The sequence below is a fragment of the Haemaphysalis longicornis genome, unplaced genomic scaffold (assembly GCF_048455015.1).
Source record: "Haemaphysalis longicornis isolate Haplotype H1 unplaced genomic scaffold, Haemaphysalis longicornis Haplotype H1 scaffold_5, whole genome shotgun sequence".
NCBI lineage: Eukaryota > Metazoa > Arthropoda > Arachnida > Ixodida > Ixodidae > Haemaphysalis > Haemaphysalis longicornis.
In genome coordinates this window covers 3,637,113-3,849,671 of record NW_027526385.1, presented here as the reverse complement: position 1 = coordinate 3,849,671, position 212,559 = coordinate 3,637,113, and the positions used below count along the sequence as shown (strand labels likewise).

The 212,559-nt window shown below is 48.6% G+C and overlaps 5 protein-coding genes across 5 annotated transcripts; 2 read left to right on the top strand and 3 right to left on the bottom strand.

Moving 5' to 3' along the window:
• Positions 1–11,837: 11,837 nt before the first annotated feature.
• Positions 11,838–27,497, bottom strand: LOC144137818 (cytosolic Fe-S cluster assembly factor narfl). The gene is made up of 11 exons (XM_077669823.1): positions 27,385–27,497; positions 27,104–27,196; positions 26,859–27,008; positions 26,024–26,150; positions 25,726–25,860; positions 23,615–23,751; positions 22,772–22,883; positions 20,754–20,826; positions 19,179–19,316; positions 18,149–18,306; positions 11,838–14,060 (listed from the first exon to the last, which is right to left on the bottom strand). Exons 1-11 carry the CDS (start codon positions 27,448–27,450, stop codon positions 13,810–13,812), a joined length of 1,440 nt encoding a protein of 479 aa, XP_077525949.1. The 5' UTR covers positions 27,451–27,497; the 3' UTR covers positions 11,838–13,809.
• Positions 27,498–27,679: 182 nt separating this feature from the next.
• Positions 27,680–37,308, top strand: Lst8 (MTOR associated protein, LST8). The gene is made up of 8 exons (XM_077669824.1): positions 27,680–27,838; positions 28,070–28,121; positions 28,678–28,840; positions 30,226–30,376; positions 31,199–31,276; positions 32,638–32,762; positions 34,267–34,508; positions 37,140–37,308. The coding sequence occupies exons 1-8, from the start codon at positions 27,719–27,721 to the stop codon at positions 37,250–37,252; spliced, it is 1,044 nt and encodes a 347-aa protein (XP_077525950.1). The 5' UTR covers positions 27,680–27,718; the 3' UTR covers positions 37,253–37,308.
• Positions 37,309–39,203: 1,895 nt separating this feature from the next.
• Positions 39,204–56,880, top strand: Lic (dual specificity mitogen-activated protein kinase kinase lic). The gene is made up of 8 exons (XM_077669828.1): positions 39,204–40,174; positions 45,663–45,723; positions 47,728–47,893; positions 49,721–49,957; positions 50,174–50,353; positions 50,887–50,964; positions 53,235–53,374; positions 54,845–56,880. The coding sequence occupies exons 1-8, from the start codon at positions 40,162–40,164 to the stop codon at positions 55,002–55,004; spliced, it is 1,035 nt and encodes a 344-aa protein (XP_077525954.1). The 5' UTR covers positions 39,204–40,161; the 3' UTR covers positions 55,005–56,880.
• Positions 56,881–70,772: 13,892 nt separating this feature from the next.
• Positions 70,773–77,560, bottom strand: LOC144139019 (uncharacterized). The gene is made up of 3 exons (XM_077671515.1): positions 77,431–77,560; positions 76,931–77,149; positions 70,773–73,140 (listed from the first exon to the last, which is right to left on the bottom strand). Exon 3 carries the CDS (start codon positions 73,094–73,096, stop codon positions 71,003–71,005), a length of 2,094 nt encoding a protein of 697 aa, XP_077527641.1. The 5' UTR covers positions 73,097–73,140; positions 76,931–77,149; positions 77,431–77,560; the 3' UTR covers positions 70,773–71,002.
• Positions 77,561–95,979: 18,419 nt separating this feature from the next.
• On the bottom strand, positions 95,980–196,009 carry LOC144137823 (globin-like). The gene is made up of 3 exons (XM_077669829.1): positions 195,582–196,009; positions 104,511–104,736; positions 95,980–101,870 (listed from the first exon to the last, which is right to left on the bottom strand). Exons 1-3 carry the CDS (start codon positions 195,719–195,721, stop codon positions 101,727–101,729), a joined length of 510 nt encoding a protein of 169 aa, XP_077525955.1. The 5' UTR covers positions 195,722–196,009; the 3' UTR covers positions 95,980–101,726.
• Positions 196,010–212,559: the final 16,550 nt, after the last annotated feature.

The window sequence follows — 212,559 nt, the reverse complement described above, 5'->3', positions numbered from 1 at the left end:
CTTCCACCCTTAAAATTGCAACTGATACGTATTCGTATCAGTTCAAACTTTGCAAGGTTATGCAGTCGTTTGAGCAGCCAAACAACATATTATTAGATGTGACGCTCAGAGCATCTCTTGTCGGCGGCCCTGTCCTTCCTGCGTGCGTCCGTTGTCCGCGTGCGTCCGTTGTTGTTCGCGTGCGTACGTTGTTGTCCGCAGCCACTCTCCCCCTCTCCTCTCCGATAGCGAACACTCTCTCGCGAGGGGCATTGGATTGAATTCGATTGGCTTGGCTTGGCTTGGTTTGACTTGGATTGGATTGGACTGGATTTGGATTGGATTGGATTAAAGTGGATTGTGTTGGATTGTGTTGCGTCATAGCCGCGGCACTCTCTCTCTCCGCGGTCTCCTCTCCTTCGGGCGCGCTGCGCATATAACCGGTGTGCCGCTCTCCGGCGGCCTTTCGGTCGATGGTTGCTCTCCGCTTGCGCTTGAACCCCCCTCAGCGTCGCATCACACCAGGGTTCCCGCGAGGGGAGGTGGGCGTAATTTTTTGTTTCGGGATAGTTTCGATAAAAAAAAAAGAGTTACGGCCGTTTTCTGTAACCATACTCCTCCCGTAAAAGACCACGTACTCACAACAGCAGAGAATAATTTCGAACTGTTTTCCACTCCGCGGAACTAAGTAAACATGGCAAGTAAATGAAACTGAATAATAATAAAGCCATCGGAGCAGGCAATGGCAATACGTTTTTTTTTTTTTTTTTCGAGATATCTACCTTAGATTCAGGGCTACGGAGTATTCGCAAGAACTTTTGGTTCGCCGCGTATTCTTCTGATGGACCAAGACCGGAAAAAAATCAATGAGCTGATTACAGTTTTGCAGTAAACGAACGATCTTTTTTTTAAAAAAAATCCTGCAGACACTCGTACCGCTAGCGAGAATTGTCCAACCCCGCGAGTGCTCCAATAGCGTGCAGATAAGCGAGGTTGCGTATTTGGTTAAGCAAATTCCTTGTATGGCTATGATTCTATGCATTTACCATGCCTGCCAACAAAAACTACCGTAGCTCTACGCATCTTTGAAGCGCGAATCATTCATAGCGCGATGAGTTAGAAACCGAACACTAAAGCCGTTCCACTCAATGTGGAAGCTGTCGGAAGTGCACAGCAGTGATTCGCCATAATGGGCTGTACTGCCGTTATCCGCTTACTGCTACCACCCCATGCAATTCAAATTTCCCGCCTTTGCAGTGCTCGCGCGCCCCCTGCCTGAAACTGCGCCAGCAGGAGTTCTGTTCTCTTTCTGCTTTTCTCCCTGCACGTGCCGGCATTGCACTGCCACATTTTGCGTTTACGTAAAAACCAACCCAACGGGCGTCCTTAATTAACGTCCTTAACTAAAGGAACGCGGGCTATGCCGGTTAATTACGTATATTTTGCCTCAAATGTACCTATAGTTTTCTTTGCGCTAAACAACAGGAAGATGTATGGCAAGTGCCAGCGTTTCACGAGTTCCGAACGCTTATGACTATATAAACCGCTTTGCTTTCTAAGCGTTACCCCGGGACGCCACCTTGGTGCTCTGTGTACTTGTGTCGAGCGAGCGCGCTAGGACGACAAGGCGAGCGCCTAAAGTGCTCTGCACTTAAAATGCCGATGTGTGTGCTATTTTCGCGGGGTCACCATCATGGTAGCACATATCTAGTTCCGAATTTCGATGTGGGCCTCAAGCTTACATGTCACATCACTTGGATATCCCTCGTGAGTAGATTAGTTAAAAATAGGCGTACTTTTCAAGATCAAACCATGACCTAGACATCTTGGGTATTCATTTTGACTACCGTTCTCACGCTCAGCGAAGTCAAAATGAAGGTGTGCGCGTATATGTTTGTGTCTCTCTAAGGATGACAGTCTTCAACGCCCAAGAGATAATACTTGCTCATACCTTTCACCTCAATTCTGCGTAACCTTTATGTCGTGTGGTAAAAAAGCTTCGCGGGTCATATACCTTCAGTGGAGTGTAATAGCTCGTGATGGCTTTTTGCCAAGTACCCCACAGCGCCAGCGACTTGACGCTCTGCATCTGGACAAAAATGCATAGTTGGAGAAGTTAACACATTTTAACGTTATACCACCAACAAAAAAGGAGAGGGTGAACCTTAAAGGAGGAAAAGTAGTAAACAGCAAAAAAGGCAAGTTCAAATAAAAGCCATAGCAAGAATAAATTCAGATTAAAAATAACATAAAATAAAAATGTGACGATGACGTGCATTCTGCATAACTTCCTGTTTGTTCTGTTCCTTCTTGTCCCTGTGAAATCTCCAGATAGCTGATTGTCACGACGACGTCCAAGCCGCATATTGGTTGTCATTATTAAAAAAAGGCCCATCTCCCCGCGAGGGGGACTCGAGTAAATGCGTCGCATAGGGGGTGGGTGTATTGCGTTAACGTTTAGTGTTTGGGGAGTTGGTGGTAGTGAATGCGTTGTATCAGCAGCTTCTTGACGTAGTTTGAATGAGTCAAAGATATAAGGCGCGTTCGTAGCCTTTCATTCTGTGTCGGTTTTGTGGCGCAGTGGGAAGAGCACCATGTACCTCGCGTTCCGCCCACAGGTAGTGAATGCGTTGTATCAGCAGCTTCTTGACGTAGTTTGAATGAGTCAAGGATATCAGGCGCGTTCGTAGCCTTCCCTTCTGTTTCGGCTTTGTGGCGCAGTGGGTAGAGCACCATGTACCTTGCGTTCCGCCCGCAGGGTCGTGGGGTCGAAACCAGGCGCCGGTAAGTATTATTTTTTTATATAGTGTAGGGGGAGGGGTGCGGACGTGTTGTTGAGAGCGAGGAGGGTAGCGTGATGCGGGAGAGGAGGTGTGGGGGAGAGGGCGCACCTGGAACGGCTGTTGCGGACGCCGAGGCACGCCAACGCCGACAACGCCGGGTGACATCGTGAGTTAAAGAAATGCTCTGCATTTAAAAAAAGATAGTCTTTCTGGGCTACTTATAACGCGAATACTTTGGTCTGTCACTCTATATCAAGCGGTCCCTCGATTCAGCCGCCCGGCCAAGAGTGAAACTACCATTCGAAACAATTTCGAAACTACCAAATGTGGTGTCATATATTTGGAAACGTTGACCAGCAAAATAAAAAAATAAAGTAACGGGTATTTGGGGCAAAACATGATAACTGATACTAGCAGTATTCGTTTGACTAAAAATATACGTGGGCGCGATTTTTGCGACAGCAAACAGAAACAAAACGCGTTGAGAACAATATTTTAACCACAATATACAGACAGGGCTCGCATCGAGCCTTGGACTCATTGCTCGAGCGCCAAGCGCAACATTAACAAAAGGTCCCAACAGCGTCTTAGCAGTGCGAACGCGGGCAAATTGAACTGACTCGTGCCAACCACTCCGGTGTTTATCGTAGGTGGAGCGAAACCGTAGGGGAAGGGCTCGTGGTACGTCTCCTGAAAGAACGATTTTAACAGAGCTGTTTAGGAAATCGCAATTTTTCGTGTCCGCAGTTAAGAATGCCAAGAAATTGCCCAGCGCGTGCGCGTGAGCGCGGAACTCGCGGCAACCACCCGGCAGTTAACAAAACCAAGAAAATGCCTGGCGCTCGTGTGTGCGTGCCTCGCGGCGACCGCCCAGCGTCCCCGGCGCACGTTTGTCAAGCCAAGCATTCCCACTTAGGGAGATCGGCCAACATTGGCCAAAAAAAAAGAAAATAACTCCAGCGTTCGCCTTAGTTGTGGCATCACTTGCTCGAAACGAGAAAGACTCCAGCGTTCGCCGTAACCGTGGCCACACTTGCTCGGAACAAGAAAGACACGCCATAGCGTACGCCCCTCCAAGGTGATCTCTAGTGATTTGCACTGCGGAAAAAATTAAGAAAGCTCTCACTTATAGCAGCAAAAATGGAATAAAGTTGCGAAGAAGAGGCAAATCGGCTGCAATCGTGGATTTAAACCGTCGTGAGGTCGTATATAAAGGTTGCGTACAGCTTCGCTACCTTCAAGTCTTACGCGATAGTGTGAGCTTCCTTCACTTTTTCCAGGAGGACGATCTCCATCTGGAGGATATATTGAGTAGGTACAGGCCTCACGTGTAATAACCCCGCACTTATTGCACATATAACCCGCACATGCACATTGCGCGCATACAAAAACAAGAATACCTCCCACAACTGGATGAGTTGCATAGTGCAACCTTCATAGAAAATTAATTGGCGCGTACTGCGCAATTACTTCGTTTATTCAGATAGTTAATGTGCCATCGGTTCTCTCCCTCTTCTTTTCTTACCCCACGGGTAAGTAGCGCATTGCCGAGGGAAAGTGCAGCCAAGGCCATATTGCTGCGAAAAATAAAGTGAGTGCAGAGGACGTGGACACAGAAACACGAGTAGAGTGGACGAGCGCTCGTCCAGTCTTCTTGTGTTTCTTTGCCCACGCCCTTCGCGCTCTTTCTTTATTTCTTGCAGCCATGAACCAACCCATCCAACAAAGCATTCCATATTGCTGTACGGCATTTCAGGTAGCTGCTAGGTTATGGAAAGCTCACCAGTCACCAGGCTCCTCTCTCGTATACCCATCAGTGGCGGCTCCTCTCCGTCTAACTCTATGCTCTCCGTATTCACAAACCTAACTTTTAGCCTTCCGGCATCTTAAAGGGACACTGAAGGCAAAATACAAATTGCTTTCGACCGATAGATTAGCTCACCGAGGTCACGAATATAACATTCTTACGCGTAGAAACAAGGTAGACAATTTCGAAAACGTGAACACGTGTGTCGCCGCCACATGGCCATACCGCGCAACTTACAACGGGAGTGGTTAAAAATGGGTGAGAAATATTTTAACAATACTTCTTCATAAGTTTATAAAACCTTAACTTGAAGTTTTTGTAGTGTCCTGTTTGAACGTCTAAGAACAAAAAGAGAGCTAGCAACATGATGGGAGCACAGCCGATCAATCACGCGGCTACAGTGAACTATAGTCCATACCACAAGCTAGCTGCAGCACTGTGGAGGCTACATTGTTATCAATAGTACGCCCACTGAGGGCGCCTAACTCGCCGTGAAGGGGGTCCTGAAGGGACATTCCCTTCTCCCCTATCGGCAAGTGGCACCGCAAGGCCCCGGCGCCCTTTGTCGCTTCCTTCCCGTTGAGTTAGTCGCCCTGAGGGGTACAACAATGTAGCCTCCACATAGTGCTGCAGCTAGCTTATGGTATGAACTATAGAATACTCCTAAAGTTCCTCTATATAGCTCTAAACGCCAACAGGCTCGTTTTGGTTTCGGTGCAACAACTGGTGCAATGCTCTGCCAGATAATTGTGTGACCGTCTACAGTACGTGTGCATAGCCGTTTTAATTAATAATAATAATAATAATAATAATAATAATAATAATAATAATAATAATAATAATTTATTTGTACTCATGGTGGGTGGAACCAGGCGTACAGGACCGCAAGAGGCAGAATTGCCCATACCAGTCAGGCTTGCGTACCCAACCTGGGACCCAAATTACAGTTCAAAGTGGACGAGAGGAAGGGCGGGGATTTGGAAGAAAAAAAAAGTGGGGGGGTGGGGAGAAGTGAGGGTGAAAAAGTGGGGAGAGAAAGTAGGAGGAAGAAAGGAGGGCGGAATGGCGTGGCAGAGAATAAATACAGAATGCAGATCAGAGTATGGGAAAACGTGGGGTGATGACCAGGTAGTCCAGGGGCTACTTCAGGCGCTTGTGACCCTCTGAGTGGCCCTCTGAGTGGTTTCGCTGCGTTAAAAAAATGGCGAAGCTTGCAGTAGTGGTGCAAGGCAGGAGAAACAGCAGAGCTGGGGGTCGATTTAGCGTCTTTCGGTTTTGCTAAGTTTTACTAGGCTTTCCTAAGTTTTGTTAGGTCTTGCGATGTTCTTGCTAAGCTAGGCTAGGCTGTTGAGGGGTGAGACCAATTTTAGCCGAATTTTACAAGGCCGTTCCAGTCGGTCTCGCACACTAACAGCGGATCCCAGGGGCGAAGAAGCTTGCCCCGCAGCTCCGCTGCTGCTCCTTGCACTAGTGCAAACTGCGCCATTTTTTGTGTGTGTTTTAGTAGACCAAGAAAGACATAGGCCCCTTCTGCTCACACTCGAGCACGCGTGAAAGCCGGATTCACTGTTATAACACCCTATCTGCGGTGGTGCACCCTTTACAGGCGGCGCACATTTTCTTGGTATTTTTTTTTTCTAACACGCCACCGAACCAAGCTCAAGCTTAAACAGCTCCAGTTTTAAAAACACGGAAACGCCTATTTCGGCTAAAGTCAGTATTTTCAAGTGTGCGCAACGAATGGCGCGTCTGGCGTATGGAACGTCTTCCCTGGCTGCCGCGGTGGCGCCGCATGCGAGGCGTCGTGCGCGGGGCGCGCACAAGCGCTTGGTTCAACGCCAACATTCACGCGGCCTAAAAAGGACAATCCTTTTAGCATCGATGCTTTAAAAGCTGGTGGCTGAGCCGGCGAACGCGCGCATGAAAACCTCGCCGAGCGATGACGTCATCGCACGCGCCGGCACCTCGTAACCGAAGCTTGCGATGCAAATGGTACAAGCACAGCTTTGGAAACGCTTCGCGGTGTGGCTCACTCTACCGCTTTTTGCAACGAGTGGTGCAGTTTTGGCGGTGCAAAGAGAATTGAAGCCAAAATGAAATAAGCCAAAAGGTCGAGAACGACAACGTTAATCAATTTCTTAATTAGCGTCCCACATGCCGGACCACACAAGCCAAACGGTGCGAATGAGTTCAAAAAGTTTAAACAAACGATCATCCCACTGCGCCCTCCGCTACTATTGGAACTTCACCGCAAAGCCGGCGGGCCCGTGTACATTGTACACCTCAATTCCCCAGTGTTCATTGCTCGTTGGGGAGGCTAATGACAGCACCACGCACAAAACTTGACCAAGGCTCGAAGCTTAACCACGTAGAAAACTTGGCTGAGTCTTCAAGCATAACCAGGCATAAATTTAGCCGAACCAAGAACAAGCTAGCTGGGGCCGCCAGCTTCGCTGTTTGCCAAGTCTTCGCGCCAGTAGTGTGAAGATGCCCCAGTTTTTTTGTTCGATAAGAAACCGGCTAGAACAAGGCACGGGGGAAATTGCAATGACAGCTGGCGATGAAGCCGATGCAGCTGCATGAAGTGCAGTGAAGCTCCATTTCTTTGCACAATTTTGCATATTAACTTGCACCCAGTCTTTACTACTATATATTAGAATCTATGAATTATTTGTGCAGCTTTTATTTTTATTTCGCATTTTTGCCATGCGGCATATGAAGAAAAGATAAGACATTAGGTAGAAGAGAGAGAAGGGGTACAAAAGCACAGGTAGTCAGGAAATTGACGACACTGTACAAGTCTAAAGGTAGGCATGGAGTCTGGTCTCGTGTAAAAGCGACCTGCAGTAGCGGTCTTTGTGCACCCACCGGTTGAAGTCCCCCAGTTTATCCCACCGAAGACCAACCACTCTTAGTGCACTGTCCCGAGCTGTTCTGGTTCCTGCACATGTCCACAAGAGATTATTGACATCCGCTTCAGCCGCCGGAGCTGGACACTTGGGACATGTTCCTGGGTCTTCTGGTGCGGGTCTCCATGTCCAGGTTACTGAAGTTGTGAGGGCCACCCCAGCCCGAAGCCTCCTGAGAGAAAGTTCCTCCACCCAGGAAAGATTAGGGGGGAGGGAGCAGACACACGGGGGAATTAGGGCACGTGTGTCCCTTCTCATGAGAGATTTCTGGGCTTAAAAGCAGAAGTGTGGATCACAAGAGGGCTAGGGGCGCATTCAGATTCAGGTGGGGCAGGAGAGTGCGAAAGATTGTCCGCTAATTTGTTGAAAAAATTGTGACCGCGCCCCTGTACCCAATGTACGTGTACCAATAGCTGTGCTGTAATGTGGAGGCTGTGAATGTGCGGGCAGATCAGAGGAGTCTTTTTCGCTTGCTTCAGCTGCTTCACAGCACTGAGCGAGCCTGTGTATATATATGCGCCTCTTCGATGTCAGGGAGTGCACTTGCAGCTTTGACTGCGTCATATACAGCCTGGAGCTCCAGCAGCAGCGGGTCTGGCGTGTCGGTGGAATAACAGCGCGAGCCTTTCAGTTCCGAGTGTGTGGAACTGACGAAAGCGGTTCGTCCACTGTGCGGGAGAAGGGCTGCGCCTGCGTACAACACACAGTAACCTTCAGGAACTGTGGTATCTGAGGTTGACGCCGGCTGTTATTGCTGTATAGCGCCATGGTGAAGGGTCGTCTATGGTTGAAGTCGCGGGAGGCTCGTTACAGAAATGGGAAATTTGTGCAGCTTATACGTGTGAAAACATGGTATGCTCCCTTTTTGACAAACCTAAACATAGCTCCAGCTTGTTTTCTGTCGCGTTTCTTTCCTTTTGTTTTTTCGTTTGTGCTTCCTGCTATTGAGCCAAACGCAGCCTATTTTAAATGCACACTACGAGCACAAATGCACACTGCACCACAGCTGCTGAGCATCTCTGAAAAATGACAAAGCCAAAGCGTCTTCGTTCCGGCGTAGCAGAACAGGAAGTCCATGCCCCAAAAGCATGGGAAAAAGTGAATTGCACGCAGTTTCACCACAGCTGTGAAACTCCACACACGCAGGTGGCTGTGCGCGGAAGTTGTTCTGGGCTCGCACCGCATATGTCCTTGATGTTTAAACGTCGCAAGCTCAGCCGGAGCCCATCCACCGAATGACAAAGGGGGCTGGCCGTTTGGTGGCTAGAGAATGTGTGCAAAGGTTGACCAACAACTACACTTATGCAGCAGAAAAAGATGGTGCATAGTCAAAACCCTCCATTCATGAAAATGCATACAGAGGCTCAACTTTGAGAAAGATTACAAAATAAAAAAAGCCCTTACATCAAGTTCCTGCAACAATCAGCACACTTTGTCCATTGTGCACTGTGCATTACAATTCCAGGATGTTTATGCAAAGGTCATACTGAAGATCAATGTCGCTCGCTGGTTAGTTGGCTGGACAAGTGGTGTTGATCCCAGACGGCGTGCAGGAGAGTTATTTGACAGGGTCAAAGCAGCATCTCATACTAACAGCTAATCTAGTATACGAACACTCGGATGTGTCAAGTCCTGAATGCCTAAGTTACCTTTTTTTTTGTCGCTGTTCAGCAACTCTATACATACTAAGGTATAGGTGGTATTCATTGAAAAGTTTAGCAGTCAATTTTCCCGCTTGGCAACACTGAAATGGCCACGGACATGGCCGAAGCGCCATGGACATGGCGCAGCTTATGCAACTGCACCCCCACACCAAAGAAAAAAAATGACACCAGCGTGCGTCGTCTGCTCCGTTTCAACCGGATTCTCAATGGTGGTGTCAACAGAGTTGTTATTAATCGCACTCACACTGGAGTCGAGGCATTACTTTGCGATCAGTGGGCTAGAGCTTGCAATGTCCAACCCATATCATGTGCTTAGCACAGACAAGTACCGCCATCCCGCGGAGCACGACGTAACCAGTGGCGGCACATTCACATGGTTGCCTTCATGCGTGCCTCACTATTGAATACAGGCTTTTCACACTCAAATATATTAGATTCAATTTGCAGTCATTTTTACTATTTGAATGTGAACATCTTCGACAGAACTCTGTCTGGTTGGGTTAAACTTAAGAGGCAAATACACCAACCAAGGGCGTTTATTCAAAGCGGTCCCAACGTTTCGGAGCCAACTCGGCTCCTTCTTCAGGGGTGACTATGTACGACAAGAAGCAGCGGTTATAAAGGTGTAGTCTTCTTTTTTTTCTTTTTTCCTTACTGGATTGTTTTCCTTGCGCGTCGGAGGCCGTGGGCGTAGATGGTGGGAAGGGCTCCGAGGAATCTGTTCAGGCCTTGCCGGTTCCCTTGTATGTGCCACGACTCAAGCAGTAATCTTTGTGAGTAATTCGTTTCGGTGCCAATCACCTGCGCGCCGTCAAAGTTAATCCGGTGGTCAGCTTTTTCGCAGTGCTCGGCCAATGCGCTGCGCTGAGTGTCGGATTTGCGAACGTCGTTTTTGTGTTGGCGGAGGCGTTCCGGGAAGTTCATGGTCTCCCCAACATAACTAGCGGGGCATTGTGCGCAAGCAATTTTGTAGACGACCCCTTGTGACTTTTCTTTTGGCGGCCGCTCTTTAGGTCGAGGTATGAGCCGTCCAAGAGTTGACACTGGCTTGTGAGAGATGACAATGCCTTCCTTGCGAAGAATGCGGGATAATGTTTCACTCGTTCCTTTAACATAGGGGACGGAAATACGGGTGGGTCGGCGTGCGGAGGGGGTGGGGGGGCAGACGGCGGAGACAGGAGAGGGGTTGTTGACCGGCGGCGTCAGTGCAGAGGAATTTCCTTGGTTGCAGCCCGGCTGGGGGAGACGGCGTTTGACGCGTCGTATGAAGTTGCTCGTGTATCCATTTTTCTTCAGGTCGGCGATTACGGCTTTTTCTTCTTTCTTCCGTTCCTCTTCTGTTGAGCATATAGTTCTGGCTCTAAGTAAGAGAGCTGAGACCACAGAAGATTTGTGGGAATTTGGGTGGCAGGAATCGAATTGCAGGTAGCGGCCGGTGTGGGTGGCTTTCCTGTATACTGCGAAATTTAGTCCGTCTGGCTGTCTTTTTATCAAAACGTCGAGGAATGGTAAGGTGCTGTTCGTTTCTTTTTCCATGGTGAATTGGATGGCTGGTTCAATCGAATTTAGCTGCGACAGGAAGTTGCCTACTGTTGTTTCTTTGATGACACAAAAGCAGTCATCCACGTACCGGAGAAACACCTTGGGCTTTTCGGGGAAATTTTCCAGAGCGGTCCTTTCAATTTTTTCCATTACAAGGTTGGCTGTGGTCACGGAAATAGCTGCCCCCATCGCAGTTCCACTTACTTGCCTGAAATATTCCTGGTTGTATTATTTTTGTACTATTTGTATTATTTTCCTTGTACTATTTGTCTTCAATTCACAGTCCCAAATTTGATATTCCCACACATCTACTGCAAGCAAGTTACGAAGACAATTTGTGGCATTTCAAAGCAAATTCAAATAGGCAAGTTTGGTGCAGACACAACACAATGCTCTAAATATAATGCCAGTGCATTAAATATAATATAATGCATTTTTACACGATGCATTTCAGTTCTACAATGGCCGATAGGTTTGAAAGATGCATACAGCATTATCAGAATACACTTTTGTTCAAATATTTGTTCTCAGCTTCGCCCTCTACTGCTCGTTTTCATGGTCTATTGGAACACCATCTGGATACGTAATTTGAGGGCAAATGTTTGAAGTTTCCATTCAGAGGTCTTTCTTTTTGTCTGGTAGGTGCAACAATTTTATGCTCACGAGAATAGATACAAACACAACACTGTAAAATCGTCATTTCTTAATATGGTGCAAGAATAAGGACACACAATTTTGGCATACTTAAAAAGCCATAGTTGTGCCAGTTTTGTATTCTTGTCGCAAGCCACCTTTGTTGAGAATCTGTAGCTTTAGGATGCAAACAGCAGCTATGCCGCATAGGCCTTTCTCAGAATTTGGTAAACCACCAAACATTGCCAAGCCCATGCAGGTCCGAAGAATTGGCTCCACCAGGGTGACCCGTAGTCAACAAGCTCGTATCGGCTTGAAGATTGCTGTGCACACTCGCTGCTTGTCAAATTTGGTCAGAGCTGAAGTAACGTGTGTTTACATTAAACAAACTATGATTGAATGCCAGTTTATCTTGCAATATTACTGGTATTATGAACTTGAACAAAGCTATTAGATGACAAAACCACAGGAACTAAAGCAACCAACTTCCAACCAACAGAAGTTCTGCAACTCAAAGCCGTAAACAGAACAAAGTTCTTTATTTCGGACAACACAGAAGCAGACTTCACGTGCTCTGTTGTTTTACAAACGAACACACTATTTGCAGTACAATGTAAAACACGCACTTGCATTCCACTGCTTTCATTTGAGCTAGCACTTACGAATAAATATGTTATTTCCTCTCAGTCAGAAATTTAGCAAGTGAACAGTGATGACACTTCCCACCAATGTCCCTCTCGCAGAGCCTGTTACCAAGATAGCCCTTCTCCCATAAAGTTTTCTCTACCTGGTTCATTCGTGGCAAATAACTCACTGATTGTAGGGTTTAATGCACTTAAACTAGACCTGGGCTAAGAGGTGCGCTGTAGTGGAAGACTCCGGATTAATTTTGACCCCCTAGGAATCCTTAAGGGGGGATGGAGGGCAAAACTGACCAAGAATTAGATTTTTTATTAAAGTGGCAAAATATGCTAACATACTTTGCAAACGTCCTCACAAGTGGCATCCCCAGGTGTGCACCCGAAGCCATTTAAAAATGGCGCCAAAGGCACCCCCCTGTGGCTCTGCCGAGTCACTGCAAGTTTCGTGTGACGCAAAGTGGTATTTAGATTGTTAATTTTCCTTTAAAAATGCGTAACAAGATTCATTTCTATAATAACTTACAAATATAGCCCATAGCTACTCGCATTTTTCTGGGGTTCAGTACATACCACAAAGGCGCTGCGTTAGTTGAAACTGCATTGCGTATGCATTGCAAAACGCTTGTTTATGTTCAATTAGATAGTCTAATTTTCCGTTTGCCCACAAATAATTGGTTTCTTTTTCGACAGATTAGAGGGAGTTTTCATGACTGAAGTGCCCTGTGCTAACAACGTTGCCTCACTTTTCTCAGAATCTACGCAAGTAGTGACAGTTTGAAAAAATGAAACAAAAACTTCAAAGCGGGATTTCTCAAAACACCATTTCCACTTAGAAAAGGAACATTTTCTCTTGAACTATTTATGTTTCAAAAGCATTTGTTTGTGCATTGTTTATCAATGTTATACGCACATTCTGAACCAGAATGAATATGTTCTCACGAAAATTTGTTCTTTCACTCACTTTTTTCTGTCAGAAATGACTGAAATTTGAGTGTGTTGTGTAAATATATTTTAAAAATCAACGGTTAATGGCACCATTATTCTTTTGGTTCAGAAGGAAGCCTTAGGCGTTTAGCACGTATGGAAAGTGTTTCAGACCTTTGTCTGTAAGAACACTTCTGAGAATGTTCCTTAACTTGAGAAAAAAAAAGCTCAAAAACTCTAGATATTTATTTTAAAAACTAAGAAAGATTTCTGTATGATATTATTCACACGGTCAGGAATTTATTAATTTAGATACCCTCCAAAATTTCAGGTTCACTACTCGATAAGAAGCGAAGATAACCGCAGACGAAGTTGGACCCCTACGTCCACCATCCATCCCCCCTTAATGTGAGCTGAAATCTCTCCACATGTCCGTTTTCACTTTTCGCCTCAATGTGAAAAGAAACCATTGCGGCTTTGATTAAACCTGCGTCCTGGGGCTCAGCAGCACACCTTGGCTACCGTGCCACCGCGACGGGCACTACACCACCGCGGTTGACAATGTGGTGACACTGACATTTTCGCGTGCTGGTAACAAGTTACACAACCACTATATAACAAACGTCAAAAATTCAGCACCTGTAGCGCTTAGTGCCTGCTCAAGGCAGGGATGCTAAATATAACACGAGGACATCATTGCTCAAAAATAATTCCTGTCGCTTACTTCCAATACACGTTTTTTTTTTCTTTTTTTGCTTTTTTGAATGGAATGAGGGAAACCTTTCAACAACAGTAACACACTCTTTTTCAGAACATTTCCTTGCAATTAGATGTAACCAAGCGTCTTTGTTGCACCCGTGGTCCAGTTGCACGCACAGCATCCATGCACAATACCTTCCTCCAATGCCCAAGCCTGCGCAATCGAGGTCACCACCTTATGTTCAATGCATTAGATGGTTTCTCGAGTGCGTGGTACTCTGTCCTCAACGGTGCCGGGTCCCCACCGATGCCGTCGAAAGGGTTCTCCACTCCCAGCCAGTCTCGGTACACCTCCAGCACTCGTGGGTTGACGGCGGGTGGCTGACTCTGCACAGCGCTGTAGGCTTCTTCGACACGCTTCAGCAGTGCCTTGGCGTCACCATCTTCTGCCCGAAGCTGCGCACCACCGTTGAGGCAGCCTGTACATGGGATGTTCACGTAAAAAAAGGTTACCGTATTTACTCGAATCTAACGCGCCCTCGATTGTAACGCGCACCCGTTTTTCGTGACCTCCCCCCCCGAAAAAAAAAAAATCTTGATTGTAACGCGCACCCGTCAGCCAGCACCTGCTCGCTTTGAAATCGCTAACTGCATCGCCCGGACTTTGAGCAGCTCGGTCGTCACGGGCCGCTGCGCCGCTCGCTGCTCTTGAACGTATTCTGCGAGCCGCTCTTCTATTTCGGCGAACCGGCCCTGCTTCGGTCCACTGAAGCCCTTTCGTGTAGCCTTGCTGGCGAAAATAGTCTACTGCTGCTTGCGCCAGTCCCGCACGCATGTTTCCGGAACTCCGAATGCGCGTGATGCGGCCCGATTTCCGTCCGTCTCCGCACACATTATGACTTTCCTTTTAAAAGCGGCATCATGATGAACTCGGCGTATCTTCGCTGTCGGCACGTCCATGCTGGTAGATCAAACGCAGAAAACGGGTAGACTAACCTAAGCACATGTACTACCACAGCACACGGAGGACGCTACCACGCTACTGCAGCTAGGCATAGACAGCTAGGCCTGTGGCTAGGCTCGGAGTGCGTACGAGGCGGCCATTTTGAAATGCCGATGGCGATATGATATCGGAGATTTAGGGTCGTACTCGATTCTAACGCGCACCCAATTTTTGGACCCGATATATCGGAAAAAAGGTGCGCGTTAGATTCGAGTAAATACGGTACGTTGTATTAGTGTTGTGGCGAGTCGCAAACAATTTTCGAAGGGGTGCTGCAACCTCCCTTTAAGGTTCGCAGCAAAGGAAGGACTTTCATTGCCCACCGAGGCCGTCACACAATGCCCGTGACAGTGCCTTTAATTTGTCTCACACTACCAAACTGGTTCTACCAGTGTGCCCCACCATTTGCTATACAAAGGGAGTTTGTAAAGTTTGTTGTCAGTTTGTTCTCAGCAGTAAAGTTTGTTGTAAACTTTGTTGTCAGTTTGTTGTCAGTAGCATAAATTTGGAACAGGCATACACTGTACGCACCAAAAGAAACACACGGCCCTCTAGTTTTACCAGCAAAGTATAAACACGGCGATCTGTAATGCGCTACACTACACTGCTGAGCATCAACTACAATGGCAGCTTTCCTCGGGACAGTTAAAGCATGAACTGCCTTCGAAGGGACACAATGTCGAGGGGATTCGTGCCCAACAGGTGATGGAGACAATGCCCCAGGTTATGAAACTTGCGAAACAACCCAGACAATTCCAATGCGGTCACACAGACATGAATGGCCAGGAACCGAGGGGCCAATTTTGGCTTACTGCTGATCCACAAATGGCTGCACACGTTCTAAAGCTTGCTGGCTGGCAGATAAGTGTAGAAAAACTGGTGCAGCAGGTTAATCAATTAGGCTGGCCAAATTAAAGCCGTTTGAATTTACCTAGGTCTTTCAATTACAATGGAGTACTTGCTGAACTCTGACATTGGGGAATTCTAGAGCAATGGTGTGTGTGGATGTTTGGTGGCAAAACTGTGCACACGACACTGGGAGCAAGGGGATATGTAAAAAAAAAAAAAAAATAAAACTCCCTAATGACTTTATTTGTTCAGTCCCCAGTCCTTCACAGAAATGATACAAGCTTGACAAGTTTAATGGGGTAGTGAAGAGAAAATACATTTCTCTTTGCTTAATACTATCTGCTTGAATGGCCTTTCCAGAGCATAAATCCCAAATATTTTCACAATTTATTGTTTTTGGAATTAAGGAGACTGCTTTGAAATGCTCTTTTACAGGGGCATCGCAAGCGACCATGTGCACATCATCGGTCGGCAGCACAACTAGCAGTGACGTCACAGTAAGAACACTCGATAGTTAAACGCTCTTTCTGTATATATTATTTTGTAAAGCTGCAAACCAGATATTTTAAAAATAATGCATACTCTATTCTTTCCCAGAAACAGTTTTCAATCGGTTGTGAGCGGTGTCGTGACTGCTTCAGTTGTCTGGCAACCATTGTAGCAGAACTCAGACCTACTGTCTGTTTGTACTGTTTGTAGCCAGTTTCCCTGCTGAAGCTCAAGTTCTTGTGCCGAATCTCTCCGATATCTTACCTTTTTTGTATCAAACAGCGCAGAGCCGCTCAAGCAGAAAAAAAAAAAAAAAGTGCCCCGCATGTGATCTGAACTGGCAGCCGCCGGGCTGGCCTGCACTGCAGTAAGACACCGTACCCACTCGACCACAGACGTAAAAGTGCAGGCAGCAGCAAACTGCCGGATAAACGCCACTCTGTATTTGTAACCCAGCACTCTGGTGTGTTTTCATAACTTCTAATCAACCCAGAGCTACAACCACCAAATGACTGTTGAATGCTTCTGCAGTGACCCAAACGGGAGCATATCCAATCAACGAAACAGCGTTAACAGCACTGTTTATTGGAGGAAAGCAATCGAACTGAATGATGGTGGGACCTGGTGACTCGGAGTTGTATCACTGCTTTTTACTAGTTATTTTTGCTCTTGAAGAGTAAATAACGGGTTGGTTATAATTTTCAACAACTCGAAGTCCTTTGAATAAAGTGTTTATGTAGTAAATTTCCATTTTAAGCTTTTGGTCATTTATCTCGTCAGGTCAGAAAGTTCACGTTCGCGTAACCCACATTACAGGCTATGCAAGACAGCCAATGGCAGGCCTGAGCAAGAACACCAGCTGACCTGCCGCGGTGGCTCAGTGGCTAAGGTGTTGTGCTGCTGAGCACAAGGTCGCGGGTTCGATTCCTGGCTGTGGCGGCCGCTTTTCTGATGGAGGCGAAAAGCCAAAATGCCCGTGTGTACGAGATTTCGCCGCATGTTAAAGATCCCCAGGGGGTCAAAATTAATCCGGAGCCCTCCACTACGGCGCGCCTCATTGCCTGCGTTGCGTCAGTGCGTTAAATCCTACAATCGACCAATCAATCAAGAATACCAGCTTGCAGAACGACAGTTTAGACTTGTGGGAAACAGCGCAAACAGTTTACAAATACCCAGTTTGCTTTAAACGTGGTTAACTGTGCCCGCCTTGTTAACTGCAAGTTTGACCATGCTGGTCAGTCGTATCCGAGATCAGACATCTCCCGTTCAGTAGCAAGGTGAGCTTCATCATGGCGCCGATGTTGTAGCTTTATCTGACCCTTTGCGAGCCCGTTCCATTCCGACATGTTGTGCAGACAAGGGGGAACTGTGATTGGCTTCTTACCAAGACGTCACTTTATGAGCTGAGGAGGAAAGCCTCGGTGAAACCGTAACTACATTTTTTTTCCTATTTGCTGATATTATGCAATGAAATGGCCATGCAAATCAAGCTTACACAGTTATAAGTACCCACACAACACCGTTTTTCTGAAAATCTCTTCACGATTCCTTTCACTACTCACTCTCCACTCATTCACAGCAGTAGTGATTTTATACTATTTTTTGTGAAATTCATGCACCACGAGAAAAAGCAGAGTAAGCAGCGACCAGCAAGTGGGGAGAGTGGACGCAGCGGCACCAGCCAATCAGCAGTGCAGATGCTGCGACAGGCGTATCCGTCTGCAGCGTCGATGCTCGCTCTGTCTGCTCTAGCTCAAAGGAAGCACACAATGCACTGTGCCCCAGTACACGCCCTCCTGTGCTCACTCTCAAGGCCCTCAGTGGCCACATGATTCCCACATCAGCTTTTGGGCCACTGCCCACTCATTCGGGAGGAGGAACAGCAAAAGACTGCACCTATACCCGGGCACAAGTTAAGAACGGCAATACCTCATGTGGTGCATCACTCCACTGAAGTGACGGTTCTGTGACGTCAACACACGTACGTGTTTTCAAAGCAGATGGTCCTTAATGGGTAAGATTGTTTGCTTTTTCCCAAATGTTTTTCTGTCATCACTGCAGCAGTTTATAAGCAGGCTGTCAAACTCTCCATAAGGTGTTTTTGGCAGCAAGGCAAGCAAAAGTGGAAGGAAGCTTTTTCGTTAAATGGAAAACTAGAGAGAGACAAAGTTGGGGATTGGGCAAGGACCGGCTGCCCACTGTGTCCCAGAGGCAGGCCCCCCTCACCTGCGGGGCAGGCCATGATCTCGATGAAGTGGTAGGGGCACTTGGCCCGCTTCATCTTCTGCACCACGTTCTGGATGTTGCGGAAGCCGTTGGCCACGGCAAAGCGGAGCACGGCCTCACCACCACACTCCAGCGTCACCTCCCGGAAGTCCTGGTTCCTGACGGAAAAAAGTGATGGGACACTTACGCCATCAGTGACGCGAAACCAACCCTCAATCCTCTGTGGCTCTCAAATTTCATGACCATACATAAACAAAATAAATAACTTTGTGCTCCCAACAATTTGCATCATTCTGTGCAAAGCAATTCTCATTTTGTTTGCGGCCTTAGCTTGCACATTACAAAATTAGGCCAGCTTCATTCGCATGCGTCTCCTTTGGAATGCTGATAATGTGGTCGCGCTCACACTGTCCTGGTCAACGCTCTCTCGATAAGAAAGCCCAGCTCTGCACTGACAGAGTCCCTGGTTTTCTGATCAGATGCACAAAGATGACTTATTTTTAACTGGTAATGTTGGGTTCTTTTTCTTTGCAGGACATCGAAAAAACCGTAAATTTGCCCACCAAAAGAGAACTGACACTGTATGGTCCAACAAGAAGCCCACTGGCATCTTCATGTTAATCTGCACTTACACTCTCAACTTTACTTTGAAACAACCGAATAACGACTTTCCCCATAGCCCACCCATCAAGGCATAACTATTAAGGGCATTATCACAGACCCAAAATCTCAGCAGTTTGGATGGCATTGCCTAATGCAACAGCAATGGCAAAGGTGCCAATATGTTGAGATTTGCCAGACTACATTTTTTTAGAACTGCCAGGCTCACCTGAATGTTTGTTGAGTAGCCCATTTCTTGCCTTGGCACGGAACAGCTCCCAAATTATCAAATGGTGCACTTCGGCAAGAAACTTAGGAAGCCTCACAATAATGTGCATCCAGCATTACACTACCTTGCTTCAGTTCTTGTGTTTCTGTTCTAGGCATCACAAGGACACAGTTCATAGTCTAGAAACACGCCGGTCCTCACCGGAGTGTCTTGAAGGTGACTTCCTCGGGCCTCCGGTCAAAGAGCAGCCTTGCAGCCTCCACAAAGACGTATTCGCAGTAGCCACCGGAACCAGATCCAGGGTGTCTGTAGGGTGCACCGTTCATTTCACAGCAAAACCTGCATGATTATGAAGCCAAGAATAATCAGGGGCCAAACACTAGACTGCACTGTGAATTGCAACGCCACATGGTGAATCCTTGCCCACTGCATCAGCTTCACAAATTCGCTGGCTTACGCACAAGCAGTACAGTCGTGGGCAGCCTAAGCTGAAACAAAATAACAGCAGAAGACAGATCCTGGTGGTGTGGCCCAGCTGGGAGAACGAAAAGCTGCGGCAAGACAAAATAAAAGTGCTCGAGAGTGTCCTTTGCTGCTGCCGTGAAAGTTGGCCTACCTCATCTACTGAACAATGGACCTTTCTACTAGCGTATGCATATTTTATCCAATTCCGCTTATCGGGAAATTACTTTCAGGTACACGCAATGTTGTGGTTGCTTCTTGGGAAAAAAAAGGTTAGCAACTGCTGTCTATGGCTTAGCTAGCCAATGTGTTTCAGCTGTCATGATGTCCCATTTATATTCCCTTCTGCTGATTACATCACACAAAAAGATAGGCTTGATGCAACAAAAGGTTTCCAGATAAGGAAGATCGCAGAAAATGCATGCATGAAAGCTGCACAGTAGTGTAGGAGACGGCATGGGCTGAATTGCATGGCAGCAGCAAAGGGCCCTCTCGAACAAGTTTTATTTCGTCACAGCTTTTTGTTTCCCCCGGCTGGGCCATGCCACTAGTATCTGTCATCTGCTGTTATTTTGTTTCAGCTTGGGCTGTCCATGACTGTGCATTTAGCAGCTCACGTGCATGTTCAAAGGACGCTGACACACACCTAAAACTGTGAAGCAGCCACAACAGCACTTCAAAGCAGGACACACAGGTAAACAACCTCTGTCATATGATGCTTCTACATGTCACTCAGTACAAACCCGTGTAAATGCCCGACACCCTTGCATAAAGAATGCTCCAACTGAGCTGCACTTTTTGCCCCTCATGGAGTGATGAATGGATGGCTCTGGTCATTACAACTCCACAGCACACATTTGTATAGCTCAGAGATAAACGGCCACAGATTGTATGAATCTCAGCACAACACAAATTTGTCAAATTCCCTGGCCAAAGTGCATCATGTAAAATGAACCAAATGCCTACTGAACTGATACATCCCTCGCAATCACATGATCATTGGCATTACACTGCACTTACTTCATGAGAATGATTCCTTGCTTACAAGAATGGCCACCAACGGTTAACTTTGGAAAGTTTTGGTAAGTGTCACACAGTGATGCAAGATGTTCTCAGCAACACATCTCCATAATGCTGGCCTGAAGAGGCAAGTGCCTGTACACACCGTACTTCCAGTGCCATTTAATTTCTGCAACTAAATGAGATCATGAGGCCTCCTATGGAATCTTCTTGCTCTGCCTTGCTTGCTACACCCACACACAGGGCAGGTTACTTATGGCAGCACAGAACTACAGAGGTCACGAGGCCACTCACAGGGAGTCTGATGCTGTGCAGGGCAGTTCGCTAAAGCTTTTCCTTTCCTTTTCCAGCATGGATTCCACTTCCACTGCAAGAAGCAGAGAGAGAAAAGAACAAAGAAAACTTTTCTTCACTCATTTTTCCTCTGGGTACTAAAGTAACACTTGCACTCCTCTGGGAAAAAATGTGCACCATCCATATTGCACTACGTATTAACACCCGTGCCAGCCTGAACCACTCCCCATGCAAAGACCCAAACGCTGTGACCACGCTGCATAGAGTCCTGGGTACAGCACTTGCCAGTCAAGCCGCTCGGCAGTGTCAGATAACTAGCCCTTGGCGTGCTCAATAGACCCTTTCCAAACCCTTTTCAGGGTTTGCCAGCTGCCACTCAGAGATGCTCCCCATAAAGCGCTCACCGAGAACATCTGTCCAATGCCAGAACTTGACAAATATTATTATACATATGCCAACAACCCAAGTACACAGCCGTCCTTGCCTCACACCCTAGAGCTGCACTTGCCTCAAGACGCTGGCAGCTGAAGCTTGTCATGAGTAAGCAACAACTGTGACTTTGCATGCGCACTGGTTAACTCCAGTGGTGTCACTGTGGCTGAGCTCCTCTCGGTGAGGCATTCCTTGCAGCAGACAGGCTGAGATTGGCTACAGTTTGAGATTGGCTGAGGTCAGCCAGGTTCCCCAATCACCCCCACACTCGGTGCACACAGCAACCTGGCTGACATGGTGGAGTGACCGTTCAGCGAATGCACAGCCATTCTACGCTGATTCAGCACTCCCACACTGGGAAAACTGCGGCTCGGCTTTTAGTGGCGCCGAAATAAAAAGAGACGCAAAACCCGGCATCCATTTCAGCAAGCATCGTGTTCTTTCCAATAGACAAAGCAAAAAGGCGCAGCATGCACTCTGTGCTGCATGTACATCTCTTCTTCATCGTCCTCTTCGTTCCTTGGCTAACGTTGAACCACGGGCAGTTCAAATACAATTTACAACAACCACAGCTGCCACGCCTACTCACAATGCAATGTTGCGGAGCCAAAAGAGGCCAGATGACAAACCTGCACACGAACAGCTGCAAAACATACAATATACAGCACAGAGTCCCGTTCGCTGTTTCAAGTGTGGTCAGGTTGGTCTCATTGCACAATACTGCCCAAAGAGGCTGGCATGCCAGGCAGGTGCCAGTGAACGTGCTGGCACAATCTAAGTGCCCAAAAGGCAAGCATCACCATGGCTCCTAACGCCAATTATAGTTGGCACAAATGTGTCTGCACGACCTATTAACCTTGCAAGGGACACCAAAGTGAATTCTAAACACTGTCGCATTACTACCGCACCAGATTATCGTCCAGACTGCATTGGCCATATCCTGAGCTTCGTCAGTAGATCTACATGCCTTTTCCAGCAAGAAAAGTGTATTCGACCGCGTGTTATTTCCCTTGCACTGTCCTCCACTCCAACTTGCAGAACTTGGCAGTGACAACATACTTGTACCTTTGCACAGCGAGATTCCCTTAATTACCAGGGTGCTTAACCTTTCAGCAAACAAACAAAAATGCCAACATTGTTATGAAATGGGTGAAAAATATATAGTGGCCTGAGACAGCACAACGAATCAGTGTGACGTTATTACAGTAGTTCATTCAGCGGCTGCAATTGGCGCATGACTTTTTCTGTTCTGTAGCCCATTACATAAACAGTGCAATAATGAATTACATCTGCTGAACTTCCCAAGACAATTGCAAACAGCACTTCAGTGTATCATTAAGGCATAGCTGGACACCAATTCGAGCATCTAGCTGATGGGCAACAAAGCCGCTTAGTATACCAAAAGCTAACCCAGCAGCCTATAGCCAGGACCAGGCTACGCTGCCGCAAGAATCCTTTCCACATTCTAGACATTACTTTGCAGGGCACTGTTTGCACAGCTCCAGGTCAAGCCACACCAAATCAAACTCCCCTCAGCCACGCCAATACAATGCCCACTAACAGTCCTTACAGGCACGTGCCCTTACCGGATGTGATGACGCAGTCTACATCCCGGGTGCTGTATATTTCGTCGTAGAAGTCACTTCGCGATGCCTCGAGCTTCTTGTCGTAGCAGGGCATCACACTGACGTGGTATATCTGGGAATCAGAGAAGACATCTCGCTCCGTTTCCTGCCGCTTTTTGTTTTCTTTGCATCAAGGCAAAGGCTTCCTACTATGATGACAGTGCCACATGCAAACATTGTCAGTTTCTTGAGAAACACAAGCACACAGGACCTTATGGTGAACAGTTACCGTATTTTTGCATGCAAAAATTTCAGTGGCAAAGTAGGGGGGTAGATAATACCGTACGTGGGGTTTTTTCTTTAGTGTATCTTCACAACAACGTGTGTTGTGCCGTGAGAGTAGTGACACTGAGTGAATTGTGACTTTGGCTTTGAAGTCAGTGTAGTCTACTTAAAAAATATACGCTTTTTCTGTCTGATGTGTTGCTTGAGCAGCAGCTTTGGTGCAGCCTTTCCTGTATCAAATGTGTGGGCAATACATGAGGATATTTTTTTCTTTTCCAGTGGGCTGAAAGTGGGGGTGTGGATTATTTGCAAGGTGGGTTATATGCGTAGTAGATATATGCCTAGAAATAAGGCGTTGTCCAAGGAAGCAGCACATGACATGTTAGGCCAAGGCTCTTACCGTGATGCTAATAAGAATCCCTATCTGAAGGTGGTTTTAGCAAGTGAGAGACACTGACGCACGAGCACGTCAGCACTTGCAACACACCAGCCAAAGCAGCAAGCTCTTTGTTGCCTACACTTTACGGGGAAGTGGACAAGAGGAAACAAAAGCTCGAAGAGATGTGCAAGTTCAGCGACCTGGTCGGGCTTCTTGGCCAGCTTGCCGGCCAGGAAGTTCTTCACCAGGGTCCCCATGACTTGCTGCGGCGAACGCGCCCGGCTGATGTGTGGCAGCAGCAGGTCGCCGTGCGTCTTCTCGGCGTAGCACACAAACCCTGAAAGGCAACGGAAATGTTTTAACAGCGGGGCTGTTGTACAAGCCTTAAGTTCGCCGTTGCAGCAAGAAATACCAAGGAAAAAGCGTTCCCAGCATGCGCAATGGCTTTAGGGGGAAAAAAAAAAAGGCAAAAACTGTAAGGAGCGAGAAAATGCCAAGCGCTCATGAGTGCATGCCTTGTGGTGACCACCGAGTCCCAAGCTCACACAATGGCTTTAGCAAAAAAAAAGAAAAGAAATCCAGCCCTGCCGTCAAGCACTACCGCACATGCAATGCTTGGTACAAGGAACACGACAATATCGACGCCTATGACATTGACACAGTGCAAAGACGCGACAAACATGTAAACAAACAATTTCAAACTTGTACAAATGCGTGGGGATGTGTCCTTCACTGCTCACGTGGAAAGAAATCCTGCAGCTTCCCTATGGTTCAAGCCTAGTGCAACTTAGTGCAAGCTTTGCCAGCTTAGCTGGTGGAAGTCTGCGATGCTGAGGATGACTTTGCATTTACCACTCGCCGCGAAGAAGACGACAACCTCTTCGATGCATACGACGACGATTACTAGCACCACAATCGTGCAAATAAATAGTGATTCTGAAATTTAACTATGTGTCAGGCAATGCTCACTTACAACAGCGTTGCCATGCAAGTCTTGCACGTGTGTGCAAGCTCCCCTGAATTTTTTGCACTGCTTACAGCAGGTGGGGGCAGTTGTTACAGAGAAGCTGCTTGGTATACAGGACTAGTATGTTCCAGCAACGGCTCTATATGGGAAGCTACCATGATTTTGCCATGATCCTCCGCTCTAAAAACTCACTGAAAAGGATGCTTCACTGCAGACACATACGCAATGATGAAAAGCTGACTCCATGAATCAGGGCTTGGAAGGGCTGGATGAACTCAGGAGAAAGTTCTAGAATTGCATTTTAACATAAACCATTAGTCATATTATGCCTTGTGGGACTTGGTCCCCAAGCCTTGTTTGCACACAAGGCTTGCCCTCGCCGGTCATGGGGGCGGCCATCTTTACCAGTTGTACAGTCATAGGCAAGCTCAGTTACTGCATAAACACCAGTTCCGAAACACCCCATAGGCCCTATGTATCGAATGCTGGTCCACAATTGGCCCCCCTGCACTGGGGGCACACAGGGGTGAACATTGGGCATGTTGACGAGCCTGCCGTCTGTCGAGAGAAACTTATTTATTTATTTATTTGCACATACTGCTAGCCTAACAAAGGGTTTGGCAGGAAAGGGTGCAGTAGTGAAAGGTCAAAAAACGTACATGATCATTCACACATATTTCAGCAAGAGTAGCAAGGGGCATTTGCCTCCGCTGAAGCAACCATAACGATAAGACCCATGCTGCGACATACACAATGCGACATTTTCTCGCGAAGCAAATTCAAAAGCAAAAAACAAGCGTACATTATTACGTAGTAAAAAAGTAATGATTAGACAATCTGGATAGCAGTACTCAAGTGCTTGTAGCTTGTAGCCAACGTGAGTCACAAAAGAAAAACCGTGGAAACATAAGTGAACATTACCCAATTGTAGTGTTACCTGACTTGAAAATCAAGCTTTATTTTATGTAGCTTTGTTATTAAAAGTGATGTTAAGCAAGGTACAGTTTTTGTACCCACAAATGCCACGCGAGTACACCTGGCCCTACTTTCAGCGAAGCGAAGATACTCTTGATTCCGAAGCAAAGTTTCACAACAGGTGTATCTCTGGTCTAGATAGCATCACAAAAGGTCGAGTTACCAAGTTAACAAGATAACTAGGTTGTAAATGAAACTCTACGCAAACGACTCCTACCCCATTTCTCTTTTTATTTTCATACTTCTTCCTTGCTTCAAGTCTTTTAGGAAATGAATACTACATCTAAAGCTTCAATAACTTGCTCTTTGTAACATCATTGTCGTAGAAATATTTTAACAGGAACTAGAAAGAAGCTTGTTGTTAGATACCTGGACAGGACGATGCCAGCAGTGGGAGGGCACTTGGGTCGGTGGTCCTGCGCGCGTACCGGTCAAGGAAGTCCCGCAGCGTCTCGACCAGAGCAAACTCCCGGCCAAATGTCGAGTCCAGAACATAGTGGGCACCTGCAATGCCGCAGCATAAACTTCACCTTTAAGCAACCAACAGCAACACATTTGTATCCCCATATCTCATGTTCACAATTACATCTTTCAGTTTGTTATTGACGAGGTTTAACTGTACGAGCAAGGGAAGAAAAAAGAAAGGCAAGAGAATACTGACACTTACCCAGAGTCTTCAGGAAGCCCGTGAGCCTTGCAGATGCGTGCTCGTAGTCGACCCCATATTTCCCAGCGAAGGAGGCCGCCACCTGGGGAGCCACCGTGACAACCACCACCTTGCGCTGCTCCTCTGGCTGCGTGAAGAAAAGAGGAAAAAGAAGAAAGAGAGCGCATTGCACCATTCTGGGCACAGCTTTCTTACCAGGCTCTAGATCAAGACTGCGGATTCATTCCTCGTTCACAGGGATCAGTAAATGCACAGAATAAGATGGCACATGCCGGGTGTATCCCTACCAAATGCACAGCCTATAACGAATTTGAGGGGCACCAAATACGCCATCCTCCCTCTTCAAGGTGAGGGATCAATATTCCACTGCCAATACAAGCAGCTGGCCATCCTCCACTGAGTGGCAAGTAGTCATGATTGCGACAATGCACCGTCAGTGCATGTTAAGTCACGTCATTATTCAGCTCCTAGATTACCTCAAAAAGAGCCACATTAGCCACATCGCACGTTTTTATATCAGTTTATATCCCCAATAATCTTACTGTAATAAATCCAAGACAACTGAGCCTAGACCATCAAAAGGAGCGCACCAATTTGGGGGACTTAAAATAGGCTGTACATGCAGGCCACAGAGAGTCCTAAAATGCAGCTTTTAAGCAGCTGCGTAATCCTTTTCTCAAAACTTCAAGAAACAGCTAGCGATCACGCCTTAAGCGTCTTTATAAGTTGCGATACAGGAAGGCTTGCCCCCGCGATCCTGCTGGACGTCAATGCCACACTGTGGCCATCTGACCACTGGAATGACACTGCGCAAGAAGAAACTGCAGCGTCATACCATTCCTGCGTTGTCCTTGAGCACGGCGTAGAGCTGCTCCGAGCTCTGCTGCGTGATCAGCACAGTTTCCGCCGAAGTAACGCAGCCGCTGCACGCCAAACAGTCGGTGAGCGTTATCTGGGCCTTCTCCAGCTTGGAAGCCTGTCCCAACTGCGTGGAAACGTGCACCCGAATGCGTTCAGCGCAACAGTTCCACGGTCGCAGCGTTTGCAATGCAGGCTGCAGGAAAGGCAGGTTGTTCTCACCTCGTCCACTTGAAGATAGGAGCCATCGTCGCCTATTTTGATGGAGCCCAGTTTTCCGGGACCTTTCGGAACAATCACCGGCTTAATGCATTCCTGAAAAGTCGGCGAAAAATGACAGTCACCGCCGAAAACAGGATAAAATCGGCAAAACCAACGAGTGAAGTCACGGTCTACACCACGAGAGAAACGGTCCCGTTTGATGTCACCGCTAGAAATGAATTATTCCTTGCCCCCCTGGCAGCAAAAACAGTACATGATGTATTCCGATCGATCGCACTCACCTGAGAAGGTCCTATAAAGTCATTTAAGTCTGTAATTCTCAACACGCCGCTGAAACCGTCTGCCATCACTGCGAACGAGGTAAACACACGCGGCCAACCAATCGTAAAAAGGCAGTTAGTTTACTGCGGCGCTTGACAATATTCCAGGTCCAGTTGTCCAATCGGACGGGAGTATTTCATTAACTGCGGGGCTGCTATTGTGCTCGGAAGGCAGACGAAATTTAGTTGAACACATTCAAGAAGATTGTGTATTTCGTTCGTGCGGCTCAGGAAACGTGTGCTTATGTTTTGATTACCGTGGATATGCACCGGTAAAGCCGCGCATGTCAAGAAAATGCTTGCGGAAGGCGCCGGCGATCAAGTAATTTTGGCTACGGGTGGCTATGACCACAGCATTCGCCTGTGGCAGGCGCACAGTGGGCTGTGCCAGCGGACTCTCCAGCACGCCGATTCTGTATCCCTGTTGTGTCGAACGCCCGTGTACGTGATTTGTGACGCTAATGGTCTAAACTGTCGTGTCTGGGAAATTTTATTGGGATGTTTCGTTTCAGACATCGTCAAGGGTGAATGAGTTTGTGGGTTGAAATACTGAATCACGTTAGCAAACCTGTAGCTATGCTGATGACAAAGATGCGGTTTGAATTGTTCTCGTTTATTCCTTAATTTTCTTAACTTCTTGCCTCAGCAAGTGAACGTGTTAGAAATCACGCCTGATCGACAACACATAGCAGCAGGAGGTAAGCCCTTTACCATCAATTGGTAATATCAGCGCGACATGAACACGCGAGTAGCGTACCTAGTCCGCGTCGTCGTGTTTTTAATTGAAATCGGGGTAAGGTTGTAGTTTGACAATCAATCACTCATGCAAATCTGGTGTCGGCGCAGTCCTGGCCAACTAGCCAGCGAGCTGCCTTGTATCAAAAATTAAATTTCTTTACACGCCCAATTTTTTTACTGCTACCACGCTTATTTTACACGCCCAAGCTACACTTGCGGTGTGAGGCGCTCTGTACTGGAAGTTCCATAGAGGATGGAGGGTCAAGCACACCTAGTGCTTTCGGTTGTTCTCTCTGCAACTTTTTCGGGCAGTTGTAATTTGTTTACTCTTCAAGCTATGCAGTATAGAAAGAAAAGTCTTGTTAATATTTAACTCACCCATTGCGGAGCAGCCATTAACAGTAACTTTGACACTCACTGACTGACACGAATGCACCAGTGTTGGTCCGACATCTTTCAGGCCCAACTAGTTTGAAAAGCGGCACAGCCTGTGCGTTGTTTTGCAACATGTTCCAGGCTACCAGCACATCCGCACGTACGATGTCAACTCCAACAACACCAACCCGGTGATCAACTATGAGGGGCTGAGCAAAAACGTCACCGCTCTGGGCTTCCACGAGGATGGACTGTGGATGTACTCGGGGGGTGAAGACTTCTCAGCCCGCATTTGGGACTCCAGGTCAGGCCTTCGATGAAATCTCTTAAACTGACGACTCTTCCTGCTGGGGATAAAGGTCTTCCTTTGTTCCGACTCTTTATCACCGAGTTTCGTCCCCTCTGTCCCTTCAACATGGCACACAAGCACTTATTGATTATAACACATCTCTACTCACTTTCCATGGACATAGGCAGTTTTTCTTTAACACCTTCAGTCATCTAACAAGGAAGACCTGCACCAGATGATTCAGGGTCCAAATTGTCTGGAGGCTTCAGTGGCTAAGGCCAGTGCTTGTCATTTCCTGTGTGTGGGAGCAAAGACCATTCGCAACGGGGTGCTCAAAGTAGCTGGTCTACATTGTGACAAAATGGGTGGCTATACGCTGCTGCGGGGAGCACGAGAACGTTACTTCTACTAAACTTCTTACACAAAACTGGGCTATCTTATAGTCCTTCACTATCCTCACTCCCAACTCCCCCTGCCTCCCCTGCCCCCTTTCTTTACCTCCGCATACTCACCTTTTATCATAGGATGTGAAAATTACTTTACTTCCTGGCACCGAGCAAGAATTTGCCAATACGGTCACAATAATAGTCATGCCCATCAGTTATCATTGTTCACCCAGTGCGGTTGTGATAACAGTTGTCATCGGGACCTTAGCTTCACAAGTGCAAAAGTTTGATGTATTGTTGACACGTGATGTCACCCTGGCCTTCCAGCATTCACCAGTTGAAATGGAAAGGAGCGAGCACAGGCGCTTAGGTGACAAGATAATCTGTCTTGTTAGAGCATGTCATGTGGGGATTAATGTACTTGTGCGCATTTCTGTGTCCACAATTTGGGTTTATTTGATTTCATAAGAGGTGGAGTTTTGGCAGTCACCTTGTCTGAAGAAATTACCATCCCTTCCTAAAAATAGTTGAGAGAAGCGGGGAAGCTATAATTGAGTCCAATGTTCACTGAAAGCGCATTCAATCAATTGTTGAGCCTTAGACCGACATTGCAAATGAATAACAAACACGTGCAATGATGTTTTGCACATAAGTAAACACATCTATAAATGATCTAGATGCATACTGGTACATGGTTTATGAGATAAAGGTACACTGCTGTGTCCTTCTTCATGATCCATGCGTGTATTGTCTTAATCTAGAACCGTTCCTTTGTCGCGATTTTCAAGTAACCGTTCTCACACAATGGAAGCCTGGCTTCTTGCACACGCCGGGTGTCCAAAGATCTTATCAGAGCTTTTCGGTTGATAAACTGGTCTACGGGGAAGTGCGTTAGCTTAGCTTTTTGGCGGAATGCCATCAGTCCCGCTAAGAAAGCTTTCCCTTTAATAACTTTTGAGAAGCATGATGTTTTTTTTTTAATGTTTTTCTTTGTTGTTCCAATGCGCACCGCAGGGCACGGGCGCAGACCTGCCAGCGTGTGTTCGAGACCAACGCTCCCGTCAACTGTGCCTGCCTGCACCCCAACCAGTGCGAGCTTTTCATCGGCGACCAGAGCGGCAGCATCTACGTCTGGGACCTCAGGAACAACCACAATGAGCAGCTGGTACTGCTGCTGCTCGGCCACACGCTTTCTCTCTCTCTCTCTCTCTACTGGGCCTCTTGTTATCTTGCTGTCTGAGTGTGTGCCACGGTTGCCTTGTACCGTTGCCCTTGCACTAGACACCTTCACGCTTTTATTTTTTATCAATTTCTGGGCTGTGTGAAAGAGGTCTGGTATTTCCTGTCGCCTGTATAAGATATGGGTTTGGCTGTGTCAATGAACAGTTTGTGGAGAATTTTTTAAACAGGTGACTGGATGCCACTAAGACTAATTGCCGGGCCCATCCATCCATAATGTGATGGGCTCTATGGTGGGGAGGTATAGAGGGGCTCCGGAGTGGGGAGTAGCTCCATTGTGTCGAAGCCCTTTCCCGAGCTGCCTCCTCCTCAGTGGATATTGTGTGCACACCACTGCGGCAGTGAATACCACTGCACTGAGAAACGCGTGCAGTTTGCCAGAGTATACAGCCAGATCCATTTGATGATCTGTTCATCTAACCCGCCGCGGTGGCTCAGTGGCTAAGGCGTTGCGCTGCTGAGCACGAGGTCGCGGGTTCGATTCCCGGCCGCGGCGGTCGCTTTTCTGATGGAGGCGAAAAGCAAAAACGCCCGTGTGTATGAGATTTCGGCGCACGTTAAAGATCCCCAGGTGGTCAAAATTAATCCGGAGCCCTCCACTACGGCGCGCCTCATCACCTTAGTTGCGTCGGCGCGTTAAACCCTACAATCAATGAATCAACAATCTGTTCATCTATGTGCGTGCTTGTTTGTGCTCTTGTACGAATGAATGCTTACCACAGGACGTCCCCCTCTTGCCCCCAAACAGACACTGGACTTGGACGTGTCGGTTCAACACCTAGACCTGGATGCCTCGGGACAGTACCTGGCTGCCATTGACAACAAAGTGGGTGGCTCGCTTTCCTTTCTCCCTTGTTGCTCCGACCAGAGCCTTTGCGTCATTGAGCTATATTTCCAGACTTAATTTTGTCAGCGTCGTTCTGGCATGATTTTTGGGCCTGGCCAAATATTCAGAAATTTTTTAATATGCATTTTACGATTCTTCGAATAAGGAGAATATTCAATTTGTATTATAAATTTCAAATATTCACACCCCTAATTAGCATTGTGAAAGCTGTGTGAACACAAACCAACACCCAGTGAAACAGGAGGAGTTGTTTGCGCATTAATTTTAGTTTGGTCAGTACAGCCCTTGACCAGAAAAAAATGTTATTTACGTATGCCGTCACGTTACAATGTATGCGGGGCCTTAAACTATAAACCGATTTATGTGTGGCAAACACCATGCTTTGAGTCAGACAAGTCAGTTTTGTGGTGAATGTTTCACCAGCAGCTTGCTTTGAAGAGCTCTAAAGAACATGTCCCTTCTGTAACTATGATTTTTTCTAAACATAGAAGCTGCAAGTTTATTGTGCAGCTGTAGTGTAGTGTTAAGCTATACCCGGCAGGGTTGCTAAGATACTATGTATGCAGCAATCTTGTTGCAACAAAGGTGGGAATGCTTTCTCGGGGATATGGACTTTTAACATGAACTACAGCTTTGAGTTGGCACGTAGTAATGGAGTGTTTATGCAATGTATGTAAATTACTCTCACATTGACCATCCCTTGGCTGTGCTGGTTTCTATATAGTAAAAAGAAATTGGCAAAGCTTGCACTAAGTCACGCAAGGCTTGAACCATAGCGGAGCAGGAGGATTTGTTTCTATGGGTGCTCTGAAGGACACACCACCTTGCATTGCATTAGGTTCGAAATTGTTTGTTTACATGTTCTGTTGTCGCTTTTCACAGTGGCAACAGTAGTATCGTCGTCTTCCTCATGCATGACTGGCGGGCCCGGATTGCCTTGTCCGGAGGCTTTCACATTTCTCCCAAAGTGGAATGCGTCAGCACGTGCTGGAACAGACGGCAACCAGCTTCGCACACTGCATAGGTGTCGGTAGCGTGAGCTGTCTTGTGCTCTCTCTTTGAGGGGCAGACGCACGAGAACTGTTTTCTTGGTATTTTTTGCAAGCACCACGTGCAAGCCCGGACAACGCCGGGCGCTCCTCGTAAGGCATGTGCTCGGCATGTGCTCAGGGGTGCGGTAAACGGTGGACGTAACTATGACCCAATTTTTTGAGGACGTTGCACAATAAATTGTAAGGACAGACCAGCTTTGCGGAGAGGCATAGCACGGCTTCAGGGAGAACAAGTTCGGCAAATTTCATTACTGTTTGTTCTTCTGCCCTCTTTGCGCACCACCGCAGGGCATGTGCTACCTGTTCCTGCTGGGGAGCGGCAACGACAACCAGATTTCCAGCCCCGAGCGCTTGCTCAAGTTTGTGGCCCACAAGCGCTACGGCCTCAAGTGCCGCTTCAGCCCCGACTCCGAGTGAGTCCCCACCCCTCCCCTCGAGTGTTCACCTTGGCCCAGGGGGGGGGAAACAACATCTTTATTTGCCTGCTAAAAGGTCACGGTGGCTCTCACTCCCTCGCTAGGAGGGGGGTGCCGGCCGCGACTGCTGGCGTGTGATCGCCGCCAGCGCAAACTGCGCGGCGGCTTTCTGTGCGTCCTTGTCCGTCTCGCGCACCGCACGCGCGAGATGGGGCGGTACATAGTATGTTCGTTTCCGCGTCGTTGCACTCCCACATCATGTGGGTCATGGTCAGAAACGAGGCCTTTCCCACGATGCATAAATGGATTCACCCACCTGTCAGAATGCCACACTGGCGCAAGGGGAACAGACAATGGGAAAAAGAAGAAGTGCACTCAACTTTTCAGGACACATTCCACACTTTTGTTGCAAGACTTGCCCTTGCAGGCTGCAGTTACTCTCAGAATTTATGCAGTGTGTTTAAGCCAGGCTTGTGAGATTAGGCAAAAGTGTTGTGGGCTTGTTTTGCAGCGTCATGATTCGGGAAAGGTTTGGCGTGTGTGTTTACTGACTCCAATGCAGAACAAGCGACACGAAATTGTCACTCCTGCACCATTGTTTTGGGGACAGTAATGTTGCATCTCTTTCATGTACAGTTTAAATTCCACAGCACATTCATTTAACAAGCAGGTTGATTGCCTGCATATGCTTTCTTTTCAAGCAAGTAGACTCCTCCAGAATTTTCATTGCACTCTCTTGAGCTTCCCTTGCTGAACTGGCAGGCCTTGGGGGCTATGTTTCAGTCTCAAATACACTGATGACGAGAGCATCTGGTGTTGCGTGGAACCTTTGCCTGCTTTGCAAAAACCTTTCAGCGGAGAGCACTTACAAAAGCCTCAGAATAAAACCTAGCAGACGCAGAAATGCTTGCTCAGTTTTAATGAATAAATTCACGAAATGTCTGTGCTCCAGACAGAAAGGAAAGTGCAGACAGAACAGCAAGAATATTGGCACAGGTGTAGTTTTCTGTGCCATTACCATGTGCCCTCGAGAGACCTTTTGTGTCCAGTGCTGGAAGATGGATGCTTAGTTGTTTTTCATTTGTGGGGTGTCTGTTCATCATTTTACTAACTGAGAGCATTTAGTTTTGAGAAAGCCCTTGGGTGCCCTCTTTGCAGTGGCACTTTTCAACACACTTTCTTGGCGTTCCTTGCCCTAGTTGGCCTAGCAGCATTAGCACTCAAATATCATCATCATCGGTGGCCCTTTTCTTTATAATTTTGCCTTTCTTCCAAGTTACCCGATTGTCTTTTCCCAGCTTGGTGGGGTCAGGACAAGCAACTCAACGCTCGCAGCGCCTCGAGTATGATGAGTGGAACAGTGAAGCAGTCAGCTTTGTGTCGCGTTTGGTCCCATGCATACGACAATTATGCGTGTGGATTAAACCATAGGCCATGCACTCCTTCTACCTTCTTGGTGGGTGTGTGTAAGTGTCAGAGATTGCCCCCTGCGCTGTTTCAGGCTGCTGGCGACGTCCTCGGCGGACACGACGGCCCAGGTGTGGAAGGTGTGCGACCTGGTGGCCTCGAGCGAGGAACCGGGGCCCGAGCGGCTGGTACGGCGCAGCTCCTCCCAGTCCTCCACCAGCGCTGCCCGCGCCTGGAAGCTGGCCGACGCCCTGCCCGTGGCCCGCATGGCCAACGCCAACCAGCGATGGGTCTGGGACGTGGCCTTCAGCAACGACGCACAGTTCCTCATCACCGGTAATGGCCACCACTGCTGCACACGTGCACATGCAGACGGCTCTGTCTTATGCACGTGCTACAATTGACAGTCGAACACTCACTTGGAAGTGCATCTCATGTATTTGCGATGGGACACTCAATGTGCAATTGGTTTGAAGGCCTTCGGAAGGCCTTTGAAATGGCTGTGTAGCACAAGTATTATTTCTGTGTTCCTTCTCTCGAAGAAGAAGGAGGGTTTTGAGAATTCATGCTAGGCATGTTGTCTTCAGAATTGTTTGCAATCCCAAGATGTTAATTATGGTTATGCATTGTCACCTCCAGTTCATAACTAACAGTCATATGGGCATATGTTGGATGAGAAGGGGTTTAAATGCAACGGCAGAGCCAAGTTTTCTCAAGACTCGTAGCAGATGATATAGAGGTTTAAACGTATTTTTAAGCCTCCATCATTGCACCTAAGATTTGGTTGAAAGTTTTTGCGCCAGATTTTGATGACACAGAACTTACGTTGATGGTGAAGAAAGAAAAGTTGCAGCATTGAATTGAGGACCCCCTTGTCGCACGCATGCATGCTGGGGGGTGCAAGGAAAGCTGTTAGTGGAGAGCACCAAGGAAGGCGTAGGGAAAGCAACTGGTTCCTCTGTTAAGCCCCAACCACATGGAGCGATTTTGCAAGCGACTTGGGGAGCGACGCAACTAGCGACGAACTACTTTTCGCCGCGGACCAAGTCACTCATCGAATCGCTCGGTTCTGGGTCGCCAGAAACAGTCGCTCGCCTCCCGGAAGTGGCCTCAGCGACTAGCCAATAGGAGAGCCCCTACGTAAGCACGCAACCTCCGGTTTTGGAAGAGAACGGGGGGAAGATTTTGCAAATCCACGCAGACGGCATTTGCGGTGCAGCGGAAAAGAAAGCTTTGCGTGGCAAAGCTTGTGTACACGCTGAAGCAGGAGCAAGAAGGCTCCCGCACACACTGGGTGAGACCCGTGTGGGAAAAACGACGTCAAGAAAGCGAATTCTTCACGGCGTTCGTGTTGGAGCCGAGAGATGAGGCGCAGAAGGAAAAGCATGCGCTATCGCTAACCCAAACCAGTTTTAGAGATGCAATGAAGTGCAAAAAGCAAGGTAGAAAGGCGTAATACTTTTTAGTCATGCTTTTTATGACAAATGAACAAAAAAAAATGTTTGCAAACAACCAGCGTACCAAGCGCGTTACTATGCACAGTGCGGCAACATTGAAATCGCCATCCTCAGTCGCTCGAGCCGTCGCTGTCATGTGGTTGCCTCGGCGAGCGAGTTCGGTTCGGCGACTGCGGATCCTAGTCGCGTCGCTTGTCGCGTCGCTGGAAAAATCGCTCCATGTGGTTAGCGCTTTACTTTTTTTTTCTTTACAATTTTGAAATGTTAGGGAAGATAGGAAATCGAGAAACATGTGTGCCCTTCACGGTATCCAAGCCCACGACTTCCGAGTGTAATTTGCAGAATGTAATTCATCTCGTTTTGCTGGACCTGAAGTGTTATAAAGTGATATGACGGCATGCGTAAACCCTTAAGGGGCCATGCAGACAACATGCAAGTTTGGTTCACTCAAGAGATTTGGTGTTTTATATTTCCCCCCCGCATTTGTCTGGCATCAAACAATGCTTTCTTTATTCACTGAGAAATTAAACACTTTAAGCCATAATTTTGATTCTCCCGCTGAATTGTGCGTTTTGTATAGTCTCCGATGGCGCATCCAGGGCAAGTACTGAAACGAAGGTAATTATGCGGACTAGGGCTGCAGCAAACGGCGGTATACCTTGTTTGCTGTCAGTCCTCATACATGGCGCAGCCATACTGCTTGGGACCGCTGTCCACCCTCGCTTTGTTTTTGACTGGCTTTGTGCCTGGATAATGTTTATTATGGTTAATAGTGCTCATTTCGTGAAACATTGGTTCTGCCCAAAAGCAGAGTCACAGAAGACAGTGTCGCTTATGCCAGTTGGCCAGCGTAAGCTGAACACGCCGGACGGCTGTGCAGTTATTACCGGCATAGTGCATGCAGTACGCACTGCTGCTTCTATGTTTACGTGTGTGTCCATAACTTTCATTTTTTATCCCACCATTCTTACTGCTATAAAAAAAATATGCATTAAATTTAAGTGCAAATAGCTCGTTTTGCAAGCTTATAGGCCCTGCCTAACTTGTGTTTGCTTTTGCTGGCCTCAGCCAATCGCACAGCTGTGCATATTACGTCATAGGTTCTAGTGCGAGGTTCTAGTGCAGGAAATGAACTAGTGAGTCGCATGTCCATTCCCTTCTTTCCTAATTATATAGCTTATTTGAGTGAAGTTAGCATTAAAAGTGGTCTCAGTGTTGTTCTAACGAGGCAGTCTTTGGAATGAACCAGACTTGCATGTTGTCTGCACGCCCCCTTTGTGTGTGCACAACTGCTCGAGCAAGCATGTATTACGCAGTGGCACGCACATTAGGCAGCGAGAGTAGTCGCCAAGGGGACGATGCAAGTTGGCAGCCACACGCAGTGTAGTAACCTAGTAACCATGTGGTCCTTTCCATTAAAGTGTGAGGGATGCAATTCACTCGTTGAAACATTCTTGGGTGTGATTCATTTTTGGGCGCTCGTGTACATGAGCCCTAATTTTTTGCGCAGCATCATCCGACAGCGTGGCCCGGTTGTGGAGTGTCTCACCAGCGGAAGTGAAGAGGGAATACAGCGGACACCAGAAGGCCCTTACAGCCCTGGCCTTCAGAGACAGTGCTTGATCCGCAGCTGTTTCGAGCACTGCAGACTGAAATAAAGTAATCACAAATACACGTACCGTGGGCATCCTTTTCCTCATTGAATGATATTGTTTCATTTCATTCTATTTTTTAAGAAGTGATTGTGTTCTCAATAGACACATGTGCTTGTGTATTGTAGCGACAACTTAAGCTTCCTTACACTGTTTAGAACCCTCCGTTGTGTTGGGAAGACGGAACTGGGCAGGAGGAAGGGGGTTTGTGGAAAAATGGGTTGAAAAATGTTTCACCTGAGGAGAAAACCGTAAGAACGAACAGAATGAGAGGAGGAGAAAAATTGGAGGTCATTTCACTGAGGCAAATGTGAGTGGTAGCACTTGAGTAGAGGTAGCGTTGTCACCGTGTTTTTGTGTTTGTTTCTTGAAGTTGATAAGCCATCACTTCAGGGTCAATGGATGCACGTTGAACGTCACAGAAGCACAGATGTGAGGAGATGAGGCTGTACGTGCGAGGCAGAACCCAGTCGTGCTGACCTACTCCCCATAAGGTCGTCCTCTGTGCGACCAGGGTAGCTACTGCGCTATCTATCTGCACATACAAGAGACACTGTGCCCAGCATGGTCACTTGTCTAGCCACTCTAGATAGTACAGTCAAACCTGGATGCAACGAAGTTGACAAAAATTAGCATTTTTCCTTTACATCCAGGTTTTCGTTGCATGCATGGTTTCAAGTTAAAGCTTGCGTGAATGAAGCCGAAACCAAACCAATATGCTAGACATCAGTGATGCTGAACTCGCCCTTGTTCAAGGATATATTTCACACTGAAAAACTGTGCAATTTGCTCCTGCTGCTGCTACACGGCCCCGTATTCACAAACGCATCTTAAGCATCAGTTCTGCTTTTTGATACTTTTCGGTGCCTTAACGCGTTTCAGGAACCAAATTTATGCTGAAAGGGCACATTTTCGTGAAATTTATGTTTTTTTCCGCACTCAAAAACTGTTGAGCACGCGCGCTGGGTGGTGGCATTCTTTTTTGCCGGCGAAGATGGCCTCTAGAATATCGAGCTTGGCTTGCAAAGGCAAAACTTTTCCTTTTCTGGCAGCAGAACTCATCACTGAAGAACCGACACCACAGATAGCAGTAAAGACGTGCAACTACAATCACACTGCACTCACAGGTGGAAACGCGAGGGAGATTGCGGTGCGGGCAAAATTTGCTAAAGTGGTGCATTTCGGAAGGCGATGTTTTAGAAAAAGTGCAAAATACAATTGCTCATCAGCGTAGAGAATTTGTTACATCAACGTTAGCTGTCGCAAATCCTTCGTTGCATACAGGTTGCAAACACATGGGCTTCAATGGAGGTGGAAATGGGGAAATGAAAACCTTTATTACATCCGGGAATTCGTTACATAGAGGTTCCGTTTAACTGTACCAATTTAGTCGCGGTGCCTTGCAGAGGGGCACTGGTGCTATGAAGCATGGTAGCAGACGATGCACTTCAATGCCTCCCGTTTGCATAGCCACACGCAGGCGATCCTGCGTAGCAGCGTGTTTTCTTGCTCTCACGGCATTCTTTCGCTCGGTGGCCTTGATTTACAGGCTTCACACAGGACACACAATTTTACCAGGTGGGTAACGTACGTAGCGCTGTTGCGTAAAAACTGGACTGTCTAAACAGCGAAATATCTGGCGCAAGCAAAAATGGAGCAATATTTTATTGGCTGTGGTAAAATTTATCGGCTGATACCACTGCATTTAAACAGTGTCACTGCTGCCACAGATAAGCTGTGGCGGCTGCACGACTGAACGTCGCTTCTCGCATGCTCTTCAGTAGTGTACCTACTAATCGCACATTTATAAACTACAATATGATGATGGTGATGATGATAGCGTTTGCGCGTATCTTGCGGCGCTAGGCGACAAGAATTGTTATGATTGGTTGCGCAAGAGTAGTGCGCGCCACTAGGGTTTATTGCCCCTACGGAGCTATGCGTGGGCGCGTCGCGTCACTTCCCGGCGCTGTGCGGTTTTTGTTGCTTTTGTTTGTGCCGCCGGTTTCACTTGTCCGTGCGTGATTCATAGGACCTGACTAACCGCCGAGCTACCGGCGCGCAGCTTCGGATAAGAACGAGGAAGGGAAAATCGGCTACTACACCGACGAGAGATTCCGCACGCGTAAGGACGACCCAAAGAGCAGGAGCGCTCCCCCAGTTGGCGGCCTCGGCCCAGCGACGCGTGTGGCGAGTAGCTGCCGAGTGTTGTTTCGGTCGTGCGCCGATTCTGTAAAGAAATGGCCAAATCGGCAGCCGTGAGAGCGTCTCCGATTTCCTTATCGTGGAATTCTCGACAATCCAGCTGACCGGGCACCACGGTACCGAGGCGCCGCGCTCGACGGAACTGGGGGACCTCGTCGTCGGTTGCGGAGATACAGACGACGCCGCGGCAGCAGCAGCTCTGCGGGAAGAGGGGGGCACCGGACCTAGGCCTAATCAGCGATCAACTCCGTTTCGCCGCGCGAGTTTATCGTCCGGCGTGCCTGTTGCCGACGGACACTCCGCTCGGCGCGAAGGAAAAGTGGGAAACGCGGCTGTGGTGTTGTCAACGCCGTCAGCGAGAAAACGCTGCTACGCAGAGAAAAGACAAAATAAACAAGTTCTTCGATTGCCCAGTCCAACGTTCGCTCGCAGTGGTGCTTGTGTACGTGCGTGTGCCTTCTCGTGTGTGTGTTGTAGTGGAGTGGTGCCAGTTACTACGAGCCCTACCACCGCCCCGCGACTACGGCAACGTTCCCCTGCGTCTCTAACGTGTGTTGGAGACTACGAACGATTTCCCCAAGCAAGCTTGGATCCCATCATCAAACTCCCCCCGTTCACTTCAGCAGTCTGCGTGGAACGCATTCGTTCTGCGTTCCGTTCCGGACGGTCGGCAACATGAAGAGATTAGGTGAGGATTGGAGCCTTGTGTACTTCGATCAGGTGTGTCCAACAAATCGCGTGGCAGCTGCGCTGCTGCCAGACTTATGGCCATGCTTACGGGAAGTTTTCTTGCGCTGGAGTCGCCACTCATAATTTCATGCTTGTAATTCGATGACCGATGACCGAGAACCACCAACCATAGTCGCAGCCAAGCAGGGAGCCCGCACACGCATGCACTGTTGCTGACACGTTTCTGCAATGAACTACCAAATCTCGTCTTCAATTCCAGTGCCGATCGGCAGTCTGCCCTGACCAGTTAGTTCTCCAAGCAGCAGATTGTCGAAGGGCTGTTAACGGATTGGCATTCGCAATTGCGCTATCGTTGGGTTATCATCAACGAAAGCAAAATGCTTTCACAAAATGAATTAACACGGAAAAAAAAAGCACGAACTGCCAGCTTGTGGCCAGAGAATCAGAATCCAGCCTCTAATGTTATTGAACTATGCAAGGGCATTGCACGATGCCTGACAGGCCATGGTTTGCTGTACACTGTACCATCCTCGGAACCAGTTAAAGGAGCCATGAAGAGAAAATGCAAGTTGGTTTTATTCGAAAGATTTCGTGTTTTATAGTGCCCCCAGCGCTTGTCCGGATACAAACGGTGCTTTATTCACTGAGAAATTAAACAATTTAGGTTAAAATTTTGATTTTCCCGCTCAATTGTGCGTTTTCGTGGTCCCAAGTGACATCACGGGAACCGACCGCTCTGCAGCCTAGAGTACCTTCATTCACGCATCCGCCGTACAGGGTAGAGACACGTATACGCTGGCGCCGCCATTTTCGGTTGCTCGCTCGCCGCCGAAGCAAGTCATTGTGTCAAAACCGCGCTAAAATTGTCGCCGCAACGCGGTTTACTGAAGAAGTTTGAATCATATTGTCTGTTTCGCGTTGCTAGGTCTCGTGGGAAACGAAAAGAATAACGCGTTGAGCCCGTTGGCCCAATTGCGGCGGCACGGGACCGTTCAAAGGTTGTCTCCACCTTGTACAGCGGTTGTGGTTTGTTCCCGCGTTTCTTTACGTTCCGTAACCTAGATGGCGCCACTATACCGTGGCAAGCGTTTGGTTTGTTTTTGCCCGCATTTAAACCTGGCTTGTTTTTGTTCTGGGAGAAAATATTCGTTCCCTGAAACAGTGCTCGCTCGACAAATGGGGTCACGTAAGACACCGTTGCTTGCGTCAATCGGCCAGTGTCGTCTGAGACAACCCCAAGCCCCGTAGTGCTGTGCAGCTGGCTAAACCAAGCATGCTGTGCGCAGTATGAACAGCAGCTGAACGCATCAGTACTTCTATGTTTACATGTGCTTTCGTAACTTCCACTGTTTGTCCCATCATTCTTATTGATTTCTAAAGAATGTGCCCTAAATTTAAGCGCAAATCGCTCGTTCGTCTAGTTTGTAAGCTCTACCTAATTTTCGTCTGCTTCTGCCAGCCTCCGCCAATCGCAGAGCTTAGCTCATGTGACATCATAGGTTCAGTTGCGGGAAATGAGCTGGTGGGTCGCATGACCATTCCCGTTTTTCCTAATTATGTAGCTTATTTGAGCGAAGTTTACGTTAAAAGTGGTGTCAGTATGATTCTAACGAGACAATCTTTTGAATGAACCAAACTTGTGTTTTCTCTTCATGGCTCCTTTAATGAAGTTGTTCCAGTTGTTTCAGCCAGTCTGTCGGTAGCGCAAATACCGAAATAAAATATTCACTTGACTGTGTTGGCAGGTATTCAAACGCTGATATGTCATCAAGGCACGGAAAGACGTGTCAAAAGGCAGCCGTGCCATTTCTTGGGGGCGAATTTAACTGTGGGTTTAAGCACCACATCGATGCAGCAAATACTTTCATGCATGTGTGTGTCTTGCCTTGTAGCTTAAAAATGTTGTGCTATTTCATATCATATTTCTTTCATATCATATCATATCACATTTCATATCTTTTACGTAGAAGATGTTGGATCACCCATTAAATCATCCAACAGTGTCTCTTGCCTAAACTGGTCATCTGCTAGGGCCCAAACTTCAATGCTATATAACATTTCACAGCTCGTCACTTTGTAATCTTTTTTCTAATCATCTGCTTAAAGAAATTGAGCTCCTTTGTTGCCTAAAAAAAGGAGGAAATGTGTGAGTGGAACCCAGTGACCCATAAGCCTATGATTGATAACTGGGAATATGATTGCCTAGCAAGCCCCGTAGAGTTTGCACTAGAAGATCAGGCTGTGTTGGCGGGCAGTGGATACAAGGTTTTTGTAACCACACACATGGACAGTGTCAGTGAAAGGAATGAGAACCAGGAATCTGCTGGAATTTTTTCACACACACTTGACACTAGTGAAATCTAAGTGGTAGTTGACCCCCTTGCTAGGAAGACTATACAGTACAATGCTGTTAAACGAGCACAGCTTTCTGAATAAATGCTGAAAGATGTCTCATTAGGTAACGTCTTGGAGAAAGCGTTTTGCTGAATACCAGCCGGCAGACGAGCTAGAAGAGCCAGTTTGACGAGGAAAGAGTGGTTGGTTGCCTTGTATAACAATAGCTCGTGCGTCGTGCGAGTACTGCTTTTTTTGCTTGGTGTTTCTAATCTTTCCTCCTGCCAGATGAATAGGGGAATAACCTGCAGCGCTACGTCTGCAGCGTCTGCGAAATTGTTCGTTTTATGTTCTCGATAGAAGCAAAAGGGTTGCTTGGCTCCTGCAAGTTTATCGTAAAAATCCTTGGGGGTTAGACTCCTCCATTGTGCACGTGGCACGCATGCCTTCTGAGCACTGTTGCATTATGGGCTAAATGGGCCAGTCTGCCGAATTCAGCCTGTACAATTGATGATGGCCTTGACGTACGGGTCCGAAGCTTTGGGGAGGAGAAGAGAATAGATGCGAGAAAAAAACCATAGTGCCACATATTGATAAAGAAATTGTGGTGGTACTACATGACACGTCCACCATATTATTTACATGGTACTCTGCTTCAGACCATCTGCTGTTTTGGTTGCATGTTTTTTATATTCCCTGAAAGCTGAGTATTTTCTCCTCATTATTTTTCTTTTTGAGCATCTAATCCTGTCAGACACTGCCAGAAGAAACAAGCAGTATTTCCTTTTCTGCGAAAAGAAACGGCGTTAGGTTTCGGTAACAGCCATGCATCGTCTGTCACATTCGCACACATTGTCACCTGCTTCGTTGTTTATCAGCATCTGGAAAACGGTGATAAGTTGCCGCAGGTTGCTGATACTGGTGACAAGAGGTTGGCCAGCAACAATGCAATCATACATACAAAATACAGCCTATGTTCACTGTCTGATAGCCCCAGTGTGGGGCGATAGCTTCGAGTGGAACGTGTTGTACTGTTTTTGCTTCGTTGGTTTACCATCAGCTGTCGAGTAGACATTCCAGCATGTCTGGCATGAATTCTATCAGGTGCGTCTGTTTCTGCACGAAGTAGAAAATCGCTTATGCTGTGAAAGCACTCTTTAAAAGCCGTGTGCAGGCGTAGGTGTCGGGAATAAAAGCATGTGGCCGCCACAGCACTAGCAGGGAGACGCTACAGGTGCTTTTCAAAATCCGAGTGCATAAGAATGCCTCTTCAGCAAGTTCCCACTGAGGCAGTGTGATTTTTAGGGGTGCTTTGTTTCTGACAAAGACGTAACTGTCAAGACAGCAATAGACTTCTTTGGTGATTTATGCCCCTTTTGAACCAGGCGAGAGTGCGTTGCCATTTCGCCTGCCTCATTACTCACCCTGTGTCGTGAGCCGATGATACTGAGAAAGAGAAGAAGCATTTTTTTTTTCTTTTTGTTTGGTATTATATTCGCAGCATTTGTGAGCAATTACACCAGTTCGTTGCTTGTAACTGCATAATACATTATGAGCAAACTCACTGTGAGATTGCACTAAAGAACTGAGGTGTCAAATTAAAGGTGTTAGGGGAATCGCACGCCCACTTGATTATGGTTGTGCATGAAGCAGTGGCAAAAGATGCCTGGTGCTTATGCTTCTTCCAAAACTCGAGGAGTAAACTAAGGCACTGTCGACTTCAACCCAGTGGTGAAGTATCAGCTGATATGTAATTCACACAGCAGTCGCCATCTTAAAGAGACTCTGCAACACTCCCGATAAAATGCTTTCACTCTATCCTTCGCATGTGGAAGCACTGCGAAAGCTATAGTCATCGCCAGCACGGAGTAGCCCTGTGAGATTTGCTTGTCGCAGCAGATATGCCTTCCGTTTCTGCTTTGCTTTTGCGGCTTCTGTTTTAAAGCAGCTATCGGATGCATTCATTGCTGCAACTAAAGGAAAGCTGGCTAATAGCCACTACACCACTGTAATGACATAATTCCAGCGGTCAAAGAACTCCTCCAAGACCAGGCAAGAGAGAAAAGTCTTTCGACCGAGTTTCCAAGTTATCTAATGGGCATAGAGCAGTAATTTTTTGCTAAGGTTCTTTGCGACCCCCTAATCGAAATACTGGATATCTTGGTTGACTACATTCTGCAAGCATTTAAGATTTCGAAAAAAGTTGAAGCGAGTGTTGCAGAGTCCCTTTAAGCTCACCATTCCTTGTCACCACAGTATGTGCTGAAGATTAGTTTATGAGCCCGCGTCTTTTTCTAATGCCCCTGAAAAGACATCTGTTGCGATATCAGGTAGCAGAGCCCCTTTCTTGCATGTGTGTGTGTCTGTTGTTGCAGGAGAGACGGTCGTAAAGTTGTGAGAATGTCTCGCCATTGTCAGCCCTACTGCTGATAGCTGGCCAGGAGGTTCAAGCAGGCGCGATAGCGTGAAGCGTTATTATGTGCGAGTGCCCGGATCATGGCAGATGTGCATTTGCCGCTCTATCGTTACAGTTTGTTTTGGCTTCCGAAACAACGTCCTCTAATTGCCTCAGGCAGAGGGAGGCATCCTGTCGGTCTTAACAGACAAGCTGTCAGTTGCATTTAAATACCGCAGACACTTGCTGTAGGGAGCTGATTGCGGCCACGGGGCACAGATAACATTGTGCTTCTTCTGTGGTGTGTTTTGGAAAGAAGCACGTGCATTTTCAAAGATGCACACACCCGAAATATTGATTCGCTGGAAATTTCCAACCATAATTCCTCTTTTCTTTTGCTAGGAAACACAACTCCATCTCCCAATAGAGTTCCAACTTGTGTGGAGTAATTGTAATCACTAACGTTGGTTCAGTATCCGAATGCTTCACTGGACGAGTTGATCGCAGTTTAAATCAAACAGGAGTGCAGTAGAATGGGTTGGAAGATAAAAAGGCGGAACAAGCGTGCTTCCATCTGTTTCTTTCTCATCTCTGTTTCACTGCACTCTCGTCTCAGTGCAACATTTGGTAGAGGATTGCACTGCGCAAGGGTTCTGTGCAGTCTCAGCTTGCTGTACAGAGCAGTGCCTACTTTCTGACACTTGTTTTGTAAAAGAAACTGTTTTGTGTTTATGTTTGCTCGTTTTCTACTTTTCAGGAAAAAAGACGTTGGGGAAGATCATCATGCCGGAATCCAACCAGAATGTTCAACAGAGGGTGTAAGAGAAACCTCTGTCTCTCTCTGCGTGTGTGTACATGTGTTAATGCTTGTAACTAGACTTTAAACCAAAGAACTGAAACTCAAGTGCATGTAGTTTAGTGTGTTTGTGTAACACTGCAAGAAAAACTGCTATCAATCTTCAAACGAGACAGCTACTTGAACACAAATGAAGAACCAGCCTAAATATTGTCGCTGTACGTTTACTCTTAATGATAACGAACTTCTAGATTTTTAGACTAAAGAACTTAGCACGGTTGACAGGCCCCCCTCCCCTTGAGGGGAAGGTTAGTTTTTTGGGGGGGCTAAGTTTATCGAGAGGAAGACAGTATGCAGCATGGTTCCTTCTATGCATCAATTTGCTTCTTAGACCTTGTACCTCTAGGGCCAAAACAGTTGCAAGTTTGCGCCTCGTCCCAGTCCTGTTAGCGTCCCATTTGTCTTTTTATACGTAGCGCAATTCAATATGAAACATCACCCACTAGCCCCATTCTACGTCCTTTTGAACTTTATTGAGAGATTAGGATTGACGGCATTATGCAGACGCTGCGACACATGTGCTGTTGTAACTGGATTATAGGGGGTGTGACGTGTCGGCCGTAACTGGATTAGGGTGGCTTGGTTTCTGGTTTTGTGCTGACACCGAAGGCACTGGGAGTGTTCTTGTTGGAAGAATCAACAGCGCCCTATTTTTGAAAAGAGCCATGCAGCAGGAATTCGTTGCTTTCACTTTTGTTATGCTGAACATGATTAAGAAGATATTTTAGAGCGAATGAACTGGCCTGCATTACTCCAGCTATACATTTTTGCCAGTAACTTTTAGCTGTTCAATTGTAGTTAATAATGTCATCTCTGGATTGGCATCATCTAATGTACAACTTCATTGTTCATGGAAGCAATGGGGCAAATGACTCATGTTGTTGTAACTATGGGCTCTGTTTCTTTGGTCGTTTGGCAGAAAGGAAATTATTTATGATTGACCCTTAGGCACTGTGGAATGTTCTAAACCGTAGGGAGAACTGCAAGAGGGAAGCAAGAGCGGTTGAAAAACATGCTACGCACAGACAGAACTTTAAACTAGACAGGAACAGCAGAGGGAAGCAAATGTGACACACACAAGCGACTGCGCAAGATAAACAGGCACGGTAGAAAAGTAAATGCGACACACAGATGTCCCTGCCCTAACCAGACAAGGGCAGTAGATCAAACGAGTTGGCTGGCAGAGAAGGCTGTGTCATGTGTGTCTAACTTGCTTTTCTACTGCCCTTGGGCCAAGCTTGATGCGCCGTTTTCCATGTTCAGTCATAAAAACCGAAGAGCCTGTCAGAAAATTATTTTTATTTCCACGTGGTGTTTTTTTTTTTTTTTTTTTCAAGGCTGCACAAAAAAAATAACTTTCCCAAAGAAAAGCCCTGCAGAAGGAAGGACAGTTGGGCAAGTTGGTGGTTTAACATTGTGGTGAAACAGTGCGGCTTAACAAATGCCCAAGAAGAAGGAACCGAACGGGGCGAACGCTGACAAACAACTGGGATTTTTTTGAAGAAAGACACTCATTCATACATAAGCTTCATTCATACTGCACAGGTGCACACATTGTCTTCATAGTGTCACAAATTCAAATTTAAAAAAGAAAAGAAAAAACAATGGCCATGCATACATCCAACTAAAAATCAAAAAAGGCGAACTCCTTTTCATGTAAGCACACAGAGTGGTGAAAGCACAGTACTGTCAAGAATGAAGTTCCACGTTTGTTTGGCTTATTCTTGAAAGGATGTTCTTCATTGCTTTTTGCTTTCTTTTTGTCTACTAATTTGTTTCTTTGAATTGGCGTATCACCCATACAATCCGTCAGCAAACGTGCGTGCATGCAGCTGTTTATAAATAACACATTGGGAAAAAAAGATGGCCCTCTAAATGTGTGCCTGGTGGCCGAAAAGAGTCGCTTTATTCAGCCTTGTGTCCCGCTTTCTTAATGTTCCCTTTGCACCCGCATCTTGCGCTGTAGCACCCCCCCTCGCAACCTGGACTCGCACGCCATGCTGGTCGTGGAAGGGCAGGAGATCGACGTGTCCACGGACGACCTCCAGGTGATCCAGGAGCTCGGGCGAGGCGCCTACGGCGTGGTCGAGAAGATGCTCCACGTGCCCAGCGGCACCATCATGGCCGTCAAGGTCGGCACCTTGAGCTTCGATTGCACCACCTGATTGAACCAGAGTTTTTGTGTCAGCTTTAAAATCAGCTGTTTGGATTGAGCTCTGCCTATTGAAGTGTGGCACATGATTCCTGTGAACATTTTCCTACTTTGGGTGTCACATACCCTAAAATGGACTCTTTTGAAATGGACCAGAACTCGGAATTTCACCCGTGGTGGCGTAGGGATGAAAGTGCTTTACTACAAAAAGGAACACTTAAGGAAGCTATGAACATTACCTAACTATGGAACAAAGGATAGGTAGCTTACGTTTGCACTTTTCTAGGGTAACTCACGCGCATATTGTCACGAGAGAAGTGCATTTGTTTTCCTCACACTATCCTCCTTCCTGCTCTGGGGACGTTGTCTATGACGACACGCTAACAATTTCACTGGGAAACTATATATGTGATCACGTCTAACTTGTGCATAATCAGTGCTTGAACAAACAAAACAGGTGGCACATAGCACATAACAAATGACTCATGACATTTTCTCTTTTTCAGGGCTTTTAAAGCTAAGAGTATAGGCTTGCACTGAGTAGTGAAAGGTAGGAGTGTGGGTTTAACGACACAATGGAGCCACAAGTGATAGTTTTGCAAATTCGTTTTGCTGTCCCCTTAGTTGCGGAAGCAGTTTGTAATCCGTGCCACACACACACCTCGCTGCGTCTTGCTGTAGGCATTGGTGAAACTGGCTTGTTTGCGTTCAGAGCAGGCAGGTGACATCACTGATTGTAGTGTTTGTGAAACCTGACCTTGTTGGTGAGCCTTTGACCAAAGTGCGGTGCAATGGATGACGAACCAAAACAGGAGTGCACGTAGCTGAAAGGCGATACTTGCATAGGGTGACTGGGTTGTACTGCGTGACCATTCACTGCTCAATACAAGGGATGTGGCAAGGCCAAGCGAAGCACCTATTTTATGCTAGCATTTACTCTGCATTGAAAGCAATGTTGAGTCGAGTATAACACTGCAACAGGAGATGGGAAACAACATAAAAACAGCAAAAAAGAAAAAGAAAACATTGCAAGAAAGGAACCCTGCAAGAAAAAAAATCCTAGATTTTTTTTAGAAAGGGCCGCTATACTCGGTTATAACTTAAGAACGGTAACGAAGTTGCCGTTGTGCCTCATCACCGCAGCGTGATGTTACTCTGCACACCGCAAGTAGTGCATTACTGGGAATATTTTGAACATGGCACGAACCGTTTCCGTAATTTTCTGTACTTAATATGCTTATAAAGTACTGCAGCGATGGCAGACAAACTACGCGAGGAAAGGAAGACGATATCATGCATTCATAGCATCTCCGTTCAAAATGCGCGCGCCCGTTGACATCTGGGTTCGTCGCTTAGGCGTAGTGATACCGTATATGAGCTTTTGCCATTCTTAACTTGTTCCCGAGTATAGTCGGTGTTGCTTGCTCGGTACGTCGTTGAACAATTTTGAGAGCTTCAATCTTCATCTCAGTCCAGGCATCTTCTCTCTGTAGTAGGTGCCCTTCATATTTCATCTTGCACCTTTCAGTGCCTGCATGTCACAGCACGTGCATGTTACCTCAACATAGCTGGTGTGATCTTCAAGCATTCTACAGAGGAGACTCTGTGTCTCTGCTGGTTGGTATAGCTCATTGCTCAGTGTACTTCTAACAGCTGGCCGTGTGGTTGGGGGAAAAAAAGGGTATTTGTGCTAACTAACCAAAGAATAGACCCGTGCTTGTTTGGCTTTCTTCTTTCGATGGTTTGTGTTCACCATGTGCTGCCTAACTCTTTCTCCCCCCCCCCCCCTTTGTTGTGGCACACGCAGAGGATCACCTTCACGGAGTGCAACCAGGAGCAGAAGCGTCTGCTGATGGACCTGGACGTGAGCATGCGCACCAGCGACTACCCCAACACGGTGCAGTTCTACGGGGCGCTCTTCCGCGAGGGGGACGTCTGGATCTGCATGGAGGTCATGGACACCTCCCTGGACAAGTTCTACCACCGCGTCTTCGCCCAGGGCAAGACCATCCCCGAGAGCATCCTGGGCAAGATCGCCCTCTCGGTGAGCAGCACGGAGGGCGAGAGCAGTCCCTCCTCTCACTTGGGGTGCCCCTTCCCACCTGGTGTGATTGTTGGGGCGAAAGAATTCGGTTGCTCTCAGAATGCATTCGGCACCCTTGTAATTAACATAAATACCTACAACTGGCAAGGCTCTATGTGCAGAAGAGAGGTTTTTTCAGAACACCACTGGCGTAATGCCCTTTCCCTCTCTGACCAGGTGGTGAGTGCCCTGCACTACCTGCAGAGCCAGCTGCATGTGATCCACCGGGACGTCAAGCCCTCCAACATCCTGCTCAACCGACGGGGAGAGGTCAAGATGTGCGACTTCGGCATCTCCGGGTACCTGGTCGACTCGGTCGCCAAGACGGTCAACGCGGGATGCAAGCCCTACATGGCCGTGAGTGCACTGCTCACTCCGGGAACGTCAACGCAGCGCGGCCGTTTTGTTGGCTCAAAGTCTAGCCACTGTATGGCAAGGGTGCTTGGCCGATTGGTGCGCATTTGTTTATGCGAAGATTACATCTGGAAGTGCTAGTACTGTGCCCTTCTCACCAATTTTATGGTGTTTGCTACCAAGACTTAGTGGCAAGTTTTCAGGCAGGTGTAGTTAAGCATGGGTTGTGAGGTTATTTATTTAGCTATGTAAACTGTACACAAACAAGATAGTGTGGTGTCATTGCAATAGTCCTCAGGGCGGCCCCAAATGGGGCTTGGTGTTTTTGGTGCTGTAAACACACAAAATAAAGGTCAGTACTACGTCCAAATGCCAAACTGCGCAATGGACCTATTGCAGTTCGAGCACTTTATTTATATGCAATTTTATGAGCGGGATGTGAAGTGTAGGTTATGTTTTTGAAACTTGGGGGAAAAAAAATACCTGTGCGAATTTTTAAAAGTGTCTAATCATTCATCCTTGTACAACCTTTGCAGCCTGAGCGGATTAATCCTGAGCACTCTGACATGGGCTACGATGTCAAGTCTGATGTCTGGAGTCTGGGCATTACAATGGTGAGAAAGAAAAAGAAATGCTTGTCTTTATAAGCTGTTTATCGGGATATCAACTGTTGGCAGTGCTTAATTGAAGTGGTCGTGAAGAGATTTTCAAAAAAATTGTGTTGTTTTGGTACTTATAACTGTGGAACCTTGATAAACAAACAACGCATCGCCATTTCGGTGCACAATATTGGCAAATAGGAAAAAAAAATGCAGTTGCAGTTTCACCGAGGCTTTCCTCCTCAACTCACAAAGTGACATCTTGGTAAGGAGCCAATCACAGTTCCCCCTTGTCTGCACAACATGTCGGCATAGAGTGGGCTCGCGAAGGGTCAGATAAAGCTACAACATCGGCGCCATGATGAAACTCACCCTGCAACTGAACGGGAGATGTCTGATCTCAAATACGACTGATCAGCATGTCAAACTTTCAGTCTACAACGCCGGCGAGTGGCGCAGGCAGACATAACTGCGTTTAAAGTAAACTGGGCATTTGTAAACTGTTTGCCCTGTTTCACACAAGTCTAAACTGTCGTTCTGCTAGCCGGTATTCTTGCACAAGCTTGCTGACGTCTGTCTCACGTAGCCTGTAATGTGAGTTGCACGAACGTGAAACTTCTGACCTGATGAGATAAATGACCGAAAGCTTAAAATGAGAATTTACTACATAAACACTTTATCAAAGGAATTTCAGGTAGTCAGAACTTAAAACCAACCTGTGATTTACTCATCAAGTGCAAAAATATCTAGCGAGAAGCAGTGATACAACTCCGATTCACCGAGTCCCACCATCACACAGTTCGATTGCTTTCCTGTTTCCTCCAATAAACAATGCTGTTAGCGCTGTTTCGTTGATTGGATATGCTCCCATTTGACATACTGCAGAAGCATTCAACAGCAAGTTAGCAGTTAAAGCTCTGGGTTGATTAGAATTTATGAAAACACACCAGAGTGCTGGGTTACAAATGTGAAGCCGCTTTTATTGCGCGTGCTTCTCACATCGATAGTGTAGTGGGTAAAGTGTCTGACTTCAATGCAGGCTGGTTGTAACGTTGGGCTGGCCCAGCGGCCGCAAGTTCGAATTGCACACGCACTTTTTTTTTCTTTCTCAAGCGGTTTTGTGCCATTTGATACAAAAAAGGTAATATTCCGAAGAGAACTCGGCCAAACAACATGAACTTCAGCAGGGAAACTGGCTAGAAACCGTACAAACAGACAGTAGGTCTTGAGTTATGCTAGGATGGTTGCCAGACAACTGAAGCGGTCACGCCACCGGTCACATCGATTGAAAACTGTCCATGGGAACAAATACAGGATGCATTATTTTTCAAATATTGGGTTTGCAGTTGTAGACAACAATATACACAAAGAGAATTTAACTCTCAAATGTTCTTATTGCGACATCTCTGCTAGTTGCGCTGCCGACCAACATTGCATGCATGGTCGCTTGCAATGCACCTCAGTAGGAGAGTTTCAAAGGCATCTCCTAAGTTCCAGAAGCAATGAATTGTGAAAATATTTGGATTTATGTTCCTAAAAGGTTGTTCAAGCAGACTTAATTAAGCAAGGACAAATGCATTTTCTCTTCACGACCCCTTTGAGTACGTTGTTTAGTCACCTGATTATGCAGTTTTATGACAATGTTAGTACAATGGCCGGAAAGCAACAAGGGCGCCTAGTGAATCGTGACTGTGCAAGCACCGTGCTGCGGCGCATTGTCCAATGGACTTTTCTCGTAAATTTGAACGAGTGATTGCGAGTACCTCTCGTCCATTGCTGGTCACTTTCCTCCCTCCCCTGTGACACCAGAATTTGTCTGCTTTTTCCAATTCACCTAAATGGAGAGGTAGGTTTGTAGCACGACGAGGAACACTCTGTCTTGCATTGTAATGGTTCCCCCTCCCCCATTCTAGTTGGTTCTCAATTTTGTTTCATACACCCTGTCCTCCGAGTTGTTTAGTTCCAGAGCAGGATGCCGTGATAGGTGTGCACACATTTCACCTTTCAACTTTTGAACACCTGCGCAGAGCTGCGACTCCTGCCGGTTATTCAGAACCACACTTGCACGGGCCGGTTATTCAGAACCACACTTGCACGGGCCAATTTTTGCAGTGGGGTGTAAGCCCGCTAGTCCTGAGCTTGCCTTATTCGAATGGCTGGACTCTGTGAACTGGTGTGAGGACCCGTCATGGTTGTGCTAGTTGTTGTTCACAGTCCAGTGCAGTTTGCTGCACAGCCGCAGTTGCAGTGCCCGACCACCTCCGCTCTGGGTGGCTGCGTTGCAGATGGAGCTGTCCATTGGCAAGTTCCCGTACCCCAGCTTCCGGACGCCTTTCGAGCAGCTCAAGCACGTTGTCGAGGACGACCCCCCACGACTGCCCACGGGACAGTTCTCGCCCGACTACCAGGACTTCATCAGCGCCTGGTGAGGACTCCGTCAGCGCATGAGGGGAGCGCTCACACGAGCAGCCCCCCGTTCATGCTTCTTGCCTCACCAGGGCCGTCCATCTTGTAGCTAACAGTTGTGGATCCATGCGTAGTCACTCTATCCTTGACTCATCCTGCGCTGCAAAAGACTGCGCATGCACTCTGTGCAAGAATTTGAGGATGGGCTTTGCTGAGGGCATGAATTTGAGCCTCGTATTTTGGTTCTAACGTTTGAGGCCAGGAAATTTCAGGTCCTTCAGTGGCATTTTATGCTTAAGTTTGACTCCAGGTTCCTGTAAGAGCATGCAAGGTGAAAGGACAATGCAGACCCTGTCCCCTTTGCAGTGGTTTCGCCTTTGATGCACAGTTCCTGCCCGCATAGCAGTGGTGTTGTCGTTGAGGCACAGTTTTTTCTACTCTTAGAAAAGAACGACCTTTCATGGCACACTGCAAGACAAACTTTGAGAGGTTCTGTTATTCTTCCAAGTGCCCTAAATACAAAAAAGAATGGATTATTGCTGAAGTATGATGAAAGCTGTCCATAACCTGCGAAGAAAAAAGTGATTTTGCAAAGCAGTGAATAGGCTTCCTTATTCAGATTGTGTTGGCGGGGTCTACAAGCAACACCACAAGGAGACAAGCTCATCCTACCAATGAAAAAAATGGTGCACATTGATCTCTGACCAAAACAGTCACTACTACTGTCCTCCAGGAACACAGACACCGCATCACCTGCTCGTCACGTCATAGGGGCTTGAGTGACTGGTTGAGAAAGGGCGCAGCGCACTCTTTTCAGAGCCAGTTTTTTTCACCATTGCACTTCAACTTTGACGATGGGCACAAAAGGTCCTGAATGAAGTACCGTCACTAACACTTGAAGCAGAAAAAGGAAGGGACAGGGGTGTGCTGGATTATTGATTGCTGGCTCAGCTCACTTGATTTTAACCTCAGCTCGCTTCATTTTCCAGGGCAATTTTGAGCAGTTCCTGGCCAGTCAAAAATGGCTCTCGCAATATAAATTCTGTGCACAGTTCTGACCAGTCCAGGGGGACAAATAAAAGGGCCCTCTTGTTTGCTGGTAACAGTGTTGCCTGCCTGTTCTGTGTGCAGCTGGTGTTGTAAGTTTTCTGTGCTACCAGAGGAAATGTGCACTTTTGTGCAAGATGTGTCTGTTGTGGAAACTGAGCTCCACACTTTTTGTGGAGCTCATTTGTTATATTCCTTGGGCCTATTTTATTGTCTTTACACAATGACTGCAACTGGGTAACCTTAGCTGAACAGTTCTGTAACCTCCATTCTAAGTGTACATTCATTTGCTTACCCTAAGGCTGCGGGCAGTGTTCAGTAGCCCTGCAGTGAAAAAAATGTGGCGTTATAAATGGTTTGGCGGAATAGACTAGTGTGCCTGTCTCTTCTGCGTGCTCTCCTTGACACCTTTTTTTTCTCTCTCCCTCTCTCCTTTGCCCAGCCTGCAAAAGGAGTCGACCAAGAGGCCCACCTACCCCCAGCTGCTGAACATGCCGTTCCTGCAGCAGCACTCGGCCAGCAGCATGGAGATCTCCGAGTTCATTGCCGAGATTCTGGACGGCACAGAGGGCTCCAAAAAGGAGTCCTCTCCGTCCAAGTAGGGGCTGCAGCCGCTTCCGTCCACTCGCAAGACTCGGCCGCGGAGCAAGCCCGCCCGAGAACCGCCACAGCGCCGGGTGCGGGAACTGCGGCACGTGTGTGCTCCGGCGGCCTTGTTGTCCCACTGCCCCCCCAACCTGGCCACGTGTGCTGCTGGACCGTTCAGTGACTTCTGGTGACTCTGTGCTGCGGTCTGCTACCTCTGCAAGATGGAACTTCGGAGCGGAAGGAGAACTTTGCGGACCCAGACGGGCAGATTGACACGAGCCTTCAACGGCTTCTCCGAAGACAGCGTGCCTGATGTGCTTCACTGAGCTGCGAGGCTGTCGAGTGGTCCGTGGGGGTGGTAGTTAGTCCTCCTCTTGAAGCACAAGTGCCTTGGAGACCACCAAGGCAGAACTCAAAAGTGCCCCAAACTGCACAGTGGTTACCGAATATTCCCTGTGCACCGATTGAAGCACCTTGGAGGAACTTGTTCAAAGCTATTGAGTGTGCATCAGCAGCTCTTTTGTTCCAGCTGCAAAGTTTGCTGTGGAGCACGCAGGTCTTCGACACTGCAGTGGTGATTGCCAGCACTTGTGCGTGGTCACGCAGACTGTGAAAAGGAAGCAGCAAGCAGCAGCACCCCCGACAGCCTCACTGCATGTGAAAGTACAGCCGTGTGTTCGGTCCGTGACCTGACGTATAGTTCAAATGTAGGGCTGGAGCAGGGCCAAAGGGCTTCGAGGGTTTCAAGGGCTCCAGTTTATCAACTGCAGGTGTTGTTCCCTGGAAAAGGAGAAGGCACAGGGGGGGACCTTGGTGACCTTGACCTAGTTGAGAGGAACTGTGCATGGGTAGATCTGAGGAGCCTTCCGTGTACAACAGTGCATTCGTCCAGGCTTGTGCACCAACCATGCCACCAGCCGACCGTGGCATAGCTCACCCTAGCGAAACGATTTGGCACGAAGAGAAGCCTGGAGTGGTGACAGCCAACACAAGCCTTTGCATCCAGGATTGTTGTGCTCGACTGTGACAAAACTTGCACCCTTTAATGCCCAGGAGGTACTATAATGTGAAGCAGTAAGGCAGCATTGACAGATGTGACTGCTTTTCTTTTTCTTTTTTCCCCTTCCAACTTTCTCTCTCTCTCTCTCTCACCAAATTAATGCAAAGCAACAGCTTTGCTTGCCTGCGGTGCTTCGTTCAGCACTTTTGCTTGACCTTTACTCTGTAGTGAAAATTGTGAGAGGCAAAGCTTGAGGGTTATTGTTGTGGCATGTGGAACAGACTGCAGCGTGCATAAACCAGTAGGACAGTGCAATATGGTGGCGGTTGAATGAGGAAAAAAAAAAAGGAAAGCTGCACCAATTTGACCTGCTGGGGAGTTTTGGCTAACGTACAACCAGCTGCAAATGCTGGTATTTATACATCTGACAAAAAATGTGCGCTTATTTTTGGAGCGGGAAGGAAAAACTACCAGCTAATACCACGACACAAATGCGTACTAACAGTAACTACCATGTTTGACTCATTGGAACTGACAAAATGCTGGCACAAGATGAACGCCCAGGCATTTTTCTTTTTCGTTTCCATTGTGCGTTTTTTGCGAGGCATCTGTGAACGTCGGTGAGAGCTACCTGTGTAGGGAGCAAGATTTCTTGACGAGCGCAAATGCTGCAGAACCTGTGGGCACTTTTCCTGGGCAAGGTTTCTCTCTCCATCATGTGTTGTGCAAGAGCCTGCCATTTGCGTGGAACGCGTTAGATGCCATCTTGCAGCTCTTTAGCGAAAGTGCCTGTTGACCTTTTCTTCCTTTTCTGACGTCGTTCATATATCTGAAACTATCTCCGCTTCCTGTGACCTGCTTTGTGGCAATAAAGAATCCAAGTACATCTACTGCGCTGTCAGAATTGAAGATAAACTCCGTATTTCAGAGAAAATGAAAACAGCAAACGAAGCCATTGTTGGTTCAAGTCGAACTGGTTTCTGTGCATGTACAGTCATGGACGAATGAAACGCAAACACAAAAATATGAACCGGAACAGAAAAATGGGGCGCTGTCTTGACACGCCGCTCAAAATGACGCGTTGCTTAGATACAAAAGCAGAGTTGGGAAATTTGGCTTTCCAAGTATACCAATGCCGTGCCATTACTGGACCTCAACAAACAGTATTTCTCAATTTTGCATGTTGCGGTTCGTATTTTCGTGTTTGCATTTCACTAGTCCACGACTGTGCACAGAGAGAGAGAGAGAACGCCTTTAATGAAAGCTGAAGAGGTCAGCCCCACTAACGGTAGGGCTTGCTACTCCAGATGGGGTGAATACAGCGAGGTGACAGCACAAGTAATGGTTCAGGGAAGCTTTAAAAAGTGCACGCTGAGCTCTAGAACAACCAGTGATTCCACAAAGAAATAAGTAAAAGAGAAGTAAAAAGCCAAATGCTACAGCACCATGGAAATCAAGAGGTTGTGTCCAGGGTGCTCGAAACCAAGCCAGGCTTCAGAGATTTAAGCACAGTTGAACCTTGTTTTAACGAACACTGATATTGTTTATGGTGAACTAAAGACGAACTTTGGTCGGCCACCCTTTATTTCAGTGACACTTATTCTTTTTGTAACGAAATTGAAACCGCGAGAGCCGCGTGTGGTATCGGCTGAAACAAAGAAATATTTGCGAAAGGCTGATAAGCTACTTGGAAAAGCTCCCGACGTCCAAAACTGCAGAGTAGAAAAGGCCCTTTCGTGCGTGGACACTGTGCGAAACTTTTACCTTCTTCAGTGTTGTGAAAAGCCACCTGACGTCGATAACATCCAACTTAAAAAAAAAAAATAAGAACGGAGGCTGTTTTGTCAAATAGATGTTGATCTTTTGTACTTTCTGTTCTCATGTTCTGGGTCATTTGGTCTGAAACGCCACAAGGATAAGGGTCACCTTGTTAATGGTGGGTTTGAAGCCTACAGGGTTTGCACAGATCCTTGAAAACGTTTAAAACCCTGGAATTTATAAGTGTCAGTTTCAAGACCTTGAAAGTCCTGGAATGTAACAGTCCTTGGAACCCTTTGGTTTTCATGGTGATAATCAGTAACTCTGTCTTTTTGCAAGAATTTAAAATGTTTGCGCGGCTCTTTGCATGGAACAAGCACAGAGCCATACAAAGACAGGGTTTCACCATACCCAACGAACGCACATTGCTTAAAATGCAAGCCATGCGGGATTATGTTTGACATTTCGTAAGTGGGACTGTTGACGATAAAAAACCACGCCACATGAAGGCAGGAGGTAGTAGATTCTTAAAGGTACCTGGTGCTGTGCGTAAGTGCCCGATCCGTCCATGCCATCCCAGTGCAGTCATTATGTGGAAGGTGCATGAAGTGGTGACAGATTTCGTGGACGTTGAAGGTGGCAACATCTCGCCCATACTAAAGTTCGTAATTGCACACAAATGACCTCTTCAATAAGATGTTCCCAGATAGCACAGTCGCGAAAGCCTCCCGTCGTGGAGAGAAATGGTACACTAACGCGACATGGCGTTCTTGGGCCACTTTTTAATTTCTTTCATCCGCGCAATGAGAGACAGAGAAATGCGACTGTTATGTCATCCTGTTAGTTGTGTCTTCAAATGATTACGTACATCAAAGCAAGTAGATATTCCAAGATCTGAAACCTCAGAAAAAGAGCAGCTTGTAGGAGTAAGGCAGTTGAAAAGACTTATCGACAAGGGGAAGTTTGACAACATGAGAAAAATAAAGGCAAAGCTTGCAGCAACAGTTGCTGATTTAATATTTTCAGCTGATACCTTTTATGACGAAGCAAAAGATGCAGGCAACATTATGTACGTTTGAAATCAGTATGATTGAAACCAAATCACCTGAGAAAACCAGCAAGAAGAAAGAACAACCTTTAAACTGTGACCAAAAACAAAATAAAGCTGGGGAGTTTTCACGAACTTGTTAGCACCTATCTAAATGTCGTGCGCTAAGGTTCTTAGGTATTGCACAATAAACAACTTTTGCATTGTGTTGACAACTTTATAAATAATCTCAGATGAAACACATTATATGTGGTCCTTGGAAGTCCTTGTAAAGCCTTGAATTTTTTCTTTTGGAGCCTGTACAAACCCCGGCCTAGCATATAGTGTTTTCCTATCTAAGGTTTCTGCGCTAGCCAGATTGCCGATTTGTTAAAACTGATTTTTACCCCTACTGTTAAATCGATTATCAGATATAACGAACTAACATTCTGCCCTGATACTTCCTTATAACGAGGTTTGGCCTTTGCACCAGTTATCATTACCTGTTTATCTTAATTCTGTCCTAGGGTGTAGGCTTTGAGAGTTTAACCCATGTTGCAAGTTCTCTGTGCATAGCTGAAACGCGGCTGCGTTGTGAGGACGCAAACTCAGATAGAATGTCTGATGAGAGCAGCAAAAGCTGCTTAGAATGAAAAAAAAAAGCAAGTGCAGAGCTTCAATACAGAACTGTAGACGTACGCATGCACATTGATGTGAATGGTATCTGAGATTGCAGGAAGTGGAACTTGTGCACATAATTTTCACTAAAGGGCTGCTAATGTGGGAGCATCTGTTACGAAGGCGTGACTTAGCTGCGGTATGTTGCGAAAAGGACTGCTGGTATAGTAGTGTGACATGTACAGTGGTATTACCTATACTCTGAGAAATACAGGAGGAAATAAATTGATCTGTATTCAATAAGGCTTAGAAAGTATGCGGCTCCACAAGGCAAGTCATTTACAATCATTCAAAACTTCAACTATCGCATCAGGGAAGACGCACCTTCAACGTTGTTTTTCCAGCCTGCAAATTCTGTTTTTCCGCTCAACTCGCCAGAGCCCAGAACTTCATGAGGTGAACCACAGGTGAAGTCGTAATGATGAAGTGAACGAAAACAGTTAAATCAAGCGAAACCACCAAGCCACTAAATGAAAAATTAATGCCACAAAGCCGACCTGGTCAGTAACAGCCGCACTGCTGGTTCGCAAACATTTCAACTGCCCCATTGCAAGATTAAACGAACAGGATATACAGCGGCACTGCAGCGAAAAGTGCACAATATTAATGTGGGGCGTTTCTAAAATCTGCTCAGCTAGGTGTAATGCCTCGGTTGTTTCGTTCTCGGTACGGTTTACAGCCTTGCTACGCTGCTTCTGAATGCACGCTTCGCGTTTCTAAAATCTGTTCAGCTAGGTGTAATGCCTCGGTTGTTTCGTTCTCGGTACGGTGTACAGCTTTGCTACGCTGCTTCTGAATGCACGCCTCGCGGCCTGCGTCCGTGAACACCTCGGGGCTCGGGTGCATTATAATGAGTAGCACAGAAACGCCAGTGCGTTGCCCAGGGCCCGGCCCTCGACGTCCACCAGAATGGCAGCGAGGCTCTTCCGCGATTAGCTGCCTCGACCTCATCGCGGACTCCTAGATACCAATTCGGCATTCGTTTTTCCCATATTATTCAATGCTGCGGGGCATCCTCGAGCTACCTGCGGGCTACGGCTGGGCCTGCTCAGCCCTCTCCAGCTGGCTTGCTCGCTCACGCTTAGTTTCTAATGCATAGTTTCTCGAACGAAGCAGCAGAAGTCGCTGCGTCTGCAGTGTTTACTACTGTCTCTACAGCCGTGTAAGCTTGAATTTACGAAGGGCCGCTGCGGCGATTCAGAGTTGGTCCACGCAGGTGTGCGAACTGTCATTTCAGGTGTATCATCAACGCGCTCAAACGAGACACGCAAGTATAAAACAGAATGAGGTGGTTTAGTGTGCACTGGCTGCACTGGTGCAAGCAGTGCAGCATATGTTCATTTTTTTCACTGATTGATATCCCCAGTAGCACTTTGCACTGTTATGCACGACCCTGCACTAAAGTTCACTTTTTTAGGTCTCTTCGATTTGGCTGCACTAGCTGCACCAGTTCAAGGGGTGCAGCACCGTCGTCCTCGTTTTGCCGGTGCCGCGCGCGCCCTCTGCACTTCCTTCCTCGTTTTGCGAAGGTGCCGCTTCAGTGCAGACCCACCTCGGCACTAGTTCTTGCTGGCCCTGCACTAACGAAAAAGGTGGTGCCGTTTGGTGCAGCAGCATGGCATACGTGCCGCCAAGCGAGGAGCAGACGACGCTGCGCGTCGATATCGACGGCGTGCCGACGGATGTCTATCTGCGTTTCGATGTCTATCTGCACTAATGTCTATCTGCACTAATCTGCACCAGTTCAGGTAAAAAAAATGCCCCTACGAAGATTTCAACAATGGAGAAAAGAGTACGCTTCCCTCTAGCGCCATTGAAGATCTCTTTAATGTGCTGCCGTTGCCGGTTTGCGGCAGTCTGCAGAACTAAAAACTGTAGAACTAAAGACCTTGGCTTCAACACTGCATCCATTAGCGCTAAATAATTTTTTGCTTGCAAGAGTATAAATTATTAGGTTTTATTGAGTGCATTGTTAATAGTCGTTAGGTTGCCGTAATAAATCACCCAGTACAGAACAGCAGCTATGAAAGCAACGTTCAATTGGCAACGCTGCTAATACAACTGGCGTCCCCTAGCGTAGCGGCCTCAAAACAGCGGATAGACGCACTGGAAGTGATAATTTTGGGATCGAAATCTTTTCGGGTGTGCCCCTTGGGAAGAGTACGCAATGGGAAGAGTACTTGGGGGAATCGAAACTGTGCTGCTAGTTCTGACAACGCTAAAGAATGCGCAGGTGATGTGAGTTGTGTGATATCGACAATATCAGGTCTATCGCTAACCGGAGTAGCCCACGCGTGAAGCACCTTCGGATTCACAATGGCATCGGCAAGTGGGCTTCCCGCCAGAAGGCCTTTGGCGCGATGTGCGGGTCCCCGCGGCAAGCTACAGTCACGGCCCTCCACGTAGAACGTCGGCGCGCTGTTCTGACTCCCACATCTGCGCTGATCTTTGGCCATTTGTGCTTTTGCTCGAGTGTTGCCGTTGGAGCTATCATCTGCCAGATGGCGCCATCATGTTGTGGCCAATCGAATCGAAGGTAGCGCGGTTTTTCAAATGTGTTGTCGCGCTCGCCGGTAGTACACCCGAGTTCTTGCGTGGATGTGTTGCGGGATGGCGTACGTGTGGTTCTTAGCGAACTGTAAGCGCACCTGTGGTTGCGAGGAACTACGAACACGCGACTTCGAGGCTACAAAGTGCCGGCAGTGGTTGACTGCTTGCGTCGAAGCAACTCGACGACTTGATCGGTGTCTCTCGTAGGCGTAAGAAGCATCAGTTTAATTCAACAGCTACATTCTGCCCGCGAAGAGGACCCTTGCGTAGACACAGCCCAGCCTGGCTTCCTCGACATCGCCAGCCATGCTCCGATCAGAAGGCCCCAACTGTGATCTGGCAGACCAAAAAGGTAGTGAGCGAGCCCTCGATATGTCAACCTTAAAAGAGAACAACCAGCAGCAAAGTGATGGCGGAGCCCGGCTGGGGCAGCCAGCTGTTGAAAGCTCATCGGCTGCTCCAATGTCTCAGCCTATTTTGTTGATTCAAAAGCCGGAGAACCTCTCTAATGTCGAAATGCGTGTCGTACCCAAAGGAGCTGCCCTAACTGAGGGCTCCACCACAGGGGGCACGTCCGCACCGACATTAAAGAGTGTGCCACCTGCTTTGGCTCAAAACAGCACTTCGTCCACCCTCTTGCTGGTGCCCGTTGCATTTTTTTCCAAGCAGATGAACCGTTCTGATGTAAATATGCGCATTGCACCAAAGGGAGTCTTGTCAGGGAAACCGGGAGAAGTGTCGTCGTCTTTTATGTTTAAGGTCACCCACCCTGCTCCCGTGACAAATCCTGTCGCGTCAACTCTTAAGCGAAAGGACAGGCCTGAACTGGGAAAAACCGTTGACGCTAAGATAAGATCTTACTCAAAGGCTAGTGTGGAACCAAAAACAAATGCTAACACAAAGATCGATGTGCACCGCAAAATGAATGCAGCCTCCAAAATGAACGTTGTTATCAAACAAGAAGTTGTGTCTGAAGATTCTGGTGATAGCAGGTCGTCAGACGACGGTGCTGACTTGTCATCCGCGAAGGCACCGCTGAACCGGGGTGAAGCCGGCTCTGATTGCGACACTGTTCGTCCCCCCCTCAGCATGGCTCTGCAAGCCGACCAGGTGCTTCTGCCAAGCCCCGCGTGGAACCACCACGATGTCGACATGGAGTCCAACGCGCGGAGCCTGTGCTTCGTGGAACTCGGCAGCGCCAGGTCGGGCCTACCGTTCACCCGCCGCATCTTGCAGATAGTGGAGTCGGAGAAGGGGGACTACAGCATTCGATGCTACGTGCTGGACAGAGAAGTCGAGGTCACGGCACTTCCCTCTGGGTCGCCACCGCCTTCGGTGGACGAAATTTCCGAGACGCTGCAGGACTTCCACGCGAGACCTGTGTGCGGCGGCGCGCTTGCCCGTCGGGACCTTCCCGGAGCACGCTTTCTCCTCGCCTGGCTGGACAAGACCGGCGTCTGGAGGCACGACCGCTGCTCGCTGCTCCTCAGTGGTGCTGCGGTTGAAACGCGCTGCAGGTTTTGTGCTATGCTTCCCAACCCTTTCAGTGCGCCCACTCCGGAAGAAATCAGCAGACCTAAGCCGGCAGTGCGAACGTACGCTCGAACTACGCCTAAAGGCCGTCCAGCAATTGGGGAGGCAGGTGAACAGAGAAACTGACTCTAATATGAAGTGCTTTGCAGCGAGTTACTGTGGTTCGAGCTCCACTAAAGGACACACGTGGTAGTGACAATCGATGTGTCAAACAGTTATTTACGAGTGCACCTACAGAGCTAAGTGCTCGCTCAACCTTCAGAACATCCCTGCACATACTGCGTGGCCAACATGTGTAGATCTCGTTTTGCTGTTTTTAGTGGTTTGCAAATTCTTGACACTGCAACGTTCAGATGAAATGAAAGGATTTTACTGGCATACTGTTTGTCAGGGGCCCCATGTAAGGCTAGGGTGTAATAGTGCAGCTACCTCTACAAGTTTGTGGAATAGTGCTCCGTTTCCTGTACCTGTGACAGTGGAAATAATGTTTTGTTTCCTGCAGGGATTGTGTAGTGTCGGGAGCTCTGCTTCAAAGTGAAGGCCGTGAATACAGCATGCAGCTCTGTTTTATTTGAAGGACTTGGTGTCTTTAGAGTACCCTCAGTGTTTGTGCTGCAGCATATGATTCTTTGCTGAAAATTTTAAAAATTAAAGCCGAAATTTTAATTCTCTCACTGCATCGTGTTTTGTGGCATCAGCAATGATGTAGCAGAGGGAGATACCTAAAACGAATTAGTGTGCTGACTGCATGTAGAATCAAAACACTCCAACCCACTAAGAACAGGAACTGGCTCTGACTGGGGGCTGTGCCAAAATGCACTTGGTTACCATCAGCAGGTAGCATAGCAATGTCGCTGCCACGCTTGATTTACTTCTGATTGAACCCGTATACGCCATATTTCGTCATAGTTCATAGTAAAATCATTTTGTAAAACATTGGGAATGACATGACAAGCATGGTCACATAAGTGGCAGTGCCGCTTGTGCCATTGTTGTGTCACACCAGCCCAGTGCACCCAAAAATCATCTACACAATAGCACGTTTCGTAGCAGAGATGAGTGGTAGTTCATTTGTGGTGTGTATATGATTGCATCTTTGTCCGGAACTTCTATCATTTGCCCCGCCATTCTTACTGCTATAAAAAGACCATGCACCAAGTTTCAGCTGCAAGTAGTTCATTTTGAAAACTCGTCCCAGTTTAAGTTGTGCTTAATCTTGTCAGCCTCACCTAATTGCATAAACAGACCATAATGTGTCATAACCCTACTGTGAAAAAGTAGCCTGTGAGGTGCCTGCTATTCCCTGTTTTCCCCATTTTATATTGCTCATTGGAATGAAGTTTACATTCAAAGTGGTGTCAGTGTCACCCTAACATTGCAATCTTTCGAATAATTCGAGCTCGTATTTTGTCTTCATGCCTCCTTTAATGACATCCTGCTAGTCCACAGGTTAAAAGGTCTGCTGGTCTGAATCTGGAGGCTTGTGAAGCTGGCCCGTCTGCCAGCTGTGTGTAGTACAAGTCTGCAGCAAGTTTTAAAGGGTTGTGGTGTCGCACGTTGAATTGGTTGCTGATTCCTTTGCCTTCATTTTTAAATACAGGTGGTTTTATGTAGCCCTACCAAAAAGTGTAGGCCTCCTCTGATTTGTGAAGGCTGCTATATATGAAGTCTGTAGGTTTCCTCTTCTCTTGTGTGAAAGCTGCAGTGAAGTGTTGCTTACAGTACAGCCTGCTTTAAAAAAAACACATTGGAAGTTGAGTAACAGTTTGCTGTATTATTTGTTTTGAACTTGGGGAGAGGTCAATTTAAAAGGCGTGTTCTTGAAGCAAAGCTGTCTATGCCCTCACTGATGGCAACCGTTTGCACCAAAATGCACTGCAGAGCAGCCAACTTTCTCCGACAATGACGATGATTGTGGGTGAAATGAACAATGGTTGAAACGCAAAGCTTTCTCTGGTGAAAAGCCAGTCTTTAGAGTCCAAAGTTGAAGCCCAAAATCATTACGCCCGAAACACACCGCACTGAAGCCAACTATTGTAATAGATTTCCACTGAGGCACATGAAGCGCCTCAAGAAAAAAACGCTTCCCGCGGGCGGAATCGAACCTGGGTCCCTCATTTTGTGAAGCTGACGTCTATCCGATTGTGCCATTCCGACGCGGGCGAAGCAGTCTGGAATTTGGACTTTGGATTTTGACTCGGGTTGCATGGAAGAAAGCTTCACGTTTTAACCATATTTTAACTATCTTTCTCTTAACAAAGGGGCTTTGATTGTCTTGCAAGAACCTTCTTTCTAAATTATCATTTTTTTTACTTCTGGGTAACTAATGAAAAGCTGTCTTCAAGTCTTTATTCCCTTCTGTTCCTGAACCTGATCTCTCAAGAACTCCAAGAACAGACACGTTCACGGACAGCAGGCAGTGCTACCACGGATTGCCTTTGAAAGGAGGCTGTGCTTAGCAGTGTGCTTGCTCAGGGGCACCCAGATAGCATGTTGTGCTAGAACAGATCAGCTGCTGTTTGGTGCATTTTACAATAGACAAAATGATTGAATTGTTTTTAGGTACTGAATAATGTTGCAAAGCATTAATTGCGGATAAGCATTCCTCCTCCCAAATAGGTAAATGGTTGAATCGCATAAACTTCCCACTTGCACGAAGCGCTACACTTGCCAGTCTATGAGCAGCGATGCTTCTTCACAACTTATTTGAGCTGAATGTAGCGATAAGGTGAGTTTCAAGAAGAATTTAAAGCAATTTTGTCCACACATTACTTGCCAGGTCCCACTGGCTCTTGACATGTTGACTTGAAGCAGGGGCCACATTATAGTCGCATGTAATGCAGACGAGAACTGAAATTATTTTTCCTAGATCTGAAGTTGGGTTATCACCAGGTTTATTTACAGTACAGCAAGGAATTTCTGAAGACCAAACAGAAGTGGGGAACAGGGTGCCACATTTTGTGATCCATGTTTGCGGAACAATGGAAAAAGAAAAAGTGACGAATAATGCGTGAAAACCGGAGATGCTAAATAAATGCTATGCTAAAGCAGAGCTTCATTATCGACAAAACATCCCAGACATGCCTTTGAGAGAAAAATGTGGCTAGGAAGGGGCGAGGAAAATGGCAAGGGCGTATGGCCATGCATTCGGCAGTGAGTTATGGCTGTGAAAATATAGCTTTATTTTAAGGTATAACGAAAATATCCAGGGCAGCGGGTCATGGCTGAGACAGCGGCAGGGCTATTGGCGATGAGATGTTGGAGTGGCGCCCAATGGCTCTGACGTCAGTTAAGGGACTCGCGCCGCTGTCGTCTGCCACACTCGATCCGCTTGTGAAAGGCAGCACTGCCTGTGCTAGAAATCGCCCGCTTTGATGCTTTACTGCATTTAAAAGCGTTTTTCCAGTAATTCAGTTATTTTTGCCAGCTTCTGACACCTCTGTATAATCTCAAGCTGTATTTATTCCCAATACTGCCCCGCTCCCAACACAGCCACAAACGTTCGTCACTTATGATGATTACTCGCAACAATCTTTCCATTTTGCATAAAACCACACGCATGAATTGTACAATTCTAACATTTTCAACGCAAGATATCAAAAGAAGCAATCAAGATAAAACATTACAGAGGCCACGACACTTGAAAAGACAGGAAAAAAGACAATAAAGACTCAAATATTTCTTCATTGAACATTGTAGAACTAGGGAAAACTAAGGCGGAACACATGGAAATGGGACAAGGGTGCGAAAGAAATACTTTTTAGTGAGATAATAATCGGAGGATAATAAACATCACGTGTATCAGCCCACAACGTGAGTTCACAGGAAAAAAACTCCCTCCACCTCCCCGAAGGGGATCGTGCGGAAATGCGAATGCATTGGGTGCACCGATAAGTGCGCTGCGGCAAGCAGTAACGGAGAGAGGCGTGCGCTCCACTGCATTTATATACATTTTCCGAGCGCAGCGAGCGGAGAGAGGGTACGCGGAGAGGAGAGAGAGACCCGCGCAACACGCCCGCCCCGCGCGCGAGCTCTCTCTCCCGCCGAGCCCCGCGATGCGAGCGCCCTCACACGCCCGAGCGCGCTCCTCCTCTCCACTCACTCTCCGCTACTCCGCGATGCGAGCGCGCTCCTCCTCTCCCCTTGCCCCCCGCTACTCCCGCCCGAGCTACCACCTGCTCCGGTTGCTAGGCGCGCCACAGCTGTTGCTAGGGGCGAGGAGGAGCGCGGAGAGATAACACCTGCGGGCGCACGCCGACGGAGCACGACAACCCCCCCCCCCCCCCCCCGCCGCGCCGAGACGACGACGACGAAGGCAGAACTACGATGCGCGCGCTCACGTGCGCTCGCGCTGGAGGAATGCAGGCGCACGCCGACGGAGCACGACAACCCCCGACTAAGAAATGCATTCGCATTTAAAAAAGTTCAGTGTTAGCTTTCACTTAACTCGTCAATTATTTTCGCGAATTCAGCTGATGAACTGATTCTGGTGATGTCAAGATCCAACTGGTTCCATTCATGTCGCACGCGGGAGAAATGAATATTTAAATGTATCATTGCGACAGAAATATCCCGTTAAAGTATAATCGTGTTGGTGTCGGTGGAACCGTGAAAATGAAATATATGTGGTAACGTCGATTTTATGAGAGTTATGAAGCAACTGGAACAAGTTTCAGACGCGCCTGCCTTGCCCTAACTGCCAGTGTATGCAGGCTAGAGGCCGACAGTAGGTTGGTGAGGCGCTTTTTGCTGCACATTTTCTAAAGTCATGATATGAGTTGTTGTATGTGGGAACCACACTGTTGTGGCATATTCAAGAATCAGTCGAATAAACGTAGTGTAAAGTTTGGTAGATGGTGGCGACAGTCGTAAGTTCCTAAAGTGAAAACCATAGCGCATATCATCCCAGTACTGAAAAAAAAAGGTATGTCTAGAACGACTTAGTTTATAACGAATTGCTGTAAACTTTTCCCAGAAATGTTTGGCTTGTAATGTTACGACACTGACAGAATGCAGTTTGCAGCTGCCGAGTAAACTTCAGTGAACATCTTGCTCAATGATGCAATGACAAAGGGTGTTTGGCAGGTGCGGGCAAAGTCAGGCTGTATGCAACCGTGCTGTACTTTAAATTGCTCGTCATTGGGGGCGCACGTTAATTTACCGGTACATTTTTTCACAAATTTGTAATTCACCGCTTTGCTACCCAAGTTTAACTATTTTTATTTGCAGGCGCCCGCGCTGTTAGCTAATTAATGACGCGCACAACGTCGTACCTGTTGGTTAGCAGGCGCGTGGATTACTCGTTTGGTACATAACATACTTGACCCGCCGCGGTGGCTAAGGCGTTGCGCTGCTGAGCCCGAGGTCGCGGGTTCGGTTCCCGAACGCGGCGGCCGCTTTTCTGATGGAGGCGAAAAGCAAGAACCCCCGTGTGCACGAGACTTCGGTGCACGGTAAAGATCCCCAGGTGGTCGAAATTAATCCGGAGCCCTCCACTGCGGCGCGCCTCATCGCCTGCGTTGCGTCGGCGCGTTAAACCCTACAAGCAAGCAACATACTTTTAAAGTAGAAGCGCACGTGCGCTGAAAGTAGCCGGAAAGGCGATACGGCGTGCGCTGATAAGATCCCACCGGGCAATCGCTGCTCGGAGCGGTCTGCCCGCCACGTACCATCTTGAGCGTCAAGGACGTCGAGCTGCGCGCGGTGTGAACGCGCAGACGAACATTTGAGGGTCGCTCCAAGCACGGAGTAAAAGAGCGATGTTCCGAACAAATTGAAAGTGGGGCTTCATTTCCAGCATGTATATTGACATCTGAAAAGGGCAGGTACTTTACATGCGCGAGCTGAGCATAAGGGGAAGCGGGCCGACAGAAAGTACTCCCGAATGCACGTGGCTTCAAAGTAATCAAAGAGCAAGCGGCTGTCAACCTGGAAGGTAGTAGCAGAGTCATCCGATGCTTTGGTTTTCTGGTCGTGATACTCCACCTCAAGTTTGGTTTGGGGACAAAGGCTACCGCCAGGCGCGCCGCTGCCGATCTGAGGGCATCCAGCGGCCCGGCGTCCCCCGCGTGTGGGGTCGCGCTGCAGAAGCCAACCGTACACCCGCTTTTCGAAGGCACTTTTGCTATAGAAACACGTTCTTGGAAGTTATGCCTGTCTTACAACAGCAGCCGTACAAGGAATACGTATAAGGCGGAAGGCCCGCTCAAGACGACCGGCGGATGTCCGGATTTGATTCTCAAGTTTCTCAGCAGTGAGCATGCATAGAAGATCAAGCGTGAGTTCAGCTTCGTGGTGGTTTGCGGTCTCCCGCGGCCCTTGACCGTTGCGCTCGTATTACCTTTGCCTCGAAACTTTCAGAATCACTTCACAACACGACCAGAGCACGGCTAGGAAGCTTTGGAAGTGGCGCTGTTCGGTTCTAAGGAAAATTTCCGCACCTGAAAGTCGACTGTTCCGTGCTGGTATTAACAGGCGCTGAGGTTCCAAACATTTTTTTTATTTGGTGCGAGGTTTATATAGCGAGTGGAATGCGTGATTACTTTCGCCGGCTTAATGGGACTGAGCCCCGTGCGAAAAGCAGCGGATACATTTCGACTGTGCAAAAGGTAACTCTGCAGGGCTGGCAAACTACTTCTTTGCGGCTTCCTCTGATTCCGCTTTTGAACGCTTTCCCTCGTCGGGAGAAAGAGGTGCGGTGAGTTGCCAGTGCGCGCGGGAAACTTTTGAAATTCTTGAATGCCGAAGATTACTCTCGCTAGTGCCAGTGGTTGTTGATGTCATCAGAAACAAGGTGAGTGTGTGGTATTCAAACCATACAAGGGAACGGCCTTTTAAATATTCTTTAACGACGGAGCTGCTGTTACTAACCGTAGAGTCAACGGCGTCATAAAAAAATTCCTGAGTCATAGTTACTCCCGCAGTTTATTGCTCTCGTGAGTACTCGTTTTACGAGGAGCGCCGAGACAGTTCGCGCAACAAACGCCCGGTTCGCGAAACCGGTTGCCGCCGGTTCTAGCAGGTGCTGAGGCGTTCCATTTTGCGAGAAATGGGGAAGCCTGCGCACAAAACGGTCCGGGCATGCCGCTCATGCATGAGGAAGACGGTGATATTGATGGATACGCCGATTACTGCTACCACAGGGAAAAGCGACAACAGAACATGTAAAGAATTTCTAACCTAATGCAATGAGTGGCGGTGTCTCCTTCAGTGCTTGCATAAAAAGATATCCTCCAGCTCCGCTATGGTTCAAGTTTGCGCGACTAAGTGCAAGCTTTGCCAATTTCTTTTTACAGATAATTGACTGGAAGTAAGAAAATGGGTAAATGGTCAATGACAGAAAAACAGGGAAGATTAAAATGTCGAAAACACATTCTATTTCGGTTCGAAGTAATTAACTTCGTAAGTGCAATCATACGAAAATACAATGGAATTTCAGTTTAGCGACGAATGACACTGAGCGCGCCTTAAGCGGGCGATGGATTGACGGGCAGAATGTCTGCAAGCTTCACGTAGCGCCTGATGTCTAACCAGGAGTATTCGTCGATGCTGCTCAACCGAACTTCGCCAGCATGGCAGACAACCTCGCCGCTCACAACTGCGGCCATGCGCATGAAAAGATGCATTCCCTTCAGGCTGTTCAGGGTGTCGCGTATCTTCTGCTTGGCCTCGCTTTCGTCCACCGACAGAAGGCGGCCTGTTATCGCTTCCAGGGCTGGATGGGAGGCGACTTGCTCGAACGCGTACGCACAAGGCCTGCTCAAATTTCCCGCCACAAAGTGAGCTCCGAGCGTGACGAGGTGGAAGTTGCGCTGCACAACCTGCAGGACGCAGGAGAGATGCTCCGTGAAGAGCATTCCCACTCCGTGAAAGCGAAGGCAGGCCAGGGTGCGGTTCTGCGAAAAGTCCGGAAACAACTTGGTGACGAACGTGCGACTGGCCTCCTCGTGGGCCTCCAAGCCGAAATCGTGTATGCCGCTGCTGGACCTGACGACGGTGGCGAGGAGAGCCGCCTCTTCCTCCGTGAAAGACGATATTTTCACGTACAGTTTTCGCAGGCTGGTGTTGCAGCCCACGGAGCGGAGAACCGCCAGTCGAAATAACGGCACGCCCATAACGAACCCTTCTGGCAGACCTAGCTTCAGCTCCTTAAGCCACCTGGCTCCTTGGAAGTACTGCGCGATTACAGACGCCAGTTGCGGATCTAGATCCCAAGGGCTGATGTCAATTCGTAGCGTCGTTATATGAGCACACGACTGAAGCGCTGTAGCGGCTATAGTAAACCAAGCTAAGTCGCTGCCCGAAACAAAAATACTCACATTCTGCAGTTGCTTGCAGTTAGTCAGTATATCGTAAGGGCAATCGGTTAGCGAGCCGCTCTTCTCCTCCTCCGAATGTGGCTGGGTTGAAGCCCTGCGACCACGAAGCATGAAATACCAATCGAGATCTTCTATGACGACTTTCTTGATATTGGAGTTGTTGGCCAATTTTCGGAAGAATGCGACGCATTCCGTGGGAGTAAAGGACGATAGGTTCAGCCTGAGCGCCTCGAGGGACCGATTGTTCTGCAGGATGGAAAGCCAAGGAAGAATTCGCCTAGACAACGCTCCATCGTCGTCCATATTGTACTTGCGCTCGCCCGGGGTGTGCCATTCGCAGTGGTTGAGGCTGAGGCGCTTGACGGTCGAGTTCTCTTCGAGAAACGTTTCGACCGCGCTGGCTGCGCCGGCACCAACGAGAAAATAAGACAGGGACACGGTCTGAATGGCTCTGCTGTGACGAAGGATCTCCACGACAGATTCGAGGTCCGCCGTTCCTATGCTGGGGCACGAGTTGATGTGCAGCGCCTCGGGCCCAACGTGATTCTCGAGGTACTCGACAAATGCCGTTCCCGCCATCAGGCAGCTCGAATTCAGGGAAAGCGCCACGAGGGTGGTGTTGCTTGCCAGCGCGCGGAAGAGGAGTCCCGCTTCGCGCCTGCTCATCCTCCAGTTGGGCAAGGAGAGGGCCTTCAGCGACCAGGAGGTCTCGATGAGGGCGCTCAGCGATTGGACGAAGCCGGGGGGGAGTTCCTCCAGGTCGCACCTCAACTCCGCCAGGTCGCTGAACAGCGGCAGGGTGGAGACGATGCCTTCCAGGAGCCACTTGTTCCTCGCCACCGCCAGACGTTTGAGCCACAGCGAGGAGCGGAGGCAACTGGCGATCATCCTCTCGTACTTGGGCAGAATGCGCCACGGTTCGGTGTGCACGGCGACGACGCAGCGGTGGCTTTCCAGGAGCCAGTAGACGAGCGAGAAGGCCTGGTGCCTCTGCTGGGTGGTGTACGGCTGCGGGCCGCCGTAGTCGACGGAGAAGAGGCACAGCTGTCCGAGGGAGCACTCCCGCAGGCCGAGGTTCACGCGGGACAGGAATTCGTTCCAGACGTGCAGGTCGTCGTAGATGTGGCATATCTGGCCGTCCCTCGCCGTGCAGCAGTCTGGGCGGCTCAACCCTGCGCTCGTGAAGCGGCTCCTGCAGCCTCGGAGATCGGCGAGCTGGGGTCGCGGAGTCCTCCCGTTCATTTGACCTCAACGAGTCCTCGATGGTAAGTGGTCGAAGTACGGAACTGCAACGGAACAAGAAAAAAAAGCGCGCGTAACCTACTTGACGTCTTACTTTGCCTTTCAATTCAACACGTTCACGGCCTTGTTTTATTTCTATCAGGTGTTACATTATCAGATCTTGGCAAATAAATAAATAACGAGAACTTGCGTCCCTGTTAAAGAAACTTCTTAAAAATGAATGAAGTAGGAATTCAATACCATCCTTTCTTCTTTCTTTCCCGTGCATTCGCCCTTCGCGCTGCCCCTGGAGATGTTCAACCGATACCTACTCGTCCATCTGTCGATTTTTCTGAGCGAGAGAAAGAATTGGACAAAAACTAATATGCTGCTGGCGGCGTATATTTTTATTCATACAAATTATTCACATGAAGTTTAATTAAAATGCTAGGACAACCAAGAAGACGCACAAAAAGGTATTTTTTCATCACACTTTTTAGACACGGTAAGTAAAGGGCACATACTGTTGGGATAGTCCGGTCACCAAGCAAAGGACGTCGTACAGTATTCCGAATTGCATGACTGTTGCTAATATGTTAATGTTAGCACCAGTTAATATACAGGGTGTCCCAGCTATCATGCACCAAGATTTAAAAAAAGAGAAATTGTGTAACTCGAAGAAAACCTAGTGCATAATGTTTGCAGTACTGTGAAGAAGCGGAGAGAATTTTTTTAGTTAATGAGACTTAATTAATTAATTGTAATTAATTATCTAACTCGAGAAATACTGTCCTAATCACTAAAGTGTCAATGAGGCACTTGTAGGTAACCACGAGGGGCATCTAACTGCGCTATTTTCAGCGACGAACTAATTGCGTACTCATTTATTTTGACTGATAAAGGAAACCCGCGAAATATGAAAAATACCACGTGACGACGCTTACGCGCGCATTGTAAAGCAGCGTCCCCAAACAAAGCTGATTGAAAGCAACTGCTTCGCGTGTTACCCGCCCGAAGAGACAGCGCATCACCTTGATAATAGCATGCATGGAAGGAGCAGCAGGGCAGCAGCAGCAAGATTCGCGGGACGCGTGTGCAGATAAGGAACAAACTCGGTCGCGATTTCTTCTTTCTTTCTTTTGTCTATTTCATTCTGGCTAACTCAGAGGCAGCCTGTTTGAGGGCGTTGCTTTACGGTGCGCGCGGAGGCGCCGTCACGTGGTATTTTTCATATTTCGCGGGTTTCGTTTATCAGTCAGAATAAATGTGTACGCAATTAGTTCATCGCTGAAAATACCGCTGTTAGATGCCCCTCGTGGTTACCTTCAAGTGCCTCATTGACACTTTAGTGATTAGGAGAGTATTTCTCGAGTTAGATAATTAATTACAATTAGTTAATTAAGTCTCATTAAAGAAAAAATACTGTCCGCTTCTTCACAGTACTGCAAACATTATGCTCCTGGTTTCTTTCGAGTTACGCCTTTACTCTTTTTATAAATCTTGGTGCATGATAGCTGGGACACCCTGTATGTGAACTTGCTAATATGGGCGTGAGCGTAAGAGCCCTGCACAAATAACTGGCTTGTTCACATATAGGGTTAACGTTAAGCTTAAAGGAGTACTGACACCAAATTTTGACGCCTAAAAAATGATATAATTTGCTTCAGTAGTTTGTACAGATGCCTCACAGAATTTTTTGCAGCGATCCGAGGCCGGAATCACATCTAAAATCGATTGTGATTGTCCGGGCCGCGAGCTTCCACAAATCGGCAGCACTAGCGAAATCGCTTTCGGCATGACGAAACATCGGCCTGCGTGTCTGGCCGGTTCAGGGTGACGTCATATAGTCGTTTTCGTAACCGGAAACGATATCCTTCGCTGCTGTTGTCGGTGGTATTCGTTTGGGCAGGAGACGTGGGCGTAGCTGTGTGAGCAATGCTTGTAAACTTTGCGTGTTCGACGTCTTTGCTCTTCAGTTCGTGGCCGGCGCATGGTGTTCCCTTGCACTGGTGCCGAGAACTGCGCGGTGCCGGCACCGCGCGGTGCGCGATGTCGACGCGCACCACGGCGCCGCGGCGGTGCACGTCGCCGAGCTCGCCCAAGTTGTGCTATGGCAAGCTCGCGGAATGCGAAGTACTGCTCGTGGAAGCCTGTCCGAGGAAATCAACGACGACGCCAAGATGTATTATTTTCCACGCGACGACATGAAGCGTTAAATGTGGACTGAGTTCGTGCGCGGCGGCGGCCGCAAGAACTGTCGCCCAAGCCAGCGGGCTCGGCGTTGCTCTGGTCAGCTTGGGTGTTGGGAACTTTAGGCTTAGTATCGTGGAGACTATTTGGTCGCTGGTATCTGTACAACTGCGAATGACCATCCCTTACACAACTTTTCACCACACTATTATCCCCTTTTTCGCATATGGAGCTATGTTTTGGCGATAATTTCCGTTTCAGCGATCGGTGACCAAGACATCAGCCGTGGCCTGTTTTGATTCTAGCACGCAGGTGGCGCCATCTTTCGGCCGCTCGCCGCACCGCGGTGCCGACAGTGCTAGGTCGGAGCGGCGAACATCCGCTTCCGGTCAGCGTAGGCTTACCATCGCGGCAAATATCTGAACGCCGCTTTTAATTTCAGCGCTGATAACAACCCCTGGCACAATTTTTCACCACACTAACATCTACTTTCTCGCATGTGGAACTTCTTTTTCGCGATCAGATTGATTGTAAGAGTGGCGACAAGCTGTTGCTATCACGCTCTGCGCCGGTTCGAGGCGCAGTGATATAAAAAACGGACGACGGCGAAGACATCGCCGGCCTAATCGCCTGGCCAAATAAAGTTGTTCTGTCTGCCGGGTGGCAACGACTCATTCGAGTCTGACGATTCAGACGACATGTCGACTGCTCGGGCGAGTGGGGACCATGTGCAATCGTAGCAGAAGATGCGGCGAACGTCCCTGACGTCACGGGTGAGAACTTGACGTAAGGCTGGCCCGCTTGCAGGCTGGACTTCGAACGGCCATTTTCCCGCGCGACGACCAAATTTGAAACTGGTTGCAATAAACGTGCTATAATTAATTCTGTGTTGGTGGCTGACGGCTTTCGGTTCGATTTTCGTAATTACTGGGCCAATAGGTATTCTTTACAGCATAAAAACTGAAAGCGAGAGGGTCCCGTCACAAGAAGGACGCGCTAGAATGCAACCAAACTTAATGAATCTTCCCTTCACATCTGGACACGCGCTCTGGAGTGCCTTTAGGCGCGACACTGTATGAAATAGGCGATCAAACAATACATGCGCAGAGTTTCACAATATGCGGTCATGCTCCTTGGTGCTAAACCAGCTCGGCTCGTTTTTAACAGAAGCTGTCGGACGGTATTATAAGCCTTCCACTAAAGCGACGTCCACACGCGCTTTGTAAAAAAATGCGAGGTCCAGTACACTTCGTTCTCACTAACGTAATGTGACGGAACGTATCGAACCCTAATCCAACATAACCTAGCGATCAGAAAGCAATCATTGAAAACACCAATAATAATTTCCAAGCCATAGAAATTACAATTAAAAGACGAAAAAAAAAATAAAGGAGGCAAAACCGGAACCTCCACCCTTCCCATCAAGAAGCTTTGACGGAAGCTCTACACCACAGCGGCAGACGCTCTGGCCTGCGTCAGCCTGGTCGTAAACATTCGAATGTCGTCGGGCGGCCCTCTAGTCGCGGCTGCAGCGCAGAGCTGGCGTACTGACGGTACCCCAGACACCGCGTTTAATAAATGCTGACGTCACTCGGTAATCAAGCACTGCCTGTAACCACAGCATGCACTCAGAAGAATAGCGACATTCCGTTCCGCAGCACCTACCGTTTCAGAGCGTCGTTCGTTCAGGCGTGGCGGTCGGAGTGCGGGCGGTCTCTGCTTCTGCTGTTCCGTGAGGCTGCGACCGGTGTTCGGAAACAGCCTGGCGCCCCATGGCGATGCAGCCCGCGCGCTGTGGTGATGGTGATGGCGGTGACGAGCATGAGCCTCGCGACTTGGGGCGCACATCATGATTTTTTTGACGAAGAAGGATGTTCCAGCAACCTAATAAAAAACAACGGCGAAGAAATTTCACGAGCGTGAGAAAGTTTAAGGAAGGAATGCTGGACAGATATCAACAGAAAAGAAAAGGCTAGGAAAGAAGTGTTGCAAAAACTCCCGATTTGGAATCGTCCGATGGTGCATGTTCCCAACTCCATATCGGTAACCAAGCGTATGCCAACGACATCGCTCTCACCCGTGATCTGTGCACTTCACGAAGCATCACACAAACGCACCGCTGCGCACATGTCCCCATACCGTCCCACAAACGGACCGAAACTCACCGTCATGTCGTCGGACGTGCCGTGGCGTGGTGCGAAGTGTGCAATGGCCATTCGTGGGGCCCACGGGGCCCTTGTACACCTGGTACCTATTGGAGTGCTTACATCCGGATCACGTTCATTAATAGCAGGCGCCTGCGTCACAGGTGAACATATTTCGGTAGCAAGTAGCGCATGACTGGTCACGCATTAAAATACATCAAATGGGAAACAACGGGGTAAATAGAAGGGAGTTGCGCAGAGTAAGCGAACGGTAGATTGGCTAAATCACGAAGAGGGTCATCGCCGTTGCCTATTGTTAATCGGTGAGTCGAAACTAAATCCGCGAAGTTATTTCCAGGGAATTGCACGTTTCTATCTCGCGCGCCCCCCAGTAGCAACAGTTATTATAGGCCAAGAGCACCGCACCAGCGTTTCACTGGATCGAGCCAACCCTCTACTCGCCGAGGAAGCGGCCATTGCTTTAGCGCTTACCCAAACTCAGGTTGAGACCGTAATTACTGACTCTCAACAGGCTTGTCGCAACTTTTCAGCGGGAGAATACACAAAATTGCACTTAAAATACTTCAACAGAAGCCACTAAGAAGACCCGCCAAGATAATCTGGGCGCCTGCGCACATTGGACTCTCAGGGAACGAGATCGCCCATCTCACAGCTCGAGAATTGACCGGCCGAGCACCTGAAGAAGAAGATCTGCGTCCGCTTCCTCTAGTCTCGTTTCATGAGATTACAACGCACTATCGGCTCCAAAGACAAAAGTACGCCCCACCGCACAAACAACGGTCACGATAGAATACTTCGTGCCCTGCAAACTAATACTTACCCCCACCCTAGCAGAAACCACCACATAGCCCCCACCCTGTATCCCCGTTTGTGCCGCTTCTGCGGGGAGTTTGGAACACTTTTTCACATGGTCGGCGGCTGTACACAAAGCCCACTTGACCCGCCCAATCCCTTCCACACCTATGAGCTTTGGGAGAGCGCCTTGGCCAGCTCTTCCCTCGACGTCCAGCGCAAGTTGGTGGAGAGGGCAGAAGACGCGGCCCGTGCCAAGCCCGTGCAAATGGACTCCTGGAATGAGGAGGCCACCCTAAGGACTCTTTAATAAGAAACAATAAACATGTTTAGTCTCTCTATCTCGCGCGCAGCTTGGCGTCCGAATGAAAGCGAAAAAGCGAAGCTTCCTCGTCGTTTCCTCTTTAGCCAGAACGCCAACCAGGGACGCGGCAAGTTAACGGCATGACCGTTTACAGAAAACAATTCAGCACCCATGAAATAATCGGTCCATTTCAGCGGTACGCAACAGGTAAAGAGAACGAGACCTACTAACACCCCATGCGAACACTTTACCGGCTGCCCTATAGGCGGTATTCGTTGAAAAGCTTAGCTGTCAATTTCATCGCTTGGCAACACTGGAAACGGCCACAAACATGGCCGATGCGCCACGGACATGGCGCGGCTTGGGCCACTGCGCCCGCCCGCCGAAGAAAAAAAACAAAACAACAGAGATGTTATTAATCGCACTCACATTGGACTCGAGGCAATACTTTGCGTTCGTTGAGGTAGAGTTTGCTTATCACGGACAAGTACCGACATCCCGCGGAGCCCGACGTAACGAGTGGCGGTGCACTCGCACGGTTGCCTGCATGCGCGCCTCGCCAGTGAATACAGGCAATTGGCGGTGAGATGTTTGAGTGGCGCCCCCTGGCTCTGACGTCAGCTTAGGGACTGGCGCCGCTGTCGTCTGCTACGCTCCGCTCGTAAGGGGCAGCAGTGCCTGCGCTAGAAATCGCCCTCTTTGATGCTTTAATGCATTACAAGCGTATTTCTAGTAATTCAGTTATTCTTGCCAACTTCTGAAACATCTAATTTATTTGAAGCTGTATTTACCACAAGTTTGCAACGCACGGGGAGAGAGAGAACAACCTTCTTCGGAACATCGGTCAGAAGAGCGTGCGTAAGTCGTCCTTTCTAGCTTATTCGCGAGGATCAGCACTCAGAGCTCCTCGATAAGTCTTCAAAATAGGTGGACTCCCCTGCAGTATTTCTCAGATGCTCCTATGAAGACTCAACAGTCTAATGCCACTTACCAAACAGCGGGCCCATACACGCGCATCGCACAGCAGGAAATAAAGCGGCTGTCTTCTATTTCTTTTGTTTTCGTTGACTTGTTTCAGATCAATTTTTTGGGAGGCCGAACGCATTACTATTTCTGCACCGTCACAAACGTCTTATTAGTAGGTTCGGGGATGTTTGGGAGGCTCACAAGGTTCGTGTGGATATTTTCTTAAGGCTGTAAGGCATACAGTACCTTCCTCAGAAATTGGCTTTCGTTATGGCTGCGTACAAGAATGTGCATATCCGCAGCGTGCGTTGTTTATTCACATGCAAATACAATGAGAAGGTTTGTGCTACGCCACCGCGATCGCGCCCTAGACAACGTTGTCCAGAATATTCGAACGCGGCTTTTGTGCTCCGAATTTCTATCGTAACCATCCTTATCATAACGAACTTACTATCAACCCAAACAATTAGGGAAATGGTTACGGTGTTGAAGGCTTGATATACTCGCAAACGAATGTAATAAATAGTATACGTGCACATGTTGCAAGAATCGAAACCGATTAATATTTCCAAGCAGCTCTTTATTGCTCTCCAATCCTTCCAGCCGTAAAGAACAAATTCTGGTCTACTCTGGATGGTGTCCTATGAATTGAAGAAAATTACTATTACTCTTAGGTCCTGGGCTGGGGACCCGGCCAACTAATATGCTCGATTTTATGGTGTTAAATGAAGTTTTCTCCTCCTCCTTCTCCTCCTCCTCCACTCGAGTGCAGTTTTCATATAAAGCATGTTTGAATATTGGGAAGATATGGCTGTGGGAAATGTACCGGAATATCCCTCGAGGTATGAACAGGTATAGTGTTACTGTATCTTTACTGTAGACGGGACTCCTTTTGCTCAATAAACCCATACTGGTTAGAAGCCTGGTATAAAACCAGCAAGCGCCTATATACACAGTGGGTTATGTGAAACTCAACCTGCAGTTTTTACATCCCACAGTGCATGTCAGCATGTACTTTCATGCCATTAAAACGTGAAGAGTTGTGATACAATACTTTCGAGCAGTCGCCAAGGTTGCAAAAACTGTTTTACCTTACGTATGATTACTGGGAATCGTAATGCCTTCTGCCAAAGCCGACAGCCCCGAAGGCCAAGAATTTGTGTTGGTCTTGTATTTTCGCTGTTGTCGGTTACTAGCAGCTGGCTGTTTTCTTTGTTCGAAAGATTGCTCGATACAGAAACTGATGCCTAGCTCCGACTCTTCGCGCTCCGCACAGGACCGGCTTCGCAACGGATGGGGCGAAGCCGGCAATGTCTCTTCCGTAGCGGTATCCAAAAACTTTAACTCACGCCTTGAGCTAGTGTATGCGATTTTAAGTCTATTATTATGATAAAAAGTTACGCGCACGCAAAATCTGGTACGGACAAGCATCAGACGCCAGCCGAGCCAATGAAATAGCAGGAAGAGCGAGCCCGAGTGAAGCAGACGACAAAGGCGAGAATCCCTAAGCCGACGTCACGGATGCGTAGCGCGCAGCGCCACCCGTGGTCGCGCTCACCGCCAATACGATGAACGCCAGCGCCGTGGCGCCACCTTCTTGGGCAGCGCCAGAAGCTCTGCCATAGCGTGACGGCGGAGCTTCATGAGCAGAAAAGCATTGAAGGAATCTGGTAGTAGTTGAGCGAAGTACTTGGAGCAAACTTGCAAGGTGGGCATCCCATTTTTTTTTTTTTCCAAACCGCAGGTTCCGTATCCACAACGCCCTGCGAGACGCATCGTCTGCTTCTCGCGTGACGCGATGAAAGGATACACTTCTGTCCTTAATTGTGCTGACAAGGGGACGCAACAAAACCCCTTACACGTCCGCGTCTTGCGTCTTTGGTTCTTCTTTCGGCGGCATCACGACAACTACGCAGTTACGGCCATAAACGTGCGCGCCGCGGTATCCGGAAAAGTCTACCGGCGGACCTGATAAGCGCGATGCTCGCGACAGCCGCTAGGTGGCGAGCGCAAACACGAGTCACGAATAGCCTTACATTCGACTATAATTCGGCGGCGAGTTCTGGCAGTGATAGTGGCTATAGTCTTGCCTTCGGTAGCGAGTTATGGCTGTGAAAATGGCAAAGGTATAGCCTTCCCAAGCAACCACGGACGTACGTAGTACATCCAAAAAACAGCCGAACATCCAATGCCAAGTATGGGCGGCCACTGTACAGGTGCCGTCAGAAGTAATTGGAGCACGGGAGCTGTGGCCGAAACGCATAGGAGCGCCGCGTAGCTACACCAGCGGTAAACGAAGGGAGCAGAACACGCATGCCCGCCTGCCGGACTTCTTTTAACGCGGCTTCGACCATTATTCGCAGCATATTGGTCTCAGCGATGGCGCTGATAGCAGAGGCGGTTATCTGGCAGCGTCGCTCGCACGATTTTAGCGCACGCGAGCTGCTAGAGAAGCGCCGCGATCGCAGGGATCTGGAGTGACATTTTTTAAATGCTGAGCATTTCTTTACCTCACGATGTCACCCGTTCTAGGCGTCCGTAGTAGTCCGCATCGCTCGCAGGTGCGCCCTCTCCCCCGCTCCTCCTCGCCTACTCTCCGCTCGCATCGCGCGCTCTCTCCGCGGTCGGTTCGCGCCCAACAGGTGGGGGCGCGCGCGTCGCGGGATCAACAACATCTGTGGTTCAGCGACCACAAGGCCGTCGTCCTCGGTGTCGTGCAACAACACCAACAGCAGCAGCAAAAACAAGAACAACTTCAATAATGACGTCTCCCATCGACTCCCTCGAATGGGGGGACTAACTCAACCAGAGGCATCTAGACGTCGACGACGCAACAACAACAGCCAGAGAAGAAAAGAGAGAGAAGAGAAAAATAATAATCATACCCACCTGCTAATAAATGATGTCACGTGACCACGTAATTACGTCTCCTCATTTAATTACAATATAACAACCAACAGCAACAAGTGCAACAACATTAACGTAACGCAAACTACTTAACGTCGTGCGCCCCCAGAAATGCTCTGCATTTGATCGTGCCCCTCGCGAGGGGGATGTTTCTAAATTCTCATCTGTACAACTACGCCTCCTGCGTCCTGATCTCTCGCCTACTTTTTCCCATTGTTCCGTGCCGCCACCATGATCATTTTCAGTTCGGATTACGTGACATTTGTTTACACTGCGACGGTTCATGCATGGCGCCGCCATTTTTTTGTTTATGCGTTTTAGCCCGTCAACCCTGGTTGGCTTAGCGTGTCCTCCCTGCTCTGCGGCTGTGCGCGACTGACGTCGTTCCCAATGCGAATCGAAGATAAGGCGTGTAACAGCATTTCAGCAGCAGAAGTGTGCCCAAAGTTGCAGTTTTGCTGCATCTTCGGTAGTGTTGTTAACAAGCTATCCGGTCGAAGGTAACGGCGAGGCCATAGATGCGGCCATCTCGCAACCCTGATAAACGCCAAAATGGCCTCCGTTGCTGACCTTGCGTGCCTCATTGGCGGTACTCTACTACCTTATCTGCTGACACTACGCTCAGCTTCTCTGGTGGCAAATGTTGTGTCCTGCATAGCCTGACGCATGGGCTCGGCGTCTTGTTCAAGAACTGCTCTATTTAGTGACACTAGCCTTCAAAGATAATCTGCAAACATAATCTTTACCAGGAACACGTGGTGGGGGAGTCGTATTGTTCACAGGCGCCTTACCATCCGTAATTCGATATCGATCATTGTTTCGTGGTTTACTTATTAAGCGAATTATGAGCTGTATGCCTGATTAGCCTGATGCAGGCGCTCGGCGTCTTAGGCTGCGCCTTGGCGTTTTTTCCCACCAGATGAAACCATTTGTTGGATATAGGAATATAGCTCTGCTGCAATATTTTAAATTTTGGGGTGCATCTTGTGCCACACAATAACTTAGAATACGTTACTAGAGCACTGCTGCAGAGCTTTATTGGAGGAATCATATAGGATTCGATGCGCAGCTATCTCCGCCTCTGGCACTAATGGCGCATGTTCGCGGCACCCGTCGTGGCGCCCCGCAGAGAGCGGCGGCGCGCGGCCATGTTACCTCTGCTGTGGCCACGCCTGTACAGTGGATATCCAGCAACGTATGTACAAAGAATGTACATTTCTGTACGTCCGAAGGACATCAGCCCATGGACGTACAAATTACCCCTAAGCATGAAATAATGGTGTAAATTAAACATAAAAGCAAACACAAAAAGTTACTCCGCTTTTCAATTAAAAAGAACTTGTACATGAACGCCCTGACTTCCATATCGGAAGTTAGGTCCGCATATTGCTGAAATGAAGGTTAATATTGTTTGACTTTTTAAAGCAGCTCACCGACTCCGACAATGATCTGTTTCGGGAAGGGTATACAGTAAAAGCCCGTTAATTCTAATTCCTCATGCGCACGACGGCATGAGGACGAACAAACGATCGGGGCGTACGCTATGACGTGTCGTCATCGTTCTCAGCAAATGTTGCCACGATACAGGGAACGCTGGAGTTTTTTTCTCTTTTTTTTGTGTGTGTGTGGGGGAAATGTTGGCAAGGTTCCAAGTACTTTTTGACAAGGTTCCAAGTACAGTAAAAGAGCTAGCATGTCTGATTGTGAAGCTCAGTACTAAAAGTAAAGCAATGGATTCCCACATTCATGAGGAACTTGGCATTCTTCAAAAATCAGTTGACTTTATGAGCAAGGGCTTTGACAATTTTAAGAAAACCTTGGACGACACGCAGAAAGAGCTGCGTGGCCTGAAAGCAGAAGATGCCAGACTGGTAAAAGAAAACTGAGTTAACCAAGCAAATTACGGAAACCAAGGGCGACCTAGCTGAGCTTTAACAGTACAGCCGTGGGAGGGCTAACCTAGAATTAAAAGGTATTCCTAAATCAACCGAAAAGACAGTGACCGAGATTGTTACCGCGCTTGCCAAAAAAGTTGGAGTAACACTGTCACAAGCTGATATTGATATAGCCCACTGGGTTACCGACTAAAGACAGGAATGTGTCGCACATTGTCATAAAATTCATGTCCTGCGCAGCCCGCGATAAGCTGCTTGGTGCTACAAAAAAAAAATGCGACTGAATACATCTGGCTTTAGAATTGCCGGATCGACGCCTGTCCTACGTATAAAACCTGCTGGGAAAAGCCATTGCCGCAAAAAAAAAAAAAAAAAAAAAAACACGTCACAATTGGCGACACGCTTGGGTTACGAACGGGCGCATATTGATGAAAAAAAGCTGACAACTTCGAAACTATCCGCATCTGCAACGAAGCCCATCTTGCGCAGATACCATAGGCCCCTTCTGTTATGCTGACTTCTTCTGTAGTTGATAACTTCGATAAAACGAAGGGCACACACTCCATACTGGACTGCAATATTAAAAGCGCTGCAAAAAACAGCGATGCTCTTTGCTCCCTTCTAACCCAGCATTCATCTATGTATGCTGTCATTGCGGTGACAGAAACCTGGTTGAGTCCTGGCGAAAGCTATAACATTCCAAATTACTTGTTCATATCCCACCCTCGAGAAGCAAATAACAGGGGAGGAGGAGTAGCAATATATATTAGGAAGCCTCTCGCATATACAAAATGTTCGTACTTACCTGCCGCTACTAGTTCTGAATCTTTATTTGTAGAAATTGATGATGTTGTTTACGGTGCTGTATATAGACCCCCTCAGTCGCATCGCAAACTGTTTCTGAAGAACCTTGAAAGTATTTTCTGTTACCTAAACGACAACCATAAGAATACTTCAGTATAATGTGCTGTTGGGCTAGTTGGTGCATTATGTATCACGAAACTTGCGCTAAATGGACAAACAGACAGACGAAGGAAGACGGACTATGCGCAACTCACAACTATTTATTTGCAGGAAAAGAAGTTGCCTCATATAGGCTTCTACAAGACAGAAAAAACACATAAAGGCAGATAGTAAAATCGATGGCAACACCACAGTAAAGATGGTCCTGTAGTTCGTTTCCCCGAAGTCCCATGTCGATCAGGAACCCAATCGCCCGGGCTCCGGTTGATTTGGCAGGAGGCTGGCAGGGCGATGGTGTTGAAGTTCTTGGAGATGGCGGTCGAATTGACGAACTCGAGGCGTTGGGGTTGATTAAATGAAGCGAAGAGTTTATATACAGCTATTTACAGTAGGAAAACTGGGTACATGAGTAATAAAAGGAAAACTTCAAACTTCAGCTAGACGCTAGCTCCAAGTGCGCACAAATCACTTGAGCTTCTCAACTTCGTCTAACTCTCCTATCCTCGGAGCGTACACAAACCGCTCGAGAAACGACGGCCAAGACTCTGTCTCGCCGCAAGATCCGTCTAGTTGCCCGGTACGGCGCTGCACCCTAAACCTCCGACGCGATCTTAACCTCTAACCTAGGGGGCTCACAAATCCCAACCTAGCTTCAACGGTCGAGACTCCTTGTCCCGCCGGGAACTGCCCAGCTCGGCGCTCAGACAAGAACGATTTCCAACGGCCAAGTTCGGCCTTATAAAACCTCGAGATCACACTCTCTCGGGAACGCCCCTGTAGAGTTCGTACACGCGTAAGGGAGTGCCCAAATTCACGTAGACAGCTGTCACTCAGCGCGATACGGAATATTCAATGAGGCGCCGCCATCTTTGGGTCAACGGCACGCTCGCGGCCGAGCAGGTGCGCGTGACCCCTCGGGGTGAGAGCGAAAGGCGGCGACAGTGCACTGGGCCGGCCAGGGCGCGTTAACAATGGTGTCTCGCGCGGCGCGCGCTTCGACGCCGGTAACCCCACCACCTCCGCGCATCACGCAGATGGTTCCCGGAATCTGGCCGCGCCGTCTGCTTTCTCAATGGGGGATTATCCCTGTGGTATGCGGTGGGCCAGACAATCCCTCTCCCGTGCGCTCCGCGACGAACTGGCGACGGCTGCAGCGTAGAGTCTACAGTGCTGGACCACCAGACAGAGCGGTGGGTTCTCACGCGCAGCCCGGGCGCCTGGCCGCTAATCTCATAAGTGGACCTTACAACCACAATACTCAGAGCCCGCCAACCGCTTGCTGTCTAAAAAAACGAAACTCATTGCTAAAAAGTGATAATGATGGTTCACTGATGCACCCATCGCGATTTTTTTCAATGAAGTACGATTCTGAAAGCTCACGCGCCACAGTGTCATGGCTTCTGCCAATGATAATGGTTTCTTTGAGGCGCGGCGTACAACAACAATCACGGCAATGCATGGGCAAGTGTGATCCAGTGCCTTTCTTGGTTGATTAATCGTGCTCCCTGAGGCGATCATTTATGCAACGTCCGCTTTGCCCAACATATACCTTGTCACCAGTGAGCGGTATCTGGTAAACTATGCCAACTTTGCATCCCACGTACTTCTTGGCGTGCTTCTTACTACATGGATTAGGCTTCTTTTTTTCCGGCGATACGGCTGCACAACCCACCTAGCTTGCGTGGTCACGCCGTGGTGCAGAAAACACAATCGGAACCCGATACTTCGTAGCAACCCGCTTAAGGTTGTGAGCTACTTTATGGGAATATGGCACCACCTCAGGCCTCGTTTTCTTTTCGGCTGCAACCTTAGGTTTGACCCGCTTACGCTTTAGTTTTTGAAGCAACGCCTCAGAAACAGCCGCCAGTATCGACCGAGGGTACCCGGCATCCAATAGTCGAGAGACCTGGGCGTCAAAACTGGTTTGCATACGATGAGTACAAGACTTTTGTATAGAGGACTCCAAGCACATCAAGGCTATCGCACGTTTTACAGTTTTTGAGTGAGCTGATTCAAAGGGCAGGAGCCCTTCGGTCGCGCGGGGACAAAACGTCCAACACACATGTTTTTATGCTACGCAGAAGTCAATATCTAAAAACCTCAGGTTATGCCCCTTTTGCATTTAGTGCGTAAATTTCAAGCTGCCGCCCAATTTACTGAACGTATCTAAAACTTCTGCAACGCTTTCTTGGTAACTCAGACCCTCCCGCCTTTTCAGAACGATCAAGTAGTCATCCCCGTATCTAAAGATTTTTTGGATGTTTCCATTGTCCATATCACGTAGTAAATTACGGTCTAACCGCGAAAGAAAAATGCTTGACAGAACTGGGGCAACGCACGAACCGATACAGATCCATTTTATCGTCATGCTTCACGACCGTGGCGGAAAGGTAGAACTCGAGCAGGGACAAGAAACCACTAACTGAAATACCCGCAGCATTTTGAAACCTTGTTGCGCCATTCTCCTCAATACATTCTTGTACGCTTGTCAATAATTCACCATGTGGAATTGAAAAGAACAACTCTTCTACATCTACGGAAAACAATCCACCAACATCACCATTTTTTCGCACAAAGTCTATCACTTCCTGCGAATTTCTGACGGCAAACGGATCATTGGTGCTTAGCGTATTCAAAGGTTTCTGTAGATACCTGCTTAACTCCCGTTGCCAACTTCCCTTTTCACTAACTATGCATCGAAATGGAATCCCTTCTTTATGGGTTTTGGCAGAAAAAAACATCCAAAAAATTTTAGATACGGGGATGACTACTTGATCGTACTGAAAAGGCGGGAGGGTCTGAGTTACCAAGAAAGCGTTGCAGAAGTTTTAGAGACGTTCAGTAAATTGGGCGGCAGCTTGAAGTTTACGCACTAAATGCAAAAGGGGCATAACCTGAGGTTTTTAGATATTGACTTCTGCGTAGCATAAAAACATGTGTGTTGGACGTTTTGTCCCCGCGCGACCGAAGGGCTCCTGCCCTTTGAATCAGCTCACTCAAAAACTGTAAAACGTGCGATAGCCTTGATGTGCTTGGAGTCCTCTATACAAAAGTCTTGTACTCATCGTATGCAAACCAGTTTTGACGCCCAGGTCTCTCGACTATTGGATGCCGGGTACCCTCGGTCGATACTGGCGGCTGTTTCTGAGGCGTTGCTTCAAAAACTAAAGCGTAAGCGGGTCAAACCTAAGGTTGCAGCCGAAAAGAAAACGAGGCCTGAGGTGGTGCCATATTCCCATAAAGTAGCTCACAACCTTAAGCGGGTTGCTACGAAGTATCGGGTTCCGATTGTGTTTTCTGCACCACGGCGTGACCACGCAAGCTAGGTGGGTTGTGCAGCCGTATCGCCGGAAAAAAAGAAGCCTAATCCATGTAGTAAGAAGCACGCCAAGAAGTACGTGGGATGCAAAGTTGGCATAGTTTACCAGATACCGCTCACTGGTGACAAGGTATATGTTGGGCAAAGCGGACGTTGCATAAATGATCGCCTCAGGGAGCACGATTAATCAACCAAGAAAGGCACTGGATCACACTTGCCCATGCATTGCCGTGATTGTTGTTGTACGCCGCGCCTCAAAGAAACCATTATCATTGGCAGAAGCCATGACACTGTGGCGCGTGAGCTTTCAGAATCGTACTTCATTGAAAAAAATCGCGATGGGTGCATCAGTGAACCATCATTATCACTTTTTAGCAATGAGTTTCGTTTTTTTAGACAGCAAGCGGTTGGCGGGCTCTGAGTATTGTGGTGTTTCCATCGATTTTACTATCTGCTTTTATGTGTTTTTTCTGTCTTGTAGAAGCCTATATAAGGCAACTTCTTTTCCTGCAAATAAATAGTTGTGAGTTGCGCATTGCCCGTCTTCCTTCGTCTGTCTGTATGTCCATTTAGCGAAAGTTTCGCGACACATAAGAATACTGTAGTTGTAGGCGATGTGAACATCGATATCTTAGGTGGCAGCTGTGATAACTATCAAAACTTATTAAATTCTCATGGGTTCCAAAATCTCATTCGCCCGACTCGCATCATTTCAGACACCTGCACATGCTTGGATCATGTCCTATGCAACTTCAAACCTGTTAGTTCCCTTTCAGGACCGTACGACATTCCCATAGCCGACCACCTACCTGCCAATAGCATTCCTATATCGCATCGATGGCAACCGCTATCGAGCCATGTAGTATAGCCATTTTCTTGGCTATACTACACAGCTCGATTACGACAGGGTTTCGCAGCTGCTCTCTGCAGCCAATTTTGAGGACCTTAAAGGTATGGATGGTAGTGAACATTGTCGGACCCTAGTCGAATGGATAAAGTCGGTGATCAAGGACAGCAGTAAAACAGTAAAGAAGACGTACCATACGCATCCAATATGCTCATGGATGACAGCTAACGTACTGAATACTATAAAAACACGAGATTTCTGGTATACCAAAATGAAACAGAACAGAGGGAACTCCTATTACACTAACCAGTTTAAAATGTATAGAAACAAAGCGATTGCAGCTATGCGTAAACAGAAGGGACTACACTACAAGAAACAAGTAACTTCAACTTCCAATGATTGCGGCAAACTTTGTAAAGTTATTAACTCTATTATACGGCCAACTCCATCAAAGAGAGTCCTTCCTAAAAATGCCGCAAATGCAGAATCTTGCAAATCAGTTCAACGAGCCCTTCTGTTCCGTCGGTTCAAATCTGCATTGTGGCCTAACCACACCAAAAGAACTTTCTCTACCTCCTTGGCATGGCCCTTCATTTGTTTACATCGACATAACTGAAACAGAGCTTATATCAACTGCTAAAAATTTGAATTCAGGGAAGGCTAAAGGCATTGATGGCATAGCTATTTTGATCCCTACAAAAAATAGAAATCCTAGCACCAACTTTACTATTACTTTTCAATAAAGCGTTCCATACGAGTATATCCTGGAATTCTAAAAAACTGAAAACCAAAATGCTCTCAACAATTACAGACCTATATCCGTTTTAAGTTGCATTAACACGTTGTTCGAAAAGTTATTAGCGATGCGAGTAAAGAATTTCCTGCATAAAAACGGTATTCTATCGCCGGACCAATATGGCTTTCAAAAAACCAAATCAACTTTATCTGCAGTACTTTTTCCTTGACAGATGTAATTAATGAGGCCCTGAACAACAACCTTTGCAATAGGTTCATTTTGATATCTTACGCCAAAAGCTTGAGCAATACGGATTCAGAGGCCAGTCACTCCAGTTTTTTAAAAGTTATCTGAGTGGGCGATACCAAAGGGAGACGGGCATGTTTCTCGTTTAAGACCAGTCTGTACGGGAGTGCCACAGGGCTCCGTTCTGGGACCTATTCTTTTTACGTTATATATTAACGATTTAACTCATTGCCTGTCTAAAGTAAGTGCCGTAATGTACGCGGATGACACAGCGCTACTTTTCACCACCCCGTCCCTTCATACTGCGGCACATATTTTAAAAGACGTACTTTTAAAAATCAGCGAGTGGTTCACGACAAATAGGCTTACTTTAAACCCCGATAAAACCAAATATGTAGTTTTTAGATCACCCTGCAAGCCTGTGGATTACACAATGGGCATGCTGAAGGTCAATGATAAAGAAATAGAAAAAGTCGACGCAGTTTTATATTAGGTGTATTGCTGGACGATGCGTTGAACTGGAAGCCCCATTTAGAGAGGCTGGGGAAGAAACTTTCCTCTGTCTGTTTTACCCTGACCAAAGCTCGACAGCATTTTGAAACTTGTATCTTGCGCACAATCTACTTCTCTCTGTTCCAATACCAGATAGCATACTGCATCGAGTGTTGGGGATTTTCCTATCACACATTCATCAAGCACATAATATGCCTACAAAAGAGAGCCTTGAGAATAATAAACCATGTTCCCCCTCGTACACCCTCTCTGCCTCTATTTTCCAAAACCGCAATAATGCCCGTGCTTACACTACGAGATTATCGTATAACTCTCTTGGTATATAAAATAATTTGTAACAACTTTCCCTTTCCCAGAACTATTTTCCAAACACCCGGTACAAGTAGCCGCTCTGCCTCGGAGGGCAAATTTTTAATCCCTTTCTCACATAACACATACGGACAACGCCGTCTTAAGTACTCCGGGGTTAACGTTTGGAATGGTCTTCCGTCATCAGTTTTACGATCAACCAGGGTAGATCATGCTTTGAAAGACTTTTTTTCACATCACACAATATCCAGCACATCGAAGAACAAAAAGTAAGAAAGTGAAAATAGCATCGACTTACAATGCCTTGTACATGATTTTGACTGCTGCTGTCTTGGGTGCAACGTTAATATCTGTAGCTTTTTAGCACTGATGATGTACTTCATTCCTACGTGCGGTCTGTTGTATGTGTGTTATTGCAATGTGAGCTATCCCCAGCTGTCTTATTCATAGTTTAATTTGTCTGTATAGAACGGAGCGTTTATTTTTAGCACTGTAATTAATCTTGAATGCGTCTTTCCTATTCCTACACATGCTTTTTATTGACAGTTTTTGGGGCACTTGTACATACCGCATTTCTTTCAAACATGTGATTGTGTGTAGCATAACCCCTGATTCCTCTGGGATATGTTTTTAATGGATCCATTACTAGCCAATAGGCTAAGGATCCCGACATTCATGCATGTATTCGGGGAAAATGCAAAAGAGACAATAAACAAACTTGAAACTTGAAACTCGAATCCTCCTAAGTGAGTATGCTTAGCTTGACAAACGTGTGCTCGATGCATGTAGTGAAGGCGGTGGTGTTATTGTTGCATGCACGAGCACTTGGCATTTTTGTTGGTATTGTTAAAACTGTGGACACCACACAAAACGATTTTCTCAAAAGCTTCGCTGTTAAAATTAGCCGTTTCTATCTTCTCCATGCAAACTTTGTGGAGAGTGCACTTGTGGTGTATACACTTGGTGTATTTCGGTGCACTTGTGGTGCACTTGTGGTGTATTTCGGCATCATTCCTATCATGTGTTTCCGGACGTGCCTGCAGCCAGCAGCTTTGAGAAGTTAGAGTTTTAACAAACAGCGAAGCTGTTTAGCAATTCGTTCATTGCGGCATTTTACAAAACTTCGAGTAACAGTACAAAGAAAAGAAATCACCGGCAGGATTCGAATCTGTGTCTGGTAGATCAACGGTAGCGTCGTCTGTGAGGAAGGTGAAAAACTATGTTTTAGAGGTGTTCTTCACAGCCAAAACGCAGAAGGTAGAGGTACCGTTCCGCGCAATAGTATCCGAGAACAAGACATGTCAATCGCGCATGTCGGCATTCCTACAGAAGCACTTGAATACACAAATCCAGAGAGACCCCGTCTCTGTATCACATCGAGAATCGGTTGTGGGATACCTCGAATAACATAACCCTGGTGCCTGTGAAGTGTTCAGCGTGGACGTAGAAGATTTGCATTACGCCATTCCGCATGACAAACTTCCAACAACCGTCAGGGAATGTACAACCGAAGATAACGATTAAATGAAGTTCATGAACAATAGCGGCGTATCGGTTAGCAGCTTCCCTGAGATTCTTTTGTTTTATCTTAATTTCACCCTTGTTGAGTGGCGAAATGGGGTCTGCACGCAAAAAAGGGAACTTGCATAGGTTGAAAGGTGGCCTCAGGGCTCAGCAGTATTTTTCTGGCAAAAGTTGACAGAACTGTGGAAAAAAACTTAAGCGGGATGTGCACAGAGCGTTTAGATATGCTGATGATGTTCTAGTTTTTACAGAACCTTGTCATCTCGTCCGCAGGGCACCAGACGTAATAAAAATCTTTAAGGAGTGTGGCTTGGGCCTCAAATTTACGTTCGAGCTCCCAAAAGAAAAGCAGATTCAATTCTTGGACCTGAAGTTGTTTATTGAAAGAAGACATCTTTGTTGGGAGTATGTCCAGGAATCCGGTGCTCTAGGTCCAGGAATCCGGTGCTCAATTTCAATTCAGGGCATTCCAAGATTGTTAAGACTGGCATAGCTGTATCTTCCTTACGCTGCGTTTTCACCAAGTCATGTGTCCATCGGTATGCCAACAGCTTTTCTGAACAAGTAGTCAAGCTGACGACGGCCGGGTACCGTAAGCATGTGATGCGTCTTGCCGTTGACAAATTAAAAATGGGGATCAAATCTGGTTCCGTAGCGGGTAGAGAAACGGAGTAAAAAAAAGTCTTCTTGGTTATGCCATGTGTGCATGAGTTGTCCCATGGCTTAAAAAATGTAGCAGGCCGTTATGGTCTAAAAGTCCCGTTATCGGTGCCAGACAAATTGGGAAAGATCTGTAGCGCCGTATATAGGAGGTTGGGAGGTATAGCTACACGTGGAAGCTGTGGTGTAAAATATGTGTCAAGTTTTGCGCTTTGTAGTGTTGGTGTGGTGTATGTGATTCCCTATGTCTGCGGTCAAGTTTATATCGGGCAAACGGGCCGATGCCTTAACATTCGACTAATGTAGCATGGACGTTCTTTGAAGGGCGATGACTATTCACACATTGCACATCACTGCAAAAAATGTAGAGGTTGTTTCCCTGTGTTTAAGGACAGAAGAGTAGTAGACAAGCATAAAAACAAGCACGCCCTAGAGATAATTGAGGCTTTCCATATTAGAACGAACGAGGGCAAGTGCGTTAGTGCTCCTCCTGTGTCATTACTTGACAAGGAATTGAAATTAATTTGAATTTCTTATCCGTTAGCAGATTGTGTGACTTCTTGGACGCGGAACTTTGTCGCGTGCCACACTGTTTAAAGATGTCAATTTGTTGTCTCTTACATGCATTCCCCGTGTTATCTGTTCGCGCGATATTATGGTATTTGTGTATAAATACGTGTTTTCTTCCTAATAAACTTGTAGTTGCGAGTTCAGCGGTGTGCGCCGTCCCATCTTCTTTTGTCCCTGCGTTTCTCGCGCTGTTTTTCACCATGAATCTTAATCTGCACCAACTAGCTCAACTTGCCATCTTACTTCAGATCAACGACCCGCCGCGGTGGCTCAGTGGCTACGGCGTTGCGCTGCTGAGCACGAGGTCGCGGGTTCGATTCCCGGCCGCGGCGGCCGCTTTTCTGATGGAGGCGAAAAGCAAAAACGCCCGTGTGTACGAGATTCCGGCGCACGATAAAGATCCCCAGGTGGTCAAAATTAATCCGGAGCCCTCCACTACGGCGCGCCTCATCCCCTGCGCTGCGTCGGCGCGTTAAACCCCACAATCAATCAATACTTCAGATCAACGGAGTTAGAGTCCGTCGTCTTACCCACTCGGGCTACGACCGTGAGTTAGCAGCCGGGAGTCAAACGGCTTACTCATTCGGCTGTGACTATGGGCAGGAGAATCACGTCCCCTGCTCGAGACAGACACGTGATAGGGTACGCGTTGCACCTGCGGGCGCTTAGTTTAAGTGTGCGCGATCCGTTCCTTCGTTCTGCTTCTTCACCGCCATAGCAACAATGATGGAGTAAAGGTCGTTGCGGCAGCGAAGAACAAGCAAGTCGGCTGCAGTCGTGGACGTAAATCGCCGTGATGGTCGTGAAGGCTGCGTACGGCTTCGCTACTATCAAGCCTTACGCGTTAGTGTAAGCTTCCTTCATGTTTTAGGTGCGGAGTATCTTAGGGCCGCACAATGTCCGTCCGCGTCCGTGCGCATAGCATTTACTCGCGAAAAATCCCAGAGGCACCGGCAAGATTCGAGCCTGTGTCTGGTAGACCAGACAGAGTTAGTGTCAGTCGTCTTACCCATTGAGCTACGACCGTGAGTTAGTACCCGAAAGTCAAACGGCTTACTATACCTCGCCTGTAACGGTGCGGAGTACCGTAGGACCTCCCACTGTCCGTCCGTGTCCATCCGTGCGCACACCACCATCAAGCGAAATTAGATTTGAGCCGTGTTTAGGGAATAATCAAGGTGCAACTCACGGCTCAAATCGGATGTCACTCGGGGCGCAACTTGGATGTCATTTCGAGTCCCCGTACTCCGCATCCTCGCCATCATCCACGGAGTTTAGATGCTGCCATTTTTTTGAGTAAGTTGAACCCTAAACCGAATGTATACTCTGATAGCAGTGCGGTTGAGCAGTTCTTACAGGGCCAAGCCGTAAATTTGGCGTTTCCTGTTTCAAAGCGAAAAACGCGGATCTCCATGTTTCATATGGGACGCATGAAGTAATCGTGACGTACACCGATTTGCACAGAAAATCGGAGCACATGGCGGGGAAAGGAAATAACTGCACTGGAGAATGGTTCTGAGAAAGGGCGACAAACCGTAGAACGTTCTAGGCACGCCTTGTATACCGCAGTTGCCCGATTATAGCGCGCGCGTTTTTTTTTTTTTCGCTAAAAGAAACCTTAAAATTCACGTGCGCGCTACAATCGCGCTCAAAATGTATGTCTTCTTTCAATGTTCCCCGGCTTAGTTTTAATTCCAGCAGGAGCTTGGTAAGCAAGTTTATGAAGCACAAGAGATTCCCACTGCCACAGTTGCGTGCGTCAAACAAAATGTCTTTGTTATGGCACCTGATGTCAAATCTTTTACATCGGCGCGGTAGAATCGCCGCTATTTTTTTTTGAATTTTCATTAGTAAACTTACCTGCACGTTACAATCGGGGGCGCGTTAGATTCCTAAAAATACGGTACGTCGCCCCGAGTGCCGACAGCTTCATTTGACACCACCCTTCCAGTCAGATGCTTCTTTGGTGACTAAGAAAATGGCGAAGAAAGATAAGACTTTTCTTCCGAAAAACATTAATTTATTTCAAGTATAGAGTAATTTTATGTATAGACAAGTCATGGAAAATTTTTATGCAAGAACAAACATGCATGTACTTGTTTTTCCGTTGGTAGTAAACGTAGCGGATACACAGCCGTTAAGACACACAACAAAAACAACACTACAGACGACCTGTGCGCTGAACCCAACAAAAACGCTGCATGTATGCGTAATTTGTACTGATTAATGCCCCCAAAAAGCCGTTAGTGCCGACAGAAGCGCCAACGAAACAGAGGGCACCCAACACTAGGCGGGGGAGAACCTACATGTTCCTAATGCCATGTACACCATTATATACCGGGGCTAGGCGCATTCTAAAGAAAACAAAAACACAGCCTTTACTGCCCTCTCGTAGCAGTGACGACACGCATTCAACATTTGCAAGCAAGGATAAATCGCAGAAGTTTCTTTCGTTTCTATTTCATGGACGAGGGTATGAGTGCGGAACCATTATCACCATTTGTGTTTGGCCCCAAAGCTCCAGAAATGACCATACGAAATGTCTGGTTTGCATGTTCAAACAGAAAAAAAAAAAAGCATTTGACTCTCGCTACGCATGTACCGTTTTTCATTTTTGAGGAAGGATGACCCCAGCTTTGCGTACACTCCTCCCGAAGAGTTTCGGTTGCAGTCGAAATGCAATGATTGTGCCATTGTTGTCTTCGCAAGCTGCGGTATTTGTGGCGGCAATATCGCATTGCCATCAACTCTTACAGTCACGCAACGACACTTAATACGCTCTCCGAAAAATTCGCCGGCATCACTCCTTTGTATACTTCTTTTAAGTGCTTTCAACTGACAGTAGCAAAGTTCATCTTGAAATCTCCTCTTAAACTCTAATAAAAATAAAAATGTGCTCCTGACTGTCGCCATTTACCACCTCCATTCTCACGAAGATTATAAATATGCGATGCAGCTGCCAGAAAAAAAAATGTAAATATCGGATGAATGTATACTGGATCCTTTATGTGTACTTAGAACAGTGGTTTCGTAGAAAACTCTCGAATCGCAACACGCACTAGGCTGCCGTAGCGAGCGCTGCACAAAGCCAGTTCGCGACAAATCGAGGCAGAAAGGTACCATTTCCAAGCCCTTGCCCATGAACGGCGCAATGAAAAAGAGAAAGTTTCACGGGAGCATCCAATAAGCCGAGCAGATTGCAAATGTCCGCTCGCTTTACCACCATACGAATGTCAACTAAATGACATGTACTAAATGACATGTATACGGTGTGGCTGGCACGAATTCATACTCAGAGTGCACTAAGTCATGTCTTCGGGCCCTCAATAAAAACGAAGCAAAATCGACTGCCACTACAGAGTTTCCTTAGAAGAACAGTAGCGGGTTGCTATACCACGTCTGTAGTAAAAAACAGCGCAACAAAATCTATGTGACAACACTGAGCTTGTGTAGTCAATATATTCCATACCGCGTTTCTTCTAGCTTTTTCAGAGAACTTTGTGTTACGAGGAGATGTTGCATGTATACCGGCTGCCAAATGATTAATTCTTGATTTCACCGGCTATGCTCGCATGGCTTCAAGTGGCGACTTGAAACGTGTTTTTACTGACCGGGGGCCTTATTTCCAAAGCACTTTTCATGCATTCGAGGACAGGCTGCTCGTAATGGGGCATCTTTGGGGATCCGGTCTCTGGCCAATGCCATGACACCCGGAAAAGAAGAAGGAGCACTGCAGGGTTGTCGACAGGATGTCTCACAGAAAAGTTGCGACGTACAAAATAAAGTGGCACTTAATAGTTAATTGGCCTGGCTTCAGGCAACCGAAGAAAAGCGATTGGAAAAGAATAGCGTGTTGCTCGTGCTTTCAGTCCAGGCAGCAAACTTCAGAGGTTGATCATGTCGGCGTTACAATTCAGAATAATTGTCAAAAATATTAATGATGCACACGTGACTTTTACGCAGTATTTCGATCTTCCACTGTGTGGCGATGTATTTAATGCTGAGTTGCATTAGCGGTGTCATGCAAAATTTTCTGCAAATGTTTTTGGATAGTCGCGTGACGTACGTGTCGCGCTTGTACTTCGCTCAGGCCAGTCTAGTGCTTCAACGTGTTAGCTCGCCGAGTACGTCGCTGAAAACAAGTGAGAACAGTACAGGCCCACCGCACAGCCAAAACTGCGGGTGGAAGTAGCCGAGAGGTTAAGGAGAAAAAACAACAGCATCGACAGTTCCTAACAAATAAGAAGCACCGGAAGCGGCATTTGCCAAGCGAACATAACATCTGCTTTCGGATACAGCATACGTAAGAAAATTGTACTTTTTAGGAAGGGAACAAAAAAAAAAACGAACACATCTCGTAACATGGACTCAAAGAAAAAAGTCCAAAATGCGCTGCACCACACAATGAAACAATTCGCAGAAAAATACGAATTACTTGCGCCGTGGGAGGGAAGGTTCTCGATGCAAAGTCCGCTTTTGTCACAAATTATTTCCAGCGAGTACAGTGTGTGCGTGCATCTCTCTTACTTTCTTTCTTCTCTCTCTCTGTATATATATATATATATATATATATATATATATATATATATATATATATATATATATATATATATACACATATATATGATATAATTCGTTACCTTTAGAATGCCAGCGACCGGGATTCACGCATGGGGTGCCGTGAAGCAAATTAGTTCTTCGTTAGCGGACGCACAGCGTGCGTGCGTGCGTGTGGTTCGCGGCTAATAACGCCATTAAGCCTGGATCGCCGCGGGGGGCCCGAGGGTTCGCAGAATAATTGATCCCCGTGGCGGTCGCCTGTAGCTCCTCCTCCTCCTTCTCTCCGCCTCCCCGGGGCCGCGTCGTATCCCCCCAGCGGAACCGAAAACCCCGAGAAAAACGGCAGGTTTCTTTCGCACCTAACTCGCGGGAGCGAATTGATCGCGCGCAGTGGATAACGTTGCCGAGCAACGCTCCCCAGACAAGACCGCAGCGTCGTGTCATCGCCAACGCATGGTCCGGGCGGCACAGGCTTCCCGCTGCTACAACAGGGTCGGCATCAAAGACGTCGTCAGCACTGTGAAGGCTGGCAACCACCCCGAGAGAAAGCCTGGAACGATTAGGGCGCCGCAGCGGTTGTTCCTTTTCCCCCAATCCCGGTGGTGGTGTCCCGCGTGAGGGTAGCAGGCGGGTACAGGCGAGATATGTAATGCTGAGGTCGTCCTGTTTTAACGCGTACCATTCGCACGTGGTCGTACGGTTTCGAAGGCTTTCAAGTACGCCTTTTTACAACGCGCACAATATTTTTACAGCAACATATGCTCAAATTTATACCGCGCACGGGGCAGACATTACCGCTACTTTCTTGCACCTCGAAACGTTTAGGAAGTTGTATTCTTTCTTCCCCTCGTGTTTTCCTTCGCATTCAACGTGGCAAGAATCCACGGGGACATGTTTTCCAATTCAGGTATGGAAGGATGTCTCCATCCTCGCAGAAGTCCCGTATGTACGCATGTCCTGTACGTCTGTACGCCCCCCGCCACACGCACTTGCATACCGAAGACTGAACGTGTCGACACCCGTTCACCTCGTTGTTAACCATCCCAAAACACAGAGAAGCACGACACCGAACAAACGCCGAATTAATCGATCAATAGCGGGGAGATGCAGCGTGCGTTTCGAAGGCATGAAATGCGGGCGCTGTGATCATTTTTCTCGGGAATAACTTGCTCGCTGGCATCCTCGGCTTCCGGAAAAACTTTTTTTCAAGTGCTGACCATGGCGTAGGAGCGGGCGGAACAAGTGCACGAGGTGTGCGGCCGATCCCCCTCAACGAAACTGTGCAAGATGAGTGAAATGAAGAAATAGGGGAGACTGCGAAGAACGAGCACGGACGACCCTGATTGCCTAGCTTTGGAGGCTCAAAGAGTTTGACAAAGAGAAGTTCCCTCCATCCTGCTACGGGTCGCCACTCACGCCGGCAACGCTGAAGGCGCCTCCTACGTTGTCTGCTGATGTCGCGTCGTCCAACCCTGCGTCTTTCCGGCGGGAAAACGCCGGGTCGTAGTCTTCCGGGTGGCCATTGTGGATTAGACGTTGCAATGTGAACGCAGCAAAATTTTCAAAAAAAAATTGCACGGCACGCCGCAGCAGATGCCGTACGGCAGAGTATGAGCGGCGGGAATTTATTCGTCAACTAAAAAAGGCGCCAGAATTTCTCTGTAGAGCGCATTATCGGTGACTCTACGTTTAACTCCCTTACGGGCCTTCCTTTTGTTTCTCGGATGAGCAAAGAAGCGAGGGAGCATAATGTTCGGCCGATGTTTAACTGTGCACACATCAACGATGTCCCCAACTAGAATTTGGGCGTAAAATAGCGCAGAAGGCCGCTAGACGAGCTGCGAACAATAGCATTACAGGTGGTCCTTCATGCGTTCGAAGCAACTGTCGCGTCGACGAACTCGATTTTTTTCCACCGAAGCTGTTAGCTTCTCGTTGTTTGGGATTTTTTCTGCCGTCCGTGTGCTGAAGGAATGTGAAAGCTAAAGTTGGCGAAAACCGAAAAAAAAAAAAAAACCGAGCGGATCAACGCAACCCAGCCGCTCATGTGACGTTCAAGGTCAAAGAGGCAGCCGCCCCATTGGCCTGCCGGGAGATGACCACGTGACCATCTGAAACCCAAAGGCTTCAAGGCCGCACCACGATCACGTGCACAGCCAGCCGACAGTCACGTGGACATCGCCGACCGGCAACGCAGTAGCTCAGGTGTAACACGGAGGAGGAACGAGAGACGAAGAATGTGAAACAAGCAGCTCGGCACCTTACAGCTTGGCTGGCCATCCACCTCTGTAGGACAGGACGGTTCCTAAATTTTTATATTAATCCGAAGCCTAAATCGGCGAGGAGTGCGAAAGCTTTCATGTGAAACTTAAAAAAAAAAAGTTCTACTTCAACGGTAAAGTACTGATTCAGACACGAAAAATGAAGTGCGATGTTGTGGTGTACGTGCACTTTGTAAAAAAATTGACAGATAATCTGCTCTGCGCCTTTGTTTTTCATTGTCTCAAGACTGTTATTTCGACACACTTTTACTGCGCCTGAAAACAGCGCGGACACAATCGAGTGCTTCTTCATTTTGTGACAGTCAGCTCTGCATGACATCCAAGCCTGGAAAAGCGTTCGCAAGTGCGCCTGCATTGCTTCTGTCAGCAGCTTGTTTAGACAACAAAATAAAGGTATGCAAGGCCTTCCGCCAGACGGTTACTTCATCACTGACAAGTACAGCAGCGCACGGCGATGTCAGTCGCCGCCGGCTGTCCGTAGAAGCAAACACCCTTCAACGGCCGTCTCATTACGGCTTTTCTAGAAGCGCGGGCGCAACCCAACGCAACGTCGAACATCCTTGCCCACGTTAACAGCCCTCCGGAAATCGGTAATGATGTATTTTTCTGTCAGCGCTACAACTCGCACGGTGGTAAAGAAACAATACCAGCACGTAACAGCAGCAGCGTTAGAAGACCCGCACGGCCTCAGCCCTCGGAGAAGATCTTTCCCTCGACTCCTGCGGCGAGCCGCGGCATACAGCCCACTGGGATCCGCGGGAACAGTTTGGTGAACAGTCTGCAGCGGGACGTGCGTGTCCTTCGAACAAGAAGCGGCAGACTTCTGCCAACGCACGCACAAAGCGACACACACACACACGCACAAAAGCTGCCCCACGATGACGTGGTCGTCTGCGGCGCTCCCTATTTCCGCTGGACCTCCCCGTAGACGTCGGCGGTGACGGTGACCACGAGCCTGAGCGTCTTCTCCCACGCTGCCACGGCGGACGGCGTCATCTTGCATCCTAACCGCTCCTTCAGGGTGTCCACGATCACCGCCATCGTGTGCTGCGAGGAAACCACAGCGCCGCGTCACTGTCAGCTCGTGGCCTCAAAATGCACCGAGAACGACAACGGCAACCAAAACGGGAACTCTGCGGGTTAAACAGCTCGGAATGTAACGCTTACTTCGTCACATAGCCAGATTAGCACGTACTACAGTGTAGATCAACAAAAACAACTACTACTTAGAAGGTCATCCTCATCGCACAACTCTGAAATTCACTTCAACACACGCAGCTTACTCAAACATAGCAATGGCGTAATAAATTTTCTGATACTCCCTGATCATGGGTTTTCGGTTATCTCTGTCTCGGAGACATGGTTATCATGCCATGACGATAGGCTTTTTTACCATACAAAGTTATGACGCGGAATACACACACCGAAAAGGTAATCGCCACGGTGGTTCCACCATATTCACCTCCACACAGTTTTCATACAGACGCCACTCCAACATAAAATTCAACCTTGATAAAGTTGAATCTGTGTGGCTTCAGTTTGACCGCGGTTCTTCTCTGTTTAACCAAAATACCATCATTGACTGCACTTATCGTTCCTCGTCGTCATCCCACGCGAGTTTCTGTGCAGATCTGGAAATCATTTCAAGTCGTCTCAGAAACGAAACCAAAAATCTAATCAGCGTTGGTGATATATAAACACGAGCAAAGTTGGCCCGGCGACGCGGTACTAAATAGCAAGTTCTTGCAACCACGTCGAAGGGGATCAGATAACAGGTGCCATGGCCCATAAGGTGTGAGGGGCGGGGTTTCGAGATATCAGAGTCTTCATTATGTTATCGGTTAAATTTATCTGAACGAAAATATAGTTTTGCAGGTGCTGATGCGAGTTGAAACAGACAGCGCGAAATACCACACTGCCCATAAAAGCTTTTTTTTTTTAATATCAACCGGTAGTTGGGGGTCCGTCATCCGCGCTTTAGGCGCTTCTACTTGTTTTTCTTTTTCCAAAAAACGCATAGTGCTATCTATGGGCCTCCCACAACAGCGAGCCTGGGGACTAACCCTTCCAAACTACTATAACACTGGTAGCACGGCCCAGACATATCAACATTGCCTGACGCAAAGAGCCCTGGGAAGGTATAATGAAACACACGACTGCGTAAACAAAACATACACAATTCTTTTATTTAAGAATTGACATCGTATTGGTTGTTTCGAAATAAACAAAAAAAAGGGTTTTAAAAAGACGTCGAAGAACGGCGTGTGAAACTAGAGCAAAAAAAAAAAAAAGATTCTGCTTCGCGCTGTCGTGAGCGGCGCCAAACACATCAGAAACAAAATATAAACAAAAGGACGCTGTCTACATGTGTTCAAAACTGCGTCGAAGGGATGCAAAATAACAGCGGAACGATACAGAAAAATCTTCTGAGGCTCACGCTTTCGCGAGCGGTGCAAAACCCAACAAAACGAAGACGTGGTGACGCTTCAAAAATGGATGCTAGCAGAACTGTATGACTGTTCTCCTGTAGGTAATTTCCGCCAAGGCTTTTTACAGCAAAGCTGTTAGCCTCTCATTAGTCGGAAAATTTCGTGTCGTAATAAAAAAACCCAGGCAGGACCCAACAGTTCTCGCCCAAGACACCAAGCGCATGCGTTAGGCTAATCGGGCATACAGCATAGAAGTCAGTATTCCTGTGAAAAAACACAAAATAAGCATCGTAACCGCATGTAAATGATAACGCGCCTGTGAACAATAGACCCCCCCAATGTGTTTTGGCAAAGATTATGCTTGCACCTGCTTTCGAAGAGGGGGGTTGATGCAATTCGAGGGCGAGCGCATGCGTCAGGCTAGGCAGGACCCAGAATTCGCTGTCAGGTATAAACAAGGGACAAGCTCGCCGAGAGAACGAGGAACACTTCATACCCTCCCCAATCAGCATGTGTAGAGGTTTACGACAGCTTCGGTGGACATCCACTTTCGCAGGGCGAGATGGTGGCCGTTTTTTTCCAACATGCTTTCTTTCTCTGGCGGTTACAAAGCCAAGAGCAGCCATAAGGACCATAGGCTGGTACCAGTGTCTTGTTTCTTTATAATAGAAACGTGGGTTTGGCTCGGACTATGGAGCAGTTTACTTAAAATGTAACTGGACGTAGCAGGCGCGGCTATCAGATCACTGTCCACATAGTGAGCTTTGTGCTCCAAAAAAAAAAAAAAAAAACTGGAGGAGGGAGGTCAAATTTCTGCTCAAAACAAAGGAGTACTTTTAAAATGCGCGGCTCCCCTTGCTAGTGCTTCATCTCGTTTATCTTTCACTGCTCACCTCCAAGAGAAGGTTACATTATCGACGAGATGATTGTCCTTTGTGTGCGTGAGATGATTTCTTGCCCGAGAGCATCGCGAGAAGTACGGCTTCATTGGGCCGATGTCGGCGACGTTACCTGAATTTCCGCGCGGAATGAAATAGATATCACCACATCGGGCGGCGCCAAGTGAGTGCGCAGCTTTTCGTGCAGACGACAGGATAACAGTGATGCGCTCGAACAGTCACACGTGCTTTCTCGAGGGGCCACATTTAGTTGGCCTTCCGGGAGAACGTGTGCAATGACCTGGTTCATTGAGCCTAATGTTCGTGCACCCCGCTAGAGTCGTAATCTCCTCTCGCTGTAGCTTGCCCCCCTTGCCTACCTCGAAGTTTGCGACGGTGACCGGCCGCCGTGTGTGGCTAATGGCGATCTTGCGCACCAGCTCCACCAGGCAGTCGGCGTCGTCCAGGGAGTCCACGAGGGACGTGATGGCGTACGCCACCGACATGGCGTGCGCGCCCAGCCGGGGGTTGGTCGACAGCGCCTCGTACGGGACGTCCGCGAAGCCCGAGAACAGCTTCTGGTACTCGGGGTGCCGCTGGAACAGCCTGCACGGGGACGGTACGTGATGAGACGAGTGAATTCGGGGAAATCTATATAGCTACAGGATTAGCTCAAACTTCGAGGCCGTTCCAACCGCGCTGCGAAGGCGTATGACCTGCAGCAAAACTGTAAGAATTGTGGCGAAAAAATAACAGCCCTTACAGCCGTGAAGAAGGAAGTCCAGCGAAGCTGGCGCTTCTTGTTTCTTTGGTCTACGCGTAATTTTAGCGTCTTTTTGAGTCGTTGTTACTTTTCTTTGATTAGCTATATTAGGGGTTCGCAATGTTGACAATGACCCGATGTCTGCGTCACAGACTAAAAACACGCACGACTGGTGGGTAGACAATGGCGTCTTTAGTGCGCCGTACGGGTGGCCGCCGGAGAGCGCGCTCCATTGCGCAATGTCAAAGGGAGAGAGTTGGTGGCGAAAGAAAGAGGGGAGAGGAGCATAAGGGGGGTGTAACCATACGCCCTCCGCAGACGGCCCCGCTGCACTGTGGAGCACGCAATTTGGGACAGCCAGCTTACAAAGACCAAGCTTACCCGACTCCTCAAAGTCGGCTTCACCGCTAAACCTAAACGCATTGCTGGGAAGATATCTAATTAGTTGCAATATAAGCCTTATTAAATTAAAATATTGAGATCGTGGGAAAATTTTTAATTTCTATTACTCTTTTTTTTTTAAGTGGTGGTGTACGCTCAGTATGTCGCCATGTATGTATGTATTTATTGCACAAAAAACAAGAAAGGAAGGTCCACCAACAGGCGTTAATTGTCTCGCCTAGGGGCGGACACCGGAACGCCTGCTGGTGTGGGGGAGGTGGGATAGGGAGGAAAGAGTACATAGGCATAGGGGGATAGGGTAGATGGCTAACATAAATATATAAAACATGGGCAAGAATAACCTATATACAACGTTAGGTGAAAGAGAAAAAAAAAACACACAAAAAAAAAGAAACACTAGACAAATATATAAATATCAAAATACAGGACCCGAAGGAGTAGGACACCTGCACACTTACACACACCCACTCACACACCCACACACACAGGAATTCTACCCTAACAGCTACACTCCACTGCGACCCGGGCAGTTACGTAGAGTTGTAGCTTAGTGCATTGTGGAGCCCCGAGGCCCCCAGGTATGCTCCCAGGGCCTCGAGCACTTTGTCCCGCTCCCTGGCATTTACTGGGGGCCAAAGCAGTTCCTCGAGCGGCCGCACCCCTCGGAGCACGGCCAGAAGCTCCGCCCGCCCTGCCGCAAACTTGGGGCACTGACGATCGGCTCCTTACTAGCCATAGACAGCTTCGCAGTAAAAAAACTTGTCAAAACTTGATTGCCTCCCTGCTTGACCCTTAACAACCGCGGTCACAATGGCTTTACATTCACTGTTGTATGTGCATATCGGCATACTCGCAACAGCAGACACATTCTTGCACACTTCCAAACAGATCGACACACGCCTTTGAGTGGTCAGTTGGACCGGGTCTGTGTTGAATCGCAAGCCGAATGTCTCCAGCACGAAACACGCAAACCACCCCATGTCGGTCCCGATACATGCGCTTTAAAATCACCGATTACTACTACCTCTGCGGTCGTATCATCGCTACAGTCCATGGTCCGAGGACAACTGAGAGCTTGCTAATGAGATTCCAGACTACAATTTGCGCTAGCAATCCCTCAATGTTTACAAAGCCCTTCAGTGTCCCTTTAAATAGGACTGAAAAGGTCGCGACTGGCTCCTTGTCATAAATTCTTCCTACGTGTGAGAAAGTGTGCTTGTATCGATCGTTGCAAGCGTCACGTTTTCTTCGTATTTGACGTCCAATGGAACGCCCGAAACACTCTGCCTCCTCCCCGCGTCCTCTAAGGGCTCGGTGCCCTCTTACTACTCTTGCCTCCATGCATTTGGAAAGTTGACGGCGATGGTGGGCTTCGCTTCCTGTCTTTTCAACCGCTTGGCTGCGTCCTTCTGCTCCCTTTTTTCTGCGGCGCAATGGCCTCGACGGCCACCTTTCGCTACTGCCGAGTTAAAGCGCGCTTCCAACAGATGCGGATGCTCGGACGTTTCTGCGCGAGTACAGACAAACTGTGCGCTGCCCTAGTCACACACAGCGCCACTGCAAATAGCGCGGCAATGACATCGATATCAGCTACACCGCACAAAGCAAGAGCAGCCCCATACACGCTAGGACCATAACACACCGACGATGAGTTCGTGCGCAGGCACTGCGCCGGGTTATCGGAAGCAAATTCGCCCCTTGTACGTATACAGCCTAAAGCTGACAGCGGCACGATATGCTACAGTACAGACGACAGTGTTAATTTGGTAGCAGTAGTTGCATTTGTACTTTCACGGCGCAGGGGCACCGAAGGCGGCTTCGTTTGGTAAAGCACTTTCAGACCCTGGGTTACTTGCAAATTTTCAGGATTCGACGCCATGTTGGCATCCTTCAGGCTGGCTTAATTTATTGTCTGGCTCCGATTTCCTGATACAAGCGTGTGTCCGGAAATCAGTAACAACTAATAAGCGGCAGTTATATCTCCACCCCAGCTGACAGAATACAACTAGCGGAGCTGTCGAAGTTAAACAATAAGCGTAAGACAGCTGACATACGGAAGTATAATATGGAGAGGGTCGAATACGCTGTAAAGAACGGAGGTAGCCTGAAAGCAGTGAAGAGACGTCTTGGCGCGGGGAAAAATCAGATGTATGCACTTAAAGACAAGCAAGGCAATGTCATCACAAATAGAGATAAATAGTCACAGTAGCCGAGGTGTTCTATAGGGATCTGTACAGTAGCCGGGATATACAGGATAATGCCGAACGAGACAGTAGTTCAGAGGAGATAGACATCCCACCAGTAACGACCCAAGAAGTAAGGAAGGCTTTGAAAGATATGAAAGGGGGCAAAGCACCTGGTGAGGATCAGATAACAGCAGACCTCTTGAAGGATGGCGGAGAAATTGTACTTGAAAAACTTGCAAACCTGTATACGCAATGCCTAATGACCGCAAGTGTACCAGAATCTTGGAAGAACGCGAACATCATCCTAATCCATAAGAAAGGTGACATGAAGGACTTGAAAAATTACAGGCCCATCAACTTACTGTCAGTCGTCTACAAGGTACTTACCAAGGTAATCGCTAACAGAATTTCTGCAACCTTAGATTTCAGTCAACCTAAAGAACAAGCAGGGCTCCGTAAAGGCTGTTCAACAATGGACCATATTCACATGATCAATCAGGTTAAAAAAAAAGGTGATAGATAAGTGCATGGAGTATACTGAACCCCTATATATAGGCTTCATAGATTATGAGAAAGCATTTGACTCGGTCGAAACATCAGCAGTCATTCAGGCATTACGGAACAAGGGGGTAGATGAGCATTATGTAAGAATACTAGAGGATATCTACAATGGGTCTACAACTACCATCATCCTCCATAGGGAGAGCAGTAAAATACCTATAACGAAGGGCGTCAGACAAGGAGACACAATCTCTCCAATGTTATTCACAGCATGTTTAAAGAAGTATTCAGAACGTTGGATTGGGAAGAGGTGGGAGTAAGGGTTAATGGAGAATACCTCAGTAACCTCCGATTTGCTTATGACGTTGCCTTGCTAAGTAACTCGGGGAACGAATTGCAAAGCATGCTTTCCGCACTGAACAAACAGAGTAGAACCGTGGTCCTGAAAATTAATATGCAGAAAACCAAAGTAATGATCAATAACCTCGGGACAGCACAGCGGTTTGAGATAGGTGGCGAGGAAGTGGAAGTGGTAAGCGAATATATCTACTTAGGCCAAGTTGTTACCCCGGATCCCAACCATGAGGCAGAGATAATTAGAAGGATAAGAATGGGGTAGAGCGCATACGGCAGACATTCTCAGATAATGAATGACAGCCTACCATTGTCCCTGAAGAAGAAACCGTATGACAGCTGCATCTTACCGGTACTCACCTACGGGGCAGAAACTTGGAGGATCACTAAGAGGGTTCAACTTAAACTGAGAACGACTCAGCGGGCAATGGAGTGGGAGATGATAGGTGTAACATTAAGGGACAAGAAGATAGCGGAGTGGGTCAGGGAACAAACGCGTATTAAGGACATATTAGTAGAAATTAAGAAGAAGAAATGGACGTGGGCCGGGCATGTAACGCGAAGGCAAGATAACCGTTGGTCATTAAGGGTAACAGAGTGGATCCCTAGAGAAGGCAAGCGTTGCAGGGGGCGGCAGAAAGTTAGATGGGCAGATGAGATCAAGAAGTTTGCGGGGATAAATTGGTCGCAGTTAACACAGGACCGGGATAACTGGATTAATGGGAGAGGCCTTTTCCCTGCAGTGGGCGTAAATAGGCTGGTGATGATTAATAAGCGGTAGTTAAATAACTTTGACAAATGATGGCTTCTCTGTACAAATGAAGTGGCACGGAGCGTATATCACCTATGCCGTCTTTTATATAGCGTTCAGATTTTATGAATGCGTGACATCTTGTGCAGCAGAAGACACAATCGGGCTAGTTGGCTTGTCTTAGCACATTTTAACGCTCCGTCCTGGATATGACGCCACGGCGTGGAGCACGAGCCGTTCCCAAGGTATCCCACAACGACTTGCTGCGGACCCAGATGCCAGACGCAGCTGTCCATATAAGGCAGTCGCCAACAATCGAGGAACTCCGCGTTTTCTACATATCGCTGACCCGCACGCAAGGCGTAGCAACAGACAGCGCCAAAAAGGGAGGAGCCGAGTGTTGGGGAACAAACAGCGCGGCGATGTATGCGCCGGCGGCGGGCATCTGTTCGGGAGTGATGGCGGTCAGCGCACGATCGTCGTCCACGGCACGGACAGATGCGGCCCAGCATGGGCGGCGAATGAAGCGCCCTCCTTTTCACGCCGGCCGCCGCGAATGTATTATAATACGCGCCGCCACTGTTTCGGAACATGGGGAAATCTGAGGCGCGAATCGGGGATGAATAATTCAGCAGCCTTGGTTGAAGACGTGTGTACACAGCGCGGGGAGCCGTCAAGGCGGCGCAGGATACGCAAGGATACAGCCTCGAAGCCAAGGCCACGTTTTGTTTACGCCTAACGAGTTGGGCGGTGCACGAAATCGTAAAGCTGCAAACGTTATTACGGTTCATTTCGTTTACGCCCCTTAAAAATGCCTGCCGTAAACTCCAACTTTCGTGCTGACATTCCTTTTATTGCCACGTGCAATCAATCAAGGTCGGATCCTCCGCATTTACTAAAGCGTCGCAAAATGAAACGCGGCCGTTTTTACAGCATCTTCCCTAAAACACTATAAAAAAAATGTTCCAGCGACGGCGCGTCGGGTTAAAACCATGCAAGAAAATCATAGCACCGCTGCTCGTCCGTAAAGAAAAGTGGGTCGTTACTGTCAACGGCGGCAAGCTCACATTAAACTTTGGCAAGTACATGTGGTGGCTGTCATATACTACATTCTCCGCTCTCTTTTTCTTCTACCGGCATTCATTGGAATCATCTTCTGGTGACCTCTACAGCCTTGTACTTCACTCTCTCTTTATTACCTTTAAATTCTAGGCTTTTGGGAAGTCGAATATTTCCCTCATATGAGTTTGGATGGACACAATCCCATTCAAACATAATGTGGCGCATCGTTTCTCTTAGGCTGTCTTCTTTCTGCAGACCACGCACGCTCAATCATTTTGGGTGTACTTCCCCGCATAGCTCTTCGTTCGCGACGCGCAGAAGCTTCCGGCTTTTCCGCATAGCGCGCGTTTCTCAGTTGACTCCGGTGCACGACACCGAAGCGATGCGGCAAAGTCAGTCGCGCAAAATGCTGTCATGAAACCATTTGCCGAGTGCATATGAAACTGGAAACAGCCCGTGGCATCGGCAGTAACGTCCCTTTTCAACGTCCCTTCGCGCTTCCTGCGGATGCTTTTCCTCCAGCTCATTCGTAAGCTAAGAAGGTTGTTCACGTAAAATTCACGCGGGAGGACCAGTTTTAGAACACTGCGTTATGTTAGCCTATTGTTTGAAAGTTTGAAATTTTTATTGGAAATATAGTGTACACACTGAAATGCATAGACAGGCAATGCATAGACATACAATGCATAGAAATGCATAGACATACAAAGGGAGGTTGTGAGGGGGTGGGGGCGGACATCTTTTTTGCTTCCTTTTTGCTCCTTGCCGGAATTTTTTTCTTCTTTTGCGTTCACGAACAAGACGCATCAACTTTCTCCTGGTTTATCCTTGACGCCCCTGTGATTTGGCCCCACTTTTCGGCGAAGTACCAAACTATGTTGCGCGTTTCCGACTCGTTCATGGCGAAGCGCAAAAGGCGAGCCTGCATTCGATCGCGAGTCACCGCGGCGGTTGAACTACAACGGTAAATAAAATTAAAAAAAAAAGATGTTACTTGATCATGCATTAGTATCCGAAGTTGAGTGGGAACTGTAACGATTTTGCCAGTGATTACAGGTGTACCGACGTCGCCTTAATTGGGCCACCCGGTTCCGCCACGTGACTGCCCCGGCTATATAGAAGTGATCTCGGGGAGAAAGCTTATGCATTTGTTTTGCCTTGGCCAAACTGCTGGCTTACCGCGACAGTGACTGCAACGTGCACGGTGTCGCAACGCTTCCTCTACTTCCAACGTCCGCAACCTGCCGGGAGGAGGCAGTAGTAGGGAACGAACAGGCACGACATTGATGTCGCCTGACAATGTGGATGGGGGGAATCGGCCATGAGTCGCTGACGGCAGCTGTGATCGTCATCGGCCGATTCCCCTCAGTGGTATGCGGGAGAACTGTTTAAGGGGACGGGGTAATGTTAACATCGCAACTAAATGAAAACTGGTGAAACGAGCGTTATCTCCTGACAGCAGCTGTTATCGGCAGTGGCCATTCTCACTGCGCGGGTATGTTGTCAGCCCAAGATTCAACCTCAACCTGGGGTCGCCTAATCTGAGCCTATAACGACGTGCCTTGCATCGTCAAAGTTGTTGTACGTCGAGCTTTGTGCACTGGTCGTGGACGTTTTCCACGTCGAAAGCCGCAAACGTATTTACTCGGTTTCACCTTTAGCCCGCCCCAGCCACGAAGCCGCAGCGGCGTCGAGACGCGCGCTCGACCACGGCATTCCGGAGAGCCTCGGGTCGATTCCAATGCAGTCGAGATTTTCAATTGCGAAGCTTCCTTTTGCTACGTGTGCATGCACGAGTGAGCGAGTGTGTGCGCGTCGCGTGCGTTCGTGCGTGCGTGCGTGCGTGTTCGGACGGCCTTCGTAATCGGCAGCGGTGCGGCGACAGATGTGATGGCGGAGTCCGTGGAATATCTGCGTGTACGAGGCCGCGTGGCTCGCGTGTCGTTGCGCACGTTAATCGGTGCTGCTTGAGCACCTATAACGGTTCAGCAAGAGATCGTTTTCTAATTGCGATTGGTTGCCTGCTTGTTCAGCAGACTTAAATTGTTGCCGGCGCAAAGTTCTTTCCCATCCTTGCCCGAATTACCCGCGTAGGTATGTGCCGTACGGGTATGGCTTAAGAGAGGGGGCAAGCTAGAAGCTAGTTTTCTGTGCATCGTCCGACGTGATGGCAGGAACGCTGTGAAAAGAAACGGCGAGGAAGGGCGCTTAGGGACCGAAGACGCGTTCGTCCTGCGGGGTGAACGACGTAATAATAATATCCGAGGCCCAGCGCGGCGGCGCTTAGCAAGCGCGCGCTAATAAACCCGAGCGGCTCCGAAGGGCCGCACGAGCCGAGAGAAATATGGGCGGACGTTATATAACGCTCTCCGCTCGCAACGTGCGCGCGTGTATACTATATGACACGCATAAGGCCCAAGGTGAAATTGCAGGGACTCCGGGCGCGACGCCCTCTGCTTTCCCAGCAGCCCCGTCGTCAGGTGACGCCCCCTTTCCGCGAATTTCCTTTCGAGCGTTAATTTTTCTCCCGAACCTTCCCAACCGCCTCGGAATCGTCCGAAGGGAAGGCATCGCGAATAATATTTCTCATGAAAGAATGCATGCTGCAGGGTTATTAGATTTCTTTTATCCCCGCTGTCTGACTTATTTTCTAGAAGTAATTCTACATTTCTTTCCCCCACTGACTGAAACGGAAAAGACCCAGGCCTTCTTCTCACCTAGGTGGCGATTCCCACGACGTGAAGCAAAGAAGCAAATGGATTGGGGGAGAAGGAGAATGGGTCATCTGGATTATAATTAATCCTCCGCACGTCCAGCCGGCAGAATTAACGCCCATCCTTTTAATCCGCTCTGCCCAGCGCGGTATCAAGGCGATGCTGCCGGGGCGCCTTTAATTCTTCGGGGAATTAAACACTGTATACGGGGAGACTTCCACATACGAGCGAACGGGAAAGGGGAAAGACAAAGTGACCGGCACGGAGGGGGAGAGGTGAAATAAAGACAGGGGAGAGAGAGAGGGGGGGAGGGATGGGGGAGAGGGATAGGGAGGAAGAGGCGCGAGAGGGTGAGAAAACGAATTTTCGCGCCCGAGGAGAGCCGACGAGCAGTGCCAGGCTTGCAATTCGGTGCTCTTGCCGCAGCCCTCACAAGGCGGTATATGTTTGCAAGCACTAATATGCGTTCTAAGTGCGCCGACTTCGATCGGTGCAAGGGCCGCAGCGCCCCACTGGCCAGCACACGTGCACAGGTGGCGTCGTGTTGTAGGGTAATTAATACACGCGAAGCAGGGGCGGAGCGGCAGTGCGCGAAATTCCTCTTTTCCTCTCCCGGTACGCAGACCGTACCGTACTGCTGCCATGTCGCAGCCCTATTCGTAATACGCAAAAACCGTTGACGTCATTTCGAGCTCCTGTGGAGCTCCTTCGACCATCAGCTTGGTAGAAAAGGGGGTGTATGTCGAAGAAGAAAAGCCGGCGTTCGTGACTATACGTATACAAGGTTTCGGTATACAACTTACAAAGGCGCATCCCAAACTTATTGAACCTGTTTTTTAAAAGCTTGATGTGGGCGAGTTGGTACATACTGCTAAAAATTAATCGACGCTAAAACAGGGACGAGAGGAACACGTAACTCACAACACGGTGCCGAACTTCCAACTAGAATTTATTGAAAAAGATGCTGCTTATATACACAAAACTAAAAAACTAAAAACGAAAAGCTGTGAGTTACGTGTTCCTCTCGTCCCTGTTTTAGCGCCGATTAATTTTTAGCTGTTTTTTAAGAGGGCGCGAACATAGCTCTGTGCGTGCAGTCTGGATTCGGTGTAGTTCACTTCCGCTAGTCATTAACATACTGAACCCCAGGAAAACCCCTGCGCGAGATATATTTAGCGCAGTGATAAGCGTAGATCAGTAGAAGGTGGCTGCGGGCAGTGTTGTACGTAACGGCGTTCCAAGGAACGGCGTTCTGGAACTATAGTTCCTTTTTGGGGGAACGGAGGAACGCCACCGTTCCATTAAGGGTCGGTGGAACTGTAACGGTAACTCATTAGGTTTACGAAGGAACGGCAGGAACGGCGTTCCTTCTGCAAACGTTACATCGCTAGGATTTGGCTGTTTTTCATGCCAAGGCTCGAGTACAAAAATCTACAAGTCGCTACTGTGTTTCTCTTCCTATAAGCTGGCCAATTTTCCCGCCCTTCAGCGGAACGTCCTTCCTCGAATGTCAAAAGGCAGAAGAATAACCACGCAGCGGGCCGCAGCTTGTGCTTGCTGCCATGCCGGTTGAGCTTACGCGGCGTTCGAAGGGTGAATAGCGCAGCCGCGAGAATGTTTTTCACCTTTCATCGTTTGTGCGGGGAGGCTAGGATGCGCGTCTCGCCGTTATAATTGTTCCCTGCCGGGGAAAGGTTGTCTAAGTCCGAGCGGCACTGCATGTACCTTGAGAAACCACCCTATATTATCAGGGGTAATTACAGCATTAGTGCGCGCGAGCCGCGGGTGCGTTGTTGTCGAGGGAGTTGCTGTCGCTTTGAGGTCATTCGAAGGGTCACCGGGTCGCCGGGAGTTGTTCGGGATTGCAGGTCTGGACCCCTCAAAGGAAAGCGCGATCTCGTTGTCGCCAGTTGCTTAATCCCAAGGTTTAAGCTATCATGGATCCCACACAGTTCTATGCGAGACAAGGCGACCAACGACATAAAGAAAGTGCTGGCTGCGGTGACCGAGCCATCCAGCGCAGATTTTGCCACCTCGTCCGCACGCGAGAATTTCTTTTCCTTTGTGTAGGCAGCAAACCCTTCCCACCGAGGCACTGAACGAGCTGCCATGGTACCTGCTGGTACCAGTTCACTTACAGCTGTCGCAGATGAAGAGCCTCGAGGGACTGAACCAACTTTTCTTTAAGTACAACACGTCAGTACTCTCAAACGCTTCCGTGGAACGGCTCTTAATCATTGCAAAAAAAGTGTTGACGAAAAAACGGGTTCGTCTGTCTGACTCCAACATCGAGATGAAACTCTTGCTGAGTTAAAACTAAGGACTCTACTTAGTTGCGACTATGCATTCGGGCATTTTTTTCCACTAACTGTTTTCACATTTTTTTCATTCATTCTACATTTTTTTTCTATTCTGCCATATCCTGTAACTTTGTTATGCACTTAACTTTTTTCTGCTTGAAGAACCAAAGAATCTGTCGTTTATGTACCACGGCACGTGTTTTTTTTGTTTTCTCATTACTTTTTATTTATTTCTGCTTGTTTCTTTTACTTTATAATGTCGCAATTTGTGTGCGACTATATTTTTTATAGTGTAAATGTTTTTTACGCACGTGATTATGCTCCGTGTTATTTCCTGTGCTTTTCCCTTATGCGTATTTCTCACCATCGCAACTGATTCGTGCGTCGCGTCCAGATACTTGGCCATCTTTGCTTGTTTCCTTTATCTACTACACTGATTGTATTCGGCATAGATTGTAATTTTTGTGTGTAGATTTCGTGTGGCACTACGTTGTTGGCTTTTATTTTTTTTCTCGATATCGTCTTCAGACCCGAACGTGGATTTGGAACCTCGTAGTCATTACTTGTTATATTGTTATAGTATAGGTAGTCTATGTGGGTTTTAAATTTATCACTTTATTTCGCCTTAGAAATCAGACACCATATTTTAATTTAAAAAATGAAATGTAACGATAATGTAACGACCCGTTCCAATGTTCGAAGTGGAACTGGAACGCGTTCCTTTCTCAATAAAGGAACTTGTAACGGGAGCTCGTTTCAAAATCGGGAAGGAACGAGGAACGGGCTTTCGTTCCTGTTTTTGAGGAACGTGTACAACACTGCTGCCGGGTCTAGGAGAAATGTCGGTTTATAGAAAAATCTTCGCACGATCTCCACGCAATCTGGCAAATATCAGCCAAGACGTTCGATGGGACACGCGGAACCTGCGGGAACGTACGCGCAGGTCTGCAGGAAGCAAACTGCTTTTAAACAATAACAGTGTCACGCGAAAACACGAGCGTAATCGATTATTCAGCGTTGTCTTGGCTCGCAGCTTCTGCCGAAAACGGCGCAAATGATCGTAAAGTACAATGGGAATTATCAGTGCACGCTATTAACCCCCTTTTGCAGCCTTCACCGCAGAACCAGCGTGCTTTCAGTGGAGCACCCTTCGAAGGCAAGCCGCGATGGTCATGGGGCGGAGGTGGCTTGTGCGGACACGACGAACAGCAGCCAACGCTGCCAAATCCACTTCCTCACTGCTGCAGAATGAGCCATTCGAGTTCTTGACGTACGACGAGCGACTTCACTTGGGGATTTTTTTTTCTCGTGCAAAAACAGCTTGAGCGGAAGATGCAGTGCAGCAGCAGAGGGCAAAACGAACGGGGGGAGCGCCGGCATCAAGGCGCCTTCCTTTTAAGACATCGTGCCCACCGCCGAGCGTCAACAGCGATGGAATCGCTCGCACCCTAAACTCCGCTTACCTATGTTGACTCCGTAAGCGATTCTCTCGTCGCGCTCAGGGGAGAGTCCCGTGACGGGGACGTGTACTCGCTACGTCAGCACCGGTGCGCGCTATTCCAAGTTGCGCAACAATCGCCCATCTGTTCGCAAAGCCCGTGCTTTGTGGCTTCAATTCATACTGAGCAGGTTTTGCCGTAACTGGAGGAGGAATTTCTCCAGTCTACCTCGAGACTTCCTTATCGCGCACTTTTCGCGTCACTCAATCCCTCCCCCTTCCCTCCCTCCCCCTCTCTGTCTCACTCACTCACTCGCGCACACACACACGCACGCACACAGTGCAGATATCATTTTTGAGCGAAGTGCTATGTCCGTTGCAGCCATTCGCCGAAAGCTCATTGCTGGCTGCACGGGCTGGTCACTCGGGTGCATTGTGCTGGAGAAGCTGAACCGCAGGATATAATTATAGTGTAGCCCCACCAGGCCTCCCACTCATAAAGTTGGCTTTCCCTATTACGCACACGCACGCAGTGAAGGACCCTTTGCACAAATGCTTCGTTGGAGTAGGAACGTTTAAGGCGAGAACCTTAAGTGCCCTGTTCTGCGAAAAAGCGCCGTTATTGTCGTTGTCCGGTCAAAAACGGCCGCCGCAGTTTAGAGTAAATAAATAAAAAGCCATGTGTGATCCCAACGGTTCTGAACGCGGTTCTGCACAGTAGCACCACAGTGCTCTAGCTACCAACGGTGCTGCCTCCGCACGTGGCCAGAGTTGAACAGACGTAGTCGCTGTCGCTGCCCTTTTCTTCGCGGCACTTCCACACTTGGAAGATTAGAATTGAATCGGGAGCTTTGAGGGGCAACAATGTGCGCGCTTCACCACATGCACGAAAATATGAATTTGAAACGTAAAAGCTATAGAACAGTGCGTGCCACGTGACCCCTGAACATGGCGGTGCGTCGGTACAACAGGTGCGCACCAGCCGCGCAGAGCCCTGGTTCTAGGAAGCTGTGGCGTGTGCCACACGAAGCGAAAACAAGAAAGGGGCGCGCACACGGTGTAGTAGAAAAAAAAAGGCAATTGAAGTATTTCGTGCCTAACGACAAAACAAAACTAAAGCAAGTGCGATGCTCAGCAAAGAAGTCGTTAATAGATATTCATTCATTCATTCATTCATTCATTCATTCATTCATTCATTCAGAGCACCCCCAAAGGCCCTCTAAGCGAGGGTATTACATAGGGGGGAGGGGGGCAAGACAACATTATACAAAAATACTGACAAAAATACAAAACGCATTATAACCAGTAATTAGTTGCAACGAAGGGAAGAAACAATAAATACAACCTACAGCCATACCGCGTTGTACAATCGTTAAACAATCAGATAAATTGGGAACATAGCTCGCAAGACCACAAGAATTTGTTTGACACTTTTGCACTCATAATATTGGCTGAAAAAGAAAACAATATAATGCAAAAACAAATTGCTATTGCTAGCCTTTCTACCTTCAAAGCTCGTAAGCATACTTAAGTGCCCCCAGGAATGCTTTCTTCCTGTCCGTATAGGACGACAAAAGTGCCTCCTTTCTCTCGGCTTTCTAGCTGGTGTTTTCTGCGCGGGCCGCGGCGGACCACACGTTTATTTTTTTCTCACGCTGTATGCATAGCCTTTCCCTTGGCCACCTGTTTGCGTCATATTCTGATACAAGATAGAGTATGTTGCCCCTTACAAATGCCTTCCCAGCAATGCATTGGTGTTTAGAAGGACATCCGACTTCAAAGAGAGTGGAGTAAGCTTGGTTTCTGTAAACTGGCATTTCTCACACTGTGCGCTGCACAGTGAAGTCTATACTAATAAAGGAAAAAATCGGTGGCAATGGGAGCGAACGTGGCGGAAGGGGACCACCGACGACGATCGGGCCGCGGATGCCAAGCGTAAGCGCGATACCCGCCGGGATCCCGAATACCGTGAGGCGGAAAATGCAAGACGCCGGCGTGACTAAAATCCCGCCGAACGCTTACCCGGCGCGACGGCGCGGTTTGAGCGGGAGTTTGTGGCCAACCAATTCGGCGTAGCTTGTGCGGTGTGCGATTCTTTGTGGTTTTCCGAGGACCTCAGTTCCGTTATCACGGTAACCCCCAAACAGTCATCTACTTATCTATATTCTATATATATATTACTAGATCTATTATACTATGTTATTACTATACATCTATTACTACATCTACATCTGCATTACTAGTCATCTATATTCACAGAGTGGAATGGCATTTGGCATTTTCACTTCGGCTTCAAGCGCGTGTACGGCCCCAAACAAGTCGTGATGAAGTGACGAAACAGAACTCAGCTTTTTTTTTTTTTCACGATTTTTTAGCGAAGCTTGATTGATTGAGTAAACTTTGTGCCTCTTCGTTGCCTTCTAATCCTATGTGGCCTGGAGTCCATACGGTCTGTGCGAGAGCAGATAGAGATTCTGGCGTGAAATTTGCAGGGCTGGATAAGAGGTACGGCCGGTGAGGCAGTTGCGGCAGGCTGATTGGGAATCTGTGAAGATCGTGATGTACTCTTCGGTGGTTTGTTAAAGCGAGGGCGATGGCACTTTCTTCCGCTGTGGTGAGTTGTGTGGTGCGAATCGTAACGGCGGTGATTTCTTGACCCTGGTGATTCATGACGCTGGAAACAAAAGCGTGGGGGTCGTTGTATGGCGTGGCGTTCACGTATCGAGTGGTGGTTTGTTGGGCATATGCAATCGAATGAAGGTGAGTTCTGGTGGGAGTTTTCTATTAGTCACCGCCAGTTGGTCCTCCCGCAGGAAAAACACATTGCCGAGATCGTGCAATTACCAATTGCATTCTGCAATCAAGTCGCCCAGTATTGTGGTGTCGGAGAAACCCCAGGAGTCACAGCAGCACGACTCCGCTCCAGGGTGGGAATCGCAGTCCTTGAGCAGTTTAGCGCTCGTGAGAGCGCCAGTGGCCGGTCGCAGGGGCCCGAAAGCTTTTTCCCTCGCGGCGGGAATTAATAACTATGCAAAGGAGCTCGGCACAACCAAGCTTCCAGGCCGTCAAGCGTCCTGCGCGGTCGCACGTTCCACCCCGCCGGGTCCTGCACCGCACACAGAGCGCGTATGTGTGCACCAGCCACGCACACACACGGTAATTGCTCGTTACGCTCTATTTTATGCCTTACTAGGTTTACAATATATCGCGTTCACCTGCATGAATCTTCCCACTGCACTTGTACGAGGCAAAAGTTTTGGCCAATGCTGAAAGAGAATAGAAATCTGCCGCCAGCGGCAGTGAGGGAACCGGCTAGCAACCTTTAAATGCAGAAGTTTGTATGTTTTTAAAAACACGTGATATCGCCAGAGGTTTCATGTCTTTGCACTACCGTTATCCTTTTCTTTACACCTACGAAAGATCTATCAATACCGTTGCGTTATTGACAGAGAGGAAAATGCATTGCCGAAAAGCATATCGGACGCCGATAGCTGTGTTCACGCACCCGAAATTCGATTCTCTGCTTTTTAAACAACTCTTTCTACCGCGAGTGGTGTGTTCTTATTTAGACCACTGGATCGTTTGCCGTTATGGGACCACTTATTTTTTTTTAACCTTGAATAGAGTACACTCAACTGATACGCAGTGTCACTTAAATCTGAGTCAATGCGTAAAAAATAATCCCCTCTGCCTACACTGCCTTTCATGCAAACTTACTGATCAAGACACCCACATTGTTGGGCGGGTTTTTGAATGGCAGGACATGACGAGGAAACTTCAGTACACGGACTCCCGACCTTCACTATTCGATTCGAGCGAAGTGCGATATATACTTGGTCCTGAATGTCATACGAACGAAAGATACGTTTGTGCATACAACTGGCGGAACGCTCTAGGAATAAGAATTTACGTGAGTATTCAGCATAGAACAACACACGAACGCAAAAGTACGGACCATATTATGTAGGTTTAAATTTCGTTCTATTAACTTCAAAAGAAATCGTATTTACTTTCTAACTTTATAACACAACCACCGCATTTTCTTGATTGTCCCGTTCTATTCCACAAACGAAAACAGTGCAATTTTGTGCCCACATTGATATTTTCCCGAGAAACAGAAGAGCTGTGCTGGCGTGCGAAACAAACTGACCGATATAAAACTCGGTGAAATGACGAGATAATAGAACTGAAGTGTCAAGAATTCGCTCTTACGATGCAGTGCATAGGGACGGTTTGAGGTCTCGAGGCAAGCGTTCGTTCTGTTATGTTATGGTCCCAAAAGGAATTAAAAAAAAAAAATGTTTGTTACGGCAGTGGATATCCACAAGTTTCTGCTGATTGCTGCTGCTGATGATGTTGATGATGAGATGATGGGGATGGTGACCAATGAAAATGAGACTGAAATGTCCCGATCAACGCGAAAAAGATGCCACTTGGCTAAGAGGCAGGACACAGTGGAGTGACGGATCAATTTAGATCTTAGCGAGTTTTCTAACCAGAGACAAAATATTGTACGCACGACTACCCTTGTTATTTCCTTACCACGGGAAAATACAGCCTCGGTGGCTCTCGATTTTTGTCGCTCTCAGTATCCGCGCGACAAAAACAGAGAGCCGCCGCGTGTCGATCAAATGGTTCCAAGCACACATGGGCGAAGACGTACGGGAAAGAGGGTACGCAAGCCACAACGAGACGGCGAACGCAGTGGCGCGAGGATTCACTAACCGCGATGCGGCAACCGCCGCCGTCGATCCAACGTGGTGGTGGGAGACCAAAGACAGCATGAGCGCATACAACGAGGTAACGGAGTGGTACAGACACGAGAGGAGAACTATGCCACCGCCCCACCCGGGCCTGACCAGGAAGGAAGCGGTGCTACATCGGCAACTCCAAACGGGAACGCTACCCACCCCAGCCCTAATGAAGCACGTGTGCCCGGACCCGTACACGAGTGACCTATGCCGCACATGCCAGAAGGAGAGAACCACACCGGCTCACATCCTATGGGACTGCAGCAAAAATCCACACGAAGCGGCAACGAGGAAGACGATCCCGCTGCTGCTAGAAGCAGCTAGCGACGAAGAGCTACGACAGAGAGACCCAGACCCAGGCCGTCCAGCAGGTCTCGGCCGCACTCGAAAGGCAGCGACCCAGCGAAACCGAGGGAAGATTGCCGGCCCAGACCAGGGGCAGGCGTGGTCTACCCGAGGAAGTAGCGGGGACGCGGACGAAGTAGAGGCGGCACCAACCGAGACGACGTCAAGGCCGCGTCGCGGCGAAGTACCCTAACAAGACCTGGGCGACAAGCCGTCTGCAGGCCCTATCAATAAAGTTGTCGTACCGTACCGTACCGTACCTCGGCGGGCAGGAATTTAATCTGCAAAGTATACGCAGCACGCGCAGTATCCCGGCGCCTTAACTGTACGCCACATGGGGGAAGAAGGGGGGGTGGTGGGGGGGAAGTATTATCCCGTGACTTTAGTGGAGTCACCTCATCGCGTACAGACGGACGTACTTATACGTTTGCGTCAGGATAGAAGATAGTTTCGTTGGGGAAAAGCGCGTGTCACATTCGGTAACTGATCAAGATACACAGCGTTGTCTTGCTTTTCGATTTCCTTTAGCAGCGGAGCTGTTGGTGCTGGCCGTGAAGTGTGCGCCGTCCTCAAAAATACCGTGGAGCATAGTTACGCCTGCCGTTTACCGCGCACGTGATAACGCGAAGTTCGCGAAGCCGGTTGCCGCCGCTTCTAGCGCGTGCTGACGCGTTTCACTTTGGGAGAAATGTGAAAGCCTCCGGACAAAACGATACGGCCCGCCAGCCATGCATGAGGAAGACGACGATATAGATGGATATGACGACGCCTCTGTCCGGAATGAGAAGGGAGGGAGAGGGTATTTTTTCTCCCCATTTAGATTGGGCCTTTTCCCTCCGATTGTCTGACTTCACTAGTTCTTTTCATGCAGAATATTTAGCAATTGTCCTAGCCCTTCGAAAGCTAGATTCTGCTAAACAACATGCAATTATGCTTACTGACTCCCTCTCTGTCTCTGTTTGCGCTGCTCTTCCGTCCCCAAACACATCTCATCCACGTCGAGCCTTAAAGTATTTATTGCCTCCATCATTACGGGAACTTCGCTTGGTGTGGGTGCCTGGACACTCTGGAATCAGGTTTAACGAATCGGCAGGCACTCTGGCGGGTCTTGCATTGGATAGCCCGGCAGTGGAAATCCTACCGGCCATAAATTTCCCCACCGCGGCATGTTTTCGTGGATTAGGCCTCCTACAATGCATGGCTGAAACTTCGTGCGTGGATTCCGAGCTTGAGTACCTCCGGCATTCATGGAAATGCGGGATTAGTCAATCACGGGCATGTGAAGTCACCCTGACTAACTTTCGCTGGGGCGTACCAAATTTAAATGATTATTTGCACCACTGTGATCTGGCCCCCTCACCCCTTCGTGCATTTTGTAATGAGTTAGAAACAATAGAACGTTTTTTTTCCTTTTCTATCGACGGTTCCCCTCTATACGAAAAAGATACCTGGAAAACACTTTTAATCAATTGTCCCACCCACTGCCTGTTCCTCTAATATTATCATTCTGGGCGAAAGTCCCGAATTCTTGCCGCGGGGTCTTTGCTGCGCTGTGCACTTGTTCATTTGTGAATCTGGCCGCCTACCATACTAGCCGCTGGACCGCCATGGCGGGCTTCTCTATAAAGCATGCCAGCGCCTGTACTCACTCACTGCCTCCACGCTCACTGCCGCATCTTCTGGCTTTCTTTACGTACTTTCACGGTCCTCCTTCTTTCTATTCTTTCCTTATTCCCTATCTTTCATTTTACGGTTGGTTGACTCTCTCTCATGCCACACCTCGGTTTCGGCAAATCTACTTACTATCTTCTTTATTTCCTTTTATATTAACTTTTTTCCCTAAACGCCAACTGCAAAGTGCATTCTTTATATATGTTGCTTTCTCTCAGTTAGCGCCCATTTCCTGGCCAATCCCTCTGAGTGAGTATGAGTAATTCTTCCGGCACCAACCAACCAACAACGACAACTACTGCCACAGTGAAAAGCGACGACGGAACATGGAAATAAACAATTTCAAACCTAATACAATGCGTGGTGCTGTGTCCTTCAGTGCTTACGTAGAAAGAAATCCTGCAGCTTAGCTTTAGTTCAAGCCTTGCGCGACTTAGTGCAAGCTTCGCCAATTTTAAGTGCAGAGAATTTTAAGGGCTCGTCTTGTCGTCGTAGCTCACTCGCTGGACCCAAGTGGAGCCACACGGCGTTCCATCATAGCGGCTGTTGTCACGGCGTCGCACAGAGGCTTCGAAAGCCAAGCAGTTTATACAGGGTGTTGCGACGATAACTGGAAGACTTTAAAAAAATTTCCTGAGCGAACTGCCGCTCTGTTCGCGCTCAAACTTGCCACGAAGGTCGCATTTTGTGCTCTATTTTGTTTGATACCGGCAACAACGATGGTACTTACCTGTGTATTCTGAAAATAAATAAAAACGATTTTCGCCTATGGGAAATTGGCGGTTGATTTGGACGTGCGAGCCAGCGCAAGTTGATGTTGGAACGACGGAACCACCTGCAGAGTGAAACGCACGTTCGGGATTCACGTACGGAGCCAAATGGCGCAGCAGACGATCAGAAAATGCACCTAGAAATGAGCTAGCAGACGATCAGAAAACCCGGTTTTCGGGCTCGCACGTCCAAATCGCCGCCATTTTCCCATAGGCGAAAATCGTTTTTATTTATTTTCAGGATAAACAGGTAAGTACCATCGTTGTTCCCGGTGTCAAACAAAATAGACCACAAAATGCCACCTTCGTGTAAAGTTTGAGCGGGAACAGAGCGGCGGTTCGCTCAGAAAAAAATTTTAAAGTGTTCCAATTACCGTCGCAACACACTGTACAGTCATAAGCGTTCGAAACTCGTGAACGGCTGGCGCTTGTCATACATGTCCCAGTTGTGTAGCCCAAAGGGAACTGTCGGTATATTTGAAGCAAAACTTACGTAATTAACCGGCAGCGCCCGCGTTCATCTAGTTAGGAACGCCGTTCGGTTGGTTTTTACGATAGTAAGGAAAAAAAGTGGCAGTGCAACGCCGGCACGTACGCAAGGAAAAGCAGGCACAAAAAGAACAGAACTCCTGCTGGCGCTGTTTCAGGCAGGGGGCGCGCGAGCACTGCGAAGGCGGGAAATTTGAATTGCATTGGGTGGTAGCAGTGAGCGAATAACGGTGCTTTAGCCCATTATGGCGAATCACTGCTCTGCACTTCCGACAGCTTTCACATAGAGAGGAACGGCTTTAATATTTTTATACATTCGGAGCGCCTATATACAAAAATGCGAGTGTATCACCCTATTATTCAAACAAACTGTCGTACTTGGGTATATTTGGTCTGAGCAATTTTGCCAACTGTACACTCCTGTGCGGGATCAACGCCCTCGCGATCGCTTCATGTTGCCGCGAACTGGAACTTGATTCGGTGAACATGTTCGCGATTTCTATGTCCCGATGGTCCTGAATTCTTTGCCAGACGACTTGTTTTTTATGAACAGTCGAAGTAAAAGCAGTCTGCTAGACGTTCACTTCTCACGCAATGGACAGCGCTGCTTTTTTTTTCGTCGAAATTATTTCCTTATAATATTTATCCACCTGTTGTTCAGCTGTAAATATTTGCCTCATGGAAGTGACAATTACCTGCGGGTGTTTGGCTTATGATCTGTACTTCATAATGTGTACTTAAAGCCCGCAAATGTACTCTGTTTATGGAATCAATAAACACTATTATTCCTATTATTATATATAGACTGCACACAGCCGTAGTAGGTATACTGCCAACACGAATTCTCGTAACAATTAATGAAGTCACAACGAACATGACAGCGCAGACAGGTGGTTATAAGCGGCAGCATTGCCGATTAAGAATGCATCCCAGAATGACGCAAAGAGCGCGTTAAAGGTCAAGCGGCTTGGCCTTTATCCTTTCGTCGTTCTGGGACGGCTCAAGCTGACCACTGGGCGTGACGCTTGACTCAAGCTGTCACGCAACGGCCACGCGAGCGGTCACGCTATCAGCCCCTGCGGCACACCTCAGCTGCGTGGCATACACCATTTACGAACATCCCCCGTCCATTTGATGCCACAGTGGGCGAGTCAGAGAGAAAAAAAAAATGGCCGCGTATTTGCTCCTTTTGCTGCAAATGCCGACGCAAGACGATGGTCGACTGGCGCCCCTGGCAAGTAAATGCATACCTTCTCTTTCCCGCTCACCTCTCGTGCTCTTCTTCTCCCGTCTCGTTCCGCCCAAGATAACACGCTAGAGGTTTGCTCAAGTCAGTTTAAATTTACCGCACAGCTCCAAGTCGGGTGCCTCAATGCCAGCGCTGCCGTCCAGCGGAGGCGCGTGAATCGAGGCGAGCGTGAATCGAGGCACCGTACTACAACGTTTATAAAACCACTTTGCCCTATTCCATGAGCGCACCAAGCGGAAATCGAAACTAATCTAGTGGAACCTTTCGTTGCTGCTGCCGTTTGATCTTTTTGAATTCCCCCAGGTAGCGCGGGCAACAGCAGGCCACGGTTCTCTGCAGTTGATGTAGTAATTTATTTGCTATCGCAAAAAGCAAGTACTAGTCATTTCTTTAATAAAGGAACACTGCAGATATTACTCATATATTGATTTCCTGCCTTATATTTGCGTAATGTCTTGTTCTTGTTCAACAGTGTTGACAAGTATGAACATTAAAACCGGACTTAGACGTTCAGATTTGGCTGTGAGTATATAAGACTATTGCGCAGCATGTTCTCAGTTTGGCCGGCTGGCTGAATCGAGTGACAGACAGACAGACAGACAGACAGACAGACGGACAGACATACAAACAGACAGACCAAAATTTTCCTGTTGAAGAATCCCAAGAAAGAATATGGTCTGTAAAATGGCCGCGTATCTGCTTGCTTAGCTCCAAATGCCGTGCAGAAGCGACAGCCTTCTGCCCAGCCACCCACGCATCGCTTTCTCTCCTTTCTCCCCCGCCCACCCCTCACGCTCTTCCCCTCCTCTCTCGTTTCTCCAGCGATCAATTCAATGCGGGCTCAATACAGCTAGATTTTCCTGCGTTCACACTGCTCGCGCGCCCTATGCGTGGACCTTTTGTTTTGCGTTTTTTAAAACACAAAAGTGTTTTATTACGGGATTCACGAAGATCTCACTTACGTCGTATCCGTCACGGAAGTGACGCCAGTACAACGCAGCAAGCGGCCTGTAAAGGGTACACCCCTGCACACAGGGTCTTCTTGCGGGGAAGCAACCTTTAGGAGTAAAGAGTCGTTATACCTCGGGTTGTTTATATTTTAACACGAAAGTGTTTTATGCCGGGATACAACAAGATTTTCCTGACGTCATATCCATCACGGAAATGACGCCCACAAGACAGCCGCCGACCCACAAATCATGCTCGGCTGCAGATTTCGCTGCACATTTTACTTTCGTGTTTTACCGATTCCTATGACAGATGAATCAACCAGTTTTTTGTGTTTTGCGCAGGTCGAGCTAGAGGTTTCTTGGTTTAGCGTTTACTTTTACCTCACTTGTTTAATTCCGTTTTGAAGGCGTCGTTTTTTTTTTCATTTGCTATCGTGAATATCCATCCAACATTAATTCTTAATTAAAACAACGCGAGTACTCTGGGTTATGTGCTTGTAATCTGCCTCACATATTCCTGAAGTTTCCTTTGCCCTAAATAATGTGGACATATATGGGTCATGGTAGCAGTTTTAGTACCCTGTAACGGTCTTGCCTGTATATACTTCGTGCTGTAAGCGTTCTAACAACTGCTTTTTGACCGGGTGGTTGAATCGACAGACAGACAGACAGACAGACAGACAGACAGACAGACAGACAGACAGACAGACAGACAGACAGACAGACAGACAGACAGACAGACAGACAGACAGACAGACAGACAGACAGACCAAATTTCGCGTTTGGGTACCCAAGAAAGGTGGAACAGGAAGAAAAGACAGACACGGGCGCTTTCTTTTCTTTCTGTGTCCAGTTTTAGCGTCGTTCCACCTTTACATGTACCAACTCGCCCACGTTCAAACTCTGTTACCCAAGAGAGGCTCTCGTCATAAAAAAAAAATCATTTACTCCAGGCTAATTCTAACGGCGTTTTCTCTGCATCGCAGCACGCTTAGGCCTCAATCTCGGACTAGGAAACGGTGCAGAAGGGCAAGATCTTTGGTACATAAAGAGTACGAAAGGAACCCTCGAACTGTATCATTTTAGAGCAACCACCCACGCGACACTGCCAGAATTACCCGTCTTGCTTTCAATTCCGTTGTCTCGCGTTGGAAGAAAATGTCGCGAACAAGCAGAATATAGTAATCCGGGGGACTTAATAGGCGGGCGGTCTCTTCGCTTCGAACCTCTCACTGGCAGAAGGCGGCTGAAATTAACAGTGGGGGAATTCCTCCCTTAAACAAAGTTCACGGCCTCGCGAAGGTTGGCTTAGGAAAAAAAAAGGCTCGCCCGAAGGTTCATTTAGCATTTCGGTCCCGCGGGCTTCCTTTGATCTTCGTCCGACAAAGGAATTAAGCGAGCCCTCAGCGGAATCTCGATCGATCGCGAATAGCGATGCGAAATAAAGGCGCCAACGGGCGCGCTGGGAGGCCGATAGAGTGGGCGAAAAACGGGTATCTAGTAGAAAAAAATTACCTTAGATAGGTACGCGTGAGCTCTGCATAAAAATGGCCCATCTGCACGCGCATGCCATACCTGGAAGGGGGAAAAACCTCAACGAGACTAACTGAATGGGAACAGGGTTCAAATTTAGAGCCTCTTACACAAACGGCGCAGTGTTCACGTGCGCTTTTTTCTGGCGCTAGATAAGTAGATTTATTAGCAATGAATAGACGTTTTTAACACGAAAGGGTTTTATTCCGGGATTCACGAAGATCTCACTCACGTCATATCTGTCACGGAAGTGACGCGATTATAACGAAGCAAGCGGCCTGTAAAGGGTGCACCCCTGCACACAGTGTCCTCTTGCGGGGAAGCAACGTTTAGTACTAAAGAGTATGTTATACTTGTGGAGAAAGGGACGACGAGCCGCCAAGACCCGTTCTGATGAGTGGTTTAATCGAGGATGGTAATGATGATGATGGTGGGCACGAGGAAGGCGAGGCATCTTCTTTTTGAACACCCTCCCCCCGCGAAGATGGCTAAAAGTATCACGGCGCGCTAGAGTCCATGGCCGAAAGCAGTCCAGTTGAAAGGTACCAAGAATTCAAGTCCGTTGAAGCAAGAAGGGTCAGGGAGCTCGCCGCCTCAGCTTCCACCGATGAAATCGATGCTTGTTAGCCCGCCGAAGCTTGGAACTCTGGCCTCGATGAGCAGCTGCTGAACCTTGCGTGTGGCTGAGAAGCCTGCGACAGAAGAACTCACCACTGCTTGTTGATCCAAAAGGCTTTGTTCGCCGGCCGGATTTTCCGTTCTTCCCAGAAGCTTGCGTTGTTTGTGACTCCTTTAGAAGCCTCTGGGAGTTCTTTTGAATCGGAGAAAATGTTTCCTTTTGACTTCCCTTTGGCTTAACTCTCTCTGTCGTCCTGGGGCGGTTAGCGACTCGGTGTATCCTCTGCATCTTGCCACACCGCATCCATTGGTGCCACTTGCGTCTGACATGTGCCACGTTGCGAAGCGAGCCACTCCTAAATTTATTCTCTGTCGGCATGGTTGTTCCTTTTCTGCCTTTCTGGCGGCGTTTCAGGGGTTTCATGCGATCTCTTACTTTAGGGAACATGTGCGGATGATCCAAAAACGCAGTAGCTTTTTCCCCTTGCCCTGCAGATGAGCTGCTGCAATCTGTTTCTTGCGATTTCTCGTGGCCGGATACTTCAGCTGCCGCATTTGCCATTCTTGCTGTCTGGTACCCAACGGTCAAGTCGTAAACGATGTTTTCCGCTTGCTTTAGTCTCTCTCTATTCAGAAGAATTTCACTTTGCTCTGAGCAGTTATCGTCCGTTAGATGGTACGAAGTATTTGCGGCACAGCACCCAAGACAGCCGTTCTCCATTGGCCACATATCCTGCAAATTGAATGCTGAATTGTAGCGGCATCTGTGATTTGGGGGGGCCAACATTGCTCTTTCCATTCGGCGTTTCCACATTTTTCGCATCTATGTGTTCACCCTTTCGGTGCTGTCGGAGGTCTGACCAAATTCGGGCTTTGACGGACGCTATGCGAACTTGTCCGTTAGTTTTGGCACGGGTGATCTTCATCTCCAGTTGAACTTTCGCCGATATTACCCTGCCTTCAAAATCAAAGGCGTCAAACATCTCCGTTTCGAGCTTTTCAATGTCCACGATATTTTCTACTTCCCGGTTAGTATTTTCCAAGCAATCGTTTTGGTCAGTCAAAATTCTTAACAGATCAGTTAACTCACATATAGGTGGTAGCCTGATGCGTAGAAAGTTTTCAGCCTTGCCGATAACAATTGTTAGTCGCTCCCGCACGATCCACCGTCTTTCGATGAGGGCCTCTGTGGTCCAGCACAGCGTCACAGACGTCAATACGGCTGGGGTCACGCTCACGGGGCAGAAGTCGGCGCCATAGTAGCGGGAGTCACGCAGCCACGAAGGCACAATTCATAAGTCGGCAAAGGCAATGCAGAATGAATGGGTCCGGCGCGCTTCTTCTTCTTTAGCTGGCCCGACCTTTCTCAGCGGGTTCGCTGGAGCGGTGGCTCCAGCTCTGCTCCCCAGAGGTGAGAAGGTGGTCGAAGGTAAGAAGACAATTCCGCTCGGAGTGGCTCACCTCTGGAGGGGCCTTGGTCCCGGGTTTCGTTTCTTGCACCAAAAATGTGGAGAAAGGGACGAGCCATCGTGACCAGTTCTGATGAGTGCTTTAATCTAACATGATCATGATGATGATGATGGTGGGAACGAGGGAGGCGAGGCGTCTTCTTTTTCAACAATACTTAGGGTTCGTTTTCTGGTTTTATACTTTATCACAAAAGTGTTTTATGCCGCGATACCCCAAGTTTCACTGGCGTCATATCCGTCACGGAAACGACGCCAGTAAATCTTTGCCGAGGCGACCCGCCAGATGGAGGTCGCTCGCCAAGCACGCCCACAAGACAGCCGCCGACCCGCAAATCATGCTCAGCTGCAGATTTCGCTGCACATTTCACTTTCGTGTTTTACCGATTCCTATGACGGAGGAATCAACCAAAGTTTTTTACTGTCTTTTGCGCGGCGCAGTAAGCGTAAAAAGGAAACGGGAGGCTTATTCTGTACGCAATGGGCCATAATATAAATTATGACACGTACACAGCAAAAAAACCGTGCAAGCGCGTGCATGCATTCCCGTTGGGTCTTGCCGCAGGCGGTTGGGCTGTTACATAGTACATACAAGGCCCTATATAACAACAAAATGTTTACACAGTAAGGTTCGTTTTTCTTAACACACATGGACTGCACAAAACCTCAGCATTATTATCCCAATGTAATCTGCGTGGTTAGGTCACGAGAGTTTGAACAACTATCGATGAACGGCACACTCGTTACATTCATGCATTCGTAAAACTAAAAACAGAACTGCCTCAACTTAACTGTGGGTTCGTTGTGTGGACGAAGTTTCCACAAATTTAGCCTGCATTGTCACTGAGTTATGTCAGCTTTGTTTGAGTCAGTCGTAGTATTCCTCCCAAAGCCTTTCCTTTAACAGGATGGGGTATATCGTGGGGTAAATGTATGAGGAGCAGGTCATGGCGGTGGTATCGGCGTGCTTCTCGAGGCATTTTCTCGGGTGTCTGGAGGGGCGGTGATCGCAGGCTCATCACTTGGCGAGTATGTCTTTCATGAGGGCGGCCCCGGCGCTCATCTGTAAGAGCATGCCTGCTGACCCGTCCACCCGATCAAGGCAGTGCCATGAAGGAGAACGGCGCGCGGTGGTCGGAGCACATGCGTGGATCCAGAAATGTTTTGCACACGCCGAGTTCAGGATAAACTTACCTGTGCGCAGTCGCTTTCGTATCTTGCAAAATTTTGTGGGCACCCGTATGGTGCAAGGTTTCTGTACCAACTGTATGGGTTTCCATTCTCTGAACGTGGACGCCTCTTCCGTAACCAAGTCCTCACCTCTCAGTCGCAATGGCATATGCCGCAACTATAAGCACACAAGATGTACTTTGGTATTTATAATTTTACATGTTTGGTTTTAAAAGCCACGCACACAATTCGAAAATCAAATTTGATGACGCGGCGCTCAGATGGCGGCCACCATTTCCGTTCCACGGCGGGTGTTTTTTTTTTTAACCAAAAATACTACGCGCGTCTGCACTGTAAAATGATGTGAACCCTTAAGGATATACATGACTGGGTATAACTCCCTTACATCGTAGCAAAAGAAAACATCTTTAAGGGTGTGTTTTTCATTTACAACGCCCGGACACGCTGCGCGAATGCATCCTTTTAAAGGGCGTTTTATCGTTAATTACACCCTCTGGGAGGTTTTTTTTTCCCTGTGAAAGGATGTAATTAACAATAAAACCTAATTTAAAAGGGTGTATTCTTGTGTTTTTGCTAGGGTGTCCGGGCTTTATAAACGACGAAACACCCTTAAAGGATGTTTTCTTTTTGCTAGGACGTAAGGGTGTTAGTTATAGACAGTTCCACCCTTAAGGGTGCAAACCATTTTGCAGTATACAAGTCGTGGCTCATACTAAAAGAATCAACAGAGTAGCAAATTGCGTGAGTTGGAATATGCTCGAGGTCGTTAGCGCAAACGAAACACGAGACGACACAGCGCCTAGGTCGTCCCCCCCACTCTTCTTGTATCGTGTTTCGTTTGCGCTAACGACCTCGAGCATGATTAAACGCATCACGGGTGGTGTCAATTAATCCTCCCCCACGACGCGCCTCATACCTCCAGTGCGAAAAACGAAAAAGATTTTTATTGCACGGAAATTTTGCCCTTAAGAGACAAACGCGTGAAACACGTAATCAAACCAACCTTCGTTTCAACCTTCCTGTTATCCACAATAATTATGGTAAACGTAGTATAGCGTTTTCCGGAGCTGTAATCTGGAATCTTCTGCCTTTAAGTATTAAAACTAACGCCAATTTTACGAGATGTGTAAAAGAGTTCTTTCGGGATGGAAAGTATGCATCACCATTGTAGCCAAGCGGCATTTCTTTACAGTGTAGTCTTCTCTTGATGTGCGTAATGTGATTTCCCACTGAAATGTTTGACCCGCGTACAATTCCATGTAGCCTTTACTGCAATGGCCCGGGTATTAGCCAGATTGGCTAAGGGCCCAGATGGTAAAATTGTATTGTATGCAAACAATGAAATAAACTTTCTTTCTTCTTTCTTTCTTCTAAGAGCCCAGCAAGTAAAAAGAAAAGAAAAGGCTATGTATCTCCAAGCGAAAGCTCGTACACCCATAATCGCCCGCATATATCCAACACGCTCGTGCCCGCGATGCAGTCGCGACCCCTTTGGCGATCCCCACGGAGGAATGTGGCGAGTGTCGACAGGCCGCATCGCACGCACAAACAGGGAGGAGGAGAAGGCGACACGAGACGCAGGCTACAGCCCGGCACGTCGCCGACAAGACGCTGAGTGCACCCCGAGCGGAGCTCCGCGACGAGGCGAGTGTGCGTTACGCAAGGCCGTGCCATGTGTACGCGAGCTCCAAGGACGGAACACTTCATCCGTGGACCGCGGAGCTCAATCCGTGCCCCGGCACTCCCCCTTCAGCGACACCCTTTTCTTTATCTATACGCGCCAGCAGTTTTCGAGATGCAGCGGGATCCGCGAAGGCGTCGGCCGTGGCAAGACACGCCGCCCCGCCACGAGCCATGGGCGCGTGTCAAGACGGCGGTGCAGCCAGCGTGACGGCGTCGGAACGTCTGCGCACCTGAGCGCGTGAAAACATGGAAACGAGGTGCCTAGGTGCAGCTGAGCTGTCGCTCCGTGTCGTCGTTGTATCCCCTGCCATCGCCGCGGAGTCGGCAGACAGGCCGCGCACGCGCATCGGGGTCGCGGGCCTCCACTGCGCCCAGAAAGGGACGGGATTGCTTCAAAGGGACTTTGCGACACTTTTTTTTTTAATTTTTTTCGTAATCTTATTGAATGCTTGCAGAACGTAATCAACAAACACATCCAGTACTTAGATTAGGGGGCGCAAAGCACTTCTGCCGAATTTACTGCTCTAACTTGGAAACCTGCTCAAAAGATTTTTCTCTCTTTCTCGGCTTTGGCGTTCTTCGACCGCTGGAATTACGTCATTACAGCGGTGTAGTGGCCATTGACCGACTTTCCTTCAGTCGCAACAATGAACGCATTCGGTGGCCACCATAAAAAGAAAGCCGCAAAAGCAAAGCTGAAACGGAAGGCGTATCGGCCGCGACGAGCAAATCAAGCAGTGCCGCTCAGTGCTGGCGATAACTATAGCTTTCACAGTGCTTCAAAACGCGAAGGAAAGAGCGAAAGCGATTATCAGAAGTGTTGCAAAGGTCCTCTAGTAACTGCTACTGCAGCATTGATCCAGATGATAAGCGCCGTGGTTGAGATTGTTATTAGGCGAATAGATAAGACGGTATGCGCAAGTAGTGTGGGTCGACATCTTCTGTCTTGCTACACCTGCAGGCAATGAAATGTAACTGACTTCGAGTAAAATTGGCGAGAAAAGTGACGATGCAATATGAGCGCTCAAAGTTTGATAGAGGCAAGCAAGTCGAGATATCGTGGTGGTCCTTGCTCCGGAGATATGCACATCAACGTTCGCGACATTCCTAAACACCCGTTGTCCACCTCGGTACGCAGCATACATCAACGCGAGCAGGCCGGATATAAGCGGTACACTTCTTTCCGGTGAATATGTGCCGAGCTCCGGCGTTTTAATTACTTGTAATTTGCGTTCATTCGCACGCGTCCAATACAGATGTGACTCGCCTCCGGTACCCGTTCACATCCTCGAAGGCAACCACGCTGCACAGCGTGCGCGGTGGTGGCTGACTCACGCGAATCCGGCGAAAGCTGTCCAGAGGGACGCCGATTACACACGTGCCTGTGGTGTGGCAGGCCGCCAGAGCTTACGCCGGCTACCCACGGAGAACAGCTTCGATCGCGCTTCACGGTCAATTACACACGCTCCGTTGTTATACATCCTCGCTTGGCAACGCACGCTTCTCCGTGGCACCCTTGCTGCTTACTAGACGCCGTTCTTCGCACCTCGCGGTCTAGGCGTAACGAGCTCTGTGCCTGCGGCCACGGTTCGCTAGGGTAAATAAGGGCGTGATTAACGGCGCCGGGAGGGCAAACGCGTCGCAGGGCCGCCGGTAGCGCGCGCTGCTTTTGCTACAGCAAGAGCTAAGCGGTCAGACTCGGCTTCTGAGGGAGGAACGGCGATTTGGCTTGCCTGGGCTCGCGAAGGATCTTACAGTCACGAAGTACACTTACGTGTGCGCCGCTCGGAACGTTGCCTCTACAGCTGAATACATCCGCTACGGCCGAGGAACAGACAATCAGCACGAAGATTTGCGATAGAACTTAGAAATCCTGATTATCTGCGCAACTCCACGCATAATGCGTTTGACAAATAAATTGAGAGAAGTGCTTGCACGGTAGGGAGCTTAACGACTGCTGATTTGGTTGCGCGTTACGGTTCTGAAGTGCTTGCGCAATAAAATTTGTCAGCGGAGCCAACTCGCACCATTCGTACTCGCGGTGTTCGAGGATGGGAAATACATTCCGGCTAAACTTCGTCCTTTCCGGTTTATAACAGCCATGAGACAGCTTTTCATTTCGACTGAACAAGGAAGCTGGTATACAAGTCAAAGCATCTTTGTCGTTTCCTGACCAAATCGCTGAGTGGGCGAGCTCGCGGTATAGGCACGTTGCGCTGATGTTCGCGTCGCGAGCAGCAGCGACGTTTTCTACATCCTGGTGGTTCGGGGGGTCCTTTCTTGCAGGAAAGATGCCCCACATATCCCAAACATATCCCAAACAGATAAAGAATTTGGAAAGAAAGAAAGAAAGTGGAGAAAAAAAATGCCAGCCGGGTGGGATCCAAACCCATGGCCTCGTGGGTTCGGATCCCACCCAGCGGGCATTTTTTCTCCCCTTTCTTTCTTTCCAAATTCTTTATGTGTTTCAGTGACCTACCACATCCTCCCCTTTGCTTTCGGAGGTTTTCTTGACTGCCAACCCTTATTTCAGTCTTATTTCAACGAGCCCCCCATTTCCTATTCTGATTCGCTACATGAATAGCGATGTCCGCTGTACTGGCAGTCTTGGTGCCATAGGGAGCTTAAGAGGGTTCAACGCTGGTCGACCACTCTCGACATGCCGTAGACACTCGAGTCACGGCCCGCGGGTTAAAAAGAAGGTCCCCTTCACCCTGAGTAGTCCGAGTGGCGCTGGCTACCATCCCCAAGCACAGGAAACAAAAATACCTTAACATAAATACCCCAGAAGGTGGAGGGGAAAATAGCCCCGCTGGTAGCGTAGTGGTCATCGTATATATATATATATATATATATATATATATATATATATATATATATATATATATATATATATATATATTAAGGAAATGAGGGGCTCGTTGAGGAAAATACAGAAAGATAGGGCAGCAGTCTACAACGCCAAAGGAGGCATAGGGGTGTGGTTAGGCTCTTTTCTTTTTCACTACGGTTAATGAAGTAAACATTTTTTTAATATACAGAAGAAAGAAAGAAAAACACGCGCCCAGAGTGGGGACCGAACCCACGCCTTTCGATTACATGTCGAATGCCTTACCAATTCGGCTATCTGGGCGACTGTGTTCTCCTTCACTTTCTGGGCTATTTATATTTACTAGAAGTGTATCTGACGCTTGAGGGTGGTAGCCAGCGCCACTCTGACTACACGGGGAGAAGGGGACCTCCGGGGGTTGAAAAGAAGGTCCCCTTCTCCCCGTGTAGTCAGAGTGGCGCTGGCTACCACCCTCAAGCGTCAGATACACTTCTAGTAAATATGGTTGAAAAGAAGGTCCCCTTCTCCCCGTGTAGTCAGAGTGGCGCTGGCTACCACCCTCAAGCGTCAGATACACTTCTAGTAAATATAAATAGCCCAGAAAGTGAAGGAGAACACAGTCGCCCAGATAGCCGAATTGGTAAGGCATTCGACATGTAATCGAAAGGCGTGGGTTCGGTCCCCACTCTGGGCGCGTGTTTTTCTTTCTTTCTTCTGTATATTAAAAAAATGTTTACTTCATTAACCGTAGTGAAAAAGAAAAGAGCCTAACCACACCCCTATGCCTCCTTTGGCGTTGTAGACTGCTGCCCTATCTTTCTGTATATATATACAGGGTGTCCCAGCTATCATGCACCAAGATTTAAAAAAAGAGCGATGGAGTTACACGAAGAAAACCTAGTGCATAATGTTTGCGGTACTGTGGAGAAGTGGACAGTATTTTTTTCGTTAATATGAGTTAATTAAATAATTGTAATTAATAATCTAACTCGGTAATTACTGTCCTGATCCCCAAAGTGTCAATGAGGCATTTGTAGGTACCCACGAGGGGAATATAACTGCGGTATTTTCAGCGAATAACTATTTGCGTACTCATTTATTCTGGCTGATAAAGAAAACCCGCGAAATATGAAAAATACCACGTGACGACGCTCCCGCGCGCGTGAGCGCGCTTCGTAAAGCAATGCCCTCAAACAGGCCGCCTCTGAGTTAGCCATAACGAAATAAACAAAAGAAAGAAAGAAGAAATCGCGACCGCGTTTGTGCCTTATCGGCACACGCGCCCCGCGAATCTTGCTGTTGCTGCTCCTTCCATGCGTGCCATTATCAAGGTGATACGCTGTCTCTTCGGGCGGGTGACAGGTGAAGTAGTTGTTTTCAATCAACTTATTTGGGGGCGCTGCTTTACGATACGCGCGGGAGCGTCGTCACGTGGTATTTTTCATATTTCGCGGGTTTTCTTTATCAGCCAGAATAAATGAGTACGCAAATAGCTGTTCGCTGAAAAGACCGCAGTTAGATTCCCATCGTGCGTACCTACAAGTGCCTCATTGACACTATGGGGATCAGGACAGTAATTACCGAGTTAGATAATTAATTACAATTATTTAATTAACTCTAATTAACGAAAAAATACTGTCCACTTCTCTACAGTACCGCAAACATTATGCACTAGGTTTTCTTCGAGTAACTCCATCGCTCTTTTTTTAAATCTTGGTGCATGATAGCTGGGACACCCTGTATATATATATATATATATATATAGATAGATAGAGAGAGAGAGAGATACGTTTATTTTAGCCGCTGAAGTGGCAGTGGTTCCCTATAGTCTGGAAATCCGTGAGGTGAGCAGAAATCCTTCGTTCTGGATGCCAGGAACTGCTGGACGTCCATTGCAGCTGGTCACCAGGTTCTCACACGGCTCAGGGGTGGGAAGAAGGGATCGGAGAGGTGGAAGTTTAGGATTGCGCTCTCACTGTATTATAATATGAGGTGGAGTTCAGGGTTGTGGACAGTATAGTATTGACTTGGAAACACAATGCAGGTGAACTGGGCGAGGAAAAGTATTAGTTTGTAGTCTGCGGAGTAGCGATTCTTCTTCCTTGGAGAGTGCAGGGTGAGGGGGGAAGGTGTAGTCTGTCGGACCGGTAGTACTGCGTTATGTCTTGATATGTTACAAGCGGGATGGACGAAGTGGTCTCCTCGGAAGCCTGGAGAGAGAGGGCGCAGGCTTGCTGATGAGAAACGTTGTTGGCCGTCAGGTAGGAATTGTGAGTAGTCCAGATGATTTTGACTTTCGGCGAGGTTGATGTGTCTATAGAGTAGCTTTCGCAGCTGTCACAGTGTGGAATAATTTTTCTGTTACGGTCAAATTATCGTCGTCTATTACATGCTTTAAAAAAAACCTCAAAGAGTTTCTTCTGGTTTAATTACGATCCTGCTTTTGTTCGTATTTATGATTGGTATTCTTGTTTGCTTGCGCCGTTATTCCCTTTGTGATACTTCACATTGATTGTATATAACTTCTTGTATATATATTAGGCTTACTGTTGAGTGCATGTACATTACAGATTAACTTCACTTGTCGTTTTACTATTGTGATATGATATCACGCCCATTTGCTGTTTTCACAAATTTGTTTGCGTATTCAAAATCGAGGGTCCCCTTGCAGTCTGTCGACTATGGTACCCTCGTCTGTATAATAATGTTTGTATTCGTTTTTATGAAATAAACTTTCACTTTCACTTGAAGCAGAAGGAGCCACCCTACTGGCTAAGAAGCTTTTGAAGGCAACTTGAGAATTCGTGACAATGATAGGGTCCTCGCATATATCAGGGATAAGGCGATAGCTAACTCTTCAGCAAGCCAAGTTGACGATGTCTTGATTGATGCACAAGTGATGAAGGCACCCTTTGTGGTGGCTGTGGCTACTTTGTGTTGACCATCGTCCGTATAAGCGACATGTGTTCTTTTTCCATAAATATTCTCATGCGCTTCTTCGGACTTGTCGGCGGCCGGGATGGAGGTCAGGGTGCATATTTTTGGGCAATGGGCGAACCCGGATGTGACTTCTCCTATGGTCAGGGAAAGGATGAGAAGCAGTAGATTGCGGACTTGCGCTATGGAGGAGACAGGTGTTTGTGTTAAACAGAGTCGCTGGGTTGACAGGTGGCCCTCGGTGAGCGTGTGAACGCTAGAAAGACGTTTTTAGAGAAACCGCTACGGGAAACTCAAATCTAAAGGACAATAGCAGTTGCAACTCCAAACCACGTACAGAGGTAAGTAATGATATACGGAGGGCCACCCCCTGTGCTGCTTCGGAAATGACAACGCACGCGAACACTTTCCAAGCGAGCGGCGAGTTCAACCGTTGTTTCAACAGCAAGAAGCCTTCGTGTTGCTCCTGCCTGGTGACGTCTTGTGCCCGCTGGTGTCGTGACAGACGTGTTGGCGAACATGTTCTTCAGCAAGCGACGCTCCCTCCCTGCAGTCGCTCTTTGCGCTGCTCTGGCAAACGCGTGAAAAGCGCGCGCGAACACAGCGGCTAATCCCAGCAGAGAGCTGTCCTCCTTTCCGTTTCGGCCAGCGCGCACCAACCTCCTCTCCGGCTACAAATGTAGGAGAAAAGGCATCGAAAGCCGCATTTCGACACTAATGGCTTGCGCCATTACAACGGAGCCAAAGCACGACGCCGTCTGGTCCGGTGCAGTTGATGGAGCAGAAGCGAATTTCACCTAACTGGGCTGCGGTCCCATTGTTCCATCCTCCCCGTCAATATTGCCTCTTGACTAGAACGGGTTGGTATCGTGATTACAAAACGAAACCCGACAAAGACTCGTAGGAAAGTTCTCAAGTGGAGTCGCGGAAAGAAGGCATATCTCAACAGCTGCTCGAATGCAGTCGCCAAAAGCCGGCGAGCAGATGAAGAAAATCGTGAAGAGCTGCACGAGGCACTGTTATTCAATACACTATAAAGAAGGTCTAGTTGGCTGGTGATTTGCATATGCATTGCGCTGAGCTTTTAGTCGCGTAGGACACCAGAAAATAAAAGACAATTACAGTGGACGGAGTCCAACATCCGCCATTAGTGGCAGTGCCTTTTTGTCGTGCTTCGCGCGCTAAAGAATTTGCGCAATGCAAGTACACATAGCTGTTTACAGGCTCTATAACAGTAACTCCGTTAAAGCCGCCATGATAGGACGACCCCCCCCCCCCCAAGCCCTTTTCTTATTTATTTTCGACCTTTTTGACAAAACAGGAAGCCAATAATTGTAACAGGCTTCGGTAACTTCACGCCGCGCACGTTAACGTCGCAGATACGGCCCCGGTACTCTAATGCTTATGTCTCAGCTAACTAAACGGTCAAAAGCCGTCTCTCGATTACATGGCGAGGCCTCACAGCACAACGAGAAGGTTGACGCAATCCTGCCAGCGCGTGTTCTATCCTCAGTTTGGTCCTTTTTTACTGCGGCGTAGAATGTACACCAGGGAAAAGCCCACGGCTACTGGCATCCCCGAGACCCCTCTTTACGGTATACTCCTCTCCGTGGTCGTGAAAGTCAATCAAGTGACTCGAAAGGGCCCCGGGGCCTTACTCGGACAAAACGTTACGACACGCGGGCCGCTGGACAACTTTAGTGCGACGACCAGAGGGCCTTTTCTGCGAAGATCGCCACACTCTGACAGCGGCGCGCTGCGCTGCAACGCCGGGCCACTCCAGAGGCGTATACACGGTAGCGCATCCGCGGTTGTACACGCTTCATTAGGGCGTATACGGCTCGACGATTGCGAAACGCTCCCAGCGCCATCCATTATCGAGGGGACAGACGTCACCGCGCTGCGGTTCTAACGACCTGGAATAGACTCGCTGCTTTTGCTGCCAGTTCGCTCGCTCAGGACGACCCGTGGCCTCATTTAGTTATGCCTGCCCCCCCGGTATCTACAGGTGGTCCATTAACGGCATTGCTTATATATGTGTGTGCGTGTGCTCTTTCGGCGTCGTCGCAATGCTCGAGGGCGCAGATAGCACTGTGGTACGGCGAAGAGGGCGGGGCCCCCCGGACGCTCTGAATCTTTCACGGCTAGGCGCAGAGGTCCTGGCGGGTGAGCGCGTCTTTATGCATGCGTGTTGTATCTCTACATTGTGAGGACCTAAAGACTGCCCAGGTGCTCCTGGGCACTGCGGCGTATGCGAGGGCTGCGCGGGCGTGGGAGCGGACGAGAGTCCATTAATTTGGAACCGCCGGTCCATTCACTGTACCGCAAAACTGTGAAGAAAAAAAAAAGCAGCGAAAATAAAGCAGGCAGAATCGCCGATAGGCTTAGCACACGGCCTCCTATCAGGTGGTTGCAGTTAGGAGAAAGAAAACGCTAAGCGTTGCTTGCTCTTAATGGATATGTGGTTCTGTCATGCACAAGCCAAGTGTCTGCGCATACAAGAGAATCCGATTGCGTATACCACACACATCGAGGTGCAGTCAGTTCTTTTGCTGTATTTGCAAGCTGAACGTATACTATTAGCAGAATAGAGAAAGAGTGAGAGTAAAACTTTGTATAGTTTGCGAACTATGACGCTTAGTCGTCGGCCGTGAGAAACTACCAGAGCGCTCTTTTTTTCCCTCTTGCAAAACACACGGTAAAAAAAGTAACCCCATTCGTTTATGGCGCGTATATACAACTGTCCTAAAGAGAAGACATGGAAAAATGTGGCCCATGCAAAGAATACATCTCCTAAAGCTGTCCGACCCGCCAAGACACTTGTATTGCCCCTGCATTTCGCTTATTGCGCCGTGACAAGAGCCCGAAGGCGCACCCACCGTTTTCAACGTGGTTGCCCATAGCGTGACGTCCCCTGGACAGGTGAACTGCGCTCGTTTTCCAGCATCTCTCCACGGAAATTGCCCCACCGGTACTCTTCTGGGCGCGAGAAGGAGAAAACTACAAGTGCTCTTGAATTATCCGCATCGGTGGACATAGCTGGTTTCGTTGTAAATGTGGCTTTGCCACAAGGCGTTTTCTCGCGGGGCCAATTATTTACAGCTGGAAACCTCATAGCGCCGCAACTACCGCGGCTGCGCTGCATGCGGTAGCATGGCGGGCGTAGCTCAAGATGGCCACCCAAATCCCGACTTCTGCAGGGTGAAACATCTTCAAAGGGACCCTGCAACACTTTTTTCAACTTTTTTCTAAAATCTTAAATGCTTGCACAATGTAGTCACCCAACACACACAGTACGTAGATTAGGGGGTCGCAAAGTACCCCAGCCAAAAATTACTGCTCCATGCCCATCGGGTAACTTGGAAGCTCGATCAAAAAATGTTCCCTCTGTCCCGGTCTTGCCGTTCTTCGTCGGCTCGAATTACGTCATCGAGGCCACGTAGCGTATGTTGGCCTGCTTTCGTTCAGTTGCAGCAATGGACGCTTTTCGAAAGCCACTTTAAAAATAAAGCCACAAAAACAAAGCAGAAACGGAAGGCGTATCTTCTGCGACGAGCAAATCACGTAGGGCCGCTCCATGCTGGCGATAACTATAGGTTTCGCTGCTTCCAGACGCGAAGAAAAGAGTGAATGCGTTTGTCAAAGGCGTTACACGCTCCCTTTAAGAGCGGTGTAGTAGATGCAACACGAGGGGATGATGACAGGACGACGTTGCGTCTATACTACGCTGCCCTTCAAGATGTTAACCAATACAAAATTGCACAACTGTTGATCCTTCTGAAGAGTGCGCGCGAAGAAAGAAACGCGGGTGGGAAAGTTATTTTTCGCAGCCTTTTTCAACAAGTTTATGGGTTTTTATTTTATTCACCTGCTCATTGGCGTTGATCAAGAAACTGCTTCTCGGAAAATCACCCCCGTACGTTTATACATCATCGGCGTAAACCTGCCATAGCTTGGCTGGAGCGGGTGTTGTTCTTACTATTCTACCTTATTTTTGAGAGAGGCCCGACACGCGAAAGGAAAAGGAAATAGTGTATCTAGTGGAGACCAGTGACAACAGCGAACCACGTACAAAGGTCAACTTGACCAGAGGCGGAATTCCGAGTTCTGTCCCTTTCGTGTCCGTTTAAAGTGTCCACTTCGAGTGGCCCCTGATTGGCTGAAGGCAGACGATGTGGATGCGGCGCACCACAAGCGAGGTTGCTTTTCGTGCAGCGCTGCATGGCAGTCAGAGACCCAACGACCGGAACTACGTATTGTCTTCAAACGGACGCGATACCAACACACCTCAGATTTCTACCCGGGATCAAGTCAAGGGAGAATACCGACACATATGTGCTCCGTAACACAGCTGGCGGGCGGTTTAACCTCCGGAAACTGCCTAAGCACTGTTCGTGAGGACCCTAATTCAACAATGTTCCTGAAATGGATGCAAAGACGTCCTATATCTCTGCCATGTTAACAGGTTGTAAACGTTGCACTCAATTGGCGCCGCTTTGCGAGCATAAATTAAGGGTGTTCATAGCACACTGATAGTGAAGGGACATTTTTTTAGCGCCAACGGGTAAGACCTTTCGCGGGGAAACTGAAGTTTCTTTGGAGCAGTTTTTCTTTTTTTCTTTTTTTTTGAAGCAGCAGTCTTAAGTATACATATCATTAGGGAAGTCAGCTGCACGTTCTGATAAGATATGCAGAACTGCACAGTAAACATTCGAGACAATTTTAAGAACACTAAACAACCCAGCGTTAAATACGCGTAAACATTGATTACGTTGACCTCCGTTGTGAATAAGGCATGCCGATGCTGCGCTGCGCAATGGGCATCGCTGCTGCCTTCCTGGTATTTTCTTGGGGATGACGAATTATCGCGCGCAAGGAGGATTGCTAAACGAATTTTATTCCGTCACGGGCATGCCCTCAGGCGACCCCTCAGGGCCACAAATTTACTAGTGAGGAGACCGTACTCCTCAGCTCAGACCCGGCGGATGAACTCTGGGCCATCGAGTTAGCCGAAGACGCCGGACCGAAGAGCTTTTGACCGACGTAGGGGCAGGGCTAGCCTGCCTCAGCAAACGGGACGAATAAAAGCTCTCTCTCTCTCTCTCTCTCTCTCTCTCTCTCTCTCTCTCTCTCTCTCTCTCTCTCTCTCTCTCTCTCTCTCTCTCTCTCTCTCTCTCTCTCTCTCTCTCTACCCCTTTAGTTACACCTACATTTGTGCGCACGTTTTTCAATGCCATGTATACAAAAACGCAGATGGAAAGTTAAACTAATGAAAACTGGCAATCCGGGGAGCAAGAATGTTTTTAAAGACGATAGTCTTTCTTGGGCTACTTGAACGAGACAATTTTGGTCAGTCTGTCTGTATGTCACTCGATTCAGCCAGCCGGCCAAAGTGAAACAGAAACTGCGCGATAGTCTTATATACCCACAGCCAAATCTAAACGTCTAGGCTCATACTTGTCAACATTGCCGAACAAGAACAAGACATTACAGAAACATAGGCAGAAAATCTATACATAAGTAATATTTGCAGTGTTCCTTTTTTTTTATATATATATTTTGGGTGCTCGGTTTTTGCGATAGCAAATGAAATACTACATTAGCTGCAGAAAACCGTCGCCTGCCGTTTTCCGCGCTACCTGGCGGCATTTAAAACATCAAACGGCAACAACAAAAGGTTCCATTAGATAGGTTCCGCGTTCCGCTAGGAATGCACGCGGAGCAGGGCAACGTGGTTCTATAAACGTTGACGTAGGGCGCCTCGATTCACGCGCGTCGCCGCCGTGTATACGGCAGCGCTGGCATAGAGGCTCCCGGCCTGGAGCAGTAGAACGCTTTAAATTTAAATTGACTTGAGAAAACATATAGCGTGTTTGTCTTGGGAGGAGTGCGACGGGAGAGCAACAGCGTTAGAGCTGAGCGAGAAAGCGAAGGGAGGCCTTTACTTGGCAAATGTCGACGAAAGAATCTCGCCTTTCGGCGACATTTGCAACGAAAAAAGCAGATACGCGGCCATTTTTCTCTCTGGAAGCTCTCCAAGCCCCTCACGTGTAACGATGGCTATCGCTGAGATGTGGGAAAGAGAAGTCAGCGCTGGGAGGCTATAGCGAAGTAAGCCTTCGCAGAGGGCGTCGTATAGCCGTAAAAGAGAGCTGACGCTACATCCATCAGTGCTGTTGGAAAGCATGCCGAAGATGTGCGCGAATGACGTTAACTTCTCTTTTAGGCTTCGGTTGTGAGCCGTCCATGTCAGATGGCGGTCGAAGGTAACACCCAAAAACCTGTGATGGGTGACATATGGTATCGGTACGCCTGCGGCCGTTAACTGGTAGTTTGAGACGTCCCGCTTTGTAAAGGCCATGGCAGCGCACTTTACCGGTGATATCGCGAGGCCACGTGTCGCGAGAAAGTTCTCAATTGAACTTACTGCACGCTGAAGTCTCGATTGGAGCACACGCCTGTTGCGGCCCGAGCACCAGATACAGATATCATCAGCGTACATAGAGATTTCAACCGATTTCGGCAGGCATCTCTCAAGGCTAATCATTGAAATATTGAAAAGAGTCGGGCTCAATACCCCACCCTGAGGGACACCACGGGTCACGTTATGGAGGGATGTCTCACCATCCGCTACAGACATGTAGATGGTCCTATCAGAGAGGTAATCAGACATCCAGTCGTACATTCGTCCCGCGATGCCTACAGACCTCATTGCTGTCCGGACAGCTTCATGGAGAACACAGTCGTATGCCGATTTAATGTCAATGAAGACTGCAATGGTAATTTGCCTTGCGAGCTTTGCGTGCTTCACATGTGTTGCAAGGGCAATTACGTTGTCGATGCTGCTCCGGCCCTTGCGGAAGCCCGACATCTGCGACGGATAAACGCTTCTGTCATTCAGATCCCACTCTAGGCGAAGCAGCACCATCTTCTCCATGAGCTTCCCAATGCACCTTAGAAGCGCAATAGGCCGATACGAATCAATATCTGTGGGGTCTTTCGCAGGTTTCAGAACTGGCACGATACGAGCTCGCTTCCACCCAGGCTCAAGACGGCCGGTCTCCCAGGAGCGGTTCAATATTGACAAAAGCCACCGCTACTAGGGGTGCAGGCTCGAATACTGAGGATATGTCTTGGTGACCCGAAGACCACCTCCACAATGGGAACCATGACAGAGAGCAGACGGCTTCCGCCAACTGCTTTGCAGGCAATGGAGCAACTTCGCACGCGCCTGCGCGTTGCGGCAAGGCAACATGGGCATCCTCTTGCTGCCGCCTGGGCCTCTGAAGTGCAGCACGCTATGCCCTCCCAGTGTCAGCCTTCAGCCTCTTCTCCTTACCCTCCGTGGCTATTCCCTCCTATGAAATTGTCACCACGGTACCTGGATTTAAGCGGAAGGCGGATATACCAGCCCCGGCTCTAAAGTTCTTTGCCTTGGAGCATATTAACAACCAATACAAAGGCCACACTCATGTGTACACTGATGGCTCAGTGACGGCTACATCGTCGGCGATAGGGATCTCGATTCCTTCGTCGCTCACTACCATCTGCGCCCTATTGAGCCACAAGTCCTCGACGACAGCTACTGAGCTGGCTGGGCTGCGCGCTGCTTTTCAGTATATTCTAAAGCAGCCGGCCAATCAATGGGCTGTATTTACAGACTCCAGGTAAGCACTCGAAAGCTTGAAGTCACTTCCAAAAGAACAGCTGGCTTGGGAAATCAATCTCTTGCACTTACAAGCCATACAAAGGGGACACAGCGTAGATCTGCAGTGGCTTCCTGCCCACTGCGGAGTTGCCGGCAACGACGCAGCTGACAAAGCCGCCTCATCTGCCCACAGTCTCTGCACTGAAGCTGTGCCGATCCCATTCACGAGAAAGGATGCGGCAATACTCGCCTCATCAACCGCATGGACGGCGCAGATGTCTATCTGGACTGATGCAAGGCAGCAATACGCACCTATTCATGAGATTGATCCCAAGTGCACCTTCAGAATGCCACCTGGACTTAGCAAGCACGAGGAAGCCATTCTGCATAGGCTGCGCTTGAATGTGGCGGCCTACACGGGACATTACCTGTACAAAATCCAGCAGGCATCTTCACCTCTTTGCTCCAAATGTGACTCACGAGAAGACATCCATCATGTTATATGCGTGTGTCCAAAGTACACCGTGCACAGACAGAAACTCATATTATCTTTGTGCAGGCAGCTTGGTGCGGGACTTGAGCTGAGGGCTGTTTTGGGTCCATGGTCGGGTCCCAGTCAGGCTGCGCGTGCAATCAAAGCTCTTTTGGAGTTTCTTCGGAGCACAGAACTGGACAGAGTTTTGTGATTGAAAATTTTGGCCGCATCAAATGACATCATTTCGTTTTCACATTTTTTTTCTCTCTTTTTTTTTTCGTTTCTTTTTCTTCTCTCATCTAGCGTAGCAAGCCAGCCCGACGGCTCGGCTAACATCGCTGATTTTCATTAAAGTTATTCTCTCTCTCTCTCTCTCTGAGATGTGGGACTGCGGAAGAAGGAATGGGCTGTCGTTAATAGATTAGAGAACACTTAGAGAAGCCATGTCTACTCAGTTGTCCGCATGTCGATACCGTCTCGTCGACAGTCGAAAGGCAGAAAAGGCCGGCCATCGGCTGCTTGCTTGTGAGCGCGCTGTGCTGGCAATTTCCGAGCAAAACAGCAATGGCACAAATTGTGTGGCTGCTCGGGAGGAAGATTCAAAGCTGAAACAAGAAGGGGGCACCGTGAATGCGCTCTGCATGCGGCCGGGAATCGAACTCTGGCGGGAATCCACTGGCAGTGCTCAAATTTGCCTATTTCAACTGCGCATATTCGCCAAAACACATAGTGGTATGTAGTGAAGATTTTTTTTATATACCATCGGCCCAAATCTATTGATGCCTGTCTTCAGCTGCCCTTTCCCGCTCCCCCGGCGCTGAGCTCAATCGGAGTTCACTTCTCTTCTTGCGTCCCTTTCATGCCAAATTCGCCAGCCGATCAATTTTGCCGTTTCCTAAGCGCCCACTCGAACCTCGTCTGCATATGGCACTGCGCGACGCGTACACGTACGCGCTCGGAAGTTGATGAATGGCGAGTTTCGCCCAGTGACGGCGGCCGACTAATTGCCGGGGGCAGGTAACTGCAAGTGGGAACGTACACGTCCGAGTGCATGTACGCCGCTCTTCAGTTGTCTCGGCGAAGCTTTCGAAAGCGCCGCGCACGCAGGATTGATCGCCAGTCTGCAGTCGCGAGGGAAGAGAAAATTGACAGCCGTTCGACCGCTGAAGGCGACGGCGCATGGTGTTCGAGAGCTTTATAGACGTGCCCGTGGCCGCCCTCGGTTTCGCGTGGCGGGACGAGACTGCGGCAAAGCTAGGCAATGTTGTGGCTAGCTTTGGCGAGACTGGGATAGGTATCGACGCTCTTGCCCGTTTTTCGCTTTTATAACAGAAACATCCCCGGACACTCAAGTCTGCTTATGTTGCTTGAACGCGAAAGCGTAGCGATTGTTAAGGACTTCTTTACTACTGCAACGTGTTTGCGAATCTCGATGATGATCCTCGGTGTATGGCACATACCCGAACAAGGGAAGGACCGGCCCTTTCTTCTTTTGCTTCGCCTTGCGACAAGCGCCCCTCCCGCTGCAGCTTCCACACAGTCGGAGCTCTCCTCTCGCGTGCGCACCCGTTCTATGCACGCAATTTTTTGTTCCAGACTGGCAGAATGCCGGGCTACCGCTGTGCTTAGCGAACACTTGTCTGCTGCTCCGGCTAGCCACTTTCAAATCCGATAAGAACCTGATTGACTTCCTCTTTGCCACGGCCGCCATTCTGGTACCGTTGGGCTTGCCAATGATGACTACGATCACTGTTCGCGTTCGATGAGACAACATGAGGCATTAGCCTCGACTAATATATGCTCCTTCCGCCGTTTCCACGGATTGTTGCCCCTCCGTTCCCTTAGCACAGCACTCTGCCGCTACAGGATCAACTGCCAATACATCCGTATTGGATCAGTGGTGGACAAGCATCAAGATGACGCGGATTTCACACTCGGCGCGAGTGCCCGACGGCAACGAGCCGGGACAGTTCCCCGGCGTCACATAGCAACGAACACGCGGCATCCTCTTTTTTGCTGGCTCGGCTTGCTTCCTTCCGGCATTTCTTCGCCCGGGAGGTCTCAGTGTAACGGCTTTTTCGCCAAAGACACACTAGAGCTCCCGCGGTAAGAAAAAAAAAAAAGCTTCTTGTCAACGTATTTATACCTACCTTTTACGGGTCGCATACAACGAGGCGACTTAGCAGAGCGAAAAAGATATGACGGCCCCGTATTTCCACCGCGCGAAGCTGCACACATATATCTCGCGTTCTTGATGCTGCAGCTCCACAGGCCCTGTGATGAAGTTGTGTTGTGTGACGGCGCAGTCCGTCCGAATCTCGACGAACTGCATGGTAATTTAATTTTGCTGCTTCGTGAAAAGACCGATTACCAGCGTCATTCAAACATTATATAGCACTCATTCGTAACCAATGCTTACCCTGCATGCAACGCCAAATCAAACGGCAGGAAAAGGAAAACGGTTGCAATTCTGCGAGCGACGCGACCTGCGTAAAACAGCCTGATTGTGTAAAACAGCTCCCCTTTTCTCGTCTCATTTGGGCTTCGCCTAGTTTCAAATTGCTCGACGCAAGTACAGCACATGCTTCCGCTGCTGCGGGCGAAGAATTGGAGAGAAATTCAGCTCACAAGCTCGGGGATTCAGAAACAGTCCTTTGCAAACCCCTATGATTTCGACGTTAATTATCCTACTGTAACTATCGGAGAATCTGTCTAATACAGACATCTTTTCGTACCCTACACACGTCGTGTAGTGGAATACAGTCGTTACAAGGAGGTTATGCAATTAATCGTGCCACTGCAGCGTAGAACTCGGAATATTTGCTTGATCGATTGTGTTGCCTGCATGCAGGTAAGCACTTAATGAAACATTGATGTTGCTTAATCAAACAAAAGTACGTCATTAATTAGCGGGGAAGCACGGCGTGTGGCACGCGGTTTACCGTCGTGGCCGCTGGGAGATTACCGGAATTGGGGAACAGGGTCCTGGTCCTGGGCATGTTCGAATAATTTTAAATCGCGTGGGAAAGGAACACTAACCTAATATTGTAGGCCGTTTGCTGCCCGCATATTCCGTCCGAGGCTCTTGTATTAGCGAACGCCGAAAGCAGGCCGGTTACGACATAACGCCAAAATACTACCTAAAGTCTTTAGCAAATAGCGAAGTTAAACAATACAGCCTTTTTCAGAACCGCAACCAGTAAAATGATGTCGTTTTGACAAGAGAGGAAGAGTGAGCGAGTGAGTGAGTGAGTGAGTGAGTGAGTGAGTGAGTGAGTGAGTGAGTGAGTGAGTGAGTGAGTGAGTGAGTGAGTGAGTGAGTGAGTGAGTGAGTGAGTGAGTGAGTGAGTGAGTGAGTGAGTGAGTGAGTGAGTGAGTGAGTGAGTGAGTCTACAGTCTTCAGGCTTCATAGCCACTCGGAGGAGGAAAGATATAAAGCGAATTCCCGTTCTTTCTTTTTCTTTTTTGCGAAAGTCAGCCGCAGCAAACTCCTTGCTTTTGAAAACAACACGGCGTGATTTTTTTTTCCTGAGTGAATGTTTTGTACGGTCTCAAGACCTATGCACGATAATGACCTGAGCGCTTCAATGAGGTAGCCTTCCACAAAAGAGTGGGCCGGACCCTCGAAAATTCATAAGGGGGCTGAAAGCGCCGTCCGCAGCTCTCATCCTCAGCCAGGAGGAAAAGGAGAGAGAGAGAGAGAGAGAGAGAGAGAGAGAGAGAGAGAGAGAGAGAGAGAGAGAGAGAGAGAGAGAGAGAGAGAGAGAGAGAGAGAGAGAGAGAGAGAGAATGAAAATGCGAAGCCCACTTTGGTTAGCAACGTTGCGCTCGCGCATTTCTCAAGCACTCGCCGACAGCCCCAGGCGGAGCGCCGAAAGGCCAGGAACAACAAACACCAACAGCGACAAGGCCAAGAACTTCGCTTCGAGGCAAAGGCAGAGTACGCAAAGCAAGCCGGAGTTTCGGAACTTAAAACAAAGCGCCGGGCCCTCCACTCGCCCAGCGCCGGCGATAATCAGCGGGATCCGCATTTAGCCGAGCTCATATATACGGAGTGGGCAGCCGCCATAAAAGCAAACAGCCCCAAATGATTGCCCGCCTATAGCCGGACGAGACACGGCCGGCTCGTAAATGCATTGATAGCGCATCCACGCGGCTGCCTGTATTTTGCTTCGCCGCTCTCTTTCTTTATTGGTCCTCAGCGGCAGACACGAACGACGTTCTTGACACGAAGGCCGCAAAGAGGGGGAGTCCTTCTCGTCGGCAGGGCACGAAGCGCGGAGACGGAGACGCCATTGGAGATCAAACACTGCTCGGAAAGAAAGCAGCGACGCGCGGTTTTGAAGGTCAGGAGAGCGGTAATGTGTAGCCAGTCAGCGGTGGCAAAGGCAATGCTATAAAATATTGGCCGACGTACACCTTCGTGAGTTATGGGCGTTTTCCAGTGCGAGCGTAATATGCCTGAAGCGTTTCCAGCCCGCGGAAACGCGTGCGACGTTGTCGCGAATTTCGTCGCAGAATCTTCGCCGCGCGAGTCAAAAGAAATCGCTGACCGGGTAAACGTGTCGCAATCACCTGCAATAAAAAAACAAAAGCGCTGCGCGGATGAGCTCGCTACCCCACCTCAATTTCGCGGGCTTGCCTCGTCAAAAACCCCTTGCCCTCAAAATGACCTTTCTCGATCTCTTTTGTATTGTGCACATCTTTCGATATTTTTTGTGTGCATACATATAAAGTGCGCCTGCGCATGTCAAGTTGCTCGCACTCAAAGTTGCCATACGCGAAAGGCAAGAAAAGCTTGACGTCAGCGAAGCTTGAGTGCCTGCAAGCCAACGAATTTGAGTTGCATCCGCGGAATGCTAGCCGCAGGCTGTACCCAACCCGCCATTTCTCTCCTTTATGCTTCGTTAATAATTAAGATGCGGACGCTGAGAGCGGGAGAAAAACGCAGCGTCCGGACAAAATGCCACAACGATCAGAATAAATATCCAGCAGCAACGCCGCGCCCAAGCAAAAGAAAGCAAAATTTCGAGCGCGGAGGACAAAACCGAGGCCTGCGCCGACTTTGGATGCAGACGACAAGAGCCAAGCGCAGCGCGCGCGCTCGTCTGCCACAAAAGCGCATACGACGACAGGGATGAAGAAAAACGGCCCGAGCCTGCCCCCTAATCACGCAACCACGTGTGCAAACCCAGTTACGCGCACCACTTAGCGCAGCGTCGGCCCAACATTCACGGGGCCCCCCGCGGTGGCTAATAGGAGTGCGTCTTCCCCTTCCACTGATCAGTGCGCCCCCCCGCTTCCGCTCCTTCTTTTGTCGGCAGGAGCGCGCATTACTGCGCGCCCGAACGATCCTTTGCTGGCCACAGAAGCGCGCGTCCCGCAGCTTGCCTTTGACGGTGGCCCTCATTACCATGGGCCCCGCCCCCCTGCCGTAGGTGCGTGCACGTTCGACTAGCTCCCAACCATGCACAGGCCTACCAAACGCCTTCTGCGCGCTTTCACCTGATGGCGACTGCTGGAGGTACCCTTTGTGCGCCACAATGGACGATTCTTCTGGCGTACCCTATGTTGGACACTGCGTCCTTTCCTCTTCACTGCACTCGGTCGGCGCAAATGAATCGCAGAACTCAGCACTGGTCCAGGAACGCCCTCCTGACCTTGCCGTACGTTCTGTTCTCCGACCTTCGGGAATCCGGAAGGGCGTAGTCTCGTTGGAAAAGCGCGATAACATTGTGCACTTTCACGTTTCCCAGCAAAACTCACTGGTCTAATACGCCTCCGTCAATCTTTAAATCACCCACTCCTTGGGCGACAGGAAAAGCAAGCATTAGGAACTTCAGGCACGAAGAACGACGTGAGTTGTGAGCTGCGGTGGGAGGCAGCAGCGCGCGACTCAGCGCAACGACGAACTTAACACAACTCAAGTCCTGAACTCAAGCCCTCGCAACGGCGAACTAACATCGTCCATGGAGATTCATTCTAATATATACTGCAAAAAAATCTGGTGCCATTAGAGGCATTTTAGGGGCGAAGTCCCTTAGGGCCTCGGACTGTCGGCGTCTCCTGTCGTCACGGTAAATCAAGTTGTCAAACGATGGGCAAAAACAAGTGTACAATAATAAAACCGGTTCAAAATAGACTAACATGATTTAAATAAATTTAAAATACAGGAGTCAACATGATTTAATTGCATTAATAACAGTCAAATTCTGTCTCAAAAATTGGTTTCAAACGTCAGGTTTTCCCCTGTAAAGCGTACTTTTTTAGCATGCTGCGGAGTGTGACACGAAGACAACTTACGGCCAGTCTGTCTCTCATTTAATTGCTTGTATCCTGTTCAACGCAAGAGAGGGCGCCACCACGTCAGCAAGCGCGCGATTGCTCCTCCCACCGGCGCTTCTCCGGCGCCCAATCAGCGCGGCGTGCGGCAAAAGGGATACTTACAGTCTTCGAATACACTCATACACTGCATGCTTCGCCCCTCCCCACGTTTCACGTTAGTGTAAATGGCCCAGGATTTTTTTCACCTGAACTTGCTGCAATGGTGCAAGCAGTGAAGCATATATTCATTTTTTACTTAATGATACCTCCAGTAACGCTATGCACTGGTCTGTACAACACTGCACTAATCTGCACCAGTTCAGGTAAAAAAAAGATGCTCCTACTATCCAGGCGAGCCGCGCTTCAGCGAACGTGCCGCCATATACTTGCTCTTGGTGCGGCTCCTGAACAGCTGCCTCTGGCAGCAAAAAAGCAACAATATTTCTGTGGACGATTAACCTAATTTGTCTTGTTATTATAAAATTGAAACTCCAGAAATATTTATTTGTCAGGGATTCTTTAGAAGTTTTATGCAAGATGTACAAGATGAAAGGTGCGACCTTCGTCGTTGATTTTGGCTTCAAAAAAACTCCCACCTCCCCTCGCGGGAACCCCTGTGTAGATGCGACGCCTAGGCGGAGCGGCGAAGGGACCGCGTTTTATAGCGCGCATAACGTTGAGGGGACTGCGTAAGCCGGTCCCAGTCGATGACGACGTTGGCGTACTTGTAAAGCGGCGTTGACTCTAGGTGTTTGAGCCAAGCGTGGATGTTGCTTCGCCGGAGAACGGCACACCGGTTATATGCGCAGCGCGCCCGAAGGAGAGGAAACCGCGGAAGAGAGAGTACTGCACATGCGCCGGCCCCAGCGCGTCTGCCGCGGCTATGACGCAACGTGCCGCGGCTATGACGCAACACAATCCAACACAATCCACTTTTATCCAATCCAATCCAAGCCAAGCCAATCCAATCGAATCCAATACAATGCCCCTCGCGAGAGAGTGTTCGCTATCGGAGAGGAGAGGGGGTGAGCGGCGCAGCTGGCGCGGCGAGGAGAGATGGGGGAGGGGCGGACAACGCCGACGACGCCGGAGGGACATGGCGAGTGAATGAGATGCTCTGCATCTAAAATTAAAAAGAAGCCACGTGTCTAGCCAAGTAAAGTCGGCGAGGAACGTCGCTCGGCGAGGAACAGCGCGTGTACGACGGCACGCGACTGCAGCGACAGATTTCCCTCTAGTATATAGTAGTATGAAACACTACGCCATCATCTGCTCAGCCTGACGCACGTTGGCTGGCTTTGGCTGTCTTCGGAAGACATACCGAGCACAGCATGGTTTATGTTGCTGCAGCGTTGGTGGTGGTGTTGTATACATGCTTATTGCGTATTCTACGACTTGAGACTCCCACGGTGTGCATGCAGGCCAGCCCTGCTTGCGGATCTCTGTACCAACAAACGAATCTGTTTGGTCTTTTTGCTCCTGCTCTAGAACAACCTCAGGCGGGCTATTTAATACCATTGTTCTTGCTATGATTTTTGAAGATGTTCTAAAACAGTACTGGCTGGCACTGGAAGAGCTTGTGAATTGTGAGCGGAGTCGGCCGGTCAGCCAAACGTTCGCCTAGACCTAATGTACACTGGCAAGACGGCCAGTTCTTCAGAATTCTGGAACGGCCGTGAAGCTTTTACAGTGCACCGCCCAAGGTTGCCTTCGTAAAAATCGCAGCTTCGTTTCCATACCGTGCGCAAAAGCGCTGCTTGCCCTCACAGATAACAATACATTGATTTCATTCGGGCGCCATTTACAGTAATACAAATTAAAATCCGCGACCGCTTGCAAAAGTACGGTGTTCTTATTAGGGACTCAGCGATTACACCTGCGCTCCTGTACACGCCCATGTATAGCGTCCGTGCGTCCATGTTCCTTCACCTATGGGACACCGCAGCCGTTCGTCACACGCGGACGCCTCCCCACCCAGACGTGCCACCGGCCTTGAGGCCCTCGTCATCCTGCCAGCACCGTGTCTTTACGGCGTCGAGCCTCCCCGTACATAAATCCCCCCTGTCCACTGTGCGGTCCCCGTCCCAGTCACTCGCCGCGTCGTGCACCGTCTCACCGCCGCCCACACGTCCGCACGAAGGCGACGAGTGCGGGAAGCCGTCGGCTGGCGGCGAAGTCTGCAGACCTTTCTGCCAGTCCTCGCGCGTGCTTTCCAGACACGCTTTCTGTCCGAAGCACGGGGAGGCGGTCTCCGATATCTGCCACCGCAGTCATTAGCGTCCACACGGTCCGAAGCGATCGACGGGCGTGCAAACATACACCCAGACAAGTGCGGTGGGCGGCGGCGCGTTTCGTAACTTATCGCGCAGCCGTAACCTCTCGAGACTGCTTCTGGAATGAATGCAGATAAAAGAGACTGTGCAGGCCCGAAATAGGCTCCTCGGGAGACGCGGGCAAGGAAAGAGCAGAATCTGCAGGCGAGCCTACGGGCTATATTCGGCAGGGCTCTTGTCGAGGCCCTGTCACCGCGGGTCCTAATCACTGGCGCTAAATCAAGGTCAGCCAAAAGACGCCCTCGAGCAGTCGAGCGGCACTGGCCGAGTTGCTGCATGTCGGAGTGGGGGAGATCGGGGAACCGTTCTTTCTTGCTAGGGGACGAAGGTTCTCTTTGGTACTTTTCTTTTATGAGTTCTACACGGAGGTCTGCTAATTGGTCTCCCAAATGCCGGTCACGGAGCCTAAAAGTCTCCTACGCGTAGGGCTCGCCGATCGTATATTTGGGCCCACATACGAATGGGATACAGTGATTCCGCGCTGCATAAATTTACAGTATTTGTAAACGCCTTCTTTTGGGGTGTAGAAAAAAAATATTCCCAGGCCTCTCTGCGGGCAAACGTACCCTGTAACACAAATCCACGTGTGATCTCTGTTTAAATTTGATGTCTCTTGCTGGAGTGCAGTATTACCTGCTCTCTCGAAAATTGCCAGTAAATGATCCGTTCATTTCAGTGGCCTTATTACACATTACATACGAGTACAAACTAATAAATCAATGACTGAATAAGTAAACGTAAAATACTCTGTCCACAATAATATGCTGGTTGTTATTCTGCATCGTTAGCACGGAACGGGAAACAAGTCACCTCTCATGAGCGACAGCGGCGTTCCATGCCATTTGTGAGGAACGGCACGAGGAGGAGCGAAAAAATTAAAGCCGTTCCACTCAACGTGAAAGCTATCGGAAGCGCAGAGCAGTGATCCGCCGTAATGGGCTGTAGCTCCGTTATCCGCCTACTGCTACCACCCAATGCAACTCAAATTTTCCGCCTCCGCAGTGCTCGCGCGCCCCCTGCCTAAAAGTGGGCCAGCGGGAGTTCTGTTCTTTTTGTGCTTGCTTTTCCTCCTGCACGTGCCGGCGTTGCACTGCCACATTTTTCGCTTACTATAGTAGAAACCAAGCCAACGAGCGTTCCAAACTAAATGAACGCGGGTGCTGCCGATAAATTACAGATGTTTTGCCTCAAATGTGCCTGCAGTTCTCTTTGCGCTAAACAACGGGGGCACGTATGACAAGCGACAGCGGTTCACGAGTTTCGAACTTGGTTTTCGACGCATAACCACACACGTTCGAAGCCTCTGCGGGACGCCCTACGACGGTACGCCGGGCTTGGGTCCGTTATCTCGCTGCCGCACATGGCCACGCAGGAAGCGTTGCCTTTGCGGAATTCGCGCGTTTCTCACTGTGAACCATACAGTTACAGAACTGCCATCCCTTCCTAAGGAAACTTGAGAGAAGCGCGAAAGCTAAAGCGCGTCCAATCGACCATCAAACCTTCTATGACCTAAATCGCCAACGAAGAAGGAACCAATGCGAAAATTTCTCACTAAGTAAACGCGTCTACGAAAGACTTAAATGTACACCGATAGGTGGTTCACGAAATGAAGGTATACTATCGGTGCCCTTCATGATCGATGCGCGTGTTGTGTTATCTAGGAGAGTTCCTTTTTCGCGATTTTCAAGTAGCCGTTCTGACACAACGGAGGCCCCTGGTTTCACGCCCGCGCCGTGTGTACAGAGATCTTACCAGAGCTTTTCGGTCGACCAACCGGTCTACGGGGAAATGCATTCATTGGTTTTTGACAGGACGCCATCGGACCCACTAAGAAAGCGTTCGCTTTAAAAAAAAATGGCTTCCGCTCGCAGCCCTTCATTTCGCGGTACCGAAACGTGATTAAGCTGCAGGTTACCTCCAGCGTCAAGGAGCGCACAATTCTGCTCGCGTGCACGCAAGGAACAATAAGCGTTTGGCGTTCGTTCAAAACACGAGATGTGCTGCCTGCCCTCGCTGTTTCGTCGGCTGCAAAGGGCGCGGTTCTTTTAACGGATAAAATATGACAACTTGCTGCGCGAGATTTGGGAGAACAATAAACAAAACGCAGGGCAGACACACTACGCTCTATGAGCGAGCAAAAACAGCGAACCGGATTAATGAACGGACCTGGTTTCGGGGTGACCCCGGATGATTCAAAGGCTGGCGAGGTATGAATGATGCATATAATGACGCTCTGAGGAGTCACGCGCAAAGAAAAGAGCGGATATGCTGCCTGAGTCAGGTTGTTTCTTGCCGTGTCTGTGAAGGTAGTGGACCTTGAATGGGAAAGTGGATCGTGGGCTGAATCCGCAATAGAACGTACGAACAACGGAGCCTCGATCAGGCGTAGGAATATGCGGAAGGGGAACTTGGACTCAACCTTCGGGGGCTGACTCAACGTTTGTTTTGCCTCACGTAGGCGTACAACGCCCGAGCATCGAATATTCAGGGGCTGATGTAATCATGCTGAACGAACTAGCTGTGGGTGACTGGACTAGACTAGAGTGGATTATAAACGAGACCATTAGCTACACCAGACGATAGGCTAGGCTAGACTATGGACTATGTTATAGAGGCTATAGACAACAGTACAGGCTATGCTATACTGGACTGAACTGGCCTGAAGGGATGTGACGTGACCAAGTGACTGGCTGACCACGTAAATTAAGGCTGGATAAATGAGTCAGGGGAACGTGCTCCTTGATTCCTTCCTACTTCGCTTTCCCGGCCTGCAACAGCCATAAGTTTGCGAAACGCGGGCACTGGACACCAGCCGACGGCATGAAGATGTGAGGCTCTACGGTTGCTATCGTATTCGAAGCCGGGCAAGTGTGGCAATTGGGCGAAGTGGCCCGGCGTTATTATTTAAGCAGTGAAAACAAACAGGGAGAGGGACGCGCAGGCAGGCACAAACCTTCACAGGGCAAACTCTGGTGCCTCGTGCATCAGTTGCCTTCTATAGCCCTGAGCACGCCCGAGGAGTTTCGGACGCTTTTTGAGTGTTGCCCCGTGCTGTCTGCACGAGACGACGTATATATGATGGACAGAGTTTTCTTTTTAAACTTTACACGTTTTGTCTTTTCCTGGCCTTTGTGCACGCGTAGGTGCTAGTTTTTAAATACCTATTGTCCAGAACCTGTGAAGGAGAAAAAGTATTGTGGTGTGATTTTACGTTTCTATCGGCTATCAGTCAGCGCAGACAACTCTGTCTCAGAGATTTTTGTACTCTAATGTGCGCTTCCCGTGAATAAACCTTCAGTTGCGAGTTTAGCGTCTTGTATCATTGAAAGCTGTCGGCGGTGCGGTATCGGCAAAATGGCTGCACAAATATGCTTATGTAAGCAGTTCTTGTGGTTAGTTGTTAATGTTGATGTAATTTTCCGAGCGAGGCAATCAAAGCCTAGTAACGGGGATTAAAAGGGGACACTAGCGCTGAGCGGAAAGCGAGTTTTGTGGCCGAAACCTCGAGTGCCGAATAAAAATGGAATTGCGCTCGGGAGAATCTAATGGTTTACAAAAAATTTACCGCAGTAGGCATGCGGGTGCGGTGTCATCTGTCGGAATACGATCTGGTTATTTCTTCAAAGAGAATACTGCGTTGACCAACGAGACATCAAAAAAGAGGTTGCTATTGGTTTTATTAAGTGCAGAAGTGCGCGTGCAGAAGCTCGCGCGTAAATATTTTTGGCGCCATATGAAACTCTAGACCTATATCAACGGTAATTCGTGCCGGCCGCTTCTGTCTCAGTTGGGGCAAAGGATACGAACCGTGGATGAATTATTCTTCCACACTCGAAACGACATGAATACGACGTAACGACTTCATAACGGCATGAAACTTTCATATAAACCTCAGAAATTTATGTTCTATTTTTGAAGCAGTTGCGTGGTTGCGATTCCCTTTAAGCACCTCCGGTGTCTGGACTCAATTCCGAACACTGACAAGTTCCCTATTTTTTAATCATGTGAACATAAATGTACACGCATGGACGCACACACGAGGATCTGCTGACTGCATGTTATGCGTATACAAAAGAAAATAACCTCAACGCACACAATTCACCGGCCAGAAGGTATAAACAATAAAACCAGGCACTAATGTTCTCCATGTGCACGGAACATCTTCCAAAATGTGCACCACACACAGCGGCCGCCTGCCTACATACTGTCCGTCTATATTGTGCCTATGGACTGTCTTTCGCAAAAGGTTACGCCACGAAAATCAAAGTGCACAGGCGCAATGAGTCATAAATCGTGGGAGGGGAAGAGGGGGGGTGAACTCCGGGGCAACGCTTTCACTCATTCGCCCACTCACTCACTCACTCACTCACTCACTCACTCACTCACTCACTCACTCACTCACTCACTCACTCACTCACTCACTCACTCACTCACTCACTCACTCACTCACTCACTCACTCACTCACTCACTCACTCACGCACGCACACGAAAAATGAACCATGGAATTCAGGCCTCCTCGGTGCTTACGGCGGGAAGACAATATATCAGAACACGCGTTGTTTTGTCATTATACGCGATATATCTCTTTCCTTCAGAAGGTTCTGGGGTGTGGCGGCCAGCGTAGCCCATGCTCCATTAGGGATTCACGCGATGGTTGTGGTTCCCACAATTCATTTAGGCTAACTTCGGTCATCGTTGCACATGTAAAGGAGAAATGGTTGAATGGAAATATGCGAAAAGCTCAGCGGCTTACGGTTAATGCTGAAAAAAGCCCGACAGCCGAAATCACTGCGTATCGGTTGTTCGCCCAGAAATATGTCGTATACTGGGCGTTTCGAGTAATTGAAGTGCGCGAAGGCTTAGAATTAATGTTGTTCAGTTTTCCAGCACCAGGACAATTCACAATCATTCGGAGTTCCGTGGACGGTCTCACACTATACTCTTGTACTTTGGTTAAACTAGCCCGGAATTATCAGTTTGCATTTCGTCCAAGATTAGGACTAGTGCTAACGATTCTGAGAAATTTCATGTTGCTCGAATGCAATGTGGACAAACGAAGGCAGCCCACGCGATAGCGATCGCCGCGCTGGACGCCGCGCGTGCGCGGCGCAACCCGGCGACGTCCAGTGCGCGAGCCTGACCAGCCGGGGATTTAGATTCTGTGCGCTTTCATCAAAGCCTTGCGAAGAATCTCCCAAACTAACTATATTTTCACCGAAAATACAGTGTGCGGCGCTTCTTTTCAGCCAGATTCACAAGTCCAAAAGTCAATCTCATTAAACTCTATAGGTACACTAAAGTCCTCGAGACGGGCAAATGACATCGTTATAAAGACAGCTCTGTTAAAGGCGGTGATGACTGGCTATATAACCACTGCATTTGGGGCCGTAAAAAACTTCGAATATAGCGAATTGTTCATAACGAGGATTTACTGCATTTATAGCAGCTAATTTCTCAATAATGTTGAAACAGCACCCAGTGAGATGCCGCACCCTCCTGTGAGTGAGAAATCCAACGCTTCTAATTTTGCTATTATGGGGTTTAACATGCCGATGCTACATATAGATTATGAGGAGCGTTGCAGTAGAGGGCTCCAGATTAATTCTGACCACACGGGGACCTTTAACGAGGGCCCAAATCTCGACACACGGGCGCTTTCGCCTGCAAGGCACCGCGGCCGGGAATCTAACCACCGTCGACCCTTGGGCTCAGCGGCACAACGCCTCATCCACTGCGACAACCCGGCTTTTTTATTATTATTACATGCCGGGGTAACACTTCTACTTTCAATTCTTAAATGGTACCGCCGCTGTGGCTCAGCGGCTAAGGCATTGTGCTGCTAGGCACGAGGACGCGGCTTCGGTTCCCGGTCGCAACCGCCGCTTTTCTGATGGAGGCGAAAAGCAAAAACGCCCGTGTGTTCGAGAAATCGGCGCGCGTTAAAGATCCCCACGTGGTCAAAACTAATCCGGAGCCCTCCACTACGGCGCGCCTCATCGCCTGCGTTGCGTCGACGCGTTAAGTACCCTACAATCAATCAATTCTTAATTGGTACAAACTCCGTGGGAGAGACACCCAGTGTACACAAACATAAGATGACGTCTGCACTTGCGCAAGCGATATCACACACACACACACACACACACACACACACAAAAAAAAAAAAAAAAAAAACACCATGCCGACGTTCGATTCATGTCGCGACGCCACGACGCCTGCTCTCTGCAGCTGGCACGTGTTCAAGTGAATCTGATTCAAAGAGCGCAAGGAATGCACCCCGAAGGCGATACACGCGCAGTCTTGGGCGATGCCGATGCGTTTATGCACGTGTGCCTGCAGGTACAGATGCACAGCCAGAGTTCGCGGGATGCACAGACACTCAAGCGTGTACATGTGTGTGAGCCCTCCCCGGCTGCGCTCGGTGAACGTGGAAAGGGCCTGCGGAAACTTACAGCGGGGGGAGAGAGAGACCGCGGATTTTGTTTCTCTGGTATTTGTTGCGTATATATTGTTTTATTTGGGATAGACATCGCGTTTAGGATCTCGTTAATGCGCCGCCTTCAAATCACAGCCGTTTGTGATCACGCACGGACTGCAATCGCTGCCGCCACTGACTGAAAAATACATAAAATGAACGATTATTCGACTCTGCGTGCCCACACGCTTTCCGTAGGCGTAGCGTGGGCATGCAGGCGCAAGTAAAATAAACGATAACAAGCTTACTCGGGCGGCACCCCATATGAGGCACGGAACGTGCACAGTTAGAAATAGTTGCGTACGGTAAACGGACGCTTAAAAACATTGCGAAACAGGTCGCATTTCCTGACTTGTGATATCGTTAGTTTCTAAATAACAAAGCACTACCGTTGGAGGACTACTGATTAGTCTAGGCCATTTGGGAAAGTTTCCCGTGGAACGGCAGTTCACTGAATAGCGTTGGTTGCAGGCTGGCAGACTTTTTAAAACGAGCCTGTGTTACTCAGTGTTGAACTGCTGAGCCCAAAGACGCGGGTTCGATTCCCAGTCGCGGTAGTATACTTTTCTGATGGGAACGAAAAACGAAAACGCTTGTGTGTGGATATTCCGGTGCACGTTAAAGATCTGCAGGCGCTCGAAATTAACCTGGGAAACTTCACTACGTAGCCCAGTTGCAGCTTTGAAGTGTTAACCCCCCCCCCTTTTTTTTTTTGTGTGTGTGTGTTCCTTAGGTTTCCGTCAATGGAACAGCGATGGCCACGGGCACGTGTTGCTTTATAGGCTGAGGGGGGAAATGCGCTCAAAAACAATTATTTAGTGTACTGAAAGTCTTTGCACGCTGTACTCTTCTAGTTTTTGATAACCCTCTCCAAGAAAAGTCTTAATGAGTAATATTTCGAAACAGGGAGAAGTGGCCGCTATTATCACTACTCAATGTGTGCGTTTCGTATTTACGCCGTCTTTAAAGCTGCTGTCACAATCACGCGAGGTTGCAGATCCATCCCGCCAGTCGCGACGTCCAGTTGCACGTCCCCATTCATTTGCAAACCACGGCGACCCTCGCGAGTCGCAGTTGCACCCAGGCAGCTTTCATTTCGCTTTGGAGTACCCGATCGATGCGGCGAAGTGAATTCCGGAAGCCACTTCTGGCACCCTCGACAGCGCAGCGGCTAATCCATGGATTCGACATCAGGGGAAGTGTTCACGGCGAGTGCTTTCCGATCACCGGGCATCACGATTGCCACGTCACGTCCGGCGCTCCTAGAACACGCAAGAGAGGACCTCGGTCTTTCGCGGCTTCCGGTCAACGGCGAGAAGGGCGCGAGGCGCCGCGCAGACGCCCACCTCGGCGCGGCGGCGGCAAACACATGATCGGGGCCGTATGTAGCCGCTTACCTGGCTACGCGGCAACAGCCACTTATCGACCAGACAGCGTCTTTGGCCAGGTTGTGTACACACGCGAGCGGAGAGTGTGTCGTTCGATGACGGCGAAGTCAACGCACCGCTGCTCCGGACTCGACACCTGCCGCGACGGAGGGGCGGACGGAAGACGCGTTTTGGCAGCTCGGGCGCTATCGAACCGCGCCGTACCTGGTACGCCTTAATCAGCGAAGCGGCCACGCAAAGAAAAATCCTTCTCTCTCTTTTTTTTTCAGCTGCTGAATTGAATTTAGTTCAACTATAAAATGAGGGCAACTTGGCTTCTATTCTTTTTTTTTAGCGGACGTATTTTCCCTCGCAGCATATATTGCTAAAACTCCCGTGTCCACGATATATCGGCGTACGTTAAAAGAAAAAAGAAAAAGGAAGTCGGGTCGTATGAATTAAAGAGGACTCACGTGATCACATTTCTTCGGCACTTATAATTCATGCCCCGCAAGCTTAAAAAATCGTCGCGCGCCAATACGAAAAGTTTTACGGACTCGTGATAAAGTTACTGAAGGCCTAGTTTGCTTATTTGAGAAATATATCACTTATGTACTCAAAAACTAAAACTATCGTTTAAGCAGATTTCCAAGCCCCTCTTCTCTGCACTATGTGCAACAGCAAAGCAGGCCTGCTTCGCGTGCCACGAGCTGCAAAAAGGTGCAACCGCCAACGATCGCAACGAAGATATAAATTCACTCAGAGACTACGTACAGTACTCAGACAAAAGAATATTGGGAGAGTTTTCCGCTCAACTTAACTCCGGACGTACAACTTTCAGCAGTCCGGATGACCGATGTATTCACTAGTGTGGAGCGCATGCGGGCAACCATCTGTGTGCTCCACCACTGGTTACGTCAGACTACGCGGGATGGCGTTACTTGTCCTTGCTAAGCACATGACGTGTGTTGGGCGTTCCAATTTCTACCCCACCGAACGCAAAGTAATGACTCGACTCCAATGCGAGTGCGATAAATCATATCTCTGTTGACACCACCGTTTAGAATCTGTTTGAAACGGAGCAGACGACGCACGCTGCATGGTGTTTTTTTTTTCTTCGGCGTGCGGCCGCAGTGGCATAAGCCGCGCCATGTCAGTGGCGCTTCGGCCATGTCCGTGGCCGTTTTCAGTGTTGCCAAGCGAAGAAATTGACAGCTAAACTTCTCAGCGAATATTACCCATAGGATCCAAAAAATCGTGGCTTACCGTTGAGGGGGCCAGCCATCCGAGGCGTTCTACCTTTTAGGACCCACTCAGGCATCAAATATAGTCCTCTGTCTCTCTCTCTCTCTCTCTCTCTCTCTCTCTACACACACACATATATATATATATATATATATATATATATATATATATATATATATATATATAAATATATATATATATATATATATTAGAGTCACCACGAAAAACATAACAAAATTTAATACGACGTTTCGGCTGGAAACCAGCCTTTTTCAAGGCTGGTTTCCAGCCGAAACGTCGTATTAAATATTGTTATGTTTTTCGTGGTGACTCTAATTTAATATACTATTCAGCTGCCAAGCCCTGCACTGTTCTATATATATATATATATATATATATATATATATATATATATATATATATATATATATATATATATATATATTCATTAATTTATTTCTGATTTGCTAAACAGAGAAAGACATCTAGTGAAAACAAGATAAACTTGATTATCTTTCTCGCTTATACAGAAGCCACGAAGCCAAATGAGCACAGGTCGCGGGTTCGATTCCCGGCCGCGGCGGCCGCTTTTCTGACGGAGGGGAAAAGCAAAAAACTCCCGTGTGTGCGAGATTTCGGCGGACGTTAAATATCCCCTGCAGGTGGTCAAAATTAATACACGGAGCCCTCCAATACGGCGCGCCTCATCGCCTGCGTTGCGTCGGCGCGTTATACCCTACAATCAATTCGTATTGGTGCACGTGGGTAAGGAACCAGTAAGTCCCACAGGACTGCGATCAGGTGAGTGCGTAGCCGTGCTCGGCAAGAGGCACCTCACGGCACGCGTGAAGCTTCGCCCGCTTGGTCGCTTAGAAGGAAACAACTGAAGACGACCGCGAACCCGGCCCCAACAGCTGTAGTGAGTTATGTAGCAATAACATAAACACGGAGACAGAAAGAACGACGGGGAAAGACTTCTGTGCCGTGGAAGAGCGTGTTGTAGCGCCCGCCTCTGTTCCTTCGAAGGACACGTCATTGTGCTACGCCTTAAAGACAGGCTGAATGCATTCATTTGCATCGCATGCGTTTCTTTGTTTGGCAACGCGTTGAAGAAAAAACTTATGGCTGGGGCGACTACTTCTTCGGGAAAAAAAAAAAGAAAAAAAAAGACGGGGATAGGGGCAGGAGCATGATACACCTCTTCACCTTCTGCGACATAAAATTTGCGGACACCAGTGACCAAACATAACTAGAGACCCAATTCCGAGTATAACACTTTCGGAGTACGCAGACGGGGATATCTAACCGCGAAATTAAAACAACTATAACTAAGGCCTTGAGCTGCTGAGTCCAAGGACGTGGGTTCGTTCCCGACCTCTGCGACTTCTTTTCTGATGGAGGGGGCCAAAAGCGATTACGTCCGCCAGTAGAGATTTCGGCGCACGTTAAAGATAGCCAGGTGGTCAAAATGGAGCCGTGCACTATATCTTTCCACTAACCCCTTAGCCCTGATATTTTCTATTCGTTGTCAAGCTCGGTGGGACGCTCCCCTGAGGATCTACGGGCCGCCCCGTGCTTGTCCCCGTTGGCTGCCCACTGCGCACCTCCGCCAAGCCCGCCACCGTCGGAGGACCGTGGGACACCCCTTCGTCCGAGGACCCGCAATAACGCCGCGGCTCGGACTCGAGTAGCTGAATAAAGCTTGTTCCAAGGTGCAGCTTCGGCGCGTTCAAACACACAATCAACCAAAAACAACAGCTGAACATTTGAACAAATTTGCGGTGCGGCTGGAACTTGTTTGCTTGTTATTGCTTCGTAATTTGTTTTGTTCAGGCTCAGATGGCAATAAAAACAACTCGACTTTACGAGTACGACGCTCTCTTTTCTCCAACGAAAGGACGGGGAGAATGAATATCTTCGTTTGAGCGGACCGAAGGTACACCACTCATTTAGGACGACCCACTCAGTTCAGGAAGCCGCGGGCCTCAGCTGTCGTTCTGGACTCTGAAACCAGGTCACCTGGTGTTTCAAGACATGCTCGCCAACTGGTCCTCCCATCGCCCCCCAACCAAACCCCACCCCCTCCTAGAAGAAAAGAATTCCCCGCATTTCCCCGAGGGTAAGAATGTGAAAGTGCGAATGCACGAGTTGAATTTGCGCGGTTCGGTAATGTTCGCGAAAGAGAGATCACACACACACACACAACTACAAAGAAAGATGCATTTATTCACAGACACCTATTTGTGTTGTCGTTGTACTTGATTGCTAGAGCGGATCTGAGCTTTGAAATTTCGTGTCAGTACTCCTTTAAGCGGGTGCATTAGCCCTTCTCACGCCCGATTCCTGGCCAATCCCCAACGTGGGTATGTGCCATGTCAGCGGCCAGGCAGCGCGCGCCCATCTCCCCCCGTTGCCAAGGAAGACGAGGAGATCCCTGGCCAATCCCCCACGTGGGTATGCTATGCGGACATCGCCGGTGGACGCAGGTTCAGGGTCGCTTAAGAAGTGCATCGCACTTAAAATATAGTGTTCAATCCTTATACCCCGACTGGAGTTCGTGTAATTATGCAATTCTTAACCCCCATGGAAGCCGGTCCCAGCACAGCCGAACGATATTAATAAGAGACTAACAATCAGAGCTCGAGAGGCTCAGAGGAAGACAGCGGAGCTTCATAATTAAGCCCCGAGAGAAATCCTCGCGACTGGAACGATACACGCGAACAAGCCCAGCTCGGCCACTCTAAGGGTATTTCCTCCGGGGCGCGCGCCGGATTGGGGAATGGGCGCGGGAACCGATACACTCCGAACAAACGAGCACGACGCTTGCGTACCATGTCCGCCGCCGCAACGATTCGCGGAGCCGCTAATCGGCCACGAATTCTTCCGCAAACACTTTGCCGCAACCGCACCCGTACGTGTAAACACACCGCACGCCGAGTACACGGGCGAGAAAATAATAAAGGGAACGCGAATCGAACTTCATTTGTCTGCGGTGTCGTGTTAGCGCGCTGTGGCGAAACTCGGAGGAAAGTTGTGTGCAGTGGCCGGGAAATGAAGCGAACGCCCGAATGCGGTATGTGCGGACGAAGGGAGGCTCTAATGTTTGCACAGACATTGTGGCGAAAACAAAAACGAGCTCAGGATGCAGTCGCACTGGTGTGCTGACATAATCTAGGCACCGGATTACACTTCAGCTCCACATCTTTAGTTTCGATTGCCCATCCCTTTTTGCTAGCACTGAGGGCCGCATTGTATTCCCTTTAACGCTTCCCAGCAGAGCAGGTGGAGCGTAACCTTTCAGAGCACATTTTTTAAAGATTCGTAATTCACCAGCCCGTTACTCCCACTTCGAACGAAGGGCTCTCTTTGTTTACACACTGCGTGCAATACTGCACAGTTTAGTCAGTTGTAAGCTGCGCGGCCCTTAACACCAGCGAGAAAAGGTAGTTACTTTTGAGCCTAAAACGCTTTCTCGGGAACACATGTTCAAATATTTTGGAAATGCAGTCAAAGGCAACAGTTTACGATCCACGAAAGATGGCATTTTTTTGGAGGGAACGTATCTCCCGCAAGGCAGACGGGCCGCTTTGCGTGTTTTCTTTTTTTAACGGGTAAGCAATGCAATGTGGACTCAACAAGTAAATCCGTCTGTTCACCTGTAACACTTGCTGTGACACGCTTCATCCTCACAAGAAAATGCAATAAATTAAAACCCCGAAGGCCTTCATATTTTCATATAAAACCACTTACACTGCCCCTACACATTTGTTCTTTGCAATGCACGTGCGTACAGCAGTGAAGCCGCTTCAAACCGGCTTGATGGCTGCATAGCGCTTCGAATTTAATAAAAGCGGAGATGCTTAAAACTTTACCGTGGTGAGGGAAGCGCGAAAGCTTTCCGACATCAAAACTACGTCAGAAGTGCGTGAAAAACTTCGCTTGAAGTGCGGCCAATTGATAGTACACCCTTCAAAAAAACTAATTGTAAACGACGGATAAACCCATGCAACAATTTTTCGAGCATAAGTAAACGCATCTACGAACGATCTAAATGTATATCGATGCGTGGTTCACAAAATAAAGGTATAGTATTGTTCCCCTTCTTCATCAACGATGCGTGTATCGTTTTATCTAGAACCGTTTCTTTTTCGCGTTTTTCAAGCAACCGTTCTGACGAAATGGAGACCAGTTTTCACGCCCGCGCCGTGTGTCGAGAGATCTTAGAGCTTTTCAGTCGACCAACCAGTCTATTGGGAAATGTATTAGTTTTTTGACAGGACGCCATCGCTCCCACAAAAAAAAAATAGCTTTAGCTGCAATAAAACGCGTTACTCGAGCATAAACCCGATTTCTAACTCATTACATCCCTTCTAAACTACCTTCATAGCAATGCACTTGTGCATAGCAATGAAGCAAACTTTAGAGAGCCTCGGTTTAGAGAGCCTCCACATTCCTCGGTAAGAGGAATGTGGAAAGGAGTAATGGTTCCGGGTCTCACGTTTGCGAATGCTGTACTCTGCTTAAAATCAGACGTTCTATCACGCCTTGAATTAAACCAGAGAACGGTAGGACGTCTGGCCTTAGGCGCGCATGGAAAAACAACTAACGAAGCAGTTCAGGGAGATATGGGCTGGGCGTCGTTTGAAGTTAGAGAAGCTCAGAGTAAAATATGCTTTGAGATGAGGTTGAGGGCAATGGATCAACGAAGGTGGGCAGCTAAGGTTTTTAGGTACCTATACTTGAAAAGCGTGGACACGCAGTGGTTAAGAAAGACTAGAAGGCTAACGATGAAATACGGAAAGAACAGTGGGGAATCCAAAACAGCCAAGGTAACCAAAAAAGAGGCAAGGCAGATTGAAACGAATAAATGGAGGGAAAAAATGGAAGCCAAAACGTCGTTAGAGATGTACAGGGCTGAGAAGATGAACACCAGAAAGGAAAATTTCTACGATAATTCCCAGGGCAGTGCTTTGCTTTTTGAGGCTAGAGCAGGTTGCCTGCGAACTAAGAGTTTTGTGGGGAAGTATTCACAAAATGATGGGGTATGCGTGGTCTGCGGAAAAGAAACAGAAACTATGCGGCACATCGTACTAGAATGTGAGGGTATCCATCCAAATCTACATGAAGGGAATATTGGGCTGTCAGAAGCCCTAGGATTTAAAGGTATCACAGAGGAAGTTAACTTCAAGGCTGTCGAGGGGACGAAAAGAAGATTAGAATGCTGGTGGACGAAAAGCAGAGAGGGGAATATTGCCTAGGACAGTTACCACTTGTAACAGAAAAAAAAAGTATTTTGTGCCTAATAAGCTTTTTGTGCCTGCCCTAAGCAGCGCTAGTATTGAACCAAAAGTGTAAAACATAGGTATATTAGTTTTTTTTGGTAAGATGACATGTCATCACCCCGATACAAAGGGGAAACCAATAGAAATCATCATCATCATCATCATCATCGGTGTATAGCATTTTATTGGGATACATTGTGTCTTGTGGAGGTATCTTATGGCCCTAAGACCTCTCCCAGAGCTTCCTCGATCATTGAACCACGGTACCAGTTTCTGTAACGTCGGATAAACGTTTAGAAGACGCAATGATGTCACAGTGATCACAGATTCCAACCTGCATTTGTAGCCTTTTTTTAAACGTCGGGAGGCCTACGAGCCGAGCGGCCACGGAAAAACGTCGATCACAGCCCCGCAAAAAGTTTGGGCTTGAGACAAAGAGACTTCGTCCATCGTACCGCATTCGGGGACGCATGCGCAGGGCAGCTCTTAGAACTGGCCGCCTTTCTTCCACCACTCAGAGCTCTTCAACGTCAGGCCTTGTTTCCATGATTTTAATGCAGCACAGCGAACAGAAACAGACACGCGCAGTCGCAGTACCTGCGCTAGAAGAATACTTGGGCAGCAGGGCTGGAAGCGTGCTTTTTCGGAGGTAGCTATGATGTCTAGCTTGATCGGGGCCAATTTGCGCAATTCGAACAATTGGTTCGGGAGTACACAAGCTGCAAAGCGCCGAGTTCGTCCTACACGCATGCAGTCAAAAGGTCTGAGGATGAACACGCCAGCTGCCGCTGCGGAGTATACTGTCGATGATGTCCGACAATCACCTGCGACAAGCGGGAGGTACATTAGATCTCGACATAGGAAATGCATGGAAACGAAAAGCACTTTTTTTAGGGGTAGGGGGGGGGGGCGGTAGGGCTTCGAAAATTTCAAGGCAAACACCTTTTAAGCATTCGTAACGAGCAGGTTGGCGTATACGCTATGAAAAGCGTCATTCGGTATAGCCAGTTTTATTAGAACGCCTATAAGGTACTCGCAAAGAAACTCAGGGCAGCTGTATACGGCTAGAGTTATTTAGTGACACTAGCTACAGCCGTTCTTGAGAACCAGGGGCAAGCGGTCTTGACGTGCAGAATGGGCGCTACACTGGGAGGTGCGAACTAAACCCCGAATTCAGCGTGCACTCGGCGGTGCTTCCCGTAAATCGAACACAGAGGTGCGTAGGGGGCAGTGAGCGCCACGGGCCATTACACAAGGCGCCAGAGCCGCTCGCTGCCTCCTCTACCCCGCCCAGTGCAGCTCAATCGAACAGACCCGCTGTGCGCGTCCTAAAGCACGTATTCAGCGCGTGTCAAACGACCTCGGGACGCAAAAGTGGCAGAGTTCCCACTTTACTCGCCGTTAAAAATTAGTACGCAAGCGCGATTTTAATTTTTCATCCTCGGCTTGGAATGTCACCACTTCTTCAGGACCAGAGAGGAAGACAAAAACAAGAAAGGAAAACGCTGTCCTCTTAATTTTGTAGCGTGAGCTACACTGGCCGAGGTTGAGCAGTTTCGCGTGACTCCTGGAGAGCCGTGCTGCGCATGCGCGAGGAGCGGTGACGTCTCACGGCGCACGTACAGCTGGCGCGCCGGAGCCGCCGCCGCCGCGACTGGACTGGACTGGACTGGATTGAATTGGATCGGATTGGATTGAATTGGAAATCGTTTCAGCAGCAGCTAATCCTAGATAACCACGAAAGCTAAGAATAACCAGCTGAACCATGTCCCGACATAGCCGAGCTAAGCTACTGCTAATTTTTTCGCCCGCTGGCCCCCGATTTCTGGTCACGTTGGATGTTCGTGCATATCTTACCGTGATGATTTATGCTTCTTTTGCCTCCTCGATGTTATAGAGATTTATAAAACTTGTACAGAACGTCACGCAGTCCCATCATCAAAGCCCCGTGTCCCAGTGCACAGGTTGTTATTATTGCTTTGGCAACACAAAGTTCTCTGCGACAACTCGCAGGCTGGCATTTTATTGTTGACACCTGCGATAAAGGTGAACAAGCGCGCACGCGCCAGTAAGATGGGTTGCGCGCGGTTAACGACATTTCGTGCCTCAAAAGTACACCGTTGAAGGCAGCGCCTAGTCTACCCACAGGCGCAGCTGTGCGGCTCGTCGCAGTTTTTTCAGTAGTGATTACTGTGGAGTTATTCAGCGGAATGCAAAATATCTTCGCGCAACTAATATTGGGGGCGCGCGAGAGAGAGAGAGAGAGAGAATAATTTTTTATTAAGGTTGCTTTGTGTGAAACTGCTACCAGGCTCCACAGCACGGGAAAGTATCCCATTAAAATGTACGGGGAGTAAACTTTGACAACGAGTTGCACAAAAAAAAGATTCAGAGTCCTGGAAAGTGTTTCAAGAGGTCGGCTGCTTGCTGTGTGCGAGATATCACTTTCAGAAAGGTTTGTTGTCGGGATATAGTTGGTCTGATACTTGAAACGTCGTAAGGATTGCGAGGAAGGACGACACACAGAGGGGACAGCAGGACGCGCGTCCTGTTGTCTCCTCTGTGTGTCGTTCTTCCGCGCAATCCTCATGACATTTCAAGGTATCACTTTCCTGCAATGGTTATACTAGGTTCCTGAGAAGCCTGAATTTTAGCCTGGAAAGCTGCGTGTGAAAGATCACCTAACTGGAAACGCATGAGGCGCGCATCACTTTACGTCACAGCATCCAAAAAGGAGTACGGGCAGGTGACGCTGAAGGCTTTATGTGCCGACGTTGCCCAAGCTGATCTGAAAAAGCTCCGATGGTTACGGTGCCCCTTCATGCCCGGCACAACCAGATCCTTTATCAACTAGGTACCCTACGATACAAGATTTCATAGCGCATTCAAGAGCCCCGTGTAAATTCATCCGTATACCCCTACAACGCCCTCCGGAGCTTGCAGAGAGAATCGCGTCTACAGAGTCTTCATCGAAAGTCCCCAATCGCGACTGCGGCACCACAATTGTGTTTATTTCCCCTTGGAGGAACACGTGAGACACCTCACGATGACGAATGTGGGTAAGGGGGATGGAAGTTTGCGAGACGAATACAGCTTCATGAGCAAAAGTCAACAAACTCCTTGAGCGATGATTTGAGGGGAGTTAAGTTGCGCGCGGCAACGCCGCCAGGATAATGCGCGCATTTATATGCAGCAACGTGAAAAAGAAACCCCTGGAAGTCAACGTTACTGTAGTCCACTAACCTTTGCTCGTGACCGTATGAGTTGAATTCGAGGAAAGTGCGTGATAAAAGTACGTTCACCCCCGTCCTCTTGTTCGCCTTTCGCGCTGTTCGCTCGTTTGGAACGTGTAACACACACTTCGCACCATTTCAGCTGTTGTTCCCCTCTGTCTCAAGTTTCGTCGTTGCTGGTTGGTAAAACTCTCAAATATTCGCGGGTATACCACGTATAAAAGTATCCGGTACCACGATTGTACCGAAGACCAAGAAATGTGATTTTCAACGTCTTCACCCTGCTAGTCCCGGGAACCGAAACCTTCATCACTGCCATGGTTGGCGCACTCGAAAGAAATAGCCAGCTGGACGTGCGTGAGGCAATGCAGAGAACGACCGAACCTTGTGAATGTTTAAAGGTGCCATGGAGGCAAGACACAACTGTTGTTTAATGTCCTCTGGTAACTCACTCAGCTCCATTCCCGCCGCGAAAGACGCTTTTTTAGCCGAGAAAGAGCCCCCCAAAACCATTTAAAAAATCAGATTTCGCGCTACAGTGACGTAATATGTACATGAGTGACGTCATAGGCTATCATTAAAATCGTAGCACTGAGCGTGCGTACTGCACGTTGGCATTCAGGTATCGCGATCATACTAGGCACCACTGCGGTCGCCCACTCATGTTTCTTCGTGGTGGATTAGGTCCGCGGCAGCCAATCGCACGAACAAGATTTTGTGACGTCACAGGGAAGTCGCCGAAAAGTGGCTGCGGAGTCTCCACTGCTTCGTGTATCTTCCTTAATATTGAGAGACGGCGGTTGGCGTGGCCGTTTATTCCAACACTCGGGCCAAGGAAAGAACCAAGCGGTGATGATGATTATTTACAGGTGATGATGATATCGAGCCCATAGCACTGACGACAGCGGGTGATTATGGAGAAACGCCGGTAACATAACCCAAAGTTCTGGGAGGGTAGTCACAGGATCTCACATAATTTACCCTCCGCGAGCGGAAGCGGCCTCCTGGCCGCGAGTCAGTCGGTGGTACGGCGGTTGAATGGCTTCAGCCGGGATACATGGACGATTTCAGTGTCACGGCGGCGGTGGTCTGTACGCGTGATACGAGTTACCGGCGTGATGCGATAGTTGACAGGAGAAGTCTCATCTAAGATTTGGTATGGGCCAAGAAAACGGCGGAGGAACTTCTCGCCCAGTCCGGGGACGCGAACGGGTGTCAAATAGCAGTACTTCCTCCCCGAGCCGGAACCGCAGAGGGCGATGGTTCGCCTCGTAGCGGGTTTTCCGTTCGTGCTGCTGACTTCCCATTCGACGTCGCGCGAGGTCTCGGCAGGGGGCGAGCCGCGAAACGTACTGCTCATGCGATGGTGCATCAACAGGTGCATCACTGTTGCCGGGACAAAGTAGCCTTTCCAATGAACCAAACGTGGACGGTCCCTTTTAAGAACGCGTACAGAGATGTTTAAAACAACGTACACACGAACCGCACGGGTGCCGGCGGTTCTGCCGTTGGCCCCACAATCGCGGCGGCTAGCGCGACGGTGCTTGGAGCCACGTTCCGTTGCTCCTGACACCATCAGTGGCCGCGGCGCTGCGTGCAACTGCCGATGCACAGCGGCGTCGGGGCGAGAGTGAGCGATAGCTGTTGCGCTGCCGCCGCGTGCACAGGGTGCCAACTCGGCCGGGCAGGCGCGGTTTTAAATTAGAATTCGCACGCCTCCCCGCAGGTAAAGAGAATTCCATATCGATTCCGAGCGGAAAAATCTACGCCGCTCCCGTCAAGCACCCCTCCGCGTATATACCGCATAGACGCGCGCACTGACCGCGAACGCCGTCCTTCGTGTCCGAGAGCTACGCTATCGCCGAACGAAACGCGAAAAATTTGGGGGACAGTTTGTGTAGCGTGCATTCATTTCGGTTAGAGAGTGACCTCATTCGTTCATCCGCCATTGTCTGTAATGAGAAGTGCGTTCCGGTTAGAGCTACTCGGCAACTTCTTCTCTGTTGAAAAGTGAGTCGCAATGGGGCGGCGTCACTCACGGTCAATTGATTGATTGATTGATTGATTGATTGATTGTAGGGTTTAACGCGCCGACGCAACGCAGGCGATGAGGCGCGCCGTAGTGGAGGTCTCCGGATTAATTTTGACCACCTGGGGATCTTTAACGTGCGACGAAATCTCGTACACAAGGGCGTTTTTGCTTTTCACCTCCATCAGAAAAGCGGCCGCCGCGGCCACTCACGTTTTGCCCCACAATACGACGTATCTTTACCCTGAAGCAACGAAGATTCACTCACGGTCAATCTTCGTTGCTTCAGGGTAAAGATACGTCGTATTGTGGGGCAAAACGCGGGGCCTCTACACGAAGCAAGCATGTCCGACCCTTGGGGTTCGGCACAAGTCTTGCGGACACTGCGTTGAAGTGCTTGAAATAACGCGAGGGAAGAGTTACCTGCCAGGAGCCTCTGATGTGTGAGCGCCTCTGTTCAGCAGACCGCTGTCCTTCTACTGATGTAAGTGCGAAACTTCCCATTGAGCCTCACGTGCATCTGGGGTACCAAGTGGAGCTAACCTCTTCGGTATTCGTTAAGCATTTTTCTCTATATTTCCCACGCCGTTTACAGAGAAGCTGCTTGTGCTACCTCGTCTTCCATTTTCGTGTCTGTCATCAAAACATCAGTGCCTTTCTACTCTGTGAAGAAAGATGACCAGCGAAGCTGGAAGCAGTGCAAGGTGTGCACGAATCGAAACACATTTGTCTCTAGTTCGCGATTGAGTATATACTTCCTAGCTAATTGGCTGAATGAAGCCTGGAAGGACTGCAGTTTCACTCTGGGGGACAAACATGGGGTCGCCCGTCTCCCTTCCCCGTCGTAAGCATCTTACTGTTCATGTAACACACCAACCCGAACCGTTTTAGCAGTCAGGTCGCGTCGGCCCGTGAGACGTCTACGGTGAAATATCCCGTTGAAATATGAAGCCTGGCTGCACGTGCACGCACCCCCCCTCCCCCCTCGCCCACATACACGCATTAGAATGGCAGGGGGAGATGGACTCCGCGCGTGACGAGAAGTACTCCCTCCGCAGATGACCATGCTTCACTGCGCAACACACCGCGGTGGAAGTCAACTTACGAAGACCAAGCTTACACCGATCTCCTTAAAGCGGACTTACTCTCTAAACACCCATTTATTGCTGAGAAGGTAGTTCTCCAGGGGCAATATAAGGCATCAAAATACCGAGGCCACGATACATTTTAGTTTTTTTTTTTAATGATACTTTTTTTTTCAAACGTCGGACGCAAGTCCTCGAGTTTTCGTTCCACGCGGGTGCGAGAACAGAGAGGATTAGACATATACAACTTCGGTGCAAAGTATGTGAAGGAAAACAATAACCTAAATACCGCTAGAACCAGGCGCCAAGGACATTCACTCGGAATGCAGTCATAAAGGCGCCTTTTGTTGCACGTCGAATGAGTGTGCCATGGTATGCTCCATGGATGCACCTGACACTCAGCCACGAGGCAATAACGGCAGGCTGCCAGGAGAGCAGAGCAAAATCGTTCTCACGAACTGCACTTTCAGCGCCACCAAACATTGGCCTATTTATCTAGTGGACCCTTCCGGTTGCGCAGACGCAGAGGTCCGCCCGGAAGTGACGTCACAACTTCAAGGCGTTCCCACCAACGAGCGGTGGGATCGCCGGTGATGTCACCTCCAGGGCTTCCTGTTGCGATGAGATCGCCACTGGTGACGTCAGCAGTTAAGCGAAGCAGCAGTGAACCAACCGCATACGTAATTAAAGAGACACCACCTCCCGATTCTGCCCGCGGCGGCAGTCGTCTGCTGAGGCTGTGATGCATGTGTGGTAGGACACGCGTAGTGCGCGTGAGCGGTGAGATTAGAGGGACGCCAAAATGAGTTGTAAACATTCTCTCATTACCTTTCCAGATTAAAGTGTGCGGAGCGAAGCCCACGTTCCGAGTTCGTGTGGTCTATTTATGCGCATTTTTTAAAGAGCGAATTTTTAGCGCACTCTAGAATGGCTCTTTCCTCGCCTCCCCCCCCCCCTTCCCCCCCCCCCCCCTTCGCCTCCTTCCACCAAGTTGTCGACGTTAGCTGTACGACGACGCGCTCGTAGGTTTACAGGACTAAGTTTAAGACTGGTAGCGTGTTTGATCTGCACAAACCAGGGGGAACAACCGGATAGGCAATTATTTAACAGCACGGCTTGTTGAGATCTAAATGCAGAAGGCGGAAACATAGCACGACACCACATTTCAATCATGTCTGACGTCGTTACGGGGGTGGTGGCTGCGAATGGTGCGCCTTAGAGGTAAACCAAGGCTCCATGGTCGGGCAAATTGCCTTCACAGTCCCCTTAAATTGAGCGTACCAAAACTGTCTCTAAGACACGCTTTCAAGGCGTTACACGACACAAACTTGGCGGCTGAGCAGCGCGTTTATTGTGGAGGACGCGTATCATAAGCGTACAAACAAGTCCAGGAACTCCCTACACACCCAGTCCCCTTAAAGTCACCTTCGCTGCTCCAAACTCGTACATTGCTGGGAAGTCTTTTTCTCTAGGCCTCATATAAGCAGTCTGATACCAGAGTAGGTAGGTCCTATAACCTTGTAACAGATACCTCCATGAAACCTCATACACCGAGCCCCTACAAAGTGGGCTTCAACGCTGTACACAAGTGCATTGCTGGGAATTTTAGGGGCGAAGCACCTTAGGGGGCTCGGGCTGTCGGCGTCTCCTGTCGTCGCCTCCTGTGGTCACGGTACTAAAACACCCGCACACTAGTTTTCCAACGCCTCGCGCTAGACCGTTTTTTAAAGCCAAGCTCTCTATGTCTCACTGACAGCGCTCGATGTTGCGCCAAAACGCACTGCAGGAGAACTAACTTTACACAATGGGCTTCACAAAACGACGAAGAAGGCACATCGAGCGCCTCAAAAAAAAAAAAGAAAAGAAACGCTTTCAGAGGTCGGAACCGAACTTGGGTCTCTCATAGCGTCGTGAATGCGACGTCTATCCGATTGCGCCATTCCGACACGGTCGAAGCAGTTTGGACTCTGGACTGTAGCTCAGGTTGCACGGGGCAAAACTTCTTTCCTTCAAGAAACGGGCTTTGATTTTTAGTGTCAGCATAAGAAGTCTGATGCCAATGAATGATGGCCAAAGGGCCTTTCATAAAACCCCTCCATAATGCTTCATGTATCCCTACAGAGCACTATACACCAAGCTCCTGTAAGTCTAACTTCGCCGCTATACACACGTGTACGCTTAGAAAGACACTTTATCAAAGTCGTTTACTAAAGAACGAAGGCCTTAGCGCCTACGAAACAGGCCGACAGAGAGGCTTGCTCGTTGAAACCACGTACAAATGTTTGAGCATTTAAAAAATCATGCACCCCTCCGTCTAACGACGACCATGGTGTAACGCGAAGCTTCCTCGTGATGGATTCTTTGGTTGGCCAATCCCACACTGCGAGTATGTTATGCTCTGGAGCTACGCAGCACTTTTCTAAAATACCCACAGCAGCTGTCGGGTGGTGTGCACTCCGAATAGGCCTAACGTTTGAGCGTCGGGTGTACGGCGCGAATCGGTACCTGCTGCTTGGTGTGCGGTTCTGCCATGTGGAAACGGAGCGATCGGGTGGACGCCCGCTTCATAACGCGAGGGACCCACGTTCGATTCCGGCCCCGGGGAGCGTTTTTGTCTTCCGCTTGACCCACGATCATTCATCATCATCGTCAGAGAAAGTTGGCTTTTTTGTATATATAGGGCGTACTGGCGTACAACGGAGTCAGTGAGGACACAAAAGCTTCGCTTTGAAAGCACGCTTGCTCCCGGAGTTTTCCAGCACTTGCTGCAGCGCGAGGCAGATGGTGCTGTTAACAACGCTCCCCCTCCACTGCCACCACTTCAAGAAAAAAAAAGAGGAACAAACCCGATCGGAGCAAAAATACGTATTTACTCGCGTAATGATCGCACTTTTTCTTCCCAGAAATATGATGCAAATTTAGGGGTGCGATCATTACGCGAGGTAAATTTTTCGCGAAAAAAGTTTGAGCGCAGAAAACGCAAGTTGCAGGTCAGAATATTTACGATAAGTCTCATGAACATAATCAACATAACAAAAACATAACTCCACCGACCACCGAATGATCACCGAGTGACGAAAAATGCGGTGCTTCCATTACGCAACACGCCGGAATCACGGAACGCGCCGGAACGAGTTTGCTGCGAGGTGAGAACAGGTCGACCAATACGTGTCTGCTGCTGTCACAGTGTGGGACATCAACACACGGCTGCCGACGCAGCAAGCCGAGCGCACTTTTTTATATGTCTCGTGAGTACATTATGTGCATTTAGGGAGAGTTTCTTACGCACCAATAATGAACTCATGCTTGCCGATATCGCTAATATCATCAAGTCCGCGGCAATAACGTAGCCATGCCCGCTTTGAAAGAGGAGGAAACTATAAGGTAAGCACGACCATCGTCATCAAACTTGGCACACGTACGACATATGGCTGTGACAAGTTCAGGGTGCGATCATTGCGCGCGAAATAAAAAAAAGTCGTATTTTGACGACGAACTTCAGGGGTGCGATCATTACGCGAGTGCGATCATTATGCGAGTAAATACGGTAATAACTAAGCATGTTCCCGACTCCTTTATGAGCAGCGCGGCCAATACGCGCGCATACACGGCATGGCCGCTTCGCCTTGAAGTGCAGGTTAGGGGCGTGGTGTCTTTGAAGATGCGCTACTCCAGCCAGAAAATTCCCGCCGACATTCGCTTTGTTTCACTCCGGACCTCCTCCCCGGCAGCTCTTTCGATTTCGACCGTTCGCATAGCAACGCTGAGGAAACGCAAGGAGCGCGCGCCAAGTGTTGCCGGAACGAGTCCCGGCCGTGAGACTTCCGCTCACAAACTCTCGGTCGATGCCGCTCGGAACCGCGGCGTCTAATCACTCCACGATAAATGTGGGCGCAAGTTACCCTCGACTCAAGGTCGAGTGAGTGTTATCGAGAGCTGGTGCTCATTACCAACAAACGGAGAGATAGCCGACACTGGTGCTTAGACTTTGCTTAGACGGCCCCCTCACGTCTTCCACGGCTTCTATCGCAAACAACCATCACGTACGCCCGGCGAGGAGGATAAAACAATGTATCTCCACCGTTATCATCACGAACTTCTCACAATACGGGCGCTGTTCCGATCAATGGTGTAGCCAGAAATATTTTTCGGAGGGTGTTACACGCCTCCGGTAAAAAAAAAAAAGAAAAGAAAGAAGAGCCTGCGCCCCAACAAAATTTTGGTCATTTTTCTGCCTTAATAAAACCGAAAAGTTGGTTCTTTCGTTCACTGTATGTCTACACAAAAATACGCGTGTGCACAGAACCCCGAGGAACCATTGTTTGTGGAAAAAAAACGACTCCTTTCCTATTTTAAGTTTACATTTTAATGCGTCCACGCTGCGTGTAATCGTCATAGGAGTAAAAATAACGAAAGGTGGAGAGGAGGGGAAACGCAGCACCCGCCGCGGTGGTTCACTGGCTAAGGCGTTGGCGCTGCTGAGCACGACGATGCGGGTTCGGCCGCTTTTCCGGTGGAGGGGAAGAGCGAAAGCACCCGCGTGTCGAGACTTCGGCTTAAAGATCCCCAAGCGGTCAAGTATAATCACCATCTCTTCTCCACTACGGCGCGCCTGCATAGCGCAGGTGTAGCGTTGCCGCGTTGAACCCCGCATCCAACCAAGGGAGGTGCAGCATTCAGAAAATTTCGGGGGGTGTTTTACGCCGAAACGCCCCCCTGGCTACGTCACCCCTGGTCCCGATCCTTAACAACATGAGGGTGCGGGATCAGTAAGGATCGCGGCATCAAGACGCCTCTCACCAGAGGCGTACACCTCTCTTCATTCGGGACAGTGAGGCTATGTGCGCGCCATTCGCTCGCGTCAGGAGCGCGCTGGCGGAGAATGCACCACCAGAGTCCTTTCAACTCTGACACCACGCATATTCTGTGTGAGCTTTCTCCGAGGGCGAAGATGAGCCCATAAAAACTGATGCGGCTGCGGCGTCGAAACATCTGAGGACGAAAGTACGACAAGAGATAACCTGGAAATACTGCTCTCGTTTTTTTCTTTCTCAAGACCAAGCACCAAGGCCTCTGTCGGGTGTCTTAGAGCCGCTGATACCCGCACATGCCGAGTCTACGGAATCACATCGTACCTTTATTCCTCTCGTATTTCCTTTCTCGCCGCCACTCCCCATCTCGCCTACCTACGGGGTTACCTACGGGGGAAGCCGGCTTTACGGCGACGTGACTGCAGGTGTGCGCGAGCGAACGGACGGGAGAGCGTATCCCTGCCTCATCAATTATGGAGCAGCCTCTTCCGGGGGCCCCGCTCGCCAACAGGATTGAGTCCCCGACGAGTCGCTGCAGGGCCCCCGTGGATTTGGGTACAAAGGCCAACTATCGCTCCTTTTTCTCCGCTCGCGCGGCGAATGGGATCTGAAGGCAGCAGTCCGACTGCAGATACTCTACTGCCATGCACGTACGCCGTTAGTGCACCGTGCTACGGAAAGGGAAAAAAAATATATTTGATCGACAGTGACGGGGACGGGCCTTTTTGATCCAATTTCTGCACCTCGTAGTTTCGAGGGACAAAAATAAAATACATTTTTTAAGAACAAAATTAGGAGGATACCTTTTCGGATACGTGACATCAGCTCTTTTGGGAAAGAAGCGCCTTAGGGGCTAGGGCTGTCGGCGTCTCATGTAGTCACGGTACTAAAACACCGGGACACTCGTTTTCGTTTTACTACGCCTCACGCTGGAACGTTTCATCTCCGAGGGCAAGAACGTTGCATACTAAAGGATTACACCGGGACAGTCGTTTTCAAACGCTTCACGCTATGACGCCTCGTGCTTCAAAGACACGAGAGTTTTGCAGTAAAGCTATATACCTCTACACCTCCCCCCACTCCAACGGTTTCTCCTCCGTAGGCAAAAACGCCAATGGGCCAAGGCCTAAGACGCCGCGCGTTCAGCATCGAAACCGCATTATACAATTCATCGTAACTTCCAAACCGCATTATGCATCGAAACCGCGTCATTGAAACCGCATCGTACACTTATACACTGCATGCTTCTCGCCTCCCCAGGTTTCAAGTTAGGGGAGATGGCCCAGTTTTTTACAAGACTCTTTGTGTGAAATGAAAGTGCTACCAGCCTTTTTCCTTCTTGCCCTTATGGAAACGCCTATTACTGATACTTACGACTCCCCTCCCTCCATTTCACTCGCCCTCTCATACACACGAACAAACGTACGCAGTGTGCCCCATGAAGAGAAGTGAGATAGACGACATGCGCACTAGCGTCTGGTACTCATTGGGTATGTCTTACGTACTTCATTACGTGCTTTCTGTGAGTAATATTTTTTCGAGTAATTTTTTTTCCTAACAGCTCCGTCAGGAGCCTACGGCCGACTCAATAGTTCCCGCGTGGCTGCGGAGTCAATGTGCCCATCAACAATGCTCCCATACCCACTCGAGATGATCGGCCTGTAAGGCTATCACGCGTAAGAAAACGTCTCTCTGATTCTGTTTTCCCGGCTGATGTGTCATATTTTCCTCTAAGAGAGAGAAAATAGTGCTTAAAAAGTCCGAGGAGACCTGAGCGCTTCTCATGAGTTGTGAGTGCGCAGGAACTGTTGCCTAATCGAACGGTGCTGAGTGCTCATTGAAGTTACGCGCTGCGAGAAACACGGTGCGCCTCTGGGTGAGGTGCCTGACATGACATGTATCGCTGACGCCGAACACCACACTCACAGCCATGGAGGCGTGCACTCTCCGCTTCCCACGTGACTTTGTGCAGGCCAAGCTGTTGTTGTCGTTCACTTGGGCTGTTCATTATTATTATTATTAATCCCGAGCTCACGCTAAGGAACGCTTCGCAGTCGCGTGGTGGCCGTTTCTAGGCTCTGAACGCCGACGCGAACGCCAGCTTTCTCGCTCGATGGGCCACGTAGTGCTTTCAAGGAATCGTAGCCGAGTGGATACATGTTCCAAAGCAGTGTGAAGTCCTGTTTTGGCGCCGGTGAGCAGTAAAGTGGCCAAGACACTATGTTTTTTTCAGATTCGCGGTGAAGGTGCTAAGCGCGCAGGCGTTAGGAGAAGCACTGCCAAGGGCATTTGACGCCCAGAAGAGACGCGCTTTGATTCCTCTCTTCATGCCGAGTGCCTCGTGAGGTTTCCCGTCATTCTTTCACAGCTCTGTCAAAATCAAATCGTTTATGCTCTTCGCTTCCACTCTGCCGGTGACGGCCCGCTGTTTGCCCGCCCAACGAGCGTAGCACGCGTCGCCGGGAGGCCCGATCGCGCAATCGTAAAGAAGAGGCTCCCTCGAGGGCGACGCTCGTTTCCTCGTTCCGTTCTTCTCAAAGAGGCCTCGTCAGGGCCCCCTTGAGCGCCAACAGCCAACGTCGCGTTCTAGGGAGCTTCGCAACTGCGCGCCGTGTTGACTTTTACCCACCCACGGAGGAGAAAGCCAGCTCGCTCAGCCTCGTTTTCTCGCGACTGAGAAGGCTACCAGGCAGAGATCCCTGTCACTTGTGGCCGCTTCCGTCAGTTCAGGCTTTTCTTCGGCGCAGCTTGTCGACGGACCGACCATGGTTGGTCCGTGTCGATAGATTGCGCGTGTATGCAGACGAGAAACGTGTGTGGAACACCGCGGCAGCGGTTCTGGTACAAACTCATTACCCGCACCGCCCCAGAATCACCACCTTCATCGACACCAGGGAGGTTTTTAGCGAGCGACTTCCGGGCGCTCTTGAACTCCGCGTCGGTAATTTGTAAACGCAGTTAGATTCCACCCGTCTATAGGTTTTTCTGCACGCCGACCTTACCGGTCTCAGCGTGTACAGGTATATAGAACTAGCGGACGTCGCCCGCTAGTTCTTCATTGCTGCGGTTAGGCAGACATTTACACGCTGAAATTGGTCAAATGAGAACTGGGTAGGGATAAACGTGGAGACGGGTATCGTGACATCTGACAATTTGTGACATCATACATACCAAACACGACTGTCGGTAGTTACTTGGAAGCTTCAAAGAAAAGTACCTAAGTATATGCGCACGAAAGGCACTTCTAAAGACTGTATATTAGCCTTCATTTGGCAGCCGAAATTCGCGCCGCCTTGGGCACGTGTTGTGACTGACTCCACAAAACTTCAAAAAAAAAAAAAAAAAAAGAGAGAACGACAGAGCATAGGCAACGTTTGGACGGTCATTTCTATCACCCACAAAAAATAAAGGCATATCTAGTCTACAAGAGATTGAAACTATCGGCCAAAACTGAAATCTTAATTGCGTTTGTGCTCCTCCAAGGCTTTTGTCATTCTGACTCAAGACTGCTTCTGCACGGCTCGCAGATGCAGTTCAGTGCAGGAACATTTCTGCATTGGTCGCGCACCTTCTTACACCTCCACGCCTGCGAGTGTGCGGAAAGCTGTGAGCTAGTTCGGTCCTCCCCAGCACCGCTGTGGCCAACCGAATGGAGCAATGCAGGTGCACAGGTTGCGCCCGCCAATGGAGCAGACCGGTCGGTGCCCCGCATGGAATAACGCTAAAGCCGTGGTTCTCAAATGGGGGTCCACAGGGCACTTCAGGAGTGCGCGAGTACCTCAGCGACACTTTCCCATTTCTTCTTTTTGCAAACCTTGTTAACAACGAAAAAAAAAGTGGCTTTGAACTACTCCGCGTAACGCGTGTTTTTAAATTTGGTCGGCTTTTTTGCATAACACAAAAGCTGTGCAAGAAAGCCACAAACGCAAAAGGCAGACATGCACACATACCATGTGCGTGGGCGACTTCTGCGGCAAGGGTGAAGTGTTTGACAATGTGAAAGGTACCAACATAATTCATCGCGGGTTTCCCCTGCCCGCCATGTTTTCAAGCCAAAATGAAGTATCCGGCAACGTAGCGGTTGGAGTCGCCGCGCTAAAGCGTTGTGACGAGCTGCCGATGTCTGCGCTCTCCATATAGATTTTTCGTCTCCTCAAAGGCATCTGATACTTGTCGTTCTGCCTTTTTCGCTTTCTTTTACATGAAGCGATGTCAGCAGATGAATATGCTGTCTGACGTTCCCTTTTGAAAACTTAGATATAGCCGTTATCGATGGCGTTATCCGCACCGTCCCCTGACACAAATCCCCGATTCCTTTGTCCAATACTACGTTCGCACGTTCCGTGTCGCGGCCCGGGTGCTTGACGTTATGCCTCAGTTTTAAGTGCGAATGCACTTTATAAGCGACCCCAAACCTTCCACCGCCGGCGGCGGCAGCGGCGGCGGCGTCCGCAGTCCTCCTCTCTATATAAAAAAAAAAACAGCATCCGGCGCCAGGTTTCGATCCGAGGACTTCGCGGCCGCAGCGCGACGCTCTACCGACTAAGCCACGGACGCGATTTTTTTTTTTTTTGGACGCGACGCGGATATCAGTGTTAGTAACGCGCCTTATATCTTTAACGCATTCAAACTACGTCGTCAGCGGCGTACGTTGGCGACTCAGCGGCGTTATAGCGGCTTGATAACTGCGTGGTGTACACGTGATACTACAAACCCGATGGAAGAGATGGAAGAGAAGGCGGCGAGGCGGTGGGCTGCGGGGGCCGAGCGCAAGCGCCGCAAGCGGGCCGACAACCGTGCATTCGCACTTTCACATTCTCCCCCTCGGGGAAATGCGGGGGAATTTTTTTACGCCCCTATTCTTGTCCTATATTGTATTTTCCTTCACGCCGCTTCGTGTATGCGACCCTCTACCGGCATGTTGGGGGAGGGGCTCCATTTTAAGGGACGCAGTGGACCGCTAGCGGCTAAATCCTGTCCGATTCAATCGTTGTACAGGATTGTACTCAGAAACCATCAATATGATCCTCCGAGTGGCCGGACGATTCTTCTGTAAGCAGAGAAAAACGTTCGGTTTGCTCATATATTTTCGCAGAGGTGGATTTACGGGAATAAATTGCGCTCGGGACAATTTTGGGAGGAGAGAAACGAGTCGGACAAGGACCGCTGATCAGTTAATGCACCGAATCTTTTTCGCCAATACACGTCGACAAAAATGGCTGACAGCTATATAAATAAAAAGCTGTGGTTGACTTCTCTGTCATTGGTAAAACACGAAAGTGAAATGTGCAGCGAAATCTGCAGCTGAGCATGATTTGCGGGTCTGCGTGGTCTTTAGGGTGCGCTGGGCGAGCGAGGTCCTGTTGGCGGGTTGCTTTGGCGTAGGTGTAGTGGTGTCCTTTCCGTGACGAATACGGCGTCAGTGAAATCTTGGTGTATCCCGGCATAAAACACTCCCGTGTTAGAATATAAAACCAGAAAACGAACAACCCTAATATAACGTACTCTTTAGAAATAAAGGTTACTTCCCCGCAAGAAGACCCTGTGCGCAGGGGTGCACCCTTTACAGGCCGCTTGATTCGTTGTGCTGGCGTCATTTCCGTGACGGATACGACGTCACTGAAATCTTCGAGTATCCGGAAATAAAACAGTTTCGTGTTCGACCCTGCGGGTAATGCACCCACACTGGCAAATGCATCTTTAATCGTCTGCGACGTTGTGCGTGCATGTCGGTGTTTTTAGCGCAACAGCACCTGAAGATTGTGTCACGACTATACGTTACGCACGCGGTCATTCAGCAGGTCACGACGGCGTTCGTGTACCAGCGTATGCGATGTAAGCAGAGGTATTCTAAGGAAAGAACTTATCCAGGCTTCGTCGGTTGGCTCGCGTACGCTCGGCAACAGAGATTAGGTCTGTCTTCCCGTAATGTTCCCTCTTTTTTATCGACGTCATATGCGCGAAATTTCCACGTGGGCAGGCGAATAGCTCCACGCACCTGCACGTTTAAAAATTGCTAGAAACTTTGCAACTTCGTAGGAGCCACTCACCAGCCATGTCGTCATTCAAGTGCGCTGACATAAGCCGCAAAATTAACGATACCTGCTCAAAGCACGATTAAAAAATTACTTCGATGCACGAGATTTTCGGCGTCGATAGAAGGGCTTTCAATGAGGGCACACTTTCCCGTGGCATTCGGCCACGCGACAGCAACGTTTCTTTGGCGCCCAATCTAAACAAACCCGTGACTTTTCTATTGAAGTCATAAGCATATACACGCTGGACGCCACCGCGATGTTCCGGCATCTTCACATCGAGGCCGACGGCTTCGAAAGTCCGAACTACGGCGCGACAGCCACGTCCGTAAAAACATGCGCATAACCGAACTGGAAATTTCCTAGCCTTCTGACGCTTGCACTGTGCACGCGTAAATGTACCACACGGGAGAGTTCCGTGCGTCGATAGTCTTTCATTCGGTGCCTCACAGCCACATACGTATACAGTGCGTAATGCGCTAGCGCCAGGCGAAGCCTCAAGTTGTAGCCGTTGTATGATTCTAGTCCCACTCACGCAGGAGGATTGGCCAAAACTCGACAAATATGGCTAACAAATTGATACAAACAACCACAAATTCGGTCAAACAATTTAAACCAAGCAATAACTTCAATTAAAAACTCCAATTATCTGAAAATTCGCATCCCCCGTGGGTAGTTTTGTAATGGGCAAAGCGTCAAGCTTTGCAAAGCAAAGCAAAAGCAAAGCGTCAAGCTTTGCTTTTCTAAAAAAAAAGAAAAAAGAAAGCGAAGCGCCTTATACATGAAGAAGCAAATGTACACTGATCAATTTACGTGATGTTCCTGCGGTTCATTTCTGTTGAGCTTTATCTGAACCCGAAAGGCCAGTCAATACGTAAAGAAAGCAAATGTGCGCGAAGTTTTACAACCCCAAGCACCAGTACAGAACGTAACTATACATGCATGCTTACAATAGAGAGATACGGCGGAAAGACGTAATCAAGTTCAAACGAGCGCATGAATAATAGAAGGAAATTAAGAGAACAGAACTGAGGTCTGATCAATCACTAATGCTAAAGCTACGCAATACTCGCGGAGCAACCAGGACGGGCGAAATTAAGAGGCACCAAAAACCAAAGTTCCAGGGAAACATTTTGTCCGCCCCTGAAAGCAGCCCAGCCTCCACGAGGAGAAAAAAAAAAAACAAGGTAACACACACACCTGTTGACAAAAAAGAAGGCAGAGACAAAGAAATTCCAATTTAAAGCTTCGCAGCTGTCGAAGCCCGTGCTTACCAGCTGAGACGCCCGGGAGCGATCCATCACAGGGTTGCTCGCTCGACCGCAGACAACCTTTCCGCGCGCGAGCGTGTCCGCGCTATTCTTTCTCCTTCCACTTCGACGAAGGCGGCCGCACACGCAAGATAGATCGTGCGCCCATTCTCTGCCCTTCGACGATCTTTCTACCGCGGCGTTGCATACATTTTCATTAGGAGCGAGTATTCAATTCCTCGGCGCGGTCCAGCGTATCCTCCAACTTCAAAGGCCGCGTCCGTTGCTGGACGCGCATGGAGTCTTTCCAAGAGCCGGCTTAGCCTTGCGTAACACGTAGCCGCCCGCCATCCTGCGACAATACGGTCCCCGCTATTCGCCCGTAACGGAGTTCTCTCGTCGCTCTTTAAAAGCGGGCCGTCCCGAGGGTATTCTCGGCCGAGGATATTCTTGGCGGCAAAGTTCGAACGCTGGCCCTTGTTTCCCTCCGTTGGCACATCTCTCCGCTCCCAGTGAGTAATGGTATTTCCTACCACACTTGTGTGTTTATTGAAGGCACACCGCCAAAGTGAGTCAAAACACAAGTTGGCCGATACAGGTATGTTAACACGTCTGGACGGTGACCGTCCCAAAATAATCAGCGACAGCCTTATAATCAAGGAAAAAACAACGCGCAGACAGGATGTGTGACGGTGAAAATCGTCACAGCTGTTTTGCGGGAGTTACAACACTTTCGATAAATGATTTTCTTTCCTTCGCGTCTGGAAGCACTGCGAAAGCTACACTTATCGCCAGCACGGAGCGTCACTGCGTGATTTGCTCGTCGCACCATCTGCTTTGTTTTTGTGGCTTTTCTTTAAAAGTTGCTACCGAAAAGCGTTCATTGCTGCAACTGAATGAAAACAGGCCAACATCCGCTACATGGCCTCGTAATTCGGGCCGCCGAAGAACGGCAAGACCGGGAAAGAGACAAAAATCTTTTGAGCGAGTTTCCAGGTTACCTGATGATGATAGAGCAGCAAGTTTTGGCTAGGGTACTTTGCGACCCCCTAATCTAAGTACTGGGTGGGTTCGGCGACTACGTTCTGCAAGCATTCAGGGTTTCAAAAAAAAAGTTGAAGAAAGTGCTGCAGGGTCCCTTTAAATGGTGAATACACGTGTATTCAAGAGTGTGGAAGGCATATCTGCAGCTTTTGTCAGAATAATGTCGTGTTGCTGCTAGAACGCACTGATGCCTTCCAGACAGTTCGCGGCGTCTTATAACACCGGTCTTTAAAAAAAAAACGCCGTAGGGCCAGAATAGGGTCAATTTTTCACCCGCTGTCTTTGTAATTTAGCTCTCTCAACGCACAGTTTGCCGTATGGATTGGTTCCAACCTTCCCCCGAATTCACCGAGATGCGCACAGCCCTTTTTCCAAGAAGCACGCAAGCTGTTCTATTTCAACGAGACAGCTTTACCTGTCAGTCTGACTGGCCGGACGCTTGCAAGCTCGTCGGCCACGAAAATAACCCACGTGAAACGCAAAGACCAGAAACGGACGACGACAGCCTGCTTTGCCATGCGAAGCGGAGCCGACGTAACGGAAGGGATGACGGAAGGGATGAAGAGGGGGGCAGTTGCCCCCCTCTTTTTGTTTTTGCTTAGCGTACGGAAGCATCGGCAAGCCGCGCTTCGACTTTAGCGAGTGTATCCACCTCTTTAAGTACTCTTTAGCCTGCTAGCCTAAGGCCGCGGGTTCGATCACGGCCGCGTTAACTGCTTTTCAAATGGAGGCTAAAAGCGAAACTGCCCGTGTGTTCGAGATTTGGCAGGTGGTCGAAATTAATCAGGAGCGCTCCCCCACTACGGCGCGCCTCATATAACGCAGGTGTACGTATACCTTCGGCGCGTTAAACCCCGCAATCAATCAACTCTTTCGCGATTGCCTCACCTGCGTGTAACACAAACTGCAATAAACTTCAAAGTGTGTATGTGGGTATCTAGACACGGAGAGAGTGCACGCTAGAGAGAGAGAGAGAGAGACCGGTGGCAACGTCTCAGACTGGAGGGGCCCGGGGACAGGGCGATCAATCGAGCGGCTTGCAGAAACTGGCGGCACAAATGCGTGCCGCGAGAGACCACCCCGCACTCGATCACCCCGAGAGTGGAACAGCAGGGAGAGGGGGCGATGACAAAATTGCGCGCCTTCGTGTGAACGCGCTTGAAGCGGACGCGAACCCGCCGTCCGTTATGACGAAGCCAATAATTCTGCGCTCAACGAAGCAACGCGCGGCAGATTGAGAAACAGTTTCGCGAGGTATAGCTTGTATAGTTTCGGAATGCTTTGCGGGTACCAAATTACGCGAGGTACCAGCAGGACAAACAAAAAAGTCTAAAAAGGGTTCTTGCATCTCCGTCTCGTTGCGTCTGCGTTGCTGGTGTTTCGTTACCAGCTTTTTTTAATGCCCGAGGAGTCCATGAGAAAACGCGTGAATGCCATTACAATGCCTGAATTTACCAAGAAAGTGACGCGGAGCCGTTCCGGTTTAGGACAGGCACACACCGCGCCCGACATAACAAAACTTAGCAACACCGGAAGAAACTCGACCGCCAGCTCCGCTGTTCTTTTTTTGCAACTGAACACCTATTTCACACCGTTTCAACACCCTACAGAAAGCCAAGCGTGTTGCAGTCGGTAAACAGCCTTTTCGCCACACGACTATAGTCTTTTTAATTTTGAAGGCTCAAATTGGTGTTTCACGTGCCAAAGCTAAACTTGGGGCATGAGGTGCACCGCATATGGAAACGAGCTGTCATTGCGTACGAGCAATTAATTTTTTTTTTTTTTGCGTTTGAAAATTTCTTGCGAGTAAAGGAGTTTATGAGGGGATGTCTTCTTCTTTACACTGCTATTATGCATCCAAGCATGGCCTCATTCAAGCTGAACACCTTTTTCACACCCTAAGAAAAACCAAGGGTGTTGAAGTTCATCAACACCATTTTTTTCACACAAGAAGGGTGTAGAGCTAAGAAAAGGTTGTTTAGATTCAAGAAAAAGGGTGTAAAGGCCTCCCAACACCCGTTTTCCACTTACAATACACCCTTTTTGGCTAAAAGGGTGGAAAGAAGTTTAGTGTATACACAGGCCCTAAGGGTAATAAAGAAGACGCAAAACGAAATAGACATTTACAGGATCGCTGTGTGCATAATTAAAGTAAAAGTAGAACACGACGCCGGTATGGTGATGTCTATATAAGTGCACGAAGGAGAGCTAGAACTCAATCAGGCTAAGCGTTTCTTTACCGGTACACTCAATCAACGTGTGTCTAATAAAAACAGAGAAGGGGCGAGATCTCTTGCCTGAAAAGTTCCAAGATTTTCAAAGGGAGATTTCCAACAGTGCTTTTTTACAGTGGAATTTAAAGGAAAGAAAGCATATTCAGTGTTTTTTTTATTGCGCACTAAATAACTAACGCATACCGTTAATCCGCGTATACAGCACGTGTGCTCGGTGAACGAAAACAACAAGTTTTATCTCCATTTTCGATTTCCACTTAAGCTCTGCTGCGCAAACCAACTGGCCCTTCCCTTCCCTTTCTTACTTCCTAAAGCGGCATTCTTAGGTCATAAGAATGCCGTCTAGGAATATAAGTCCTCCCAAAAAGGCCTTAGTTCTAGATGTGGTTCCCCATTAAGCTCGCAAAAACAGCCCGCGATGAAGAAACCTTTTCTGTCCCTTGGTATTCTTTTTTTCGAGGCGAGCGTTTCCAGGCATAACCCTGTAATGGATTTTATGACGACGGTTTTGTGACAAACTCTGCAATAAAAATATTGCTGCGTGAAGAAACGCAAATAAACCTTAGCTTCCTGTACGCAAAGCCACAGAGTTCAAAATTTTGTCCATCGTAAAAAGAAAAAAAAAGAAAACCCCGAAAAGGTGGGCGCATACTGGCGCATGTTTTGTAGCGTGAGCTACACTGGCCGAGGTTGAGCAGTTTCGCGTGGCTCCCGGAGAGCCGTGCTGCGCATGCGCAAGGAGCATTGCTGTCCAACGGCGCACAGCTGGCGCGCCGGAGCCGCCGCAGCCGCGAATGGACTGGATTGCAATGGATTGGATTGGAAAGCGTTTTAGCAGCAGTAAGCAGTAATCGAGCTAATCCTAGACAACCAGGAAAGCTAAGAATGACCAGCTGAACCTTAGCTCACGCTACGTATATCCTGGCATAGCCGAGCTCAGCCACTGCTATTTTTTAGCCCCAGCAGCGCGGAAAGCAGTGTACGCGCTTTGAGACAGCGCAGAATAGCCCTTGCTACCCGATCAGTCCAACTTAAAAAAAAACTGTGTGGCTTAGTGGTGACCACCAGAAGAAAGGAAGAATTACATCACCACCTTTTCTGAGTGGCTTTTCTTAGCTGCAGGTCGCGGCACACCCCGCTGAGCGAGACACGCGTCCACCAATGTGGCTGGCATTGTACAGCGCCCCTCTCTCTCTGCCTACCGCATCGCCTGTCACTCAGTGCAGAAGCAGTGCCAGTGCCAAAGTGATCATTTTCTCGCCGTGAACCAAGCAGGGCCGAACTGTAGCTGATGAACGGTACACGTGGTCTCTTCCATTTGTCGAGCAGTGTAGACGACTGTAGCCATACTTACTCAATTCCCGCACTGGAGAAGCAGAGTAGAATCGTGGGTACGGAAGTTCGTATGCAGAAAACTAAAGTAATGCTCAATAACCTCGAGAGAGCACAGCGGTTTGAGATAGGTGGCGAGACAGTGGAAGTGGTATGCGAATATGTCTACTTACGCCAGGTAGTGACCCCCGATCCCAACCATGAGGCGGAGATAATTACAAGGATGAGAATGGGGTGGAGTGCATTCGGCAGGCATTCTCAGATAATAAATGGCAGCTATACCATTCTCCCTGAAGAAGAAAGTGTATGACAGCTGCCAGCTACCGGTACCCACCTATGGGGCAGAAACTTGGAGGCTCACTAAGAGGGTTGAACTTAATCAGGGTGGTTTCTTGGGCGAGTTGGTCATTCATCGTGTAAGTAAGCGCAAAATGGACAAGGACGAACGTGTGAACGGGACACGGCGCTACTATCAACTCATTTTATTTCCATATAAAATCGGACATCATAGTGAAAATAAAATGAGTTGATAGTAGCGCCGTGTCCCGTTCACTTCGTTCGTCCTTGTCCATTTTGCGCTTACTTACACGTTCAACTTAAATTGAGGACGACTCAGCACGCAATGGAACGGAAGATGAAAGGCGTAACATTAATGGACAAGAAGAGAGCGGAGTGGGTCAGGGAACAAACGCGTGTTAAGGACGTACATGGTAGAAGTTAAGAAGATGAAATGGGCGTGGGCAGGGCATGTAATGCGAAGGCAAGATAACCGCTGGTCATTGAGTGTAACAGAGTGGAATCCTTGAAAAGGCAAGCGTGGCAGGGGCGGCAGAAAGTTAGATGGGCAGATGAGATCAAGGAGTTTGCGGGAATAAGTTGGTCGCGGTTAGCGCAGGACCGGGATAATTGGAGATCCGTGGGAGAGGCCTTTGCCCTGCAGTGGGCGTAGGCTGGTGATGATTATGATGATGACTGCTCAGAACTGCTTCGAAACAGCTCCGCACCTTTTTTGTATTTTCCCCTCTAAAATTTCTATTTGGGGATTTGTTCCGAGCAGGCCAATAAAAGAGGCCAACCGTTTAGCGACAGGACCCTTAAATGTAGGCGGGAAAGTTGGCGACCAGGCGGTCGGAACAGCACGCGCAGATTCCGTGACCGCCAAAGAGTGAGCAGAGAGCGGTCAACCTTACTGGCTCACTGCAGCTTCCGCGGGAGCCTTGGGATAAAATAAAAATCAACCCTCAAGGAGGGCGCATCTTGTCAAGGTGAACATGCGTTGCAGTGAAGACGGTGACCGAGACGCTGGCATGTCACGAATGCCAGATTGTTTAGTTTATTGTATAGCCATGCTTTAAAACTGCAACTTCAGTGCCTGACAAACTAGTTCTCGTCTTTTGTCCATCGCGCGTAACAGCGCCCCCCTTTCCTAGATCCCTTAGCTCCCAACTATGTCCTGGTGAGTAGCGCTGTTGCCACGACAACACTGAAGTGAAGTTACAAAAGTTTAACGACACCGCCAGACACGTGACGGTGCCTAGATGAAAACAGCCGGCTACACGTGCTGTCTCGAAACGTCCGTCTTGTCCAAGGCGGTCGAAGATTAGCTCGAGATAGAACTCCGTCTTATCTGATTCTAATAGGAATCCGATTCTCGCCGAGTCAGTTCCTGTTTTCTGCGCCCGTCGGATGACGAAGGGAAAGAAAAAACAAAGATTACGCAAGCGATCATGGGTCGCAGCCAGTTGAACCAAAAGTGGGAACGACGAAAATAAAGTTGCCAGCAATGTAGCAATACGCCTTAAACGCAAAAAAAGTAAAAAAAACGAACGGTCAGGGCCAGGTTAGGTCCTCAAATTTCGCTCCAGGCGGAAACGACACTTGGTTGTACTGCGTACGAAAAACATTGGACTTCGAGCAATCTAGACAGAAACAAGTCATCGCGATAGAAAGTCCCGTGTTGTTCGCAACTTGAAACGAAGTTCGCCCGCAGGCAACGAACGATAATCAAAATCACGACATCTCCGCTGCAGCAGTGAGCGCACTTTTGTTCCTCTCCTCTTTTGAAAACGAAGGAATGCGCCAGCAAAAAATCCAGCCGCGGGCAAAACTCTCTCGACTTCGAGAGGGCATCCCCTGATTGAGCGCCGCAGATTCCTCGCGGAAACAAAAAGGGAAAAATTCAAGGTGAAGAATTCCGCGCGCTCCAAACGAGCTCTGCGGAAGCTCGAAGACGCGGCGGCAGCAAGCAGCAAGTGGCATCGGCGGCGAACGCGAGCAGAGGCGAGCGAGCTTACGTGAGGAAGATGGCAATTGCGTTAGCCTTGACGTCCTTGCGCACAAGTGCCCAGGTGTCACGCACGAGGCCCTTCTCGCGCGGCGTCAGGCCCGTCTTCGGGTCGGCGACGTCCTGCTGGCTCGACACGAAGCTGCCCATGGTCGTCGTCACACCGCAACGACACGCAAGCGTACTCCATGAAACGCCCGGGTACGAAACCCCGGGTTATATCGCAGAGCAGACGACACTCCTTCGGGCAGGCCCCCTTTCCGCCGGGAGAGGGCCAGCGGGAGGAGGAGGGTGCCCGGAGAGCGACGTCATTGGCTCGCGCCCGGACAGTGACGTCGCGGCCACGTGACGTGACGTGCACGCGACGGCCGCCGCGGGGACCGCGCGCGAATTTCCACCGCACAGTTTCCCCGAGTAACGGATCGGCCCAAAGACCAACAGCCCGAGTGACCCCCAGGAACGCCACCCACGGATAACGCCGCCTGTTGAGCGTCTGCGACCTCTCCGTTTCGCGCTCTTCTTGTTCCTTTTTGCGCCGCCAACCACGCCGTCAACGACCTCTCACCCCCGCTCTTTTTATCCTGTTCTCGCCGCCTTCTCCTCGATGTTGGGTCATCGCCGGGAGACTGTGACGTCACTGGATTGGCAACGTCTTCTGGCGGCAGCCGGCCAAGGCGATACACCTTAGCGCGCTGTTTGAACATGCGACAGAAAGCGAGGACTAGTTTGTTCTATCTACTAATCGTAAATTACGATAAGGGAGAAATAAAACTGCATTTGTAAGAATTACCAAATAATTAAGACGTAGCAAAAGTACTTGTCCCTTAAATGACGCCCAGTACACGACACGTCATTGCAGTAAACAAGGGGAAAAATTAACAAGAAATCTAACACACTACGGTATACTATCATCTACGCCATCCAATTGAAAACAAGAACAATCCCCCTGCTTTTCCAGGCACCGATGCCTCATATTGCTCTATTTTCGAAATACCTGTCACTCTAGAGTGCCACAAGCTGCAAAAAAGTGTTACACTTGTATAGGGCTGACAACCTACCTACTCAAATGGGTTGACCAGTGACGATCACAGCTGATATGAGAAGCTTACGGCCGTCTCACCAATTCCCATTAGGCTACGACGTTAGCATAACCACAATCAGTTCCCTCATACCCACTCAGAGAAAATTGTCGACAGGGTCTTGGCCACATATACTGAGCCCATACACGCGGCGAAGCTCGAATACATTTCATCCATCACCAATATCGAAAGAACGTGCTCCCAGCAGCGCGCGCTTTAACAATATAAATACTTACGTGTACTTGGATTTTTTTACGGTCTCTCAATGCTTGCGCTGAATTAAGCCATCTGTGCGAACTGGTTGGTACTTCACGGTGGTTATTATTATTCAGTTAAGTGCCAAGCACAACTCGAGAAAAATAAATGAAGACAGGGAAGAGGCGAATCTTTGCTGTCTTTATTCTTTCCTCCAGTTGGGCTTAGGGCTTAACCGAATTTCCCTTGATCAATCCGTACCATGTTGTGGGTATGAATGTCGCCAGCCTTGCTTTCGTTGATCAGCTTTGACAGCTGTCACCTCTGTCACCGCAGCTTCGCTGGTCATCCACCTTCGCAGACTTGAATGGCTGATGATTCCTATTTTTCTCATCTGGGTGTGATGCCGTATAATGCACGGAACGACATATCAAGCGTTAAGGGTAAAAGCGGCTGAATGATCGCTTTCTGTTCGCGACAGGTGGCACTATTCGGAACAGCGGAGAGAGAGAGAGAGAGAGAGAAGACAGAGAGAGAGAGAGAGAGAGAGAGAGAGAGAGAGACAGAGAGAGAGAGAGAGAGAGAGAGAGACGTGAACAGCGCCTTGGCCTCCTTAGATATGTCGCAAGTGACTTGGCGTATTTAGAGGCACGCTCGCCCAGTTCGACGTCTCGGTTTCGGAACTTTGAAGCATCCAGCATTCGTGAAAGCAGCCTTCGAGTGGTTCCTGATGATCATATCGTCGTCCCTGGCGGTGCCGTGGCCTGCCGCCTTTCCCAACACATCACGGAATCCGCCCCTTATTGGGCTCCTGCGTTGGAGTTTTGGAGACATGCAGCGCCCCTCGTTCCCGACGCCTCTGGGTAGCACAAAAGCAGACGACCCTCGCTGCCCTCCGTGTGTTTTCGATTACAAGACAGAGCGAAAGTTCGTTGTACTTAATTTAATCGCGTTGTGGTGCTTTTAAATGACTGCATACTGAACAAAATAGCCCTTAACGTAGTTGCAGAAGCTAAACAAAATAATATAGGCTACATCAAGTTTATTTCTCGGCTTTCCTTTGAGCGAGCTGTCGTGATCGTCGCGACGTGGGACAGTATCGCCAGTTTGGGCAGTCTAACTTCCCGACGATAATTATCGTTCTTTCTTCCTGCGTGCGGTCGGCAAAGAAACAGTTCGCGAGTAGCATGAACGAAGAACGCTGCTCATCCTACAGCCTGAGGTAGCTGTACATTGTTGCTTCAGAGAGCATGCAGGCGGACGCGAGAAGCACAGCCGACTCAGCTGACATTGCTGGCCTGGCACCACCGTGAAAAGGAGTGGACATTTTGTTTTGCATTTTCGCAAACTAAATGATTCTTGCTAACATTTTACACCGCACGATTTACGAACGGCCGGGTACATGTATACTAGCGAGTAGGTGAGACATTAGCGTCAAACAAATTAAACTCAATTAATTATTTGCGCTTAATTTGGTGCTTGTTCTGATCCCTTTAAAGCGGGATTCACACGACGGAGAAACCCTCTCATTTTGGCCCGCGGGACCCGCTCACGTGACCGGTTTTAGGCTCCGCCCCTCGGTGGGGATAGCCCGCGGTGGCTCCGCGAAAGAAAATGCCTCCGCATGTTTTCGCTCGACGGCGGTGGCCCTCGGCGGGGAATGGAACCTGTTCCTCGGCGATGTCGTCTGCTATTCACTCCGCGTAGCTCCGCACGTGTGGATGCGCCGCCAGGCCGGATAATCCGGTCACGTGCTGTTGACGTCACATATCCGTCCGCCTCCGTGAGAGGGTTTCTCCGTCGTGTGAATCCCGCTTAAGGGACGCAGAACAAGCACCAAATCGCACGCACGCTACCTGCAGAGATGTGTACTTCTATATTTATATAACATAACGCATGTCCAGCCGCATACACGGTGCGCTGCCCAAATATTTAAATACGATCGTCACTGACCACGTTGGTTATCTTTTACTGCCCGGGTCGACAATGTACAGCCCGCGGGGCTGTATTATGCGGCCCCCAGCACCTCGTCAGTACCCCCTAACAATCTGAACGCCGACACGCCAGTTTTGACCCTCATATGGGGTTAGACGGCGAGACAAGGACAGAGAATTGATCGCTTCCAGTTTCATTGTTTCCCATTTTCACACTTAGCCAGATTATTTTCAAATATTATTGGCAATTCGCTGAATTTTTTCTCGTTGCCTTCAAAGCCCGATCTCCCTTCCACCCGACCTGCCGTCCAGCCCTCCGCCGTGTCGAAGTTCTTGCAACTCGGCACTACACCTCAAAACATTGCCGACCCTTATTCTAGTCTATTAAGTGCGAACTGGGAATATGTGATGCAAGAGCGCAATTAAATAAAGTGAGAGCAAGCAAGGAAACAGAGTGGCCACTCAGTTCGCCCGACCAGTTTGTTTTACGGCGCCTATACTTTCGGAATCACAAAACAGATTTCACGCTTCTGACGCTCGCTGCATTTTGTCGCTGAGCCTCGCAATGAAACGGCAAGCTAGCGCTGCACCATGCAGTCGTTACAGCGACGCAAGCCAGCAGTCTTTAATGAAAGCGGACGCATAAGTGCGCAAAGGCGCGCCGCACCGCAGCCGACGAGCCTGAGGAGAGCTACACTGGCCGAGGTAGAGCAGTTTCGCGTGTGCCGTGAAGGGCCGTTCTGCACAAGCGCGAGGGACATTAAATTGGATTGGATTGGATTGGATTGGATTAGATTAGATTAGATTTAGATTGGATTGGATTAAAGTGGATTGTGTTGGATTGTGTTGCGTCATAGCCGCGGCAGACGCACTGGCGGCGGCGCGTGCCCAGGTGTGCGCCTCAACTGCGCAGTAGCCAAGTCTGACGCTGCAGCGGAGCCGCTTGATAGCCGTTTCGCGTGGCTCGTGAAGAGCCGTGCTGAGCATGCGCGAAGAGCAGTGACTGGACAGGACTGGACTAGACTGTACTGGATTAGACTGAATTGGACTGGATTGCTGAACCTTAGCTCACGCTACGTATATCCTGGCATAGCAGAGCTAAGCCACTACTAATTTTTTGCGCACGATCATCGCCGATTACGTTACTCTTTTTTTTATAATCTATATTGTTGAAAAGTTCTTGTAACTAAGTGTATTAGTTTAAACAAGAAGCGTTGATCGCTCCAAATTTTACTTCATACGACCATCGATCGGTGAACCTGCCAGCGGCAGAGCGCCGTCACCGTCCCAGCACTTTTGTCGACGCTGCAAATGTATTTAGCGCTGCAAAGATTTTTTCCCTAATGCCAAGTTGATCACCGAAAGAGATCAGACACGTCAGGGATGGGCTGGAGACCACGTCGCAAAAACGATTGGGAGTATCGAGCTCATTTTGCTTCCGTCAACACGGGATCCTGTGGGACCTTCGCATTTTTGTACTACCCGGAAGTACTGACCGGAAGTCGGTTGCGCAGCACCCCCTGGGCAGCGCAGGAGCCCTATCGCCCTCAATCAGTGGTGTATTATACCTATAGGTTAGGTATGATGCCCCCCATGGCACGTTGCCATTTTTTAGTGCCGCCATGATGGTGATATTTATTGGTATTCTATGCGTCCTAATAAAGGCTCTGTGCTAATACTTCCTCAGCCTTTGTTTTGAACTCGGTGTTTCTCAACCCTGAGTATGCCGGCGACACCGTTCGGGCTACTGGAAAAAGTTCTGGAGCAACCCATGACAAACGGTGTTGATTCGTGTTAAGATATCAAACCATTTGTGCTTTCAGCTAAAGTCACCCACACGCTTATTCAATGCCCGCCTTTTGTGTCTGACTTTTATGCTGCTGCGTGTCATATTGACAAGTAATTTTCTCTCGCAGCAAAGGTCACCAAACCTATTTGCAGCCTTTTGTGTGTCTGGCTTTTTCGCATAGCTAGCGTATTGCGCAAAAAGCCAACCTTAAGACCTGTGCCACGCGGAGAAGTTAATCGCACAGGCCATACGGCGAAGCCCTCTTTTTGCATAACCAGCAAGGTTTGTCAAAAAGGAGAAAAGAACTGAGGCAGAGATTCGAGGAGTGCTTCGCGGACCCCTGAAATGTCCGTGGACCCCATTCGAGGACCACTGCTTCAACTTTTCACGTCTTGTTCATTTTTGTGTGCGCTGATGCTACACCACAAAAGCCGCCGGACTACTTCTAGGCACCCCAATGAACACTCGTGTGATTGATTGTTCACAGCAGTGAACTTTGTCTCGGCCTATATACCACACACTAGTACTCTATACCACACACTAGTACTTCACTAGAACTCAGAGAATAAAATGCATGAGCACCCTTCGGTTCTATTATTCTCTCCAGGGACAAAAATACCAAGCCCATAGCTTACGTCGAACTGCACAAAAGGGAACGACACGCGGCATGTCGTATCCCTTGGTTTGTGTGAAATAAATGGCCCAAAAACTATTTTGTACACAGTTATTGCCAAAAAACTATTTTTTGCACAGTTTTGGGTGACATAATCGGCCAAAAACTGTTTTTATGCTCATGATCCTTTTTTTTTTTTTTACAGCTAGCCGCCTTGCTATACCCCCCACAGGCCGCTCCGCTGCATATTGGGACTAATAATTACCCTGGTACTTTTTGTGAACATCCTGCAGTCAACGTGTTGTTGATGTTTTGGAAGTTTTCTTTGGATCGTTCGGTTGCCTACGACAGAAGCATGAAAATGCGCACCAATCCACCGTGTGAAGGTGGTTGGAAAGCGAAGCTGTAAGCGACACCCACAACGATTACCCACGCGACGTCACTTGAATTCACATACGCGGCTCTACAAAGAGTGAATCAAGAGACAAATGAAAGGCAGTCTATTTATATAACTTCGCTCTTTATAACTTCAAAGAGATATTCTTTGCTAAGGTTAAATCAATGCATGATTCATGAATGGTCGTTCATTGAGTTGTATTGGTGAAGCACATGACTCATGAGTGTAAACTCTTTTTTGATAAAAATAAAGGAAACTCAAACCCGGTGTAAGGCGATCACACTTCTCTTTCGTCCCTGCCGCCGCCGACGGAGGCGATGAGATCGGCGGCAGAGACAGAGGAGAAGTGAGATGCCATGCGTTGGTGTGAGCTTCCTTTAATTTTTATAACTCCTAGCGCATGCGCAAGGCGCGCTTACGGCCGCTACATGTGCCGTGGGCGGAGCGCACAGCGGCACGAGAGGTCACGTGACGCTATGATGTAGCATTCAGCGAGAACGCATGGGGTAAACCCGCAGATAAGCTCGGTGAGTGCACCATCTGTCTCCCCCGTCTCCGCGCGGGCTCGTAGCTTAGTAGGTAACGCAACGGGCTCTCGCTTCGCTTCTCTATTCATTCCAGGTTTGATTATCGGCGGTGCTAGTAACTTCTTTTATTTGTTCGCGGAAGTTTTGTGTTGACACCAACGGTAGCGAAAGAACCCTTGGGGGGAAGAGGTAAAAAGCTTCGCTTTAAAAAGTTTGTGTACGTTATGGCATTCCGCAAAACTCCCAGCAAATTTCTTGTTTTTCCCTAAATCAAATTGGACATTAATTAAAGGCTTTAAACCTTTTCTTTGCGGTTTCTTGTCAGGATGACAGCTCTGTCCTGGCCCTGTGAGGGCCGCAAGTCCAAAAGTATTAGATTCAGCTTACTCCGCATGAGCTCTCATGGGCGCCGGTGGGAGCTTCTATGGTTGGAATTATCTGCATGGCGATGTGAAGGTATACTGCTCAGTCATTTGCGCACATTACCGATCTGAGGAATGATTTAGGCCCGGGCATATCGCATGCTCGCGCATACAGGAAAGGAGATTGGAGCGGGCGCCATGGCGGGTGTAGCCAGAAACAATCCATTACCGTTCGAACCCGTTCCCGAAATGACCTTCGCGTTTGGGCCCTTCCCGGTTCAACCCCTTCTTAAAACGCCCTTCCCATTTGAACTCCTATCGTTCCAACCAAATCGAATTTCTTAAAATACGCGTTACTGTTTTTGAAAATGTTCCCCAAAATGTGCGTCCAAGGAACGGCTACTGCATTAATGTAAAAACTTCTACGCAGCAATTTATCTGGAATTGAGCACACGGAGATATTTCTGCCCGATAAAAGTTTGTGAACGCCTGAGGCCAATACTGTGCTCTTCAAACTTTTTGAAGGAAATGCTTTCGCATTTCTCGTTCGTCTGGCTTCTGTACGGATTCAAAAAAGTTTGTTCGTTCACTCGTGGCTCTCCTCTGCAAAGAAGTAGCGCTGAAGCAAGTAATTATGTTCTCGAAAGACTTTTTTTTTCCAGTACCGGCGCTCATATCGGCCACCACGGCAAACTTATCAGTCAGGACCGGAAAGATTTTGCTACAAAAAAAATGTGAACGGAACATCCTGCATTGATGTGGGTTCAAATCCATTCAGTAGCAAGGCTATCTTTATAAAATCAAGAGGCGTGCACCCACGTTCCAAAACTACTGCAAGAATCCATTCTTCTAAACTGCGTGCATCGCATGTGATGCATGTCTGTGCTGGCATTTAAAAAAAAAGTTCTCAAGCCAGCAGCTGGTTCTGCAAAAACGGTTTGAAGCATTAGATGGATGGCAACCTAAATGTTATGCACTAATTTTACTTGCTGGGTGCCCACCCATGTATTAACCGTAAAGAGTACACGCAAAAGAATGAAGCTTGGGGAGTTCTTAACGGCTGGATGAAAAATGTGCACGACCATATCCCCCAAGAGAAAATTTGAGCTTTAGACTTCAATGGACATCTTTTTACAGACATTTGCATATGAAGTGACCGCTAGCCCCACATTAAAATGGACCGTAAAAACCAGTGGCTTGGCCCATAATAATTACCGCTTTCATAAACTGCATTTTTCATTAGTTAGCTAGATTTGGTAATTAAATCTTTGGTAATCTTCTTCCCACGTAGAAATAAAACAGTAGCCCAGTACTAAACTGTCGGGACTCGAACCCACACTGCTGCCGGAGTACACATGCGGGCAACACGCTCCAGAGCGCTCGACCAACGTGAAAGCACACGGAAGGGGTGGTTTCAGCTGTAATTCACCGACGCTTTAACGAGTTTGAGGTAACGCAGCAACCTACGTATTTATTTATTTATTTATTTATTTATTTATTTATTTATTTATTTATTTATTTATTTATTTATTTATTTATTTATTTATTTATTTATTTATTTGCAGAGTACTGCCAGCTTCATTTAAGAAGCCCTAGGCAGGAGCGGACAAACAATCGATACAAAAACAGGGAAACAGGAGTAGTTTTAGGCAACTGCAGGAAATAACGCGCATAGAACAAACAAAGGAACACATTTTGTTCGCGTGGCAAAATAAAACAGCAATAAAGAACGTAAGAACGGGGAACTTCAAAGGCGACAACTTTGTCGCTCGACTTAACATCAAATGAACACGCAGATCACACAGGAAAGCAAACAAGTGGAAAACGCAAATCCAAATCATTTAGAACGAACCACTGAACAAGAAAAGCAGGCGCAGCCAAACACTACAAAAATACAGGGGGAATGTCGGACTGCGTGTGGTCGTTGATTGCGGACATAAATGATTGTACATTATCGCGCTTTACAATTTCCGCGGGCAGTCTGTTCCATTCGCGGATGGTACGCGGGTAGAATGGATATTTAAAAGACTCCATTCGACAAGAGGATTCCCTAATCTTTTTGGAATGTTGCGCACGCGTGAATCGCCGAGCAACATTTTCAATATACTCGTTTTTACTTGCCTGTAGTTTGCCATGGTACAACAAATACATGTATACGCCGCACACGATTTGCAAAAGGGTACTAGGCGATGTTTTCCAGCTGTAACTGTTACGAATAAATCGCGCTGCTTTACGTTGGGCATTTTCAAGTTTGGTAATATTAAGTTCCGTATACGGGTCCCAGATGACAGAAGCGTACTCGAGGACCGGTCTGATGTATGTTTTGTAGGCCATCAATTTTATTTCACGTGTTGACCTTCTCAAGGACCGTCTTAGGTATCCTAATTTCCGCATGGCCTTCTTCTAGACGTACAGTCGGTAAAAGGCTTGTCTATAACACAGCTTTCGTACTCTCAGCCCTTAAGTGCCCCGCCAGAGCAGGATTTGAATAAAACTACTGCGGAATTCTGAAGTCTTAGCCCTTCGCTTTTGCCTCCGACATGTTTGGAATGAGTATGTTCCGGCAGTTTTCGGATGTAGCTGGTTGAAGCCGACATCGCTGTTATAGACAAGCGTTTTACCGACTGTACATGACATGCTCGTTACAGCTCAGGTCGGAAGTAATTATGACGCCCAGATATTTATAACTTGCAACAGATGATAGTGGGGAGCCGTCAATGGAATACAAAAAGGGCAGAGGGTGGCGTTTTCTTGTTAATGTCATTGCTACAGTTTTTTCTGCGTTAACCTTCACTTGCCAGGATTTACACCCTAATTCAATTTTTGCTAATGACGAATTTAGTTTGAACTGGTCATCGACGCTAGTTATTTCCTGGTAGAGTATGCAGTCGTCTGCAAAGAGCCGAATATTTACTGGTATATCTTGGAGAATATAATTAATAAAAATTAAAAAGAGTAGTGGTCCGAGGACAGATCCTTGAGGTATGCCAGATCAAACAGTCTGGGGACGGGAGCAGGCGTTTTCAAAGTTTACGATCTGGTTTCGGGACGAAAGGTGGGATTCTATCCATCCTACGACTTCGGAATTTTTGAAGATTGATCTAAGCTTGATAAGTAACTTTTGGTGGCTCACACGGTCAAAAGCCTTTTCTAAATCTAAAAAAACAACGTCATCTTGACTTTGGTTGTCTAATATTGCTGCAAGATCATGTACTGTTTCATGTACTGTCTACTACAGTACTGATCATGTACTGTAGTAGGCAGCCCCTTTTGAAATCCGTGTTGGCGAGAATCAATAAAATTGTTTTCTACCACCACCACTTCAAGAAAATTTGTCAGATGCTTAAAGATAACATGCTCTAGGACTTTTGCGCAAGTACATAGTATAGAAATTGGCCGGTATAATGCAATATTGGACAAGTCATTTGTTTTGGGTACTGGGGTGATTTTACCGTACTTCCAATCTTCTGGAACTTGTGCTAAGCTCAAGGACTTTTGGTAAATAACGCAGAGGTACTGTGAGCACCATTCAGTGTATCTAACTAGGAAAGCGTTCGGAATGCCGTCTGCACCAGGTGATTTTTTTAGTCTAAATTGAGAAGTAATGAAAGCATGCCCTGCTGAGATATTATAATATTATTGATAAGACTCACATTTTCGAAACGAGCGAAGTGTGGTAAGCTGCCGTCTTCATCAGTGAAAACTGAACTGAAGAATTGATTAAAAGACTCGGAAATCACAAACTTGTCCGCGACTATTTCGCCACCGATTAAGAAACTGGAAGGTCCACTTTTCTTTGGGGAAAAATGGCGCCAAAACTTTGATGGGGAGGATTGCATATAATTTTTCAAATTTACACCCTGATAGTGGTCCTTCGCAGTTTTGATACTGCTACTAAGTAGTAGGCGCGTGGCTGTTAGCTCTTGCATGTTATTTACTGGTGGGTATTTGCAGCACTTTTTTTTTTTCTTTTTAGGTTTCCGCTTCAGTCTCCTTGTCATCCATGGGTTCGCGTTTCGAGATAATTTCAACCTGGTTGGTACAAAATCCCGGACACATTTCAAGACAAGGTTCTTAAAGAAACACCACAAATCGTTGACCATGCGTGGACTAGTTTCCGAAAGATCGATAAATCGCTAAAATGAAATGTCCAGCGTGTCGAGTATGCCCACGTCATCAGCACGCGAAAATAAGGGAACAACACGCTTTTCTTTCTTTTTATTCGTTGTTACGAGATTCATCGCTAACGTAAGGCAGACAATTCTGTGATCCTATATGCCATCAGTCACTTCGATTTTAGGGACGCGCGTTAACAAACTATTTGAGAGAAGAAAAAGGTCTAAAATAGACTCGTTGTCATTCTGAGCGCGGTTTGGGTGTCTAATTGGGTTATATTGTGAAAAAAGGCAATATCGATAAAATGGTCTGCAGTAGTAGACCGAGCATCAGGGAATTCATTGTTACAATCGATTGACGGGAAGTTGAAATCACCGCATAACATGACATTGATTTGATCTGTTTTTCAGATGCATAGAAATTCGTTAAGTTTCTCGCAAAACTCGCCAAAAGTATTGTCCGAGTTTGGTGGGCGGTAGAATCCTCCTACAATCGTACTTTAATCATCAAACTGGACTTTAATAATAACGTTTTTGGTATGTCGGGAAGCCTTGTAACTGTGAGCGAATCACGGTAGATGATAGCTACACCCCCTCCACGACCGTTTCTATCTTTTCGGTGAGTATTGTAACCTGGTGGTGCTATTTCATCGTCGCTAATATCGCTGTAAAGCCAAGTTTCCGTGATTATTACCAGATGGGGTGCATATGTTATGGCTATATTTTCTAGTTCGGAAGAAATTTTCTTTACTATACTGCGAGCATTTATGTTTAAGCAACACAATCGCTTCCCAACCGATGCCTCGGTTCAATTGTCACGACTTTTTGTGCTGCCCTGCTTTCCCGCGCGGGGACTCGCTTATTTTGGGCATCATCCTGCAGAGGTATCTGGTTTCCGATCTTAATTTTATTGTAAATCAGTTTCGGCTTGTCCCCGGTCCTCCCCAGCCCTGTTGTGCTGTCCCGTAGCATTCTGCACTTCTGCCTTGTGGCCAGGGAGTAATGTTCCGAGATAGAAACCTTCGTGCCTTTTAACTTCGAGCATTTTGAGAAGACACCCATTTTTTCGCGGTAATCGAATGATTTTACTATCACCGGTTTGGCTTTATCAGGTCTCTTGCGTACGATTCGGTGAATTCTTTCTGCCGAGCATACATTCACACAGACAGTATCAAACACACCTTGTACTACGGCTGCCTCCAGATCGCCATTACTTTCATCGCCTTTTTCGTCAAGCCCGTAAACAAGGATGTTGTTTCGTCTACTGCGACCTTCTAGCTCAGCGAGTTTGTTTTGTAGGATTTGCCCTGTTTTGTCAAGGGCTGTCACTTTCACGTCAATCTGTTTGACAGCCAGTGCTGCCTTTCCGACAGTTTTAAGTGCAGCCTCTGCTGGATAACGGTCTGCCCCTTGAGCAGCTCCTGAAGCAGTTCTTCTGAAGTACGCGGGCCCGGGTTGGATTCTACATCGCCGCATAACAGAAGTAGACGCGACAAAACTTTACGGACACTCAAACAAATCGCGTGCAGCTTTCGTGGGCACGCCAGCTGAGTAAAAAGTGGTTTGCTTGTTTCAACAGTAGAGACATTATTACTCACCTGCATAAAGAACAACAGCGGATTTGTCATGATGCTGGCGTACGGCCAGCCGGCGTGCCCACTGACTCCGTGTATCGTAAAATGGACCATGATAGGGCGTGTCTGAACTTTGTTTCCGCATGCTGTAACGCTTTTTTTTTTTCTTTTACTGTCGTAACTTCAATTTAATTTTCAGATTGCGTCGGAGCTAAATGCAATTTTTCACTTTGGGCTACGCCGGATGTAAATCAAAACCTTTATCATAAACCTTAATCTCAAAAAACACGCGCCTCGGTCCGAGTCACCTGAGTCGAACTGGATAGGTTTTTCCGGGAAGGGGCTAAATGGGAAAATGCGAAACGGGAAGATCCTCTTGTACGGGGTTGAAGCGGGATTGAACAAACGAGGAGGTTTAGATGGGAATGGGTTCAAATGGAAACAGGCGAAATGGGAAAGGGCGAAAGGGAAAAGGGGAAAGCCGTTTTGCGCCGGGTTGAAACGGGAAGGCTTAAATGGGAATGGGTTCAACGGGAACCTCCCGCCGTGGCAGCCTCCTGTCCGGCGACAAACACAGGAATGACGGCCTCGAGAGCCACGCTTCCACCCTAAGCATTGTTTCCGCTTTTAAAACAAAAGTTCCGACGTGACGTGGGCTCGCACGACCTCTAATCGTTTTTTCCTCAGGAGCACTGCAGACAAGTTAGTCGTCAGGGCGAGAGCAGATAACGAAGCCACGCAAGTTTAGGCCCATCATTTGCGACGGAAAAAATGATTGGCAGTGGTTATTAGGCAGGGCCAATGGCCTCGTTCATTGCTCACCACCCAACTCGACTTTTTTTTTTTTTTTTTGCAGACACCCCTACCTCGTTCCGCACCTTGTAAGCGAGTGGTTTTACGAGTTCGCAACTGATAGTTACTTAATATATAGGTCGTTTGATTCTAACTCAACTATCGGTAGGTTTGTGTAAACACACAGTTACCCGAGTGCTCACATTGACGAACTAGCCTAATTTCTAATTATTCAAGTTTGATCGCGTGAGGAAAGGCTTGTTGTATTATGAGCTTTAAGCAGTAGGACGGGGAGTGGAAAAGGGGTTAAATAAATCCGTATGATGAGTCTCTGCTACCGTCAAGTTCCGACACATCCAAGAAATCAGTTGAGGTGACTTATCGCGGCCGTTTGATGCTTACGGGGCGAGCCTTGAACTGCTTACTGCGTTCGATTCTGGCCCGGCGCAGACGCTGCGCCGCGCACGAAGTCAATGCCGTGCTGTTCCACTTGCCACACACGCACGCGCCCAATGCGGGGAAGCCACTCGAGTCGGAAGCGCGTCCCTTTGCCTTCGTGGGTCGATCCCGCCTGGCCCTGTCACTGACGGACGACCGCGAGGGGCCGGCTGTCAGGTGCACGCCTGCAGTCGTCGCGGCGGACGAGCGTGCCTGCGCACTTGGGGCACCAACTCGTGGTCTCCTCCCCTTGTTAATTGGCTCGGCGCAATCAGGTCACCGCTCCGGACGCCGAGAGTGTAGGCTGGCTCTTCCATCCGCCGAAAGGACGGAGCGGATTGAGGAACGTCGCAGAATTGCAGGCTTCTTCTTCTTTTGAAATTTTTGGGTGCGTGGACGGTTTGTAATAGCTTGAGGCCACGGGGAACCATATGGCCGTCTTAACTAAGCGCCAGCGCGGTTTTTGTCATCCTGCAGGTTACACTGGCATGTTCCATGCTTATATCTCCAATTCTAGCCTGGAAGAATAGATAATGCATACCTTGATGAACACTAAAGACTAAACAACTTTTTTTTAACTGAAAGGTATCGGAGCCAACTTTCCTTATTATTCAGGCTTTTTGTTTGACAGTCGACAAAAGATGCAATGTTTGTCCAGCAATAAATTTTTACCGCTGGGGTACAGCACAGGCGTTGTTTCGCGCGTCGTTTTGAGCCCTGGCACAGGCCCAGATAACGGGAACACGCTTTGGGATTTCTACATCGAGTAAATGGAGCTTTCAATAGCTCCCCGTTACCACACGAAGTACAACCGGTTATACCCAATTGCAACAATACAAAAACAGGCCAACCGGCAAAGAGAATTTTGTCCACACGAAGGTGGAGAGAAATTAAGGGGAAAGACTTTCTTGCGCGCCCCACCGCCAGGGGGACGAGCCCGGGGGGACCCCTCTTGTACCCCCTAGGAAAAAGCCGGATAGGGTGGGTTGCTGGGAACGGGAACTTGGACATCGGGTTGGGTTATGGGAAAAAGGGTGGGAATGAGGGAAGCAATTTTGCTCCAATCCTTTTGTCTGACTCTCTTCCAAGACTGATTGCTCAGCGAGGGCATCAGACAGTGCCAATTGCCAAATATGCGGTCCCTGCCATGGGTTACCGCTCACCCATAGGGTCCGATAACTGGGCCCCAACTGTCGGAGACAGGAAGTACCCTATTTAGTGGTGACAGCCCCCCCCCCCCCCCCCCCCGACCCCCAGCTCTGCGGCCGATGCGTACTAGCGTCCTCGATCAACTGTCCCGCACCAGGTCACACGGATCACCAGTGAAGCTTTCCACTATACACGGGTACTTGCAACACCTGCTTTTCACGGTCTCCGGACACCGGAAGTTTGTATGCGAACGTTAACTGAAATCCACTTGGCAAGCCATCTGCAAGCCGCGTTCGCAAGGCTCCCATGGGGGGGCTGTTCTGCGAGCCCTTTTCTTATGTCCTCCTCTGTGCCTACTCTTTCGCTCAATGGAACAAGAGTCTTGTGGCATTGCCGCTGGGTTGGGCGGCTCGGCAGAGGAGATCGGTCCGGGCCTACTAGCCGTTACTAAGCCAGGAGAGTTTCCCCAGTCGGTGTACTAACCTCACCTTTCCTCGTTTTCCCCGTGCGGAACACCAAGTAGCTCGTGGTAGCACGTCCCGTGGCAGCACGTCCCGTGGCAGCCAGAGAAGATCAGTCTATAGGCCCCTCGCAGCAAGGTTACAGGAGGGCGCGACCCCCCCCCCCCCCCCCGGCCTCATACGGACTGTATAACATCTAGCCCCCATGACATTTGGTTACAGGGGTATGTCACTCCCCCCGACTTATAGCGATCAGGTCGCTGGCCCCGCCAAAGCTTGCGGTTACAAGGGTCGCCAGTCCCCCTGCCCGTAATGGTTTCCCGAATTTAATCGGTATTCCCAATACAAACGACTGTACGCTTGCGGCACTTGCTACTTTCGCAACTTGACTCGCCGGCCTCCTCCCACGCTGGATTACAGGGGTGCGTTACTTCCCCCGGCCAAAGAAAGTCATAGTTGATCGATCTCGACACGCTTTCCTGCCTCAATCGCATTGCCAAGTGCCGGGTTGACACCCGACCGCCCGACCTCCGCGTAGGACCTGATTCCAGTTGTACCAGGAACCTCCGCAGTGGCGGCCGTTTTGCACGCTCCCTGGGCAGGGATTGTGCGGCCTCCCCGATTCCTCGAGGAGGTCTCGTGGAATTACCGTGCTTCCACGCTCTGGCCCCTATGACATTAGGTTACAAGGGTTTGTCACAACCCCCGGCCTGCAGACCAGTTCGCAAGTTCAACAGAACGAGCCCCAAGCTATGGTTACAGGGGTGTGCACGCCCCCGGCTCGGTAGTGGTCTACCCATTGCTTCAGCAATGGTACGCCAACACTACGTGCGAACTGTACCGCTTGAGCGCAGTGATTACGTCGCAACATTGACCCGCTGGCTTCCTCTCATGCTGGATTATAGAGGCGCGTTACCATCCCAGCCTTTGGCTTCCTCCCACACTGGATTACAGGGGCTCGCTACTTCCCCTAGCCAAGAGAGTCATAGTTGCTCCACAAAACCATCTTTCGGGATAAAAGGGATCCTCTGAGGAACTCCCTGTGGCTCTGCACTCTCGCCCCCAAGACTGAAGGTTACAAGGGCTCATCAAGTTCCCTCGGTCAGCAGACCAGTTCGCATTAAAGGCCCCTTCCATGCTCAGGTTACAGAGGTTCGCTACACCCCCGGCCTCATTGTGTGTACCCATGCTTCAGCATGGCACGATAAAACGAACTGTACCGCATGTACCCCTATGACTTGGGTTACAAGGGCTCGTCACCTCCCTCGGCGAGCAGATCGGTTCGTGTTTATAGGCCCCTTCCTAGCTGCGGTTACAGGGGCTCGCCACTCCCCCGGCCTCATAGTAGCGCTCACATTGCTTCAGCAACCGTGCGCCACTATAACACAAACTGTACCGCTTGGTGCAGTTGCACTTCGCAACATTGACCCCCCGGCCTCCACCCACACTGGATTACAGGAGCGCGTTACCGCCCCCGGCCAAAGAGAATCATAGTTGATCCACAGAAATTTGCGACCGCAATTTTTGATCGAATTACCATTCCAAGCACCAACCTCGGTAGCC

Coding starts and splice junctions, on each gene's coding strand:
- LOC144137818 (XM_077669823.1), bottom strand. CDS start 27,450: ATGGCAGACGGTTTCAGCGGCGTGTTGAGAATTACAGACTTAAATGAC. Junction 27,197..27,384: donor ACTTTATAGGACCTTCTCAG/GTGAGTGCGATC, acceptor CCGACTTTTCAG/GAATGCATTAAGCCGGTGAT. Junction 25,861..26,023: donor GGGCTTCCTGAAGACTCTGG/GTAAGTGTCAGT, acceptor GCGGCATTGCAG/GTGCCCACTATGTTCTGGAC.
- LOC144137823 (XM_077669829.1), bottom strand. CDS start 195,721: ATGGGCAGCTTCGTGTCGAGCCAGCAGGACGTCGCCGACCCGAAGACG. Junction 104,737..195,581: donor GCAATTGCCATCTTCCTCAC/GTAAGCTCGCTC, acceptor GTCCCCGTGCAG/GCTGTTCCAGCGGCACCCCG. Junction 101,871..104,510: donor TCACCGTCGCAAACTTCGAG/GTAGGCAAGGGG, acceptor GTTTCCTCGCAG/CACACGATGGCGGTGATCGT.
- LOC144139019 (XM_077671515.1), bottom strand. CDS start 73,096: ATGAACGGGAGGACTCCGCGACCCCAGCTCGCCGATCTCCGAGGCTGC.
- Lst8 (XM_077669824.1), top strand. CDS start 27,719: ATGCTTGCGGAAGGCGCCGGCGATCAAGTAATTTTGGCTACGGGTGGC. Junction 27,839..28,069: donor CTCTCCAGCACGCCGATTCT/GTATCCCTGTTG, acceptor TTCTTGCCTCAG/CAAGTGAACGTGTTAGAAAT. Junction 34,509..37,139: donor CGCACAGTTCCTCATCACCG/GTAATGGCCACC, acceptor TTTTTTGCGCAG/CATCATCCGACAGCGTGGCC.
- Lic (XM_077669828.1), top strand. Junction 49,958..50,173: donor TGGGCAAGATCGCCCTCTCG/GTGAGCAGCACG, acceptor CTCTCTGACCAG/GTGGTGAGTGCCCTGCACTA. Junction 50,965..53,234: donor GGAGTCTGGGCATTACAATG/GTGAGAAAGAAA, acceptor GCTGCGTTGCAG/ATGGAGCTGTCCATTGGCAA.